A 273631-nucleotide genomic window follows, 5' to 3' on the forward strand; every position below is an offset into this window, starting at 1 on the left:
AGGTGGAGGTGGAAGAGCATTGCAGCCAGGGGTTTACAAGGACAAAGGCCCAGAGGTGGGAATGAGCCTGGCAGGTTCCCGAACAGTGAGGAAGCCCTGTGTCCAGGGGCCAGGGGGATGGTAGCCTCTTCCCAGGCCTGGAAGCAGTGTAACTATTTCTCTGGGGGCACAGGGAGCCATGAAAGAGAGTGTTAGTTAATTTATAGTAATTATTACTCCTATTCTATAGGGTCTGCGGTCTTCAAAAGCTGAGGAGCCCCTGGCTGTGGGGAGAACTTTGGACCTACAAAGCGATCACGGAGAATCAGAAGGCTTGGTCTGGCCTTAGTCCTGTTCAAACGCAAGTCCAAATTCTATATTACAGATGGGGAAACTGAGACCCAGCGAGTCAGAGGCACAGAGCAAGTCCCACGTGGGGCTCTGACCCTGAAACAGAGCTGGCCTTGGTTTCCCTGCCCATGACATGGGTCTGATTCGTTCGCCCGCTCGCAACACCCAGCACCTGGGCTAGCCCTAGGAACGCAGACTCGACGACGCCCGAGAGGCCGCGCGGGCGCCCACGCAAACCTGAGAATGAAACTGCAAAGCCCACCCCCGCCGTTTCTCGTGGCCTCTCTCTTGGAGAGTCCCGCCTCTTTCTTCGCTGTCCGTAGAGAGAGGGCGTGGCCTCTCCACGAATGGCCGAGGGCACCGCCAATCAGGCTTTTGCGCCCTCCGATTGGCCATTACCGCTCTGCCTTATTTTTCCATCTCATGGTCCTTTCCCGCTGGCGTCATGGATGCTACGCACTCCAACCCACGTGCGCCTCCGCGCTAGAAGATAGTCCCTGTCCGCTCCCCGCACCGTTTGCCGACGGACCTCAGGGGAGCCCCCACTCCCAGACTCCGGGCTTCGCGACGCTGCAGCCGCCTCCTGCGAGCGCAAGGGAGGTAGAACCGGGGCAGGGGGCCCACTCGGACGGTGGTGGCGGAGGGATTCACGGCGTCCCAGGACGGGGCGGACCGTGGGCGGGCCCTGGAGTGGGCGTGGCCGGCGCGCGGGCGGGGGACGGAACATGTCTCCCGCCGCAGGAAGATGAGGCAGCGGTGGCGCCCGCGGACGTAGCGGGCCGGACAGAGCCGACCGGACGCGGCAACGGGCACCGCATACTCTACGTACGCCTCCTCCTCCAGTGCCCCGACCGCATACGGGCACGCGGGGAGGGTCCCAGGCCACGGGCCGCCAACGCGCGACCCTCGGGGTCGGCGGGCACCCCTTTGTCGGGGCGGGGGGAGCCGTACGTGCGCCGCTTCCCGTGAGCTGCGGGCCGGTCCGCGCTGAGCAGGTAACCGCACCGGGACCCGGGGCCGCGCGGCGTCGAGAGCCCCGCATCTTTGTGCAAAGTTGTTTCGGGCCTCCCCACGACACGGGAGCCGGGAAGTTGGGGCGGGAGGGACGCTCTGGGGTGCGCCCCCCCTCTCCCCGGCCCCTGTGGGCCGGCTGCTGGGCGGCGGCCCGGAGTCATTGTTCTCTAACTTTGCGCGCCGGGAGGTTGGGGCGGACGACGTGGAGGGTCCGGCGCACGCGAGGCCCGCGCGCACCCCCTCCTCGGCCGGGCCGGCCACTTCAGGAAACTTTGCAGACCCTGGGGAGGTGGCGCGGGGGGCGCCCGAGAGGCCGCCCAACTTTGTGGCGAGGGCCCCGGCCCCGACACGAGGGCTTGGGGGCGCCCCCTCCCCTGGGAGGGGCAAGCCGGGGCGCTGAAGTTTGGAGGGAGAGCGCGGGAGGGAGGGAGAGTCCTTTTGTCTGAGCGGGGAAGGTGCGGCCGCGCGAACTGAGGCTCAGGTTGAGGGCTGGGGGCTGAAGGGGGGGTGCGGAGGGAACATCTGCTCCGCGTTAATGCGGGGAGAGGCGGCAGCGGCGGCTCGGTGTTGCGAGCAGAGGGGCGGTGGCGCCCCAGCTTCAAAGGGCTCCTGGGCCGCGCCGCCTGCACCGGCTGTGGGGGGGTGGGCGGTTGGTTTCCCGGGCCTCCCCCTCAAAGGAAGACGTTCCGATCCCCCTCTTTCCAAGTGGTTCCAAATACTTTCCGAGTCCCCAAAAGTCCTGTGACACCCAAAAGTCTTAGCTCCCTATAAAAGCCCGTTTCAGCGCCCCCCCTCCCCAGGCTGCCTTAAAATCAGTTTCACCTATCCTACAAAAAAATTGCGGTTTCGTACTCAAAAAGTCAGTTTCACATGGCCTCCCCAAAAGAAAAAAGTTAGCGGGGGAGGGGGTGCCCAGGGGCAGCCGTTTCACACCCAGTCTCTAGTTGACAAACAAAGCGGGGAGTTCACCACTGAACTTGGGTCTCCCTCGGGCTCAGAACCCCCTCTTCCCGCAGCTTCCGCGGTGTCCCCGCGGCCACCCCTGCCCACATCTGGGGACCCGGGGAGGAAGCCAGAGGGGTGTCTTGTCCGTCTACGGGACAACGAAGACCTGCTCTGCGCCCTTCTCGGGGGGGGGGGGTGGGGGAGGGTGGGGTGGAGGGGGGATGGGTTCTGGCAGGTGGATCCCCCACCCCGGGTTCTAGAATGGAACCCCTGGGACCATGCGGAGGATCCTGGTCTAGGAACCCTCTTTCCCCAGTGGCGGGTGGCAGGAGATGTTTTCAAAGTTGCTTAAAAATAATTCCCGGATACATCAGGGTTGTTACAAGCTAGGGTTGTTTTTTGTGGGGGGAAGAGGTGGAGGGGAGCTTTGAGGGTAGGTCCCTGTTCTTCCCCCCTCCCCCAATTCAATCATGAAGAGGGCAGAGGGCCTCGCCTTGAGGGTTCTTTTTCTTTGAATTTGGGGGTGACCGAGGCTTCAACGTGCTGTGACAGCTGCTTGGGAGGGGGTCAGCAAATTTCCTCGGGGCGGGGTCTGAGTCGCCCCTCCCCCTCCCCAGAGGCGGAGCCAGGGTTAACTTGGGGGTGGTTGGAATGGGAGATGTGGCTGGAGAGGGGCCTAGTAAGTGGAGAAGGGACTACTCCCACTCTGCTGCCAGTTTAAAATTTGCGGCTTGAGTCCCTGGTGGTCGCAGAGGGAATTAGGAAATCTACATTTGCTTACTCCCCCTCTCCCTCATTGTTCAAACTCAGAGGGCTCTGGGCAGGGGTCTCTCCAGGGGCTGGAATTCTGGCTGCCCTGTGCCACCCCCCAGCGTCAGGAAGGGGCTCAGTCTAGGAGGACCCACACCCTCAGGATGGTTAGAGGGGCTTTTAAAACAGCTCCCGCATTCCCCATCTGTCTACTTAGGCCACAGTCACTCAAAATTTTTTCCTCCTGTCCGTTTCTCCTTATGTGTCTGTCCCTGCCCTTCTGCTTTCACTACCACCACCATCCACCACCATGGGCTACCAAGCAGGGCCATCTCTAGGACAGAGGTACCCACCTTGGCCCCTGAGCCCACCATTGCAGCTGGAGAATGAACCAGCCACAGAGGATGGCACCCGTGGGCACAGACAAAGAGCTCAGTGACCTCCTGGACTTCAGCATGGTAAGCCAGGCTCCGCCCATCTCTCAGACACCCCCTTCACCCACAGGATTCCTGGGAAAGAAGCACCAACTGAAACGGCCCCAACAGCCAGACCTCACACTTGTTTGGATGGAGGGGCCCCTAGGTAGAGCTGGGGGAGTTGGGGTGTCCCGCTGGGGGCAGGCTGACACCCCATGGCAGTGGGGCCCTCGTCAGCTTCTAAAGGCACCTGTCACCCAGGCGTTCGTTGGGGCATAGAATGGGTCTAGTCTACCACTCTACGGGTAGGGAAACTGAGGCCCAGAGAGTGGAAGGGACTGCCCAGAGCTTCCATTGTCTCCAAGGGGAGGCTCAGCCCTGATCTGTAAAATGGATGTGATCAGGGTTATTTGCTACATTATGGATTTTTTTAAAAAGGTGGGGAGGTGGTGTCCATGGTTTTAACTAGATATTTAGCCACAGGGTGGCTAATGCAGTCAGGTGACAGGAGGAGACCTTATGAACAATGTGAGAATTTGTGGGCAGCACTCAGCCACCACTACTATTACTGCCATTGTTACTGTTGGTGAGAGGCAGGCCCCATGGGGGAAGGTGAGAATCCTTATACTTTAGGCAGTTTGATCCACCCTGAACTGCCCATTTCCCTGCCAGGTAGGTGGAGGTTCAGGGAGGGTACTGGCTTCCATAGGTCACACAGCTCAGACAGGCCCAGTGAGACCAGAGCAGAGCTCCCTTGGGTGCTGGGAGCTGGAGTGCACCTTGGACCAGGGTCCTGGACTTGCTCATCTGTGCAGTGGGCCACCTGTGTCGGATATTAGGGTGATCGGTGTTTCCACACAAATCGAGGAACCCAGTGTGGACAGCTCCCTAAGTCTCACCCCTCCCCCCCACCCAAGCACCATTTTTGGTTTGAAATAGGTTGGGGGAGGACACTTTCGGTCTGAATTTAACCCTCCACTAGTATGAGGCTCAGGCCACTGAGGTCTGTCAAAAACAAGTCCCCAAACTGAAATATCAGCCATCCTGCAGAAAAACAGCCCTTGAGACAGCGGGCCTCTGCTCAGGAAGGGCCAGGCTCATATTTTTAAGCCATTTTATTTTTGCCTCCCTGGCTGAGTAACTACGGGCACAGTACAGCTCGCTTGTTGTTTTTTGTATGTGTGTGTGTGGTTTTTTTTGTGTTTTTTTTTTTAAACTGACAAGTCACAGACTACTGGGCCAGAACAGACCCGCTTGGGGATGGGGAGCACAAGTTTAGAGCTGGCCCCTTTGCCTCCTCTATCTGAGAACCCCGAGCCAATTGTCAGCCTCCCTCTTCTGTCCAAAGGGTCTGAATGTTTCCCCTTCCCCAGCTGAAAAACAGCAACTCATTTCACAGGCTGAGAGGTGCCGGTGTCTCCTCTCAGAGAAACTCAGAGCTTGATTTTTCATTGTCCCTCCTTGTTATAAGAGAGTGGCCTGGCCAAGTCGGCGCAGAGGCAGCCACCTATTTTAGCTCAGGTCCCATCTTCTCTTCCTCCATAGCGCCCTCTCTCACCTGCCCCACAGAAACTGAGTTAATTTATTTCCTTGAAACACTTTGTTTTTAGACTGAAACAAAGAAACTTAAAGGGAAGCAGCTCTTTTTTTGGGTTAGTTTCTCAAAAGTAGAAAAGGCTACAGTCAAAATTAAATACAAAGAAACAAAGGAAATTGGCCCTGAGTTTCCTGAGTTAGAAAAGGAAGGTGTTGAGGTGATGATCCCTGAGTGGGCTAGAGATGGTCCCTCTGCCTGATGAGGGGCTGGGAAGACAAGGGAGTCTGGCAGCCCTTGTCCTGGACCTAATTGCGTTCCCCTCTGAGCTTGGCATGTGTACTGAGGCCCCCAGGTGCCCAAGACACCCATGTGCTTTGGGGTTTCACAACATCCCATGTGGTCAGAGCCCCAAGTCCATTTCACAGAAGAGAATACCAAGGTTCAGGGGTATGGGTCCTATCTGGGCTGATGAGGAGGCCCATAGTGCCCAAAGGACACAGCCCATTGCCCCGGGCTACTCTAGGGGGAAAAACAAAGACAAGTCCCAGGGGTTGGGAGACCTTTCTAGACCAGCGTCTTAGGCGACCCTGCTAGCGGTTCTCAACCTGTGGGTCGGTTCTCAACCTGTGAGTCGTGACCCACAGGTTGAGAACTGCTGCTGTAGAGCCTAAGACCATCGGAAAACACAGATATTTACATTACGATTCATTAACAGTAGCAAAATTACAGTTATGAAGTAGCAACGAAAATAATTTTATGGTTGGGGGTCACCACAACATGAGGCACTGTATTAAAGGGTCGCGGCATTAGAAAGGTTGAGAACCACTGATCTAGGTCATGCTGTCTGTCCCAGTGGTGGGGCCTGACTGTCTTCCCCATATCGCTGCCACTCAAGACAGGGATGTGCACATGGTGACCTTTGGGCGGCTGGAGGGGCTAGGCAGGGTCTACCTATTAGGTGTAAATGGTTTCACTTTTTTTAAGTTGAAACTTAAAGAAAACTTTGTGTCACATCTAATAGCAGATAAATTTTATCAAGTACCTAAGTAATTAGTCCATCTAAAAAAAATGCAAACCTGGAAAAATATAAACCTTGTGTAAACAACAGGTTTTAACTTCCACTGGACATTGTTGCCAGTGGTGGGCTGTGTTGTCAGGGGCCTTGGTTAAGGGCTTCTCCAAGAGAGCCTTTCTCTGCTTAGGCAGGTGTAGTGAGCCTGGCTGCCTTTTCCTGCCTGGGCCTCTGATGGGATAGGACCCCTAGGTACAGCTGCATCTCTGGTTTGCCCCCCCCCACCCCCCAACCTCATTTACCTCTCTTTGCCTCCCCACAGATGTTTCCCCTGCCAGTGGCCAATGGAAAAGGCCGGCCCACCTCCCTGGCTGGTGCCCAGTTTGGAGGCTCAGGTAGGATCCCACTGCCTTGGGGCTGCGAGTTTGCATAAAAAGATGAGCTTGTGTAGAGGGTGAGCTGGAGCAGAGCAGGAACAGGGTACAGCACCGGACCTGGAATGTGGAGTGGGGCTGAGTTTGGCTGCAGCCTCATGGACAAGGGTGCCAGAGGAGGAGGTGTTGGTGGAGTGGCGCTCAGGTCCAGCAGCTGGAGTCGGGGCTAGAGAACAAGCTGCTGTCGCGGTCGCACAACCTGTGTTGAGTATAGCGAAGGGAGCCTGGAGGTCAGCATATCATCCTTTGTGTCCAGCACTTGGAACCTAGGCCCCTGGACTGGGGATGGGGAGCATCTGTGTCACTCACAAGGGGGTCCTGTGTGAGACAAGGACTTGAGCCTCTGAGGTCTCTTGGCCGCATTGGGGTCCTGGGTCTCCATTCCATCCCCAAAGGGGAAACTATGGTCTAGAAGGGGCATGATGTAGAACTTTAGCCCTTGACAAATCTTGCCCATCCTGCAAGCCCTGAGAGAGGCCCAGCTCCTGGCCCTTACTGTATACAGGAGGATTCAGAGGGTTACTGGGACTTAGAGCATTCAAATTGGGCATATCCAGGCAAACCTGTATGAGTTGGTCACTCTACCTGGCACTGAGTGCCATTGACATGCCTGTGGGAGGATGGACAGTATGGCCTGAAGGAACCTACAGCAGGGGTCAGGAAGCAGAGCAGCAGGGAGGGAGCTTCTACAAAACCAGGCCAGTTGTGGTTGGTCTCCAAGGAGAAGTTTGAGCAGAGACAGGGTGAAGGAGTTCAAGGCAGGGAGCATAGCACATGCAAAGGCCCTGGGGCAGGACCTTGCTTGGCATCTACTGTGCTGGAGAAACAGGGAGGAGGCATGTGTGGCTGGAGCAGAGTGAACGGGAGAGAGGGAGATGAGGGAAGGGAGAGGATGGGGGCAGGTCATGCAGTACCTTGTGTGCTATGGTGAGGATTTGGACTTTCATCCCAAAGGAGATGGGAGCCCTGGAGGGCTGTGAGCAGAGAGTTGCCATGTGCATGTTGGGGAGTCCACTCTGGCTGTCGGGAGGATTTGCAGAGAGCCTTTGGGGAGGCTGGCTGTTCCAGTTTCCAGCACCTCCGGCACTCTGTGTGGACTTTGGCGTCTTTCTGGGATCCCAGGATTGGTGCCATGCCATTCCGCATCTCTGAGATCCAGGACAGAAGGTTTTGTCTTGGAGTCCTTTCTGAATTCCACTGGGATATCCAATGTGGTCTGGCTGGAGGAGAGGGGGGTTTTGTGGGGGTGGTTTATGTTCATGCACTACCCCAAAGGGAGAAATATTGTGTTGCCGCCCCCATTGCCCTGCACTGGCCTTCCTCTCTGCCTGAGGAAGTGGCAGCAGGGACAGCCAGAGTCCTCCTTGAGGTATGGAAATCCCCACATCCCTCCCCCCTGAAATAGCCGCCAGGAGTTAGGGTGCTTCCACTTCCCTGCCTCAGGCAGAGGATCAGACCCTGGGGGGGCTTCTTGAAGGAGGTGCCTTTATCTCACCCTGGGTCTCTGCCCTGAGCTGTCTTCCCTAATTTGGTGTCCACTCACAAGGCCAGCAGCCCTTAATAGCCAAAACCGCCCTAGCTGGTTTGGCTCAGTGGATAGAGCGTCGGCTTACGGACTGAAGGGTCCCAGGTTCGATTCCAGCCAAGAGCACATGCCTGGGTTGCGGGCTTGATCCCCAGAGAGGGGCGTGCAGGAGGCAGCTGATCAATGATTCTCTCTCATCATTGATGTTTCTATCTCTCTATCCCTCTCCCTTCCTCTCTAAAATCAATAAAAATATATATTTTAAAAATAGCCAAAACCATGGCCCAGGGTATAAAGGTCCCCTCTAGGAACTCCTGTAAATATTTGAAGATAGATTTTCTGTGGTTTCTGCAGCCCCTGCCCTCTCTCTGGACAGGGAGGGTCTTGTTCACACACGCCCCCCCCCCCCCCCCCCCGCTTTCATCAGTAAGTGGGTCACCCTCTTTCCAGACAGACTAGGTCAGTTTAAGGGGGACACCACTATTTATCAAGAGTTTTCAAATGTGCTTGATGGTGTGGTTCAGTGGTAGAGCATCGACCCATGAACTAGGAGGTCAGGGTACCATTCCTGGTCAAGGTTGCTGGCTCGATCTCCAGTAGGCGGTGTGCAAGAGGCAGCCAATCAATGATTCTCTCTCATCATTGATGTTTCTGTCTCTCCCTACCTCTCTCTGAAATCAATTAAAAACATATATAATGTGTGTGTGTGTGTGTGTTACATATATATATATATATATATATATATATATATATATTTTTTTTTTTTTTTTTTTTTTTTTTTAAGTTTCCAAATGCTAGTAGGTCCTCCAGCCACAATTTCCTCACACCTCCTTGTAAGTCCCGGTCTGGCATTTTCCTGGTGTTGGCTTTAAGTTAACTTGCTTCTGTTAAGTTTATTTCAAAAGGTCATTTCCTATCAGAAAATCAGCGGCCTGGCCCTAAGGAGGAGGTGTCTCTGAAAGTAACTGAAATAGTAGCTGAGTGGCATGTTGAGGGTCTGTGGGCAGCCTGGGTCATCTCTGCTTTGAAAAAATAGTGTCAGAAAGGCACTGATGGCCAACCAATGCCAGGCCGAGGCTTTCTAGTTATTCTCTGGATTGGAAGACATTTAAAACAATAATTTTTCCAGTTTTTCCCTTTTGGGAAACCCTGAGGCACAGATCTCTACGTGACAATGCATTCTCTGCCAAAGACTACAGGGCTCAAGGCCACATGAGACATCAGGGAGTGCTCATTGTCAGACTAAAGGAAGTGTCTCTATTTTTAATTTCTCCACAGTTTTCTTGGTTTGTGTAAACCTGGCATGCTTTGGTAAACATCTAACACTTAGGAGAGGTGGCTTCCATATTGGATCTTTGTAAGGACCCTGCAGCATATGTGTGTGATTGTCCTCTGGGGAAGTCACTAGCTGACTGGCCGTGTATTTACCATGAAATGTCCTCACCCCTTAACCAACATTGGGTCTTTTGAAATCATCATGGATTCACAGGACATTGCAAAGATTGTACAGAGAGGCCCCGTATTCTCCCCCAGTCCCCCAGACATACTGCATGTCTGTAATATAATACGGGATTGGGAAGATGACTTTGGTACAGTGCACAATTTATTCAGGGCTCGCCAGTGCATGTATGTGTGTATGTATAGTTCTATGCAATTTGTCCTACATTTAGCGCCATTAAGCCACCACCACAATCGAGACACAGAGCTGTTCTGTCATCCCACTCTCCTCTGTTGCCCCTTCACAGTCACTTGCATCCAGTGACCACTAATTTAGTGTTCTCCATCTCTACATTTTGTCCTGTTGAGAATGTTAGATACACAGACCCATACAACTTGTCACCTTCTAAAGTTGGCTTTGTCCACTCAGCATAATTTACTGGAGATCTATCCCAGTTGTTGGCTGTTTCAATGGTTGGTTCCTTTTTTGCTGCTTTATAAACATTTTAGCAAAAGGAATCATAACACTTACCAACAATAACTTATGTCACCATTTCTTGAACACTGTATGCCAGTGGGTCATTGATTGTGAGTCTTCTGTCCTCAGAGGTCAGTAAAATAGGTGTTATTATCCCTATTTTACTTATGGAAAAGCTAAAACAAGTTTAATAACAATCCCAGGTAACCACTCAATGCTGCCTCTCCATAGTGTGTCGTAGTCCCACCCTATACTGACGTTTTTTATTGCAATAATTTTTATATAAGGATGCTTATCTTTTATTTTAAAAATATTTTTATTGATTTCAGAGAGGAAGGAAGAGGGAGAAAGAGAGAAACATCAATGATGAGAGAGAATCATTGATTGGCTGCCTCCTACATGTCCCCAAATGGGGATCGAGGCCACACCGGGAATGAAACTGTGACCTGGTTCATAGTTCAGTACTCAATCACTGAGCCACCCGGCCGGGCAGGATGCTTATCTTTTGTGATCTATATTGCAGCTGTTTTTTCCCAACTTACCAACTATTGTTAATAATGGAGGTTTTTCATTTGTCTCAGGGGACTATTTATTTATCTATTTTTATCCTCACCTGGAGGATATGTTTTTATTTATTTTAGAGAGAGGAAGGGAGAGAGAGAAAAAAAAAACACCCATCTATTCCTCCCATATGTCCTGACCCACATCTAGGTATGTGCAACCTTTTTGGTGTACAGAACAAAGCTTCAACCAACTGAGCCAACCAACCAGGGCTGGTTTAATTTTTATGATGTCAAGTCTTTTTCATTTATGATGTATTTTAGACTTGGTGCCATTTCTGAGAAATCCTTAAGAACTGGATGATAGTCCATTCTGCAGTTCAGATGTGACAGCCATGAATGTGTCTGCTTCTTGTTACATCAGGTTGAGGGATATACGGGAAAGATGCTGGAGGGTAGGAAAGCATGCTGTCACCGTCCTTGTCAGAGCAAAGACATAAAAATTTACTAGGGGACAGCAACCTTAACAGTGATTGCAGCTGAGCTAAACATCTCCGGCCAAGTGCACACATCTGGCTCATTCACGGGGCTGCTCAGAACACACATCCCTGGACCCAGTGCCCCCAATGACACATTGTGTGGCCTCCAGCAGGGACAGCCCCCAAACCTGGAGGGCAGAGAGGCATGTGGTCTGTGGGGTCCCCACTGCATCCCACAACTCACCGAGGATGGAAGACCTGGCGGCACCTTCCGGACTTTCTTGGGCTGCGTATCTGTTAGGAGTAAAAGGAGTGAGCCACCCCCATTCAGCCTGGCTCCTGCCCCACTCAGCCAGAGTCCTTCAAGGCCCAGGGACACACCTATCACTGGGGGGTATTAGGAGACAGCCTACCCTTGCACTTTGGAGAAGAGACCCTTGAACTTCCCCTGGTTCTTTTGTTCTTGTTTTGTTTTTGTTGATCCTCACAAGAGGATATTTTTCCATTGGTTTTTGTTGTTGTTAATCCTTACTCAAGGATATTTTTCCATTGATTTTTAGAGAGAGTGGGAGGGAGGGGGAGAGACAGAGAAACACTGATGTGAGAGAGACACATCGATTGGTTGCCCCCCACCCCCGAATGCACCCCAACATGGGCTAGGGATTGAACCTGTAACTGAGGGACTAGAATTGAACCTGAGACCCTTCAGTCCACGGGCCAATGCTCTAACCACTGAGAAAAACTGGCTAGGGCTTTTCAATCTTTTTACCTTTTTATCTGTTACTATGTTACTACCGCAGTACTACCCAGTGTTAATACTGTAGCTTTAGGATGTTCTTATAGTCCTACCTCAGTTGTTCTTTTTTAGGTTATTTTCTCACATATTTTCAGAGATGCTGATTCTTTTCCATGATCTTTATTTAATATTTTTTATTATTTTTAAATTGTTATTTTTATAATTCTTTATTGCTGAAAGTATTACATATGTCTTTTCCATAATCTTCAGAATAATTATGTCATGTCTCCTTTCCCCAATCCCCCCACCCCAAGAAAACCTGTTGGGATTTTGAAATGTTAAATACATAGATAAGTTTGTGAAGAACCATTTGTCTTTCTGTTGTAAGAACCTGATGTCTTCTCCATTTATTTAAGTTTTCTTTTTTGATCCTTAGTAGTGTTAAGGTAAACTTTGAAGATTGAAGTATAAAGCACTTAGTCATTTTATATAGTTTTTTAAAAATCTGATCATGTACTTTTCAAGTGAGGGTTATTGCTAGGTATTCCAATAATTTCTGTGCTGTGGTTTGGGATCTTTTCCATCATATTTTCCACCTGATCACCTCCTGCCACCCATTAATTATTTGCATTTTCCCCTCGGTTTGGTTTTTCAGGTCACTCATCCTAAGACACCTAGCCTCCCCGTCCCAGTGCAGATACCATGTCCCTTTTTGCATTGGCTGGTGTTTCTAGAACCATACAACACATGCTGTTTGCTTGGTAAGCAGGACCAAGCCTGACACTGGCTATCGATTAGATATTGATCTTTCTGTCTATGTTTATCTTGTTAGGGCGTTTCCTTCCTGTCCAATATGACCACGCACAAAAAATGTCTCAGAATGGCCCCCAGTTTTCCTCCTTTACTTGGTCGTGACGTCTGCTAATGAATGGTTGTTGTAACCCCCAGACGCTCCTTGAATTTTGTGCATGGCCTGTGTTCTTTGTTACCTAGATCTATTTTACATTTTGCCCATTTCTCAGTCGTGTTGGCCTGTATCTTTAGGCACTGCTGTATATCTGAGCCAGTCTCCAACAAGTGGTACCTTGTTCCTCTGCACTTGGGAAAATGGCCCTGCCCTGTTTGAGCCCCATTGCTTATAATCAGCCTGTTGAGATTTTGTTTACCCCTCTTGTCCATTTTACCATTTCCTTAGGCAAAAAATAATTCATTTCAGACACGTTTAAAAATGCTTAATGTTGCATTCTTTCATCACATGTAAAGTCACCTGTCCTTGTAACATCAGGAGGTAGCAATTGTGTCTGTCCTAAATCTATATGTTTTTCTGTTCTTTTGTCCTTGATTCCGCTTCCTTGTCCTTTATCTGTTATTGATCTTTCTTCCAATCTGCTTCATTTTTGAATCAGTATTTATCAATTGACATTTTTCTCTTACCTCTTCTTCCTTGATGCCTCCTCTTTTTAAAGTTTTTATTTTTATTTTTATTTTTAACTCAAAGAGCACATTTGTTTGCTTCTGTTCTCTCTGGTTTAGTAATCAGAGCCCAGGATTATACATTTCCCTCTGAGGACCACTTTAGTTTTATCCTGCTGATTTCAGTAATTGGTAGTTTCCTTAGGTTTTAGAGATACTTGATCATTTAAATTTTTTTTCTCTTTGAGTCTTTATTTTGGAGATTTCTGATTTCAGTTGGAAGTGGAGTATCTGTCCCTGGATTGATGAATTTCAATTATAGGTCACCAATGCAGAAATCAATGCAGCGTGAGCTGCTGCAATTATCCAAACAGTATAGAATGTTCCTGCTCTCGCTGAAATGGAGCCATTTTGTCATTCTTCACGAGTACTTGAGGGACAGTTGGGCGTGGAGCCGTGAGGTCTTTGTTCCCACCTGACCACATTTAGGGTTTTAATTTGTTTGACATCAAGAGAGCAGTTCAGCCCTGGCCGGTTTGGTTCAGTGGATAGAGTGTCGGCCTGCAGACTGAAGGGTCCCAGGTTTTATTCTGGTCAAGGGCACATGCCCGGGTTGCAGGCTCAATCCCCAGTTGGGGGAGTGTGGGAGTCAGCCTACCAATGATTCTTTCTCTCATTGATGTTTCTCTCTCTCTCCCTCTCCTCCCTTTCTCTCTGAAATCAATAAAAATATATTTAAAAAAAAAATAAAAGAAGAGAGAGAGTAGTTCATCTCCCCTCAGTGTTTGTTGTTCTCTGAGTGTTCCCCGGGCTCCTGCTTATTTGATTGTACACTGGGTTATCAGCACATGAAACTTGGGTCAGTGGGGCTTCTTTGTGAGTCAAGCCCATCCCCAGCAAAAAGCCATCACCTCTATCCTAGTGAGCAATTGCCTCTAAAAAGTCAGACTTTTAGCCCTGGCTGGTGTTTCTCAGTAGTTAGAGCACTGGCCTGCACACCAAAGGGTTGTGGGTTTGATTCCTGGTCAAGGGCACATACCTCCATTGCAGGTTCCATCCCTGGCCTCTGTTGGAACGCATTCAGGAGGCAACTAATCAATGTGTCTCTCTCAGATCAATGTTTCTCTCTCTCTCTCTCTCTCCCCCGCCCCTTTCCTTTCCTCCCTTCTGCTCTTTCTAAAAATCAATGGAAAAAATATTCTGGGGTGAGGATTTTTAAAAAACAGACGTTTAGATGAATATTACAACTCCACCTTTTGGTTTCATGCTTTGGTCCATCTTTGTGCAGCTGATTCTCTCTCGTCTTTGGATCTGCTTGTTCCAGAATGTCTTCTGTGGCTTTAGTTTTCAAGAAATTAATTGTGAGGCTTACATTTTCAGCCCTTCCTCATACTTTGTCTTTCTACCTCCTCCTGTAGTTGCATATATATGTCTGACATGTGTTTTCTAGAATTGGTTTTGAAAGGTCCGTGCTGGTTTGCAGCTCACTGGTCGTTATTTTCATGGGTGTTTTTTTTTTTGTGTGTGTGTGTGTGTTTTAAAATATATTTTATTGATTTTTTTTACAGAGAGGAAGGGAGAGGAATAGAGAGTTAGAAACATCAATCAGCTGCCTCCTGCACACCCCCTGCTGGGGATGTGCCCACAACCAAGGTACATGCCCTTGACTGGAATCGAACCTGGGACCCTTCAGTCCCCAGGCCGATGCTCTATCCACTGAGCCAAACCAGTCAGGGCTATTTTCATGGTTTTAAAGAACATGTTGAAACCTCCCATTTCTGGTTTTTCACCCGCAGAAGTGAAGTCACATGTCCCTCCTGAAGGAAAGTGGAGGAATGAGCCTCTGCATCTCTTCCCCACACTGGTATCCTATATAGCAGCGGTTGCCAACCGGTGGTCCATGGGGTCTGAAAGGTTGGCGACGGCTGGTTTAAGGAAACCTTTGGAGCAGTAGTTGCCAACTGGTGGTCTGTGGACCACTGGTGATCCATGAGGTCCGAAAGGTTGGCGACTGTTGCTATATAATAAAAGCCTAATATGCTAAGTACCCAACTGACCGTTCGACCAGTCACTATGACGCGCACTGACCACCAGGGGGCAGACGCTCCGACCAGTATGTTAGCTTGCTGCTGGGGTCTGGCTGATCGGGACTGGACGAGATGGGCCCGACATGCCCTGGGGCCCTCCCGCGGTCCCCCCTGGCCCCAGTAGTGCACCGGTGGGGTCCCTTGGTCTGGCCTGTGCCCTTTCGCAATCCAGGACCCCTCGGGGAATGTCAGAGAGCAGGTTTCAGCCCAAGCCCAGCAGTCCAGGCCGAGGGACCCCAACGGTGCACGAATCCATGCACCACACTGGGTCTCTAGTTTAGTATAAATAAATTGACACTTTTTAAAAACATTGTTTTCTCTTCATTGTTGAGTTATGTATATTTGTATCCTGCTCAGAAAAACATGTCCTTGTATTGACTCTGCTGCTTATTATGAGACCTTAAGCAAATGACTAATCTTCTTTGTGCCTCAGTTTCTCATCAGTCAAATTGGGATATTAGCAGCCACTGTAAGAAACCTGTGGGATAAACCATGAGAACTGTCCAGAGCAGTGTGGCACCTGAAGGCCCCTGGTCCGGTCCTGTTGTTGATTCGATGTTGTCTTCACTTCAAGGCTAATGGGATGGGATCACCTTCCCCAGCCCCACTCATCACATCCTCCTGATTCGCACATTCATGTTTGGCCCCTCCCAGTCTGGAGTGTGTCTTAAGAGATGATTTCCAGCAAGGGAACTTGGTGATGTTTGCCTTGCACAGGATAGTTGGGAGTAGAATTCCTCAGCCACCTGCCTTCCCACCTCCACCTCCTCCTGTATCTTTGTCTGCCCATGACATTCAGTGAATGCACATGTTCATCTTAACCTTCTGTGCTTTTTCATTCATTTTGGGGGGTTGCCAGTGAGCCCTTGTGGTCTCCAGCTCAGAAATGCTTGGCCAGCTATGTCTTTCACTCTAGTTTTGGGGTGATAAGCATGTTATAGAAAGAATTTCCTGATTGGAGGAAGGGAGAAATCCAATGTCTCATGTGAACCATCAGGTGCAAACCTTTCAGTAACACACTTGAAAGTAGTAGTATATTTCTGCAGGAATGATTCAGTTTGTGTTTTTAATATATATTTTTATTGATTTCAGAGAGGAAGGGAGAGGGAGAGGAAGATAGAAACGTAAATGATGAGAGAATCATTGATCGGCTGCCTCCTGCACGCCCCCTACTGGGGATTGAGCCCACAACCCAGGCATGTGCCCTGACCAGAAATCACACTGTGACCCCCTGGTTCATAGGTCAGTGCTCAACCACTGAGCTACACTGCCCAGGCTGGTATGTTTTAGTTAGAATACAAATAAGGGATGGTTTCTTAAAATGCATAATCAGTGGGGGGAGCGGCTAATAACTATTAATGGAAGTAGTGAGGGAGGGAGGGTCTGTCCCTATTTTTGTCATTTATAGAAGGGGATACAGGGACTGGGACTTCTTCCAGAAAGGGCAGAGCAGCACCCTGTTGTCTCTGCCAGGCATTTGTGGGGCCCAGGCCTTCAGGAGTGGGAGCTGCTCCAGAGGGTGAGGGGCCAACAGGCAAGTGCACATAGAAGGAAACTGAGGCTCCAGGGTTGCTGGCACTTTACCCAAGGTCACCCCTGCCTCACTGGCTACTCTGCTCTTCTTCCCAGAGCCAAGTGGGAGTCCAGGACCTTTTGGTACAGATACCTCAAACCTGGCAGACCACAGAATGGATTCCTGGAGGCCACAGGAGCCCCTTACTAGGTCCCCTACCTGCTGAGGCAGCCCCTCAGCCCCCAGCCCCACCCCCACCATAATCATGTTGGAAATTTTTTATTAGAAAACAAAATCTAAATGCGATGTATGAATATTCATTAGGATGGGAGATTAATATGCATAATCATGAAAATTAGACAGCAATTAAACACCAGTTCTCTGAGGGAAATGATTAACACAATGCCATCGAAATAGAAGGACACAATTTGAAGGAAGCGGGAGGGCAGGAAGTGGGATGCAGGGTTTGGGATGGAGTGTATGGAAAACTCCAACATACGGGATTGGAGGTAGATTGGGAGTGGGGTTGTGCTGGTACAGGTGGCCCCCTCCTCCCGTGTCCCGTTCCCCCCCCCTCCCCCGCCTTCCCTAATTTTGCCAAGTGGACTTATTCATAATACCATTTACAGAGGAGGGGAACTGAGGCACAGAGAAGGAGGGGCCTGGGACTGCTCCCCTTGTGCTTGTCCAGGACATATGTTCTGATCCCCAAGGGATGGGGTGGGAGCCCTGGCCCAGGAAGGATGCAGGCCTAGGCTTCTTGCTCCAGGGGGAAGATTCTGGGTCCTGGGTGGGTGCCTGGTGCCTAGGAGAGTGTCCGGGAAGATAAGGGCCCCACCCTGCCCTGCCTTGCCCCTTGAGACCAAGATCCTCTCCCCACTCTCGTTAACCCGGGCTACACCTTGGGCCTCTGGCATCTAGCCTGGCAGGCAGGTGGCAGGAGCCTCGGTGGTTTGTCCCTAACAGGGACTGGGTTCTACCCCAGAAGGGCTGCCAGTCTGCTTAGTGGGTAGTCAGTGACAGCTGCTGCTTTTTCAACAAAGGGATGGCCCACCTCCTGAATTAGCAGGATGGGCAAGGGGAGATTCACACTTTCCCAAGATCCAAGCTGATTACTCATGATCCATTTGCTTATGCCTTTGTGAGCCTTTCTCACATGGTCAAGAGAGACTGAGCCTGACATAGAAGCCCCAGCCAGTGTGATCAGGGCTGGGGGAAGGATACGCAGTGTGAGTGAGGGCTCTGCCCAGGGTAGGCATGGTATATAGGGTTTTGATGAATGGATAGGAGTTTACCAGCAGTGACAGCTGGTAGAATTGTTTATTGAGCTGCAGACCTGGGAATATGCCAAGTGCCGGGGTGTCTTGGACACTTGACCACTGACAGTGGTGTCAGTACAGGCAGAACTAGAGTCGGGTGAGGTTGCATAGGCTACAGGGCTAGTCTGGGTTGGGATGGGCCCAGAAGGCATGCCGAATCAAATGAGGGCTCCTCTCTTCTGAGGTGATGAGGACGAGAGCTAGAACTGACTTTAGAGCTGGCCAGGAGTAAGGGTGACCCTCTCTCTCTTCCTATCCTGCAGGTCTGGAGGACCGGCCCAGCTCGGGCTCTTGGGGCACTGGCGACCAGAACAGCTCCTCCTTCGACCCCAGCCGGGTGAGGAGCTACTGCCAGGCCTGAGACCCTCAGTTTCCCTTTTCCAGGAGAGAGGGACATATGAGGAAACTAGGGCTTAGAGGGGGAAGTTGGACACCAACCTAGTCTGCAGGGACTTTGGGCTTAGATACGTGGGTAAAAGTCATGACGTGGGTACTTAAAAGCATGCTTGCCTCCCAAGCCTGTTTCCCCAGCTGTAAAATGTGCCCCAGCACCCCTCATCCCCACCTGTCTCTCTGCAGACCTACAGCGAAAGTGCCCACTTCAGTGAGTCCCATGGCAGCCTCTCTTCATCTACATTCCTGGGAGCGGGACTTGGAGGTGAGTGTCTTTGGAGCACAGCCCTTCCCCCACACCCACGTGGGGTCCCTGGGGTGTGGTCAGTAGCAACACTTCCGGGACGTTCACCTGGAGCAGAGGGTGCAGGTGGATATGGCCTAGACGTATAGCTTTCCCCCTGGGTCAGTGGGCCTGACCAAGTCCCCACCAGGAAGTGCACTTGGGCATCCTGGTGACTCAGGAGATTGGAGCCTGCTCTTACTGACCATGAGAATCGGCTCAGCAGGCCTGTGCTCGAGTTCCACTCACTAGTCCTGGTTTAGGCTGTCTCCTCTTTAGACCCGGCTTCCCCACCCATAGGATAGGGATATTCTCAGAACCTTTCTCATAGCAAGTTGTGAGGCCTTGCCCAACATTTCAGGTCCCATGGGTGCGCGCGCGCGCGCGCGCGCGCGCGCGCACACACACACACACACACACACACACACACACACACACGCCCCCTTATCTTGCAAATGAGCAAACAGAGGACTAGCAAGAAGGGACCTGTCCAGGGTCTGTGGCTGGTCATTGCTGGCAAGGATTCTGTCCACTGGGACTGTTGGCCTGGACTGTTGTCCTCTGTGCCATCCCTCCCACCAGGGGACCATCCGGGTGCCTTGCTGAGCCCTGGCACCCCCTTTCCAGTTCTGAGGAAGCCTTGGGATGACTGTAAAGCTGGCTTCTCTGGGAGGGTTGGGTGCTGTTGCCCTGGGTCAGCTCCCAACTCAGCCTGGGCTATAAGTGGGGTTTTAGTTCACTGCCTGAGAGTCCTAAGACAGCATCTTTCACACAAAAGTTGGGTGGGATCTGCTTATCTTGGCGCCACTGTTAGTTTATAGTCTAAGATGGCTGCTGGGGGAGTAAATATGTGGACTGTTGGGACCCTTGATGTGACTGACCATTTGGTGGGGAAACTGAGCCCAAAGGCATTTGTACGAACCCTGAGGGGATAGCACTTGCCAGACCCCACAGGTCCTGTGTCCCTTGCTGAGCCCAAGAGGGTGCACAGTAGTGTGGCCTGAGAAGAATCGTGGCAAGGAGCAGCATCCTTGCACCTTCTTTGCACAGCAAGAGTCTGCACCCATTTCCCAGACCAGGAAGTAAGGCCCAGCCCACGTGGCCTAGGGTAGCCTCTGCACCTGCAGCTGTTCCCCTCTGGTGTTCCTTCTTTCCGCCTCTTCCTGGCCCAGGCAGTTCCCACGCTGAGCCTGGTCAGCAGGACGCAGAGGCAGCTGTGTCCCAGGTCCACCACAAGTCCTGTGGCCAAGGAGTTCAGTGAGTGCAGCATAAAGCCCAGGCCAAGCCCAGTGGGGAGGTGGGTGCAGCCTTGGCATCCCTGGGCTGTTTCTCACCCCTGGACTAGGCTGGATAGGGCTAGTGTGGCTCACAAGCCTGGTGACAGCCATTGTGGGTGGTGAGGGCCCTGCTCCCGCTCCCCAAGGGATGGGTTTAGTCTGTTCTTACATGGCCTCCAGCCCAGTGTGGCCCCTGATGAGACCGTGGTGGTTTTATTCTCTGCTGTTTGTCCTTTTCCTACCCTAATGCCCTGATATGCAGGTCCAGCACATAGATTAGGTGCCTGATGTATGCCCATGGGTCTTCTCCCAGAGCCTCAGCTTCTCCTTGCTTCTGCCACCCCACCTCTTTGGAAAACCTATATTTGGCACCTGCTCTGTGCAGAGCCTAAACAGTGGCAGCCCCGACTAGCAGGGAGAGTCAGAGGTCTAGGAGGAAAAGCTGCTTCCCCAGGCAGAGCCCAAAACCCTGGCTGGGCCTGCCAGCTTTGCTCCCACACCCACCCTGAGAGGAAGGAAGCAATAACATGCCCCCTCACCCCTGCATTGAGGGTGAGCCGCCTCTAACTTCCAGGCCTCGGTTTGCTTATCCCTAAGATGACCCAAGGTCACCTGCCCTGAGGGGTCACTGGGTGTTGTGTGTGGGAGCATGACCCTTCTCCCCACCCCCAGCATCCTTTGCTCTAATCAAAATTCTACTTTTAAAATAAAGAAAATGATATTTTTTTCCCCTACAAGGTGGAGAATAATTCAAATTAGCTAGCTGGGCATTCTGATTCCTCACTTATGTTGAGATTGGCATCCAGGTTAAGCCAAAAACAAACTTAAATGTCTCAGCTATTGATTGATTCAGGTACCTGCTTCAGGCAAGGATGGATCCAAGCCTCTGTGCAGTGGCAAGAGTTTGTCCACAGTGGTGGCTATCAGGCAGACAGTGTCCCACAGCCCAAGGTGTCACTTGCCCACACAGGAGGGCTCTTTCTCACCAAGTCACTTCAGTCAGCGTTCCCAGGATGTCATGAACTAACCCCTGGCAGGGGCCTAGGCACTAAACCTCACAGACTCAAGGCACTACTACCACCACCACCCCCACCCAACATCAGCCTGCCCCTGGGATCCCAGCACCCTGGGGAGTTTTATTCTCATGACCTTGAACAGAGGAAATGAGATTCAGAGGTCAGGGGGTTCTGACCTCGGCACTCACCCATCTCAGAGACCTGGTGTGTGTGGTGGACTTGCATGAGCCCCTCTGGGTCATCAGGAAAGGAATGGTGTCTATCCAGATCCCTGCTTGTCTGCCAGGCCATTGGGAAGACCAGAATCCCACCTTGGTTCTCTCATTGTTGTGCACTTGTGGAACCACTGCTGTATGCAGACATGTGCCGGGTGCTTGGGACATGACCTCCCTGGGGTTGGCTCTGAGTGACCCTTTTTCCTCCCCTCCAGGCAAGGGTGGCGAGCGGAGCGCATATACTGCCTTCGGGAGAGATGCAAGTGTTGGGAGCTTGACTCAGGTGAGGTCGTGTCTGTAGGGTGGGGGCTGCTGGGGCCCATTGGCACTCAGCTGTCTGCAGAACCCAGAGAATGGGGTGGGTGGGACCCCACTTTTCAGACTGGAGGGGCATCGTAAATGGACAGGGACTGCCAGAGCGGGAGGAAAGCTAGTGGAGGCTACAGTCACCGCTCCACCCACCCACCCACCTTTTAAAATTTTAAACAAATTGGTAGCAATTTCCTCCCCTGATCTGCAGAAGGGTCCCTGGCTGAACCAACTGCTGGTCATTTTTCCAGCAGCTAAAATAGGAGTGGTACCTGGGGCAGGCTGAGCTGGCCAGAAGTGGATGAGTGGGGGCGGGAGGCAGGGAGGCCACAGCCCTATGGCTCCCCAAAGACACCAGGCCAGCCCAGCAGCCTTGGGGTCTTGCCCTTTGTTCCTCCCAGGGAGCCAACCCCACAAGCCCCCAGCCCTGGGCGAAACTCAGGCCCACCCCAGCTGTGAGGCTGACAGCACTGGCTGGCCACAGTGGTCCCATGTAGCTTTCTGTCCAGGTCACCCCACACACACACCTGAGGGTTTCATTCCTGTCCCCTCCTGTGCCTTCCGAATCTTAGGGTGCAGCCATGCCTTATCCCAGGTGGCAACACTTGTGTGCACACCAAGCCTGTTTCAGGGTGGCAGCAGCCCTGGCTTTTGAGCACCAACTGGGTACCAGGCCCTGTGCCAAGGGCAGAGCTCATAAGGCCCCCCATTGATCTCCACGACTGCCCTGAGCCAATATGCCCATTTTACAGATGGGAAATGTCAGACAGAGCAGCCACTCAGATGGAGCCTCAAATCCCAGTCACTCATACTCCTAAGGGAAGAAAACTCATTTTAAACTAACCATGCAAAATTAAACTGTCTACCTTTCAAAAAAAAAAAAAAAAAGACATGCACAAACTAAATCAGCCAGATTTCACTGATGCCCAGATGCACGTTTGCACATTCTGCATCCCAGAATGCAGTTCCTTTTCAGACTTGGCTGGCAATTGTTTTGCTTTTAAGTAATGCTGAGGTGTCAGGAGAAAAATGTCTCAAGTAGAGGTTATTGCCACCCTTTGGACTGCCAGGCTGGGTGCTAGATGCCAGCCTAGCCCCTGGTGATGACCTCCACCCACCCCCACCCCACCCCCCTTCTCAGGCTGGCTTCCTGCCCAGTGAGCTGGCCCTCAGCAGCCCCGGGCCACTGTCCCCCTCAGGCGTCAAGAGTGGATCCCAGTATTACTCTTCCTACCCCAGCCATGCGCGGCGGAGAGCTGCGGACAGCAGCCTTGGTGAGTGGGGCTGCTGGTGGGGTGGGGCAGGGAGGGGATCTGTCCCCACTGTGGGCCTCCCACACTAGGAGATCAGATGGGTAGAAGGATGGATAGTTACCCAAGAAAGAAACAGTGGATTCTTGTTATTTGCAGCAGTTCTGTCTTTATCAAGTCACCATGAACACTGATTCCCTGCTTCTGGGGAAATTGGAGGGATATGTTCTTGTCAGTCTCTGGTCAACAGATCAACACATAGCCTTGTGCCACATGTATTTTTGGCTAAAGGCATCTTATTTCACATAAATCGTTGCTTCATTAACACGGAACTAGCCAGCGGTGCTGTAACTCAAGCCTGAATGTAGCTGATCTAACACATATTTTTCTTTTCCTTTTTTAAACATATTTTTATTGATTTTAGAGAGGAAGGGAGAGTTAGAGATAGAAACATTACTGACGAGAGAGAATCATTGTTAGGCTGACCCCTGCACGCCCCACACTGGGAATCGAGCCCACAACCCAGGCATATGCCCTGACCGGGAATCGAACTGTGGCCTCCTGGTTCATAGGTCAATGTTCAACCACTGGCTGGGCCAACACATTTTTCATGTCCCAGTTTTTGCACTCAGAGACACTAGCCAGCACCAGGACACCATGCAAGCATGGGGAGTGTTTTAAGCAGCAAAACCACCCACAAAAAGTGTGTAAGTCAGGGCTCTCAATAGACTAAGAAAAGGACCCTGGTTTGTAGTCTGAGCTGGAACTGGAAGACAGAACACCACCTGTTTCCCCACTCTGTGCATGGCTGTGAATGACCCCTAACACACTGTGTGTATAATTTGGGGAAACCAGCTTTGGCAGATTTGCAAGTCTTGGATCTGTGAACAAAGAGGATTGACTATGGGTGTTGGAGTGGGGGTGAAATAGGGGCCTTGGAGCAAGGCCCTGTTTCAAGTACCCATTGACTCCCCACTTTCCAGACTCGCTGCTGAAGACCCCCTCCCGCCCATGATTCTTGCACAGTATCAGTCCCTTGCATGTAGACCCAAGCCCTTATTTAAATTAAAAGGGAAGCTCAAGCCCTACATGGTTTGACTCAGTGGTTAGAGCATTGGCCTGTGGACTGAAGGGTCTCAGATTTTATTCCAGTCAAGGGCATGTACCTCGGTTGCATGCTCGCTCCCCGGCCCATATCAGGGTGCATGTGGGAGGCAACCAATCAATGTGTCTCAGTCGATGTTTCTCTCTGTGTGTCTGTCTTTCCCTTTCTCTTCCACTATCTTTAAAAATCAATGGAAAAATATCCTCAGGTAAGGATTAACAAAAACAAAACAGAACATGGGAAGCTCAGGGGTCTCCTCTCCAAGGTGCAGGGGTAGGCTGTCTCCTGACACTCCCAATGATAGGCGCACATGTCCCTGGGCCTTGAAGGACTCTGGCTGAGTGGGGCAGGAGCCGGGCTGAATGGGGGTGGCTCACTCCTTTTACTCCTAACAGATACACAGCCCAAGAAAGTCCGGAAGGTGCCGCCAGGTCTTCCATCCTCGGTGAGTTGTGGGATGCAGTGGGGACCCCACAGACCACATGCCTCTCTGCCCTCCAGGTTTGGGGGCTGTCCCTGCTGGAGGCCAGTGTCATTGGGGGCACTGGGCTGTGTATGCTGCTGCAGCCGGAACATGTAGATTCACATGGCCTCCTGAGTGTAGGCATGTGGGTTCTGGGACAAAGCCTCCAGCTAGACTGGTCAGTCAGCTGGGCTCTTGCCCCCAAGGACTCAGCTCTGACCAGAGACTACTTCCTAGGGAGTTTGGGAAGTTCTTCCTGAGGTTTAGTCTCGATCCTCTTTAAGAAATCATGTCCTGTGATGTCTTAGAAAGGGTATGGATGGGGTCCTGGGAGTGGGAGCAGGTGGGGGCACCCTGACAGCCAGTTAGGTCTCCTCGCCCTGTCCACCCAGGTTTGAGCCACCCTGTATCCCCACCTCATTGCCTGCAGGTTGGCAGGGTGCCAGGCCCAACAGATGGTGCTGTGCCATTCGAGATTTAATCATGGGAAGAAAAGGCAATTTGTCTGTTTCCTCAGTTTGGCTCTGCACCAGCCTTCAGGAGCCCCTGGGCCTAGGGGTCAGGCAGAGCCCCCACAAGCTGACCTAGCCCATTCCGGGCAATAGGCTTGGGTGTTAGTTGACATTCTACAGCCAGGAGGTGCAGTCAGGCTCAAGTCTTAAGGCTTGACTCCTGGTGTCATTTATAATGTCATTAACTCCCCATTTTCCTCACCTAAATCCCCACTCCAATTTCCTGGAGCTGACAGCTCCCCGGGGCCTACCTCATCCTGCCAGTACTCTGTACCCCTTTTTCTACTCCAGTGTTGGGGCAGACATAACAAGTTGATGCCAGCATTTTCTCCTGGGCCCTGCCTTAGTTTTAGGCAGTACCCAGTGATCAGAGTTGGCACTGATCCTAGAAGACGTTTGTTATCTCTCTGCTCTGGGTTACCCTGGATGGAAGTTAGTCCAGGACCCTGTCTCTGAGGCTTCTGGGTCTTGCATGTTTAGGGCTGAGGCCAAGGGAGGTTCCAGCACTGGGGGAAGAAGGAAGGACTGGGGCATCACAGCTGGGCTTTGATCAAAGGAGTTTGCTGGATTAAGGAGAGAAAAGGAATTCTGTGCAGGAGATTCAGCTCAGGGAAACGGGGTGGTGGGGTAGACTGCTGTCAAGTGGAGGACAGGACTGGAGAAGGGGCCAGCCAAGGGATGGAGGGTAAGTTAGTCCTACCCCTTCTATCTGACCATGTCCACCTACCTGCCCACAGGTGTACCCACCCAGCTCAGGTGATGACTACGGCAGGGATACCACCCCCTACCCATCTGCCAAGACCCCCAGCAGCACCTACCCAGCACCCTTCTACATGGCAGGTATATGGGGGCTCAACCAAGATGGCTGGGACAGGGCCCAGACCCCTCTGCCTGCTCATTCCACTATCTCCGCCTTTTTGCAGATGGCAGCCTGCACCCCTCGGCTGAGCTCTGGAGCCCCCCAGGGCAGGCGGGTTTCGGGCCCATGCTGGGTGGGAGCTCATCTCCCCTGCCCCTCCCACCAGGTGGCGGCAGCTCCGTGGGCGGTGGTAGTGGCGGTGGGTTTGGCGGCCTGCATCAGCACGAGCGCATGGTAGGCCCCTGGATATGGGGTGGGGGGCGTGCATTTGGGTAGAACCCTATCTGACCCCTCTGACCCCATCTCATCCCCTCTGACCTCATCCCACCACAGGGCTACCAACTGCACAGTGCGGAGGTGAATGGTGGGCTCCCAGCTGTGTCCACTTTCTCAGCCCCCACAGCCACCTATGGCAGCGTTGCCAGCCACACGCCCCCTGTCAGTGGGGCCGAAAGTCTCATGGGTATGACCCCCTCACCCCACCCTGATGTGGCCCTTGTTATTAACAATGTCCTCCCTCTCCTGGGATCAGCTCGGGCTCCTCGGCCCCATGGTCCCATCTCTGATATTTGAAAATGGCTTGTTACCTTGAAACACTTTCCATTTAATTCCCTCTCCTGCCTTTTGTGCTATTGTTGCTGTTTTTAATGATACTTACATTTTAAACTACACACACACAGAAATTGGATCTTTAAGGAGTGGATTCCCCCACTTTACATTTGGGAAAACTGTAGCTCAGATTACATTTGGGAAAACTCCAGGGCCCACAGTCTTCCTGTCCCCAGAGCTTCCATGGAGGCAGGTGGCAAGACATCAGGCAGAAACCAGTCCAAAATCAGGGGCTGCTCAGTCCTGGGCTTGGGCATCCATGCCTAGCAGCTGAGTTTAGAAGGGAACTCCCTGTCAGTTGGGGCATCCAAGCTAAGCCCAGGTACTGGGGCACCAAGTCCCTGAGGTTGGGTCTCACCTCTGTGCACCCACAGGCTCCCGAGGGACCACAGCTGGCAGTTCTGGGGACGCCCTTGGGAAGGCGCTGGCCTCGGTGAGGCTCAGGGCAGGGGGTGGGGTGGGGTGGGTGGGGGTAGCGAGGGTGGCTGGGCCATGACTGTGAGAGGCCAGCCCCTGACTGGCTGCCTGGTGGCCCTATCTCTCTTCCCCATTGCAGATCTACTCTCCGGATCACTCAAGCAATAACTTTTCGTCTAGCCCTTCGACCCCCGTGGGTTCCCCACAGGGCCTGGCAGGTCTGTACAGGGGGAGGGGGAGGGGGAGGGAGAGGGAGGGAGGGCGCTGTGTCTGCTGCCTCCAATCTGGAGCAGGTGGGAAGGAGTCGTCAGGCTGCATACATGAGTTAGGGAGCTAGACACACCACCTGCCTTGGAGTGTATGTTCCCGTGGGCATTCAGGGAGGCTTCCAGGAGGGAACTTCTAGGCCAGGATTCTTAGGTCACGGCACGGGCAAAGGCCCGGAGGCAGTACCCAGCAATTTGTGTTTGTGAGCATAAGGGCACATGAGACTCAGTTGGGCCAGGTCAGGGGCACCCAGAATCAGAGCAGCCGACCTGAGACTCTCACCTGGGTGTTTGTCCACCCAACAGATAATTAGTTGGGCACCAATTGTATGCCCCATGCTTGCTCTGTCAAAGGGGTCAGGTCTTCCTGTTCCCCATTCCCTGCAAGGATGTACCTGAGGAGCATCGGAGACAGAGGAGGGGGCAAGGAGGAGTGAGAGCAGATTTCTGGAAGACCTGTGTGGCGTGGCAGGACTGGGAGGAACTGGCCTCTAGGGCACCTACTGTGTGCCTCTGAGCCAACAACCTTCCCTGTGGGGGAGGAGGGGTTGTTGATTCTGCATATGGGGAAACTGAGGCTGGGAGATGTGAATCTGCCTGGACCTGGCTGGACTTATGGCCCAGAACAGGTCTGTAGAAGTGGACGCCCCCTTGTGGCCAGCCTGAGTATCACAGATCTCAGTTTTCTCATCCCTGCCTCCCACATTCCTTCTTCCCTCCCTCCCTCTCTGGGTCAGGCTACAACAACATCCTGCTTCAAGTCCTCCCAACCCCCATTCATGTGTCTCCTAACCTTTCCAGGGACGTCGCAGTGGCCCCGAGCAGGAGCCCCCGGTGCCTTATCTCCCAGCTATGATGGGGGTCTCCATAGCCTGGTGAGCTTCCTGCTTGTCTCGGGGGAAGGATGTGCCTTTGTGGGGACACCATGGGGAGGGGATGGAAGTGTTTGTGGACAAACACAGGATGCATGTGGAGAGCCTATTCCCGAGGCAGGGGAGGCAGCCCATCGGGGGCAGCTCAGCATGTCTGCTGTGGCCATGATTCACATGGCTTTGCAACTGCGTTCCATAAGAGCCATTGGGTCTCATGTGACCAGCAGAATTTGCATTAGGACCTAGATGTCCTTTTGACAACAATGAACTTTGTAGTTAATATGTTGGGAATAAGGTCCAGCACTATCTCCGTGGCCAGCCAAGGCTCATATTTCAGGCCAGACCACACAGAGCTGGGTGGGGGTACTGGCAGCCAGGTCACTCACCTCCCCCCCTCACAGCAGAACAAGATGGAAGACCACCTGGATGAGGCCATCCACGTGCTCCGTAGCCATGCCGTGGGTACCTCGGGTGATGTGCACGGGTTACTGCCCAGCCATGGAACACTGGCCTCAGGCTTTGCCGGCCCTATCATGCCACTGGGTGGGCGGCACACCAGCTTGGTAAGTGCTAGACAAGGGAGGGGCGAGGTGGGCGGCTGGTGGGAGCCTGACCAGCCCTGACTCACCCACTCCTGGTCTACAGGTTGGAGGCAGCCATTCCGAGGATGGCCTCTCGGGCAGTGGCAGCCTCATGCACAACCATGTGGCCCTCCCCAACCAGCCCAGCGCCCTCCCCGACCTCTCTCGGCAACCTGACTCCTACAGTGGTAAGTCCTAGCATCGTGCCTGAGCAGGGCAGCCAGCATCTCAGAGTCATCTGTGCTCTGGCTCCTTCTATGATGCTCAGTCATTGGGCATCACTTCCTCTGGAAAACAGGGATGACAGAGAGGGCTTGTGACAGACTGCATCAGCCAGGCTGGGCTGAGTGTTTATTCTCTGTTGGGCTTGGGACTATCCCACCTCCATTTCCAGTTGAGGAAACTGAGGCACAATGGGAACTGGGAACGTTTTATGAGTGGAGGCCAGGCAGGTGTGGTTACTGTCACAGGCACCTGGAGTCCTAGAAAGGGTGACAGTCACCGCCCATCTTCCAGAAGCAAGGTGGAGCCCAGGAGTCTTGGCATTGGCACAAGGGTGATGCTGTAGCCACCAAGGCCCCTGCCTTTTTATTGACTCACAGTGTACTGAACTGAGCTCACCCAACAGGCACATATTCAGTGCCAAGTGTCTGGTGTTTCTCCAGGCTCTGGGGAATAAAACAGCAAATCCAACAGAGAAAGCCACCCCCCACAACCCGGGGGTGGGGGGAGGACACAGATGGGTACGAGAAAATGGGGAGGGGATGCAGGTGGATTGTAGATTTTTTTATTTTGTGTTGTTTTTTTTTTTTTTAATGTTTTTTATTGATTTTTAGAGAGGGAAAAAGAGACACATTGACATGAGAGCCAATCATTGATTGGCTGCCCCCTGCATGCCCACCACCGGGGATCGAGCCCGAAACCCGGGCACGTGCTCTTGACCTGGAATTGAACCAGCAATCTTTTGGTGCACGGGACGATGCCAAACCAACTGAGCCATACCAGTCAGGGCTGGATTGTAGTTTTAAAGATAATGAGGGTAGCAGGGTTGTGACATGTGAGCAGAATCAGGGAGGAGCAAAAATCAGAGAGGCCTAGAGCAGAGAGAGGGGAAAGGGGAAGGTCATGTGGGACCTTAGGCCACACAGAAGTGTTGGCTTTTATTCTGAGAGAGATTGGATCCCTGGAGGGCTCTAAGCAGAGGAGGGACAGGTCCAGACTGGGATACCCTTTGGTGGCTTTGGTGAGGACAGGCTGGGGAAAGGCTAAGGCAGGATCTCACTCAGGTGCTCACTGGTGCCCTTTGGTGTCTGCTGCTAGGAGGACAGACTACAGGGACAACATTGGGAGCCAGGGACCAGGGAGGAGTGTTGTGCTGGTCCAGGAGGAATAACCGGGGCAGATGCTGGGCCTGGCCAGGGCGAAGTGGGTGGATTTTGGGTATTCTGAAGGCAGTCCACAGGACTTGGTGATGTGGAGGTGATGATGGGAGTTGGGTCTGGAATTCAGGGTGAGGCCTAGGTGTCATCACATATGATGGAGTTCAAAGGCAAGAACCTAGATGGGGGCGATAGGCAATGTGTAGACAGAGCAGAGCCCAGGCCTGAGCATCAGGCCACATGGGGACAGGCAGCTGAGTGAAGTGAAGGAGGGTAGACTGTGTCAGACACCAGAGTGAGGACCCAGGCTACACTAACTAGGGGTCAGTGACCTGGACAGGGGCAGCACCAGTGGAATGCTGGGGCGTTACTATCCAGGGACAGGAGTGGGAGGGGCGAGGTCTAGAGGGTTTCTTTCAAGACTGAATAGGTAATGTGTTTGAAGGTACTGGGGCCAGTAAGGGGAGGCCCTTGGTAAGCAGGACAGGTGTCCATTTGGTAGGAGGTCTTCACAGAAGAGGAGGGAGGAATGTGACAGGACTCAGAAGCACCCACCAGGGATCAAGGGCCTGGGTCTCACTATGGCCAGTTCCAGGATCAGTTGATGCTGGTGCTGCTGTAGCGGGGGAGATCGAGCTCCAGTGAAGGTCCAGGGATCCCCCACCAGGCAGTGGCCAATCCCTGACTTCCACCTACCCCATCCTTGTATCAACCTAGTGAAAAATATACATCATGTGACACTAGTGTGATGTTGGTATGTGACAAGACTGCCTAACATACCAAGCACCTTGGGAACCACAGTGCAACCCAAATTATATAAAGCAGGGTCTCTTATGCCTACCTGGGGACCTTCCCCATCCTGTCCCACCCCCAAAGCCAGCCTGGCTTTTAGAGAAAAAGTCAATGCTTTCATGTTTCTTAACTTTGTCACTCCATACCCAGAGTTTCACCCAGGGGGCACCTGGCAATGTTAGAACATCTGTGGTTCTCACGACTGGGGGTGCTCCCTGGCATTGAGTGGGTGGGGGCCAATGATACTGCTCACCACCCCACAACGCCCAGGACTGCCCCACAGAGAATGACCCAGCCCCAGTGTCCAGTGCTGAGGGGGAACCCTAAGCTTTTGTGCGCAGATTCTTTCCCCTTCCCCTCGGCTCATCCACGGAAGAACCCTGAGCTATTTCCTGTGGTCGGCATTTTGCCATTTGCACCTCAAAACGTAGTTGAGTTCAGTGTAACTGTTTCCCCTGAAACCATATATTTTGTTTACATGGTTTTTGGACTTTCAAAAATCAGCATCCTGCAAATGTTCCCTTGCGTCTGTTTGCTTGCTCATGCTGTCTGTGAGGTCTGCCACCCTGCAAGTGGCTAAGAATGGGCCCAGGCCTGACCTAGGACGATAGGTCGCTTCCCACTCTGCTTGCAGCAGGTGCTTTCTGGAACGTTCTCCTGGTGCACATGTGCAAGAATTTCTCAGGTGTGGTTCCAAGTGTGGAGTTTCTGGGTATGCACATGTCTGTCCATCTATTCCAGACAATGCCCAATTTTTCCCAAAGTGGCTGTACCAATATGCTATCAGAAGCAGTACTTAGAATTGTCAGGTCTCTCTGTTCTTCTTAGTGTGTGTGATATGTAGCTCATAGTCCTCAAAAAAAATTTTTTTTATTATTGATGTTCGGGGGTGGGGGGAATATTGATTTGTTGTTCCACTTACTTATGCATTAATTGGTTGATTTTTGTATGTTCCCTGATGGGACTGAACCCAAAAGCCTTGGCATATCAGGACGACATTCTAACCAACTGAACTACCCAACCAGGGCCTCATTCGAAATTTCTTAACTTCTTGATGTGATAATGCAGATTTCTATATAGCCACATCCGTTTCTGTGTCTATGAAACACCTGCTCCATGCTTTGCCCGTTTCCCTGTTGAGGAATCTTCTTTTCCTATTGATTTGTATGAGTGGAGATCTAGCCTTGCTGACTTATATGTGACAAGTATTTCTATCATGTGGCATGTCTTATTTCCTTAGGTATCCTGGTGATCTGAAATTCTCAATTAGAGTACAGCAGTCAGATTTATTGATTTCTTTTGGAAACAGTTCTTTAGTGCAGCGGTCGCCAACCTTTCGGACCTCATGGACCACCAGTCGGTTGGCGACCGCTGCTTTAGTGTTTACGAATTCTTTCTCTCTCTCTAGGCCACATTGAAACTCCCATGCACTCCTAAAGGTTTCCTTTAATTTTGTCTGTAATTAGGTGCCTGTATGTGGTGTAAGGTAGATGGTTTGTCCCCCATTTTGCAAACGAAGGCCAGGAGAGCTCTCACCCCTCATTAGAGGGTCTCAGGGGACTTGCCGAGTGGCCCTGAGGTGGCAGTACCTTAACCCCCAGCCTCTTGCAGGACTTGGTCACAGGGGCTCCGCCTCAGGGACCAGTGAGATCAAGCGGGAGGAGAAGGAGGACGAGGAGAATGTGTCGGTGGCCGACAACTCAGAGGAGGAGAAGAAGGAGCTGAAGGCCCCCAGGATCCGGACCAGGTGCCAGCCCCTCCTTGGTCCCTACCCCACCTATCAGGACTCAAGCATACGCACACAGTGCTCACACCAGTGGCGTTCACACCGCGAGGCATCCGGCGGGCCCTGCGCCTGTTCCCCGTCTCACTGTCTCCCTCTGGCCCCCCGGCCTCCCCCACCCCCGTAGCCCGGAGGAGGACGAGGACGACCTTCTCCCCCCAGAGCAGAAGGCTGAGCGGGAGAAGGAGCGCCGGGTGGCCAATAACGCACGAGAGCGGCTGCGTGTCCGAGACATCAATGAGGCCTTTAAGGAGCTGGGGCGCATGTGCCAGCTGCACCTCAACAGTGAGAAGCCCCAGACCAAACTGCTCATCCTGCACCAGGCCGTGTCGGTCATCCTGAATCTGGAGCAGCAGGTGCGAGGTCAGTGGGGGCGCCGCTCCCCTCCCGTCGCCTCTGCCCGCGCTCTCTCCTTCCCCTCCTAGAGCCCGCCTCTCCTGCAGTGACTGCCCCCCTGCAGTGACTGGCTTCTCGTAGTGACCTTCTCCCTGCAGTGATCATCCTCTTCCAAGTCACTGTCTCACACACACACACACCCCTCGCCCCCCAGTGACCGTCCTCCCACCCCGAACCAGCTGCCTTCTGCCTGGTCTGGCCCCAGTGTCCCCTCTGGAACGGGAGGGTGAGACTCTGGACCCCTAATCCCACGGACCTTGGCACTTTGGCTCTAGGCACCCCGGCCCTTCCACCTCAGGAAAGCCCCCAAGCCCGGCCAGCAACGGCCTGTGGTCCCCGTGGGCCCAGAGGCTGTCACTGTCTCTCTGAGCACACCTCATAGGACCCCATCAAACCCCATCTGCAGGTGGGGTTTAACCCCCTTTCCCAGGGTTGGGTGAGGATCTGGAAATCGCCCTGTCCCGGCCCCCCTCCCACCCCACCCCACCCCAGGTGAATCCCTACCCCCACCAGCTGCTTCCTTAACTCCTCCCCGTCCTGTGCACCCATTAACCCTTTTTCTCCTGCAGCACTGTCGCTTGTACTGGAGCTGGGGCTCTGGCCCACCCTGCACTGTCCCCTCAGCTCTCAGGTTTCCGCATCTGCACTTGGTGTGGGCATCATGCCGTGTGTGTCCCCTGCATCCTCTTCTCTGCTCTCTGACTTCTGCGCTCTTCCCCCACCCAGCCTGTCCGTCTCTGCTTCCACCGGCAGCCCCTCCTTACCTCGCACTTGCTGCCCAAGCACCGGATGGCTAGTAGCAACCTCGGGCCCTTTCTTCCCTCAAAGCCACCTGTGGAGACTTGAGGGATGAAAGGGGACCGAGGAGCACCAGCCTCTGGGCCTGGCTGTCAGTTTGGTCTGCGCGCTTGTCCTGGGCTCCGGGGCCAGCAGGCAGGGTGAGGGCAACAGCCGCCCCCCCCCACCCCCCCAGCACAGGAGCAGGACAGGGCACCGGCGGTCCAGGTTCCCGCGTCTCGGGCACACCATGTGCCGGGCCTTCATTTGTCTTCAACTGAGTGTGGCAGGTGTCCCGATTTCAGTTAGCCCCAGTCCTGCCCAGAAAGAAACAGGCACAGAGTGAGGTCACTTATCCAAAGCCACATGGCCACGCAGCTCCTCGGGCCTGGGCCGAGTGTAGACCACCAGGAGGGCAGGTGTCTACGCTCCCATTTAGATTCTTATGTGGGCAACAGGCTCAACTCAGTGCCTGGCACACACAGTGCTCCATAAATTGGAGCCGCCGCGGAGGCCCCAGGCCCCAGGCCCAGGGAGCTAACTCTCCCACCTAGAGTCGGACCTATGGGCAGGGTTCATGGTGGGCACTCGAGGGCCAGCTGTCAGGGCAGCCAGAGTCTAGTGTGGGGGTCTTGGAGGGTGTGAACTGGTTGGCTCCTTGTGGGACTGAGTGTCCTGGACCATTCCCCAGCCCTAGAGGTCTCCCCAGGCCTTTGCCTACTGTGGCAGTCTCCTGATCCCCTCCCACCCGGCTTGTCAAGTCAGGCAGACCCAGCCCTCCCTCACCCAGCAGGTGACTGCTCTGAATGGGGAAGGTCGTCATCCCAGGAGGGGCACCTGGCCAGTCCTGGGGTACGTGGGATGGGCAAGCGATAGATGGAAATCAAGACCCACCTCCATTCCCATGAAGCCTCCTGGGGACAGTTGGGCTTTGGTCATGTCTCTTGAACACAAGCACACATACATAGCCTTGCCTGGGACTGGTCACAGGCACACTGCTTAAGCTTTCCAGTCCAGGAGCACATTTTCATGGACATGAGCATGCACACACCAGGCACAGGCACTTACCCTATGGTGCCCACCCACAACACAAGCCACAGACCTGCCCCTGCACTGCTGTACACCCACACACACACATACACACAGCCAATGGGTGCCCTCTCCACACCCCTGGCCCTGCTCACCCACCTGCCCACTGTTCAGCCAACCCCTGCCCCCGCACATAACTAACAGAGGCCCTGGTGCTGTGACCCAGCAGTACGGAGGAGGTGCTGTCCCTGGAAGAGAAAGACCTGAGGGACCGGGAGAGGCGTATGGCCAATAACGCGCGGGAGCGGGTGCGTGTGCGGGACATTAACGAGGCCTTCCGGGAGCTGGGGCGCATGTGCCAGATGCACCTCAAGTCGGACAAGGCGCAGACCAAACTGCTCATCCTGCAGCAGGCCGTGCAGGTCATCCTGGGCCTGGAGCAGCAGGTGCGAGGTAGGCGCCCAGGCCAGGAGTCCCCACCCTATCCCCTTCCCACCTGCATGCCAATGGTGCTTCACTGGAGACCGGTGTGCACTGGCTCCTGGGCTCCGTCCACATCTCAGACTCTGATGTCCCCCAGAACACCCGACCTGTTCTTTATAATTTACAACGCCCCAGCCCTGTACAGCCTTCTCAGTGAATGGGAGAACAAGTCAAGAAGTGGAGGCAGCCACATATATGAGGGCCTTTTGCCTCTCCCTCTGGCGCTCTGCCATGCTCCCCACACCCTGCCACCTCATGTTCTCCCTCTCTGGGGATCATCTCCCACAGTGCTCTCCCTCTACCACCAGAACGTAACCTCAACCCCAAAGCAGCGTGCTTGAAGCGACGAGAAGAGGAGAAGGTGTCAGGCGTGGTTGGAGACCCCCAGATGGTGCTTTCAGCAGCCCACCCGGGCCTGAGTGAGGCCCACAACCCTGCTGGGCATATGTGAAAGGTACGCCACCGTGGGATAAGTGACCTGACCTCAGTCTAACCTGGAATGGTCACGCAGCGTGTCGGGTCCTTCCTCAGCGTGGGCCAGCCAGTCCACACCTTACATACACCTGTGGTCAGCATTGAGCCAGCACCAGCCTAAGGAGGCTTCAAGTGATGGGGGCCTAGAGGCTGACAGTGGGGTCCAGGAGCCTCCTGGGGACCCTGCTGTCCCCACCCCCAGGCCTCAGCTACCCCCACATGCTGGGACTTGCCTGATGGATCCTGAAATTGCATCTCAGCCTTGCTACACAAGCCCTGGCTGGAAGGAGCTTTCTTTTTTTCTTTTTTGTTTTGTTTTTTTGGTAAAAACTGGAACACAAACAAGAAATATACACTTCATCCGAAAAAAAAATGCCTTAAGTATAAAACATGGAAAAGTTAAAACATATCACTTGTTGGAGAGACGCTGTGAAAAACTGGCTTGTTCTTCAGAAGCCACCAGCAAATTGTGCCTATGCCCGATTTTTTTTTTTTAAGGAAAATAAAAACGCTAGTTATGAGATTTTTTTTAATGTAGAAGAAAATTAGCAAGGAGGTTGCCTTTGTTTTTTTGTTTTTGTTGTTTTTGCATATGTTTTGTAAGCAACAAATGTTTTGTATAAAAGTTTCGTGTCTCTTGTATTTCTGCTGCTGTTTCTAGAACTGAGCATTACATTTCACGATCAACCAGATTAAAAGTTGTATTTAAAAAGACTCCACTGTAAACCTGAGGTCCCCCGCCCCTGTCCCGGAAGCCTAGCCGTGGGACACAGAATAGGTGGGTGGGTCTCATTTCTTTAGATGTTTGGATTTTGTTTTCTTGCTTTGGAGTAAAGTGGGCCTTTCCCCAATGGGGCCCTCCCCACCCCATCCTCTCTCCCTCCAGGAGAGAGACCCTGGTCTCCTGGGAGGGGCAGAGGCACACCTGAGGCGCTACCCTCCCAGGTGAAAATGCCAAAGGTCCTCCTTCAAGTGTCACTTTGGACCCCAGGCACCTCCCCACATCTTCCCTGGAGCCCACAGTCCTCCAAAGTGGGGAGTTTTGTTGTTACCCACATTCCAGGGCACGAGGACTGCACTACTGGAGCACGATGCTATGGGTCTTCCCAGACTCTGTGTCCTTCATTCCTTTGACCTGGGGACCCAAGCCCATCTCTGCACTCTGGCAGTGGGGCAGTAGCTCGAGGCCAGCCTAGAAAACTCATACCCCCTGCCCACCCCACCAAGTGGCTGTCCTGGTGTGGTGTGGAGGGGCCAAAGATAAGGCATGGACAGAGCAGGGAGAAGGTACAGGGTCCCTATGCCCAGAAAAACCCCAAGGCTATGCACCTGCCAAAATTGCTGCCCAGCTGCAAAACCAGAGGGGGCACCCTCAGGCTTGTGTGCCTGGTGTCCCAGGTCTCCCCAAGTCCGCTCTGGTCTTCCATGTCACGAGGAGGACTATGTCATCCCATGCTGCCCAGGACTGTCCCATGTTTACATTGACCATCTGCATCCCTGGATCCCCTGCAGTTCCCAGGGAAACTGGAATGGTTGGTCACCCTACATGTCACCCAGGTATAGGCTCAGGCCTGCTGGGGTCTTGGTTTCCTTACCTTTATCCCCCCCCCCCCCAAGAAAAGAGGCCTTAAGGACCCCCAGGCTGGCTGCATTCACCCCACCAATATCAGCCTCTCCCCAAGACTCCACCCTCCCCAATTTCCAGAGCCACCTGACTCCCACCCCAAGTCTGGGAGCAAAGTGCCCTGTGGGAAGTTCCAGGGAATCCCAATGCCAGCACCAGGCAGGACACTGGGCTTGAGGCTGGAGCCACCACCTGATCCCTGACATCACCTAGGTTCTCCTCTGGGGTCTTCCTTCCAAAGCCCATCAGGACAGTGAGGAGCCATCAGCTTGCAGGGTTGGGGGTGGACTCTGCCTGGTGACTCCCCTGGTCAATTGGTTCCTGTCTCTTGGGGAACCTGCCTCAGTTTCCCTCTTAATTCTGCTTTTGGTCTTGCCCCTTGATCCAGTCAGGCAGGAGCTGAGGGCCCTAGTGCCCTGGAGGTCCGCAGACTTTTGAACTGCGTCTTACGTACAGAATTTAAATGATGTAAAATGAGATGGACCCAGCAGGGGAAGAAGTAGCACTGGGGAGGGGAAAACCACAGTTAAGGGGGATTGTGCTCTGAGTGCCTCAAGATAATGGTTTGTTTTTTAAATTTTTTTTAAGAAAAATAATTTTATACAAGTGTCCACACAGCTGGCTAGATTCTTTGGAAGTTTTAAATGACCCCCTTTAAAGTCAATATGGAGACCTGTCCTGTATATAACAGCACTGTAGCAATAAATGTGATGTAAGACAATGCTCAGCTGTCTCCCGATTTCTCAGGAGCTGTGTGCTTAGCAATGAAGGGGGGCAGGGGGCGGGCAGGAAAGTGGGAACCTGCAACCAAGGTATGTGCCCTTGTCCAGGAATCTAACCCTCAACCCTTTGTTCTGTAGGCTGGCGCTCTAACCACTGAACAAACCGGCCAAAACACTCACTGCCTATTAATTTTTTTAATAAATAATGCAATACTTGCACTAACCAGTTTGGCTCAGTGGATAGAGCGTCAGCCTGTGGACTCAAGGGTCCCAGGTTCGATTCTAGTCAAGGGCATGTACCTTGGTTGCGGGCACATCCCCAGCAGGGGGTGTGCAGGAGGCAGCTGATTGATGTTTCTCTCTCATCAATGTTTCTAACTCTCTATCCCTCTCTCTTCCTCTCTGTAAAAAATCAATAAAATAAAAATAATGCAATACACCCAAACCCATGGAATTGTGCGTATTAAATGGGTGAATGGCACAGTATGTGAATTATATCTCAACAAAGGTGTTTAAAAATACTTCTTAGCCCAGCTGGTGTGGCTCGATGATTGGGTGTCAACCCATGAACCAGGAGGTCAGGGTACCATTTCTGGTCAGGGCACCTGCCTGGTTTGTGGGCTCAGTCCCCAGTAGGGGGCGTGCAGGAGGCAGCCGATGGATGATTCTCATTGATGTTTCTCTCCCTCTCCCTTCCTCTCTCTGAAATCAATAAAAACATTTTTTTAAAAAATACATCTTAAAGGTGCCTAAATCCTCACCAAGTGAGGCATTCCTTCTCTGTCTCAGCAAGGGTTGGCTCCATGGAAATTTCTGGAAGGAGAGTCTGCTTAGCTCAGAGAAATCCTGTGGGCAGGTGATGGGGTACAGGGAAACAGAATGATGGGTATGTCCATGTCTTGACAGCAGTGATGTCGGTGTGTGGTTTGTTAGATGCCTATCACACACCTTCATCCGGGCCCCCAGGCAGCCCTTCCAGTTCTCAGGAGGCAGCCACACAGCGCCAAGGCCTGATGAGAACCCGCTGAGTCTAGCCTCCTGGAGCAGCCCTGTCACTCTCGGGCCAGGGAGGGAAGGGACGTGCCAGACTAAGATAGGGAGACCCATTCCACTCAATGGTGGGTGTCCTCAGAGGTCATACTGTGCTGCAGCAGCTGATGGTGGCACCTGGAACCCATGAATGGGACCTTACAGGCAGACCTTGGAAATACGTTGGGTTCAGTTCCAGACCACCACAATAAAGCAAGCTACAACCATTTTGCTGATGGAGGATCTTGCCTTCAATTTGTAAGAATTGCCCAGTCTGGGGCCTTAAAAATGCCCTGTCTGGTGGCTACATGCCCTTCGGAGATGCAGGAGAAGCCTCTGAAGCCCCGCTGAGCCTGCCTAGAGATCAAGAAGACATGGGATGATGTGTGCATCGTTGAGAAAGGAAAAGAGTACTGTGGACACCTAATGAAGGTCCATAAGGAATGCGTGAGAACTCTGGGATTTAAGATATGAAATGCTGGTATGCTCTGTGAATGAGTAATTCCTGAAAAATGGAGATGATTTCCCAGAGGAAATTAAAACTTATGACCCAGGAGTAAATTCAACATTCAACATAAAATAAATGCTAAGAAAAGTAAAGAAAAAAATGATTAATTGGGGAATTCCCTGGTCAAACAAAAAATATGCAACATCTGTGAAGTGCAATCAAGTGAGGACTTCTTGCATTTGAAAACAGGCTTTGCATATGTAATCAAGGAAAGGGTCTGAGATGAGGTCATTTTATCAGGGTGAGTCCCAAATCAATGACTGTCCCTATAAGAGACAGAACAGGAGAGACCGGAGAGAGAAAGAGAGAGAGAGAGAGAAGCCACAGAACCAAGGAAACAGAGACTGCAGTGATGTGGCCACAAGCCCAGAGACACTGTACGCCCCAGTAGCTGGAACAGGCAAAAAGGACCCTCCTGTGGGGCCTCCAGAGGGAGCACGGCACAGCCCTGTGACACCTTGATCTCGGACTTCTGGCCCCAGAACTGGGAGAGGTTAAATCCTGTTGTTTCATGCCAGCTGGTGAGTGGAGTGGTCAGTTGTTATGGCAGCCACGGGAAACGAATATAGTGTGTCCTTGTTAAAATAGTAAAACAGCCTGACTGGTGTGGTTCAGCTGGTTGAGCGTCGTCCCATGCACCAGGAGGTTACCCGTTCAATTCTGGTCAATGCAGGTGCCCAGGCTTTGGGCTTGATCCCCAGGAGGGGGTGTGCAGGGGGCAGCTGGTTGATGTTTCTCTGTCTCCCTTCCTCTCTCTGAAATCAACTTAAAAGTAATTTTTTTAATAAAATGGTAAAACATGCAAATACCACAGGACTCTCATGTGATTGGTGGATGGCTACAGCTACTTCAGAAAACAGCGGTGGCACACCTGAAGCTAGTGTAATGTCATTTATCAATTATACGTCAATTTTTTAGAGTTTGGCAGTTTCTTTAACAGTTACATATATGCTTCCTGTGAGCCAGTCCCTCCACTCCCAGGCACCCACCCAAAAGAAACCAAGACACATGTTCTACTTGGACATGATCGTCCACTGAAGCTTCATTCCTAATAGAAAAAAACCTGGAAACAACCAGCATGTCCTTCACCAGGTGACTGAAAACACAGATCTACGCAGACAGAATACAACTCAGCAATAGAAGGAACCAACCAACCGCAGACAGATGGAACAAATGGATGACTCTCAGGATACTTATGTTCCGTGGAAGAGGCCAGACACCAAAGAGAACACACTACATGACTGTCTATAAAAAAGTCTAGAAAATGCAGACTAATTAATAGCAGCAGAGAGCAGACAAACAGTGGCTGGAGCTGGGAAAGGGGCAGGGAAGGTGTTCATCCTATCAGCAGTGGTGATGGTTTCACGGATACGCACATGTCCAAATACCAACCTGTATGTTTTACGTGCATTTTTATATGTCAATAAAGTTGTAGAAATCTAAAAAGAATCCATCCACAGATGCATGGACAAACACAATGTGTCCATTCAGATACTAGAATATTACTTAGCCATGAAAAGGACTGAGGCACTTGTAATAACTATGTATGGTGCCAGTTGGTGGGTACTAGACTTATGGGGGTGGGGATCACTTCGTAAACTGTATGAAAGTCTAACCCTATACTGTACACCTGAAACTAATATAAAATTGTATTGAATGTCAACTATAATTGAAAAAAGGAGTGAAGCACTAACACTTGCTACAACGTGGATGAACCTTGAAAACATGATGTTCAGTGAGAGAAGCCAGATAAAGCCGTACAGTGTGATTCCATTTATGTGAAATGTCCAGAACAGGCAAATCCACAGAGACAGGAAGTGGATTCATAGTTGTCAGGAGCTGGGGAGGGATGAGGAGTGACTGCTAATGGGGATGGGGCTTCTTTTAGGAATGAAAATGTTTTGGAACTAGATCGGGTGGTAGTTGCACAACCTTCTGAATGCCATTGCGCTGTACACTTTAATGGTTAATCGTAGGTTAAGTGAATTTTGCATCAGTAAACACGAGAAAGGAGTTCTGTGTACCCCCTTGAGGGGCAGATAGAAATGCACAGGGAATCCGGGAGGCCTGGGCAGAGGGTCAGCAGGGTGGGAGGGAGGTCAGCAGTCCCTGCTACCCACCATCTCCTCTGGTCACAGAATCTGGTTATTCTCTTGGGGATCCTCTTCTTCCCATTTCAGCCCATGTCCTCATATAAGAAAGGTTGGCTCTGCCCTGTTTCCATAGAAGGTTAACAAGAACCAGCTTTGGGACATTTTCTGCAATTATTGGGAAAGAGGTACCATCTTCTTGCCAGGGCTGCTGAAATGTGAACCCAGAGTTTGCAGGCGATGGTGCCCAGAAAGAGTTTGCCAGCCAATGAGGGTGACCCAGAGAAAAGGGCTGAGAGGTGAAAAGGGAGACATTCATAATGATATTGCTAGACTCCTGAATCCAGCCATGTCTGAAGCTACACAACATGCCATAAAACTTTTCTCTGACACTGGTTTTTGCTTTTCTTATCACCTAAAAGGAAAAGCATTCTGCCTTGTGAGCTGGAATACATTATGCAGAATGAGCAGTAGAGGTAGAGCTTCAGGAACTGCTGGATCGAGACCTGTAGCCCCAGACATTCATGCCTATCTATGTACGCTAGTCTTTTCAGAGAGCTTTATTCTGTCTTTTCTCCTCCTCTCTCAACAATCAGACGGCCCCTATTTCCTACTTTTTAAGTTTCCATCAAGGACAGACTTTTTCAGGTTCTCTCTCATACTAAACTCAAAAACTCTCAGGCAACTGAAAAGAATGAGAAACCAGACCATAGTCACTACATACTATTGCCGGTTCCCAGTCTCAGGCAGGGAGGCAGGGTCAGGTCAGAACCTGCAGCCCCTTGGGAGGAGAATTGAGGCCACGGCAGGGTTTGGTAACACACCCACGGCACCCGGGGCTTACCTCCAGAACTGCAGCCTCCACGCTGGGCAAGAGAGAGCCTGGGCGGCTGTCAGCCATGAAGGGGAGGACCTGGCCCGGTGGCGCATCTATCAGGGGACTCGGGTATCCTGGGCGCCTGGATCTCGCCGCCCTCCGCCGCCGGGGGCAGGGAGCACCGCACTCACAAACGAAACGTGTAGAAAATTTCCAACAGACAATCGCGAGGAGCAAACAGATTTGGGGAAGGTCTGCCTTTTGGCCAACGCCCCATTGACAGCGGGTCGGTAACAGCCCGACTTTTCTAGAAGTGGGTTCACATCGCACCCTGCCGCTTTGGGCAACTCCGGACAAGTCCCCTCCTAGCTTGGCCTCCGTTTCGCTAATTGTAAATAAAGTCTGGCACGTAGTGAAAACCCGAAGCTACCAGCCAAATGTCGCGGGGCGTCCCTAGTTGCCGCAGGCCGTGCAGCCGGGGGCCACTGGGACAGCGGGCAGGAAAACCGAACTGGAGGGGCTGGAGATCCTGCGTCACGTGTCCATAAGCCCGCCCACTCTCGCCCGCGTCTAAACGTCATCCGCCCCGCCCCGGAAATGACTGTTTATGTATTCCGGGTCTGCGCGCGCAGCGGCCAGGGGTTCCGGATGTCGCGTGGTCTGTCGACCCGGGGCGGGGCATCTCTGCGGGCCTAGGTCGTGCGTCCCGGCCTGGAGCAATTGGGGTCACCCTGAGCTGCGGACCTCGACGCGATGCTGAGCAAGTTCCTGGGCCCGCGCTACCTCCAACTGGCCAAGAACTGGTGAGGTCTCGGCCTCTACCCTTCGTACCCCGCGCCCGCCCTTCCCGGTCCGCCCCACCGCTGTGCGGCCCCAATCAGTGCGCGCAACGCCGCCCCCAGACCCATAATTGTGCAGGGCCACAGATGGGAAAACTGAGGCACAGAGAGGCGGAGCGGTCTGGTCCAGGCACACGCTCTCGTACGTGGTGGGCTCCGGGCCCGTGGCGGAACCGCTCTGAGCCCGTTCCCCCACCTGAGGGCCGCGACGTTGCCCCCCCCCCCCCCCCCGGGAGGCGCGTCCCCTGTCCCGCCCAGCATCCTCGGCTCAGCTCTTCGGGCCTGAAAACTAAACCTGTGTGTTCCCGACTTTGTTTTTGACTTTTTAAATGACCTTGTACTGGGAGCATGAAGCCCACGGCTGCATCTGCCTCTGCACCCTTGTGGGAAGTAGATGGGATTGGGTGGCTGTCTAAGGAGCTAAGAAAGAGGGGCCTACACTTGGCAGGCGAGTCTCTGAGCTCAGGCAGGAGTGGGAGCGGCCTCTGGACAGTGGCTCTGGCAGAGACCTTCAGGTGGACACTGATGTCGATGATTGACAGCTGGGGTGACCCGGGCCCAGGACGGTTGAAGGCTGTCCCTGGTGCGTCTGGTGAGAACCACCAAAGCCGATGCAGTCTCTCCGCCTGTTGGCTCTGGCTTCCCGAACTCAGCTCAGTTGGTTCATTCTCATCTGGGCTTGGTCAGAGCAGCTACTAACTCATCCAGGCTTTCAGTTAGTAAGCACTTATTGAGCACCCACTATGTGCTAGCACACAGCACTGTTGGGTGCCAGAGACACAGCAATAAATGGAACCTTTGTGGCTGATATTCTAGTCAGTGGACAAGAGAAAGTAAACGAGATCTATGATATAAGACTGTCCTCAAGGGAGTAACTCACCCATTCTGTGCCTGTTCTCATCTGTAAAACAGAGACCCTGATATTCATGCCTCCTTCAGTTCTAGGCTGTTGCAGGGGATAGCCAATCACTGTAAACTGTATATATGGTGCTTGCATGCCCATATTTGCTGTTGCAATGGTGGTTACAACTTGTTTGTATGTGTATGTGTGTGTTTCAATTGATTTCAGAGGAAGGGAGAGGGAGAGAGAGAGAGAGAAACATCAATGAGAGAGAATCATTGATCGGCTGCCTCCTGCACACACCTGCACACACACGCGCACCCCCGGGAATGGAGCCTGCAACCAGGAGATATGCCCTGACCAGGAATCGAACCTTGACCTCCTGGTTCATAGGTCAGTGCTCAACCACTGAACCATGCTGGCTGGGCAGGTGTGGGGTTTTTTAGTAGCAAATTCCTCAAATAAAATCTTAGGCAGATCCCAATTTGAAAGCAGATAGGAGTGGAGTCACTTCAGAGTCCTCTGTGCCCACACTTCAGGATCATCAGCAGGATGTGTTCACACACTGGACAGGGGCCAGTGCATGGTGGGTACTTGATATTACAGTAGCTGGGGATGGGGGAGGGACCCACATGTGCTACCAGGAGGATGAGACCCCTACCAGGAGGCCTGACCCCACTGTCCTCTCACAGGATCCCCACGGCGGGCATGTGGGGCACCGTGGGCACCGTGGGGCTAGTGTGGGCCACCGACTGGCGGCTGATTCTGGACTGGGTGCCCTACATCAATGGCAAGTTTAAGAAGGACGACTAATTAAAATGACCTCCTCAGACCCCTCTGGTAAGTTTAGCAGCTGTCAGCAGGTGAATCCCATGCTTCTCCCATGGCAGAGGAGTGAACTTCCACAAGGTGGGTTCCCACATTTCCAGGCCTGGGGCAGCAAGGCTGGTAGGCTGGACTGTTCACCCTGGAGAATCTGGCCTAAGGGCGAAGCTCTTGGGTAGGCTCTTCAGGTACCTCCTGCCTATTGGCACAGAGCTGCCAGCTGGCAGCCTCATTTTATGGGACAAGGGAATGGGCACTGTTCACTGCTCAATCTGGGAGAATGACCATGCACCCTGCTTGCCATCTCAATCTCCCCAGCCCTGGGTAGGACAGAAGGATACCCATTTTACAGATGGGGCCGTGGAGTTGGTGGGCCACAGTAATGACCCTTGGGACTTGTCCATTAGTCCCCAGTGTGACCATCATCACTGTGCCATGTTACTAGCTTGCTCTCCACATGAGTGCATGGCTTTAACCCCATGTCACAGATGAGGACCTGCAGCACAGCTAGATCTGGTTTTGGAACCTGGCTGCAGCATCTGTGTTCCTCACAGCTCAGTGCCTCCTTTCCCATAAGAACTGGAGCCAGGAGACTTCTGCTCACCCTCTTGTTCCCCCTCTAGGTGACTGACTGGTGGTGCCAACAGCTTCCTTCTCAGCACCTGCTGCATCTGGAACAGCCCCAGCCTTCAGCATGGATCGAGAGGAAATCTACAGTGTGACTTAGGACTTTCTGTTTCTGAAAATAACTTTGATGTGTGAATGCATTAAACCTTGCTCTGAAACCTGCCCTGCCTGGACATGGTGATGCTGGAGACTTGGTAACCTGGTGGCTCGGGAGATCCAGGGGTCCTTTCAGCTCCAAAATTTGCAAATCTCTGAGTTTCCTAATGGCTGGCAGAAATTGGTTATTTAGGTCTTTGATGGGTAATACCTATAAAGTGTATTTACCTATTGTTACCTTAAGAAATTACCCTATAATGCCCGGCAAGTATGGCTTAGTTGATTGAGCATCGTCCCATGCACCAAGAGGTTGCTGGTTTGATTCCAGGTCAGGGCACATGTCCAGGTTGTGGGCTCGATTCCCCAGTGGGGGGCCTGCAAAAGGCGGCAGATCAATGTTTTTTTGTTTTATTATTTTAGAGAGGGAGAGAGAAAAAAACATTGATCAGATGCCTCCCACATGCCCCCCTTCTGGATAACAAGCCTGAAACACAGGCATGTGCCCTGACCAGGAATTGAACCAGCTATCTCAACCAACTGAGCTACACTGGCTGAGCAATAAAAAATATATCTTAAAAAAAAAAAAAAAAAAGGAAGAAATTACCCTATGACAAACATTCATTATTTTCAGTTTCTGTGGGCCAAGAATTTGGGAATAACTTATCGGTTGTCCTGCCTCAGGGTCTCTCATGAAGCTGCAATCAAGGGGCCACCTCATCTGAAGGGAAGACTGGATGGAGGAGCCAGTATGTCTCCCTCATGTGGCTGTTGGCACAGTGGGGCCTCAGCTCCTCCAGGTGGCTGTCCACAGTGCTGCTTGGGCATCTTCACAGTGCGGCTGCTAACTCTCCCGCACTGCCCCCTCCAACCCCCGAGTGAGTGGTTTAACGGTGACCAAGCAGAAGCCACGTCTTTTATGAGCTACCCTCGAAAGTCTCCATTCCTCTATTCTATTTTCACTGCACATCCCATTCATTAGGACCACATCCCTGAGTCCAGCCCACACTCAAGGGGAGAAGAATTAGACTCTATTTTCAAAGGAGGAATATCAGAACTTATAGATGTATTAAACCATCACATGAAGGATATAAAAACAGGTAGGTACATAAGGATAAGGCATAGTCCATTCCCTCTCTGGTGCCCCTGCTCAGTTCTCTAATTCTTGTCAAGTTCTTGAAAATTCTAGAAACATTCTATACAGACAGCATATTTTTGAAAATAGCTGTTATATTAGTCTGCATGGGCTATCACCACAAACTGGGTGGCTTAACAGAATTTATCTTATTTTTAACAGAATTTAGATAATGAAAGGAGTTTCAATTTCCTCACAGTTCTGGAGGCTGGAAGTCTAAGATCAAGGTTCCAACAGGGTTGGCTTTTGTGAGGACCTGATTCCTGTTTTGCAGACAGCTGCCTTCTCACTTGATGCCTGAGTAGAGGGAGGAAGAGAGAGCAAGTGGGCTCTCTGGTGTCTCCTAGAACCATACTAATCCCAGGGTGCCAGGATCCCACCTTTCTGATCTCATTTAACCTCTTTATATCCTTAGAGGCTCCATCTCCAGACAGCCACACTGGGGCTCAGAACTTCAACATAGGAATTTGGGGGGCAGGAAGTACATATTCAGTCCATATCAGCTGTATATTTTTAACACAAGTAGTGGCATTTACTACACACCTTTCCACATGTACTTTGTTCATCTAAGGCTTATTTCCTGGATGTATGAATGCATTAAACCTTGCTCTGAAACCTGCCCTGCCTGGATGTGGTGATGCTGAAGACTTGGTAACCTGATGACTTGGGTGACCACTTAAGCAGTATCCTTAGTTTTTGTTTGTAGTTAGATTGATATTTCTCAGTGAAATGCTTATTACAGAAGTAACAAATCTAGAACATTTTTGGAAGGCATGCATTTCACTTCCAGTTTAGAGAACTTTAGTCAATAAATCCTGTCCAAACTACACATTAAAATGTTTATAAAACTCAAGCTTTAAAAAAAACAAGCTTTAACATTTATATCTAGCTTTCCACATCTGTGCAGGCAAGGAATAATATTGCACATAAGTGTAAGCAGTGCAAAAATGTGGAAGTGGAGCGATGTGCTAGAAATTGAATACAGAATTATAAGAAAGCAATGGAACAATCAAAATAGCTAGAAAAAAGGAAAACTATATGGTCAGAATTAGGAAAGGTGAAGAATAATACCCTTGTTACTATATACGTAGTTAAATTAATGAGCCCTAGCCGGTTTGGCTCAGTGGATGGAGCATCAGCCTGTGTCAGGGTCTTGAGTTCAATTCCGGTCAAGGACACATGCCCAGGTTGCTGGCTCAATCACCAGCAGGAGGCAGCCAATCAATGATTCTCAACATTGTTTCTATTTCTCCCTTCCTCTCTGAAATCATTAAAAATATATTTTAAAAAGGTTAAATTAGTGACACACATAGCACTTGTGTAATTTATTTTTAATCAGAGATTTTTCATTGATTCTAGAGAGAGGAACAGAGAGAGAAACATTGATCGGTTGCCTCCTGTACATGCCCTGGGCAGAGATCCAACCCAAAACCTGGATATGTGCCCTGACTAGGAATCAAACCCAAGACCCTTCGGTGCATGGGACGACACTCCACAAACAACTGAGCCACACTGGCCAGGGCAGCATCCTCGGTTTTTAAAACTGCCTGGTACTAACATTTATTAACTAGTCAGTTAGCCAGGGATGTTCATTTCCTGTCATTTGCCATTTATAATATTTGAGAGGTTCTTTCAGACATATATGAACACGTCTGTCATTTAAACCCACGGTAAATTGTGAGGTAAATGAGTATTCATCAGTTTTTGTTAACAATATTTAACACGTGCAGCGTGGACAGGCTGTGCAAAAGGAAACATGCCCCCATTCCCATATTTTTAGGCATTTTTGTAATGGTTTTAAGAAAAACATCTGAGGAGTGACATCAACATCATAGAAGATTGTGAAGACCCCTTTGTCCCTCCCCTTAAAGTCAGACAACTGTAATTCAACAAAGGACCCTGCTCAGCACCCAGATATGCCTGAGAGACTGTGCATGGGGACATCGGAAGGTGGCGCATCCGAACGAGCAGGGAATGTGGGATGAGAAAGGACAGAAACAGTGCCACAAGATGCAGGCCCGTGTTCCCCACAGCTCTGCTGACAGGGTAGGTAGTTGTGGAGGAGTCAGGTTGTAGCCCCCCGTATGGCACGGGGGTAGGAGGAGCAGAATTCTGGCCTGAGTAGCCAGCACCTAGTACAGCTAAACCCGGTGAAGGGTAGCTGTGTGGCACAGTTGGTGTGGCAGCTGTGGACTAGGAGCCGCCATTACTAGCAAAACAGCAAAGCTGAAGACTGGAGAACCTGTCTCCCCTGGTCCACCCCCTGCAGCTGAGAGGACCCCGGGAGAGGCACCAGAGGTGAGAGAAAACAAACTTGCACTACAGCACCTCCTATTGGAAAAGAAAAGGCACCTCTACTTACCAAAGCAAAACAGTTTCTAAACAAGAGTTCACTGCCTCAAGTGCAGGGAGAAACAATCCATCAGGTACCACGAATAACCATGGGCATCACATTCCCTGACTCAGTCACAATAATTAAACAGTACCGTACTGGCAGGAAAACACACACAGACCAATGTAACAGAACTGAGAGTCCAGAAATAAATTCACACATTGGGCAACTATTCGACAAAGGAGCCAAAAACACAAAATGGAGAAAGCCTCTTCAATAAATGGCTTTGGGAAAACGGGAAAGCCACATGCAAAAGAATGAAGCTAGACTGCTGACACCATATATAAAAATAAACTTAACGCTAGCTGGTTTGGCTCAGTGGATAGACCGTTGGCCTGAAGACTGAAGGGTCCCAGGTTCGATTCCGGTTAAGGGCACATGCCCGGGTTGTGGGCCTGATCCCCAGTAGGGGGCATGCAGGAGACAGATTCTCTCTCGTCATTGGTGTTTCTCTCTCCCTCTCCTTTCCTCTCTGAAATCAATAAAAATATTTAAAAAAAAAAAAAAAAAAAAGCTTCTGCATAGCACAAAAAGCTATCAAAAAACAAAAAGAAAACCAACTAAATGGGAGAAGATATTTGCAAATGATACCTCCGATAAGGTTAATAGCCAAAATACAATAGGAACTCACATAACTCAACAACAAAACATAATCCAATTAAAAATGGGCAGAGGGCCTGAATAGACACTTCTCCAAAGAGGATATACAGATGGCCAATAGGCATATGAAAAGATGCTTTATTATCACTCATCACCAGAGAAATGCAAGTTAAAACCACAATGAAATATCACCTCACACCTGTTAGAATGGCTATCACCAATAAATCAACAAACAAGTATGGGCAAGGAAGTGGAGAAAAGGAAACCCTCATGCACTGTTGGTGGGAATGCAGATTGGTGTGGCCACTATGGAAAACAGTATGCAGGTTCCTAAAAAAATTTAGCATGGGCACCCCTGTGAACATGGTGCTCTGAGTGGCATGGAGGGTGCAGGCTGTGACCTGCAGCCTCCCTGCTGCCTCACCCACCACTCCCTGCCCACCACAACCCTGGGGCCTAAGGGTGGGTGCCCTACAGACACTGTGCACCAGCCCCAATCTGCTATTGGTGTGTAAATTCAGAGAAACATGAATGGGTAACAATAGAAAATGGTATTGGAACAGCGGGAATCAGCAATTTTGTACAGGAAGCTTTGGGGATTTTGTGTGGGCAGTCAGTCAATGATTCTCTCTCATCATTGATGTTTCTACCTCCCTCTCCCTTCCTCTCTGAAATCAGTAAAAATATATATATATTTTAAAAAAGAGGTAAAAGGGGTAAAATACAAGGTGACAGAAGGAGACTAGTCCTCAGGTAGTGAGCATATAATGGAGTACACGGATGCTGTATTATATGCCTGAAATTTATATACTGTTGCTAACCAATGTTACCTCAAGAAATTTAATTTTTTAAAAATCTAGAGGTGCCCTAACTGCTTTGGCTCAGCGATTAGAGCGTCAGCCTTCGGACTGAAGGGTCCCAGGTTCGATTCCGGTCAAGGGCATGTACCTTGGTTGCGGGCACATCCCCAGTGGGGAGTATGCAGGATGCAGCTGATCAATGTTTCTCTCTCATCGATGTTTCTAATTCTCTATCCCTCTCCCTTCCTCTCTGTAAAAAATCAATAAAATATATATTTTTTAAAAATCTAGAAGTGGAAAAGAAAAAGAAAAAATCTAGAGGTGGAGATAGATGTTTGAAAATATACTGTCCACAACCTGGCCATACCCAGTGGTTAGACCGTTGGCCCACCCACCAAAGGGTCTGAGGTTAGATTCCTAGTCAAGGGCATGAACCTGGGATGCAGTCCAGGTGGGGTGCAAGAAAGGCAACCAATCGATGTGTCCCTCTCATATCGATATTTCTCTTCCTCTCTCTCTCTCTCTGTCTCTCCCCTTTCCTCCCTCCCACTCTCTCTAAAAATCAATGGAAAAATACCCTTGGGTGAAGATTAACCTCTATATATATATATATATATATATATATATATATATATATATATATATATATATATGAGTTTGCTTCTTTAAGAGGCAGAAAAGTGAAATTCTAATAGATTCAGGTATGGGTACAAATAGAATATCTAAGCTCCAAGTATACCAAGTTTTAATACAATTTCTTCTCAATATCTTAATACTTTTTCTTTTTTTAGAAAAGATATATTTTTATTGATTTCAGAGAGGAAGGGAGAGGGAGAGAGAGATAGAAACATCAATGATGAGAGAGAATCATTGATTGGCTGCCTCCTGCACACCCCCTACTGGGGATCGGGCCCACAACCCAGGCATGTGCCCTTGAGCGGAATCAAACCCAGGACCCTTCAGTCCTCAGGCCGACACTCTATCCACTGAGCTAAACCAGCTAGGGCAATACTTTTTCAACGACTTTAATATTCTGGGGGGGGGGGGGGGGGGAATTAATCGTTAAAAAAAACTACATAAAAATTAAATAAATACATTAAAAATAATTTAAAAACGACATAAAAGGGGCATGTCTCATTTTGTCTTGGTCTCCAAAATGGCTTGACACAACACTGTTTGCTCAATTATGTATTTACTTAAAATTTTAACATACTGATACACTGCAGGGTATCTGCATTCAGCAGTTTATTCCTGCTGGGTGTTCAAAGGAAAGTGCGATATAAATTCAGAATCTGGCATCATTGGTTTTCTCGGCTTCAAGAATGTTAAACCTGGTAATTTTATTGATATAGTATTAACATTTTTTTTTTTTTACATTTTGTTCACAATAAATTGTTTGCATTCATTTTGAATTGTTAAAGTATTGTTTAAATACCTTTCATTTTGATGACCAAGGTATTTGGCACCCCCCCTAAATTTGGGCCCCAGGAGAGTTGCCTCCCTAGCCTCATATTAGCTTGCAGGGACATTGGCAGTGTCTGGGGTCATCTGTGGTTACCACATCTCAGGGTTCTCCTGGCATCCAGTAGGTGGAGGGCAGGGAAACTGCTCAACATCTCACAATGCCCAGGAAGTCCCCCTGTCCCCCTATACACAGAGAATAACTGGACTCCTGATGTAACCAGTGTTGAGGGGGAGACCCTGCCATAGAAAGTCTTAAAGGTTCTTCATATGGCACCTTCTGGTTTAATTTCTATTTTTCCCTTGTGGAGATGGGCAGGAGTGGGTGTCTGCTTGGGGACTGAGCCAGCCTGCCTGGGAAAGGGGGTTTACTTCAAAGGAGCAAAGTGCAGGGAAGGCCCAGCTGAAGGGGAGAAGAGTGGGCAGCCCTGTCCCTCCCTCTTGGGGTCATGCCCACTCTCCTAGTCAGGGACACAGCCTCTGGACCAGCTGCTTGGGTATGATTCCAGGGGCCAAGCTTGGGCCAGATTCCCTGAGAAGCATGTGAGTAGAAAGTGGGGGGCACATAGGCTGTATATTTGACAGTGGTTCCTGAGATCAAAATTATGATCCAACACCACACATCTATCAGGATGATTACTATCAAAAACAAAACAAATCCCAGAAAATAAGTGCTGGCAAGGATCTGGATAAACTGGAACCCGGTTGCACTGTTCATGGGAATATGAAATGGAGCAGCTGCTATGTAAAATAGGATGGCAGTTCCTCAAAGAACTAAACGCAGAATTACCATCTGACTCAGCAATTTCACTTCTGGAATTCCATTTCTGTATATACCCCAAAAACTGAAAGCAGGGCAGGGGATAATCCTGGGGACCCATGACACAGGAGGGTGGGGGTGTTGTTAATACTTTTTCCTTTATACGTGTTCAAATGGCTTCACTGATTACAATTAATGTGTTGTCTCTATAATTGTATTTCTTTTTTTTTAATATATATTTTTTTATTTCAGAGGAAGGAAGAGGGAGAGAGAGATAGAAACATCAATGATGAGAGAGAATCATTGATCTGCTGCCTCCTGCATGCCCCTGACTGGGGACCGAGTTTGAAGAAACCTGGGCATGCGCCCGGACCTCTTGGTGCATGGATTGATGCTCAACCACTGAGCCACACCATCTGGGTTGTAATTATATTTCTCATATTAAGAAATAAAATCGTGGGTGGGGGCATACGTGGGGAGGGGTTTGGGGTGGGAATGGGGGGATGACGACAATTATGTGATACCATAATCAATAAAATAAATAAAATAAAAAAGAAAAAGAAATAAAGTCGTGCTCTGGCCAGGTGGCTCAGTTGATTGGACCCTCAATCCATACACCAAAAAGGTTGCAGGTTCAATTCCCAGTCCTGGCACATACCTAGATTTCGGTTCCATCCCCAGATGCAATCAATTGATGTTTCTCCCTCTCTCTCTCTAAAAAATCAATAAAAACATATCCTCTGGTGAGGATTAAAAAATTAATTAAAAAAAAATAAAGTCACAGCCACTGGAAAACACATCTAGCAGATTAGGACTAGTTAAGGCCAGGGTCCTGGAGCCCTGGGTTTGGGTCTGAACTCTGCAGATAGAAACCTAAGGCTTCAAACCAGCTTTGGAATCTCGTCACCTCCCATTCCCATTCAGGGTGCCCACTTGACCACTTTGCCTGCTCACTTGTCTATGCAGCTACGCCCTGAAGAACCCAGGAGGGGAAGGGATATAAGAAATCTTCAGAAGTTGCACTCACCTGAAGACTTTAAACAAATGACACCTGCCTGCTGTGGGCTTGGGCTTCCCCGCCCAGGAATTGCCTCCAACCTGATCATGAATCGCCCAGGAATTGCCTCCAACCTGAGCATGGATCGCGTGGCCCAGAGTTGGGAAGATACCTGCTGAGGAGAACCAGGTATGCGGATTACCCGTCTCTTACTCCCTGGGTGGAGTCTGGGGCCTTCTCACGCACATCCTCCCCACTCACCCAGAGCAGTGGTCGGCAAACTCATTAGTCAACAGAGCCAAATATCCACAGTACAACGTTTGAAATTTCTTTTGAGAGCCAAATTTTTTTAAACTTAAACTTCTTCTAACGCCACTTCTTCAAAATAGACTCGCCCAGGCCGTGGTATTTTGTGGAAGAGCCACACTCAAGGGGCCAAAGAGCCGCAGTTTGCCGACCACTGACCCAGAGGCTTCTAGGAGGGCAGTCAGGAGATCCGGCCGGCTCCTGGCGCCGGCCACAGCTGTCCACTCATGCAGTCTTAGGCACCTGCCGTGGGCCGGCCAGGCTCTGCTCTGGGGGAACAATGAAGCCAGGAGAGGTACTGATGGGGCAGCGCCACCTGGACCCTCCGGCTGGGGGTGGGAAGAGGTTATGGGAGGGGGACAAAGGGAGGGCAAGACCCCCAACCAACAGATAGTGGCTGGACTAAGGTGGAGTCGGGGAGAAGGAGGCGTATTGCCAGATTCTGAGACGTCAGAAAAGCGCTGGGTGGGACCCGGAGTATGCAGGGGGGTGGCCAACGGCAATGGCCCGGGATGTGGACACCGGTGAAGAGGCTGGACGCTGTGAGACCGGGAGACAGCGGCATAGAGGCCCGCCGCTGGACTGGCATCCTGGAGTCCCTGCGGGGTCGTGGTGACAGGTGCAGGAGGGAGATCCCTCCGAGACAGGGGGCAACAAGCACACAGAACGCAGACGCGGAGCCTCGTGCAGCCTCAGGCCCCAACTCAGTCCGTCCGGGCGTGGAGTGGCGCTGTCGCTGCGGGGCGGGGCCTGCGCAGCGCTTGCGCAGCACGCGGCCCCGCGCGCGGGCGGGTGGGCGGAGCGGGCCCCCCGAGCGGGGGCTGGCGAGCGCGGGGAGGGGGCTGAGAGGGCGGCAAAGCCGGCGCGCGCCCGGCTGGGGGTGGAGGGTGGGGGCCTGCGGGCCGGAACAGCCACGGTAAGTGGCGGCGGCGGCGGCGGCGGAGGCAGCTGAGGCGGCGGAGACCGGGGGTCCGGGCGGCGGCGGCGGCGGCGGCGGGCCGAGGAGTCGGGCGCGATGGAGCGGAAGAGGTGGGAGTGCCCGGCGCTCCCGCAGGGCTGGGAAAGGGAAGAAGTGCCCAGAAGGTCGGGGCTGTCGGCCGGCCACAGGGATGTCTTTTACTATAGGTGAATGAACGTGCTAGCAGGGCAGGGCCCCAACGAGCGCCTCCCAGCGGCCTCTGCGGCGGCCTGGGCACCCTGACCGGGGCCGCGGCCTGGGCCCCCGCGCGTGCGTCGTGCGTGCGTTTCGGCGCGCGGCGGACGCCCAGCCCTGTGCGCGTGCGCGACCGCGCGCGCGGCGGCCTCTCCCCCCCCCCCCAATCTGCCGAGTGCGCGTGCGCCCCCAACGTGGCCGCATGGCACTTGCAACGAACGGTCGAGCGCCGGCCTCTCTTCGGCAGCCATGGGAAACCTGCCAGAGGGCCGAAGGGCGCCGGCCGGTGCAGGCCAGATGTCGCTGGGAGGCAGGGGTGGGGGCTGGGCTAAGTTTTCTCTGATGGGCCCGGGAGGGCATACCTAGGAAAGCAGGTTCCTGGGTAGCCGGGGATGCATGTTTTGAAGGGTCTCCCTTTCCGATCTTTGGGCTCGTTTGGAGAGCGGCAACCCCGTTGGTCGTATATCCTCCAGTCACAGAGACGCGGGACATGAGACTTTATGAACCCCGCACAAACAGAGCCCAGCCTGGTGGTGGTGGTCCGAGGTTTTCAGAGTTCCCCCCTCCCCAAAATTGGAAGCAGGGGCTGCCCTTAGCCTGGGAGAAGTGGCCAAATTGCCTGCACCCCCTCCGTGGAACAAAGCATTAGTGGGAGGCTTGAAGCCCATTCCCAGACAGTGGGCCACCTGCTGTTTGCCTTCTCCCTCTTTTTCCCCCTGACTGCTAGAAGGAGCTTTTGTTTCTGAGCCAGCTTTGACGGTTCCCTCCCCTTTGCTTCAGGTCCCTGATGAAAGAGCCGGCAGGACACCTGCCTCCTGTTGAATGCCAGCTGGTGCTGGGGGGTATGCAGCCTGGTTGTGGGCCCAGAAACTGGCTGGGTGAGGCCGAGGAAAAGCAGAACCAATGCTCCATCCTCCAGCACTTGGCGGGAGGGGAAGAGCTAGGCTTTTGCTAGCCCCTTTTTGGAAGAAGGAGGGAAGTGAGCTGGGAAAGGATAGTGACTGGTCCAGGACAAGCTCAGACTCTAGTTTCCGGTTTCCAAGAAGTGCAGGGCAGCGATGGGAGCTAAACTGGGCTTCCAAACGTATACAGAATTGGCTGGAACCTTTAACTTACTCATTGACATAGTGGCGCTGCAAAGGTGTTTCTTAGGGACACGTGCATTCTCCTTTGCTATCATTTACTGTGAGGTCACTCCATCACAGGCTCTAGAAAACCTAAATCCTTTTAGTTCTGTTCTGGGTCAGTGGGGAGGCTTCAGAGTAGGACCATGTGCCTCATTTCATTCCAAGCATGCTTGTGTGCTTGCTTGCTTTTAAATCCAAGGGCCGAGGCAGGTCTCTCTGTTTCTAGTCCTTTGTTAATTTAACATCTCTGCAGCATCTGCTAGGTGTCTGGCACTGCTGGGTCCTGGCCATTCAGCTGGGAGTAAGACCCGGGCCCTCCCCTTCTAGGTGACAGCTGAGGCACCAGCCCTCACCCTGTTACTCCTGGGTTTCAGGTGGTGACATGCTGAGAAGTGCAGGGATCTGGGAGGGCTGGTGGTAGGGGTGCCTGGCAGAGGCTGGGGCAGGGCAGGGAGGGCCTATCTGAGGAGGTGACATCTAGCTGAGCCCTAACTGAAGCTGGGAGGAAGAGCAGCCCAGGCAGTGGGAACACCAGGAGTCTGTGCAGAGGCCTGTGGTAGCAGAGAGCAGTCTGCAGCTCTGGAGCTGAACCAAGGCCAGCATGGTTAGAGCACCCTCATCCCCTCCTGCCTGGGAGCATGTCAGAGCTTCAGCTGAGTGAGGCCCCAACCCAGAACATAGGGGTCTGGAGGTGGGGGAAAGCTCCAAAACGGGCTGGACAGATGCAACTTCAGGTTTCCCATGGCTGCACTGAAGAGGTGAGGACCTGAGATGGGAGAGGAGGTGGGTACGGAGTCCAGCTTCATTGCCAGGTCTCTGGCCTGAGTGTCCCACCAGTTGTCCTCCTTTCTCCCAGTGGTGGGAGTTCTAGGGGGAATGTGATGTGGAACCATGGTGTTTTCCTGGAATGTGAGTTTCTGGTCTCCTCCCCACTCTCTGGAGACCCTTCTGAACCAAGCAACTGGGCAAGAGCATGGGTAGATTTTCCTGATTGTCTTTTGATTATGGTATCACATAATTGTTCTCATCCCAAACCACTCTCCACGTTCCTGATTGTCTTAATGCAGTGGGGGGCTGAGGAGTCAGATTAGACTGGCCCTGAGTTCTAGCCCTGCCCTAGGGACATGCAGGCCTTGAATTCTTGTCTTCCTCCTTGAAAAAGTGGTAGGTAGTGAGTAAGTGTCTCGTTTGAAGAATTGGATTGCAAGAGAGGGAGTGACCCTATGGACCATCCCCTGGGGGCTCATCCACCCAACCCTCCATCTTGATGATTCTGCTGAGGGGGGTGGGGGGTTATGGAGTGCCCCGTGTTTTCTTTGTGAAAACAGTCCCTGCTTGACATTTTCTATCCAGGCAGGAAACTGAGGACTTGAGGGAAGTTAATTCCCTGACCTAACGAATAATTTTTTGAGAGGATTTTTCCAAAAGATCTCATTTAAAAGTAGAAGTAGACTTAGGAAAACCAGAGCAGCAGACTCATCTACTGATTAGAAGCAAAGGTATAGGGAAAGACCAGGTCTGAGGCAAGTGTCTGTCTTTTTGCATCTCTTCAGACCCCTAGGCTCCACACTGGGCACAGGTTCCCATCCGCACAACCAGCTGGGCTCCCAGGTAGGCCTACCTCCAGAGAAGGGCTATGGGGCTCATTTGTTTTCTCACTAAATATCAGGGATGTCTCAATCTGTCAGTACAGATCTGCAAAACCTGTTTTGAAAATTGAGATATAATTTCACATTGCATACTTCCAAAAGCTTACAATTTGGCAGTTTTTAGTACAATTGAAAACATTTTGCAACCATCACCATTCTAGTTCCAGAACGTTCTCATTATCCCAAATCAAAGCCCTCTACCCATTAGCATGGCTCCCCATTCCCTCTCTGAGCCCCTGGCACTTGTTTTAAACAGCTTTATTGAGATAGGGTAATACATACCACACAAGTCACCCATTTAAAGTGTACAGTTTTGGTATATTCAAAGATACAGCCATCATCACAGTCAATTTTAGGACATTTTCATCACCCCCAAAAGAACCCCAGTGCCCTATTCCCCTATTCCCAGCCCTGAGCAACTGCTAACCTGTGCATTGTGTTTTGTTTTAAAAATATTTTTTTCTTGATTTCAGAGAGGAAGGGAGAGAGAGAGAAACATCACTGATGAGAGAGAATCATCGATTGGCTGCCTCTTGCACGCCCCCCACTGGGGATCGAGTCTGTAGCCTGGGCATGTGCCCTGACCGGGAATCAAACCGTGACCTGGTTCATAGGTGAATGCTCAACCACTGAGCCACACCAGCTGGGCTCTGTGTTTTGATCTCCCTGTTCTCATGTTTAAAGACAACAGCAACGGGTGGAAGTGACTGGAGGCAAAGAAATGTTGGCAAGTATTTTGAGTGGGTTCCTTCTCTCTTTGCCTTTCCATTGCCCTGAGCACATGGGCTGGGTGTTCACATCTGCCAACACAGAGCATAATATAAAAGTGGATCTTTCAGAGGAGTCCTTAGCAGCCTTAGGCAGTAGGGGACTCTGTTAAAGCACCCTGTCCTAGCTGATGTGGCCAGGCCAAGGGAAGAAGCACAAGTTCCTGCAATAACCTTACCCGGTAGGGGGTCCCAGCAGGGCTGCCTGAGCTGAGTGTGCCAGAGGTTTCCTTCTGGCTGTAACAGGACCCATCCTGCCCTCCATTGTCCCTGGTTTGCTATGTGCCTGGACATGTGGAACAGGACTGGAAGGGGCAGGTATGCGCTTGCTCAAATTAGGGGCTTATCTCAGAGGTTTCCCCATGCCCATCAGCAGTTACCCCTCCTTCCTACTCTTCAACCCCTGGCACCTACAAATCTACTTACACTTGTGGATTTGCTTGTTCTGGGCATTTCACATCCATGAAATCACAAACTGGCGTTTTGTGTCTGGCTTCTCTCACTGAGCATCATGTCTTCGAAGGTTCATCCACATCGTAGAGTGTCAGAGCTTCCCTGCATTTCGTGGCTGAGTAATAATATACCAGTGTGTGGATGGGGTCATGTTGTGTTTATTCATTAGCTGGTGGCCATCTAGGTTGTTTCCACTTATGCCTGTTGTGAATCCTGCTGCTGTGAATATTTGGGTTAAATTTTTTCGTGGATGTATGTTTTCATTTCTCAGGGAGATACCTAGGGGTGGGATTGCTGTTTGATCCTTTGAAGAGCTGCCAGACTATTTCCAAAGTGGCTGCACAAGTCTTCCTGGCAGGACTGTTCCTGCATGCCAGGTCCTGTGCTGGTCCTGTCCAGTGGCCCTGTGGGTGGGTGTTGTGTCCTCAGAGCTGAGCAGGATGCAAATCTTCACAGCCAGGTCATCACAGCTCCTGCTTTCCAGCTTTCCCAACAGGTCATGCCTGAGCAGTTGTTTAGTGTCCTGGTCCCGAATCTTAACATGAGATTTTACTGGTCCCCAGGAGCCCCTAGTCCTCAATGCCATAACCACTAGAAGGAGATTGCTATTAGGGCATGTCCCTCAAGTACCTGCTATCATTGGGTCTGTTCTCAAGAACATGGCCTGTTTCTGTTTCTGGAATGTTCTGAAAATGGCAGTCAGGCTCTCAAGGCTAGGCCCATCCCATCACTCTGAAGATCCAGGTGTTCATCTCTGCTCTGGGCCTGGAGTTGCGGGTGTGGGGTGGCCCAGCACATCCTGCAGCCACTGACTCCTCTCTGGCCGCAGCCCGAGTGGGAAGAAGTTCCGCAGCAAGCCACAGCTGGCACGGTACCTGGGTGGCTCCATGGACCTGGGGGCCTTCGACTTCCGGACGGGCAAGATGCTGATGAGCAAGATGAACAAGAGCCGGCAACGGGTGCGCTATGACTCCTCCAACCAGGTCAAGGTGAGCCACCCTGCCCTGCTCCACCCAATCACAATGGAGTGGTGGGGGTGTGGGGGGGTGGATTCACCATTTCAGACCCACTGTGGTGGTGGAAAGAGCTGATACTGTAATGGAGTTTACTTCTGGTGTTGAAGTAACTATTTACTAAGGGAAATTTGGAGGCCACAGAAAAGGAGAAAAAAGGAATCATGATTCTGTCCCTTGAGAGGTCTCTGGTGCTTGTTGCACTTTCCTTCCTTGAACAGTGTCTTCAATAGCTGACAGTCCACATGGGTACCCAGTGACACTGTTTCCCCAGTCTCTGATGGACACATGTTCAGTGGGACTTTGAACCTGTCCCAGGCTAGTACTTCACAGAGAATGAGGCACAGGAGGCAAGGACAGGGCCAGTGTGTGTCCTGAGCCCCACCGAGGGCAGCAAATAGGCAGGGACTGGACTTGGCATCTCCTCCAGGTCTCTGGGTGCCACTGGGTGTGCTAGTGACTGGGAGAATACAAGAGTCAGGCTTCTGAAGAGTCTGAGTGGCAGTGTTCCTGTCTCCACAGGGCAAACCTGATCTGAACACGGCCCTCCCTGTCAGGCAGACAGCATCCATCTTCAAGCAGCCAGTGACCAAGATCACCAACCATCCCAGCAACAAGGTGAAGAGTGACCCCCAGAAGGCTGTGGAGCAGCCCCGGCAGGTGAGCATATACCCTACACACACCCTGGCCAGGTCAGGCCCAGCCCTGAACCTTCTGTTCCCTCTAAGCCGGGTCCTCTCTTTTTTAAAAAAATAACAGGCTTAATTCAATTTCTTTTTCTTTTCTTTTTTATTTATTGATTGATTTCTAGAGAGAGAAACATCGATTTGTTGTTCCACTTATTTTATGCATTCATTGATTGATTCTTTTATGTGTCCTGATCAGGGATCTAACTCACAACCTTATCAGGACAATGCTCTAATCAACTGAGCTACCCAGCCAGGGTATCAATTTATTTTCTTTTCTTTTTGTAATACGTTTTATTTGATTTTAATTTTAATTTTTTAAAATATATTTTTATTGATCTCAGGGAGGGAGAGGGACGTAGAAACATCAATGATAAGAGAGAATCACCTATCAGCTGCCTCCTGCACACCCTCTACTAGGGATTGAGCCCACAACCCAGGCATGTGCCTTTGACCGGAATCGAACCCAGGACCCTTCAGTCTGTAGGCCGACGCTCTATTCACTGAGCCAAACTGGCTAGGGTTATTTTAATTAATTTTAGAGAGAGAGAAAGAAGAGGGATAGAGAGATAGAAACATTGATCAGTGCTTCCTGCATGCCCCCTACTGGGGATTGAGCCTGCAAACAGAGCATGTGCCCTGACCTGAAATTGAACCAGTGACCTCTTGGTTCATGGGTCAACGCTCAGATGTGAAGCCACACCAGCAGGGCTCAATTTATTTTTCTTGCATAAAATTATGTGGTGGCCACAGTTGGAGCTTGGGTCCTCTGCTCAGAAACTCTGGTGTGGGTCTTTACAAGATGGTCAGTGATAGGGAGACGTGGTGAACACAGTCTCTTTCCAAAGGTCAGGGGTGAGATAACTGTAGGTCTTAGAGACAGCATCAAAGGTGGCTTTGGTGCAGTTACCCAGGGTGACATGGCAGCCCCTGGCCAAGGTGTAGCAGTCGTGGATCCTGGCCATCAGCAACAGCTTCTTGGGAATAGGGGCTGAGACTATGCCAGTGCCCCTGGGGACAGGAATGAGGCACACCAGCACAGAACTACAGTAGCTAGTCATCTTGCAAGGGACAATGTGGGGCTTGCTGATCTTGTTCCCCCAGTAGTTTCACCACAGGGATAATAGAGAGCTTGGCCAGAGTGATGGCCCCACGGATGGCAGTGGCTACTTCCTTTGAACACTAACACCCAGACCAACAGGTCCATTGTAGTCCCCAATGGTGACAAATGCCTTGAACTGGGTCTTCTGGCCAGTGGGTGTCTGCTTTTACACGGGCATAATCTTCAAAACCTTGTCCTTGAAGGGTACCCCTAGGAAAAATTCAATGATCTCAGATTCCTTGATGAGCAGGAGAAGAAACAGATCTCCGACAGGGACTTGATCTTCGTGTACTTGACCAGGTGGCCCAGCTTGGTGACTGGGTCTACTCCTTGTCCTTGGCCTTGCTTCTGCGAGCTCTGCGGCCTTGACCCTGACCCCACCCCAGCCTCGACCTCAGCCCCAGATGCCACTGCCAGATCCTCCATGAAACCCTCCTCAGCCTCCCATTCTAGGGCCCCCAAGACCTCCAGGCCCTCCCACAGCACCGGCATCATCCACCATTTGGTGTTTTCCTCAGAGAAGTCACTCAGTCCACACTTCAGAGCCTACATTTGTTGGGTCCCTTAGGCCAAGTGCAGTCAGGAACAGTCAACCCAGAACCTAGTTCTGTGGGGAGCAAAGCCCCACCCTGACCCCACCCACCATGCAGAGGGCTGCTGGGGCAATTGGGGCTTTTTCTGGCCAATGTTGTTGGGTTTTTTTATATATATTTTATTGATTTTTTTTACAGAGAGGAAGGGAGAGGGAAAGAGAGTTAGAAACATTAATGAGAGAGAAACACCGATCAGCTGTCTCCTGCACACCCCCTACTGGGATGTGCCCACAACAAAGGTACATGCCCTTGACCAGAATCGAACCTGGGACCCCTCAGTCCGCAGGCCAACGCTCTATCCACTGAGCCAAACCAGTTAGGGCCAATGTTTTATTTCTTTTTTTAATATTTTTATTGATTTCAGAGAGGAAGGGAGGGGGAGAGAGAGATAGAAACTCAATGATGAGGAAAAATCATTGATCGGCTGCCTTCTGCACGCCCCACATTGGGGATCGAGTCCACAACCCAGGCATATGCCCTGACTGGGAATTGAATCGTGACCTCCTGGTTCATAGGTTGACCCTCAACCATTGAGCTATGCCTGCTGGACTGGCCAATGTTTGTTTGTTGTTGTTTTTTAAATATATTTTTATTGATTTCAGAGAGAAAGGGAGAGGGAGAGAGAGATAGAAACATCAATGTTGAGAGAGAATCATTGATTGGCTGCCATCTGCATGCCTTACACTGGGGATCGAGCCCGCAACCCAGGCATGTGCCCTTGACCGGAATTGAACCCGGGACCCTTCAGTCTGCAGGCCGACGCTCCATCCACCGAGCCAAACCAGCCAGGGCTAGCCAGTGTTTTCTTGAATAAATGGTTAAGTTTTGTGGGGGAAGGGGTTTTAAATAAGATCATACATAATGGATGTATAACCTGCGTTTCAAAAACTGAGAATTGCCAGTGTTTTCATACATATTTACAAACATCCACACACTGTATAGTGGGGTGTGTGGGACAGTCTTTTGGGAACATCACCGCACATCTAACATCCTGGGTCTTTGTCCTGCCAAAAACTGGAGTTGGTGTTTCTCTGTTCTGGGAAGATGGGTGTGGAGCCCGCTGGGGCCATGGCACCCTCATTTCTCAAGCTGGGATCTTACCAGCCCAGCCAGGGTAGGGGTTAGAGGTCATGCTGAGACCAACCACTGCACTACATGTGGATGGGCTTTAGCCATCATCCGGACTGCTATGGTTCACCTGTGCATGGGGGTGCCTTGCTGTGTTATTGGCCTCACATCTATCTGTCCGGCGGTAGCTCTTCTGGGAGAAGAAGCTGAGTGGCCTGAATGCCTTTGATATTGCTGAAGAGCTTGTGAAGACCATGGACCTCCCTAAGGGTCTGCAAGGTAAACCCAGACCCCAGGACGGTAAGGGGAAGTTAGGAAGGGGGCCAGGCCTGCAGGAGAAAGGAAGGGACCCTCCAACCTCTAGCTTTGGATCAGAGGGGCAGACGCCTGATATCTGGTCCTGGAGACAGTTACCCAGAGCAGCATACATCTGTGGGAGGAGGGAGGCCGCGAGGTTGAGGGGAGGCACAGGACCAGCAAAGATGCATCTTCCTGGAGGGTCCTGGAAAAATTTGGGGTGTGATTTTGCTCCACCATAAACAACCATCCATCCCTGAGCATGTAGAGTTCCTTTTGTAATGTGAGAGCAACTGCCTGCTCATAAGGGGGGTTTGGGAACAACATCCAAGGTTGAGGGACAAAGGCCAGTGCCTGGTGGTGACTGTACCTCCTGCGCCCCTGCAGGAGTGGGACCCGGCTGCACAGATGAGACCCTGCTCTCTGCCATAGCCAGCGCCTTGCACACCAGCACCATGCCCATCACTGGCCAGCTCTCAGCTGCCGTGGAGAAGAACCCTGGAGTATGGCTCAACACAGCCCAGCCCCTCTGCAAGGCTTTCATGGTGACTGATGAGGACATCAGGTAGCTGCTCTCCCACCTCACCCTCTGTGGCTCCTGGCCGGTGTGTCTTCGAGCCTTCAGGGGTATGAGGCCTTTGAGGGTCCTGCTGAGGGGTGGGATACTAGCTGTGGCACAGAGGAGGAGGCTCTAGAGAGTGGCAGGAAGTGGGCACATGACAGGAACAGGAAGTACTGAGAGGTGAAGATAAACACATCCTAGGGCTTTAGTGCTGGGCCTGAGTTGGTAGTGCCCAGGTGCAGGTGTACTCAGAGTGAGAGGCATCCATTTACTGGAACCTTTTGGGAAGACCTGGTAGGATGTGGTTTGAACTGGCACTGGGCAGGAAACGTAAAAGTGCTGAAAGGATAAATACGCATCCTTTAAAACCTAAAATTTCAGTGCACAGTTTAAATGTCAGTGCAAAACTTAAAATGTTTTGTGAGGTCTGCCCTAGCCGTTTTGGCTCAGTGGACAGAGTGTTGGCCTGTGGACCAAAGGGTCCTGGGTTTGATTCCAGTCAAAGGCACATACCTTGGTTGCAGGCTCCTCCCCGTCATGAGCCCTGGTGGGGGCGTGTGTAGGAGTAACCAGTCGATGTGTTTCTGTCACATCAATATTTCTCTGTCTTTCCCTCTCTCTTCCACTCTTCCTAAAAATCAATGGAAAAATATCCCCATGTGAGGATTAACAACAACAAAAAGTTTCGTGAGGTCAAGAGAAGTTAAGAAATTTAGGGACCCCTCTACCCCCAAACAAAGAAGGGACTGGAAACCAGAGCCGGCATGGCCTGATTGGTGTATGTGCTGGGTTGTGGGTTTGTGGGCTTCCTGTCTTGGGAATTGGGGGTTCAAAGCTTCGTGGATGTGAGAGAAGCCCCTGTGCTCCATGTAAGGTGAGGTCATAGAACTAAGATACCACACCACCACCCCCAAGTCCCCCATGCCAGAGAGTCTGCCCAAGAGAAAGGGCAAGAGAGGGAATTGAAAGTATAAAAAAAGAACATAACTCCAAAAAGACTGGAAGGATTTTTAAAGCTAAGCAGAACTACAATTAGAAGTCACTAAAATGAAAAATTTAAGTCATGGGTTAGGCAGTGGATTTGGTCCTGTCTGGAGAGGTGAGTAGCCAGCTGTGCAGAGAGGACAGAGTGGTAAGGAGAGAAAGGACGCTCCCCATACAGGACAGGGCCAGGGCCAACCTGGCAACAGACACAAACGTTAGATTCATGTTATAGTGAAAATGTAGAACTTGAGACGGGATGGATCTTAAAAGCCACAGGGAGGGGAGGCAGATGGGCAAGCAGACGAGGCTACAGCCGCTTTCTTTGCCAAGAGATGGAAAGCCAGCCCTAGCCGGTTTTGCTCAGTGAATAGACCGTCAGCCTGCGGACTCAGGGGTCCTGGGTTAGATTCCAGTCAAGGGCACATGCCCAGGTTGTGAGCTCGGTCCCCAGTAGGGGGCGTGCAGGAGGCAGCCAATCAATGATTCCCCTTCATCATTGATGTTTCTATCTCTTCCTCTCCCTTCCTCTCTGAAATCAATAAAAATATATTGGGGGGGGGGTGGTGGGTGGAAAGCCATTCCCCACCTAGGATTCTCTACCTGCAGACTCATCCACAAGACAGGTGACACTGGCTAGGCAGTGGACTGGACACTCAGTGGTCTTTTCCCCCCTTTGCAAACCCCACTCAAGTGATAGTGAAGGAGCTTACGCATGTGCACTAGACCAGAAGAGCCAAGCAGACAGGTGACCACCCATTCTGGGAGGAGGAGAGCTATCAGGCAGACCAGAATGACCAGAACTGATTGGGGTAGTGCCTGCCAGGAGGTGGGAAGACAGGGTGGTGGCAAGAGGGGGTGAGGAGGCCAGTAGAATAGGAATAGAGTGTCTGAGCACTCAGAGCCCCTGGGGTCTACCATCTGGAAGGCTGAGTCAGAGCTACTCGAGAAGGGAGTGTGAGCCACAGGCCAGGGCTGGAGGACCCTCAGGCCCCCAAAAATCAGTAGCCCATGTATATCTATGCATCCCATCCTCCTGGCCTCGCACCCTGGTCTTCCCAGAGATAGGGACATTCCCTGTCAGCACTCCATGTGTCTCCAGGAAGCAGGAGGAACTGGTACAGCAGGTTCGCAAACGGCTGGAAGAGGCGCTGATGGCTGACATGCTGGCCCATGTGGAGGAGCTGGCCCGGGATGGTGAGGCGCCGCTGGACAAGCCAGGTGCAGAAGAGGAGGTGGAAGATGAAGAGGATGAGGAGGAGGAGCCTGATCAAGACCAGGAAATGGAGCACATGTAGAGCAGTTGTAGGTGGACCCCAGGCTACAGCATGTGCTTGGGTCTGACCACAGGGGGGAGAGACCGTCCAAGAGTTCTTGGGACCTGTTCCATGCTGGGTATCGGCTGTGCTAGGAGAGCACCTGTCTCCCTGGAGGAGCCCAGGGTGGCCTGGCCCTCCCTGTCCTTCCAGAGACCCTGCCCGAGCCATGCCTGTGGGGGGCACCTACAGACTCAGCCCTTGCCCTAATGGGACCAGGCTTGGGAGGAAGGCGGCCCTCCCCAGGAATGCCCACTCCCCCGGCCACTAGGACACCTGGGGTCATGGCTGGAGGATGGTCCCCTGCCCTGCAAATCCCATTTGCTCTTCTTTGAAGGGCCAGACTTCTGAAAGTGCTGGTCGCTCCTGGGCCCTGCCTGCAGGGTTATGGCTCCTGGATGCAACTGGGCCTCTGGACTCATTGTCGCCATCCTGAGCTCAGAAAAGGGTTCTTGAAACAGGCTTACCTCCCGATCTTGAGTGTGAGGGACAATCCTCTGGGCCAGACTCAGCCCTCCCAGAAAGGGTTGCAGGGTGGTTCCCCGAGTGCCCATCCAGCTGAGCAAAGCCGTGACACTCAAGAGTGTGTCTGAAAGAAAGCGGCACAGCCCAGACGTTTTCCTTCAATAAATCGGTGATACAAACGAGGCTGAACGTCCTGTAACTTCTTTACCTTTTGTGTTTGCTGGACATGGATGTGAAATCTGGACTTCATCTGAAAACCTCGCTGTCTGTGGCCTGGCGGGCCTGCCTAAGGGTCAGCCACCAGCATCTGAGGAGGACTGCTCACAGCCAGGAGCACAGTAGGGCTGACCTACGTGCCTCCGTTTTTCCTTGTATAACAGGTACAGTTAATAGCCAACACTCTGGGCTGTGGGCTGTCATGTGGCCTGGCTGCAGCTGCCACTGGGGCCCAGGCTCCTGTGTGTTCCTGTCTAGAGGTGTGTTTCATGGCCAAGCATTTCTAAGTGCTACGCCCAGAATAGTGGTCTCCGAGAGTACTGGGGGCGAAGATCATCAGAATCTTGTTACTTCACTCATCCCATATATCCCCAGTGCCTTGGGAGAGGGGTACCACCTTGTACCCACTCTGCCCTAACCAGCAGCTTGTGACTGGGTAAGGATCCTGGTTGCTGAGTCATTTGGCCAGACACTCGGGGCAGTCTAGGTATGGGCATGTGAATCAGGGGTGAGGGGTGACATGGGAGCCCCTCAGAGCTATGAGCGGTTGCTGCCATCTTGATCTTCCAAGGATGCTGGTGCAGTCAAAGTGACCACATCCTTCCAAGTCAAGTTGAAACGCAAATCCTGAGAACCAAGAAGGCTGCCCTGTACAGGTCCCAGTGCCTGTTGGGCCTGAGGTCCCTGGGCCATGAGTCCGGCTCTGTCCCTCAGGTCTGAGTAGAGGGGCTGCAGGGAGGTTACTGTGGGTGACAGACGACTGAATAAATCCATCTAGGGCAAGCATGTTTGGAGCTTGGATTCAATCTGAAGAGTGGTGTTTGTTTCTGAGCAATACGGGACTCATCTGGGCCTGCCAGGCCTGCATCCTGTGGATCAATTCTGGGCTGGGCGATAACGGAATCAGGAGGGGCTGGCCTGTCCCAGAGGATGGCAGATTTCCCCATAGACTCCAAGGTGCAGGCCTTCTGACAGTCCCAGCACTGTTAACATAAAGCCAGATGGGGCTTCTAGAAGATTTGGGACTCCTGCACCTACTGGTTGAAGTCCCCAAGACTCCCTTGGAGCACCTGGAGCTCCCAGTGGGTATGTGTTGGGGTAGAGGGGGGTTCTTCAGGGCTGGGCACACAGGGACATGGCTGAGTCTGGCCTTGGGGACCTGAATTGGACCTTCTACCCCTGTCAGGCTCACAAGGCTGGTGCAAGAACTGGGAGAACCCTGATCCACCTGCCCCCCGCCCCAGGTCCTCTGTTCCCCATCCCACAGCTGGTCAGGCTTAATGGCCTGGACCCCCTCCTCACCCCCACATGGAGTCTCTGTTCATCTTTCTGTCTCCCTTCCCCCCCTCTGAGTGTCCCCTCCACATGCATTCTCTTTACTCTGCAGACAGCCCTGCCCACCCACCGGAACTGATTCCAGCTTCCAGAAGGAAAACTTGAGGCTCAAGTTAGCAACTTGCCTAGGGGCACTGTTTGGAAAGGAATTGGGCCTATCTGAGAACTTGGGTCTTCATGACTCCAACACCCATGCAGCTGATTGTGCCCGCCTCTGGCCACTGAGCAGCCACTGACCTCAAAAAGGACAAGAGCCTGGGTGGTTCTGCGAGAATGGAATGCCCAGTCACATCATAGACCCCTCCTGACACTTTCCAAGCTTGAGGGTCTCACCTGAATTCTTTCTTCTCCCCAGTGAGACTCCCAGAGACAAGGGTGCCAGGGTTTCTGAGCCAACAGTTTAGGGCAGTGGTCGGCAAACTCATTAGTCAATAGAGCCAAATATCAACAGTACGACTGAAATTTCTTTTGAGAGCCGAAAACCGACTTCTGCGCATGGGCCACAAAGTTTCAATCGCAGTGTATGTGCACGCCCGCACGTGGTATTTTGTGGAAGAGCCACACTCAAGGGGCCAAAGAGCCGCATGTGGCTCGTGAGCTGCAGTTTGCCGACCACTGGTTTAGGGCATCTGCATCATGGACCTGAGCCACCCCCATGTCTCTACCATAATGTGCCTGGCTTCTTCCAGCCCAAGGCAGGCAGAGGAGCTTTCTGAGCCACCCTACACCCACACCCAGCGCAGCCTGCCCGGGATGCCTCCTCACTTCGAGCCTCCTGTGGTTGCTGGAACAAATCACCATAAACTTTGTGGCTTAATTCACACATATTCATTCTGGGGTCAGGAGTCTGACATGACTTCATGGGGCTAAACCCAAGTGTGCAGGGTTGGTCCTTGCAAAGGCACTAATGGAGGATTGTTTCCTGCCTTTTCCAGCTTCCAGAGGCGTTACATCTCTGGCCTGTAGCCCCTTCATTTTAACAGCCAGTAACTCGGCATCTTCCATGTTTGACTCTGACCCTCCTGTCTCCCTCTTCTGAGGGTGTGATGACACTGGGTTCCCCGGGGAAATCGAAGATCACCCCATCTCAGGGGCCTTGACTTAATCCCACCTGCAAAGAGGATGAATGTCTTTGGAGGCCACTTGCCCACCACAGAAGACACACCCTCACTCAACCTCCCTCATCTCTACCCCACCTTGGAACCTGGACACCATTCATAGCCTCTGGGTCTGAGGGAACAACGTGAGCCCTAGGATTAGATCTCCAGCTTCCTCCGATCACTCATTCAACATGCATTAATAGCAGGGCCAGCTCAGATCTGGTACCAGCCAGAGGAACTTGGGCTGGATGTGGCCTGGGGGTGAGGGTGGGGAAGGGTCTGGCACAGGGACCAAGACAGGGGAGTGAGGGTTTTTTTGTTTTTTTTTTAATCCTCACCCAAGGATATGTTTTGTATTGATTTGGGAGAGAGAGAGAAACCAATATTGCCTTCCTTCACACCCCAACCAAGGATCAAACCCAAAATCCTGGTATGTGCCCTGACAACCTGCAACCCTTTGGTTGATGCTCCAACTGAGCCACAATGGCCAGGGCGGAGTGAGGGCTTTAATTGGGGGAGGGGTACCTGCCAGGAAGGCAGGTGGAGAGAAGTGACTGGAGGTAGACGATTCAACAGTGGACAGCTTTGGCTGAGGAACTACATGGTGGAGGGTGGAGGGCCGACCTAAAATCGGTGAGGATGGCGGTGGGCACTAGGGTAAGGGCCAGTGCATGGCAAAAAGGACCAGTTCACCCCCTCTCCCACCTGAAAAGCTCATGCAATAGTCCTGAAGTTCCACAGCCAACCAGGGACTTAGGAGGGGTCCCCTTGAAGACGTGGGCGGGGGACTCCACGGAGTCCATTCTGCTCCCTGCCCATTTATCATGAGAAACCGCACGGGAAAACCGGAGGGCTCCTTAAACTCCAAAGGAAAAAGGCTGAAGGAAGGGCCGCGGGGACAGGATCGCTTTGGAAACGGGCACGCTGGGCTACTCAGGACAGGACAGGGCGCCAGGCACCCCAGAAGAGGGAAGATCTTCACCTCCGAGGGCTCTGGCCAGTGGAAACCAGCCTAAACCGGGAAGCACCGCCCACGTGGCGCAATCTCGGGCTCCAGCACACTCCGTCTGGGGGATGTGGGTGCCCTTGACCTCCCCAGGGGCCCACGGGAGCCGTGTACGTGCAGGAACTGGGGACCGGAGTCCGAAGGCAGGCCAGGTCTCGAGGAGTCTTGGGGGTAGAGACCCCAGCCCTGGGGCGAGGACAGGGGTAAAGTGCCTTGGGGCACAGCGAGTCCTCCGGCAACAGGGCGCCGCGGGCACCTACCTTCGGCAGCGCCCGCACCTGCAGGCGCGCAGGACCCGCCCGAGCGCCCCAGGCAAGGGTGGCCGGCGCCCATGTGACCGCACCCCGCCCCGCCCCGCGCGTGCGCCCTGCCCGGAGCCCCATTGTTGGCCGCACGCGCGTCACGGGGGCGGGGCCGGGGCGGGGCGGGGCGGGCGGCGGGAGGGAGGGCGGCGGGAGGGCGGGAGGGAAGGAGCGTCCGCGCCGCCGCCGCCGCCGACGCCGCCGAGATCCCTGCCGCCGCTGCCGCCGCCTAGAGCGAGCAGAGTCGCGCCGCCGCCGCGCCTCCCGCGGCCCCGAGCAGCCCCGCGCCGCCGCGCCCCCGCCGCTCCCGCCCCGCCGCTGGATGCCGGCGGCCGGCGGCCGAGCTCTCAGAGGCGGAGGGCGGCGGCGCGGGCGGCGGCGGCGCGGGCGGCCGGCGGCCCAGAGGCAGGGGCGCGGGCCTGAGCGCTAGCGCCATGTCCGGCTCCATCGGCCAGCCCGACGGCAGCGGGGGCGCGGGCGGCAACGGGCCTGGGGCGGCGGCCAGCGGGGACCCCAGCCCAGGTGCTCAGCCGCCGCCCGCACCCGAGGCCGCCGAGGAGGCCGCTCCTGCGCCCCGGCCGCCACCCGAGCCCGACGACGCGGCCGCCGCGTTGCGCCTAGCGCTGAACCAGCTCTCGGTGCTGGGGCTGGGGGGCGCGGGCGACCAGGACGAGGAGGGGGCAGCTGCGGGCAGCGGGGATGGCGTGGCGGCGGCGGCGCGGGGCGCGGACGGTGGGGCCGCAGTGGAGCCTACGCCCCCCGACGGGCCTGAGGCGGGCGCGCCCGTGGTGGCCGTGACCCCGGGCCCGCTGCCGCTTCTGGAGCCCGACGTAAGCCCCCCGCCGCCCCGGCCGTCGCCGCCCGACGTGTTCGCGAGCTTCACGGCCCACCCCGCTGCGCTGGGCCCCCCGACGCTGCTGGCCGACCAGATGAGCGTGATTGGCAGCCGCAAGAAGAGCGTGAACATGACCGAGTGCGTGCCGGTACCCAGCTCCGAGCACGTCGCCGAGATCGTGGGTCGCCAGGGTGAGTGGCCGCCGTCGGGGGCGCAGTCCCGGGGGTCTCTGCGCTGCTGCTCCGGGGACAGGGCCGCCCCAGCCCAGCCCGCGGCCGCAAGCCAGACACAGGCCACGCCCCGCGTGGGCTTTGGCCTCAGTGGCCGCCTGAGCCTGTGCCTTTGTCCTGCCTTCGGCCCGCGAGAGAAACTTGGGCGCAGCCCGCGCTCCTCCCCACCACGCTCCGGCCCCACCGCTGCCTTTGTCTGGGCGCCTCCAGCCCGGAAGGACCCCGAGGTGCAGCGCTGCTGCGGAGCCCTGGGCTGTGCCATCCTGGGGACCGGGGCCCCGGGGAGGTGGTGGGCGCTCCACACTCAAAACAGGCATGGGGCGGGCCAGCTCGGGTTGTGGGGTGCTCAGTTAGGGGGATGAGAGAAGTTTGGCCGCACAAAGGGTACGTCACGACTTGCCAGCCTGGGGACCCAGCTGGGGGATGGGGGCAGGACAGGATGAGACAGGTCCCACCCTGCTCTCAGTGCCAGTCGGGAATTTGGGGGTATATGGAAGGACCAGTTGTAAAAGGGGCTCCAACCCATGGCCATAGCCTAGCAGGCAGGTGGGAAACAGGCCCTGGATGCAGGGGTCTCCTCAGTGGCTTTGCCGAGCTTCCCTGTGGCCGCCCCATTGTTCTCTTTGTTAGAGAGCCAGACTCAGATTTGCAGGGTGACATCAGGCTGGCCGCCGCTCATTGGCCCTGGAGCTGCGGGGTGGGCGGAGGGTGGTGGGCAGTGCCCACATACCCACCCACCCTGTTAGCTGCCTGCCCACCAGCCTCAACTTTCTCCTGCTCTCCGGCCCACACCTCCCCCCTCCCTGCCGGCCTCCTGTGGCCAGCCAGGTTCTAGAACTTGGGGTGGGGCCTGGGCGGGGCTTTAGGTAGGGCCAAAGGACACTCAGGCTGGGAGGGGGGGTGTCCCAGCCTCTGGGCCCTCAGGAACAGGAGCCAGAGAAGGGTGGGTGGTGACCTGAATTATCACCCTCCTCACCACAAGCAGAGGACCACAGGGATGCTCTAGACACGTCCTCTGCTAGTTCCAGTGGGTGGGGTGGCTCGGCCAGCAAGCCCTCTGGCCATTCATTTGTCCTTCCCACATGTGGACACAAGGAGTGCCAGGCGTGGTGCTGAGACCCACCATCAGGAGTGAGAGTGAGGGAGGAAGACAGGTCACTTTCTGAACCCTGCCAGCTGCCTTCAGGCTAGACCCATGCCAGACAGTTCTGCTTCACCATCCTTCCTATATAGGCCCCCTCTTCCCCACTCCTGTCCCCGAAAACGGCACTGGGACAGGTAACAGGTAGCTACATATTGAGTGTCCAGAAGCCTGCAGGTGGGCAAGTGTGGATACCGATGCCTGGGGGCCATTTGCCCCAAACCACTAGGCTCATCTTTTGTGCAGTGGAGCATGAGGGTGTGTTTTGTGTGACTTTGCGGTCCTGACACCTGAGGGTCCTTTCAGAGAGGCCTCATCTTCTGTCTTACAGGTGGTGATGGGAGTCAGGCAGAGGGCACTCGAACCCGTAGCCTCAGGCTGAGTGGTGTGGAGGAGTGAGCCTGGGGCCTCAGGCTCCACCCAACCTCCCGGGTGTGCATTTGGCACCCGGTTGTTGGGTGCCAGCCTGTATTCTTGGTGGTTGTGGACAACAAAGAAGACTAGGCAATACAGTGAATCCTGTAGACTGAGGAGGCCCTGTGACCCTGAGCAAATGAGAGCCCTTCTCTGTAATGGGGGGGTGGGGGGGGCAGCACCTCCCTCAGGGTTTTGTGTGGATTCTTAAGGCACTGGTTCTAACCCAGTCTGGCACTCAGTAACCACCCCACAACTGGGGTACAGGGTACCAGGGAGAGAGCCTGAATACCAGGACAGGTTGCATTGCCCCAGCTCCAGAACCATCTGTGGCTCCCATCCTCTCCCACCCAGTTCTCAAGCACACCCTGAAAGACTGCCCCAGCCCCACTCCTTCCCCTCCTCCCATCACCCACCCCACTCTCCACCCTGTGGGTCCCTGGATGCCAGGCCTGCCCCTTCTTACTGCTCAGGCTCTCCCCAGTGCAGGGGGCACAGCCTGCCCTCAACCACTCATCCTTTCCTGTCCATCCCTAGATTCAGGGCCACCCCTCCCCAAGAAGGCACAGGAGGAAGAGGCTGAGAGACGAGGCAGGGCTGGGATTTGAGCCCTGGTCTCACTGGCTCTGCCTACCCTGCTTCCTGGGAGGCTGGTGCACTGGCCATGGGGGTGACCTTGGGCCCATGCCCCCCCTTCTTGCCATCCGTGTCCTGTACTCGGGGCGGGTCTGTGCCCATGTCTTCACCAGGGCTGGGCGTGGTCATGTTGGGTTTGTGAGCGATGATGAAGGCAGGGCCTCGGTCTCGTCCATCTCTGAGGTCAGGCCGTGGATGGTGGCCTGGAATTGTCTCCCATTGTCTGTTCTTCTCTGGCCCCAACCCTGCAGGCATCAGGTGTCCTTTCTGGCAGCCAGGACACTGCAGGGGTGTTGGGGACCATGCCTCGGTGTTCCTGTCTGTCCATTGTGGGGCATAGAAATAAAGAGGTGTCCATGCTTGGGGGCTCCTTGTGTTGGCAATTACAGACCAGTCCTGTCATGGGGAGCTTCCCGTGTCCCTGTGTCACAGACAAGCCAACTTCCTCCCAGACCACCCTGCTGTGACGTGGCGCACCCAGGACTGCAGTCCTCTTTGGCCTTGCCTGATGGTGGGAACTTGTCCTAGCCCTGTCCTGCCCCCGGAGCTCGGCCCCCGCTGTTCCTCTGTGGAGTGCTCTGCCCGCTCCTCCTTCCCCTCATACCCTCGAGGCTTTGTTGACAGGTGTAGCCTGTGGTCACCTGTGGGGCCTGGTTCCCTGAGTGCCAGCACATGGTTATGGCCAGGACCCCATGAGGAGGTCATGTGAGTGATGGGAGGCAAAGGGCTTCCCTCGTCTCCTAGGCTCCCCTGGAGACTCTCAGCCTTCCCGCTTTGAGGGGAGGGTTGCTAGGGCCTGAGGCAGGACAGTGTCAGCCCCGAGGGCTATCTCCACATTCCCAAGCACACCCCGTCTTCTGAGTTGGCATCCTGAGGGCAGTGCCGAGGAGCCTTCACTTCAGTCTATGCCCACCTGTCAATGGTGGCCCCCAGAGTTCCCCAGGCAGGGACTCAGCCCCCTGTCACCACCCACTCTTTTTTGTTGTTGTTAATTCTCACCTGAGGAGAATATTTCTTCCATTGCTTTTTTTTTTTTTTTTTTTGAAGGAGGGGGAGAGAGAGCGAGAGATAGATTAGTTGCCTCCTGCAGGCCAGGGCTAGGGATTGAACTTGCGACCCTTCAGTGTTTCCACACACTAACCATTGAGCAACACCAGCCAGGGCTCACCACCTGCTCTTACTGCACTCTATCATCCCCACTGGGGTAGGGGGTGTGTCCTGGATCACTGTGGATCCCCAGTTTCCTCGACTGGACAATCCCACTCTCCCAAGCTCTGACCCCTCTCATGGTCTTGATATGAGTTGGGTTTGGGGACCAACAGGTGTCACAGCTGAAGTGCAGTCAGAAAATTAGACTCCTCTTGGCCACTAAGGGCTCCACGCGGGGGCACCCAAGGGGAAGCTACATGGTCCCTCCCTGCCCTCACCCACCTTAGGGGCTCATTGCTCCAGCCTTGTGCTTGGGTTCAAGGCCCACTTGTTCATCTGTACAAAAGATCAGTGGTTGGGGGGTGGGGGGGTCATCAGTTGCTTGCATCTCCTTTGGCAAATCCCCCCTTTCTCCAGGCCTCAGTAGATTCCCTCTCCTCACGTGGCTCTGCTAGAAACAAACATTTCGGGGGCAGGGCATCTGCCTGGGACCATGGCCCTTTGGGTCCAGCCCCAAATCTGTGAGGCTAGATGTTTCCGCCCTCCTCTTATGGGTGAGGAAATTGAGGTACAGGAAGGTCCCTCAAGGGCCCAGGGCAATCCCCAGTTTACTAGCCCTGAGAGCATAGTCCCGTGGCTTCAGGAAGTTCAGAAAGTCAGACATGGTGTCAGGAGAAACTGGAAGTGTGTGCAGGGGCCTCTCCCGGTCATGTTGGGCTTCCAGGAGGAGGGAGTGCCAGGCTGTAATGTGATGCAAAGAAGGGCCAGGACGGGGGTGAGGATGGTGAGGACACTTTTGTGTGGGGGACAGCATGGCCAAGGCAGAGGGAGTTAGCCAGGTAGGGAGGGGACCATCAGGGCAGGTTTGGAGCAGCCACAGGTCAGGGTGGGTCTGGGGGGCCAAAGAGAATGCCATTGAGACAACACAGCTTTGGTGGTGGTCGGGGGTGACTAAGGACCCAGGAGGTGGGGCATGGAGGTGGTAGGAAGGCAGCTCCTCCCTCGGAGATTTCTGACCCCCATTCACCTGCCCTGCTTTGGGCCAAGGCCCTGGTTGGGGAGCTCTACTGCCTTCCTTGAGGTTAGGGTAAGGCTGCCCCTGGATGCCCCTACCACCTCTGGCACGATCTTGTTTTCTTTCTGGGCAGACATGCTGATCCTGCTAACATTTTTTCTCTCTTCTTTTTTTTGGTGTTTTTTGTTGTTGTTGTTGTTAATCCTCACCCAAGGATACTTTTTCCATCTAACTCCAGAGAGAGAAACATCAGTGTGAGAGAGAGACATCAATTGGTTGCTTCCCATTTGTGGGATCAAACCTACAACTCTGGTACGTGCCCTTGTTGGGAATCGACCCGTGACCGTTTGGTGTGTTGGTCGACTGCTCTAAACACTTAGAACCGTGGTCGGCAAACTGCGGCTCGCGAGCCACATGCGGCTCTTTGGCCCCTTGAGTGTGGCTCTTCCACAGAATACCACGGCCTGGGCCAGTCTATTTTGAAGAAGTGACATTAGAAGAAGTTTAAGTTTAAAAAATGTGGCTCTCAAAAGAAATTTCGATCGTTGTACTGTTGATATTTGGCTCTGTTGACTAATGAGTTTGCCGACCACTGACTTAGAAACGGGGGCCAGGGCATGATTCCGCTAATTTTGTGTCTTTCAATGTTGTGAAGTTAGCAACACTGTTACTCCTCTCAATGCCACCTCTGTATTGATACAATATCATTGTGTCCCTCTAGCCTCCCCTGAGGTTGGCTGGGGGTGGGGGTGGGGTGTCTTCCAGATTCCTTGGCCTGGACTCAAGATATCTCAGAAGGCCTTGGAGGGGTGGGTATCAGGGACCTGGGCAGGCACCACTGTCAGAGACCCTGACCAACTGCCCCTGCCCCTCCACAGGGTGGGACCCCCAGCCCTGGCAGGATGAAGCCACAGGGTCATGTTCCCAAGTGTCCCTGAGCATCCCTCAGAGGCCAGGGCCACGAGGACCTTTGAAGGTGTCCTGAGTGCAGGCCTAGGAGTCTACATGGGGCTGAGACCTCACCTCACCTACATTGGGCTGGAAGGGTCACGTGGTCAGGAGAAAATTGTAGGCAGCTTACACAATTTGAGCCTCGGTTTCCACACGTGTCAAATAGGGGGTTGATGCCAGAGGATCTGCATTCATATCCTAGGCCTGACATAATCAACTGAATAGCTTGCAACAATAGAAATTCTCTCCGATCCGGAGGCTGGAAATCTGAAATCAAGGTGTTGGCAGGGGTGTGCGCCCTCCAGAGGCTCCAGGGGACACTCTGTCCCACGCGCTCTCCCAGCCTCTGGTGGCTGCCAGCAGCGCTCGGTGTCCCTTGGCTTGTAGCCACGTCACTGCACTCCTGCCTTGTCACATGGCCGACTCCGTGTGTCCCACTTGCGTTCAGGGCCCACTCGACCCTACTGTGACCTCATCCTAACTGGTTACACTTGTAGATGCCCTGTTTCCAGGGAAGAGCCCGTTCCCATGTTCTGGATGGACATGAATTTTAGGGGACACTATCCAACCCACAACAGAGTCCTTGCCTTCTTGCTTTTTTGCCAACCCCAGGGGCACCCCGCGTGTTGCACCTGTGCTGGCCTTCGTCCACGGGGCCCCCGGCGCCAGGGCCCCTGGTGTCCCTCGCATGACCAGAGGAGAAACTAAGGTCCCAGGTCAAAGGGTAGGACGCGGTATGTCTGAGATGACAAAATGCCACAGGGGTACAGCCCACAAATGGAGGCTCCCAGCTGGCCTGGCCCCTACTGACCTGGGCAGGGGTCCCGGTCCTCACCATGTTCCCCTCCCCCCCATCCCAGGGTGCAAAATCAAGGCTCTGCGGGCCAAGACGAACACGTACATCAAGACGCCGGTGCGCGGGGAGGAGCCGGTCTTCATCGTCACGGGCCGCCAGGAGGACGTGGAGATGGCCAAGCGGGAGATCCTGTCGGCGGCGGAGCACTTCTCCGTGATCCGCGCCACCCGCAGCAAGGCCGGCGGGCTGCCCGGCACGGCGCAGGGCCCGCCCAACCTGCCGGGACAGACCACCATCCAGGTGCGCGTGCCCTACCGCGTGGTGGGGCTGGTGGTGGGGCCCAAAGGCGCCACCATCAAGCGCATCCAGCAGCGGACGCACACGTACATCGTGACGCCGGGGCGGGACAAGGAGCCGGTGTTCGCCGTCACGGGCATGCCGGAGAACGTGGACCGGGCCCGCGAGGAGATCGAGGCGCACATCACGCTGCGCACCGGCGCCTTCACCGACGCCGGCCCCGACAGCGACTTCCACGCCAACGGCACGGACGTCTGCCTGGACCTGCTGGGAGCCGCTGCAGGCCTCTGGGCCAAGGCCCCCAACCCGGGGCGCCGGCCCACCCTGCCCGCCGCCAGCCTCCGCGGGGACAGCAGCCTGGGGGCCCCGGGCGGCCCCGAGGCCTTCTACCCCAGCAGCCGCGGAGGGCCGCCGGTGCCGGACACGGGCCCCGCCAGCCCCTATGGCGGCTCGGGCAACGGGGGCTTCACCTTCGGCGGCGACGGCCCTGGAGCCCCGGCCGGGCCCCCCGCCCCCGAGGACTGTGACTTCGGCTTCGACTTCCTGGCGCTGGACCTGACGGTGCCCACAGCGGCCACCATCTGGGCCCCCTTCGAGCGCGCCGCTCCCGTGCCCGCCTTCGTCAACGGGGCCCCCGCGCCCCCGGCGTCCGGCGTCCGGCGCAGCAGCGGGGCTGGTACCCCGCGACACTCGCCCACGCTGCCCGAGCCCGGGGGCCTGGGCCTGGAGCTCCCCCTGGCCCGCCGCGGCCCCCCGGACCCGGTGGGGGCCCTGCCCTGGCGGCCCCCGCAGGGCTCCCTGTCGTCTTTCTCGAGCAGCAGCAGCTTCTCCACGGCCACCTCGCTGCCCAGCAGCTCCTCCGCCTCCTCCTGCTCCCCCTTGGACTCCAGCGCCTCCGACATCAGCCGCAAGCCCTCGGCCGCAGCGACCTCCGGGCCCGGGGTGCCGGTGGCCTCCGCCACCCCAGGCCCGGCCCTGGTGCGCGAGTGCGTGGTGTGCGCGGAAGGCGAGGTGATGGCTGCGCTGGTGCCCTGCGGCCACAACCTCTTCTGCATGGACTGCGCTGTGCGCATCTGCGGCAAGAGCGAGCCCGAGTGCCCCGCCTGCCGCACGCCCGCCACGCAGGCCATTCATATCTTTTCCTAACGCGGCTCCGCGGCCCCTGGAGTGGGCTGTGCTCCGGGCCGGGTTGGGGGAGGAAAGAGATGCGGGCAGGGGATGGAGGGGCAGGCCGGGGCGGGGGGCAGGGGTTAGTGTGGCCAGTGTTTACAGATGAGCTTTAACTCCGGTCCCAGGCATGGAGACAGTGACCCGGCAGCCCAGTGGCACCTCAGTTCTTAACAAATAACAGTATTGAGTTGACAGGTTAAAATAAACCCGAGAGAAAAGGTCTGTTGCACTTTTTATTTGAGACACACACACACACACACACCTACACCCCCAGGGTGATCTTTTTAAAGAAAAAAAATTTTTTTACAGCAATCAGTTGTCCTTCTTTTCTATGAAGTGGATTTCTGATGTGACAGTGTTGTTTTTACGGGGTGGTAAGCCTCTGCAGAAAGTTCCACCAGGAGGATGGTGACGTTTTTACTACCTTTTCACTCCCTTTTTGGGGCTAACTGGTCACCCTTTTGGAGGTCAGCCCCAGGAAGGCCGGAGGGGGGGAGGGGGGAGGGGCACAGGGGCATCCCAACCAGAAATTTCTAACTTTTTTATTTTTAATTATTAATCCTCTTCTGCTGTGGTTTATGTTGTCCGTTTTTAAATTTTTTTAATTGTTTTTTTTTTTTTTTTTTACTTTTACTTTTTACCTCTTGTGTATATGTAGCAAATTTATAGGGAAATATGTATGTACTTTATGGAATAAATTTTAAGAACTAAAATATATTTTATTTTAAAGTAACGGACCTTTAATCTTACGCAGCTAAATTACTGATTATATATTTGCTGAGCTGACTTAAGGGTTCAGAAAATTGTATCAAGAGTTTTATTTTTTGACTCCAAAGCCTTCTTAATAAAGTCTTTTTATGACGTGCGAGCCCTTGGCGTGGTGTGGGGCCGGTGGGCATGGAGAGGTTGGGCTGTGGGAGGGACCCTCAGACCCAGCTCCTCACCTTCCATCTTCCAGATAAAGGAATTTGGGGTACCCCCATTTCAGGTTCTACTGCAAGCCAGACTCTGCCCGGTTCCAGATGAGAACATGAGATCTGTTGGTCCTGCCAGGCCCCCCTTTTCTGAGACTCGGGTCCTCCACATCCCTGGGGCTGGCCAGCCGTGGGGTCATTTATGGCCACTGTGGGAGTGGCAGTGACAGGCTGCCTCCTTGGGGCACCTTCCCAGCTCTGTGGTGGGTGTGGGGCCCCCAGTCCCCACTAGACAGGATCCACCTGTCACTGTGCAGATGGGGATACTGAGGTCTGGGAATCTGCCTCCTGGGTCCTAATACCTCCCATCCCAAAAGGACATCTGAGTGATGAGCCACAGGTGTCCCCCACTCACCTTAGGTCTAGTTGGGACCTGGCCCATTGGGCCACCAGACACAGTTCTGGGGCCAGTTGGCATGGAGGCGAGGACGGGGTGGCCAGGGGTGGACCATCAGTAGTTGGGCACCACCAAAGGAAGGTAGGAAGCTCTGGAGTGAAGGAAGGGTGGGGTGTGGAACTTGGTGACAGGGAGGGGCTCCGGACAAGGTCTCCCCTGGCGGCTGGCCTGAGGAGTGGGCGATGAGAGGCTGGGGGACAGCCCGCTAGGAAAGCCCACGGGAGGGCTTCCCAGAGGCGACAAGGGGCTTGGGACGCAGGTCAGGAGGGGCAACACCAAGAGACGGTGAGAAAACCACAGGTGGACAGGGAGCCCCAAGGCCAGTGAGCCCAGTGAGTGTCAGTCACATCAGACCTCTGGCTGCGTGGAAGCACCTGGAGGGCTGAATCCTGGTCAGGGCGTCAGGCCATGGGTTGGGTATCAGGAAAAGCCACACACATGTGGGGGCCCAGCCCAGCCCGTGGAATTTCCCCCTCTGTAAAACAAGGTGATCCCCCGTCCACACTCCCAACTTTGGTGAGGCTCAGGGGGGTCAAGTGGGTTGAATCATAGCCATAAAGATTTATCTCCCAGCCCTAGCTGGTTTGGCTCAGTGGATAGAGCATAGGCCTATGGACTGAAAGGTCCCAGGCTCGATTCCGGTCAAGGGCACATACCCAGGTTGTGGGCCTGACCCCCAGTGGGGGGCGTGCCGGAGGCAGCTGATCAATGATTCTCTCTCACCATTGATGTTTCTATCTCTCCCTCTCCCTTCCTCTCTGAAATCAATAATATATATATTCCAAATAAGGTCCCAATCACAGGTTCTTGGGGATAAATCTGTTTTAAAATTTATATATATTATATATATATATAAAACAGATTTATCCCCAAGAACCTGTGATTGGGACCTTATTTGGAATAAGGGTCCTTGCAGATATATAATTAAGGCTCTTGAGATGAGGTCATTCTGGATTGGGGTGGCCCTAAATCCAATGAGGAGTACCCTTATAAGGGGCAGAAGAGGAGAGACAGACATGCAGAGGGAGATTTCTAACTCGGACACTGAGGATGACGACAAGGCAGAGACTGGGGTGATGAGGTCACAGGCCGAGGGAAGCCTAGGTCCCCAGAAGCCAGAAGAGGCAGGAAGAACCCTCCCCAGGAGCCTTGGGAGGGGCGCGGGCCTGCCGCTTCTTGATTTGGGGCTCCTGGCCTCCGGTGCCTCGTGAGAAAGATGCCCATTGTTTTCAGCTGCCCACTGTGGTCATTTGCTCTGGCAGGCACGGGGACCAGCACAGGTGGGCAGGCAGTGCTTAACCCAGCCCAGCTCACAGGTCAGCGGTGATCTGGGGTGAGGTCAGGCCACAGCCAGACTGCAGGAGGGGGTGGAGATCACAGAGAGAAAGGGCAGCCCCTGGGGCAGGGGTCCTCAAACTTTTTAAACGGGGGGCCAGTTCACTGTCCCTCAGACCCTTGGAGGGGAGTCGGAGAGTGCGGCACATTCCACACGTGCGCACTGCGGCCCGGGACGAGTCGGCTGCTAAGCAGGACAGGCAGCGGCGGCAAAAACAAAAACACCCGGCGGGCCGGATAAATGTCCTCCGCGGGGCGGTAGTTTGAGGACCCCTGCCCTGGGGGTTAGGGTTAGGGGCGGGGGGCGGGATAGTAGTGAGTTATTGGGAAGGAAGTGGAGGCTGGAGCTCAAATCAGGGTCCCAAAGGGAGTGGGCACAATGGCGGGGGCGGGGGAGGGCCTGGGGTCTGCAAGGAGCTGAGGTGTGCATTTAGGTAAGCTTTGCCTTTTGACAGCCCTGGGTGAATCAGCTGTAATGTGGAGAGAGAAGAGGCACGTCAAAACTGCTCAGGAGCCCTGGCCGGTTTGGCTCAGTGGATAGAGCGTCGGCCTACGGACGGAAGGGTCCCCAGTTCAAATCCGGTCAAGGGCACATGACCAGGTTTTAGGCTCGATCCGGAAGCAGCCAATCAATGATTCCCTCTCATCATTGATGTTTCTATCTCTCTCTCCCTCTCCCTTCCTCTCTGAAATCAATAAAAATGTATATTAAAAAAAAAAAAAACTCAGGATGCGCAGGAGCTCGGCAGGGCGTGGAGAATGATGAGGTATCTGGATGACTGGCCACAGGAGGGTCAAGCCCAGGGCTTAGGCCCAAATCTAGTCTGGCTAGAGCTCTCTCAAGGGGTTTTTGAAAGATGCCACAGTAAAGGGAGTGGAGTCCCACGCCCGGGGTGGTGCTGTCATGCCTGGTGGTCTGGGATGTGCTGTCCAGGACTTGCCGGAAGCACGTGAGGCTGGTGCTTACTCCCTGCCGGGGGCTTATGCAGCTCCTACGAGGAGAGCCAGAGCTGCTGAGGCCCTCGGGGAGAGCCAAGAGGTGGCCAGAGGCAGATTCGGGAGCTTGCTGTTGGAGGCCCTGGATTCAGTCCTGTCTGAAGGCAGCCCACCTCACCCTCTCAGTTATGAGCACCAATAAGCCCTCCTTCTTTGTTTAAGCCACTGGGAGTTGGAATAACTCAAACTCATAACCACCTACGGGGACCACATTCCTGGCCAGGGAGCTGGGAAGCATTTTTTTTTTGCAGCAAAAACAAGTACCCTATGCATATAGCTTCTCCATACCTCAGCACATGCAGGGACGCCCGAGGCTAGTGTCCTGGGAGCAAGCTCTCACTCCCTTGTCACTTGTTTCTGTGGGTTCATGGACTTGGCGGCACAGCCCACCTCACCCCTGGACCCTCCCCTTTAAGAAAAGAAAGCCACACTGGCTCACACTGGACGTTAGAGGCCAACAGAATTTAAATGTAAATAGCCACATGTGGCTGGTAGCTCCCGTGTTGGACAACATCCCTCTAGAACTGTGTGCAATGATGAGGAGGTTCTAGATCCACACTGTCCAACACAGGAGCCGCCAGCCACATGGGGTGACTGAGCCTGAGAGGTGGCTTGTGCCACTGAGACATTGAATTTTGTATTTTATTGGGGTTTAATGTAAACTGACATAGCCCCAATCAAAAAAAGGGAAACATCTAGGGAAGCTGTTTGCTCTGCAGATCCTGAAATATTCTTAGAGCCAGGAAAGCAGGACAGCTGCCATGCCCTGAGATGGTTAAACGAGTGTGGGTGTGTGGAGGCCTGACCACAGTGGTCCCAAAGCAACGAAGGCCACAGGGGAGGGACAACTCATGGGCTGACCCCAAAACTCCCTCAAACCTGATCATGGGGCCTGTGGACATGGTGCCTCACATGGTAAAGGGACGTTGGCGATGGGATTCAGTCAAGGACCCTGAGATGGGGATGACCCCAGATTCCCCAGGAGGCCCGGTGTCCTCACAGGGTCCTCCTAGGAGGCAGGCAGGAGGGTGAGAGTCAGAGAGGGCAGAGGCTGCGCTGCTGGCTGTGAGGATGGAGGAAGGGGCCATGAGCCAGCGATTCGGTGCCTTTCGGAGCTGGAAAAGGCCGGAAATGAGTCTTCCCTGGAGCCTCCAGAAGGATCAGCCCTGCCCACACCTGGTTTAGGATTTCTGACCGCCAGCACTGTCACAGAATAAATTTGCATTTTTTAAAATATATTTTTTATTCATTTTTTACAGAGAGGAAGGAGAGGGACAGAGAGCTAGAAACATTGATGGGAGAGAAACATCGATCAGCCGTCTCCTGCACCCCCCCCCCCCCCACTGGGGATGTGCCCGCAACCAAGGCACATGCCCTTGACCGGAATCGAACCTGGGACCCGTCAGTCCCCAGGCCGACGCTCTATCCACTGAGCCAAACCAGCCAGGGCAATTTGCATTGTTTTAATTCAAGCCACTATTCATTTGTGGTCATTTGTTACAGCAACCGTATGAAACGGCACGCAGCTATGTTAAAAGTTGTCCAACTTCTTGGAGAAAGGGCTGATTCTATGGCCTGCCCAGAGCTAACATGCTGCACCCCCCCTGGGCCCCCTACCCCGCCCCAAGGATGAGGAATGTCCACTCCAAGGGCACAGGAGCCACTCACAGAGAACTCCCAGCGGCAGAGCTAAAGCAGTTCATCCTAGAGGACACAAGACACCCAATTAATTTTAATTTTAGATAAATGAATCTTTCTTTTTTTAGTATAAGTTTATCTCAAATATTGCATGGGACATCCTTCTACCTAACAGAGATGTGTTATTTATCTGAAATTCAGACTGAACAGAGTGTCCGGTATTTTTGCTAAATCTGGTTATTATGAGGAGTGGAGGGAGGGCAGAGAGTTACCCAGTAATCCACTGATTTGCAGGGAGAAGTATAAGCTTGAGCTCCCCTCTGTGCTTCCTGAATTCTGCCCTGGCAGGTAGAGGAGGACAAAGCCAATGGATCATGGGGGACAGGGGAGGGGAGGTTGCTAACATGGACTAGAAATCATTCTGGTTCATGGATTGATATGGATTGAGCGTCTGGATCGTTACCACAGCCCGAAGTGGGTTTTATCTGGGGCAGCAGCCCCGAAAGAAGCCAAAAGCCCCAAGTACATTTGTCCCTCCGCACCCTCCCCCACACTCTCTCCAAGTGGGCCCCACAAACGGCCAGCTTGGACCACCAAACTAGCCGGTACTCTGTTGCCACCTTGTGGCAGGGGCTGCACATGACAACCTGCTCACAGCAGTGGAGCCCTGAACAGCTGGGGCATTAGGCATCCTTTGTGTCAACAAGTCTCAGCTGTTCACCTCCGTCTGCTCCCCACCCACCCTCCATTGCTCCGCAGCAGCAACTGCATTTCTCTACAGAGACGCTTAGTAAATCCCATAGCCACAGTGTCATGACGAGACTTAAAACGCTTAAACGCTAATTCCCACCCCCCCCCCCCCCAGTTTTATTGAAATACAATCGACATTCCGCACTTTATGAATTTAGGTGTACAGCATAGTGATTTGACTTACAACATTACTTTCTTTTTTAAAAAATTATCACCTGAGGATTTTTTTTTTATTGATTTTAGGAGAGAGAGGGAGAAACATCGATCGGTAGCCTCCCATACCCACCCCAACTGGGGCTTGAATCCACAACCTAGGTATGTGCCCTGACCTGGAATGGAACCTGCCACCTTTTGGTATACGGGACCACGCTCCAACCAGCTGAGCCACACCAGGCAGGGCAACATTAATTTCTTAATAGCAAGAATGTGGTCGGCATTTATATGGCCTTGGTTATATTGTGCTACAGGACAGATGAGGGACTTTAGAAACACCTGAAGCCGGAGCTCATGATTCTGCCCTAATCGATCTGGGGTGAGATGTGGGCAGCAGGATTTTTTTTTAAATTGTGGTAAAATTCACATAAAGTAAAATCCACCATTTTAATCTTCTTAAAGTGTAATTCAGTGGCATTACATAGGTTCACATTATGCAACCATCACTTCTCATTCCAGAACATTCCACCACCCCAAAAAGAAACCCTGTCCCCATTAGCAGTCACATCCATTTCCCTTCTCTAGCCCGTGGACATTTCACATATATGAAATCACACACTGTGTGGCCTTTTGTGTCTGGCTTCTCTCACTGAGCGTCATGTTTTTCAAAGACAATCCAAGTTGTAGGGAATGTCAGTGCTTCATCATTTGCATGGCTGAATAATAATCTATTATTATTATTAGAGCAGGTGGAGCACGTTTTGCTTATCGGTTCATCCATTGTTAGAGATTTAGGTTGTTTCCACTTTGGGCTATTTGAACAGGGCTACTCTGAATGCTGGAGCACACAATTGTTTGTGTTTTTTATCTATTTTTATTGATTTCAGAGAGGAAGGGAGAGGGAGAGAGAGATAGAAACATCAATGATGAGAGAGAATCATCGATTGGCTGCCTCCTGCACACCCCCCACTGGGGATCGAACCTGCAACCCAGGCATGTGCCCTTGAACAGAATCGAACCCGGGACCCTTCAGTCCACAGGCCGATGCTCTATCCATTGAGCCAAACCAGCCAGGGCCACAATTGTTTTTAAACACTTATTGTAAACTAGAGGCCCAGTGCATGATTGAATCATGCACGTGTAGGGTCCCCTACACGCTTTCGCTTTCGATCGCAGGGGAGCTGGGTGCCTGTTGGCTGGTGCACCAGGCCTTTCAGAAGCCTCCGGCACAATTGGCTACCCAGGCCACCCTGAGTCCCGCCCCCTGCGCCTCCCGCTGGCCCAATCGTGGGTGTAGTGGAGTGATGGTAATTTACATATTACCATTTTATTAGGTAGGATTCTCTTAGGTATATTACCATTTTATTAGGTAGGATTCTCTTAGGTATATTCCTAGGAGTGGAATCGCTGGGTCATATGGTGATTTACACTTAGCTTTATTGAGGAACCCGCAAACAGAATTTTTTTAAAAAATAAATGTTTTTGTTGATTTCAGAGAGAGGAAGGGAGAGGGCGAGAAAGATAGAAACATAGATGAGAGAGAAACATTGATCAGCCGCCTCCTGACCAGGATCCAACCAGCGATCTCTTGGTGCATGGGACAACGCTCAACCAACTGAGCCACACTGACCAGGCTAGACAGAATTTTTTCATTGAAGTTTTTATTGAGCTCACTGTGGATTCCCCTGCAGCTATAAGAAATAATACAGAGAGTCCGTTGTACACTTTGCTCAGTCTCCCCCAGTGAGGCTGCATTTTGCAAAAAGAAATCAATATCTCCACCAGGATGTTGACATGGATCCCATCACGTGTTTTATCCAGATTTCTGATTTTCCCAGTTTTACTTGCTCTCGTGTGTGTGTGTGTGTGTGTGTGTGTGTGTGTGTGTGTTGTCTACAGTTGTATCAACTGCATAGGTTCCTGTATCCCCCACCACAAGGACCCCTCCAGCTGCCCTGTTACAACCTCAGCCCCTCCCATCTCTAATCCCCTGGCAACCACTCATCTGTTGTCATTTCAAACCCGTTACATAAACGGAATCTTAGGTTATGCGACCTTTGGGCTTTTTTCTCTTGGCGTAATTCCTTGGAGTCATCAGGATTTTAAAAACACCTCGGGCGGCTGGGGTGGCCAGGTTGACATACCTACACCCACCTGCCTTTTCTCCCAGCAGTTTATATATTGAGGCAACCCACGTGCCTCAGGTTCCTCATCTGTCAAACGGAGAGAGGAAAGCCCTCAGCTCCCAGGCGAGTTCCGTGGCTCAGAGCAGATGGGGAAGCAGATGCCCGCAGGCAGGACCTGGCCCTGGGAGGCTTTGTGACATCACACCAGGTTGCTATGGCAGCAGCCAAAAAGCCGCCCAGGATGCTGCCGCCTTGGGCTCGCCTTGCTCGTTGGTGATTAGAGCAGGCATCGGTGTCACATGCTCCCACGGACCAATGAGGAGGTGGTCCAGAGGCAGGGTTCAGCCCAAGCTTCAGATGGAGGGCGGGGGTAAAGGCAGAATTAAACTAAGGCAAGTTGCTTCTCATTCTTCAGAGTTAAAAGTGCCTTCCCTGGTTTCCTTAAAAAAAATAAATAAAAAGGTTCTGGAGTTGGAATTCATTGCCATTTCTTGAGGCTCCAACCTTTGTAAGCCCCCCAAAACTAACAGCTTTATCTGGAAGTGCACAGTTCCCCTCTCTGAAGAGGGCGTCGTGGGCATTTTGCCATCTCTTGACGTTCTTGTACCTAGAAATAAGAGTCGGCCTGGGAGGTTTCAAAATTAATATATTCTGCGGTTGGTTTATAGACCATCGTTGTGGGCGATTCTCACAGGTTGTTGCTGTTCCTACGCCCACGAACAGATGGGAACACACACTCTAGGTCGGTCATTTTGCAAGATAGGCAGTTAGATTGCTGACGATGTTTTGTCGTTTTCTCCCCTGAAACCAATGTTCTGGGCAGAAATGGGGCTGGGTCATCTGCATGTTTGGGCAAGCGTATCAGTACATCATAGCTGGGTAACAAGTCACCCCAAAACCAAATGACTTGAAACAAGAAGAAACACATTTTATTTTCATAACTTTTGTGGGTCAGGAATTCAGAAGCAATTTGGCTCAGTGGTCTGGCTCAGGGTCTTTCATGAAGTTGCAGTCAAGGTGTCAGCCAGGGCTGCCTCATCTGATGGCACGACTGGGCCTGGAGGAGTCACTTCCAAGATGGCTCCCTCGTGTTGCTGTTGGTGACAGGCTCCGCGCCTCTCCACGTGGGCCCCTCCACGGAGTTCCTGGAGTGTCCTCACAGCACGGCCTCCGGCTCCCCACGGAGTAAGTGGTCCAAGAGAGAGTGGGGTGGAAGCCTCACATCTTGTCTGTCCTAGTTAGCCTCGGAAGTCACAGACCGTTACTGCTGGAATCCTAGTGGTTCCACAGGCTAGCCCAATTCAGTGTGGAGGGGACTGCACAGGGAGTGAATAGCAGGGGCCAGGGCCATCTTGGAGGCTGCCCACCGTGGCATTTTAACACAAAAGACCAGCTGTTAATTAGAAACACACCACAGCCCTAACCGGTTTGGCCCTAACCTGTTTGGCCTGCGGACTGAAGGGTCCCAGGTTCGATTCCGGTCAAGGGCATGTACCTTGGTTGCGGGCACATCCCCAGTAGGTGGTGTACAGGAGGCAGCTGATCGATGTTTCTCTCTCATCGATGTTTCTAACTCTCTATCCCTCTCCCTTCCTCTCTGTAAAAAATTCAGTCAAATATATTTTTAAAAAAGAAGGAAGGAAAGGACAAATAGTGTTTAATACCACAAAACAATCTTTAAAAGAAGAAGAAGAAAGAAACACACCACAGCAAATCAAGATGATGATGGGATGTTGGCATCCACTCCCCCTGCCACACCCTACTCTAGGGCCAGGAGTCTTGGGGGAGGACATGTGACCAAGGCCTGGCCAGGAAGTTTCAACATGGAGCCAGTGTGGGGGTGGTTGCTTGTCCCCTGGGTTTGCTGGAGAGCATGGCAGCCTGTGCCAGAGGTCATCTTTGTCACTATGCCACAAGAGCCAAAGCAAAGGACAGTAGAGCAAGAGATGGAGGAAAAGTGAGGGACAGGAAGAGAGAGGCAGGGGTAAGGCCTTGCTCATCTGAGCCCACGATCCAGCCTTGCCTGCAGCCATCCCTTCTTCTGAACATTTCAGTGTCAAAAGCCAATCCTTTATGGAGCTCAAAACAATTGGGAGGGTGGCTTCTGTCCTCTGTAACATGATGCCATCAACAGACGAACAAATAAGTAAAGCACACTGGAATATTACTCAGCCGGACAAAGAGTGAAGCACCAACACTCTCTACCACATGGTTGGGCCTCGAACACAGGATGCCCACGGAGAGAAGCCAGACACAAAAGGCCGCAGAGTGTGTGGATTCCGTTCATGTGAAACGCCGAGACAGAAAGTGGATGAGTGGTTGTCAGGGGTTGGGGGCGCGGGGGAGGGGTGTTCCGAGTGATAAAAATGTTTTGGAATTAGATAGAGGTGGTGGTCCCGCCGCATTGTGAATGCACTCATTGTCGCCAAGTTGTACACATTGAAGTAATGAGCTGCGTGCTATGTGATTGTCACATTAACAGTAACATAAAAAAAGAAAAAGGCCATGAGGCCCCGCCCGGCACTGCCTCTCCCTTCTGCTAGCTCCTCTCCCACCCACACCCGGTTCACCCCAGGTTCTCCAGGGAATCCTCCAGCTTCTACCCCCTCTTTTAAGCAGAACAATCCCTCTTCCCACGTCTGGCCACACCAAGGCATTTGACCTCCCCTGACCGATCCCACCAGTTGCCTCCATTTCCTCCCCAGTCCTTAAATGTCAGATATGCTTCATCCCCTCCTTCCATTAAAAGGAATAAGGTGAATCTTTACATACAAACGTAGAAATACATCCAGGCACATGGTCGAGGGGAAAGCCAGAATGCACTGATGGTTTAATTCTTTTCTACAGGAACATAAATGTATGTCAATGGATAGAAAAAACAAACAAAAAAAAAACCCCAGGACCCTCCCCAGGAAGCACACTCCCCCATCCCAAGTCAGCGCAGGTGACAGCTGTGCCCAGCATTGTGCCCCTGCCTAGCATGGGCCACCATCTTTCTAGTCCCCAACATCCATTTTCTCACTGCCTGTCCATGAAGCAAATGTCCTATGTTTTAGATTTTTGGTCATTTTATTTTATTTTATTTTTAAATATAGTTTTATTGATTTCAGAGAGAAATGGAGAGGGAGAGAGAGATAGAAACATCAATGATGAGAGAGAATCATTGATCGGCTGCCTCCTGCATGCCCCACACTGGGGATCGAACCCGCAACCAAGGCATGTGCCCTTGACCAGAATCGAACGTGGGACCCTTCTGTCCACAGGCCAACACTCTATCCACTGAGCCAAACTGGCTGGGGCGATTTTTGGTCATTTTAGAACGCCTCTCGGATCCCACCTTCCGTGTTGGGGAAATTCTGGCCCACCTGTCTGCCCCACGCACAGTGGGCTCCGATCCCGCTGGGTCAGGGTGCTGCCTCACTGAGGCCCCTCACACTCCCCCAAAGAGAGCCAGACAGCAGGCGACAGGGGCCAGTTTTATTTTCTTTTAAATATATTTTTATTGATTTCAGAGAGAGGAAGGGAGAGAAACATGCTGAGAGAGAATCATTGATTGGCTGCCTCCTGCACTGCCCCCTACTGGGGATCGAGTCAGCAACCCCGGCATGTGCCCTGATGGGGAATTGAACCCTGACCTCCTGATTCATGAGTCAATGCTCAACCACGGAGCCACATCAGCCAGAACAAGTTTTCTTGAATGAAAAAGAAAGCACAAAGCTGAACAAAAGTCTGGGTTGCACAGTCAGTCATACCCTGAGGCAAAGACTCCCCTCCTCCCATGCACCTGCCAGCTGCCCCCAAGGGCATCCCCTCTGGAGGAACAGAAACAAAAATGGAGCCTGGGCCCCTGGCATCAACATGCAGAGGCCCACTCTGACCCTTGGGGGTGCTAGATGCTCTGCAGCATGCGGAGCGCGTGATGCAGGTGCTGGCGAGCAGCGGGGGGACAGCCGTGGCTCTGCAGGGTCCCCGGCGGGTAAGAGGCAGCCGGCTGGCCCCGTTCCCAGACCGTGAGCAGCAACTCTTCGGGCCCGCCGTTCAGCACCAGTTGAACCTGGTCTCCACTGCAGCTGACCTGCCAAAGTAAGGCGCCGAGGTCAAGGAGAGGGGTTCCCCTGGGGCTGCCCCAGGTGTGGGCCACCCCCCCCCCCCGCCCCTGAGAGAAGAAAACGTGAATAGGAGACTGAAAGCCCCCTGACCTGGGTCTCAGTGGTTGCCCCACTCCTAGGAACGCACAGCGTTGGGAGCCCAGAGTTTTATGTACAGAAGAGGAAACTGAGGTTTGGATAGGACTTCCCTGCCCTCGGTCACCCAGGGAGACCTCCATTCTTAATCCTGTGACCTGGGGAGCTCCAGTCCCTCAACTTCCAGTTTCCCCAAGTGTTCTGCAGAGCCATGAAGACAATTCTCGCTACCTGCGGCCCAGCCCAGCTCAGGGCATTACCCACACTCTAGTCTGGACAGCTAGAGTTGTTTTTACTACTGTAAGTTTTAAAAAATAATTTTAAAATAAATAATAATGAGCCCTGAACAAGCAGCTCCGTTGGTTAGATCATTGTCCTGATGCACCGAGGTTGCAGGTTCAATCCCTGGTCTTACAAGGATCAACCAATGAATGCATGAGTAAGTGGAACAGCAAATCGCCAGGACTGCTCAGGAAAATCTCAACTTAAAAATGATTTTCCACTCAGCCAGTGTAGCTCAGTGGTTGAGTGTAGCGTCAACCTATGAACCAGGAAGGTCATGGTTCGATTCTTTCTGGTCAGGGCACATGCCCAGGTTGTGGGTTCAATTCCCAGTCGGGGGCATGCAGGAGGCAACAGATTGATGATTCTCTCTCATCACTGATGTTTCTCTCTCCCTCTCTCCCTTCCTCTCTGAAATCAATAAAAAAATAGTTTTAAAAACTTATTTCCAAGGAAATGACTTTTTAAAAAAATCCTCACCCAAGGATATGTTTTCCCCTTTTCTTTAAAGAGAGAGGGGGAAGAGAGAGAGAGTGAGAGAAACATAGATGTGAGAGACAAACATCAATTGGTTGCCTCCCGTACAGGCTAGGATAAGGGATGAAAACTGGTGCACAGGACGACTCTCGAACCAACTGAACCAGCCAGCCAGGATGGAAATGACATTTGACAGCTGCTAAATGTAACCACCCATGAAGATGACCCAAATTACATTTTGCCATTACTTAAACACATCTTCTTCTTCTTTTTTAAAAAACACATTTTATTTTCAATTTTGCAGTTTTTGTACTTAGGAGTCCATACTTTGCTCCCCCTGCCAGGAGCCAGCTGTTTCCTGGAGCCCCGAACAGTGTGCATTGAACATCCAGCGTGGTCCAGGGGACGGGGCTGCCCCAACCTGCTGACCCCCAGGGGCTCTGAAGATAAGGGCCCACGCTCACCTGCACTGTCCCATCACTGAAGAGCAGCAGCAGGGCCTGCTGGGATGCAAGAAAGCGCAGCAGGCAGAGGCCCGGGCTGGCAGACTGGGTGGGCACCGGCAGGCGCTCTTCCTGAGGACAGACCCAGCCACAAGGGTCTCAGGCCTCTCCACCTGCCAGTCCCACTGGCCCCCCAGCCCACTGGCCCCCCGGCCCTCACCTCTCGAAGCCGCTGCTGCATGTAGCCAGCAAAGAGTCGCAGGACGGCCAGCTTGGCACCCAGCGGGCTGGGCACATCCCGCAGGGCAAACATTTCCAGCTTCCCTCGGTCAGGCATGTAGCTGACCTGGCTGAGGGTGGGGCACAGGGTGTGTCAGCTGCCACGGCCTCTGTCCGGGGACACATTCCCACCCAGCCACACCCCCTTGGATGGTGGCTTTGAAACCCAGGGCTACACGGACCACCCGTCTCTGTGGGTCCAGCCCCGGCCCCAGCCGCCTTCTAAACCCCAGACTCTGGAGCCACGGACTCAGCCTGAGCACTGAGATCCTGATTGGCCCCCACACCCACCCTCCTGCCATCTTCCCATCTCGCCCAGTGGCTGCTCCATCCTCCCTGCCTGCCAGCTCCGTGGAGATTGCAGCTCCCTCGCATCTCGGCTCTGCCACCACCCAGCCCAAGTCACTGCCGTTGCCCGGCTGACTAGTCCACCACCTCCCTGCCGGTCCCTGCGTCCCTCCTGCCAGAGATCTTGTTCAAAGTGTGAGGCAGGTCCCTCCTGCCTGCCCCAACCCCAACAGTGGCCTTCAAGGCCGCTGACTTCGCATCCTCCCTGTCTCCCCCTCACTCACTTTGGAGTCCCCACTGTTCCTGACACCCACTGTGCTGGGTCGCATCTTGGGGGTATGCTGCTCCCTGTACCTCCAATGCTGGTCCCAAAGGCTCCATCTCACCATCTGTCTTACCTGAATGTCACTTCCTCAGAAAGCCCCTCCACAAGCATGCTGTCATGAGCCCCCCCCCCCCCCCGCAATCTGTCACCTCACCCAGTCATTTCCTTCAGAAAAGTGCTACCTGAAATCAACTTATTCATTTGTTTATCGTCGTTCTTCCCTAGCAGGCAGTGAGTACCTGTAGGTGTACACAGTATGTACTTACATTCTTGAGGAATGGATGCAGAAAGGCAGGGGGAGAACCTGGCCCCCCAAGGGGACTGGAGCCCCATGGCTTACCCCCCTGGGGGACGCAGGGCCATGTGGGTACCATCCCGAAACAAGACACCACTGCTCCCGTCCAACAGCTGGTAGCCGAAGCCGTACTTGCTGGAATAATCCACCCACTTGGGAGCCCAGAGGATGGGCCACTGCTCTCTCGCGGGGTCCTGCGGGACTGAGCACAAGGACGAGGTGAACTGAGTGGGAGGTCCTGGTGGGGCCTGGGTGGAGGGACCGCAGACACCCTGGCGGTGTTGAGAAACGTCCAAAAAATAAAAAACCAACTCTTGCCTTGTGGCGGGGAGGACTGGGACGTGGGGAATCACTCGCTGCCTCTGGAAATGAGTAATCCCGAAATGCCTGTAATGCCCCAAATACCGTGAGGCTTTACTTTATTTGTTAAAAATATTTGTGTTAAAAATAAGAATTGCTCAGTGCCATGTGGGACCCTGTATTGGATCCTGGGAGAGGAAAGAGTCATTAGGGGAAAATGGGACATCCAGTTGCCAAGGACAGACAAAATCCATGCTGTCTTGGTAGCGTCTCTGAAAAGTTACCTCGAATTCCCTTTTACTGTTCATTTAAAACACTGACGTTAAAGTGGGCTCCAGCTTGGCCAGCGTGGCTCAGTGGTTGAGGGTCAATCTGTGAACCAGGAGGTCCAGGAGGTCACGGTTCAATTCCCAGTCAGAGCACGTGCCCAGGTTGCAGGCTTGATCCCCAATAGGGGGCATGCAGGAGGCAGCCAATAGATGATTCTCATCATTGATGATTCTCTCTCCCCTCTTAAGTTGGCTCCAGTTGATAAAAGACAAGCTTAAAGTTTGGGGTTCTTATTTGTTACACAACCAGGGAAAGCTGAACAAAGAAGTGAAATGGATCCCACAAAAAAGGAAAGGCTTGGGGCTCCCTCTCCAGGCAGAGCAGGGTCCTCTCTGGGGGGGAGGGGGCAGGACACGTGGGTTGTGGAGAAGGAGGGCTTGGGGATCTGGGACTCTGGGGTATGGGACAGGGTTCCATCTCAGAGCGCGGCTGGGACAGGGGTTCAGGGTTGGTGAAGGTCTGATGTCTCATTTCCTCCCTCCATTGCTCTCGGTCTCCTCTCTGGCTCTCAAGCAGGACTCAATTACACATTAGAGACTCAGACCCTGAAAAAATGAGCAAGTCCCCCAGAGCCCTCCACAGCACATCACTCAAAATAAACAGTCATCATAAAGTACATATAAAAGAGGTCTCAGAAAGTTCTAGACTTCTCACACAAGGATAGCCTACATCAGGGGTCCTCAAACTTTTTAAACAGGGGGCCAGTTCACTGTCCCTCAGACCGTTGGAGGGCCGGACTATAGTTTAAAAAAAACTATGAACAAATTCCTATGCACACTGCACATATCTTATTTTGAAGTAAAAAAACAAAACGGCAAAAACACCCGCATGTGGCCCGCGGGCCGTAGTTTGAGGACGCCTGGCCTGCATCATGCTATCATCAGCCTCCTTACAAGGTAAGGAAACTGAGGCACAGAAGGTTAAGTGACTTGCCTGAAGTCACTGTGTCCTGAAACCTCCCTTAAAGCTCTCCCACCGTGGAACCCCAGAAATACCCCCAAGGGGGGCCTGGATGGGGACAGGGTACTTTTCCTCAGAGATTAAGAGACAGGGTGACCCCGGTGGCCTAGGCTGTGCTCCTACCTGGAGGTCCAGGGTTCAGGCAGAGCTGTAGGTTTCTAATGGCCGCCTCCACCTCCTGTCTTGGGCTCCCCTCAGACCCTGGGGAGACAGATGTATGTGAGGTCAGGGGGAGAAGGAGAGAGGGGATGGGCAGGCCTGGGTCCCCACCACGAGGGGCCCCTTCAACTAGCCTGGCCCAAAACTCTCTCATCTGGGAAAATCTTACTTCAAACCCAGAAGGATTCCAGACATCATTCCCATTTCATAGATGGGAAAGTTGAGGCCAGGAGAGGGGCCATGGCCCTGGCAAGGCACTGTTTTTGTCTCCGGCCTCTAGACCCTCCCTCCCTACCCACGGCCCCCACCTAGGATAGTCTGCTCACCAGCTGGGTCACTCTGGAGGGTCCCTTGGGTGACCAGGTGGACGGGGACCTCAGGTTGGAGAGCCCCTCTCTCCAACAGGGAGGCCTGAGGAGGGAGCAGAGGTGAGGGGTGCCCCAGCCCCTGGGGAGAGGCCTGAGGTGAGTAAAGGGCTCCAGCTTCCCTCCCCAATTTGAAGATCCCCTACTTCTCCCGCTGCTCAGTCCCGCTGTGAGGGTACCCTCCTTGTGTCCCCCGCCCTGAGCCCTCACCTCACTGCCCCACTCCATGAAGTCAGCATCGGAACCATCTTCTCCTGGACATGCAGCCTCGTGGGGAGTGTAGGGGCCTGAGGGAGGCACAGAATTTGGGGGGTTGCAGAGCCTGGCCCGATGCGGGGGGAGGCACTTGCCACCCAGAGCCTCCTCTGCCATGGGTGAGCTGCAGAGCAGGTTGGAGGCGTGGCAGGTGTGTGAGGTGCAGAACAGCTATTGGGCAGGTAGCAGGTGAGGGGTGGGCAGGCATGGTACTCACAGGGCAGCTGGCACTGGCTCATTAGCAGCTGGCCCACCTTCCGGAAAAGCCTGCCCAGAGGCTGAGGAACGGCAAAGATGGGCGGGCTGTGGCAGGAGTGGGGTGGCAGCCGGTCCGGAGTGAAACCCTTCAGAGTGGGGTGATAGGGGTCGGCACCCCACTCAGATTGTCTGGCTCCTGAGTACCTGGGCCACCTGGGGTCCTGACCCTCCCTGGACCTTGGCTGAGACGCCCCAGAGAAGGACCCAGGCATCCAGGTGGCTGACATCACACACCTGCGTGAAGAAGTTGTCCTGCAGCAGGTGGTCCAGGCTGGGCCGCTCGGCCGGGTTGGGCGCCAGCAGGCGGGCAATGAGGCAACAGGCATTGGGCGACAAGTGGGCGGGCTCGGGGTAACGGCCTTCTCGGATGTTTTTATACATCTCTGACAGGGAAGCCGCCACGAAGGGTGGGTCGCCAGTCAGCACCATGTACCTGAGCGAGGGAGGGGGGCAGGAGCCTGGGTGCCTGCTGGCATCTGTCCTGGGCTGGGTCAGAGTTGGCTCACACCTACCTGTGTACACCTGGCCATACCCACCCACCTTTCCCTACTCTATACATGCTTCCCATCCATCCGCATCCCCATCCGTGCCCTGCATCCCCTCCCACTTGGCCATTCCTGTCTGCTTGGTAGATACTGGCATCTGTAGACACCAGCTTATTCCTGTACATACCTGAATGCACCTGTCCAATTTCCTTTTATGCATGCTCACACCTGCTCCACTCCTGCATGTACTTCATCCCTATATATAGGCCCTGATCTGCCTGTGCACCTAGCACCTGCACACACTTGTCAACACATCCTTTTATTTTATTTATTTATTTTATATATCTTTATTGATTTCAGAGAGGAAGGGAGTGGGATAGAGAGATAGAAACATCAACGATGAGAGAGAATCATTGATCGGCTGCCTCCTGCACGCCCCCCACTGGGGATGTGCCCACAACCCGGGCATGTGCCCTTGGCCGGAATCGAACCTGGGACCCTTTAGTCCGCACACCGACGCTCTATCCACTGAGCAAAACCGGCTAGGGCTTTTTAAATTTTTTAAAAATATTTTTTATTGCTGCTTTACAGAGAGGAAGGGAGAAGGATAGAGAGTCAGAAACATGGACGAGAGCGAAACATTGATCAGCCGCCTCCTGCACACCCCCCACTGGGGATGTGCCTGCAACCAAGGTACATTGACCGGAATCAAACCTGAGACCCCTTAGTCTGCAGGCCGACGCTCTATCCACTGAGCCAAACCGGTTAGGGCAACACATCTTTTTAAAAAATATATATTTTATTGATTTCAGAGAGGAAGGGAGAGGGAGACAAAGATAGAAACATCAATAATGAGAGAGAATCATTAATCAGCTGCCTCCTGCACGCCCCATGCTGGGGATTGAGCCCACAACCTGGGCATGTGTCCCGACTGGGAATTGAACCTGGTTCATAGATCAATGTTCAACCACTGAGCCATGCCAGCTGGGCTCGATACATCTTTGAACAGTCAAACCTCCCTTGCACATACATCCTCCCATATCCCTATTCATACTTGCATGCTCAAATGATGGCTGGTGTGTGCCCCTCCCACCTGCCCCATATCTGCACATATCTGTTCACATCTGTCATGTATATGCTCATACCTGCTGCCCCCCACTCAACTTCCTGTGTGCTTCCTTGTACCTATCCTGACCTCCTCGCATGCTCCCACCCGCCCATACCTGGCACTATCTGGGTGCTCCTGCCCCACCCCAGCCCCAGGCCCCTAGGACCCACTTACATGATGCAGCCCAAAGCCCAGATGTCTGACTGGCAGGAGTGCCCATTCCTGGAGACAACCTCTGGGGCCAGGAAGTTTGGGGTCCCACAGAGCACTCTGGGAGGGGATAAGGGGGGGCTCAGGAAGTCTGCCAGACCAAGTTCACCTGTGCCCACCCTGAGAGACTGCTCCAAGCCTCCACCCTCACCTGTGGCATCGGCCCCCGGGCCCCACCCTGGCAGCCAGCCCCAGGTCCCCGATCTTCACCTCCATATTCTTGTTCAAAAAGAAGTTACCTGCCAGGGGGAAGGAGAGGCATGGGCGTAAGAGGAGGAGTCAAGTCCCAGCTCCCATGGCCCCTCCGGGTCCCACAGCTCCCCTCCGCACACTCACTGAGCTTTAGGTCTCGGTGCACAATGCGTTGCTGGTGCAGGTAGCGGAGGCCGCTAACCAGGCCCCGCAGGTAGTAGCGTACCTCAGGCTCCGTCAGCGTCTGCCGCGCCTCCAGCACGTGGGCCAGGGACTGCCGGTGACCCGCAGCCGCAGCGCCCGCACCAGGGAGACAGAGATGAGCTCAGGTATACTTAGGTGGGCAAAGTGAGTGCAAGAAGTCTATGAAGGCACCACTAGGTTCAACGGCGGGGGGGGGGGGGGGGCATGGGGCGTGGCTAAGGGCAGGAGGGCCACAGGTGAGCGCAGGTATGCTCAGGTGGGCCCAGGTACCACGATGAGTATGAGATGAGCCCTGTGACCACAGACTACACTGGGCACAAATGAACACAGGTGAGCCTCAGAGAGTCCAGCGAGCCTAGGATGCGCAGTCAGGCCTGGTGTGGGCACGGGGGCGGATGGGGTAGCACAGCAGACATGGAGGCGTGGAGGCTCCCTGGCTGCCCCGCGCCCAGCGCACCTTTCGGCTGCAGTACTCCAACACCAGGTACACGTGGTCACGGTCAGCGAAGTGTCCGTGGAAGGCCACGATGTTGCGGTGCCGCAGGCGGCTGTGCAGGGCGATCTCCCGCTCCACCTGCAGCAAGTCCTGTGTGTACACACCCTGCCCGCCCGCAGTATTCCTACCAACAGGCATCCGCCCGCACCTCCAGGGCAGGGCCTCTCTGGGAACCCACGGGGCCATGGGGACCCTGGGCACTGATGGGGGGCCATACCTTCCCAAAGGGGCGCAGACTCCGGACCCCGGGCCCCCCACGTGGCACCACCTTGAGAGCGAACACGGTGCTGGTGGACATGTCGGTCAGCTTATAGCAGCGGCTGAAGGCACCCTGCAGGGCGGGATTCACAAGCCCAGTGAGGAGGGGCCAGGCCGCTACACACACACACAACTGAGACACAGACACACACACACTCACACACACACCCGAGACACAGACACACACACACACACACACCCGAGACACAGACACACAGCTCACACCCTCCTACCCGGACACTCAATGCAGCACCTGGGAACAAACTAACTCAGGGACACATCCACTCAGGCAGACACATCCATACCAGGCACAGAGAGCAGAGAGATGTGTAACCCATTCAGACACACACACACACACACACACCCCGAGACACAGACACACAGACACACACTCCTGAGACACAGACACACAGACACACACTCCTGAGACACAGACACACACACACACCCCTGAGACACAGACACACACACACACACACACCCCTGAGACACAGACACACACACTCCTGAGACACAGACACACACACACACACACACACCCCTGAGACACACACACACACACACACACACACACACACCCGAGACACAGACACACAGCTCACACCCTCCTACCCGGACACTCAATGCAGCACCTGGGAACAAACTAACTCAGGGACACATCCACTCTGGCAGACACATCCATACCAGGCACAGAGAGCAGAGAGATGTGTAACCCATTCAGACACACACACACACACACACACACACACACACACACACACCTGGGAACAACAGGACCGGGTGTCACACCCTCTGTGGTAGCATACCCACACCCACACCCCAGGACACACAGCTCAGGGACACAGCACAGCCCGCCAAATACTGGTTCCCGCCACACAACGCACGCCCTACAGACGGTTCACCACAGACCAGGCGCCCAGACCAACGCCAGACCCCAAACTCCCGCCGGCACAACAAGTACAGAGACAAGCCTGGCGTGCAACCGGCAAACAAGCGGGACACACACCACCCCCCTACGCTCAGGATCGCGCGTGCACAGCCTGCCCCGCCCCGCCCCGCCCCGCCCGGACCCCCGCCTGGCCCGGCCTGGACCGCTCGCTGCGAAGTCCGGGTTCCGGTCCCCACCTTGCCGATCAGCTTCCCGCGCTTGTAGACGCGCCCGGAGCTCGGGTCGCGCAGGAAAGCAGAGACCAGCTGGCGGCAACTGCGCCGTCGCCGCGGCCGGGGCTCCATCCCGCGCGGGGGGCCTGCAGGGAGCAGGGAGCGGGGAGCAGGGAGCAGGGAGCAGGCAGCGGGGAGCAGGGAGCAGGGAGCAGGCAGCGGGGAGCGGGGAGCAGGGAGCAGGGTGTGGGCACTGTGCCGCCTCCCAGCCGGACCACCTGGCAGTGCAGCGCCGCGCAGCTGCTCTGGGAACCTCGCTGCGGTGGGCGGGGGGGGGGGGGGGGGGGGTAGGGGGGGGAGGAAGAGGGGGGAGCGCGTCCTGTTGGCTGAAGACGGCTGGTCGGGTGCGGGAGAGGGCAGGTGCGTGGGGGGCGCGTGGGCGAGCGGGGATGCCGGCTGGCGGGAGTTCCAGTGACAAGAGCGGCGCTCGCGTCCCGCCTGCTACCCCGGTGCGCTCAGCCTGGCTCTTTCAATCCTGCGCCTCCCGCCAAACGGCGGCGAGCTGTCAACACGCAGTTTCGCTGAACGGGAAACTGAGTCCAGAGGGATTGTCTTATTCTCTCGGAGGCCTCCCAGGGAAAGGTGGGTGGGGTTGGGGCGTGGTGGGCTCTCCCCAAAGTGCGCTGGAGAAGTGAGAATGCCTGTGACTAGGTCTTTTCTGCGGGTGACACTTGGGGCTTGATTACCTGGGCACTGGGGGGCGCAGCAGGATTCAGAGGCTGAGAAAGAAGCCCAGAATCTCTGGGGCTGAGGCTGGTGGGGAGGGGAGTGAGGCCTGGGGCAGGGACCCAGAGGGGGAAAGGCTCTGGGTTGGGAGGTGTCATATATAAAGGGCACTTGACAGTGACAAGGGACAGGATTTAGGGACCGATGGGTGGACTGGGGCTTATGATTCCTGGTATGGGCTGCCAAAGAGAGGAAGTCAGATGGGAGGACAAGTGGGCAGGCTCGCCCCCCCACCCCCCCGGCCCCGAATACTGTGGGGGCATCTCTGAGCTGTGGCCCAACTTCAGTTCTAGGCAGTTCTTGCTTCCTCCCATTTCACTGTTACCCCGATCCTGGGACACGGGAACCGGCCTGTCTCCATTTTACAGGTAAGCACACTGAGGCCCAGGGAGGTGAGGGTGCTTACCCAGCCAGGAAGGGACAGTGCTGGGTTTGAATTTGGGCTGCTGCCTCCGGCTGCCTCAGTATTAATCCCCGGATGTTACATAACGCGATGAATGGGGAGGGGTTAGCAGGGCTTCCTGCGGCTGGAATCAGACCTAGGAATTTTCCAGAGACCAGATTTTGGAATCTGGCCCAGCCATGCCACCAGGGACAGGAAACACCTTCTGAGTTGTCACATGGTCGCATGGCACTTCAAATGGGGGCCCCAGAGCATTTGAGGGAGCAAGATTCAGGGACCTTTGTGGGGGCGGCTTCAGCACCAGGGCCAAAGGGATTCAGGACAGTGAAGGGGGTCAGCTGGCTGTGACTGGGGAACCAAGGCCCCTGCTAACGAGAACCAGGTACAGTGCGACAGAAGACGGGCAGCTGGGGTGGGGGGGAGCTTGGGTCTGAGCAGTCATGTCACTGTCACCCTGGAATCCCTGAGGGCAGGCAGCTGGTTCCTTTTCAATCGCACACCTCCATCCATGTGCTAATTCGGGTGTGTTAAATAGTGTAGGAAGCCTGTGCTCAAGGCAGACCCACCAGCCCTCATGAAAAAACTGCCAGGAGGTCGTCGGACTTAACCCAGGGGAGGGTTCTGTAGGTGAACGTGAGTAAGCCAGGACCCCTTCCTGGCAGTGGCTTGTCCTGGAGGCAGATGCTATTCTTAGCCTCATGTTACAGAGGAAGAAACTGAGGCTTGCATGGAAGGCACATGCAAGCCAGAGGCGCTGGGTTGTGGCCAAACCCTGCCAGAAGGTCAGTGGGCCCAAAGTCCCTGCCCTCCTAAACCATCCTGGGAAGGAAGGCAGAGCCCACATGCTAAAGCAGGTGGCTAAGACCACTGAACCCCCAGAAGCTCCCTGGTGGTGAAAAGAATCTGAATTTCCTGGCCCGGTGCCACACAGCCTGCCTGTCAGCTGGCTCCTCACCCTCTCCCACTGGTGCACAGACACCAGTCTCCCCCAAGTCTTGGCTGTTCACCAGGTCTTCCTGGCTGAGCCTCCACCATGGGGCTGGTGAGATCTCCCCTTCCCAGCCTGCACCCCCATAAGCAGGCACCTACCTCCTCTAGGATTCTAGAATGAAAAAAAACTATATATATAAAAGCCTAAGCGACTGCTCAACTGTTCGACCCATAGCTATGATGCACACTGACCACCAGGGGGCAGACTCTCCAACCGATAGGTTACCTTGCTGCTGGGGTCTGGCCAATTGGGACTGGGCAAGTGGGGCCGGACATGCCCTGAAGCCCTCCTATGGTCTCTCCTCCACCCTGATCGTGCATCAGTGGGGTCCCTCGGCCTGGCCTGTGCCCTCTCACAATCTGGGACCCTTCAAGGATGTGGGAGAGCCACAGGCCAGCCGAGGGACCCCACCAGTGCACGAATCTGTGCACTGGGCCTCTAGTCTAGAATAAAATGAAACATACTTGTTCACAGCAGCATGATTCACAACAGCTACAAGAAGGGAACAACTCAAATGTCCAGTGGTGGATAAATGGATAAACTGTGATTCCTTCACACACTGGAATATTATTCAAACTTAAAAAGGAAGGAAACTCTGACACCTGCTACAACATAGATGAACTTTGAGGACATTATGCTCAATAAAAGAAATCAGACACAGAAGGACAAATACTGTTGATTCCACTCATATGAGGTTCCCGGAGGAGTCAAATTCACAGAGACAGAGGTAGATGGTGGGTGACAGGCTAGGGGAGAGGGAGGTGAAGAAGTTAATGTTTAATAGGAACAAACTGTCAGTTTGAGAAGATAAGCAAGTTCTGAAAATGGGTGGTGGTTATAGTTGCACTTAAAAATGGTTAAAATGGTAAAGTATATGTTATGTGTATTTTGCCACAATAAAAAGAGGAAAAACATATTACATTTCCCACCCTACCCTCAAAAAACACAACCTTAGGGGACTTACTAAAACTCCCATTTTGGAGATGGGCAAACTGAGGCACAGTTTGGCTATTGATCACAGGATCACAGTTTTGCAAAGGGGGCTGCCTGGCCTCCCATGCTGACCCCTGCCCAGGGTTCTTAAAGCTGAGTGATCACGAGCTGGAGCCTCGGCCTGGCCACCCACACCCTAAATCCCTACACCCCACGTCACCGCTTCACTCCCCCTCCATTCTGTTTTCTTGCCAACCTGAGATAACTCCCCAGACTCAGCAGATTTCCCTGAAGAATTGCAGGAAGCTTTGCTCAAAATACCTGCTGCAGGTGAGGGGGCAGCTGCTGTCCCCAGAGGCACCCAGACTCCCAGAGGTCTACCTTGGGAGACTTGAGGGGCTTGGGCATGGGGTCAGCCTGGGCACAGTCCTCTTCTCCCAGAAGGTGCCAAGGTGGCAGAGGGGACTTTGCAGGTGGATTAAGTACCCTGAAATGGGGATGACCCTGAGCTGGAGTTGACTCTGGAGGACCAGAGAGGGTGGTGTTTCCAGAAAGAGCTGACAACAATGGATGCTTGGAGGCTGGGAGAGGCAAGGATAAGGTCTAATCCTGGACCAATAGAAGCCAAGTTCCCCCACTCACAATGCTGGGCCAGCCTCAAGGCAGTGCCCTGCCGCAGTCATGGGGTTTCTGAAGCACAGAGGCAGGGTTCCCTCCTGCTGACTCTGCTCACGAGGCCCTGTCCCCAGAGGCTAAGCTCACGAGTGCAGACATGAGGAAGTCCACTGCAGTTCAAAGGCCAGGAGACCAGAGAAGTACCTGGAGCCCGGGTGAGTCATGTCTGCCTGGGTGTGCCCACCTTGGCACCTCCTAGGAGAAGAGGACTGTGCCCAGGCTGACCCCATGCCCAAGCCCCTCGAGCGTCCCAAGGTAGACCTCTGGGAGTCTGGCTGCTGCCTCAGCAGCTGCCCCCTCACCTGCAGCAGGTATTTTGAGCGAAGCTTCCTGCAGTTCTCCAGGGAAATCTGCTGAGTCTGGGGAGTTATCTCAGGTTGGCAAGAAAACAGAATGGAGGGGGAGTGAAGCTGTGGCCTGGGGTGTAGGGATTCAGGGTGTGGATGGCCAGGCCAGGGCTTCAGCTCGTGACCACCCAGCTTTAGGAACCCTGGGCAGGGGTCAGCATGGAAGACCAGGCAGCACCCTTCGCAAAACTGTGATCCTGTGATCAGCACCCTTTGGGGAAGGAATATTATACTACTGATGGCAGAGCATAGATTTTGTAGTGTCTTTGAAACTTTCTGTAAATCTAAAATGATTCAAAAATTAAAATTTTATTTTAAAAAACCCACAAGAATTAGGAGATCATTATAAGAAATTCAAGCAAAACCTATAAGGCAGTGACTCAAAATCTACTCTAACCCCTGCCCCAAGATTGTCGTAGACAGCCCTAGGGGTTTATCCTTCAATTTCCTGTCTGAGTTTATATTAACATGCATACTTCTTCTTTTATAAAAATGTCATCACGTTGTGTATGATTTTGCTAATTTCTCCACCTAACGGCATACCTTAAATGACTTGCCATTTCTGAAACACTGTTCCATGCTCCCCAGCCCCCAAGCCATGTGAGGCCCCTGCCCCTCTCTGGCCTTGAAGCAGGCCCCTTGCTTAATGTGCTCCAGCCACACAGACCTCCCCTGGGCCTGGGCCTCACCCTGCTCCTTGGCCACCTGCTCCTTGGCCACCTGCTCCTTTGCATACGCTGTTCCTCTGCTGAAAACACCCTCTCCCACACACCCCCTTCCATCCAGTTCCCCTTCATCCTCCCGGTACTGCCTGGAGCATCCCCACTTCAGGCAAGTTCCCCCACACCCCCAACCCAACAGGAGCTGAGGGCACCCCTTCAGGTGTGGGTGTGAAGTCGTCCCAGGACCTCTGAGTCCCATTGAGTGTGACTTGACCCCTCTGTACCTCAGTGTCCTGACCCATAAAGTAGGGGTGAGGAGAGTCACATCACATAGGAGAGCCCCCAAGGCAGTGGTGACTCTCAGTAGGGAAGTGCTCAGTCACTGGGTCAGTGGCATGAGAAGTAGGACCTGTCTGGAATGAGGGTGAAGGAAAGGATGCTGCTTCTCCTTAGTGGGTACCTCTTAATCAGAAGCCACAGACACCCAAAGAAGCTAAAGTGAAAAACAAAAACTGGCCGAAACCAGTTTGGCTCAGTGGATAGAGCGTCGGCCTGTGGACTGAACGGTTCCAGGTTCGATTCCGGTCAAGGGCATGTACCTTGGTTGCGGGCACATCCCCAGTGGGGGTTGTGCAGGAGGCAGCTGAACGATGTTTCTCTCTCATCGATGTTTCTAACTCTCTATCCCTCTCTCTTCCTCTCTGTAAAAAATCAATAAAAAAAATATTTAAAAACAAAAACTGGGTTGATAGCTTCAGGTATGGCTCGATCCATCTCGGAAATCTGGCTCTTTCTGTTTCCTGCCTCTCATGTCCCTAGTTAGGGTGACTCTTGCTGGGTGGCAATCCCAGCTCACATGGGTGACCTCGGCCGTGATGGATCCTGGGTCCTGCTCTACCGATACGAATGCCCAAGGACATCTGAGCAGCTCCAGAGACATGGGTTCTAGGGCAGGGATGGCAGGAACCATCCCACCTAGTCAACTCAGGGGGTGAAGGGTCCTGGGACCACATGGCCAGGCCTCAGGGATCACAGGAGGTACCGGGAGTTGGAGGAAGGGGCAGGAGGAGACCATCGGATCTGCTCATAGGCATTTCCTAAGGCCCACGGCCATAAGACAACAGACCGCAGAGGGAGCCGGAGTCCAGCTGATCCACATCTGTCCTGACCCACATGCCTATCCTGGCCCTGCCTCTGGGAGGGTGTCTGGGCTGAAGCTCAGGATAGGGGGAATCCAGCTGAACCTGGGCCAAGGTCCAGGCCTGGGCACAGGTTGGGGGACTGAGATGCCCAACTGAGGATGGGCCCAGGACTCCACAACTTCATTCCATCTCCATCTGGTCATTCCACAAGCACTAGAGTTCCCATGCAGGGTGCAGTGCCTGCTGTATGCACTTTCTACAGAACTCAGTGCCTGCTACATACACTTGTTGTAGATAGAGTACAATGCCTACTGTAGATGTGCCCTGTAGAAAGTATCTTCTATAGCCCAGCCAGCGTGGCTCAGTGGTTGAGCATTGATCTATGAACCAGGAGGTCACAGTTCAATTCCCGGTCAGGGCATATGCCCAGGTTGTGGGCTCCATCCCCAGTGTGGGGCATGCATGAGGCAGCTGATCAATGATTCTCTCTCATTGATGTTTCTATCACTCTCTCCCTTCCTCTCTGAAATAAATAAAAACATATTTTTTAAAAAGTGCCTTCTGTGCCTGATGCAGTGATTTCTGCATGCACTCTCTTCAAGATACCGTGACTTCTGTAGGCACTCCTTGGAAGGTTCAATGTCTACTATATGCCCTCCCTACAAGGTGCAGTACCTACTGTATACATTCCCTGAACAGCAAGGTGTGTCTGTTGTATGATACAGTACTTGCTGCATATATTCCCTACAGAGCATAATGCCTGCTGTATTGCTCCATGCAGGACATAGTGCCTGTTGTATGCACTTTTTGCAGGGTGCAATGCCTGCTGTATACAGCCTGCATAGCACCATAGCACCTTGGCTGAGACTTGGGTAATGAGGCATCTCTGAGGGGGATACAATTGTCCACTTTGTGGAGTACCTGGGCCAAGCTTGCTTGCTTTCTTTCTTTCTTTCTTTCTTTCTTTCTTTCTTTCTTTCCTTTCTTTCTTTCTTCCTTTCTTTCTTTTTAATATATCTTTATTGATTTCAGAGAGGGAGAGGGAAAGAGAGATAAAAACATCAATGATGAGAGAGAATCATTGATTGGCCGCCTCCTGCACATCCCCTACTGGGGATCAAGCCCACAACCCAGGCATGTGCCCTTGATTGGAATCGAACCTGGGACCCTTCAGCCCACAGGCTGACGCTCTATCCACTGAGCCAAACCAGCTAGGGTTCTTTCTTTTTTTAAATTTATCTTTATTGTTGATTAATATATTTTTATTGATTTCAGAGAGGAAGGGAGAGACAGAAACACCAATGATGAGAGAGAATCAGCGATCAGCTGCCTCCTGCATCACTCCCATTGGAAACCTGGGCATGTGCCCTGATTAGGAATCGAACCATGATCTCCTGGTTCATAGGTTGACACTCAACCACTGAGCCTCACTAGCCAGGCCTGATTTATTTCTGATGACTCTCAGGCCCCAGTGCATAGTGTGATATATAATCAGTGCTCAGAAGGAAGTGCCTGCTTTTGCTGTCCCCTCCCTCTCCCTCCATCCTCTCTTCAGTTTGTCCAACCACACTTAACTCCATCAAGGTCACAACTGCCTCCACAGATGCCAATTCGTTGGTCCATTGGTCCACTGGTCCACATCTTCATCTTGCCCACAAAGGCTGTACCTTTTTTCTCCCAGAAGCCCTGTGTGACCTCTGGGACCCCACACCCACCTGTTCTCCACCCCCTGCCCCTTTCTGTCCCTGTGACCTCATCCATGACACTAAACATCCTCAGGTGCTGAGGACACCCACTTGTTCACCCCCACCCAGACAACATGACCCCTGGATTCCCAGCCTCTTCCTGGTGACTTACAGACATCTCACTGTAGAGCCATTCAGAAGTGACCACTGGACTCACTCTCCCACCTCAGCCTGCCCCCCCTCGGTACATGGGCACCGCCCTTCACCAGCCTCACAGGCCAAGCATCTGCCTCAAACCTTCCCCACACGTCCCCCATGGGATCCATCAGCAACTCCTGCAGACTCCACTCCCAAACAGCTGGGAGCCAACCACTGCCCTCACCTCCACCGACACCCTGGCTCAGCCCCTGCCCAGAACGACCACGGCTGCCTCTCACCGCTTTCCTGCCCAACCCCTTTCCCCCATGGCAGCCAGGGGTAGATGTCCAAAGCTAGAACACTCTCCCACCTCCCAAAGCTCCTTTCCTGCCTCCGCCCTCATCCCTTCCCCCACTCAGGCCACTTGCTCCACCCACTCCACCTCCTAACTTGATTCTCTTCGTCCAGACTCCAGGCCTTTGCACTTGATGTGCCCTCCGCCTGGGCTGCCCTTCCCCCCACCTCCTGTGGCATTCACCTCCTCAGTGGGGGCCTTCCTGACCTCCCCCACATCCGCAGTGGGCCTGGGCTGTTTCCTCGGAGCACCTGATCACAGGGTAAGATTATACCTCCCCAGGGGCTGCCTCCCTCACTAGCCTGACTGGCCGGGTGGTTCACCAGTGTGTTGGCACATAGTAGGTTCTCAATAAACGTTGAAGAAGTAAATGGCATTGGGTGGCTCTGTTTTGAGCTGCTCCAGGCTGGAGTGTAGACACGCAACCCCTCTCTCCCTGTGGTCAGGGCTGGGAGACCCATGGTGGGCTTCCAGGAAGAGAAGGCCCTCAAGCTGAGTCTGGCTGGAGCCTGGGTGCTAGGAGCAGCCCACCCATTGCCCCCTTGGTGCCCCATTTCCTCAACCTACCTGTCACGTGGGTGACAGTGAGGAGCTGGGGGAGGGGCGAGCCGAGGACGCCTGCTGCGTGCCTGTGGGCGGGGGAAGGCGGCCCGCTGGAAAGGGTGCGGTGGTGGGAGCCCTAGAATAACCCTGATCCGCGCAAAGAGCTGAATTCTTGCTGAAAGGGTCGCGGTGCCCCCCTTGCCCGAATGGGAAAATTGAGGTCGGAGAGGGTGAGGGCACGGCCATGCGGAATTGGGAACTCTGGACCCGGGTCTGGCTCCAAAGCCGTCGCTCACAGTCCGGGGGCCTGGCAGGGAGGGCGGGAGGCGGGGTGGGGTTCGTCCTCTGGTGACAGCAGCGCCCGGAAATGCGCCTGCCGGGAGTGGGCTCTCCGCCCCTCACGCCCAACCCCTGGGGCTGAGCTTCTCCGCAGTGCGCTGGGGGCCCTGCACTTGGGGTGGCCAGGACGTGCAGCGGGAACCCCAGGATCGGAGCTCCAGCGGGCGGGTGCCTGAGTAGGCTGACCTTGAAGGAAGGGCCAGAGAACGGGGTAGGGAACCGTCGCGGGGACGCGATCTGCGCGTCGGTGGAGAGGAGGCAGGGACCCGGACTCTCGGAACCGGGGCAGGGCGACCTCGGTTCGCGCACATTCCCCGGCCCTGAGCGCGGCGCCCGGAATAGCAGTCCCGGGGTGGGGGTAAGGACGGCCAGTATCCTCGCGGCTCTCCCGCCCTGGGCTTCACAAGGTCACCGGGACATGGACTCTCAGACACCAGACCAGAGTTCTGGGGTGCCGGGGCCCGTGCGGGGCAGTCCTCCGCCGCAGATCCGCGCGGAAGCGCTCCACGGCCTCGTGAGGGCGCACGGGGCCGCCGCCCCTCTGGACCCCGGGCTGGGCGCGCCCCGGGAGGCCGGGTGGAAGTGGCCGCCCTGGGGTCCCCCCGCTCCCCACCGAGGGCCCCGCCGCTTCCGCTCATCCTGGAGCGGTCGGGAGAGCCGGGACGCACCGCCAGCGCTCTACATCGCCGGTAAGCCCCTCTTCCTATCCACCCCGCCCCGCACCCCGCTATCCGGGTCCGAGCCTCCTGGGTCTCGTGGAGGGGGTGGGGGACGGTGAGGCACCAATCCGCAGGGTGGGAGAAAGCTCATCCCCACTTCTTCCTGGGGAAACTGAGGCCCAGAGGCGTGGCTTGGCCTGAGATCACACCCTCAGTCAGGAGTTCAGCCAAACTGGGTGTAAGTGCCCTGAACTTTGGGGAGGGGGCTCCTTATTTTCCATCGCCTAGATCCCCACCTCAGTGCTGAGTCAGGAAGGGGTTCAGAAGACCACCCCCCCTCCCCTATCTTTGCTCTCCCCTCCAAACTTCCTGCTTCCTGGGCCAGCCAGGGCCCTGGGTTCAGAAAGGGGCTGAGATGCAACTGGCAGGCATAGCTCTGGAGCCACCGCAGCACCAGACCCTTAGTGCCCCAAATGTCATAGGCAGAGGGGCTGAGATACAGGGAAACTGAGGCTCAAGAGGGGCCATAGGTCCAATGAGGTCCAGCCTTCCCGCACCCAGTGCCCAGGAGCTCGGGGCCGGAGGGCTCCAGTTTGTCTTTGGGCACTGCTGACTGCTGGGCTCCCTGGCTCTGCTCCAAGAAGGACTCACCAGGTGGCCACTTCCCTCTTCCTTTCTCTGCCAATGTCATGGTCACGCGGAGGGTGTGGATGGCAAGTGGCTTTCTATTTCTCCTGACAGATGGGAAAACTGAGGCCTGGGTAGGCAAAGTTGCCAGCCCAGTCCCCCCACCCCAGCTGACTCCCTATTTTCTGCATCATCCTCATCAGGGGCCCTTTCCCTTCCCAGACCACCCTGGCACTCCATCCCACACCCTCTGCTCCTGAGGCCCTGAGGTGCTGGCTGGTCCAGGGTCAGGTTATTCCAACATGGGGACACCTGCTGCCCAGGGTTTGGGATCGGATAGAGCCCTGAAGGGACCTGGTCCCTGACCCAGCCCCCAGGGGCTGCTCCCTCTGCAAGCTCTCAGAGTCCTGGACTGACCCCAGCTGGTCCCCAGTGCATAGATGGGGAAACTGAGACCTGGGGAAGCGGAGTGGCTGGCCCCTGGCCATACAGGAAGGTAGAAGCAATGATGGTGGAGAGAGCAGTGAGGAGCCCTGACCCTGGAGACACTTGTGCACTTATCCTGGAATGATTTGTTCTGTCATCAGACACTGATTAAGCACCTACTGTGTGCATCATAAGACAATAAACAACCAATAATAATAATAATAATAATAATAATAGCCAAAACCGGTTTGGCTCAGTGGATAGAGCGTCGGCCTGCGGACTCAAGGGTCCCAGGTTTGATTCCGGTCAGGGGCATGTACCTTGGTTGCGGGCACATCCCCAGTAGGGGGTGTGCAGGAGGCAGCTGATCGATGTTTCTGACTCTCTATTCCCTCTCTCTTCCTCTCTGTAAAAAATCAATAAAATATATATAAAAAAATAATAATAATAATTTCAATTCTTCATCTACATTCCAGACTCTGTGCCTCCCGTTTTTCTTACCTGATCCGAAGGACCCCTCAAAATTTTCCTGTGAGGGGGGCTGTATTATAAATACATTTTTCAGATGTAAGAAGGGGAGGCTCAGAGAGGTTAAGTTACTGCCCCAAATCACATAGTCAGGGCAGAGCTGGGGTTCAACCCCTGGCCTGCTCACACCTCCACTGCAAAGACTCTCTCTGCTTCCCCAGACCCCACCCCCTCTGGAACCTCCTGCTCCTGCTATGGACCCTCCTGAACTGTGGTTTGGGAGGCAGTGCTCAGGTGAGGGGGGACATGAGCCCAGGGGGCATTGGGCAGGGAGATCCAGTAGCCATGTGGGGGTTGCCAACCTCCCCTCCATGCTGACCATGCTTCTCTCTCCAAGTAGGGTCCAGGAGAGTGGACACCATGGGGTTCCTGGAGCCACTGTTCCAGCACCTGTGGGCAGGGGCTCTCTGTGCGAAGTCGGCGCTGTATCCGGTGAGCAGTGAGCACGATGCTGGGGCTCGGCTGAGCGAGTGTGAGGGGGTTCCTGACCCTTCCCTCCTGCCAGCCAGGCCCAGCCCCTGACCACACCCTTGACCTGCCCACACATGCTGTGCCTTTTAATCCTACGAATGCACCTGGAATGTGGGTAGGGTTGGTGTGGGAGGGTGAGGGGTGAGCAGGCGGGCTCTGGGAAGGAGGTTGCTGGGAAACCTGACCACACTCTGGCCACCCTGCTCCTCATAGGCTCCCCAGTGAAGAGCTGTGCTGGGGGGACACCCATGAGTACCGCCTCTGCCGGTTGCCAGTAAGTTCTGTCCACCTCCAAGACCCTCGAGCCTGCCCTGAAGCCCTGCTGCTTCCCCACTCATGCCCCCAAATATGTTTGCCACCCTGCCAGATTTTCTGGACTCCCCTGAGTCTGACCCAGCCTCTGACCCACCCATCTCTTCCCCAGGACTGTCCCCCAGGAGCCATGCCCTTCCGAGACCTCCAGTGTGCCCTCTACAATGGCCACCCTGTCCTGGGCCCCCAGAAGACTTACCAATGGGTGCCCTTCTATGGTGGTGAGTAGCCTGCCCTCCTGTTGGTCCAGAGGAAACAACTCAGAGCTGGCAGGGAGAAGGGGCTGCTAAGAAGGAAGGGGGGCTTGGAGGGTTGTAAGGAGAAGTAGGCATTAGCACCTGGGCTTTGAAGGATATGTAGGAGGTGGTGAAGGGAAGGGAAAAAAGCATGTGTGAGATGTAAAGCAGAGGCAGGGGGAGGCTGAACACCAGACTGAGGATTTAATCAGGGCTGAATCCAGAGGCCAACAGTTCTCAAACTTATCTTGGTAGCAGGAAATGTTGCCAGTATTTAGCTGAAAATAGTGAGTTATATAACTGTGTGCCGGGGGCAGCATGCCTCCAGGTTTAAGGGAGACAGGCAGCTTCAGATGCCACGGAGAGGGCAGACACAGGTAAGGAAAGCCTAGAATGAAGAAAGTTCCATTTGTAAACCTCATCGTGGTTTTTTTTCCCCCCTTTGCCCTAAGAATGAGCCCACCAGGGCCAGCTGGGGCTCTGTTCCAGGCTGGGTCAGCCAGCCAAGCTGAGGGAGATGGGAGGAGCAGGAATCAGATCTATGAGCTGGAGTGAGTGGACTGCTCATTGTGCCCTGCTGCCAAGCAGAGGGGGAAACTGAGTCCTGGTGGTGGTGGTGGGGGGGTGAAGACATATGCTATGTGGGACCCAGTCAGCACTGGAAAACACTTTTTATTGGGCACCTGCTGGGTGCAGCTCTGCTCAACGCTGAGCCTAGAATCATGTCTGGAAATGGTTATTTGAGTATTTGTGGAATGAATGCATGCATGCATGCAGACCCAGGATATTTGCCTAGGAGAGTCAGAAAGCTGGAGGCAAAATGCTTAAGCCCAGTCCTGGCTCTGCTTTAACCTCCATGTGCGGTTTTGGCTGAGTCTCTGGGCCCCATCTGCCTAAGGGGATGGCTCTCTCTGGGAGGCTAGCGGGAAGGGGGCTGTAACTGGGGTAGAAGACCCCTGGTCCACTCTGTCCTTCCACCCCCAGCTCCCAACCAGTGCGACCTCAACTGCCTGGCCGTGGGACATGCCTTCTACCACAGCTTTGGCCGCGTCCTGGACGGTACTCCCTGCAGCTGGGGTAGCCAGGGACTCTGCGTGGCTGGCCGCTGCCTGGTAAGGACTGCCATGACCCGCCCAGCCCAGCCCACCTCCCAGCCCACCCCACCCCAGACCGAATTCATTTAGTTTTGGGTCCCTCCCTCTCCTAGCCCCGCCCCTCCCACCGGGCCACGCCCCTCCATAAACTTCACTCCAAGCTTCTCTCCAGAGTCCGCCCTTTCACCCTCAAGTCCCGCCAAGCCCCCATTCCTTTGGTTCCATTACCCCTCCCTCTTCCACAGGCCTCCCACCTCTCCCTCGGCCCCACCCAGATCCCTCCTTCTGGGCCCATCCTTTTATTCCCGGGTCCCATCTCTCTTATTTCAGGACCCCACCCCTCGTCTCTAGGCCCCGCCTCCTAGCTCTCAGATCCCGCCCCCCTATCCCAGGCCAAGGCCCGGGCTGGGGCCGGGGCCTCTCTATGACAAGTGTCCTCCCCATCCCTTTAGAACGCCGGCTGTGACGGTTTGATGGGCTCGGACGCCCGCGAGGACCACTGTGGTCGCTGCGGCGGCACCAACGACTCGTGCCTCTTCGTGCAGCGCGTGTTCCGTGACACCGGTGACCTCTCGCCCCGTCCTCTCTACTCTCCCAGAGCCGACCCTTTAAGAAGCCGCAGGCACGGAAGTGAATTCCCGTGCTGATTGGGCAGTCTGCGGCACAGCCCCCTCTCGTTCATCATTCTGATTGGTCACTGTCAGATTGTCCCGCCCTTCCTAGACAGATGTGGTTCTAACTCTTTCGCTGCTTCATTTAAGCGATAATAATCTTAACTCCAAAGGTTTACGGACCGTTTTGGGGGTGCCAGTACCAAGGCTAATCTCCTTAGCCTCAGTATCTCATTTAATCCTCCAAGCATCCCTCAAAAAAACCCGCCACCCCCACCGCAACATCCTCCTTCCTTCCCTCCCAGGAGCCTTCGCAGGATACTGGAACGTGACTCTGATCCCCGAGGGCGCCAGACACATCTACGCCGCCCATCGGAGCCGAAACCACCTGGGTACCTCAGAGATGCCGAGGGGGGAGGCGCCCTCCTGGCCGCCCCGATGAAGCCTGGAGACTGGGGCCGGAGGAGGGGGACGCAGGGTCGGGAGGTGGAGGGTCGGGTTCCGGGGAGCCTAGGCTGACCCTTCCCTTGCAGCGCTGATTGGGGGCGACGGGCGCTACGTGCTCAACGGCAACGGGGAGGTCAGCCCGTCCGGGACATATGAGGCGGCGGGCACCCGCGTGGTCTACACCCGCGCTGCAGGGCCAGAGGAGACGCTGCGCGCGGCCGGACCCACGTCCCAGGACTTGGTCCTGCAGGTGCGTGCCGGGCCTCCAGGGGGCGGCTGGGCACGTGCTGGTGGTAGGAATTAAAGGACCTAGGGGAGGCTGGGGACGGAGAGGGGGAGTCAGGATGGAGAGTGAGAGTGGGGAAGCTAGGAACAGAGAGTCAGAGGGGTGAGATTGGACTAGAGAGAGTCAGAGGGGCCAGGGTGTGGTAGAGGGTCAGAGGAGAAAGGCCAGAGGGTGGAGGCTGGGCCATCAGTTCTGATTTCGGCTCCCTAGTGTGTGGCCTTCTCCCTAGGTCCTCCTGCAGGAGCCCAATCCCGGCATTGAGTTCGAGTTCTGGCTCCCCAGGGAGCGCTATGGCCCCTTCCAGGAGCAGGCCCAGGCCCTGGGCTGGTCCCTGAGGCAGCCGCGGCCTCTGGAGGTGGAGCCCCAGTCCCTTGAGCCCCAGGAAGCCCTGGCTGCTTTCCCCACACGGACCCCAAACCCCACCCCAGGTGAGCAGGGAATAGCCACTGTGGGGGCAAGCAGGGAGGTGGGGCCTGTGCCCTAACTGCACTATCTCACAGATCCCTGCCCACCCTGTCCCGACACCCGTGGTCGTGCCCACCGGCTTCTCCACTATTGCGGCAGTGACTTTGGTGAGAGATCCTTTTCCCCAACCCTCACCTGGCCCCTAATTGACCTAAACTTGGCTACTTTCCTGTTGACATCTGACCCTGTTTTGACTTTACTTTTGAGTCCTTGATCTGACTCCAACTTGACCCCTTCTGGCCCTAATTTGACTTCTTGATTTGGCCCTTTGCTCTAATTTGACCTCTAAGTCCTCATTGATCCTGACCTGATCTTGACCCCAGTACCCTCTCCACAGTCCCTAGGGGCCCCCCATGTCCTACCTGACCCCAAGTTTCCTCATATGGCAACGGGGTGCATGAATGGGTGTCCAGATTGGACCATCCAATTGGCCTCAGCACCACCCTGCCCACAGTGTTCCGGGCTCGAGTGCTGGGCCACCTCCGCCAGGCCCAGGAGACCCGCTATGAGGTGCGTGTGCAGCTTGTCTACAAGAACCGCTCGCCACTGCAGTCCCTCGAGTATGTGTGGGCACCTGGCCGCTGCCCCTGCCCACCAATGGCCCTCCATCGAGAGTACCTGCTGGCTGCCCAGCGCCTTGTCAGCCCCGATGGCACTCAGGACCGGCTGCTGCTGCCCCATGCTGGCTATGCCCGGCCCTGGAGCCCCGCCGAGGACAGCCGTGTACGCCTGGCTGCCAGACACTGCCCTGTCTGAGCCCCCAGACAAGGCCGCACCACACACAGCAAGAAAGATGTGCCTGACCAGGCTCAAACTCAACCTCTTTCCTCTCTTGCCTGGCTTCCAAGGAACTCAGAACTATCTCCCACCACAGCTATGTACCTCTCCCTCCTACACACTAATACACCTTTGTGTACAGTCGGTCAGATCCACTCTCACGGTAGGCAGGCGCTGATGAGAAAACACTGAATTGCTTCTTTAACTCTGATTTCTTCTCTCACCCTGACTGCCAGGAAACTCATAGCTATCTTTTACTCAAAAACTTTGTGTCTACTTGTATTCCCCTTGCCTCACACTCACTTGCTTAGAGACACTCTCACAAGCAAGCAGGGCCCATAGGAAGACATGCCTAAGGAGACATTGTAATGTATCAGTTTCCCCGCTTGCCCTGGCCACCAGGAAGCTCATCACTGTTTAACTCCCTGAAACTCCGTGCTCTCTCTTCTTGCTGCCACTTACTCATACACCATAATATATTCAGAGACAGTGCCACAAACAGACACACCCACTAGAAAACATGCCTAACTAGGCACAGTAACATACGCATTTCCCCTTTTGTGCTGACTACCAGGAGGCTCAGAGTATCTTTTCTCTTTCAATTTTGTATTGATTTCAGGTGTACAGCTTAGTGGTTAGACAATCATATACTTACATAGTGCTCCCTTTGATATTTCCAGTACCCAATTACCATCATACATAGTTATCATAATATTATTAACTATATTCCCTATGGTTTACTGTACAGCCTCATGACTATTCAAAGATAATTTTGACAGCCTCAGCAATTCTAGAAGGGTTTCTTGCAGTCCACACTGCTGTTCACCCCTTTTATGTTTCTACTTAATTTTTACAAGCAATTTTTTAAAACAAGGGCACACTTGGCCACAGAAATGTGAGGATGCACTGGTAGTTGGATCCACAACTGTGCTCTCACAGCGTGTGCACATGTGATCTCACAAACCACATCCCCTCTACCTGGCCCATTCCCCACCTCCCCTCAGAATGTCTGACACTTTGTGGGAGGTGAGGACAGGGAATATATGGAGGGGGGGGGTTGAGTATAGTGTAAACATGGCTTTTATAGGTCCCAAGCCTCTTCTCCATGCCTCCTTGGGGGCCACACATTCATCCCAGGCCTCCCCAGCAAAGGAAGCAGTCAGAGCCCCTGCCCTCAGGCTATCCTCATCTTCCTGTGTTGTCATAGATAAATTTTCTTCGATTATTCTTCTGGAGCAAGAGGGCAGACACCAGTCATGTGTGAACTGAGGGTGTGTGTCGGGGGGGTGACTCAGCAAACCCTCCCCACTCTGGGTGGAGGCGCCATCTTCTGCCTCCCCATTCTGGATGGGGTGGCCCACACTGTCATTTTGGGACAATCTGCTCTTCTGTACCATCATGGTTGTATTTTGCCCGGTAGCATGGATACTGGCAGTGAGCAAGGGGCACACAATGTGCAGGTCTCAGAGCTGGAAGGGCCTGAGGCCAGACTGCTCCCCTCTCCTGGCCTTAGTTTCCCCATCTGTGAGTACCCTTTCAGCCCTTCCTGGCTCTGATCATGGGAATCGCACTCTTCTGGATTCCCTCCCTAGCCCCTCAGTTCACTCATGCATTCCTCCAACGGGTATTTATTGAGTGCCTACTGTATGCCAGGGGCCCAGCAGTGCTTAGACCATCCCAGGCCTGGCTCTGTCATTTGCAATGAGTGCTGAAGCCGGACAAACCTCAGAGCCCCAACTCTCGTGGGCAAAGTGGGGGTGCAGTTCTGGAGGGAGGTGTGGGGCCTGGGCGCCCACTGGTGGCAGGATGGGGTAAAGGTAGTCAAGGCACTGGTTACCTGCAGTCCTGAAGGGCCCTATGCTTATGTACCTCCTCCTCCACACCCACTTCTCTCATCTGCACTTGCCTTCCTCAGGAATGCTTCTCCCCCCCCCCACCAGCCTTCCACCAGCTCGCACTTACTGCTCCATTCTTCCCACCATTAGCCTGAGGTCGTCCCCTCTGCCTCCATGCAGTATGGGGATAGGTCTGGGAATAAGAGTCTCAGGCCTTAGCCCAAGAGCTCCTAATCCCAAATCACCTGGACTGGCTGACGAGAGGCGCTCGCTTCTAGGCAGGGCGAGCACAGAGTCTCCTCCGGCAGGCAGGATGGCCTGTGGCCACCGAGCAGTGACTTCCCCAACCCCGTCACAGCTCCTCCTGTAAGGATCTTGTAACACTCCCCCGTAAACATCACATTGTTTTTGATTTGCTCTTTAGTTTTAAAGCAGCCTAACCATTTAAAGAGAGAAGAAAACATTGCAATTCTAAAGATGTTCAACTTCAACAGCATAGTGGTTCAGGAAGGAACTACCATTTGTACTTGCCAAGCAAAATATTACGCTGTTTTGCCGTTTTACATCGAAACCCTAATAACTCCAGGTGGTTACGTAGAGTGACAGAAACAAAGTGAATCGTTCTGTTTTTTCCTCTCTACAGTCCCCAGCCCTTTTTCATTAGTTACTGTGCCCCTGCAGGGATACTCAGTGCCCATCTGGGTTAGACGCACACGTTGCCCGGAGTCACTGCAAATGGGTATAGGCGGGACCCGCCTCTTGAAGGAAGCACAGGTGGCACATCCTTGCTTGTCCAGAACTGGGAATTCTCCAAATTGACTTCCCACAGATGGTGATGTTTATTAAAAGATGAATTAAAACAGGCATGTTTGAAACTTGCATCCAAATTAATTAAATGACAGCAATTGTAATTATTTCATTAGCCCCACCAAAGATTGTTTTCAACAATATTCCTGAATGCCAGGACTGGGGGTCTGTCATGTTTTCCCTTTCTAATTCTCTGCAGAGGGCACCACCCCGTCATCTGCCCTTCTCTCACTGACCCTGCACCAGACAGCTGACCCGTGGGAGGACACATGTCCACTTAAAGAGCCGCAGAAAGCCCTGGGCTGTTGGATAGCCCACAGGCTTAGATGTGGTTGGCAGAACCACTTTGGAGAACAGTTTGGCCATGTCTGCTACAGATGAACAAAAACCACAGTAGCAAGTTAGATATGTCCAAGTCCCAACCCCCAGAATCTGTGAGCGGGACCTTATTTGGAAAAGGGATCTTGGCAGATATAATTAAGCGTCTCAAGATAAAATCATTCTGGATTACCTGGGTGGGCACTAAAGCCAATGACAAGTATCCTCATAAGAGACGTGCAGAGGAGAGACCGAGAAGAGGGCCATGTGACAATGGAGGCAGAGACTGGGGTGATGAGGCCACAAGCCAAGGGAGGTTAGAGTCCTCAGAAGCTGGAACGGGCAGGAAGGACCCTCCCTGGAATCGCAGGAGGGAGCGTAGCCCTGTAACACTGACTTCTGGCCTCCATAATGTGAGAGACTAAATCTTTGTTATTTCAAGCTCCCCCACTCCCACCCAGTGTGTGGTAATTTGTTATGGTCACCCCAGAAGACTCACAGGCTTACCCTATACTCTCCAATCTCTGAGATTGGAGATGAGAGCTGCACTCACCAAAGGTCAGTTCTAGAATGTTCCTAGCAGCTTTAGTCATAATAACCCAAAATGGGAAACTACTCAAATGCCCATCAACAGTAGAATAGGGCAAATAAATTCTGGCCTACCCACAGAATGAAATGCTATCCACCAATGAAAAAGAGCAAAGTACTGATAATTCCCACAGTAGTGGTGAGTCTCAGACACAGCGCTGAGTCAGATAGGAAAGGACAGAGATACCTTTGGGGGTGGGGAATGACCTGGAGGGGCTGGCCCTGTTGCCTTAGTAGCTCTGAGTCACTGGTTACACTTTTCTGTAGATTTAAAAATAAAACAAACAATATGCTCAGTGGTTGAGCATCCACCTATGAACCAGGAGGTCACAGGTTGGATTCCCGGTCAGGGTGCATGCCTGGGTTACGGGCTCGATCCCCAGTAGGGGGTGTGCAGGAGCAGCCGATCCATGGTTATCTCTTGTCATGGATGTTTCTGTCTCCCTCTCCCTTCCTCTCTGAAATAAATAAAAATATATTTAAAAAATATAAAATAAAATAAGTCTGAGGGGCTAAAGGACACTGTTTCCACCTGGGGAGACAGGTGTGTATCCTCCCTACCTGTACTCCCTGGCGAGCTCACCGGGGCAGGGGGCCAGGGACAGCCTCTGAGCATCGGTTTCACCACCCCCCGGGGACAGCAGGGGTGGGGGGTGGGGGAATACCAGGTGCAGAGCGAGCCCAGCACGGCCCCACCCCCAGACCACAGCCACACCACATTCTTCAAACGGCTGAGCCAGCGATAAGCCGATTCTGAGATCCCTGTCCCCAACACCCATGTTGGCAGGCCTCTTAGCAGACCTTTGATCAGTCCCTTCCTCCCTCTTGACAAACCTTACCCCAAGGAAAAGCCGAAGTCCTACCACACCCTCCAGACACCTGCATGGTCCACCCCCAGGCTCCCCTCCTCTCTCCCCCTCATTCACTCAGCTCCAGCCACACAGGCCTCCCTGTTGGTCCTACACTCTGCCAGGCTCTGCCTTTGTGCCTTTGTACAGGCTCTTGTCTCTGCCTGGACCCTGCTGTCCCAACCCTCACAGATTCCTGCCCTCACCTTCTTCATGTCTTTACTGGAATGTCATTTTCATAGACAGGCCTTTCTCTGACCCTGACATTGCAGCCCTGGCCCCCTCAACTTCGGCTGCATTTTCCCCATGTCATTCACCTTGCTCTCTGACATGTTTTTTTTTTTTTAAATTAAATCTTTTTTTTTTTTTTTTATCGATTTAAGGGTGAGGGAGAGAGAGAAATATCATATCATCATTGTGAGAAACATGGATCGGTTGTCTCCCATATACGCGCTTGACTGGGAATCGAACCCGAAATCTGGGTATGTGCCCTGATCAGGAATCGAACCCACAACCCTTAGATGCACAGGATGATGCTCCAACCAACTGAGCCACAGGCCTCCCTCTGACGTGTTATACATGTATCATGCCAATTGTTGCCTTCCCAAACTCCCAGGAGTGGGAAACTTTTAACTCTCTGTGTCCATACAGTAACCCTGGCTCCCAGAGCGGTTGGGATACAACACGCGCTCAATATCCGTGTAACACTCAGCACTTCCTCCTCCTTTGTTAGAGTTCTCAAGGATGAGGACGCGGGCAGTGGTGTTGGTGGCTGCAGAGGGCTGCCTCCTTTTTTGGGAAAACTGTCTTAGAGTCACCACCAGCTGGGAACTGCAAGGCTGGCTAACGAGTGAGGGGCTTGGCATGTCAAAGGATTGCAAGACTTGGCTGATGTGTTTGGGCAAAAACTGAGTGTCTGGGTCGGGGACGGTCCTGCGCCAACGCACTGGGGTCTTCGCCTTCCGACGCCGCGCATACCCACCCCGCGGAGCGTGTGCAGAGCGGACACCACTGCGGCGGTCGTGACGGCCGGCAGGAGGTTGGGGGGTGGGCGGGAGGTGGTGGGGTCTGTGGGAAATGGCTGGCCAGGGGCCCTGAGACTCGTGAGGACCTGAGGCCGCATAAGGCTGGACTGAGGTTGAGCAGAGTCGGCCAAGCGTAGGCCTGGGAGTCGCTTTCATCCCTGGTGGGAGGGTGGTGGGGCCTGTTCGGCGGGTCCGAGGGGAACTCGACCGGGCTGCCTTTTCTGCTAAGCCTTCCTAGTGCTATTAATAAGTTTAGCAAATATTCAATGACCTGCTACTATGTTCCAGGCGAACACAGCCCGGAACAGACAAAAATATCAGCCACTGTGGCGCTCACGGTCTAATGGGGGAGGCATTCGAGAGGCAAGAGAAATAAGTAAAACACGTCATGTTGAGATGGAGACGTGGCGAGTCATGTAGATTTTATATGGAGCAATCAGGGAAGGCCTCGCTGCGAAGAAGACATTGGAGTCAAAACCTGAAAGCAGTGAGGGAGAGGGTGAAGGCACAGACCCCCAGGCGCCTCTCCGTTCTGCAAGGATCTCCAGGGCCCTCTTCAGCTAGTCCCTCACCTGAGCGAGGTCCCCCAAGGTCAGGTTCCACAGCCTGTGACTGTCCCTGCCCTTGCCTCTCTCAGGCCGGCCCTTCCTCATTTTACAGGTGTCAGCTCACTACCACCTCAGGCCTCTCTCCTTTTTGGTCACTGCTTCCTTTTCTCTTCCTATTTCTCGGGTACCCTCTTCCCATTTTCTGTCTCCCTGTCCTCAATGTAAATGGCAAAGATGTTCGTTTTACTCACTAGTGAATACCCAGCATTTAGTGTGGTGCCCTCCTCTGCCACATACTAAAGACTATTTTTTTTATATATTTTATTGATTTTTCACAGAGAGGAAGAGAGAGGGATAGAGAGTTAGAAACATCGATGATAGAGAAACATCGATCAGCTGCCTCTTGCACACCCCCTACTGGGGATGTGCCCGCAACCAAGGTACATGCCCTTGACCGGAATCGAACCTGGGACCTTTCAGTCCGCAGGCCGACGCTCTATCCACTGAGCCAAACCGGTTTCGGCAATCCTATTTTTTTTTAATTGAAAGAATAATAGAGACTAACTGCCTGCCAAAAAAAGAAAGAAAGAAAGAAAGAAAAGAAACTGAGTGTCTCCAGACATTGCCCAGCACCTTTGAGAAAAAAAATTGCCCCCAGTTGAGAACCACTAAATTACAGCCTCAGAAGCACCTGCTGTGTCAGGGTTTGTGGTTCATCCTGCTAACCCTTCTCTTGTATTTGCATCGGAAGTTGTGGCCCCCTAGGATCATGGTGAAGCAGAGCTTGGGTGGCAGGAGCTGAGAGGTGAGATGGGTGGCCTGATGGATTCTGGGGGGCCCAGGTCCTCCCCAGCTGTGAAAGCAGATGCCTTTGTGTTACAGCCCCTTCCTCAGGGTACAAAACCTGGCCCCCAGGCTCAAGGTGCAGCTCATTGCAGGTGCAGTTCAGGCTTCAGGCACCCCTGCTTCCACTGAGACCGCCTCCTGGTCCAGCTCCACTCCCACTCCCACCCCGTGCCCCAGCTTCCAGTTCAGGATCTGCCTCCAGGGATCTGTGCCTGTACAGGGGGCGTTCTATACGTATTTTAGATACTGTTGGATTGGATTTGCTCTTCTTTCTTTGGGCTTTTTTGCATCTGTATCCATTCCGGATTTCATGAGCAGGGTCATGCTGGCCTCACAAAGGAAACCCAAGTGCAGGTTGAAGGAGGCCCCATTAATGTTCACCCAGCTCCCCTCTCTCCATTTCCATTTCTGTCGACTACCAGCCCCAAGGCCTCTTTGCTGCCTGCAGAGGGATGCTGGCTGAAATGAATGGCCACGGCTCCCTCAGCACCTGAACAGAGGGTCTCAGGTGTGCACTGGACACAGGTTCCAGGCTTGGCCACACCCACTTCTTTGGCTCCTTCCCCTACCCACTCCCTACTGAGGCTTCCTGAGGTCCCCTTCCAGAAAAAGGACTTGTACTCGAATTCTCATCTCTGATTCATCTCAGCCACTTGGCAAGACCATAATTCTGGGCCTCGGTTTCTTATCTCTAAAGTGGGGCTGCACAGCAACCTCTCCTGATCAGATGGGAGGATCCCTGCAAAGAACACCTGGTTCCCCCGCTCCACCCCCCCCCCCCCATACACACACCCAGGACAGATGGCAAAAGAAGGCTCTGCCAGATGTACTTTATTGAGCCCTCTCCTAGCAGGATAGGTGTTTCAGGCGCCAGCAGTGCTGTAGGTACTGGAGCCAGGAGTGGTGGTGGGGCCAGCTGCAGGTGACTTCAGTGGTGGACTCTGAGCTGTACTCCAGAGGGGACTCAGAAAGGTAGGATACAGTTAGCTCGGGCACTGGGGTACTGGTTGGGGGCTGCAACTCGTGCACTGAGGGACTGGTTGGGGGCTGCGTTGGGGCCTTCTTCTGATGTTTGTTGGACTTAGAGGCCTTGGGGGGCGACTCCCCTGGTCTATTGGGTCTGTTGTGGGGCGGCACGGGGATGGTGGTACCACTGGGGGATAGCTGCGCTGGGGCCTTCTTCTGATGTTTATTGGACTTAGAGGCCTTGGGGGGCGACTCCCCTGGTCTATTGGGGCTGTTGTGAGGCTGCACGGGGATGGTGGTACCATTGGGGGATGGCACAGTAGGGGGGGGCTGGCTGGAGGAGGGGCTGGGATGCTGCACAGAGCCTGAACCAGAACCAGAGGACTGCTGGGCTGGCTGGGAGGGGCCCAAGGAGGTGATGGATGGTTGAGGGTGCTGCTGGCCAGAGGCCTGGGGCTGGTTGGAAGAATTGGCTCTTGACCTAGATGCTTTTGAGAAAGACTGGACCTGGGGTTTGCCAGGCAGCTTGGAGCCATTGGTAGAGCCTGCGGCCCAGGACTGAGAATGGGACAGGCCCAAGGTGGTACGTGAGGCGTTTCCAGAGGCTGGCTTGCTTGGGGCTAAGGGAACAGTGAGGGTCTGTTCTGAGGAATCAGTTGAGGAATCCGTAGAGGACATGGTGTCTTTTAGCTGGCCGGCCAGCATATCTGCACGGGGGCTGGGCGGGGACTTCACTTGTTCTTCTGGAACTGAGACACGCTTACTTTGGCTGCAGAGAGAGGGCCATGGGGGTAAGGTAGGTCTGGTCGAGCTCTCAGGTTCTGGGGCTGTGCTCAGCTGCTAGAGAGTGGGATGGAGGCTGCTGGGGACCAAGGTAGGGTCAATGGCCATCCTTAACAAGGATAGTCATCTGCATATATTCACACATATGCAGGTACACATGCACACAATCACACACATAAATGAACTCACAAACCAACCCACTGTCATACACACACACACACATGCATGCATGCACTCACACCTGCGCATATGCATGCATACACATATAAAACTTACTTCCTAGGGGTGGGGGTTACCTAAGGTTGGCTCCAGTAGCAGCGGGGGGCCCACCACCATAGCTGCTGGGGTGATGAGAGCCCGGCTTCGGGCCAGGGTCTGCAGGACTGGTTTCCGAAAGCATAGGAGAGAAAGGCAGACAGTGAGAAGGGAAGCCAGAGCGCCTGATGCCAACGGCCAAGATGCCAGATGGAGACCAGTCAGAGTCGGGAGGAGGGGAGGCAGGAGTGAAGGTAAGCAGGGGTGGATAGGCTGGAAGATAGACAGACAGACCCAAACTGGGACAAACGAACTCCCCCATGCCCTAAAGGCACACACCGTCCCGGGTTATTCCTGCTGCCACGTCCAGGGCTTGCCCGCTGAGGTCTCTCATGATGTTGTCCACGGCCTCGTGATGCTTTAGAAACAGCGGGCGTATGATTCGACGATACAGCACGTGAGCCCCATTCCACGGCCCGGGAATCATGCAGAACAACAGGAAGCCGCACTGCGGGCATGGATGGCAGTTACGCTCGGCCTGGATCTGTGCCCCGGGAGGAGGGGTTGGACCTCTTCCATCAGACACTGGGCTATGTGGACCTAGGCCACCCCCAACAGACACCCCTTAGGATTCGTCTGGCCACCCCATCAGACATCCTTTTGGATGGGCTTGGGCTGCCCCCATCAGATACTCCCCTGGCTGGGCCTGTTTCCACAGGGAAGGGGCTGAGTCTCCCCCGACACCCGGGGAGGCAGCAGGGCGGGCCCCTCAAACCCCAGTCTCTGGTTGCCTGCCTGCTCCCAGGAGATCCCATCCTGTGTGTGTTCCAGTGGTGCGTACCTTTCCCACGTAGTAGAAAGGGAACCAGGACAGGAGTAGATCGCTGAAGAACTCGGCAAGCCCGAATAGGCTGTACACCACCCAGTAGGTGAGCCACACAGTGTCGTCTTCCTTGCTTGGACTCTCGATAGCTTTTATCCTGGGGGGAGGTATGAAAGAATCAGGGGCTGCCTGGAGCCCCTCATGCTCCCCACCTGGACAGCCCGGGGGCACTCACGAAGCATATGCGGGGTACACAAAGCCGATGAGATTGCATAGTAGAGGTGCCCCGTAACCGAACAGAAGATACAGGCTTAGCAGAGTGGTGGCTCCTGCAGAAAAGAGGGCATGGGTGGGGGGTCTGGCTCACTCCACACCCAATCCGCAGGCTCCCAGCATCCTCTTGGCCTGGCGGATGCACCCCACAGAGTTGTCATTCCTCCCACAAGCCTTGGTGACCCCTCCAGGGTGTGCTAGTCTCCATACAGCACCTGGATGACCCCCACCATGGCTCTGAACACTGAGTCTTGTGTCTGTAATTAGTTAACATATCTATCTCCCCTATTGTACTGTGAGCTCCCCAAAGGCAGGCAGGGTCCTCGGCCCTGGTGGATACAGAGTAGCTGCCCAATAAACACTTGCTAAATAAGGAATCATCTGCAATTATAACCACCTCACCCTGGGCCCTATAAGAGGGGTTGGGCACATGAGCCCATCATTTGAATGCAAGTAATAGGAGAAAAAACTAAAACTGAGGCCATTTTATCATTAAAATGTGATTACTGGTGAGTGGACAAAGGCAGAGGCAATTTAAAATTTCATCCTAGGCCTGGTCAGTGTGGCTCAGTGGTTGAGCATCGACCCATACACCAAGAGGTTGCCAGTTGGAGGCATGGGTTGCAGGCTCGATCCCCGGTGGAGGGCATGCAGGAGGCAGTCGATCAATGATTCTATATCTCCCTATCCTGTTCTCTTTAAAATCAATAAAAATATATTTTCAAAATATCATCTTAGTGTGGGGTTTCTTAGTCTGGGCTGACATCTGGGCCAGGTCCTCCTCTTTGTGGGGCTGGATCCACCCACTCTACCAGGAGCAGGCCACCATGACACCACAGTTGTCCCCAGACACTGCCCAGTGTCCTAACAGGGGCAGTATGGCCCCATTTGAGACCCCCCTTGTCTTAGGCGGCAAAGGGCAGTACAGAGCCTCTCCGATCTTGGAGAGCCCTCTGTTCTTCCACTCACATGCCATGTGACACTGAGAAAGTCTCTCTCTTCTTGAAGACTCAGTTCCACCATCTGTCAATGGGGTATAGTGACCCTGCCTCCTAGGGTTGTTGTGGATTAGCTAAATACACTCATCAGAGAGGACTTATCCTCTCCATACATTACTGAGGGACTTCTGGTCACAAAAACACTCCCAGCAAAGAGGCTCAGAAGAGAACAGTGTGGGAATATGGGGAGCCAGGAGCATTAGCCACTCTGAAAACCATTATTGTAACTCTCATATCTAAGTGCTGCTTGTGTGCTTCTCTGTTCTGTCTCATGCAGTGATAAGACCCAAACAAAAGCTCTCGGGGGAAAGGGCTTGCCCAGGGTCACTGAGGAGCATTTACAGCTTCCCACGTCCTTCACAGAGGCCACCTTCTGGACCAAAGGGCAGTCGCGCATACACTTCCCTCCACCTGCATTAGTTTGTATCCCAGGCCTGGTGTCAGAAGTGGAGCGAGTCCTCCCCAGCTGGCTCCTCTGGCTTTCCTCCTGTTACCTGGGATAGGGTATTTGGCCATCTGGGGCATGTGGAGCCCAAGGGTTCCCACATCTGGGCAAGGGGGTGGGGGAATGTCACCTCTTCCTCAGAAACAGCTAGTCAGAGAGCAGTGGCTTTCCCGGGGCACCCCTCCCCTCAATCCCTATTCCTGCAGCCTCAGCAATAGGAGGATGATCTTGTACATGGGTTGCGGGGGGGGGGGGGGGGGCGGGCAATGGCCTGAGATCAACAACAGATGGGGCCCAGGGGGTGAGGAGAGGTGAATACTTCACACAGGGCAGGTGGCAGGGGCATCCTCCCACATAGCCCTTGCCTTTTTGGGCCTTAGTTTCCTTCCTTTAACTATCAGCCTCCCTAGTGGCCTCTTCCCAGTGGGCCCCACCCCAGTTCTCTATGACCTAAATTCCCCAACCACTGGTACCGAGATGTGGAAAGCCAGGCTTGCTCGAATGGGCAGGTCCCTGGCTAAGCAGACATAGTTGGGCAATGGGAAACTGGGGGACAAATTTCAGACCCTCAGGGCTCCCTGGCATGGGGATCTCTGGCTGGTGGGAAAATGGGAGTTAAGTGGACTCCCAGCATCTGCACATAGAAGGTGCTCAAAACACCTGGCACTGTCTGCACACAGAACATGCTCCCGCCCCCACCAGCATCCTTGTGACTTATTCCAGGAGGTCTTCCTAGAAGAAGTGGCAGAGTGGGTGCGCCTGAACATCACAAAAGAGAGAAGGAAAGCATTTAACCATTTACTAACTAGACAGTCGCTGAGAGTGGCAGGGGTCACCCCAGGTTATTGAGGAGGAAAGAAAGTGGAAGGACTAGAACGGTAGTTACAGTCAGGGGTGGCTGGAGCCCCTTCTCCCTGGTTTTCTATCCAATCTTTCTCTAACCCCACCACAGCTGTCAAACAACCCAACTCCAACTCAACTATTCATTCATAGTAGGCCAGGTGAGAGGAGAGGGCACACCAAGAGGGGAAACAATGGGAGAGTAGGTGGGAATGACCCTCCCTCTTGGCAGGGAGTATCCCCTCTAAAAAAACAAGATCTCTACATTGGCTTTCAGGCTGGGGGTCATCTGGGAAGGAGGTGAAGAGACACTCAGGGCACTGGCGCCTATCTGACCCCTCTTCCCCTCTCCTACCCTTGGGGCCTGCAGGGCAACTGGAAGAACCGGACTTTGGCCTGGCGAGCACCCAGAGCTCTAAGAGACGGGGCAAAGGACGGCCTCCAGACACGTGGACCAAAGTGTGGGTGCTGCAGGGGCCCAGAAAAGGGGTGACCTTCGCCCAAGATGGCACGGCGAGTGCAGGGGAGGGGCTGCGGGTTCACCCAGGACCCCTCCCCAGCCAGGATCTCAGCCTCCCCACTGGACAGTGGGCGCTCCCCTCCATAAGGCCCGAACCCTGCAGCTGGGGCAGGCCGGATGTGGGGCAGGCTAAGACCCAGGTGCCCCAGAGCCTCAGTATGCAGGTCGGTGAAATGGGGCGACAGCTCTGAGCGCCCTCGGACGGCTCACCTGCTGCCAAGTACCGCTTGTCGACACCGGTCTTGGCTTCGAGCGCCCTTAGTGCCTCGGTGGCCAAGTTCCTCTGTTCCAGAAGACGCTCGAAGCGCTGGCGCAAGCCGTCCATGGCAACGGCGGGACCGGGGTTGGCAGCCCGAGCTCGATCTCGGCGCTGCGCACCGGTCCCGCCTGGCACGCGCCGCCTTCTTCTGAAGAGAGTCGCACCGTTCTGCTCGCGGGCTGGTCTTTGCCTCCAGTTTGGTCCCCGCCCCCTGCCCGACGCACCGGCCAATGGGAGGGCAGGGAGGGCAAAGGAGGTGGGGCCTGCCCCGTCTCCCCTGCCTCATTGCCCTCTGGCGGGCGGTGGCCGCCGCAGGCGCCACATGAAGGAAGGGGGCGGGGCGCAGAGGCCTAGGGCGCCGATTGGTCGAGGAGGAGCGGGACGTAGCTGATTGGAGGGGCGGGTCTTGGCCAGGGATTATTGGCTGAGCGGTGGTGTAAGTGGAGCTGGGGGAGGAGAGAAGCGTGCTGTGGTAGACAGAGTTGGTGGGAGGGGCCTGAGAAAGAGCAGAGTTGATTGGAGAAACGGTAAGGAATCATTAGCAAGAACAGAGGAGGGGCGGGGCATATTATAAAGACTGCGGGAAGGAATCTGAAGGGCGGGTACGGGGCGGAGCTAAATTGAGGAAGTGAAGCTCACTGTAAAGAGCAATCCTGGTTGGACGGGAGAGGAGGCCGGGCTGATTCTAGGGAGGGGTGTGTAGGAAGGGGTGCGGCTAAATAACAGGGCGGGGTCAATCATAACAATAGTGGACTCCTCTGGGTCAGAAGAATTGGGTCACTGTACAAATAGGGAGACTGGGGTTCCAGAGGGTTTGGGTCTGCGTGTGTCCACCCTCCCATTTCTGTCGGGACTTCGTGCCTCCGAAGGGGAGACGCAAAGACCCCTGGGAGTTGAAGCCTTTCAAGGGTTGCTATGGTGCCGGGGGCGGGGCGGGCGCTTGGGCCAACGCGGCGGTTTGGCCGGGGGGAGGGGCTTTTGGAGGCCCGGCCCCGCCCCCGCCCCCGCCGCCATGCGGCCCACCCGGACTGCTCTCTGGCTGCGCCTGACCTTGCCCCTGGGCTTGGCCCTCGTTTGCCCCGCGTCTGTGGAGTTGGTCTCGGCCCGGGCCCCCATCTATGTCAGCAGCTGGGCCGTGCGGGTGTCTGAGGGTTACCGGGAGGCTGAGCGCCTGGCACGCAGATTCGGTTTCGTCAACCTGGGGCTGGTGGGTGGGACCCGGATGGACTGGAGGGGGCGGGACTGGACAACCCAAGACACTAGGCCCCGACAGATGACAGATGGGAAGGTGTCTCTCAGGTCCCCTAGATATGAAGAACTCCCAACCAACCCCTGCTTCAGATTCGAGGACCCCCAGAGGGCACATGAAGCTCATACCAGGGCATCTGGTTGGGGGAGGATGCAAACAAGGGGCATCCTGCAGGGTATCAGGGAAGCCGGATCCTAGCTATGACACTGCTCCCCCACATTCCCAGATCTTCCCTGATGGGCAGTACTTCCACCTGCGGCACAGGGGTGTGGTCCAGCAGTCCCTGACCCCACACTGGGGCCACCGCCTGCGCCTGAAGAAAGACCCCAAGGTGAGCCTGGCCTTGAGGCTGCCCCCTCAGGGTCTTAGACACCCCCTGTTATTCTTGTGATTGTTATGAATGGCTGTGATCTTTGGCAACTCACCTGCTCTCTCTGAGTCTTGGTTTTCTTTCACCTGGCCCTCCAGTCTATACAGTGGGGACCCAGATAGGGAAGATCCGTGGAGGGCAACAGATCATGCGTGTACGTGATGCACATTCCAGGGCCTGGCACACTATCAACATTTCTTATCAACCACCCCCCTTACCTCCTCTATTTTGACCTGAATGGTTAAGATTCCCAGGTACCCCATAAAGAGAGGCAGTTAACACTCTAGCTCATGGGAAGTAGGGTGGGGAATTGGCCCATTTTGTGATGAAAGAAGTAGTTCCAAAGAGGAAGAATGCTGCCTGAAGTCACCCAAAGAGACTGGCTGAATTGGGACCAGAACCCCGTCTCTAGATGCTCAGAGAGATGACGAGGAAAAGATATTAGATGCCAAGCTGAGGATTTGAGGCTGAGTCTGGCAAGCCCTTTAGGGCTTGCCGATGGATCAGATGCATGGGACAGTTCCCAAGACTGGAGCAGAGCAAATGGGGAGATGATGGCCCTCATTGCTGAAATGGGAGTACAGGGACATGAGTTGGTTTTGGGGGAAAGGGGTGGGGAGATCAACAAGGAAGGAGGAAGAGCAAAGATCTGAGAATGAGCAGCCCAGTCAGGCAGAACAACATGTGCAAAGGCCCTGAGTGAGGCAGCCACTGTGACAGCAGCAGAGGGAGGCTTGTGAGGGCCAGAAAGGCAGGGCCTTGTGGGCCCTGGAGTGAGTGGTGGGGAGCCCTGGGAGGGTTTCAACAAAGAGTAAGGCTGCTACGTGTTGAGAATGAATTATAGAAGAAGAGTGGAGGGGTCTGTTAGAGCCGTGGTCGGCAAACTGTGACTCGCGAGCCACATGCGGCTCTTTGGCCCCTTGAGTGTGGCTCTTCCACAAAATACCACGGCCTGGGCAAGTCTATTTTGAAGAAGTGGCGTTAGAAGAAGTTTAAGTTTAAAAAATATGGCTCTCAAAAGAAATTTCAATTGTTGTACTGTTGATATTTGGCTCTGTTGACTAATGAGTTTGCCGACCACTGTTAGAGGACCAGGAGGTGGTAGAGAGCAGTGGCCACTGCAGGGGGGAGATGGGCAGGTCTTGGGCAGAGGGATCTAGAACAGGGATGGGGAGAGGGACAGAGTTGGGACCCCAGGACTCCATGCCACCTCAGGCAGTAACCAGTTATCTGTGGGCCCTGGGGATGGGTGCTCCAAGTGTCTCGGTACCCTCTGAGGGCAAAGCCCCAGGCACATGGGGACCCAGAAGAGCAGCCCCAGAAAACATAGGGTCCCAGGTTCGTCCCACACCACAAGCAGCAGACAACCCAGACACACATTCCACTAAAAACACAGCCTCACAGACAGTTGCCCCTTGTTGGACCCTGGGAAGAGGCCTATGCAGACCCTGGACACAGGCTTGGGCCCTTTGACCAAGAGTTGGCGGAAAGGGCTCAGAGGAGCAGGTCTTCGTTTGTGGAACATGGCCCCCTAAAGTGCAGGATAGCCCAGCTGGTGTGGCGTAGGGGTTGAGCATCAACCTATGAACCAGGAGGTCACAGTTCAATTCCTGGTCATCTGTCCCCAGTGGGGGGCCATGCTGGAGGCAGCCGATCAACGATTCTCTCTCATCATTGATGTTTCTATCTCTCCCTTCCTCTCTGAAATCAATAAAAATATATTTTAAAAATAATAAAGTGCAGGATAGCTGGGAGGAGGGCGAGCTAGGCTTGTTGATCCAGCCCCCTCCCTTGCTGCATGTCCCCCTCAGGTGCAGTGGTTTGAGCAGCAGACTCTGCAGTGGCGTGTGAAGCGCTCCTTAGTGGCACCCACAGACCCCTGGTTCTCCAAGCAGTGGTACATGGTGAGCGGGCTGGGCCAGGTGGTCGGGCCAGGCCAGGCCAGAGCCCTGCTAACTCTAGCCCCCACCTGGCATAGAACAACAAGATGCAGCCGGATCTAAACATCCTGCAAGTCTGGAAGCAGGGGCTGTCAGGCCAGGGCATCGTGGTCTCTGTCCTGGACGATGGCATTGAGAAGGACCACCCAGACCTCTGGGCCAACTATGTGAGCCTGAGTTGAACTGGGGCAGGGGCTGCCCCTCTTCCCCCGGCCCCATGGCCTGTTTCAACCCCCTCACATCCCCACCTTACCCCTAGGATCCCTTGGCCAGCTATGACTTCAACGACTATGACCCAGACCCCCAACCACGATACACTCCCAGTGATGAGAACCGGTGAGCCTGGCATGCTACAGGGGCCTGGGGGTGGCCCTTGTGCCCTGTGAGGGCCAGGTGAGCTGTGACGGGCACTCCTCTCTGCCCTGACACCAGGCACGGGACCCGCTGTGCTGGGGAAGTGGCAGCCATAGCTAACAACAGGTTCTGTGGTACAGGCGTCGCCTACAATGCCCGAATTGGAGGTACTCCGATGCGCCAAGGATAGGGGCTGGATGAGCTGGCACTGGGTGGCTGGTAACACCAGGGAGATTTGGCAGATCAACCAGGGGAGGAAACTTCTTGGTGTCTTCGCCTTTGTTGCTTAGACTCAGGGTGTGGAGAGCTGAGCCTGCACAGATGCCTCCACTCCCCAGGAGCAGAGAGAGGGGCTGGCTAGGGTGTTGGGAGCTGGCCTGGATGGGTGAGGGTGCCGGCAGGCTGTCTGCAGAGGACCGACAGCTGCCTGTGCAGGCGTGCGCATGCTGGATGGCACCATTACCGATGTCATTGAGGCCCAGTCACTGAGCCTGCAGCCGCAGCACATCCACATCTACAGTGCCAGCTGGGGCCCTGAGGACGATGGCCGAACGGTGGATGGTCCAGGCATCCTCACCCGAGAAGCTTTCAGGCGTGGCGTCACCAAGGTGAGCAGGAGCTAGGGTTTTGGAGGGCCTGTGCCTGCATGAAAGGCTGACATCCCTATCCCCTGTCCTGTCCCCATCTGCAGGGCCGAGGTGGGCTAGGCACGCTCTTCATCTGGGCGTCTGGCAATGGTGGCCTGCACTATGACAACTGCAACTGTGATGGCTACACCAACAGCATCCACACTCTCTCTGTGGGCAGTACCACCCAGCAGGGTCATGTGCCTTGGTACAGTGAAGCCTGCGCCTCCACTCTCACCACCACCTACAGCAGCGGCGTTGTCACCGACCCCCAAATTGTGAGTGGACCCCTTCACCATGCTCACTCTGTCTGGCCCAGCCTGGTCCCCCCAACTTCCCTCTTGTCTCCCCACCTTCCCTCCAGTCCCCATGTCTTCCCTCCTATCCTCCCAACTTCCCTCCAGCCCCCCCTACCCCCATCCCTGCCTTCCCTCCATTCCCTCACCTTCTCTCCAGTTCCCCAACCTTCCTTCCTGTGTCCTCACTTCCCTCCTATGTCACTATCTTCCCTCCTATTCCCCCACATTCTTTCCTGTCCCCTCACCTTCCCTTCTGTTCCCTTCCCTTCCTTCCTCTCAGGGATTGCTCCTGCAGTGCTGGAACATAAACATGGGTCCCAGGCCCCATCCCGCTGTTGCCCCTTCACACACCCTGGCCTGTGTTTCTGGGGTGTGGACCTGGGCAGTGCTCAGGCCCCTTGTCTGGTGTAATGCTTGCTCTGAGGTGCCTTCTTGAGTCCCTGGTTCCATGTGAACAAGGGCTGGGTTTTCATGTGCACCAGGCCCCCGAATCCCCATCTCTGCCCCCAGGTCACCACGGACCTGCACCACCAGTGCACCGACAAGCATACAGGCACCTCGGCCTCTGCCCCACTGGCTGCAGGCATAATCGCTCTGGCTCTGGAGGCCAAGTAGGTGACAGTGGAGACCCTACTACCACCCTGGACCCCCAGTTGTGGCCTCAGCTTATTCCCTCATCTCCCCCAGCCCGTTCTTGACATGGAGGGACATGCAGCACTTGGTGGTTCGTGCATCCAGGCAGGCACATCTTCAGGCTGAGGACTGGAGGACCAATGGTGTGGGGCGTCAAGGTACTGCATGGCCAGGTGGGGGTGGGGACACCAAGCCCACAGAGTGAGTGATGGCCCCCCTCCACACAGTGAGCCACCACTATGGCTATGGGTTGCTGGATGCTGGGCTGCTGGTAGACTTGGCTCGCACGTGGCTGCCCACACAGCCCCAGAAGAAATGTGCCATTCGAGTCCTCCACAACCCCACGTGAGCGTTCTCCTCGGTCCCAGCCACTGTGCATTACCTGCCAACTCCCCATTCCTCCCCCAAAACCTGTCACATCTCCAGCCCTCTCCCACACCTGTCATTAACACCCAGGCAAGACACTTGGGAGGCAGGCCCTGAGGCCTCAGTAAATCCTAAAGGTGGGTCCCATGATCTGAGCCCAGACCCTGCCTGCTGGCCGCCCATCCCCCCAGCAGGCCAGCAGGAGGAGCCCTGATGCCCCATGCCACCCATAGCCCCATCCTGGCGCTGATGCACATGAGAAAGAAAGTGTCGGCCTGTGCTGGCCGTGCCAACTACATCCGCTCACTGGAGCATGTGCAGGTGAAGCTGTCACTGTCCTACAGCCGCCGGGGGGACCTGGAGATCTCGCTCACCAGCCCCATGGGCACCCGCTCCACACTTGTGGCCATCAGGTCAGGGTCGGGGGACCTGCCCTATGGGTCCACACAGGGAGGGGCAAGTGCACTTTGGAGCCAGGCGTGGCCTGCGCAGGGGTGACCAGTCCTGTGAGGGCCACTTCTGCAGGCAGCACTTGGCATTGCAGTCAGACACTTGCTGTGGCTCAGTAGCCCCTTCATGACTGTAGTCATCACCCTTTCACCCCACCCCCACCCGTCTGCCCCAGACCCTTCGACATCAGCGGCCAAGGCTATAACAACTGGATCTTTATGTCCACCCACTTCTGGGATGAGGACCCGCAGGGCTTGTGGACCCTGGGCCTGGAGAACAAGGGCTACTATTTCAACACGGGTGAGAGGCAGGCACAGGCCGGAAACTCTAAGGCCTGCCTGAATTACCCCACTGCAGTGGGGGTCCCAGTGATCTTGCATAGTAGAAATAGACATCAGTTGTCATCCCACAATGGCTGCTGGGGGCCGGGGCACCATCTGAGTCTGTAGCTCCAGGGTGGGGTGGGGATGACTGGGGAGTGGGGTCCAAAATGGCAGGATTAGGCCACCAATAGTTTCTTCCCCTTAACCCCGCGCTCACCATGACCCCTGCCCAGGGACACTGTACCGCTACACACTGCTGCTCTATGGGACAGCTGAGGATATGACAGTGCGGCCTCCAGGCCCCCAGGTGACCAGCAGCGCGTGTGTGCAGCGGGACACAGAGGGGCTGTGCCAGGGTGAGTGCCCAGTGAGGCATGGCCCACTTGCTGGCAGTGTGCGTGTGCGGCCCAGGATGGGTAGGTGGGCCAGGGCTGTACGCCTCAGCCTCACCTCCATGTCCATGTGCCCCATGCAGAATGTCACAATCCTGCCTACATCCTGGGCCACCTCTTCCTCTCCCACGGCCCGTCGCAGTACTTCAATTGCCCCCAGAAGGCAATGACTGCTGGGTCTGGGTGCCCAGTCACAGTCATACCCACCTTGCATGGGTGCTTCAGCTGCCACTTCTGCTACACGTGCTGTGGCAGTTCCTTGCTCAACTGCATCACCTGCTGCCCACCATACATACTGGATGAGCATGGGGGCTCCTGCTCAGGGCCTGTCCCCCACAAAGGTCACCCCCAGCCCACTGGAACAACTCACCACTGCCACAGAGGCCACAGCCCGGCTGATCGTGGCCTTTGGGAACCCCCCTCCTCTGTAGTATCCTCTCCATGGGCTGCCTGCTCCCCTGTGTAGCCCTCCACCCAGTGCCGGAAGCCACTCCCATCACCAACTGCTGGCTGGACCCCAGAGACATTCCACTTTGGCTTAGGCCTCTGGTGGGGACTACTGCCCTGCTCCCTGTGTATGTTTGGGATGGAGGTGGGGTGGGATGGGGCAGAAGCCAGGCCACAATGGTGACCAACATCCCTTCTCTGCCCCAGAATCTGGGGGGAGGGGGAGGGAGAGCCAGTGATATTATCCAGAGTCTCAGGGACCATGTCTGACCTCAGAGTTTGCAATAAAGGCTTAATAGGAGGTGCCAAGTATCTGGTCTCCTTTGGGGCACAGCCAGTACCCCCATCCCCAGCCATGGTTGGGTGTCCCCTGTGCCCTGTTTGAAGATCACCTTCCCTGGCCATCAGCCCCTGGGGGACCCAGCAACCACTAAGAAAAGAGGGTCAGTCTGGGACCCAGAGACCCCAGCTATGGGGGTGGGAATGGGTGGGGGTTCCTAGTGATACCCACATGCTTTGAGTGCCAAGCTTCTAGGAACCAGCCCACATTCCCCCTTTCATCTGGTTGACACAACTAGCAGAAGAGGGTCTATGAGCTTCCAATAATTACACTCCATTTCTTGAAGGTCATCAGGAAGCTGAGGGAATTATGGGCTGGAGGTACATTGCTCTCATCCCCCTACGGCCTCGACTTCCCCATTTGTAAAGTGGGTCTCCCACCTCTCTGGAACAGAAAGAGAATCTTGAGGTGTGGGGGTGAGAAAAGGGGTACAGAGTAAGCTATTAAATGCCCCTTCTCTATCCTCACACACACCAATAGGGTGGGGACACATTTGTCCCAATTTTCAGAATGGGGAGGGGCTTCCATGAGGAAGTGAAGAGGGGGCCTGCCCTTGACTATGGGGCTTCACTCGCCTGGGGCAGGCCTCACCTCTTGTAGGAGCTCATTGGCCCTAGAAACCACTCCCTTTTGTGGCACTGGGAACCTGGGAATTTGCTCTGCTACTGGGCTCAGGTTGCCCAACTTTAATCTTGAAGGGAAGAAGGCTCTGTTGAGGGCTTTGCAGCTGGGCAGTGAGAGGCACCAATAGTACCTCTCTCACCAAATGCAAGGATCACAAGAGGCAGTCTTCCTGCCTGGCACACAGTAAGCATCCAAAATGCACCAACTTGGGGCAGCTGTTGGGCAGTTCCACAGACATTAAACCCAGTTACTAAATGAACCAGCAATTCCGCTTGCAGGTATATAGGCAGGAAAACTGAAAGCAGAAGTCCATGCAAAAACCTGTGTAAGCGTGTTCACAGCAGCAGGGGTCACAACGGCCAAAAGATGGAAACAACCCAAGTGTCCATCAGCAGATGAACAGATAAACACATGGTCTCTTCACACCCTGGAATATTACTCAACCCTGAAAACGAGTGAAGCACTGACACTCACTACAACATGGATGGACTTTGGAACCGTGATGCTCAACAGTAAGAGAAGCCAGACACCCAAAGCCACATAGTCTGTGATTCCATTTATGTGAAACTAGAGGCCCGGTGCATGACATTCGTGCACTGGGGGAGGGGAGGGAGTTCCTCGGCCCAGCCTGTGCCCTCTCGAAGTCTGGGACCCCTCAGGGGATGTCATGAAGGCAGGAGAGGCTCCTGTCACTGCCACTGCACTCGTCAGCTGTGAGCCCAGCTTCTGGCTGAGCGGCGCTCCCCTGTGGGAGCACACTGACCACCAGGGGGCAACTCCTGCATTGAGCATCTGTCCCCTGGTGGCTAGTGCATGTCATAGCAACCAGTGATTCTGCCATTTGGTCAATTTGCATATTAGCCTTTTATTATATAGGATATCCAGAACAGGCAAATCCACAGAGACAGGAAATGGATTACTGGTGGGTGGAGGGGAGTGACTGCTAATAGGCTTCTTTTGGGGGTGATGCAAATGTTCTAGAATTAGACTGTTGTGATGGTTGCACGAACACACAAACATATATATATATATATATATATATATATATATATATATATATATATTCACAAACCACAGAATTGTATACTTTAAACAAGTGGACTTTATGCTATGTAATTTACATTCAATAAAGCTGTTTAACAAATACACACAAAAATCGCCCTATGGCCGAAACCGGTTTGGCTTAGTGGATAGAGCGTCGGCCTGCAGACTCAAGGGTCCCAGGTTCGATTCCGGTCAAGGGCATGTACCTTGGTTGCGGGCACATCCCTGGTGGGGGGTGTGCAGGAGGCAGCTGATCGATGTTTATAACTCTCTATCCCTCTCTCTTCCTCTCTGTAAAAAATCAATAAAATATATATTTTAAAAATCGCCCTATGCTCTGAGCCTGTCTATTCTAGCCAGTCCAGCACCACCCATAGGGTGAGGAAGGGGTTTTAGAGATCAGAGGGGAGACCTGGACCCAGATCCAGCAGGCGAGTTGCTGGCGTAGGTCCTGCGTCCCTGGCCACCTCGCTGGTAATTGGCACAGCTAGCATTCACTGAAAGCCTCTGTGCGCAGGGCCTCCTTGTGTGGATAGGAACTTTGTTCCCAGGACAGCCAAGCGGGTTGAGGGTTGTGTCCCCCTTTTGCAGAAAACGGCCTCACGCTTTGTTATGCAAGGAAGGAAGCCAGGATTGGAACCTACATCCACCCCTTGAGTTTCCAGTCCGGAGAGGTTGAGGTAGCGTGTTTTCTGATTTTGGTCCAGCATACAGCTCCTTTTGGATCACACCAGGTCGCTCGCGGGCGCGGCCTCTTTAAGAGGGGGCGTGACCTCATGACGAGCGGGGGGGGGGGGGGCGGAGAAGGAGAAGGCCGGAAGTTCGCCTCAGGACTTGGAGGGCGGGGCCACACTCCGACCGGAAGCAGAACTATCTGCTCTGAGCCGCTTGCAGCTCCGGGTGCGTGCAGAGGTGAGTTGAGGTAGGTACTGTTTCAGCAGGGAAACTGAGGCAGAGGTGGAGCTGGACACTGAAGGGGCGGGGCGATCCAGGAGAGGCGGGGCGATCCAGGAGGGGCGAGGCACGACTCGCTGGACGGTTGGAACAGCCTAAGTAAAGGCCGCGAGGTGGACGCCCTGGTGACGCTCGGTTCTCTCGCCTGCAGGGATGGGCTCGAAGGCCAAGAAGCGCGTGGTGCTGCCCACTCGCCCGGCGCCCCCCACGACGGAGCAGATACTGGAGGATGTGCGGGGGGCGCCCGCCGAGGACCCAGTCTTCACTGCCCTGTCCCCGGAAGGTAGGGGGAGCCCAGGACCCGCAGGCCTGCAGGGGAGAGACCGCCCCAAGACCTCAGCAAGGAGATGCGCGGTGGGTGGGTGTAGGAGGTCCGTTGAAACCGTGGAATTGATTTTTATTTTTTAAAATATATTTCTATTGATTTCAGAGAGGAAGGGAGAGGGAGAGAGCTGCCTCCTGCACACCCCCAACTGGGGATCGAACCAGCAACCTGGGCATGTGCCCTTGACCTAATCGAGCCCAGGACTCTTCAGTCCACAGGCCGATGCTCTACCCACTGAGCCAAACCGGCTAGGGCGAAACCGTGAAATTTAGAGCCTGGACTGCGGCATGATCCTTACCCTCGCTGAGCCCTCTTCTCATTGTAAAGTGGGGCATGTCTTCAGAAGGGCGTCTCAGACCTGGGTCCGCAGCCAAATCCTGCCCACTGCCTGTTCTGGTAAGACCAGGAAGCTAAGAATGGCGTTTACGCTTTTTAATTCTTGGGGGATAGGGGGAGAGACTATTTTGTGATAAGTGTTAAGGGTATGAAGTTCAGATTTGTGTCAGTAAAGTTGTGTTGGTGCACAGCCATGCCTGTTTGTGGATGTCTGAACCTGGCTACTTTCAGGACATAATGGCAGAGTTGAATAGTCAGTACAGACTGACTGGCTCTGCAAAGCCAAAACTATGTATTTGTGGGAAAAGTTGCTCAGTCCCTTGTGGAGAAGATGATAACAGGTCAGTGACTAATGGCTTTGGCCTACAGTTGTTGGGTGAATTGTGTACTGGTCCATGAAGTTTGCCTATTCATTCAACAAACCTTCATTAAGAACCTATTATGGCCCTGGCCAGTGTATCTCAGTGGTTAGAGCTTCGGCCCGTGCACCAAAGGGTCTTGGGTTCAATTCCCAGTTAAGGGCACATATCTTGGTTGCAAGTTCATTCCCCAGCCCCAGTCGGGGCGCTTGCAGGAGGAAACCAATCAATGTGTCTCTCTCACATCAATGTTTCTCTTTCTCTCCCCTATCTCCCCCTCACCTCCCTTCCACTCTCTCTAAAAAATCAATGTAAAAAATATCCTTGGACCAGCCGAGTGTGGCTCAGCGGTTGAGCATTGACCCAGGAACCAAGAGGTCACCAGTTCGATTCCCGGTCAGGGCATATGCCTGGGTTTCGGCCTCAATCCCCAGGCTGGGGCATGCAGGAGAGAGCCAATCATTGATTGTATCTCATCATTGATGTTTCTGTCTCTCTTTTCCTCTCCCTTCCTCTCTGAAATCAATAACAATATATTTTTAAAAAAAAAAAAGAAAGAAAGGAACTAAATTTCTTTTTTAAAAATATCATCAGATGAGGATTAACAAAAAAACAAACAAAAATAAGAACTTATGCCGAAACCGGTTTGGCTCAGTGGATAGAGCGTCGGCCTGCGGACTGAAAGGTCCCAGGTTCGATTCCGGTCAAGGGCATGTGCCTTGGTTGCGGGCACATCCCCAGTGGGGGTTGTGCAAGAGGCAGCTGATCGATGTTTCTAACTCTCTATCCCTCTCTCTTCCTTTCTGTGAAAAATCAATAAAATATATTAAAAAAAAAAAAAAAAGAACTTATGTGCCAGGTTCTGTTCTAAGCGTTGGGGTGAACAGGTGAACAAAAGAGATGACAGTGCCTTCCCTCAGGCCATTAGGACCAAGACAGTAAACACTTGTCTCGAAGGCAATATGAAGTGAGAAACGCTATGGGAAACATTTTTAAAAATTAAATAATAGTAAAAAAATTTCAGTTCATTGTTCCATGTAGCCACATTTCAAGTGCCCAAGAGGAATTTGTGGCTGCTGCTATATTGGGCAGCTCAGATGGAGGACTTTTCCATCACCAGGAATGTCCTGTTGAATGGGCAGTCCTAGGAACATAAGCCAGATTTATCTCCATCCTGGGTCACCTGAGGTTTCTTGAGCCCCAGCTTAAGAATTATTGGCATAAAAGGGGACATCTGTAATATTTTCAACAATAAAGGTAAATTTAAAAAAAAAAAGAAAAGAATCATGGACAGGTCCAAAGGTGGGGAAACTGAGGCACAAGCTGTGCTGGGGCCGCTCAAGGGAGAGGTGCTTCCCCTGCAGGACCATGGTTTTTTGTGTGGTTTTTTTCTGTGTGTGTTTTTTAAAATACATTCTATTGATTTTTTACAGAGAGGAAGGGAGAGGGAAAGAGAGCTAGAAACATTGATGAGAGAGAAACATCAATCAACTGCCTCCTGCACACCCCCCACTGGGGATGTGCCCACAACCAAGGCACATGCCCTTGACCAGAATCGAACCCAGGACCCTTCAGTCCACAGGCTGACGCTCTATCCACTGAGCAAGACCAGCTAGGGCAGGACAGTGTTTTTATCTAGGACCACACTTAATCTTTATGTGTGCTGTCTGGTGTTTCCCACCTTATTACTAAAGCAGATGGGGAAAAAGTGGTTAATAAATACCAGAGTTTGCAGGGTCTGTGCTAGACATTTGGCCTGCAGGGGTGTGACAGCAGACAGCCACCACACATGGCAGGTGGCATTGTTCCCATTCAAACGGGCCCAGGCAGAGCAGAGAGGACCTGGATATGTCTCTGGGTGACCCTGAAGCTGTACTTTTTCTGCCCTGCTCCCTCAACCCCACTCCACCCCACCTCCTTCAGCTGGGCACACTGTGAGAAAGTGGAATCACTTGGAGACTTGTATCCACACCCTCCTGTCTTTGCAGCCTCCTGACTGTAAGTGTCAGATTTTTCAAGATTACAGGGCCCTAGCCGGCTTGGCTTAGTAGATAGAGCATCAGCCTGCGGACTGAAGGGTCCCAGGTTCAATTTCGGCCAAGGGCACATGCCTGTGTTGAGGCCTGATCCCCAGTGGGAGGTGTGCAGGAGGCATCCGATCAATGATTCTCTCTCATCATTGATGTTTCTATCTCTCTCCTTCTCCCTTCCTCTCTGAAATCAATAAAGAAATATATTAAAAAAAAAAAAAGATTACAGGGCCATGGGATAGTTTTTCAGGGAGCAGGAGGTTGCATCTGAGGCTTTAAGAACAGGAATGAGGGCTAGCCTGCTCGGCGGTTCCATTGTGGGGTCAGTGCCTTTTACAGGAGTGGTACCCACCCCCAGGCAGGGCCTCTTCCATGACCAGAAGGGGTGGTAAATTTGCCAAAGGGGTGGTAAATGGAGGCTTCTCTCAGCCCCCTCTCTGAGCAGTGGTCTGTGTTCTGTCCCCAGACTCCCCAGGCTCCTCCTGGAGGGCTGAGAACCCTGAGGCCCAACGGGAGCAGCTCTACCAGCAGAGCCGGGCCTATGTGGCCACCAACCAGCGGCTGAGACAAGCAGGTGATGAGCTAAGACAAAGGTGTGAGGACCTTTGGCAAGCTGGTCAGGAGCTGGAGCAGGACGTCGTCCAGGTGAAGCAGGTGGCACTATCAGGGGCCTCGACCACCTTCTCAGGCTGACCTGACCCTTGGGCTCACCTGAGCATGCAGTCCCTGGAGAGTGCACCCCATGGCCTCCTGTCACATCTCAGACATGAGCTCCTGGGTCCCAAGAAGCAGATTCTGGGCTCTCTGTTTCATGGCTAAGCCTGCCTTGGTATCCGGAGATCCCAGGGGACAGAGCCTGCCCGGTGTGTGGTTGCAGCAGGAACAGTGGAGAGTGAGGCACACCTGCCTCGGCAGGGCACAGGCCCGTTACCGAGGGTCAGGACAGGCCTTGTGGATGCCACTCACCCCCAGGCTTCTCTTCTGGAGCCTGATTGCCTTCAGCCTCGACTTGGTTTGGAGCCTCAGAACGCATCCTCCCTTCTCTTCCTTTGGTAACCCTGCTTCACTGATCACCCATTAAACTGAGCCTGTCTCTATATGAACTGTGGGGCCCTCAGAGGTTCCAGAAGACAATGGGGGTTCTGTCCTCTCTCACTTTGGTGGCTGTGGCCATGTGAGGAGAGATTGCCCAGTAGGACCGAGCTCTGAGATGGGGCCTCCAATGGCATTGAGCACCTCAATCTAAGGCATGGGCTTTCCCCTAGGGTAGCACTTGTGCGACCGGTTCATGGTCGGGGCGCAGGACTAACCTGTTGGCCTTGGGATCTATCAGATGGGATGCTAGCCTGGGCTCCCAAGATAGGACAAGCTGGTCAGTTACTTGCTGGAGCCCTCATCCAACCACCTCCATCCTGGCAGACCAGGCCGTCATGGGTGTCCCCAACAAGTCCCTCAGAGTAAATCCCCACTGCCACCAGCCTTCTAGACAGTACCTCTGTGAGCCACTCTTCCAGGTTTCCCCATGAGCTTAGGGAAGCACCTGGACACACAAGGCAAGTTCTTGACATGGGTGACCCAGCATCTCTTCTGGAAGAAGGGGTGCCTGCTTAAACCTGAAAGATCCCTGAAACCCTTGGGGGCACAGGCATTCAGAACATGCTGGCATGGCTCCAGTTAGGGCAGTGGACACTGAGGCTACACTGTCCATCACCCTCTGGCCTACCTGCTAATGTCTCAAAGTGTCCTGCTGCCCTGGGCTGGGAGGTCACCCCTCCCTGCATGTCCCTGGCCTTCAGGTTGGGTCACCTGAGTGAGACTAGGGGCTCCAGAGCCCTCCCTCCCCGCCCCCACATGCCAGGATCACGGTGAGACACTCCAGCTACCTTCTCCTATGCATCCGCCTGTCCTTAGTGCTCTTCTTGCACAAATCCCACAGCCTGATCTGCCTCTAGCACATGGACCCAGAGCGGGCAGTCTGGATGGAAAACCCACAAAGTACTCCAGCCCCACCCACCCAGTCCTCACCCACTTGAAAATAGCTGTGTAGAGCAAGATTCAACAGCTCCATTTATTAAAGGTGCACATAAGATGCCTGGTTCTGTGCCTTCCTTCCACCAGATGATGGCTTTAGGTTGACTGGGGTGGGAGAGGGGAAACTGGGCTATATGTATTTACACATCTTGTAACACTGCAGGGACCCAGGGCACAGACTGGAGGGGCACAGAGATAGATGGACCAAAACAACTAGGCTCTGGCTGGGACGCTATGGCCACTGGCCAGGTGACAGACTGGGGCAGAGGGAGTGAGGTAATGCTGTACCTGCAGGCATGTTATCCCCAATTCAGTATCCCGCTGGTGGTGGTTGCTCAAGGTCTTGGGCTGAGGGTGCTCTGGAGGCAAACAGGGTCCCCTCAGCATTGTCAGGTGGCCGAGCAGCCCTGAGGGGATCAAGGCTTCATGGGAGATATCCTTTGGGTCCTAAGACTTTAGTCCTCCAGCTCAGGCCTAGAATCAATTGTCCAGTGACCACCACTCTTCTCAGGGCCCAGGGCTCCCACTGTCCTGCCTGCGCAGTTGTGAGGTGTGGCTATGCCTCTATCACGGGAACAGAGAAGGCAAATGTGGCTGCTGGACATAGATGGGGCATGACTCCTGGTGTGCTGGCTGAGGTGAGAGCTGTCCTCTTCTGAAGACAAGGGGCAGGTGGAGGGGGCAGCCAGCGAGGTCTGGGCCTCTCACCAAGTCACAGCAGCCACTCTGGCTCTAGAGGTAGCTCGGGGAGTTCTCCTCTTGGCCCATGTGGGAAAACTGAGACAGAATGTTGAGAGCACCACCCAGGGTCTCACAGTGCATGGGTGCTCCCACCCCCAGTACCCATCACTTCAGATTCCCTCTGGCTGGGCAAGCTGTGCATGAGTCTGCACAGCTTCTCCCACCAGGCCATTTTGGGAGGTAGCTGGCCCATGGTGAGTGTGAGAGCAGACATCTCACAGCCCCTGCTTAAAAAGTAGTTGAGACCACCCAGTCCTGCCACTTCAGGTTAAGGATGGAGACAAGGAGTCCTGGTTTCTGAGATGCATCTGAAATATCCCCCCGCCCCCGCCCCAGTATGTCCTAGGGTTAGCTATGGGCTCATGCAATGCACTGCCCAGCCCTCATTGCCATGGTCCTCTGTGTGCCAGCTAGTCCTATAAGTTTGGTCATAAAAGGAGTATTTGGTGCATCCAGCCATTCCTGCATCCTGCCTGTGGCCTTCTGAGGCAGAGCCCTGGCAATTGTCCTGGTGGACAGGGTGTTCCAGGGCTTATAATGCAACATGACACAGATATGTTAGCAGAAGTAACAACAGTGTCTGTGAGAGCTGGATCAGTGTGGCCCCCAAGAGCCCCACTGGGGGAACTGAGGACGGCCCAGTAAACACTTCTGCTCTTGGCTCAGCTCTTTCCATGGACAGGGATAGGGAGGGACAGTGGTGCCCATGGGCAGGGACAGGAGCTCCTTCTGCACTTCCACCCAACCTCCCAGAGAAGGGACCTAAAATCTAGTCATCATGTTGCCGGTCTCAAACAGCATCTGCTCCCCAGCCCCTCTGGGCAGCTCTCATCTGCACTGTGGCAGATCTATGAGCCCGAGAGCAGCTACTTCTCAAAGCCAAGCTTCCCCAGGAGTGAGGTCATTGGCTGTGTCTGCAGGAAGCCGAGCAGGGACCTCAGCAGTTTCCCCCCCGCATGCTACACACTGGCAGGAGCCACAGAGGCCCACCAGGCTCCTTGTGCCCCTCCATCTCTGCCTCACTGACACCGACACTTGAGCACCCCAGCAGCCATGGCCTCTACACATCCAGCTAGTCTGGCCACAGTACTGGGGCTCTAGGCCCCGTAGCTCCTCCTAGGCCAGGCGTCAGCCCCACCCCAGTCCCTGCAGTTGTGCCATCCTATAGGTCCTGGGCTTGATGTGTCACCAAGGTGAACCATATTTGGCTGACTCTCATCCTCCTTCCCACTGCACCTCACCCGCCAGTTGTTCCTGACTCCCTCCACCTACCTCGCTAGTCCCCCTTTTCCTCCTTTGGCCAAAACCAGCACCCACCCCAGCCAGGAGTGGGGATATAGGGTGGCCCCGCATCACCCAGCTATCTCCCTTTGCCCTTCTCTCCTTGCTCCTTCCAGGCTGTTCTGACAGTGCCCCCCTATCCATTAGCCTCTGGCTTGGCACCTAAAATGGAGGGGCCTGTCTCACCGTCAGGCCCAGCTATACCCCTCTCTCAGTTCAGCAGTCATCATTAAAAATTACCCAGCTGCCCCTGTAATAATGAGCTTTGTCCTCTGATGGATGCCTTGGGCCTGTGCTGGATGGCACCACCCTGAAGCCTCATCCTCCACCTCAGGTGGATGCTGTAATCTCCCTTGGTTCCCCAGAGATGAGTGTCCTGCTGAGGCTTAAGCGCAATTGGGCTGGGGGTCAGGAGAGTGGTCTCAGCATGTGGGCAAGGCTGGGACTTGAGGTCCAGCATGCAGCCCAATTCCTTCTCTAGTCCCCACAGCACAAAAGCAAGCATGAGATGTGAGGCCGACATGGGCTGGGGTGGGGCTCTGAGGGCGGGGACTCAGGTGAGTAGGCAGTTCCCGGGACCACCCTCAGGACAACCAGATAGCTCTCGGCCAGAGAGGATGTTCCAGAAAACGAGTCCAGGCAACTATTCTAGGAGGTCAGCGGGCACGGGGGCTTTCTCCACAGCTGAGTCAGTGGTGGTGGCCACTACCATGGGGCTGGGCACATAGTTGAAGGGGGGGACTCGGGCTGAGCGACTGGGGGAGCCATGCCGGCTGGCAGCAAAGCTCCCCCCAGCCACTCCTAGGCTCTCATGGGTGAAGGGGGCTGAGGTGGGTGCCTTGGCAGGACCAGGCTTATCCACGTCGCTGCCGAGAAGGGATGTAGGTCCGCTGGCCAGGGCCTGGGGAGGCCCCCTGCTCTCCAAGCTTGGGGATGTGCTGGAGTTGGTCTTGGTGGCAGCAAAATCCTCTGTCTGGACCACAGCATCACTGGTCTTGCGCTGCAGGGGACTGCCCGGGCACTCCTCTGATGAGGTGCCCATGAGCGGCAGGGCGGTAGAGGGCAATGTGCTCCGCAGGATATGTGGCACATCCTCATCCCGGATGCGACGCCAAGTGGTGCACAGTGAGGCCACCCTGGGTAGGGGCCGGGCCTCTCCATCGCTGCTGCGGCGTGCAGGGTCAGATGCGGGACTAGGGGCAGCACCCTCTGGCTTTTGGGCCGTGCTGATATGGGGCAGAGAGGCATAGCGCTTGACTGCCTCAGGCTGGGTGGCCTGCTTGCGGATGGGCAGACGGGATGGGCTCTCTGAGCTAGTGCGCCTTGGTGGCCGCTTACCAGGGCCTGACCGAGCTGTGGGGGGCTGCTGGGGAATCAGGGCCTGTGGGGAGGATGCCCGCAGTTCCTTGCAGCGGGAGGAACAGAGAAAGACGGTGGGCAGCGCAGGCCCGCTACGACGGGGTGAGCCACCCTGGGAGGTGGAGGGGGTGGCTTTGGCTGTGGACAGTTCCAAACGACGTCGGTGCAGCAGGCCTGGTGATTCCTTGATAAAGGTCAGCTGCCGCTGGAAACCCGAGCGGTTGGAGGACTCGCTGCCACTGGACTGGGCCGAGGCCATGCGCACCAGGCCCAGGCGGCCCCCTCGGGCACTGGGGCACCCCTTGGATCCCACCCGACCCCTGGAGCCTGGCTCTGGGGCTGCCCTGGCCAGGGATGGTGGCACCCGCTTGGTGGGCTTCTGCATGAAGGGGATCCGCACAGGTGACTTCTGTGTCTTGTGCTGCTTGGCCAGCAGGGCCCGCATGGGTGTCTTGGACACCAGTGAGGCCCCGGGGCTGGGCAGGGGCCCCGGAACATGGGCAGCCGGGAGCGACCTCCTGGGCAGGGGCTGGGAGGCAGGGGAGGTCTGGGAGGAGCTGGATGAGGGGGTCTTAGTGAGGCGGGCCGGTGGCGTGGCACTCCTCTGGAGGGGGCTCAGGGCTGCAAGCTCTGAGATCTTGCCAGGCCTGTGCAGGCTTCGAGACCGCTGCTGCCCAGGGCCCAGGGCTTTGGTGGGAGCTGCTGGCTGTGTGGGGCTCAGGGGTCCCATCTTTCTTGGTGTGGTGTGGGGGCCAGGGGTGCCCTTGGGCTGAGATCGGGTGGCCGGTCTGGGCATGTAGATCACTGTTCTTCCTCGAAGCATGGCTGGCATCCCAGGTGTGGTCTTCTGAGCACCGCGCAGCTTCTCTGGGCCAGTGGGCAAGCAGGAGCTGCTACTGCGCTGGGCCAGGGTCACATCCCGTTTCTCCGGCCGGGTGGCACTGCTCGCTTGTCCCTTTGCTCGTGTCTGCCGCCCTTTCCTGTGTAGAGAGGGCTGTAGGGTGGGGCCCACTGACAGCCCTGACGCAAGGGACAAGATCGAGTCAGATTCAGATGAGGCCTCCTGAGTGGCTGCTGCTGCGGCCTGGTGCAGCCAGGTGACGATGGAGTTGGCGCCCTCCTGGATGGCGCGCCACTCGACGCTGTCCAGATCTGAGGCATGGTCGGACCCTGCTGCCTCCTCGCCATGCTCCTGCGGCCTCTCTGATTGCTTGTCCAGCCGGGCATCTCGGGGCTTGCGACGCCTTGGATCTGACACCTGTGGGCAGCGCCTGGGCATGGCTGAGCCCATGCAGCGCCTTAGCATCTCCACTTTGGCCCGAGAACTGGGATGGCCATCATTCCCACCTCCAGGGCCCCGGTCCTTGGTGACCACTGGCTCATGGGCTCGGAGCCTGCCAGCCTTAGGCTCAGGCTCAGGCTCAGGGTCGCTGAGGGAGCTGGTGGAGGAGCTTAGGGAGTAGCATGGTGGTGTCTCATCAGCAATGAGGCTAGGCTGGGCCGGGGTGGACACTGTGGCCTTGGGCACAGCCTGTGGCTTCTTCCTGCCAGCCAGGCGCTCCCTCTTCGCTGTCTGGGGAGTAGCAGATGCCCACCGGGAGGGTGTCACCCCCGCCGCTGTGGACAGCTCCTCGTCGGAGCCGTTGCTGTAGAAGCAGTACACAGCCTCCTCAGTGGGTGTTGTGAGGCACAGGGACTGCAATGCCCCCTCCCCAGGAGCGCGGCCCAGTTGGGGGCTGTTCTTGTCTGCACAAGCTCTTGGGGGCTTTCGGAGGGGCAGCTCCAGCCCTGCCCGGTTCCTGACCAGCCCTCGGACTGGATCCGTCCTGCGGCCTGCACCCCCAGCCCTGTGCCGGTGCCCAGTGGCCTGCCTGGCAGGAGCCTCTAGGCCTGCTGGCTTCTGCCTGTCCCCACACCCACCAGGTGGGTCCCTGGGAGATCCCTGCAGTGTCTCATCGCTGAGTGAGGCCACACTGAAATTGACCTGCGTGCCCTCGGTCAAGTCAGTGCATGAGTTGTCCTCCCGGGCCGGGGTGGGCACCAGCATGTAGACGGGCATGGGAAGTGCACAGCGGCTGGGCACCAGTGCTGAGGCCACCTTGCGGAGCCGGGTGGGCACAGCTGCACCCAGGCAATCCCGCAGCAGCTCCAGCTCCTGGTTGGTGGCAGGTGGTCCTTCAAGGCGACCACTGGCCTCATCTCGACAGCAGTGCCCAGCAAAGTGCTGGCTAGGGCCACCACCCCCGCCAAGTTCAGGGCAGGCTGGAGGCAGCAGCCGCAATTCAACATCCTTCTGCACATAGTGCTCATGCAGGGCCAGTGCACTTAGGCTGGAGGCGCACGAGAAGTTTTCATCTGGCTTCTCCACAGTGAAGCGCACACTGCCAGCGTCTAGCTCGGAGGGCAGCCAGCAGCGCTCTCGGCAGTCGGCGATGTCCAAGAAGCGCTTTACGTAGCTTTCCCACTGCAGGCTGAAATGGGTGGTTTCATGCTCACCAGGAGGTGGGGGGGCCAGTGGTGGCGTCTTGCTGCGGCTCGGTGGCATGGTCTGCCCAGGGCTGTCGGGCAGCTCGCTGGGGCTGACTGTGCCACTGCCCAGCCCACTGCAGGGGTCACTGGGGATGGAGCTGGCAATGGATGGGCTCTCAAAGCTGCCCAGTGAGCTCACCGAGCTGCAGCGGCTCAGCACCAGTGGTGTCTCCTGCACACAGTTCTCTGAGGAGCTAGACGGTGTGGTGTCCTCCACTCCCAGGCTCCGGCCCCGAGGGGGCACAGGGATGGCCATGGGCAGGGAGGCAGCCCCTGGCCCATGCCAGGCCCCGTCCAGCTCCACCTCGCTGGGGCCAGCCTCCTCCAGCCCCTCCAGGGACGAGTCACTGTCATCCAGGTCCCCTGCCTCGCTGGGTCCCGGGTGGCCAGCCGAGGACAGTGAGGACAGGGAGCTACAATGGGACAGGCAGAGTGGTGCCGCCTCCGCCACCAGCTTCTCAGGAACCTTGTTCAGGCCCTCTGCAGGTAGCCAGGCGTGTTTCCGGGTCCCAGGGACCGGGAGCCCCACACCAGCCCTGGCAGTGTCCTTGAGCAGTGGCACATGCTGATAGGTAGGTGACAGCTTGATGGTGCGCACACAGGCATTGGTGGCTGCAGCTTCCCGGGCGGCTGGCTTAGCCTGGCCACCCAGCAGGTTGAGATCAAGTTGGCTGGGCCGTGTCTGGCCACAAGGGGGCCCCTCTCGGCGCTTGGCCAATGAGGTCAGCGGGCAGGGCCTTATGTGGTCACGGGGACAGTGCCCGTCACTGGTGCTGCCACTGTTAAGGCTGTCATTGGAGAGGCTGGCATGGGCTACCTTGAGCCGCAACAACGGGTGAGCTCGGCCACTGGCCTCCCGCTGCCCACCCTTAGGCCCCCGGCAAGGAGAGCAGGACTGGGCTCGGCCCTCCCGCAGTGCCTCCTGCCCGGGGTCCCCAGAGCTGAGGCTGAAGCTGTCGTCAGATGATGTGTGCAGGGCTGAGATGTCCTCCACCAGCCGGTCGATCCGAGCCACTGCCAGTGCCAGCTTGGCCTTGGCCCTGGCTGCCAAGGCTGCCTCCCCACCGGCCTCCTTCTCCACCTCTGGGCCACCGCGATGGGCAGGTGGGGCACGGGCCAGTGCCTGGCCTTGCAGGAAGTTGCTGCCCAGAAAGAGGGACAGCACAGGACTGGCAGGCTCGGCGGTGGCGGCCACAGCGGCCAGGGAGGGCACATCATCATCGTCGAAGCAGCCCGAGTCTGAGGCATAATCCTGGGCCAGCCCATCCAGGTGCCGCAAGGGTGGCAGCGGCTTCTTAGAGGCAGCCTCGGCCTCGGCCTCAGGCAGGTCCTGCTTCTCCAGGTGGTCCAGCGTCTGGGCCAGGTGCCGTGCATCCAGCTCGGCTTCCAGGGCCCGCTGCTTGCGCACATACAGGCTGGGCGCACAGGCACTGGGGGAGATGGCAGTGGCTGCTGCCTGGTATTTGGCAGGTCGGTGAGCCAGCAGGTTGCGCAGGGCAGCAGCACTGCCCATGGCAATCATTTTGTGTTTGGAGTGCACCAGGTTGCGCAGCATGGCCACGGCGCCCAGGTCCCACAGCAGCTCCTGGTCTCGTGGGCTGCGGGCGGACAGGTTCCAGAGAGTGCCACAGGCGTTGCTCACGATGGTCAGGCTGTGTGATGTCAGGTGCTGCAGCAGAGTCTGCAGGCAGTTGTGGTCCCGCAACACCTGCCTGCAGCACAGAGCGGTATGTCAGGCAGGGCCAACCCTCGTCTTACCAGGAGCAGGGTGGCCAGATTTAGCAAATAAAAATATAAGGCATCCGGCTGAGTTAGAATCTCAGAGAAAAGAATAAATATGTAGTATAAGTCTATCCCAAGTATCGAATGGGATATACTTGTGTTAATTTTTTTACTTAAGAGAAATAATATATTTATTAAATAACTGTAATAATAAGTTAAAAATACTTATCTTTTAAAATAAAATTTAGTGTATCTTATTTTAGCATAATATCTCGTGATATTTGGGATAAAATACTATAAATTCTATTTGTTTTTAAAAAGACTGGGTATTTGTAAATTATTAAATTAATAAATATTTTATTAACAAATAAAATATTTAGCAAAGTATATCTCATGTAATATTTGGGGGTACTTATATTACAAAAATTAGTCCCTGGGACAAACCAGAACGTCCATTTGCCGGAGGACAAACCAAGGCTGCAGCCTCAGTGACAGTTCACTACAGGACAGGTTCTGCCACCCCCGCCCCAGACCACACCGGGGGCCCCCCTTCCCCCAGCACCCTCTGTGGTGCCCTCTGCCCGCCATGGTGTGGGGTGGGATGGACCCACCTGTAGTCCTCTCGGGTGGCGATGAGGCTGGACACATTGCGCAGGATGCCTCCACCGCTCTCAATGATGGCCAGTGAGTTGCTCTGGCACTTGTAGGTCAACGTGCTCACTAGGAAGCCCAGGGCACCATCCACTTGGCAGATGGCTGCCTTGTTCTCCGTGCTGTGTGCCGAGAGGTTCCACAGGGCACTGAGCACACTCTTCAGGGTGGACTCCTAGGCACAGGGGTGGGGCAGGTGAAGGTCAGTGGAGGGGGGCCCCAGGCACTGGCCCCACCCACTTGGCCCTCCTCATCAAGGCGCAGACAAAAGGCTGGAAGGAAAGGCACCCAAATACATTTTCAAATAAAAGTGAGAAGTAATAAAACTGGTCTTCACAGGATCTCTGAGTTGAAGGGATGGAAACCCCAGGCCTGTCTGAGGACCACCTGGTAAGCTAAGTGATAAGTTGTTTGGTTTGACTCCCCCCAAGACAGAGAACTCACCACCTGCTGCCAGTATCTCCCTGTCCTGTGGCTGGTATTAAGCAGCCATGGCAGTGCCCTCTCCCCTGGGTCTCAGGTGCATTCCTAGCCCCCTACTCTGTCGTGCCCCTTCAGTGCCTACCTTGGAGGCTCGTAGGACACACTGCATCAGGGCGGTCATGCTGCCGACCTCCCTCAGTACCTTCTTGCTGTTGATGTCAGCCCGCCAGGACAGGTTGCGCAAGATGCTGGACACCACCTGGGTCAGGGCACAGGGCGGGCAAGATGGGCCCAGGGCCCCCTGCCCTCAACCCCACAAGTGGTGGGGCTACAGAGAGACTGAAGGGGATGCCCATCACACCCACAGGAGAGGGAACTCTGTCGTCAGGGGCCTTGGACAGTGGGACACTCAGCAAGGCTCTCCCCATGCCCCACCCACTCCATCCAGGTACCTGGTGAAGATCCTCGCTCTCAGAAGCCAGTTGGGCCACGATGGCCTCCATGCTGCCACGCCGGGCACATAGTGTGGCCTGTGGGGTGCCACAGGAAATTCATGCTATGGCCAGTGGGGCAGGAGCCATGAGGGACACCACGCCCCACCTTCAGGCTTTCTCCCTGAGCACCTACTATGTGCTAGAGCTAAAGCCTCAGCATCCCATCTCACCACTATGGCAAAGGGATAGCAATCACCCTGTAGCTTTGATGAGGAAACTGAGGCTGAGACAGGTGCAGACACACAGCCTCCTCCAGCCCAGAGGCCCCACTCTCTGCAGTAGAGCAACCAAGAAGATGGTGGCCTGGCCAACCGAATCCAGCCACATCCCTCCTTTCACGGCCCTCTCTGGGCCTCAGTCTACCCACCTATAAATTGAGGACAACTTTCCCCACCTCTCAGGGCTGTTTTGAGGCTCAGACAAGGGTGGGGGGAGCATTGACGCCACCTGCCCACCCCAGGCACCTTGTTGGCGACGTCCCCAAAGGTGAGGTTGGTGAGGGTCATGCCAGCATATCTGCGTAGGGCAAGGTTGAGTGGGTCCTGGGTCATCTTGTGCATCTCATAATCCACCTGCAGTAGATCTGCCACAGCCTGCAGCCCACCTATGGGGACATGGGAGGGTGCACAGGGAGGTGCAGGGGGGCACCCCAAACGAACCCCAGCCTTCCTCCCAACCTCTGCCCATTCCATTCCCCTGCTTAGGTGTCCTCCCTCCATCCTACTCCCAGGTCTGCTTTCCTCAAGCCCACCTTTGAAGCCAAACTCCAAGGATACCTCCTCCAGGCAGCCTGCGGCCAGGCTGGCATGATCCCCTGGAGTCTCTGTGACCTCCACACCCACCTCCTTTCACATTTCCATTCACACTTCTTCAGCTTCTAGGCCTTTGCATGTGCTGTTCCCTCTCCCTGGAATGCTTTTCCCTGCTATTTGCTCAGGTTCCTAGCTCCCTTCTGCTCTCAGGTCACAAAGGCCCTCACCACCCTAAATGAAAACCATCCCAAGACCATTAGACCTCCAGCCTCTGATGATTGCCACACACACAGTTTTTTAGTCACTATGAAAACCAGACTCTCACTTTACAAAGAGTAAGCAAACGTGGGGGGAAATGGTCAGGGTGAGTAGAAGAGAAAGAACTTGTGCCCAGCCAGCATGGCTCAGTGGTTGAGCATTGACCTATGAACCAGGAGGTCGTGGTTCGATTCCCGGTCAGGGCACATGCCTGGGTTGCAGGCTCATTCCCCAGTAGGGGACATGCGGGGGACAGCCAATCAATGATTCTCTGTCATCATTGATGTTTCTATCTCTCCCTCTCTGAAATTAATAAAAATATATTTTAAAAATATTAAATATATATATTTAAAAAAGAAAAGTATTAACTTGCAATTCAAATACAAGGTGCCCTTCCTGCTTCACTGAGCAAAGACAGCAGAGGCAATTTGTGCATTTAGGGGCTGGGGCTGTTGGACACTTCTGTGGTTTCCAGATGTGGGGTTTTATCTGGTTTGGTTGCTACCTTCCTCGTCTTTCTGCATCTTTCTGAATAAATCCAGCCAGAGGATAAATTCCCCAGCTGGGAAAGGAATGACTTGAAAGGTATACACTCTCATCAGTGTCTGCTTTCTTGTCACGGTTGCGAATGCCCATTTCTGTGCAGCCAGACCACAAGAGATCTGATAAACCTTTGAGTGTGTGATCATCTGCTGAGTGAGAAGCAGTATCTAATTTTGTAGTAACTGGAGTAAAATTAAGCACATTGATGAGATTTTTGTCCATGTTTCGATTACTTTAAATGATATTATAATGCACTTAAAACTTCACAAGGTCTCCCCCCGCCCCAACAACTCTGATTCTCTGTATTAAGTTGGACCTCTCACCTTTGCTCTTGGCTTCCTGGCCACTTCCCTATCCTCTGAGCCCAGGACCATTAAGGCTGAAAGCCTGCCCTGGGCTGAATGAGGCCCAGAAGCCTCAGGCCAAATGGAGGGGACACGGAGGAGGTGAGGGGTGCACTCACCCAGCTCATTCATGGCACGGCGATATTCCTCATCGAAGGACAGCTTCATCACCGCACACGTGGCCTGGCAGATCTGTGGCTCAATGGGGACTGGGGCTGTGGGCCAAGGGACCAGATCAGAGCCGTTCCAGTCCAGGAAATTACCCCTGTTGAGTCTCACCCGTCCCTGCCTTCACCCCCACAAAGACCCAAGCTCTGCAAACCACTGCATGCTTGGCACTTGAGGGGTCACTCCCAGAGCAGTGCCTCCTTTTCTAACTCTTCTTAAAATGAATAATAAGGTGCCTGCCTCACCCAGAGCTGAGACACGAGATGAAGTTGTGCTGGGTGCTCAGGACCTTTGGGTGGTGCTTTTGTCATAGATTAGCTTTGTGATCAGCTGCCCAAACTAGGAATCTCAAAGTCAGCACCCATATTTCTGGTTACACACAATCCATCCATGCATTCAATGACTGTTTCTTGAGCTACCCTGCAACCAGGGCACAGGTTGCTGGTGGCTCTTTTTGCCAGTCTATGATGATAAAGTCGCCATAGGCTTCAGCCCACACGTGACACAGAGAAAGTTCACAGAAAAGGCCGGTGGCTGCTAATGAAATCACCCTGCTACCCCGAAAGCCCAAGCTCTGTGCCCATTGCACAAAGGTGGCCAGGGAGGCTGCACACTCACCGCTGCCCACCCCGCCTGCCTTGGTAGTGCTGTCCTGGGCCTGCAGCCAGTCCCAGCAGGTCTCACAGTAGGCTCGGATCTGCTCCAGCACGTGCAGGACACGCATTTCCTTGCGCGCCAGGCCCTGGTCTGGCTGGGAGAAGACAATGTTGTGCAGTGCTGCATTGGCACGCATGCGTGCGTCCTTGGCTCCGGGCACCCCAGCGGTCCCATTGCGACCCCCAGCCCCGGCCTCTGTGCCATGCAAGATCTGCAGCAGCAGTGGCAGACAGCCTGAGCGGCGCATGGCCACACAGCTCTCAGGAGAACTGGACATGGCGAGTAGCGTGCGTGCTGTGTCCTCCTGGTCCCGTGTCGCCAGCATTGACAGCAGCCAGAAGACCACCTCCACCTGTGGCAGGGGGAGGGGGACAGCGATGGATTCCACCTGGCCCCAGTCAGTGTGTCCACCCTCCCAACCAGGGCGACCCCCATGCTCTGGGTGATCCACCCTAAACATGGTAGGAGTCCTGTGACCCCAGCCCAGGAGAATCACCTCCTCACCCCCACCACCCTCACCTTGCATCCCCCATGGGCCACCACACACCCGTGGGGAGATGGATGAGAGGCCTCAGTCATTGTGGAGATGCCCCCAGCCCCTGAGGACCAAATGCCCACTCCACGGCCCTCACCGGGTACTTCTAGGGGTAGCCCTACGTCTAAGTCTAGAGAGCTCTCCCAAAAACATAGGACAGGTATCCCTGCCCACCTCACCAGGCCCCAAACCACGTGCTGACCCTACCAACCTCACCGCACCCTAATCCAGCTGGCTTTCCACTCCCCACCCTGCCTCTCAGTTCACTGCAACTGGACTCCCCATTACCTTGCTGTTGCCTGGCTGAGGGGTACCATCCTCAGGGACCTTAGTCTCGGGGTCCTCATCCACTGGCACCGACTTTACTGCCAGCAGGGCCTGTGAAGAGAACACCAGCCTGGGGGTTATGGGAGCACCACAGAAAGCACCCTAACTGCTGACACTGGCCACACTCCATGATGATGTGGTGGAGGCTCCACCTATACCTATACTCTGGGCAGGGTCCTCAGGGTACCCTCCATCGCTGGGATCATCACCTCCCCTGAGGGCCCTGACTCTGCTCCTCCCAGTACCTGGGGCTCAGTCTGCTGCACCCGATCCTGCGCAGACAGCAGCTCCTTGTCGATTTGCTCCAGGCGAGAAGCACGGATCTAGTGGGAGAAAGGCACACAGCTTGCTGTGACTGACCAGGTCCCTGCTCTGACCCTGCCTGCTCCCTGATATAGCTCCGCCCACTGTCCTAATCCACCCACCTCTGATTTTGCCCACTCGCTGATTTGGCCCTGCTCACTCTTCTAATCCCACCCCCAGATCTGACTCTACCTACTCTAAGGTATGGCCATTCCCACTGTCCAAACCCCACCCGTGGTCCTAACTCCACCTACTCCTTGATATGGCCCACCCATTCTCAACCCTAGCCTGATGTCTGACTCCACTCACATCTTGCCCCCACCCATGGTCCATGCTCCCTAGTCCAGGCTCTGACTCCACTACTCCATGATTTGGTCCTACTCACTGTTTAGACCCTTCCTCATCCTTCTCGCCCCGCCCCCTACTTAGGCCCTATGCTAGACCTGCCTACTCCCTTATTTGGTCTCATCCCTATTTAGATCCCACCCATCCTTCTAGACCTACCCACTCCCTGATGTGTCCCCACCCACTGATCAAGTCACCCACTGTCCGCCCTGGCCTCTGTTCTCCACCTCTGAGCCTGGCTCTGCCCTTAACCCCATCTGGCTGCACCCACAAACAGCTCTAGCCTTTGGCTCCACCGCCTGAGCCAGACCCCGCCCACAGCAGTCACTGCTCTCTATCCCAAAGGCACATTACTCCGCCCATTAATCCAGACTTTTCCCACAAAGACCTCTCCGTCCATCCACTACGAATAGCCTCGCCTCGGCCCCGCCCACCGCCGCACCTGCGCCCGCTGCACCATCTCGTCAGAGGTGCCAAAGCGCTCTTCCATTAGCGTACGGATGTGCTGGGACTCAAACTCCAGCTGCTGCCGGATCAGGTCCATCTGCATGGAGAACTGCTGGGAGGAGTGGGCAGGCCGAGGTGAGGGTCTGACCGGCCAGGGCCTGGGACCTTCCCGCCACAACCCTGGCCTCGGCACCCTTCCCCCGCCTCCTCCCCGCGTGCTCACCGTCTCCACGTGCGGGAGCTCCTCCAGGCGCTTGGACAGGCCCTGCAGCTGGGAGTAGTACCAGAGCTTCTCCTTTTCCTCCTTCTCAATCTCATTCAACAGGAAACACCTGAGTGGGCCCGGCCCGCAGAGGGGGAGCCATTATTACGTGTGGTTTATTTTGATTTTAATGATCGCTTGTTGAGTGCTTAGTGTATGGTAAGCACGTCAAACTCAAAGGCTAACACCGGCCAAATAAACAAGGTTTAAGTTTATGTGGGCCGCAAAAAAAAAAAAGCTTCAATTTTCTTTTTTTTATGCCTTTAAAAAAATTTTTTTTAACTTTTATTGATTTCAGAGAGGAAGGGAGAGGGAGAGGTAGAAACATCAATGATGAAAGAGAATCATTGACTGGCTGCCTTCAGCATGCCCCCTACTGGGGATTGAGCCCACAATTTAGGCATATGCCCTTGACCAGAATCGTACCCAGGATCTTTCAGTCTGCAGGCCAATGCTCTATCCACTGAGCCAAACCGGCTAGGGCCAAAACCTTCAATTTTCATAGAAACATAGGCTTATTTAGATAGAGACATGCTGAATACAAAGGGTTGAAATAAATGAGTAATAGTTAACTCATTTAATAAACATTTTAATAAAAATTAATCTTTTCTCTTGAACATTAACCTACCAGACACTGAATAACTGCACAAATTAATAAGCATAACGCAAATAAACCTATTTTTCTTGTTCTCCAAAAGCGAAATATTTCCTGTTGCGCACACCAAACAAGTCAGTACAGGACTAATGATGTGGCAATCAGCTGCTAAAATATTTGCTGCTAGTATTAGTGGAGAGAAATGGTGGCCTGCTGGGGGGTGGGATGGGGGGGGCGGGGACTGCTGCGGAAGGTTGGCTGTGGGAGCACACTGACCACCAGGAAGCAGCTCCTGCATTGAGCATCTGCCCTCTAGTGGTCAGTGCATGTCATAGCAACTGATCGACTGGTCGTTCAGTTGCTTAGGCTTATATATATCTATATCTATATCTATATATATAAATATATCTATATATATAAAAGGCTAATATGCAAAATGTCCCCTCAGGTGTTCGACCAGGAGACCAGAAGTTCGATCGCTTGCTCTGACATGTGCTGACCACCAGGGGATGGTGCAGAATGAAGGGAGGCCCTGGCCGGCAGCCAGAAGGCCCCGATCGGCCCTGATCACTGGCCAGGCCTAGGGACCCTACCTGTGCAAGAATTTTGTGCACCAGGTCTCTAGTCTATCTATATATACATATATAAAAGCCTAAGTGACCGTTATGACCAGTCACTATGATGTGCATTGACCACCAGGGGGCAGGTGCTCAACACAGGAGCTGCCCCCTGGTGGTCAGTATACTCCCACAGGGGGAGCACCGCTCAGCCAGAAGCTGGGCTCACGGCTGGTGAGCGCAGCTGTGTGGCAGGAGCCTCTCCCGACTCCACAGCAGTGCTACTGAGCAGCAGCAGCAGGCACAATAGGCCAGGATGAGCGCAAGTGGCTTGGGCTCCTCCCTGGCCGCCTGCCGCTTGGCATACTGCTACATCCCTCAGAGGAAGTTCGACTGCCGGTTTAGGCCCGATTCCCAGGCAGCTGATCAGGCCTAAACTGGCATTCGGACATCCCCCAAGGGGTCCTGGATTGCGAGAGGGCACAAGCCAGGCTGAGGGACCCCTCTGCCCCCCGCACAAATCCGTGCACTGGGCCTCTAGTTATGTATAACAGGATATTATAAAAATTAAGTTACGAAATTTTTATTAAAACATTTCTTACATACCATTATATTGGCTGGGCCGCAAAAATATTCGTTTTGGGCCACGAGTTTGACATGCTTGGTGTATGGCCAAATTTAACAGGCAGCATGGCAAAGCCTTGCCTTTGGTGCTCCACTGAACTAGGGATGGATGGGTAGAGCACAGAAAGTTAATTAAAAAGAGAAGGTAGCCCTAGCTGGTTTGGCTCAGTGGATAGAGCATCGGCCTGCAGACTGAAGGGTCCTTGGTTCAATTCCAGTGAAGGGCACATGCCCGAGTTGCAGGCTCGATCCCCAGTAGGGTGCATGCAGGAGGCAGCCTATCAATGATTCTCTCTTATCATTGATGTTTCTCTCTCCCTCTCCCTTCCTCTCTGAAATCAATTTTATATATATATAAAATTTTTAAAGAGAAAGAGAAGGTAGTTCCTTTGTAAATTCTGATTCTCAGAGAAAGACTCCGAGGGGGGCGCTAACACCTCTCCCAAACTCGATAATCTCCCTCCAGGCTACATAGAGGAGGCTTCAAGTTCAGATTGCTCCAGTTGCAGTTGCAACAGATTTGGCTCTGCCCTTAACCCCATCTGGCTGCACCCATGCTCTGGGTGATTCACCCTAAACATTTGATTACTTTAAATGATATTATAATGCCCCCAAACCGAAAACTTCACAAGGTCTCTCCCTCCCCTATAACTCTGATTCTGTGTATTAAGTTGGACCTCTCACCTTCGCACCCTGTGGGGAGACACTGCTATTTCCACCCATTTTACAGAGCTGAAGTCTGAGGCTGGGAGGGGCTAGGGGACTTGCTTGACATCACACAGCAGCAGAGCATGGACCTCCAGGTCTCTCTGACCCCACACAACCCAGCCAAGCTGAGCTGTGCGCCTGGACCCTGCCTCTCTCTGCTGCCCCCTCCCCTCCAGGTTTCTTGGGCTGCAGCCCTTTCTTCACAAAGACTGCTTTGAGTCCCTCTGGCTCCAGGCCTAACTCTGAGCCCTGGCACTGGACACAGCCCTGTCCCTGGTGATGACTGGGTGTTGGGGACCCCTGGGGACGTCTCCCAGGAGCCCTCCCCTCTGTCAGAAAGTCCCCTCCTCTTTGTCCTCCAGCTGAGGTCAGCTGTGACAGGAAAGTGGCTGGAGGAGCCACAGAAAGCTGGTGCCTGAAGTGGAGGCTCAGAAGGTGGGTAGGACTGGCTTCGTGGGTGGTGCACATGCTGATGGGCCAATCAAAGGGCAGAGACTACAGGGGTGGAGTCTGGCTGGGGAGCGGGAGCAGCGGTCAGTTTCTCACCGTTCTCTGTCCAGTTCCTCCAGCAGCCGGATGGTGGCCCGGCTCAATTCCCCAAAGCTGTCCTTGGAAGTCCCGGAACCATGTACGGGGCTTCCCTCAGGGGTTCGGGCAGCAGGCTCAGGGCCCAGGGCTGGGGGCTGGAACTTGAGGTTGTACAGGCTGGTGATGTCCATCTGCAGGGCTGGATGGGAATGGAGGGAGAGGGCGAGGTCAGCACCCCTCCCTGTCCCTCCTCCTCCCAGCTCACCCACTGTGTAGAGGGGGCCCCAAGGCTGGCCCCTCACCTTTCAGCTGATCCAGCACCTCAGTCTGCCCTGAGGACACCAGCACTCGGGCCTCCTGCTCCAGCTTACCCTGCAAGTGCTTCAGTACCTCCTGGAGGTGGGGGCAGGAAAGAGTGCTGGTTGTCATGGCCACTGCCCTGAGCTGCCCCAGCTCCACCCCCCTGTGAGTTGCCCTTGACCCTGCCTGCCCATTTCTGGGGTCCAGTGCCCTAGTGTTTGTCCCTGTGACCCAGGCCCATGTCCTCTGCCCAGCCCCACCCCCACCTTCATGCCAGATGTCTCTGTCTCCAGCTTGGACAGGTGGCTTGAGTTGTCTCGAAGCTCCTGCCTCAGGTGACTGTTCTCGGCCTTCAAGGCTTCCACTTGCCGAACCAGCTGTTCATAGGGTGCCACGGAGCTCGTCATCTTTAGCTCCTGCAGCACCTGTAGCCACAGGTAACATGAGGCTCTGAGGAGGGGGTAACCCCGGACCTAAGCTCTAGCCCTCCCACCCAACCCTGGAGCTGGGTCCCAGGTAGGAGAAGCTGCAGGCAGGATAGTGCTGGCCCAGGGAATCCGAGGGACAGATGGTGTGGCAGATGGAGTGACAGACAAAGGCAGGAACAACAGGAGCGAGAGACAAAGCCATCGGACAGGTATTCAGATAAACAGACAACCCAAACACCCAACTGACCAACAGACAGATACCGAAAGACTTCCATTCTCACAGCTGGGTTCCTGGACACATGTGCTTGTAAACAGCCAGCCAACAGATGGACAGCCAAGACTCTGACAGTCTAACCCAGCAGATTGACTAGCCAGCTCAGAGCCACCAGGCTTACAGCCAGAGACAGACAGACAGACAGACAGACAGATGGACAGCCAAGACACTTTCCCTGCAGCAATGTAGCTGCCCGGAGGCTGGGTGGACAGACAACCCACTGATTCAATTGATAGACAATAAAAATGTCATGAAGGTTCTAAGAAGCCAACGGACAGGCGGACGGTGGAGCTCCAGGTGATACAAGCCTGCTCTGGTCACCCTGGGATTTGGGAACCCAAATGCTCTGCAGCCCCCACAACCCCTCCATCAGCAGCTGGATCTGGGTCGCTACCTGTGTGGCCCAGGGGCCCTGCAGTCAGCCCTCTGCCAGCTCCAGTGGCCCCCCCAGCACCCCAGGCTTCATCCCTGGGCTCCACCACTGCCACCTGCTTTGTGTGTCTGGCTGTCCTTTCTTGCTCAGGCCCAGCCTTCTCCCTCTGTCCAGCAGGCCAGGATCTCCTCCCTCAGCTTGGCACTCCTGCCAGAGCCTTCCTGCCCCACCACCTTCTCTCTTTGTTCCCTTAACATCAGCGCTCCCCCTCCCTCTGCCTTTGTCTGAGGCTCACCAATAGCAGCCCATCCCCTCTGCCACCTCCTCCCTGGGAGCCCCCTCCCCCTGCCCACCTGTGTCCCCTCCCCAAATCAGCCAGCCCTCTTCTGCCCATAGGGGATACCCTCCTCTCCCTCCCCGACCTGGCCACACTCTCATTCACTTGCTCATTCATTTTCCTCTCTCTCTTCCTACCCCTAGAAGGTCCCTGCTCAACCTGAAGTCACCAAGGACACAGATGGGCTTGGAGTAGGGGTTGGGGGCTCTGCCCCAGGTGGGGGGATAGGTCAGGCATTTCAAATTGGCTCCGAGGACCTACTGCATGCCTGGCTCTGTCATTTGGCTTCCTTATCATAGTCCCGGATCTAGAAGGACAGACAAGGAATAGCTGTAACCTAGACATTGGGCATGCTCAGACAGGAAATGCTGGAGGCACATAGGCCCTACCCCCTCTGCTGAACTCAGTTCCCCCATCTGAGGAATGGAAGGAACTCAGTCTGCCAGGCCCATCTAGTGGGCTGATGTGAGGGTTAGGAGGAGGAACAGTAGTCACTCAGCAAACACAAGTCACAGGTCAGACTGGGAGATAGTGTGTCAGGTGAGGGAGGCCAGATGCTTGGGGACCACAGCCTTTGCCTACCACCCTAATATCGATCCTGCCCAAGGCTCAGTCAGGGGTCCCAGCTGAGAATGAGGCCTGGGATTGTGGTAAGGTCCCTGGGATCTGGCTGGAACCCTGTTTCCTGACTGAAGCCATCATGCTGTACCTAGCCAGGGGAAGCACTAGGTTAAGCACAAACCCCAGCATATCCCTCCCATTTCCTAAACCCAAACTTCCTTCCCAAGCATCCCCCCAACACACACACACACACACACACACACACACACACACACACACGCCACCCTTCACCCTTGCAGGGCCAACAGAGCCAGCTTGGGATACCTTCACTCCCCCTGCCACTCCTGCACCCTCATTAGACGGAGCTTGACAACATGGCAACAAGCCCACCCTCTGGGTTCTCCCACATTCAGTCCTGGGTCCTCACCTCCATCCACTCTCTTTTTTAAAAAACATATTTTACAGAGAGGAATAGAGAGAAATATCGATGAGAGAGAAACATCGATCAGCTGCCTCCTGCACACCACCTACTGGGGATGTGCCCGCAACCAAGGTACATGCCCTTGACCGGAATTGAACCTGGGACCTTTCAGTCTGCAGGCCAACGCTCTATCCACTGAGCCAAACCGGTCAGGGCTCCATCCACTCTTACCAGCCCCTCAAGCTTTGCCCAGCTGGGCCCTCATTCTCCCCACATCTCTCCCATCAGAGAAGCCTCGCTGGCCTCCCACAGTCCACTTCTCATTCACAAACAGACAGAAACTTTGAAAGTACTGGTCAGACTCCATTTCTCCCTGCTTCAATAGCTGCCATGGCTCCCCAGTACCCTCATCATAAGGCCCGTCTCCTCCATCTACACTCCACTCTCTTCCCCCAGGTCTTCGCACATGCAGTGCTCCTGCCTGGATCACCTTTCCTGACTTGCCATCCTTCACAGCACAGCTTCCTCAAGGAAGCCCTCCTGCCTGCCCTTCACCCATCAGGAGCCTCCTGGGGGCCTCCCTGAGATATGTCTGTTACCAAAGGAAAAGCACTAATAGCTGGCGGTTCCTCTAATTAAGGAATGCATGGCCAAATATCAGCGGAAGGTATAGCACAGGTGTAGCCCAAAGGGGCCCTTCTCTTTCCCTCAATCCAAACTCCCACTTACTGAGGACTGACTCCCAGAGAGGTGCAGCCCACCCCACCCCACCCACCCCAAGGCCCACAAGCAGGCTGGGAGATCCAGGTATTGAAGCTTGTGAGTGGATGTGTGCGTGGGACCCACTGCAGCGACACAGGTGCCCACCTCTTCGGGACTCAGTTTCCCCTCCGGCTCCACCCTGGAGACGCAGAGGCTCCAAAGCGAGAGCGGACCTGCGCAGCAGAGAGAAGTGGGGGGAGGGGACAGCCTGGAGACATCCCCGCAGAGGCGGCGGCCGCGCCCCCTACCCTCAACCCAGAAAGCGCGCCGCTTACTTATCTTACTCAAGCTGGGCTGGGCTGGCGGGCACCCACGGGCCTGGGTCCCCCTCCCTCGGCGCAATTCCGGGACCCCGCCTGAGATCCTGGCGCTCCTGGGCCAGGGCGGCCGCGGGGGGCGCTGGCTCCGGGATTCCGGGGGTCTTGGCGGCGTGAGCAAGTGGCTCAGGGGAGGACAAAGGCCGGTGCGGGCCTGGCAGGCGGCGCCGCCACTCAGGGCGCTGGGCGAGACCACCGCGAGCGGGGGAGGATGCGGGATGCGGGATGCACGCGAGGCGGCCAATGGAGGCGCGGGAAGACGGGCTGGTGCCATGGCAACAGCCAATGGCGGCCCGGGGCGGGGACCGGCGGCGGCCGCGGGGCTTCTGGCCTCCTCGCGCGTTCAGGGGCTGCGTGTGCGGGCGTGGTGGTGGGGGAGATGAAGCCTCCAGTGAAAGGGGGCGCCTGGAGAACCAGGACCCCGTGTCCCCCACAGCATTCCGGGGTGAAAGGACTAGAATGTCCCACGGCAGGATCAGCATAATTTGAGAGTAAAACATCCAGGCTTGAGTGTTACATCAGAATCTTGCTGAGGGGGGAGCTCCCGGGGCAGGGGCAGAAGCAGGGGGCAGGTCAGCCTCCTCCCCTCGGATTCAGCCCAGCCTTGTGTGGATGGGTCAGGGTGAGACAGCGCTTAGGATCCAGGCTGAATGAAACCCCGTTGCTGGTGGGGGAGGGGGAGCATGGGGATGGGCAGGCATCCTGGGGAGCGCCTGGGACCCTGCATTTCTCCCCATTTTTTCTTGTCTCCCTGGCAGAGCGACAGCTCCTCCATGGGCATCTGCCTTGACTCCGTGTCTTCCCCCACATCTCTCAGTTTCTCTCCATCTATCTCATCTCTTTCCCCCTATGTCCCTGTACCTCACCGCACCCCTAATTCACCCTCACAGAAGGGAAAGCAGAAGAGGGAGGAGTCTGGGGTCTCAGGTATACGCGTCCCCAGTCCCCAGCTGTCTCAGATCCTTGATGGGTCCGTGGAGACCACTAGAGGATTTAACACCCGCAGCCAGAACCTGCAGCTGCAGCCCAGTCATTCCTACTGCTGACATGTGCACACCCTAAAGGATGGAACGCGGATGTGGGGCCTACCTCTGTCTTTTCCTGGCTTCAGGGGCCAGGGAAAATTGTTCACTTTGAGACCCTCAGTTTCCCATCTGTGAAATGGGAAGGCAGCTGCAGCCTTTGCAATGGCTGGTGCTAGGGACCACAGGATCGTGCAGTTTCCTGCTGGGTCTGCTGTAGGAGGCCTTATGTGTCCATCCTGGGCCAGCAATGCTGGAGGCCCCTGTGGACTCCAGTCTGACTGTCCCAGAGCCTCCAGAGCCAGACACAGTTGTCCCCAGACTGTGGGGTTGGGAAGTTGGTGCAGAGGGTAGAAGGGCTCTTTCTGGAGGCTGGGAAGGCTGAAATGAGGGGGCAATACCAGTTCTGGGCCTCTTCAAGATGCGTAAGAATTGGCCCTGGGATCAAGGAGGGAAAAGGCATTCCGAGCTGAGGGAACAGCATGTGCAGTACCTGAAGTTGTGAGAAATTAGAGCTCATTCAAGGGATATGCTCTTCTGGTGGGGCCAAGGAGTACAGCAGGTGGTATGGCTGGACTGGGGGAGAGATGAGGTGTTTAAAGCAGGGCAAATTTCAGCAGGTGCAGCTCAATGGTTGAGTGTCAACTCATGTACCAAGAGGTCACCAGTTCGATTCCTGGTCAGGGCACATGCCCAGGTTGTGGGCTCCACCCCAGTAGGGGATGTGCAGGAGGCAGCTGATATTTCTCTCTCATCAGTGTTTCTATTTCTCTCTCCCTCTCCCTTCCTCTCCCTCTAAAAAGTCAATTAAAACATATTTTAAAGCAGGGCAAACTAGGCAAAGCTGAAATGGGAGAGGGGAGGGGACAGAGCCCAGGGCTCTGGCTTCAGCTCTGCCTTGATATCCTTTTGTAACCTTGGGCATGCCTCTCTCTGGCTTCAGTTTCTCATTTTGTTCACTGGAAGGTGGGTTGGAGAATCCCTATCCCCACATCTCAGTGAACTAAGTCTCACCTTCCCCACCCAGTCTAAGATGTCACTGCTCCCCAGACTCCTCACAGCCAGAACCTTAGAGCTGGTAGGGGCTTGGAGGGTCCAATGGCCAGTCCTTTCCTCATACATATGGAGGAACTGAAGCTCAGGGCAGGGAATACGTTGCTTGAGTTCATGCAAGAGTTCCATCAGGCCCTGAACCTCCCTCCCTTCCTCACCTATCTGGATATGGTGGGAGCCTGGATGGCTGAGAGGATATGGGGGCTGAGACCCCAAGGCAGGATGCCCTGGTTCACAAGCCTCTTGAACATTATGTCCCTGACATCCCCCAAATCCTTGACCCTGTAAATCTTTGAGCCACAACCACACTCAGGTATCACTGGAAATTCTATAACCACGAGAACTTCAGGAATCCCCACAGCCCCTCCCCAAGATCCCAGGCCCAATCTCAAGGGGCTGAGAGATCCTCATTGCACAGTGCCCAGGCCTAGCAAGGAGGGGCCCTTCCCAGACACCCACTCATCACTGCTGGGTTCTCAAGAAGAAATTTGAATCATGGGGCTCATTTCTTCCCATCCCCAGAGGCTAACCCCCCCCCCCTCATCCCAACACATTGTAGGGTTACTCATGGAGTGTCTTTGGGCTTTCTGAGTCTGACCTCAGGCGTTTCTGCCCCTTTGATCTCCGTGCTTCCCCAATGAGCCTCTTCGATGCGCCAGGGACTGGGGGCAGAACCAGCGGCATCCCTCACTAGGAGCTGGGTAGGGGGCTAGAGGGAAGCAGGAAGGCACCAGGTCATCATGAGACCTTGGACAAGTCTCGGGTTGGGTGACCAGGCAGGGCCCTGATAAGTGAGGAGGGAATGCCCATGGCGGGGCGGGGGGGGGGGGGCAGACAGACGAAGCCACGCCCCCCAAATCCGACTCTGGTTGGGTGGCCTGACCAGGGTCCTGAGCCTCATTTTCATGGGTGAGGAGGGGGCTGGTGCGTGGCCCCGTCAGCACCGCGGACAGCTCCGTCTAGGTAGTATACTCTGAGGGCGCTTCCGCCCCGCAATTAGGTTCCTGGCGCAGCTCCGGATGTGACCTTGGGCTCCCCGCTGCACCCCTAGACTCGGTTTCATCTTAAATAGGGATATTATAGTTCCAAGATTCAGAACGACTATGGAGACCGGCAAACAGCTAGGACCCAGTGAGATGGATATTATTAGGAAGAACATCAACATCCGCAAACGTCGTGGTAGGCCCTATGCTTGGTGTTCAGAAGAGGAAACTGAGGACTGGAGAGGTGCAGGGCGTGGCCCGGACCCCAACCCAAAGCCTGTTCAGGATGGAGCCTCGGCACAGCGCGCTCCTGCCGTAGCCCCCACTGCCCCAGCCGGTCTCTGAGTCCCCTCATTGGGTCGGGGTCTGGGGGGGTCTCCCTCCGAGGCCAAGTGCTGGGCCCAGTGAGGCTGCGCTTGCGCAAACCAGGAGGAGGGGGTCACTGCAGAGTAGCGGAGGGTCTCCCAGCCTTGCCAACAGCCTGAGGCGGTTTCCCTGGCAACGGTCCCCCGTGCCACTGCACGAGACCCCAGATTCATCAAGCCGGGGTGCGCAAGCCTGTACGCCCTCTGCCGCCGTCGGGACCACTGTCCCCGCGGCCCGCACCCCTTAGCTGCGCCCAGGGCCGGACCCGTATCCCCGCCGCCGGGCCCCCGCGCCCTACCTGGTCCCGGAAGAAGGCCGAGTGCAGCAGGCTCAGGAGCCCCAGGAGCCCCATGGAGCAGTGGCCGCCTCTGACCAGCCCGCGCCCCGCCCTCGGCAGGAGGAGTGGGGAAGGCGGGTGTGGAGGTGGGGGTGGGGTGGGGGTGGGGGATGGCGGCCGGGCCGCCCTGCGCCTGCGTGGAGGGGATGGGGAGGGTCACTCAGCAGGCCAGAGCCAAGGCTCCTCCTAGAAAGGGTCGAATGAAGGGGTCTTGGGGACCTGCAGGGGCGAGGAAAAGGAGTCTCGCCGGACTGATGACCCGGGAGGGGCGGCCCAAGGAGATCCCGAGGGAGATGGAGGGCGTGTGAGCAGAGAAGAGGGTCAGGATCCGGGAACCCTAGAAAGGTGACGAAGGGCTCCGTGGTGGCGAAGGAAGAGCGGGGAGAGGCTCCCATGGGAGCTGGGAAGGGGTACGGTGTGGGGAAGTGGGAACTCAGGGAGGAGGGGTCCCGCCTAGAATGGAGGAATGGAGAGGCGTTGCCCTGCGGCAGTAGTCAGCTGCCCGCTTGGACAGTGGCCTCCGGAAGCCCAGGCACCTCCTCTAGTTTGCCTAAGCTAGGACTGTGCGCTCAGTTCATTAGTCATTCAGCAAATATTGGCTGCGTGCCTGCTTCTGCCAAGCTCTGAGCTGGGTGCTGGGCATGGAAGGGCCTGATGAGGCTGCAACACCCATAAACATTCCAAAAATCATTTAACAAACATGTATTAAGCACCTGTGCAATGAACAAAACAGTCAAAACCCCTGAGCGTGGGCCCTAGCCGGTTTGGCTCAGTGGATAGAGTGTGGGCCTGTGAACTGAAGGGTCCTGGGTTTGTTTCAAGTCAAGGGCGAGTACCTCCTCGGTTGCAAGTTCCTCCCAGGCTGGGGCCCTAGTGGGAGTTCATGCAGGAGGCAACCAATCAATGTGTTTCTCTCACATCGATGTTTCTCTCTATCTTTCCCTCTCTCTTCTACTCTCCCTAAAAATCAATGGGAAAATATCCTCAGGTGAGGATTAAAAATAAACAAACAAAAATCCTGAGCATGGGAAACTGACATTGAGGGGAAGGGCCGACAGTCAATGAGAAGACAAGGTATGCACTAGCCGTGAGCTCTGAGGAGGAGACAGCAGGGAGGTGGGGGGCGTGGGGCCGCTGGGAAGAGCACTTGAATAGAGACTGGAGTGGTGACTCAAGTGGGAAGAGCATCCAGATGGAAAGAACACCCAGTGCCAACAGAAGGGGCAGGTCGTGCAAGGTCTCATGGGCATGTAAGGACTTGGGTTTTTATCCTGAGAGACATAGGAGCCATGGAGGGCGGTTGGCAGAGCAGGGACATGTGGACTAGGTGCTCTCTGGCGCTTTATGGTGGCCACTGGGAGACAGTCTATAGGGTACAGAACCAAACCTGACTCAGGTGTTCACAGGCAGCCCTCTAGTGGCTGCGGAAAGAACAGACCACGGGAAGTGTGAGTAGACCAGGGCAGAGGGGACTGTGCAGGTCCAGGAGGGATGGTGGGGGTCCCAGAGGAGGTGTTATTATGAACTGTGCTAAGTCCTGGGAAGGCAAAGAACAAGCGTAAAGAAGAGAATGAGGTCCAGCCAGTGTTGCTCAGTGGTTGAGCATCGACACATGAACCAAGGGGTCATTGGTTGGATTCTGGTTAGGGCACATGCCAGCGTTACAGGCTGAATCCCCCGTAGGGTGATGTGCAGGAGGCAGCTGATGGATGTTTCTCTCTCGTTGATGTTTCCATCTCTCCACCTCTTTCCCTTCCTCTCTCTCTGAAACCAATAAAAACACATAACTAAAAAGGGGGTGCTGTCCCGGGTCCGGGTGAAGCTGGATCCCGGGTCCGGGTGAGGCTGGGTCCCGGGTCCGGGTGAGGCCGTGCCCCTGGGTCCGGGAGAGGCCACGCGCCCCTGGGTCTGGGTGGGGCTGAATCCCGGGACCGGGTGAGGCTGCGCACACCTGGGTCTGGGTGAGGCTCTGCGCCCCTGAGTCCGGGTGAGGCTGGGTCCCGGGTCCGGGTGAGGCCACGCGCCCCTGGGTCCAGGTGAGGCCACACGCTCCTGAGTCCTGGTGAAGCCGTGCCCCTGGGTCCCAGCGAGACCAAACCAGAGGGAGTCGGACCTGCATTACCACCATTTGTCCACCATCCAGAGCTGAAAAGTCAGTGCCGACATGTGCACATAAGGAACTGGTGGACATTGATATTGGGTCTCAAAAGAACTGTTGGTCCAGAAAGAAACTCACTACAGACTGATTCATTTGCCTGTCAGCATAACTATTATTGCTCGTCTCACATTCGGTTCTTATAAGTATATTTCTAGTAACACATGATCTCACTCATCTAGGGGAAATGATGAACAACATAGACTGATGAACAAGAACAGACCCAGAAACAAGGAGGCATCGATCGGACTGTCGGGCCTCAGAGGAAGGGTAGGGGAGGGTGGGGGTAGGGGGGAGAGATCAACCAAAGGACTTGTGTGCATGCATACAAGCCTAACCAATGGTTAAGGACAACAGGGGGGTGGGGGCATCCGTGGGGAGGGGTGGGGGATAGGAATGGGGGGATGAGGACAAATATGTGACACCTTAATCAATAAAGAAATTTAAATAAATAAATAAATAAATAAGGAAGCCAATGGATTACAAAAAAAAAAAAAAAAAAAAAGGGGGGGGGGTGCTGATCTTTCTTTGCAGCCAGTCCATCAAAAGTATCCTGTATATCAAACCAAGATGGCGGCATAGGTAAACACCTAAACTGCTGCCTCGCACAACAATTTCAAAAGTATAACTAAAAGACAAAACAAACATCATCCAGAACCACAGGAAGGCTGGCTGAGTGGAAATTCTACAACTAGAAGGAAAGAGAAAAGCACACTGAAACTCAGAGGAGCTGCAGGAGGCAGAGGTATTGAGACACGCACACGCGGAGAGGACTGCCAACTGAGTGCGCAGCCGGCTTTCTCAAGCGGGAGGAAGACAAAAGCTCCCGACTGCACTGAACTCCAGTTCTGGGTGAGACTCTAGGGATCCAGACTCATTCGGGGAGAAACCGGACTATCTGGCAGCGGGTGGAACTCGAGGGCGGCTTTCTCGCAGAGGGCTTGCAGCGATTACCACGGGACACTGAGACACAGGGGCCTATTAGGGCAGGGCTGATGGGAAACCAATGCTGTCTGCTCCACCCTGAGACTCCGCCCCATCCCAGCTGAGCACAGAGGCTTTTGCAAGTCCTGTCTCATAAGAGTGTCTCCAGCACAGAAGTTCTCCCAGTATAGACACAGCTGATCCTCACAGCCAATTGGCCTGGAGGTCAATTCCTCCCAGTGATACCAACAACAATCAAGGCTTAACTACAACAAGAGTGTGCACACAGTCCACAAAGGGGTGCACCAAGAGTATCCACCTCAGGTAACTGGGGAGGTTGAGCCACTGGGCCTTATAGGACACCTAGCACACAAAGCCACTCTATCAACTCAGGGAAGCAGCCAAAATGCAGAGACAAAGAAACAGATCACAAATGAAAGAAATGGAAGAAAGCAAATGACTGGATATAGAGTTCAAAACCATGGTTATAAGGTTTTTCAAGAATTTTCTAGAAAAGGCCGATAAATTTAGTGAGACCCTCGAGGATATGAAAAAGGACCAACTAGAAATTAAACATACACTGACTGAAATAAAAAATATTATATATAGACCCAACAGCAGACTAGAGGATCACAAGAATCAAGTCAAAGATTTGAAATACAAAGAAGCAAAAAACACTCAACCGGAGAAACAAAAAGAAAAAAGAATCCAAAAATATGAAGATAGTGTAAGGAGCCTCTGGGACAACTTCAAGCGTACCAACATCAGAATTAGGGGGGTGCCAGAGGAAGAGAGAGAGAAAGATACTGAAAACCTATTTGAAGAAATAATGACTAAGAACTTCCCCCACCTGATGAAAGAAATAGACTTACAAGTGCAGGAAGCACAGAGAACCCCAAACAAAAGGAATCCAAAGAAGACCACACCAAGACACATCATAATTAAAATGCCAAGAGCAAAAGAAAGAGAGAATATTAAAAGCAGCAAGAGAAAAACAGTTAGTTACCTACAAGGGAGCACCCATACGACTGTCAGCTGATTTCTCAACAGAAACTATGCAGGCCAGATGGGAGTGGCAAGAAATATTCAAAGTGATGAATAGCAAGAACCTACAACCAAGATTACTCTACCCAGAAAAGTTATTCAGAATGGAAGGTCAGATAAAGAGCTTCATAGATAAGAAAAAGCTAAAGGAGTTCATCACCACCAAACCAGTATTATATGAAATGCTGAAAGGTATTCTTTAAGAAGAGAAAGAAGAAGAAAAAGGTAAAAATAAAAATTATGAACAACAAATACAGATCTATCAACAAGTGAATCTAAAAATCAAGTGAATAAAAAATCTGATGAACAGAATAAACTGGTGAATATAATAGAATCAGGGGCATATAAAGGGAGTGGACTGACAATTCTCGGGGGGAAAGGGGTGTTGGGGGTGCAGGAAGAGACTGGACAAAAATCATACACCTATGGATGAGGACAGTGGGGGGGAGGTAAGGGCAGAGGGTGGGGTGGAAACCGGGTAGAGGGGAGCTATGGGGGAAAAAAGAGGAACAATTGTAATCATCTGAACAATAAAGATTTATTAAATTTTTTTAAAAAATGGGGGTGCTACTTTGGCAGGGATAGTGAGGACAGGCTTCTGTGAGCAGGTTCCATGCATCTGTGGAAAGGACATCTGGGCAGAGCATGAGGCACAGCCCATGCAAAGGCTGGGAAGGGGAACAAGTTGGGAGAGTCTGGAAAGTTGCAGGGAGGTGGGCAGGCAGGGCTTCATGGGCCACAATGGACTCTGGGCTTTATTCTGGGGCCTGGGGAAGTCAAGGGAGAATGACTTCTGTATTTTTTTCAAATTGATGTCTGTCTTGGTGGGAGATGATGAAGGCCTGGCCAGGGTGATAGAAGTGGGGGCCTCGGGAAGTGGCTGGATCCAGGACATGTTCTGAAGGCAGCTAACAACAGAAAGGGAGGGAGCTACCTGAGCTGGTGGAGATGGGGTGGGGCAGGTTTGGGGAAAGTGGGCTGCAGCCCAAGGTAGTGAGACCAGAGGGGCAGATTGGAAAGGGACTGGACACAAAGGTGGGAATGTGGCCAGAAGGTTTGAAGGCAGAGCCTGGGCCATAGGACAAGAGAGAGTTCCTGTGGTGAGACAACCAGAGTTATAAAGGCTCCTCCCAGCCCCCTAGACTCCCTAGTAATGCTCCTGGACTAGAGTGCCACCTGGCAGCTGGGGCATGCACCTCAGTCTGAATAGGACACCCTATTCGCTTCACTTATAATGGTGTCAAGGGAGGCCTCAAACTGATCCAGGTCTTTGGCATGGGACAAGAAGGACTTCAAGAGCATGACAGAAAAATTTAGCAAAGCACAGTGAGTTTACTAAAGTGATAGTACGCACTCAAGAAGTGAAAGTGGGTGACCTTGGAGAATGAGACACACTGATAGAGTCTGGGGGAAGCGTTTTTGTTTTTGTTTGTTTTTAATATATTTTATTGATTTTTTTTTTTACAGAGAGGAAGGGAGAGGGATAAAGAGTTAGAAACATCGATGAGAGAGAAACATCAATCAGCTGACTCCTGTACACTCCCTACTGGGATATGCCTGAAACCAAGGTACATGCCCTTGACTGGAATCGAACCCGGGACCCTCCAGTCTGCAGGCTGACATTCTATTCACTGAACCAAACCAGTCAGGGTGAGTTTTTGTTTTTTAACTTTTTAATTTTTTATTGATTTCAGAGAGGAAGGGAGAGAAAGAGAGAGAAAGAAACATCAATGATGAGAGAAAATTATGGATTGGCTGCCTCCTGCATGCCCCCTACTGGGGATGGAGCCCGCAACCCAGGCATGTGCCCTGACTGGGAATCGAACTCAGGACTCTTCAGTCCACAGGCTGAGCTCTATTCACTAAGCCAAACCAACTAGGGCTGGTCCTCTGCTTTTGACACTGGTGGGGTGACTATATACACTGTTTATCCCACTCATCCATGTTCCTCCTTTCCAGACAGCGATATTTTTTGGACCTCTCAATTACAGAAAATTGAGAAGGGGGAAGTGGGGAACAGGTGTTCAGTGAAGGTCATATCTGTGATGTTCCAGACAAGATAGAGAAGGGGCAGGGGTAGAGCTTGAGGCCTTGGCTCCTTGTTTTAACTTTCCTGCCTCTAGTTTCTAGTCTGAAGCCTATCCTGTCTCAGGAGGCCCTCCACAAGATAATTTTAAAGCGTTCTATATGCTTAATGGGCTGCTAGCCCTGTGACTGGGGTCGGGGGTGGTGGTGGACAAGATCACAGGGGATGATCTTGTGTGGACAATTGAGGGCAGAAACAATACTAGTCATGTGGTAGAGGTTCATTATCTATATACTAGAGGCTCGGTGCATGAAAATCATGCACTCAGGGGTGTCCCTTAGCCCTGCCTGCGCCCTTTCTCAGTCTGGGAGCCCTTGGGGGATGTCGGGTCCCGCCACCACCGCTAGGCTAGCCAGCCAAAAGCCAAGCTTCTGGCTAAGAGCACTCCCCCTGTGGGAGCACACTGACCACGGTGGGGAGGGGGGGGGCAGATGCTCAATGCACAGGCATGGAAACATGGAACAGACTAATGAATCTCAGGGGGGAGGGGGGAGAAGGGAGGGCAGGAAGAGATTAACCAAAGATCTTATATGAATACTAGATGCCCAGTGCATGGATTCATGCACGGGTGGGTCCCTCAGCCTGGCCTGCAGGGATCTAGCGGAAACCAGCTCTTCTACATCCCCTGAGGGGTCCCAGATTGGGAGAGGGCAAAGGCCAGGCCAAGGGACCCCACCAGTGCACGAATCAATGCACTGAGCCTCTATCTTACCTTATAATAGAGAAACATGCAAATTGACCGCACCTCCGCTATGCCCACGATTGGGCCGGCAGGAGGCTGGGGGCGGGACTCCGGGTGGCATATCCGCCGTTGAGAAGATCAAGATGGCGGTGCCCAGTGGCCGGGCCAATGCCGCCGCTCCCGGGGGTGCCTGGGGCCATCGGCACCCCGGGGGGCGTGGCCGGGCCCATGCCACCGCTCCCGGGGGTGCCTGGGGCCATCGGCACCCCGGGGGCGTGGCCGGGCCCATGCCGCCGCTCCCCGGGGTGCCTGGGGCGATTGGCACTCCGGGGGGGCGTGGCTGGGCCCATGCTGCCGCTCCCGGGGGTGCCTGGGGCGATAGGCCACCTAGGGGGGCGTGGCCAGGCCCCTCCCGCCCCTCCTGCCCCTCCCAGGGGTCCTGGGGTTGATCGGCCACCAGGGGGGGCGTGGCCGGCCCCTCCCGCCTCTCCCAGGGGTCCCGGGGGGCGATTGGCCACCTGGGGGGGCTTGGCCGTGCCCATCCCACCCCTTCCGCCGCTCCCGGGGGTCCCAGGGGCCGAGGCTTTCTGGGCCTTGGGCACCAGTGGGGAGCCTGCACCGATCGCAGGAAACCACTGGGGGTCGGCTCCTGCAATCCTTAGCAAGGATGTTGGGTGCCGCGAGCCCAAGGCCACCGCCCGGGGCCAAGCCCCGACCCTGAAAAAGGCAGAAGGCGGTGGCCTTGGCAGAAAACTGGTGCAGGCAGCCAGGTGAATGAAAGTCTATTGCACGAATCTTCGTGCAAACGGGCTACTAGTTGTTTTCATAATCATGAATTTTTAGCAAACTGTTGGATTTAATTGCAGTTCTTCCCCTGAGTGACTTTGGGCAGGTGATTGGGCTTTTCTGACCCTTGGTATCTTCTTCTGTGAGATGGGGACAGCAGGGCAGTAGGCGCAGCCAAGGCGCAGGAATGGGACAGACATGAAGCTGATGGTGGCCCGGTGGGGGGCGGGCGTGGCCTGTACCCACAGCTGACCCAAAGCGCCTCCAGCGCTTCCCAAAGGAGACTGAACAAGGAAGCCACAGACGCGCCTGCGCCTCGTGGTGTCTATTCCAGAGCGCAGCAGCGCAAGCACGCACGTACGCGCAAGCGCAAGCACGTGGCTCGGCCCGCGCGCGTTCCCCACAGGGGGTGAGGCCGACAACTAAGCTCAGGACTCCACTTCCCAGCATGCCCCGCGGCGACGTTGGCAGCCACCAAGAAGGAAGCTCGACGCGCGGCGTTTCAGCTGCGTCAGCCTTGCCGCACGCACGAACGCCTGCACGCACACAGCACGCACGCGGGCGCACCCCTGCCCCCGCCCCCTGACGCCCTTTGCGGGAGCGCGCCCGGTCGTGTGCAGGGCGGCGGCGCGGGCGCGGGGGCGCGCGGTGACTGTTGGGTTGGCGCTGAGGGGAGGAGGCAGCGCGGCCGCCGCCGTTGCGCAGATCCGGGCCGCTGCTGTGGGGAGGGCGCCGGGGCCAGTGACCTTCCGGAGGCGGGAGCGAGCCAGGGGGCCCGGGACGCCGAGCGCCGCCGCCGCCGCCGCCATGAACAACTCGGGCGCCGACGAGATAGGGTGAGGACTCGCCGGGCCGCTCAGCAGCGTCGGCCGGCCCCCTCCCAGACGCCGCCTGGCCCGTCAAGGTCACGCCGCGGGGCCGCAGCCCGGGATCCTGCCGCTTCCTAGCCGGGGGAGGGGGACCCCGAGTGGGAACCTGAGGGTTCTGAGGGTCCCCGCTGTTTCTTGGCCCGGGAGGACCCCGAACAGGAGCCTAGAGGGGCGGGGGGGGGGGGAGTCCACGCCGCCGTCGCCGCGCCCGTTTCCCGCTGGGGGACTCCCGAATGGGAGCCTAGGGGGCACCGGCGGGGCCTGCTACCGCCGTGCCCGAGTTTACCATGGGGTACCCCGAGCGTGAACCTGGAGGTTCTGAGGCTCCCCGTCTCCCTCCATGCCTGGATTTCCCGCTGGGAGACTCCAAACCGGAATCTGTACGTTCCTGGGTGCCCCAGGCGCCCCTGTGCCGGTGTTTCTCCTGGAGTACCGGAACAAGAACCTGGAGGGTTTCGCGGCGCCCCCAGTCCGCGCACAAACTTGGTGGGTCAGCGCACGTGGCGGGCCCGACTGGGGGCTCCAGTTCTGCAGCCGCCCAACTTCTCCCATCAGACACTCTGGGCGGCATCGCACCCTTTTCACTCTTATCTCCCCCAAATGCTAAGAACAAGGAAGGGTCATAAACAGAGGACCCTCGGGCCAAGGTCACGGGGGCCGGTCAGCGCAACCATCGCGTCTATGACTTGTTTTTATGCAGATGGAACCCCTTTTCGCTCAGCCCCCCACCGACACTCTCCAGGGGTGTATTTAAAATAAAGAAAAAGGAAAACTCGGACGGGTGGGCAGAAAGCCTTGATTCTGAGGTCTTCCTTTTGGCGCTGCTATCAGAGCAGGTTTATTACAGCTAAGTTTCCCCTTAATTATAACCTTGCCTAATGCTGCACAAGATGAGATCCGAGAAGCCATCCCAAAGGAGCTAGAAAATGCGGTTCTGCCCTAGTGGAGGGAATTGCTCCAGTTTTCTATGCAGATACCAGCTCCCACTGCACCAGCATAATTTTACAGTTAGATTCTTCTCTGAAGAAGATGGCAAAACAGTGTGTGCTGCTTTTCCCTGGCCATGTGTATATTTCTTGGTGCCCTGAGCTTTGAATAGATGTGGTGTTTACAAAGTAATTGATTTGGTGAGTCAGTCATTGTTTGCTGGTGGGAGGCTGGCATCACCAGGCCCTCATCTGGCTCCAGCCACTGGGAACACCTTGGATGTAAAATGCATTTTGTGGGCTCCCCACTCCCCAAAACCTTATTCCGTTTACTGGACCCTGGAGGAAAGTACTTAGCTCACAGCTGTGTGTGTGTGTGTGTATGTTTGAACCCTGCCAGGCACTAGAAGACTGTGTTCTGTAAATGAAAAGTTGCAGCACTTTTAACAGGAAACTAGGAGGTGGGGAGAGAGTTAGCAGGCTTACCATATCCACATCCACATGCACATGTCTTTCCAGAGTACAGGGGTCTTCAAGCCTGGGCTGCCTTTCTTTCTCACCTAGACAGCAGAGGTGAAGGTTAGGGAAGGGAGAAGCCTGGAGATCATGAGGGCTGTCCCTCAAGTATGCCCATGAGGAGACAGGGATGCCAGGCATTTCACCCCTGCAACTTGTCCCAACTCTTCGGTCCCAGCCTGGGTCTGGACTCTCCAGACCTTCGGGCAGCTTGGGATGGCTACAGAACCAGAATTCAGACTAGGGCCTGCTTGGCCATGTTTGCCTTCCACTCTGGTGAATCTGCCCAACAGCCTGAGTTTTAAAGTTGTAAATCACAGGCGTCGCAGAAACGTTTATTGTTTTGCAAGTAAAAATCTGTTGCCAAAAAGTACTAACAAGTTTCTATTTTATATAGGAACCTTGTTTTCGTTGGATGTGGCATCCCAGGTCCATTTTGACCTTGCTATGTAACTGTGCTAACCAGGCTCCTTGGCAATGGGCCCTCTTGCAATTTCCTGTGAGGGGACCATGGTTGCGACTTTGGAGTGGTTACCATGTGGGAGGTTGTGCTCTGATCCAAGTGAGGGCAGACATTATCAGGATATGGCAGGTCTGAATGATATCTGGTAACAGCCACCCTCACCTCCGACCTCCTTTGCTTTGGTGTCTGGTCACCACTCCAGTAGCTCCCTAGGGAGTACTTGACAGTAGGAGGGGCCACTCCCTTTCCTTGACAGACCTACATGTGTGGGTACACTGTGGAGGCCTCAGGAAATGTGTGGATGCCTGAGGCACCTTTCCTTCCTGGTCTGTACTGAATTTGTCTTTGAAGGAAGAGCTGCTCTGGTTCTTGACTACCTGAGCTGGCTAAGAATTCAGCATGAAATCTGATGGGAGAATGGAAGTTGGGTGAGACCACTGGCTTTACTTAATTTTTTTAGAGTCCTGATTGTCACAGTCAGCTAGAGCAGAGCAAGGGCTAGATCTTGAGGATAGAAGTTTGACAGGAATAGTGGGTGTCACCTGTGGTCACCTATGGCCCTGTGTAGCTGATGTATGGATGGCCAGATGTCCTCTCTTCTGAGGAATTCCTTGCAGTGACAGGCACTCATATTGCTATTGCTGGGGATCCTGCTGAGCAGACAGGGCTGAGGTCCTCCTTCCCCTGCCACAACCTTGGAAAGTCAACTTAAAGAAAGGTCCTTTGATTCAGATTCTCCCTTGGGGTCTGTGGGTGTACATCTGAGGGTGCCTGCCATCTTGATGTTCCTGGGTGCTGGGGGAGGGCTCTCCCTTTACAGATAGAGGCATCCAGAGGCACTTTGTTCCATCCAGCCAAACTGTGTCAGGAACTGGAGAAAAGTGAGGAAGATTTTATCTGGCACACGTGGTCCTATTTGCATAACTGGGGACTGGTAAGACGGGACACCTACATGTCATTGAGGGCAGAGTTGCAAGGAAAGGAAGGATGCTGCATTGGGATCACTTCAAGGAAAGACTGGGGATGTGGGGTGAGCCCACGGTTGCTCACCCAGAGAGGCTGCAAATGGGTGACCTCAGTGGTCTGCAGCCTGGCACTGGCTGAGTGATGGCATGTGGAGTGGTCCCAAGGCGGAGTGCTTGAGTCCTTCTTGGTGTTTCTGGAATATTTTGTTGGAGAGACTTTGGAAGCAGGATACCCCTGAGTTAAGGCCTGGGAGGGTGGGAGCAGTGGATTATACTTGTAAATGCCTGTTGGTGCTGATGGCCCCATGATGTGGGAGAGTCATTGTTCGGTTTGCTTCAGAGAGGTCATGATTTGGGGAGGACATTGGTCCTGTATGGAATAGGGCAGTGGAGGGGCTCCTCTTACTGTTCGGCACAGTTAGTCCTGAGGTTTTCTCGTGTCACACAGCCCCCATAGTCATCTGGGAGGGGGTGCTCTTCCCTGCTGGCAGGAAGGAAGCCTGAGTGTAGAGGGCAGGGGCTGGCATAGGGTGGGCTTTGGAGTGAGGCCCATGGGCCAGGGCTGCCTGCCTCCTGCAGGGCAACTAGGACAGACTTAAGGAGTCCTAATGTGTCCCCACTAGAGACCAGAAAGGTGCAAACATAGGCTCTGGGTTGGATGCTTTCTAAGAAGAAGTGGTCAATTGCCCAACAACTGACTGATCCAGGCCCTCTGCCTCTGCCCCCTGCTGCCTATGGGTGGCTTTCTTACTAAGCGGGATGGAACTTTCCAGAGCCTGCCAATATGCTTCCAGGGCAGAGCCCACAGTGGTCGGTCCCAGCCAGGGGGAGCCACTGAAGACTGACTTCCTGGTGCCAAAACTACAAGGTTGCCCTGAAGTCCACAGAGCAAGAGCAGGGTAGTCCTCCAAAAACATTCAATGGGAATATTAACCGGAGCCTGGTCCTCAGTCACTTGTGCAGAGCCCCTTCCAGGAGGAAGCCACCAGCCCCCTCTTGAGGTGTAGGCCCTCAGAGTGAATGTGCTGATCATATACAACCTCTCTCAGATCACCCAGCTGCTGGTGGTGTCTACTTCCCTCTTGGGAACCAGACTTTTGTTCTGGGAGGGCCTGATAGAGCCAGGAAGTCTGCATGTGGGTTTGGGGAGTGCAGGGTCTATGGGGCCCTGACATCCAGTTTCAGCTGAGTAATGATACCCTTCAGAGCAGGGAAGGGCTGGAGAAGGGGAGCCAGCATGGTTGGCTAATCCCTTAATCTGCAGAGTCCCATGTGTACAGGCCCATCTACTCCTGAGAGTCACATGGTGCCAAGTGAGTTTGTCTGGGCTGCCCCCGGACAGCCGGTGGGTTGAACAGGGTTCCCACTGGTGCCAGGGCTGCATGTCAGTGTTGACGAGGGATGGTCATGCTTCCTGGGCAGGGGGAGCTGTGTCTGGGCTCATCCTGTGGGGACCTTAGTCTCTGGGGTGCTGGGTTGCCTGTTTCTCACTTGCCCTGTGAGGTGGGCACCCAGAGCCCTTTTCATTTCATTGATTACAAAAACTGAGGCTCAGAGGTTGGGGCTTTGTGCTGGGGCTCTAGAAAGGTCCCTGTCACCACAGTCAACTGGCCTCCCAGGACCTTGTGGAGCCTTCCGTGTGCAGACCACGAGAGTGTGCCCTCAGAGCATGAGGAAAGGAAGTGGAAACACTCAAAGTGTGCAGCACAACGCTGCCCCACATGGAGGCTTGCCGTGTTCTTCCCTCTGCATAAGCTGATGATGGTCATATAAGAGGCGCCTCTTGCTGAGTGTCTCAGCCTACGTGACGTGACGGGATGGTTGTTTCTAAATCCTGGCATTTACTCAATAATGAGAATTTCCTAATTTGTAATCTCATAACTTCAGATTTACAGAATGGTTACAGATTAGTAACAAAAGTTCCCAATATTCTTTATCCAGCCAGACTCTCCAGGGGCTAACATTCTGCCCCGTTGTGAAGTATTAAAAAGGAAGTGGTACCATGATGCCCCTTTGTGTAGACCTGTCCATGTGTTTCATTTTTAAGAACAGAGACATTCTCTTAAGTGCACACAGCACAGTGATAAAATTGGAAAGCACAGTATTGATGTTATGTTATTATCCATCCACAGAGCAGATGCAAGTTCTGTCAGTTGTGTGGGTGATGGCATTTCTAGTTTTTCCCCCTTAATGCCTAATTTTGAAATTTAAGTGAAGGCTGGAACCTGGACTGGTCTGGCGGGTTCCTCCTCTACGGGTGGGCAGTGGAGGTTGGGGTTCTTGGATGGGCAACAGTTTATTACTTTACTGTTTTGGTGGATGCAATGCTAAATAGAAGCTGGTGTTCTCTAAGTGAATTGGGTTTTGTTTTAATTTTTTTTTTTTTTTTAATTCTTGAGATCTCTTTCCTGCATGAAGCTGCTTTTCCATAGCAAACCTTTGGTTCTTGTTTCAAAGGACTGGGCAAACAGGCAGTTAGTTAGCAGTGCTAGCCAGCCTCTGGCCCTTGTCATTCGAGGCCCTGTGCCCCTACTGCAGTGATGGCGAACCTATGACACGTGTGTCAGCACTGACACGCGTAGCCATTTCTGATGACACGCGGCCGCTGAGGCGGCCGCATGCCGAGACTGAAACATTTGCGAAATAATGTTTTTTCCTCAAAGTGACACACTACCCGAGTTATGCTCAGTTTTTTGGCGAAGTTTGACACACCAAGCTCAAAAGGTTGCCCATCACTGCCCTACTGGGTTCCAGGCCTCAAGGGGTTGGGCATGCTGAGTGAGGCTTGGCTTGAGTCACAGCTTGCTTTGGGCAGTGCCTGGCCAGCCCTTGGGGAGTGGGGCACAGATGGAGGCACTCACCCCGCACCCCCAATTGTTGGAAGGCAGGTGGCCTGCGACATGGTTTTAAGTTAATGAGGTCTAAATGTGAGCCTCGCTGCTGGTTGGTCAGCATGTTCCCTGAAACCTGTTTTTACCAAGCTCCCTTTCTAAGATGCTGGAAGCACATCTATGGCCAGATGCATCCTGAGTCCCCTTCTAGCCCTCCCCAACTAGGGACCGGTGGTGGCCTATTTGTTAGCATTTTGAGGATGGTAGTGGGTACCTGTCTGGTTATGGGAAATTGTTTCTCACACACTAAATATAAATTGCCCTTCCTTAGAGGAAAGGCAGATTGGAAGAAGCCCCTGACAGTCCTGCTGTCACAGGCATTTTGCCAGTGACTGGCACGCTGAGGCTTAAGTCACCAGATGGAGCAGAGGTGACAGGTGTGCCTGTTACCTTGAGGGCTCTATTAGGAGGAGGGCAAAGCTCCCTGTCAGATGACTCTCTTGGTTGCTCAGGAGGCAGTAGTGTTATCAGCCTTGCAGGGTCCTTGTGTCTCAGGTGGGAACTGGGCCTGGGCCCCCTGCCAGCATCTGAAGACCCGCCAGTTAGTGTTTAGGTCCAGCTCCGAGGATGAAAGTGGTAGTGTCCCCTTTTCCTGGGTGAAACAAGAATGATGGAGAGCTGCCACCACTGCTGCTGGAGCCCTCTCTCCCTGCCTCCTCTGTCATACCTGTCTCCAGGGCTTTGGGAGGCTAGAATGATACAGAAGGATGCTGAGGGTGAGGAAGGTGAGCATAGTCCCTTGTGAAAGCTGGAACAGTTGCAGCACCTTGGTTCACTCCAGGTCCAGCCAGTTGGAGGGCTGTGTGAGAGGTGGAAAAGGCAGGCGCTGCCACAGCCCTCCCTTGTTGAGTCCTAGCAGTGTGGAGCCCTCCCTGAGGGTAGTAGGGGGGCTCTGGTTTCTGAACCTGCTGAGGGCTGTGCAGACACAAGGCAGGTAGGCTGCAGGGACAGTGTGGGGTTCCTCCTGAAAGTTCTAGTATGACTGTTTGAAAGTATAACCCAGGCTACCCTGGAGTGGGGGAATGTGGGCTAGGACTCCAGTGCTGGGTCTGGAGCTCTGGGGATCTTTCTAATGATTTGTGGGTCCTGGCTCGTGATCACATGGTGAGTGTCTGAGGCTTTCCCCTACCCCTGCTGTCATTCTGGTTTGTCCTCTGTGATCTCAGGTCTTGATTGCAAGTAAACAATATTTCAAGAGTGTTAGAGGAGGGACTTGCTGTGGTTGTTGTCCACGTGCATGTACAATTCTGGACATATTGTCTTTACTACATTATAACACTCACCCTACCGTGTTGGCAAGTCTTAGAGTAATTTTTCATATCTGTAGTCAGTGAGGCCAGGTGATGGCCGTGGCTGTTGTGCGCCATGGCCATGACTGTGACAACATCAGCATGTTTGTGTGAACTTCTGTGGTGTGGATTACTGTCTTGGGATGGATCAGATGGGCAGCATCTTTAAGGCAAGAACCATTTGACCCTAAATGTCTTCTTGTTGAATTGCAGGAAGCTCTTCGTGGGCGGTCTTGACTGGAGCACCACCCAAGGTAGGTGCCATGGCTGAATGCCAGGCGTTGCAGGCAGGCTGACCTTGGTCTTCAAGTTGTGTTGTGAATTCGTCTCTTGCAACTACCTCAGGTTTCTTTAATTCTTCATTGATTTATTGTTTTGATTTCTGGGGTAAAAGGGCATTTGATTGGGCATTAGCAGGGGGCAGAGGGAATGCAATATTGGCTTTGAAAAGGTTAATTTCGTCCTGATGTTTCACAGCAGTATTGAGGGAGAAATTAGACTGGAGCTTCCTAGCTCAAGGCTGAGATAGGTTCTGGAGGTAGGAGGACTGTTAGCATGCAAAGTGCGGTGGCTAGGGCTTTGCCCATGGTCACTGAGTTCAGATGTAGCAGGAAGAAGCTGGTTGTCAAGTGGCCTTCATCCTGAATGCCTTTGTCAAAACCATGCTCAGTTGCAGCATTTCTAGTTTATAAGAAGACATAATGTACTCCACATGTCTTCTTCCTCATGTGTTTCCTATCCTTTATCCTCCTCCTCTGCCCCCAAACTAGTTGATGAGTCAGTTTAAAAGTGGCTAGTTGTTGCCCTGACCGGTTTGGCTCAGTGGATGGAGCCTCGGCCTTTGGACTGAAGGGTCCCAGGTTCGATTCCAGTCAAGGGCATGTACCTTGGTTTCGGGCACATCCCCAGTGGGGGGCGTGCAGGAGGCAACTGATTGATGTTTCTCTCCCATCAATGTTTCTGACTCTCTGTCCCTCTCCCTTCCTCTCTATAAAAAAATCAATAAAATATATTTAAATAAATAAATAAGTAAAAGTGGCTAGTTGGTTCAGCTGGTGTGGCTCAGTGGTTGAGCATTGACCTATGAACTGTGATGTCACAGTGTGATTCCTGGTCAGGGCACATATCCCGGTTGCAGATTCAACCTGTGGGGGTGTGCAGGAGTCAACTGATCAGTGATTCTCTGGCATCATTGATGTTTCTCTCCACCACCCCCTCTCTGAAATCAATAAAAATATATATGTATTTTAAAAGTGGCTAGTTGTAGGGGGCAGGCTAGAAGGGGTCAATGGGGGAAAAGGGGAACGTGTAATACTTTGAACAATAAAGATTTTAAAAATAATAAAATAAAAAGTCAAGTAAAATGAGATTTGAAAAAAAAGTGGCTAGTTACTTTCCAGGTTAGGCTGATGAATCAAAAAAGAGCAGCACTTGCACGTGTGTGCGTGTGTATGTTTGCATGCCAGCTGTGATGCTGTGCTTAACGCTCTGGTGTGTGTATCTGTTTCTGTCCTGATCTCTGAGCAGAGACTCTTCGCAGCTACTTCTCCCAGTATGGAGAAGTTGTGGACTGTGTGATCATGAAAGATAAGACAACCAACCAGTCTCGAGGCTTCGGGTTTGTCAAGTTTAAGGACCCGAACTGTGTGGGCACAGTGCTGGCCAGCAGACCACACACACTGGATGGTCGAAATGTAAGTCCTGCTGCAGCTGAGGTCCTTGCCCCTTTCTCTGTCATTTTCCTTCAGCTCACTGGGTTCCTTGAGCTTTTGTAGATGTTTATGTGAAAGACTCTTTTCTATGGGGTTGATCTAAAAGGACTAAGGCTCACCCTAGCCGGTTTGGCTCAGAGGCTAGAGCGCCAGACTTCGGACTGAAGGGTCCAAGGTTCAATTCCAGTCAAGGGCACATGCCTGGGTTGTGGGCTCGATCCCCAGTGTGGGACGTGCAGGAGGCAGCCAATCAATGATTCTTTTTCATCATTGATGTTTATATATCTCTCTCCCTCTCTCTAATCAATAAAAGTATTTTTTTAAAAAAATAAAAGGATTAAGGCTCTCTATTCAGACTGGAGGTTGGAGTAGGGTATGGATATGGACATGGTGTGAATTGATTGCAAGTGCTAGTGTGCTGTGCTATTGGCTGCTGTTGTTGACACCTTCTTTTCTAGAGAAAAGAACCTCATATTTACAACTGGCTCATTTGAAACTTCCTACAGATCGACCCAAAGCCATGTACACCTCGGGGAATGCAGCCAGAGAGGACGCGGCCAAAAGAAGGCTGGGTAAGGGGCTGGGTGGGCAACCTTGCATGTTCAACAGCCAGTTTAAAGGACACATGTGCCTTTGTTGTTTGTTTCTTTGTTTCCAATTACAGTTTACATTCTATATTATTCTATATTAGTTTCAGATGTACAGCATCATGGTTAGACAAACGTGTCTTTGATCTGGAATTTTTGCTTATTAAGATTAGAAGTGACTGAAGGTCATCTTTGACACTTGACCAGCTGAAAATTGCTCAGATTTATTCAACACTTAAAATTTTTTTTTATCTTGTAGCCAAGAAGAGAATTTCGATTAGTCTACTTTAAAAAAAAATGACAGCTCACACCTGTTTATCATCGGAGCCGTCTGCTTTTATCTGCCCCAAGTACTCTCAGCCTGCCAAAAGGGCCGAGAGGAACTTTTTTCCCCACTCCCTCACTCCTCTCTACTTGGTGGCCTGGTCATCCTTAACTCTGAGACTTCCACCTCCCAGCTCTGCAGCCGCTCCTCTCCAGACACAAACCTGGTGGCTGGTTGCTTGAACGGCCAGTGTGGTGACTCCTGGAGATTCTCTGAGCTGTGTGTGGCCCCTGGTGCTGGGTCAGCTGGAACAGACCTGTCCTTTGTCACTCACCGCCCACATCTTCCCTTCCACCACCCAGCAGTTCTCAGAGAAGGCTGTCACTCAGAATGCTTCCGTCCTCTTAGAAAGCCCTACTGAACAGAACTGGGCTGGAGGCTGTTGAGAAGCTGCACACAGGCTCCACACACAAGTGTCTGATCTAAGTGGAGGCTTGAGATCTGCATTTCTAGCAGGATCCCAGCTGCTGCTGGTAGGAGCCTCAGACCCTTGAAACCATTTTTATTTTTCCAAATTTCTATTAGAAAAGTTTACAAATTACAGAAAACTAGATTAATCAGTTTTTATTATTTTCCAGTTATCTATATTAATATTCATCTCTGTCTGCATAAACCACTCCTAAATTCTGGAGCATGCATCTCTTAAAAATCCAGCCTCCCACAGAATCCCCATCCCGTCAACTAAGATGCCTAAGATGTCACCCATGTCCACACTGCCATGCTCATATTTCTATGACTGTCTTACAGATGACCTTCACAGTTTTTCAGACTGAACTCGAATCAGGGTTCAGATTACCTTTGGTTATTAACGGTCCTTTAGTCTCTTGGCAGCTTTCTTAAGACAGAATAGGCACAGGCCATAATCTGCATACCTGTGGAACCCTCACTCATCCCCAAAATTGCTAATCAAGAGCCGTTGGGACGAATTAACCCATAAGCTCCTTGAGTAGAAAGAAGGCGTATTAGGAGTGGAGGGGGTTCGGAGTGGCAGCATTTCAGGGCAGGAGCTGAGGTTTTGGTCAACAGATTGAAAATCACCATCTGAAAACCAGCCATTTACCATCCAGGAGAGTAGTCACGTCTTTTCCAGGCAGATGTAAACTGGCCAGGCTGGCATCCAGGAGGCTTTCCAGTTGGTTGTAAGGCACTTGGGGAGAAGCCAGCCTTCTGTCCCTCAATCACCATCTGAAAACCAGTATTAATTATGGAGGCCCCAGGTATCTTCCTTACTGTCCTGAAATCCTTTGTTTCACAGTGTAGACCTTTAAGTTCGGTAACTGTTGTAGTTCAGAATATTTGAACACAGTACTACAGTCAACTTTAAAATGCATTTGAAATAGCGCTACCATAGTACTGGACTCGGTCGTCTTGGGTCTCTGGGAAAATGCTGTTCTTGGTTCTCTTTGGACTCCCTGGAACTTTCAGAGTGTCCGGTGGCTTTAGTGGCTCTCAAACCCGTGCAGACACTTACTTACAACCCTGGGGGTCGTGCTAGGGCTCCCCACATGGTCTAACCAACTTTTCTTTCTTGACACAGCAGAAAGGATCCAGGAACGATAACAGTAAATCAAATAAGATATTTGTTGGTGGAATTCCTCACAATTGTGGTGAGACAGAGCTCAGGGAATACTTCAAGAAATTCGGAGTGGTGAGTTGTTCCTGCACCAGCAGCATCCAGGCAGCAGCTGCTCAACTTGGCCTAGTTGGAGTGGGCTTGGTGGCTCTGCCCTCTTGCCCTGCACGCCCCCAGAACAGAGCAACCAGAGCCCATCCTTTCCCTTCATGGCCATTTACCATCCAGGAGAGTAGTCACGTCTTTTCCAGGCAGATGTAAACTGGCCAGGCCGGCATCCAGGAGGCTTTCCAGTTGGTTGTAAGGCACTAGGGAGTGTTGGGGAGAAGCCAGCCTTCTGTCCCTCAATGACAGGAAGGTGTGTTCCAGATCAGGTTCACCTGGGACCTCCAGCTAGCTCCTCCTGCCCAGGATCCGAAACATGGTGCCCACCCCTGATAGCTGCAGCCAAGGGGGTCCTGGCCTGGTGGAGGAGTTCCAGAGTGGAGACCATTCCCAGGTTCTTGTACTAGCAGCATGAGCCTCACTATATGGGGATCGTGGCCCAACCCCATTGCTTCCTCTGGCAGTTCTCACTGACCTCCAGGCTGCCAGGCTTCACAGGATATGTTTGGCTCTGTGTCCTGCTCATTGTTAACTCTATGGTACAGACCTTCCCCCAGGGATGATCCTGTTTTTTGGAAGAGGTTAAAATCCTTTAGAATCTCATGGGGGTTAGAGTTAATCAGGGTCATACAGGGAACTCAGTTCTAATGGGGCCAGCAGAGGGAAAAACTGGGCTAGGGTGCAAGTGTGCATGGGGCCATTGCACAGGCCCCTGTTGCTCAAATGCCCTGTCAGTGGTGTGGCCCCGCCTGCTGCTGTATTGTGTTTGTCAGGTATTGAGTGTGTGAGGGCTGAGTGGCCAGGGTTTAGGAGTGCCAGAGCACATGATGAGGGACATACTTATTGAGTGGAGTAGTGGTGGGGGGGAGGGCAATGAGGGCTGGATCAGCAGGACAACCAGGCCACTGACCAAGGGAGGTCCTGGAGCACCAGTGCTCTGGGTCATTCCATCCTAGCATTTTGAATAGGGAGGATGCCCTATGAGTCTCCTGGCTGTCAACTCCCCTATGGAGTGGTGGCCTGGGCCTCTGGCCTCATGAGTCTTGGACCATCATTCTCTGGAAGGCAGCCTTTTGCCTCAGGACTCCCAAGACTGGAGACTTCCCAGCAGGCATTTGGCTTAGGACTTCTGTCCTAGCCAGAGGTGCTCATAGGCACTGTGGCATCCAGCTCCTCAAACAGCTGTTTTCTCTTACAGGTCACAGAAGTGGTCATGATCTACGACGCAGAAAAGCAGAGGCCTCGAGGTAAAAGAGATGGAGTTTGTCCTTGACCTTCCCCCTCAGATGGCAAACTATCTCACAATTAGGTGGTGGTTGTAGCAAGCATTGTCTCAGTAAAGGGTGGTTTGGAGACAAACGATTAAAACGTAGGCTCTTCCTGTGCAGCCCCCAGCTTGTCTGTGCTCCCCAAGGTCAGACATTACTGTCTTTTTTTTTTTTTTTTTTTTTTGGCTCATTCTTTTAAAGTTTTTACAACTTGACATGAATTTGAACATGGTTTCTGTTCTTTAATGTGCATTGAAAGACTTGTGTCCTTTTCCATTGTGACCTTCCTTAGTTAAGACTGTCTCCTGCCTTCAGCTCATGCCAGTGTAGTTTGTCTCCTGCCTTCAGTTCATGCCAGTGTAGTCAGAAGTCTCATTTCATGTTGTCAGGCCAGATCTGCTACAGCTCAGCTTGAATGTGGAGTTTCCCTTATTCACCTCATGCTTTTTTCCTGTTTTTCTTATTTTTCTCCTCAGTCAATGGGGCTGGTGGGAGGAAGGGCACATCCCCTCCAGGGCAGCCCACCCTTGCACGTCTGGCCTGGGCCAGCCAGCACATGACATCCATGCCCTTTGGGTTTGGTGGTTTTATTTTTTTTTGTTTGTTTTTTGTGTGGCTGCTGCTCTTTGTCCCTGCCCATCTGTTTTGTTTCATCAGCTGCTTTGGGCCCTGGCCAGGAGCTGATCTGCCGGTCCAGGCCCTACAGCCCCTGCCCTGCGGAGACCCCTAGAGCGCTGGGCTGCCGTCCGCAGCATGCGCCCGCCATGCTGGAGAATAGTTTGCCATTTGAACTTCCATCCTCTTACTCCATGATTAAGTAATGTCTCCTCCCTTCATGTTGATTAAGCTGTTAAGTCATAGTCTTAATTTTAACATAGACGTACATGCTTAGTGACATATTAAGTGTTCCATAGTAAATATAGTAATATTAAGTAAGTTGTTTTCCTTTCTCTCTGTGAATTTTTGTGATTAACGATCTCTCTTTAGATTTCTCTTCTCCAGGTGCTAAATTATATCACACAGGTACAGGCCATCCTGCAGTCAGAGGAGGGAGCGGGCTTTGCTCCAGTGGGGTGTAAACGAAGTTTCAGTGTGTTTCTGTGCCGCTTCCTCAGTGGTGATGTCGCCTCTTGACACAGACGCATCCCTAGACGTCCCGCCCCAGGCTCCTTACCCACGAGTCACCGCCTCTTGTGCCCTAATGGACCTCGCGAGCCCTGTGGTTTCAGATACTCCTGCACTCTGAGAAAATGTTACCTTGTAATATGCGTTTATCACCCGTGCTGTGTTTCACCATTGCCTCTGATCTTGTGAAGCCTTAGGACATGGGGATCCCGAGGCTGCTTTTAGATTCCCCAGGTCGCTCACCCCCTCCCAGGCCACCTGCGGTCCTCACCCTGGGCCCAGGGTTGGGGGTGCAAGCAGGACAGGCTGGTGGGGAGAGAACTTTGGGCTTGGTCCTGCGTTCCCCTGTGGTGCACACCGTCCTCAGCCACCTGGCTTTGTAGGTCTCTGCGAGTCCCCGTGAGCTTCCGTGAGCGCTAGGCAAGCAGAGGGTAGGAGCACCACCCAGAGAAGCACTTGGTCTGCAGGTGTCCCAGAAACAGCTCTTTCCTACCTTACTCTGCAGAAGCTTTCACAATGGCTCTGAATCATCCCCCACCCGCTCCTGTTGGTTTAAGACAGTGTCCCTGTCTCGGGGGTTCTGCGTGTATCTGCCAGATGGCAACCCCTGACCTCTGGCCCACTCAGTCCTGCTTCTATCTTTGCTCCTCATCCCTTTCTCCAGCTCCCCACCCTCCCACCAGCTTTGTCTCCTCTCCAATTTTGCTGTCGTGGTTCCGTTTCTTCTCTCACACGCCACATGTAGATTCTGTGTGCATGCATATGCGGAGAGAACAAGACCAAAGGCTCCTGCATCCCAGCCGCCCCACCCTGCTAGTCTGTCACCTGACTTTCTGAGCTGCCTTCTCTCTGTTTCCATCCTTCCACTGCCATTTTACCTGTGATCTTCCCAGGTGGTCTCCAGCACAGGCCTGCCCCTACTTCCACGCCTCTGCCACAGAACTCTGTCCCTGTGCCCCTTCCCCATGCCCATCTTCAGCCCCTTCTTGGCTTTGGCACTTCCCCTCACCCATATTTTGTTCTTTGGGATCTCCTGGCAGCTGTCTGCCATGTGTCCTTTTGTGCTCAAAGCTGATGGGCCCCGGGAGCAAGGGCAATAGACTGAGGACCAGACACGCCACGTTAGCCGGGTGGTCGCGCTCACCCAGACCAACCAAACTTCGTTTATACTGCCACTTCCTTGCATTTGGAAAATGCTAAATTATTTTCTGTTTGAAATTTTCTTTGATGACATGGTGCCTCTTGCTCTTGCTGCTGACAGCAGAGTTGACCTGCTGGAACCCGCTGTGGCCTGTATCTTTGTGTATTTTATTACATAGATGTGTGCAGATAGATACCTGTATACATACGTATGTGACCTTGACAGGACTCCTTGGGCTTACCCAACGGTGTTGGATAAGCCTAGCGAGGCACTAACTGTGGTATAGACCGTACTGTTAACGCCTAGGACAATATATGGCTGCTGTCAGCACTAGCTGCAAAGCACATTGCAAGCCGAGGGGGAGAACCCTGGGTTTCAGCGAAGCAACAGTGCATCCACAGGATATCTGCGACTGAGGCGGAGTGCTCAACTGCTCCCTGCCTTGTACTTATCTTCCACAGAATGTTCTAGCACCAACTCGGCATACCCTGCCATGTTTCATGGCCCTCGCTATTGGGCTGTTCAGGCTGCTGCTCCCTAAGAGGTGCCCTGGCTGTTCCAAAGTGACCAGTTGGAACCCCAGCTCGAGCTGGGCCCAGGCGTCCGGCGGGTCCCCCTGCCTCACTTGCTGGATAGGCCTGCAGCCCCCTCCCTCACTTGCTTCGCTGAAGCCCTGGGTTGATCCTTCGGCCCGTCCCTAATACTGTTCATCATCCTGTTTTGTGTCACAACACCCTGCTACCTTGATTCACTCTTCGTCGTTGGCTAGGTTTTGGATTTATTACTTTCGAGGACGAACAATCAGTGGACCAGGCTGTCAACATGCATTTTCACGACATCATGGGCAAAAAAGTGTGTAGTTGTAGTTTTATTTTACCTTAAGACCAAACCAAGTCTCAGGCAACTGAGGGATGTCACTGGAAACAAAATTTCCTTCATAGAAAAGGTCCGGGTGAGAGGTGCTGGGACCCTCTATGGTGGGGTGGGACCTGGACCTCTGGAGACTTGTTGGGTGGTGGGCGGTGGGCCTCCAGTGACATTGCGGGTTGCCTCAGGCTTGGTTCCAGTGACCACTCCTTCAGATGTCTGAACTGTATTCCAATTGTTCCATCCAACCCGCGATGGGCAGCCAACCTTTGAGAACAGGTTTCGTGTAAAACAGAGAAATGTAAACATCCTGAAGGATTGGTTGTTTTAATTGGGTCACTTACTGTGAAACTCTGGTACCAACCACATGCTCTCGATAGTACTTAACTCCATGCAGTCAAGTGACCTCTGGTTGTTTCATCTTCATACTGTGTTGCCGCCATGGAGGTACTGTCAGAAAGTGGCCCATAACTACTCACTTGTCTGGGCCCTTCGAGCTTTTGGAAAACTTAACAGTAAAATGAGTAACTGGCAGAAATTCTGTCGTGTGGGATTCCTTATAGTTAGCAAAGTCTGGGGCCCACGTTTTGGTAGGATCCCTATTTGGGTCCTTGTAAAGCCTGCTCAGCGCACCCCGGCGGCAGTCCTATTGGTCCCGTTGGTGTGTGTTCCCAGTTTCTCCTCATTCGGTTCAGCATGCCCAGCCCTTCTGATTGAGATACTGGAGGAAGCATGGCACTGGGGTCTGCCCAGGTAGCCTGCTCCCTGATGTTCAACAGGGCAGCCGTTCATACTTGCCAGGTGCCCAGGTTTCCCTGCAGGCTTAATCCCATTTGAACCCAACTAAGTGGGAGACACATACCTCATTCCAAAACTCACTGAAGCTTTTAGTTTAAACCATCATAAGGACTTCAAGGATACACACCAGTTAAGAACACGAGGTCAGAGGAGTCCACATTCAATAGTTGAAGGTCCTGTGACATTTAAAACTTGGAAGAAGTGAGGTGCTGCTTCAGGAGCAGAAAGGTCTGCTAAGTGCACGATCTGTCCCTGCTCCAGGCTGCCAGCCACCTGCTTGTGGGATGCAGGGTATCTGAGTCTGGACTGCTCAGAGCTGACACTAAGAGGGTTTCTCGTGCCGGCTGGAGTCTGGCTTCTGTCACAGCACCTTCACTAATCCCCACCAGTTCTTCAGTGGGGATTTCCGACTAACAGGCTCCCGTCCCACTTTAATTAAAACCAGAGTAGAGTGACTTTTGAGTTCCCATAGGAGGAGAGTAAAGGACCTTTTTTAATTACAGGGGCTGCTTTCCTTTGTAAGCAGGAGACAAATTTCCTTAAGGAGAGTGTGAAGACCCTTCAGCTTCAGCTCTTTGACTCTCCCTTGGTTCTGCTGCCCAGTTACCTTTAGCTAAGGGAACTTTGTTCCCATCAGAGGAGTGGCCTTGAGGCATCAGGAAGGGGAGAGGGGTCTTTTGTGCCTCTGCTTTAAGGGAGCACTGACAGAATTCTGATACATAATGGTTATTTAGCTCACCAGACTAAGACCCCAAGTATGACTCCATGTGGATCTGTTGTCCCACTTACTAAAATTTATCCAAAAAGAAAAAAATTCAGGATTCTCAAATGCTGAGACAACTCTGGAAGTGGGGCATCTTTTTGCCATCGGGCAATGAGCAGCATAAGTGGGGTAATCACCACTTCCTGCTATGCTGACCTCTCCCCTGGCTGTAGCTCCTGACATGTCCAAAGAGGAAGAGTCCTGGGCTGCTGACCCAACACAGTATGAAGATTGCTTACTGATCCAAATGTCCATTTTATTGCATGTTTGTTTACTTTTTGTTAGATGTAATGTAAGGCTCTTTATCATATCCATTCCCTCTGACATTATTTTGAGTTAATTGAGATTTTTTAAGCGTTAGCCTGGGGAAGGTAAGTCTTTATCTTCCTTTAGACATTTTAAATTAAAAACCTAAGTAAACCAACTGTGTTTCTCAGGTATGAGCTGAAGGTGCAGGCAGGGTGGGTGGGCTCCCAAGAGATCCCCCACCACCATGATGCGGCCAGGGGCGGGCTCCTGCCACTCAGTGGTCCCAGGGCTATGATTATTGGAATGGCCCTGGTCTCTGTCCCGGGTTTATGAGGCTGTTGAAAGAGGACACTGCTCTTTTACCTTGACTGAGAGACCCTTGTCATGCATAAAATGCTCAAGGGTCCCTGCTCTGCAGCACGTAGGGCTTAGCATGTCACAGTCACATCTATTGTACCTGAGAAACATTTTTTAAATATAATAATTAAAACAGGAAAAAAAAACTTTTTAAAGAGAAAGCTACTGGCCTAAATAAGGTATATAGTTAAGTATTTAGTTTTAAGTTATAATAAGATGCTAAGTGTAGTCATAAGTTACCTGAGGGTGTGTCTGAAGGGAAGGGGCCCGGGACCCGTGCGTCCCCCTGAACCAGACCTCGGTTTGTCTAGGTGGAGGTTAAACGGGCTGAACCTCGCGACAGTAAAAGTCAAGTGCCTGGACAGCCAGGGGCCAGCCAGTGGGGCAGCCGCGTCATGCCCAGTGCCGCCAATGGCTGGGCAGGCCAGCCCCCACCTACGTGGCAGCAAGGATATGGCCCACAAGGTAAGATTCTTTCCAGGACAAGCTACTGCACCCACTTCTCCAGACTTAGCGCAGAGGTGGGCCATGAGGAAGCTCATGCAGATAGAGGTGGGGCTCCCTATTCAACTGGGCCCTGGGTCCCTGGGTTCCGCCTTGTTACCAGGTCCCTCTCAAGAGTGGTGTGGTCCTCGGTGGTGTGTTTGGGTCCCGGCCAAGTCCATGTTTGGGGTTTGGGCCAGCAGGGCTGCAGTGAGCATCCTTGCCCTTGTGGTCTGGGGTGGTTTACTTAGGTTTGGTTTACTTAGGTTCTTCCACAGACAGGTCAGGATAACCTGGTGGGTTTTGAGACTGATGGTCAGCAGGTGAGGTTTTCACCTGGCTAGAAGGAGATTCCTGCTTCTTGGGTTCTTTGGGTCTTTTCTGTTCCCCAGGTTTTGGGCTGACATCAGCTGGGCTGTTGGGTCCTCTGTGTGTGGTCCAGAGAGCAGTTGAGGATAGCCTGGCAGGATGGTTGGGGAGGGGAGTCCTGGGGTGGGATCTGGGAGCCTCCTTCCTTGTTGGAAACCCAAATAAGTGGCAGCGTCCCAAGAGGAGCAGATGGAGGCCAAGTGGGCCTGTCTGTACCCAGGGCACCCAACACCCCTGATTTTGCAGAGCTATCTACACATTTCAAGGCTTTATCCCTGCTCTCTCCAGAGCTATCGTTTTTAAAACCTGCTTGTATTGCAAAATGAAACAGCTCCAGTAAACTACTAATTCCGGACGCTCATCCACCAGCAGGTGAAGGACTCATGCTTGGCCAGTAGTCAGGCCTGAGATGCCACACATGCACCTGAGTCTCTGATCTGTGGGTGTTTCCTCCATCCCTTTTGACGGTTCTGTTTAAGAGCCAGGGCCATTGACCCAATGGCTTTTCTCTGAATCATCCCCTGTGGAAGAGGACATGGACAGCAAAACCTGGTGTTCTTGGGATCACAGGGCATGTTGAGAGGGGCTCCAGGAGAGTTCCACCAATGATAGCAATCATGCTATGAGAGTACGAGGGCAGGGCAGTGCTTGATATCCAGTTGGTGACATTGGTCTAACACAGCACCAATCTGCATCTTTGTTTTCTGGTTTAGGAATGTGGGTGCCAGCAGGACAGGCAATTGGTAAGTCTTTGTTCTGGAAACGGGAAGATGACAATATCCCAAATGCAGTGGGCCCCCGGCAGGCCTGGGTCTGGGCATGTGGGGGTTGTGTGTCCCATGTTCTCCCTCACCCTGTGTCCTGTGTTCCAGGTGGCTACGGACCGCCCCCTGCGGGAAGAGGAGCTCCCCCACCACCCCCGCCATTCACCTCTTACATTGTGTCCACCCCTCCTGGAGGGTTCCCTCCTCCACAGGGCTTCCCACAGGGCTACGGCGCCCCCCCACAATTCAGTAAGTTCTGGGGCCATGGGAGGTCTTTTCAGCACACCTTTTATAGACTACCTAGATCTCGCACTGGGGGTGCAGTCGGAAGTCTGTCATGGTTCCTCTGTCTGGAGGAAAAGGATGGGCTGGCCTTGTGGACTCCATATTTGTTGGCTTTTGGCCTCCTTATGAGCCGGCCGCATGAGTTGTCACAGCACAAAGACCTTGTTCTTCCTCATGGTCATGCCTCGAATGGGTCTCTAGACCTAATCTCTGTGATTCATAATTGAGGGGCTTCAGGTCTTGATTCACTTTCCTCTGTGCTTTACTTTGTGGTTGAAGATTGGGGTGTAGCGCATCCAACTCACTGGGAAGGTTAGGGTTCTCTGATATCAGTACCCTCAGAACAAAAGGGTGCAGCCTAGCCTGGCTGGAGTGGTTTGTTGATTGTCATCCTGTACACCCAAAGGTAGCTGGTTTGATTCCCGGTTGGAGCACATACCTGGGTTACGGGTTTGATCCCCGGTTGGGTTACATACAGAAGAAAACTGATTGATGTTTCTCACATCAATTCTCTCTCCCCCTCTCTAGGAGCTGGGTTCCATAGTAAAGAGGAATCCCCCTCACAAAACTCAGATGGCCATATATCATTTCACCAACATAAAGGGTCCTACAGTCTTTTTACTAATAAGTCCTTGGGATCCAGGTGTGTCATTTTGGGGGCAGTGTTGGACCAGCCACATTTGTAGGCTCAGTGACTACAAGTGGCCAGTGGCTGAGGACTGGGCAATTCAGTTCTGTGGCCTGGAGCAGGGCCTCATGATGACTTTGCCTTGTGGCTCTTTAGAGAAAAGGTGTGTCTGCTATAACAAGACAAGAGGTGGATAGGAACATTATCTGCAGCCTGAGGATGAAACATGGATTGGGTGTGACTTTTGTCTTCTCAAAGCACATGGATTGGACTGTGTTGGATGGTTGACTTCTGTCCTTCTAGTGAGCATTCCTGAGCAGTGAATTACTAGCCAGCACCCCCACAGGCACCTAGTTCCTGGGCCTGCTTCAGCTCCCGCTGTCCCAGCTGCCCACAGTTTTCATGCTGGTCTCTTACCCTTCATCCTCAGGGCCTGGCCACTCATGTGTTTCAGATGGAAATCCTGTGAAGGTTCCTGGTGTCTGGGCCGTGGGCAAGCATGGTGTCTGTTTTTCTGTCCTGTTTGTTTGCAGGTTTTGGCTATGGGCCTCCACCTCCACCGCCAGATCAGTTTGCGCCACCAGGGGTCCCCCCTCCACCTGCCACTCCTGGGGCAGCACCTCTGGCCTTCCCGCCGCCTCCCTCTCAGGCTGCCCCGGATATGAGCAAGCCCCCAACGGCACAGCCAGACTTCCCCTACAGTCAGTATGGTGAGTGGCCATGCCTCCCCCTGACTTCCTCCCTCACAGGTGGATTTCCCACCAGTGTTTCTGGGTCGGGTGGTCTGAGGTATGGGAGTTGTTGGAGAGTTCGTGTGACCTAGGAACAAGCAAGCGTCAAGCAGGATTTTGGTTGCTTGGGTTTTTGCCAGGGCACTAATCGTAGAAAAGCATGGATTGCACAGCAGGTGATCCCAGGCCTATGGGTTTGGAAAACAGGCTATGACTGGGCCCCTAGGAGAATGGTGCGAGGGCTACAATTGCTGTTGGGCTGAGGACATCCCCTGCAGGCTTGTCCCTTCAGTGCCTCGGTTATCCGAGTGCAGAGCGCAGGCAAGAGTGTCAGCTGGGTGGTCTTGCTCTGGTCTGGGGCAGGTACCGGCTTTGGCGTTGGCTTTGTGCTTCACTTGAGGGGCTGGTCGTGGAGTAGGTGCTTCTGAATCGGGTCTGCAAGGTGACAGCTGAGTGGGGGAACTCCTGTGAGGACAGGGTGTGGCCTTGGGTCTCTCCCCACACCGGGGTCAGTCCCCTGCCTGCCGTGAGGGGCCATGGCATTCAGGTCTCCTGTGAGAGTTTCAGCCCCTGGTTTTCCATGGTTTGGTGTGAACTGTGTGTCACCCAAGACCACAATATCTGCAAGTCAATCCACTCTTACCCTCAAATGCAGTCCCGCCAGCTGACCAGATGCCCCCCAGCACCCCTGCATCGTACACTCTTGTTCCCTTCGGGGCCTTGCAGGGCTGTGGTCACTGAGCACGTGGGTTCTCGACCCTGCCTGGAACAGGACGTGTTGGCGGCAGACATGTGAGCGGCCCTGGGTGGGGGTGTACATGATCTCGAGTGTGTCCCCTCCCTACCACCCTGGGGTAGTCACCCTGGTCTCGTCTCTCGCCAGGCCTGGGTACCTATTCTCAAGACCCGGCGGGCTTCGGGCCCATACTTTGTTTACACTCTTATGGTCAGGCTGAGCAGTGATATGGCCTAGGTAGGTGGCGCCTCCTCATGCACGGTCCTCACCTGCCTGCACCCGGGCACCGGACGTTGCCTCCTCTGCTGTCCCGGGCGGGGTGGAACCACACTGCCCTCTGGGACACGACCCAGGAGCTCTGCCTCCGAGTGTGCCCCCAATTGGGAATCCGGGGGCCCTGGGATGGCCTTCATCCAAAGTGTGTGGTCCGGGTGGGCAGGGAGCGAGGACAGTGCTGCCCCTCATTCCAGAAGTGTCTTCATACCCACCAAGGCCAGTAGTACAGGGTCAGGGTCCTTTTTAGAGAGGGACTTGCCCCACCCAGATGGGCTCTGCAGGTGCAGCCAACTGGAGTCATTGAAGCCTAATGGTCCGCATGTAGTCCCTGCCCACTCCCATTGTTATGGAAGCCTCCAGGTTGGGTCAACTCTGGAGGGAGGACCGTCTGGGGTCTGAGGTGCATCCTGGAGGGAGGCTAGGGCAGATTAGATGTTTCCTTAAATCCTGAAAGTCATGCCTGAGCTCACCCTGCATTGTACTCGAGAACAGACTTTCTAGGAACCCAAGGTCCGCCAAGCTGGGCCAGGTGATATGTGTCTCCAAGCCCAAAGGTCTCTCCTGACCCTCAGCTCTGCCACCAGGGCTCCCGCCCTAAGTCTTTGGGGACAAGTGGGGGTCGGCCAGGATCAGACAGGACAGACCATGGGTCCACGAGGTCTCATAGACTCTTCTTTCCGTGTGGAGACAGGGTCCTGCTAGGTTTTAGGGTGGGCTTTTCTGGAGACACGTGCTCCTGGGGGCCCAGTGATAGCAGGTGGGAGTGGGACCCTGGGTCCTGTTAGTGGGACCAGCTCCCCCGGCGACTCATTGCACTCTTTCCCCGCAGGTTATGGACAGGACTTGGCCGGCTTTGGGCAGGGTTTCTCAGACCCCAGCCAGCAGCCCCCCTCCTATGGGGGCCCCTCAGTGCCAGGCTCCGGGGGCCCCCCTGCTGGTGGAAGTGGCTTCGGACGAGGTCAGAACCACAATGTTCAAGGATTCCACCCCTACCGACGCTAGCTAGCTGGTGCCACGCAGGCGGCTAGATGGCTGAGACCCAGGATTCGAAACTTGTGAACTCGTGACAATCACAAACTTGGCAGAAAAATCGCGATTCAACCTTGGGGGGAGGGGCAGACGTGAGGCTTTTGGAGGCGGCTGTGGGTGACTGAACTGAAGTTTTTAAATATATTTCTTTCTCTAACCCATCAGCACAATAAAAAAAAAGTCACTGGTTCAACAACAGGGTTTTAAAAAGTCTTCAGCTTTAATTCAAAACTTCAGGTTTCTTTTTCTTCCTTTTTTTTTTTTTTGAAATTATTTTCCTGAGCCTTTTGTTTTACCGTATATTGTAAACTTTTATGTTAAAGAAAAAAATATACATTTACAAATTGTGAGATTTTTAAGATAAATTTTCTACAATGTATACTGGCTTATTTTTTAATTTAAAACAGGGTTTCTGTCGGCACTGGTGGAAGTGAGGGGCATTTTTGGTCCCCGTACTCCTGGCTTTGAGGGTTGGGACTCGTTGGTCCAGAAACTCTGGAGCTTAAAAAAGCAATCTACTGAGTGTGTTTCGTTTTTGTTTATTCCTTGCTTTTGTCGATTGATCTGCCTGGCGGTGTCTGCAAGTGCACCATGGGGGCTGCACCCGCCTGGCTTGGCTGGCAACCACCCCGCGTCCAACTGCATCAAGGACCAGGAGGTCTTGTCAGCCTACTTCCCGCGCATGTGGCTTCAGGGCATCCCCACTGACCAGTTTGACCCTGGTTTGAATAAAGAGAAGTGCGTTTGGATTAGAACCCATGTTGTGTCATTTGTTCCCTCCGTGCTGGGGAAGAACCCCGCCCACAGGAGAACATGCATCTGTCCTGGCTCCTCCGTGGTCTTGCAATTACTTGAGGCCTGCTTCAGAGGGGGGGCCCTGGCCCCAACTTTGGTGGGTCTAGGAGTCTTTGGGTTCTGGCAGATGTGGGTTTTAGGATGTTTAGGCAGGGGCCCGGTGAGAGCTACAGTGCCAGTGTGAAGTTCTAGAATTCATAGCCACTCGCTGGGTGCCAAGGAAAAGGCATATAGACAGATCTGACTGGGGATTGGCCAGGCCTCCCTGGTCCCTCTGGGAGTGATACCTGGACTGTGTCTTTGGAAAGGCCACTCAACCTTTGCACAAATTGGGCTGTTGACATGGGTGATGTGGGCATTGGGACGAAGCATGCTGGCTGGGATACTTACTACGGCCCAAGAGGCAGGGCTGGGACAGGGAGTAGAGCAGCTTGCTCACAGCCCTTAGGCCAAGTCCACATGGATCCTAGAGATGAGTGGGAGAGGGGGTAGGAGGCTAAGGGGAGCAAAGAGCCCTGGGGTGAGGAAGTTGGAATGGGATCTGACATCCTACAAGGGCTACCCCCTCCTATTGGACAACTATAGGTCTGGCTTGCAAAGTCCTTCCAGCCTCCAATATTTTGGACTACATTTTCTTGACTTTCCCTCACCCCAGATACCCAGGACTTTGACATTCAATGAAGCCCCTATTTGCAACCCTGAGAAGAGAGGTGAGCCAGAGCTTGCAGGCTAGACTCCCTTGGCTGAGGCTGGTCTGGCCTCTTGGAGAGGTGGGGCGGTGGGGACAGGTTCCTGGGTCCCAGGAGTCTGACCCGTGGGAAAGAGCTGTCACCAATTGTTCTGGGTGTGTGGCTCTCCTGTGGCCACTGACCAATCACCACAAACTGGCTTAAAACAACACATGTTTATTCTCTCACAGTTCTAGAGATTAGGAGTCTGACATGGTCATTGGGGGCCATTATTTTGTCATTCTAAAGATCACAATCAAGATTTTAAAATATAAAAAACGGATTCGTCCAAATGGTTTGATGCCTCCAATGTGCCAGGCTTGAGATAAACTAATGAACAGAACAGTCATAACCCTCCCCCACACATTCAAGTGGCTCAACCCAGGAACCTTCACTGTGATCTCCAAAACCCCTCTGGGTGGTAGCCTTCCGTGTTCCCTCTGGAGCTGCTGCCACCAAGGTTTACAGAAGAAGCAGGAAGGAGCAGGATCACACCATGGTCATCTCAGCTAGTAAACTTTTGCTCCTTTTATTATTGAAATTAATTGGCAAAATTAGTTTTTTAATTTTAGGTCTCTGGCTAAGGGCATTGTGCAAACAGGGATTTCCAGCCAGTGGGGGCTCTCAGGAGCCCTTGTCACACCCTTCACACCCTAAAGAAGGAATCCTGTGGCCCCAAATGATGTATTCCCTTGGGGACAGGGAGGGACATCCCCTCCTTCGGGTGGAGTTTAATTGGCTCTTCTCCCAGGATTGTGGAAATGGCTGAGGAGATTCTCAGCTTCCCTGGAGACTTTCCTTTCCTCCAGGCCAGCCCAGCTCCCCACAGAGCCACTGGTGTCAGCCAAGCCCTACCCAACAAGCAAGAGTGGAGGCCAGGAGGTGCTGGGAGGCTCTGCTTCTCTTGCTTTAGTAGCACCCAGGTCATCCCAAACCCCAGGACCTTTGCACACCTGCTCCCTCTTCCAGGAAGGCACCCTCAGCGGGGCTGGGAGCCAATTCGCATTTGTTACTGATATGCTTGGGCTGTCAGCCATTTCACTGTGTTTTCTAAGTTATGTGTCTTTTTTGCCTTTTATGCCTCCCTTAGTGTTTTGTGTGTTGTTGTTTTTTTTTTTTTTTGTGTGTGTGTGTGTGTGTGTGTGTGTGTGTGTGTGTTTTGCAGTCAAAATACTAGAGTATTTTCTAGTGTAGCATTTTAGTCTTTTTAATGACTTTTCATTATATATTTTTTGGTGATTTTCTTAGAGGGTCCTCTAAGAGCTTACTATATACATGTTATTTTTTGTGGGGTTTTTGTGTATGTGTGTGAGCACAAACTCTGAGCTTTATTTCATTGCAAGTGATGTTACCTATGTACACATTTTTTTCTCTTTCAAGTTAACTGCTGAAATTGCCCTTAAAGAGACCACATTGTAAAATGTACTTAATTACTAATTTATTAAATTTTCCTGTCAATTGACACTTTTTGTATGGAGCCTTTCAAGGATGTTTTAAGAGTTTATTTACAATCACTGAAAGCCGGTGGTTCTGTAAAACACAGGTAATTGTATGCTCCTTAAACTCAACATATATATATTTCAACATTTAAACAGAAGCCCATTTTCTTCCAAAGTAATTTCCTCCCACTTTCTCATAAAAATAAAAGAAAAACAACATTCATAGTTTTAAAAACCAATATACTGGACCCAAATCAAGGTTTCTTTACAAATGATGTATTTTTCCAAAAAGTTTAAAAGACATCACAGAATAATCTGATGTTAAAGTAAATACTCTTACCACAGCAGAGTAATTTAAGAAATATTGTGCAGTATGTGAACACCATATTTATGTAGTACATTGTTGTATATGTGTTTTTGTTTTTTTTCTACACACGTTTCTGTTTATTATGGCAAAGGTGAAAACGCCACCTCCTCCACAACAGCAACCAGTAAAATTTATCCCAAAAATAACTCGGTTCAAAACAGGTCTGTTTCAGAAAAAAAAAAAAAAAGGAAAAGAAAAATCTTAACAAGAGTTTTAAATCCTACTTCAAAACAGAAGAAACAACTCCATCATTGGCCACAGGGCCCAGCCGGCCCGCCCTCGGGAAGCAGGGCAAGACAACACGACGTCTAGGCCCAGCTCCACGCACGGACTTGCTGGTGCTTTAACTGGTGTCCATCCTCGCGTGGTAAGCGTCCAGCTGGGCGTCCAACTCCTCCGCAGAGATCTGCTGCTTTCAACTCGGCCGGTGCCCCTGCCTGCGCCCGGGCTGCCTCCGCGGGCGCCTCTCCGGGTGCCGCCGAAGCCTCCAGATCCTCGGTTTCTAGTCATCCCGCCTGTTTACACTCCGTGCTGCGTGTCTATCTGTGATGTGACGAGCTGGATGTTCCTGGGGCAGCCATCCGAAGGGACGCCGTTGTGCTGTTCCATAGCTTTCAGGGCGTCTGCCTTCCGCTCAAAGTGCACATCGGCTGTTCCCAGACGGCAGCCAGAGCGGTCGTAGTGCACGGCGGCCTTCTCCAGAGCCCCAAATTCAGCCAAGAGTTCCTGGGTCTCAGCGTCGGACACTCCGAAATGCAGGTTGGACACCAGCCGTTTCCCACCCGTCTCCACGCCGGCGCCACCGCCAAAGCCGCTGTCAAAAAGGTCCTGTTGCCACTTGTCAGGAAGTTGTTTCGGGAGGTTGTAGGGCCCCGGCCGGTTCCTACCTCTGCCGCCCGGTTCTGGATGGGCCCGCCGACCCGGCTCACTCATGCAGCGGCCCGCACTCTGTCACCGCGGCCTCCCTGGAAGCCAGCCCGGCCCCGGCCGCGGACCCCGCTGGCTCCGGTTCAGATTAATTATGTCGTCCAGAGACATGTCCATTTTGTCCGCCATGGCGGGCGCGGTATTCGCCGTGTTTTTGTTTTTTTAAATATATTTTTGTTGATTTCTGAGAGGAAGGGTCGCGGGGGAGAGAGAAACATCAATGATGAGAGAATCATTGATTGGCTGCCTCCTGCAGGCCCCACACTGGGGATGGAGCCTGCCTAGGAATCAAACCGTAACCTGGTTCATAGGTCAATGCTCAACCACTGAGCGACCCTGGCTGGGCTAGTTGTTTTTTTACTGTAGCAAAATGCACATAAAATTTGCCATTTTTAACCATTTTTCAGTGCACAGCTCAGTGGCATTAAGTACCTTCACGTTGTTTTGCATCCATTCCCACCATCTCCAGGACTTTATCATTTTCCAAAACTGAAACTCTGTCCACCTTAAACACTAACTCCTTGCCCTGGCTGGTGTGGCTCAGTTAGTTGGAGCATTGTCCTGTGCACCAAAGGGTCACGGGTTTGATTCCCCGACAGGGCACTGTGGGTTCAAGGTCGGATCGGAGGCCACTGATAAATGTTTCTCACATCAATGCTGTTTTCTGTCTCTCCCTCTCTAAAACCAATGAAAAACATATCCTTGGATGAGGATTAAAAAACAAAACAAAAACACACTAATTCTTCCCCACCCTCTCCCAGCCCTGGCTCCCACCATTCTGCTTTGTTTTTCTTTTCTATTTTTTTGTTAATCTTAACCTGAGGATATTTTTCCATTGATTTTAGAGGGAGTGGAAAGGAGAGGGAAAGACAGAGAAACATCAATGTGAGTGAATCACATCGATTGGTTGCCTCCTGCACGCACCCGGACCAGAGTCCATGGACCTGCAACCGAGGTTCATGAAGAATCAAACCTGGGACCCTTCAGTCTGCAGACCAACACTCTATCCACTGAGCAAAGCTGGCCAGGGTTGCTTTCTTTTTTTCTCTTCAGTTTTTTTTTTCTTCAAGAAAAACGATTTTAAATATAATGTTACATGCAATAAATATTAATATCTCAAGAAAATGAGTTACATGCAATAAACACCAAATATTCAAGAAAAATGATCTTACATATAATAATTTTACATGCAATAAACATTAATATTCCAAGAATAAAAGGATTTTAAGTATAATAATATTACCAAAACTGTACTAACATAGTATATCACAAAAGTTGTAGGAAATATTAAAAATCTGCAAATAACAGGATTACTTCTATTATATTCTAGTATATATTATTTTTCCCCCTCTGGGTCTATTTTTGTTCATCAGTTTATGTTGTTCATTATATTCCACAAATGAGTGAGATCATATGATATTTATCTTTCTCCAACTGGCTTATTTTGCTTAACATGATGCTTTTAAAGTCTATTTTGTTGGATATGAGTATTGCTACTCCAGCTTTTTTTTTCTTTTCTTTTCCATTTGCTTGGAAAAATTTTTTCCATCCCTTCACTTTCATCCTGTGTGTGTCTTGTTTTGAGGTGGGTGGGTCTCTTGTAGACAGCATATAGTTGGGTCATGTTTTTATATCTATTCAGCTATTCTACACCTTTTGATTGGAGCATTTAATCCATTTACATTTAGGGTTATTACAGAGAGGTACTTATTTATAGCCATTTTAATTCTGTATGGCTAGGTTTCTCTCTCTGTTTCTTCTCAGCAATCCCTTACAGCAATCCCTTTAGCATTTCTTGTAATGCTGGCTTGGTGAACTCCTTTAGCCTTTTTTTTTTTTTTTTTTTTTTTTTTGTCTGGGAAGCTCTTTATTTGACCATCTATTTTGAATGATAGCCTTGCTAGATATAGTAATCTTGGTCTCAGATCCTTGCTTTCTATTACCTTGAGTACTTCATGCCATTCCCTCTGGCCTGTAGAGTTTCTGATGAGAAATCAGGTGTCAGCCTTATGGGAGCTCCTTTGTAGGTAACAGTTTTCTCTTGCTGCCTTTAAGATTCTTTGTCTTTAATTTTTGACATTTTATTTTATTTTTTTAAAAATGTTTTTTATTGAGTTTTTACAGAGAGGAAGGGAGAGAGATAGAAAGTTAGAAACATCGATGAGAGAGAAACATCGATCAGCTGCCTTCTGCACACCCTCTACTGGGGATGTGCCCAGTACATGCCCTTGACCGGAATCGAAGCTGGGAACTTTCAGTCCGCAGGCTGAGGCTCCATCCACTGAGCCAAACCGGTTAGGGCTAATTTTTGACATTTTAATTATGATGTGTCTGGGCATGGGTCTGTTTGGGTTCTTCTTGTTTGGGGTTCTCTGTGCCTCCTGAACTTGTGTGACTTTTTCCTTTTCCAGGTTAGGGAAGTTTTCTACCATTATTTCTTCAAACCCCTTCTCTTTTCCTTTCTCCCTTTCTGCCTCATCTGGCACACCTACTATTCTAATATTGTTATGTTTCACATCGTCCCACAGCTCCCTTAAGCTGTCCTCCTGTTTTTTCTTTTTTTTTTTCTTTTTGGTTCTCTAATTGAGTGATATTTTCTACTCTGTCTTCTAATTCACTAATTCAATCCTCAGCTTCCCCTAATCTGCTGTGTATTCCTTCCAATGTGTTCTTTATTTGTTTTATGTCATTCTTTATCTCAGACTGTTCTTTTTTCATAGTTACTATATCTTTTTTCATTTTGTTGAGCATTTTTAACATCATTACTCTGAACTCTGTTTCAGATAAATTTCTTATCTCTGCTTCATTTATCTCTTCTGCAGAATTCACTAGTTCTTTCATTTGGGGGTTGTTTCCTAATTTTGGTTGTCTGTTTGGGTTGGTGACTGTGTTTTAGGTAGATCTTCTATACCAGCAGTCACCAACCTTTCTTACCTCACAGACAACCAATAGTCCATGGACCACTGGTTGGCGACCGCTGCTCTATACCTCTCAATCTCTAATGCAGGACAGTGTTAAAGGCTGTTTCTGACTAATTGGATCAGGCAAAAACTCAAAGCCTCCAGAGACCGCCTCTGTCCACAGACTAATAGGATTCCATTTTTTTAAAAATATATTTTATTGATTTTTTACAGAAAGGAAGGGAGAGGGATAGAGAGTCAGAAACATTGATCAGCTGCCTCCTGCACACCTCCTACTGGGGATGTGCCCACAAGCAAGGTACATGCCCTTGACCGGAATCAAACCTGGGACCTTTCAGTCCACAGGCCAACACTCTATCCACTGAGCCAAACAGGTTAGGTCAGGATTCCATCTTGAGTTGCCTGCCACCAGCCAGGCAATGGTGAATCTTTTCAACAGGGTGGGGCAGTTGCTCCTGCCTGGAGGCTAATTGTTACTTTTAATCTCTTAAGTGGCCTCAGTGCAAGGTGTTTTCCAATGGGGTGTGGCGACTGTATTCCTCCCCAGGCAAGGCAGTGGTCTCTGTGGGAAAGATGTCCTCCGCTGTGTGAGGGAATGACTCAGCCCAGGAAACTTGTGGTGTCTGCCTTCTGAGCTCTATCCCCCGAGTCCCCAGTCCTGGGTTCCGCCTTCACAGCTCCAGTCCACTTCACCATCCCTCTGCCAGAGCACAAGGTGGGTGGCTCCACAGGGAATTTTTGTGTGTTAGCCCTTCAAGAGGGTGCCCAAACTTTCAGCTGCCACTCCCTGGTAGATAGTACCCCACTGCTTTTCACAGCTAGATGTTATGTGGGTACCCTCCTCAGTTCGGTGCTCTCTGCTGGGGAGCCCAGCTTTGGGATTAGATCCCAGAGTTCTCAGTGGCATCCCCCACAGCTGAGATATCTCTCTGGGACTTCAGTTCCCGTTTGTGGGTGCCCGGCCAGCCCTTTTACGCCTCCGCCCCTCCTACCAGTCTCTATGCGGTCTCCATCTTTGGTCCTTAGGTATCAGGGTTTTCCACTGATTATTCAGGAAGCCTTTCCGTATTTCAGTTGTAATTCCAGTTTGTTTCTAGGAGCATGTCTGTGCAGCATCCTCCTAATCTGCCACCATTTTTTTCAGGGCTGCTTTCTTTTTCTATAAATCTGACTCCTCTAGGAACCTCCTATGAGTGAAATCACGCATATTTGTCCTTTTGTGTCTGGTTTATCTCACTGAGCATGTTCATCCACATTGTAGCAGCTGTAAATTTCCTTCATTTTAAAGGCTGAATATAAAAAATATAAAGAAAGAAAGAAAGAAAGAAAGAAAGAAAGAAAGAAAGAAAGAAAGAAAGGCTAAACAGTATTCCAGTGTGTAGATGCACCACATTTTGCTTATTCACTCATCTGTCCATGGACACTTGGGTTGTTTTCACCTCTTGACCACTGTGAATCATGCTGTTCTAAACATGAGTGTGCAAATCTGGTTAAATCATTGCTTTCAGTTCTTTGGAGTATACACCCTGAAGTGAGATTGCTGGGTCCTATGGTACCATATACATCTTAATATACAAGAATCACCTTCAGATGGACACTAACTTCCTGGCCTAGTAGCTCAGTTGGTAAGAGTGTCAATACGCCAAGGTTGTGGGTTTAATCCCCAGTCAGGGCATACACAGGAATCAGCCAATGAATGCATAAGTGAGTGGAACAACAAATCAGTGTTTCTCTTTCTCCCTTTCTCTCTCTCTAATCAATGAAAAAACAACAGTATTCCTATTTAGCCTAGTCACTTGTCCCTTTTTTTGCTATTACCGTTGTTATATTGATTTATGTTACAAACCTAGCAGTGCATTGTTATATAGTTGTTAATTATATAATTTTGTCAATTAAAGGCTGACTGGTTCTTATCAATAGGGATGCCTTTTTCTGACCATGTTAGAAGCCGTTGTCCCACCCCTCCTGGATTTTCCTCCTGGCTCTGGTATCTGTATTAACGTGTCCCTTACGGGGACTACCTCCAATTCTGCAACAACAACTCAGTTATCAGAGAAATTGGGGTGTCCTCTTCCCTTCTGGATGCTGGAGGTGGGGTCCTTACGATATCTCAAGAAAAAGAATTTTCCGAGACTTGCACAGGAGGATGAGTAATTTTTTTAAAATATTTTTTTATTGATTTCAGAGAAGAAGAGAGAGGGAGAGAGAGAGTTAGAAACATCAATGAATGAAAGAGAATCATCGATCGGCTGCCTCCTGCAGGCCCCCCACTGGGGATAGAGCCCGCAACCCAAGGATGTGCCCTTGGCTGGAATCAAACACAGGACTCTCCAGTCCGCAGGCCAACACTTTATCCACTGAGCCAAACTGGCCAGGGTAGGATGAGTGATTTTTATTTGTGTGGAATTACAACCATGGGTTTCCAAAGTCCCATTCCAGTCATTGAAGAAGTGTAGCTGGAGTTTCAGTAGAGCTAGAAGCAAAGCCAGTGTCCAGAATTGTCGTTCCATGTTGCAGCCAGATCCAGTTCAGCATGAGGCTAGTTGCAGTTCATGAATCATTGTTGGGGTCCACATGTTGGTGAATGCAGGAGAGCACGTCAGGAGCAATAAGAGTCCCAAGAGCATAGGAGGAACCAAGAGCACAGAGCACAAGAGTGAACTCCTTTGTTTAGGAAATTAAGTATCCCAAATTTCATGCCCTTGCATTGGCCACGTTCATTCTTTTTTTTTCTTTTTTTAAAAATATATTTTTATTGATTTTTTACAGAGAAGAAGGGAGAGGGATAGACAGTTAGAAACATTGATGAGAGAGAAACATTGATCAGCTGCCTCCTGCACGCCCCTACTGGGGAGGTGCCCACAACCAAGGTACATGCCCTTGACCGGAATCGAACCTGGGACCCTTCAGTCTGCAGGCCGACACTCTACCCACTGAGCCAAACCAGTCAGAGCGGCCACGCTCATTCTGACCAATGACCTGTTCCGAGGTGTCCCTGACAGGTACCTTCCCAACATCACCCCAACTTTACTGGGCATACATCTATTTTCCTCCCTGTCCAGTCCCTTCCCAGAGATCTGCAGGGAATAGACCAGTGGCTCCCTGTGGAGTATAAAGCTTTAGTTTCCTGTGAAGCTGCCCAAATGACATGCCTAATAATATTTGGCCTTCCCTTTACTACTTTCCTGTTATTAATAACTAGCTAATTACAACAATATCAGCTCCATCATGGGACTCTGGACTAAAACCAGACAGCACCAGCCGCAAACAGTAGGTGCTCCATAAACACTTGTTAGTTGGGTTCCATTAATGGAGATTATAGAGCACAAATATGAGGCTTGAAAGGAGCAGTGACTTTCAGGAATTGCCCAAACTCTAGGCGGCTGGCCCCAACCGGGGGTGGTGTCCAAGTCCTTAACAAAAGCTTTTGCTGCCCTAGCTGGTTTGGCTCTGTGGATAGAGCATCAGCCTGCGGACTGAAGGGTTCCGAATTCCATTCCGGACAAGGGGACATGCCCAGGTTTGGGGCTTGATCCCCAGTAGGGGGTATGTAGGAGGCAACCTATCAGTGATTCTCATCATTGATGTTTCTCCTTTCCTCTCTGAAATTAATTTAAAAATATATATTTTAAAAAGCATCCTCTTAAAAAAAAAAAGCTTTTGCCCTCGTAGCCTGCGCTCTACCCTCCGGACAGCAGAGGGCGCACATCCTCCTCCGGGAGCTGAAGCGCTTGCGCACGCAGCGTCAAGGGGCGGGGCCGTGGGCGAACTGGAGATAATTGCGCAGTCGCCGAGTGGGTTGTCCTTTCCGAGGAACAGACAAGATGGTAAGTGTTGGGGCTTTTTCGTTTGTGCGGGCTTATCCGGCGCCATCCTGGCTCTGGCTGCTCCTTGGAGGCCGGGGCCAGGCCGTGCAGCTGAGACACGTTCCTCCAGTCCTCCGGAGCTGCCGGATGTGGGTGCGCTGTCCTTGTGGGTGTCATGACCACCCGGGGAGGGAAAGGCCTGTACATGCCCTCCTGTCTCAGCCAAATCCCTGTAGCTCCCGCGCCCTCGGACGGGCCCGAGGTGGTGTGTCCCCAAGGGCTTTTCTACCGGGGCTGCCGCGCGTTTTTCGGCACGACCTTTGCGTCTGGTGACCCGCTGTAGCCGTCGGGGTGGGAGGTGGGTCTCGGGCTCCCGCTCACCCTTGTCTCGGGCCCGCGCAGGCGGAAGTGGAGCAGAAGAAGAAGCGGACCTTCCGCAAGTTCACCTACCGTGGCGTGGATCTCGATCAACTGCTTGACATGTCTTAGTAAGGGTCGGCCGTACCAGGGGAGGGATGGCGGCGGGAGGGGGGCCCAGGGGGCTAGGAGCTGCAGCCTGACTTGCTGACGCGGCCTTAGATCCAATGTAGATGGATGGGCTGCGGCTCTGAGGTTTGACATTAATAGAATGTTAACGTGTCCTGTTTGACATCTTTCCATTCACTTGATAACGCAAATGTCTAGCTCACAAGCCTTGTAAGGTCAGGCATCGGGCCAGGTTTGGCTTGTGGGTGGGAGTTTGCAACCCCAGGTCTAAGATTTGGTCAAAGCTGGAAGCTTCTAGGTGGTGACTTGTGCTCCTTAAAACTCTTGCCCCCAGGGTCAGGGCGGGTTTGGGTCTGAGTCTCCAGACAGGAGGGAGGGAGGCTTGCCGTCAGCCAGGGACCCTGATTCTCCTGAAGGTGTTGCTGGGTCTAGGCGTGGAGGATCCAGTTTCCTGGGGACACAGGAGGCTGAGAATTTCTCAGGCTCGGCTCCTCTCCTGGGTTCTTGAGGCCTCTAGCACCACAGCCTTTAGTCCACAAAGTGCCAGCTGCACCACCTCACCTGAGCAGCCTGTCCTTCCTCAGTTTCCTCATTTCTAGACAGTGCTGTGAAGGTTGTCGATTTTGCAGGATTCCTCTTGAATATTTGACTGGCTGTGAACATTACTTTGGGGCACTCTAGGGAACATGAGTGTTAGTGGGTGAAGGGTGGGGTATCCACCAGGGCATAGGCCACACATTCTGTCCTGCCTGTCCCCCAGTGAGCAGTTGATGCAGCTGTACAGTGCCCGGCAGCGCCGGCGGCTAAACCGGGGCCTGCGAAGGAAGCAGCACTCGCTTCTGAAGCGCCTGCGCAAGGCCAAAAAGGAGGCGCCGCCCATGGAGAAGCCAGAGGTGGTGAAGACACACCTGCGGGACATGATTATCCTGCCCGAGATGGTGGGCAGCATGGTGGGCGTCTACAATGGCAAGACCTTCAATCAGGTGGAAATCAAGGTGTGTGGTGGGACTGTGTTGCCTGGGTGGGTGTGGGCCTGTCCTCCCCTGGTCGCTTACCAGGTCCATTCTTTGCCTTCCACAGCCTGAGATGATTGGCCACTACCTGGGTGAGTTCTCCATCACCTACAAGCCAGTGAAGCACGGCAGGCCTGGTATTGGAGCCACCCACTCCTCCCGCTTCATCCCTCTCAAGTAGTTAATAAAAAGCAGACTTACCTCATCAGAGTGCAACCCATTCTTCCAAGTGTCTGGGGCTCTGGGCAGTTTGTCAGTCATCCAGCAGAGGGGATTGGGCCTGGGTACAGTACTTGGAGGCTCAGGTCCAGCAAGACCTGTGTAGTGTTTGCCAGAATGTTGGATAGTGAGGGTCCCCGGGTTTCCTGCTGTAAACACAGTGACAGCCACACGGATAGTGGGGGGGGGTCAGGGGGCTTCTGTGACACGTCTGGGAATGTTCAGGGTCCTATGCTATCTTCCCTGTCCCCCTCCCCCTTGATTCTCCCAACCCAGATCTGCAGTTTTGGCTACCTGGCATCTCTCAGTACCCATAGAGGTGGCCATTGCTGGACTGAATGTAGCATCTCCCCTCAGGTCCCCATCCCCTTCGTAGGCCCCTCCCATGTTCTCCAGTCAAGGGGAGGGTTCCTACTTTCTTTTTAAAAAATATTGATTTCAGAGAGGAAGGGAAAGAGAAAACATCAGGGATGAGAGAGAGCCATTATTTGGCTGCCTCCTGTACACCCCCTACTGGGGACCTGGGCATGTGCCCTTGGCCAGAATTAAACCTGGGACCCTTCAGTCTGCAGGCTCTATCCACTGAGCCAATCCGGCCAGGGTGCTACTTTCTTTTTATATATATATTTTTACTGATTTTAGAGAGGGAGAGAGAAAAATCAGTGATGGGAGAGAATCATTGATCGGCTGCCCCCTGCACACCCCACACTGGGGGGTCAAGACTGCAACCTGGGTATGTGCCCTCACTGGGAATCAACTGGGGTCTGGTTCATTGCTGGGCTGGGTTCCTATTTTCAAGCACATGAACAGAAGAGCCTTTCCCCCTCCAATTTATACACCTGCCCCGTTTTTCTCAGTGCTCTTCATCCTTACCATGCTGCCTGCATCTGTCCCTCTTTTTGGACATGTTTCTGATTGGCATCTGAAAGCCTTACACAATGACCCCAGGACCCCCAGCCTTGAGCCATGAGCCTTGGGTTAAACCTTCCCACAGACCAGGGTGTCTATCACCGCCTCCATAGGGTATGATGCAGAAGGGTCCTAAACGCACTCGCTAAAGCAACCTGGTTGGATTCATTTCCTTTATGAGGGGGAGACATACAGATGAAGCAGGAGAGGTGGCATGCCTCAGCAGTTGGTGACTGTCCAGACAGTGGTGAGAATAAAGGGTCTCTGACTGTATGGGAAAGTCCAGATGGCACTTGGGTTTTGGCTTGAGCAAGTGGAAGGTTGGAGTCACCCATAAGGGACACTTCGTTAGGAACTGTGCTGCTATGTATGTGTATGTACGTCTATCTCTTCCAGATATTTCAATTTTTTGCACTCTACCCAGAAGTGGGATTGTTGGGTCAAATGGTGATTCCATGTTTAATTATTTGAGGAACAGCCATCCTTTTTCCCATAGAATCTTCCCTACCAGTTGTTCACAAGCTTCTAATTTCTTCATATCTTCATCAGAACTTGTTACTGCTTTGTGGGTGGGTGGGGTGGGGTGGTAGTAGCTACAGGTGTGAAGTGGCAGACCTTTTTATTTATTGATTTTTTAAAATCTTTATTCAGATTATTACAGATGTTCCTCTTCCCGCCCCCCCATAACTCTCCTCCACCCGGTTTCCACCCTACCCCATGCCCTCACCCCTCCACTGTCCTCATCGATAGGTGTAAGATTTTTCTCCAGTCTCTTCCTGCGCCCCCACACCCCCTTGCCCCCCGAGAATTGTCAGTCCGCTCCCTTTCTATGCTCCTGATTCTATTACATTCACCAGTTTATTCTGTTCATCAGATTTTTTATTCATTTGATTTTTAGATTCACTTGTTGATAGTTATATATTTGTTGTCACTTTTCATAATTTTTTTTAAAAATATATTTCTTTATTGATTTCAGAGAGGAAGGGAGAAGGAGAGTGATTGAAACATCAATGATGAGAGAGAATCATTGATTGGCTGCCTTCTGCACACTCCCTACTGGGGATCAAGCCTGCAACCCAGGCATGTGCCCTTGGCTGGAATTGAACCTGGGACCCTTCAGTCCGCAGGCTGCCACTCTATCCACTGAGCCAAGCCGGCCAGGGCTGTTCATAATTTTTATCTTTACCTTTTTCTTTCTCTTAAAGAATACCCTCCAGCATTTCATATACTGGTTTGGCGGGGATGAACTCCTTTAGCTTTTTCTTGTCTGTGAAGCTCTTTCTCTGACCTTCAATTCTAAATGATAGCTTTGCTGGATAGAGTAATCTTGGTTGTAGGTTCTTGCTATTATTCATCACTTTGAATATTTCTTGCCACTCCCTTCTGGCCTGCATAATTTCTGTGAGAAATCAGCTGACAGTCATATGAGTACTCCCTTGTTAGGTAACTAACTGTTTTTCTCTTGCTGCTTTTAAGATTCTCTTTGGCCAAAACCGGTTTGGCTCAGTGGATAGAGCATCGGCCTGCGGACTGAAAGGTCCCAGGTTCGATTCCGGTCAAGGGCATGTGCCTTGGTTGCGGGCACATCCCCAGTAGGGGTTGTGCAAGAGGCAGCTAATCGATGTTTCTCTATCATCGATGTTTCTAACACTCGATCCCTCTCTCTTCCTCTCTGTAAAAAATCAATAAAATATATTTAAAAAAAAAAAAGATTCTCTGTATTTTGCCTTTGACATTTTAATTATGATGTGTCCTGGTGTGGTCCTCTTTGGATTCCTCTTTTTAAAAAAAAAAAAATATTTTATTTATTTTTTACAGAGAGGAAGGGAGAGGGAGAGAGAGTTAGAAACATCGATGAGAGAGAAACATCGATCAGCTGCCTCCTGCACACCCCCCACTGGGGATGTGCCCGCAACCAAGGCACATGCCCTTGACCGGAACCGAACCTGGGACCCCCCAGTCCACAGGCCGACGCTCTATCCACTGAGCCAAACCGGCCAGGGCTGGATTCCTCTTATGTGGGGTTCTCTGCACTTCCTGGGCTTATAAGTCTATTTCTTTCACCAGGTGGGGGAAGTTTTCTGTCATTATTTCTTTAAATAGGTTTTCAATATCTTTCTTCAGGCACCCCCATAATTCAGATGTTGGTACACTGGAAGTTTTCCCAGAGGCTCCTTACACTATCTTGACATGTTTCTGTCTGCATTTTGTTTGGCTGGTTCCCTGTGTTAATAGAGTGGCCTTGTGTGGTAAGTGTCCTATAGGGCCCAGTGGCTCAGCCTCCCCAATCACCTGAGGTGGACACTCTTGGTGCACCCCTTTGTGGGCTGGGTGCACAGTCTTGTAGTTAAGCCTTGATTGCTGTTGCTATCACTGGGAGGAATTGACCTCCAGGCCAATTGGCTATGAGGACCAGCTGTGTCTACAATGGAAGAACTGCTGTGTAGGAAACACCCTTATGGGGCAGGACTTGCTTCAGTGGGGTTTTGGTGCTCACTGAGTCTACCCCTTGAGTGTGTCGCTTATGGATGTGAAGAGTTGTAATCTGGTATGGTCTCACATTGACCCCTGGGTACACTGGCTCTTGGATCTCCAAGGAGGTGTAAAGTCAGACACTGCCTGAGGCCACCCAGCAGGAGCTACAGAGAGATCTGCAGATTCCTCCTCTTTGTATGGGGTTTGGAAGTGCCCAGATGAGGCCCAGCTGTGAAGCCAGGCAGGCTGCTGCTGCTGGGCCTTGGGCCTTCTATTGGAAGCTTTGGGGCTCTATGACCCAACTGCAGATTCACAGGTTTTAGGCTGAGAAAGGACAGGCCATTCACATACAAAAGGCATTGTGCACAGCTTGGGTGGGGTTGTAAATTGGGTGGGGCAGGGTCTCAGGGAATCACCAGGGTGGAGCAAACAGCAATGGCTGCCAGTCAGCCTTGTACCAGAGAGGTCCCTGTGTCTCCGTCCTGCGCTCCCAAGCAGGAACAATGATCGCTGTGAGCACCTCTGAGAGAAAGCTGCCCTGCATTCTGCCCCGATGCCAGACAGTCCAGTTTCTTCCTGTATGAGTCTGGGTCCCCAGGGTCTCGCCCTGAACTGGAGTTCAGAGCAATTGGGAGCTTGTATCTCCCTCTCGATTGAAAACAAAAAACAGTGCACCCGGTTTCCAGCCCATTCCACGCACATGCCTCTACACTTCCATACTTCCTACCAGTCTCAATGCACTTTTTTCTTTCCTTCTAGTTGTAGAACTTTCACTCAGCCAGCTTTCCTGTGGTTCTGGATGATAGCTGTTTTGTCTTTTTTTTTTAAATATATATTTTTATTGACTTCAGAGAAGAAGGGGGAGAGAGAAAAACATCAATGACGTGAGAGAATCATTGATCGGCTGCCTCCTGCACGACCCCTACTGGGGATGGAGCCCACAACCAGGCATGTGCCCTTGACCGGAATCCAACTCGGGACCTTTCAGTCCACAGGCCAGCACTCTATCCACTAAGCCAAACCAGCTAGGGCTGTTTTGTCTTTTAGTTTTAGTTTTGATGTGGTTGTGAGAGGCAGCAAGTACAGGTGTTTACTTATGCCGCCATCTTGGTTCTCTCTCTATTGATTGTAGAGGAAGGGAGAAGTGAAAAGGAAGGAGGACCTATGTAATACTTTCAACAGTAAAGATTTTAAAAATATATTTTGCTCTTCCACCCATTTATGCATTCATTGGTTGATTCTTGTATGTTCCCTGACCAAAGATCTAATCCACAATCTTATCGCTCTAACCAACTGGGCCACCCAGTTGGGGTCCTAACATTTTGTCACAGAGAAAGCAGAACCCTGTGCCTGCTTCAACCATGATCAACTCCTGGCCTATCTTGATACATCTCTATTCCTCCCTTGAATTATATTTTTAAACATTTTCAAATGTGGAGAAGAGTTGAAGGATTTTGTGGTAAAGACTCAATATTTAGTTTCTTCGAGTAACATTTTTTACTGTATTACATATTTGAAAATCCATTCTTTCCTCTATGTAGCTATCAATCTGTGTGTGGCTGCATTGTAAAAAAAATGTAAAATGTAAGGTTGCAAAAAAAAAAATGTAAGGTTGCGGGGATGAGAAGAGATACACCAAAGAACATATATGCATAGCCCAAGGACACAGACAATATGGTAGTGAAGAATGGGGGTGGGAGGGTTGGGTAGAGGCTGGGAGGAAGAGGGGGGAAGGGGAGGAAAATGGGAGATACCTATAATATAGCAACAATAAAAAATATATTTAAAAATAAAATATAGCCCTGACTGGTTTGGCTCAGTGGATAGAGCGTCAGCCTGCGGACTGAGGGGTCCCATGTTCGATTCTGGTCAGGGGCATGTACCTTGGTTGCGGGCACATCCCCAGTAGGGAGGCAGCTGATCGATGTTTATCTCTCATCGATGTTTCTGACTCTCCCTCTCCCTTCCTCCCTGTAAAAAATCAATAAAATATGTTTAAAAATAAATAAAATATAATGTGGCCCTAGCCTACTGTGGCTCAGTTGGTTGATTGTTGTCCTGTAAACTGAAAGGTCTGGTTTGATTCCTAGTCAGGGCACATGTGCAAGTTGCATGTTCAGTCCCAGTTGGGGTATGTAAGGAGGGGGGGGTGGCAACCAATCAGTGCTTCTCTCACATTGATGTTTCTCCCTCTCCTCTAAAGTCAATAAAAATAATTTTAAAAATAAAAATAATGTAGTTCACTTGATTAGAGTGTCATCCTGATATGCCAAGGTTGCAGGTTTGATCCATGGTCAGGGCACATACAAGAGTCAACCAATGAATGTATAAGTGAGACAAAGCAATGTTTCTCCCTTCCTCTCTAAAATCAATAAATGAAAACTTAAAAAACCTTAGGGGCTGTATCAGGTCACTTTCTCCCAAATACATTACTCCAGAAATATTTTAAAGCAAAATGCTAAACATTCATCCATAAATACATGTGTGTCGCTAAACCAATGATTGCCAGCCATGGGTGATCCCGAGCTGTGTGGGGACAGCAGTGATTGTCACGACTGGGGTGCTCTTCGCATTGCGTGGAAGGTAGGGAGGCTGCTCCACATCCCACAGTGCCTCGGCTTCCCACAGAGGATGATCAGCCCAGTGTCCACAGTGCAGGAAGGAGGGCATACAGCACGATCTAGAGCTGCCGTCGCCAAACTTTCGGACCTCATGGACCAGTGGTTGGCAACCACTGCCCCACCCACTCTCCATCACGGTGGGGGAGTGTAGACCTTGGTGACCGCTGGTCCAGAGTGAAGAACAGGTGACTGTCAGTGTGTGTCTGGGCATCCCCACCCTACTGGTAACAATCCACATGTCACTGCTCTGAGACCATGTGTGGATCTGAAACCTTTTTTACCTCAGTTTGACACACAAGCACCCAGGGAGCCTTGGGCACGGTCCCGCCACCTGCCCCTTGGTAGCCACAGATGTTCACACAGACCTGGAGCACATCCTAAGATGCAACCATAGCTGAATTCCCTGAGGGAGCTGATCTCTGGAAAGACTCCTCCGGCTCCTGAGGGGGCCCACTTGTCAGGGCAGGGTCTGAGCTGGACCTGTAGTCAGGAACTCGACATTCATGAAAGCCACTGAGTGGGAACAGATCCAGGATGGGGGCAGCCGTCCTGGAGAGTGACCAGGAGAGTTGGCTCCCTCCGTCTCCAGTAGTGAAGGGGGTCTTTGGGGAGAAAGCAAAAGGGTTTTGCAGGGGTTAGTGGGTCTGGGGGCTGGCTGGACATGAGTGTCGGTGTAGATCCCTCCATTTATAATCTGAAGACTCCCACTCATAACCTGGGGCCCACACCTGCAACCCAGGATCCTTAGCAAAACCTGCAGGTTGGTGAGGATGGAGAATTCAGGACAAGATTTTTCTCAGGGCTATCACAAGTATTTATACTCCTGCCTTGCCCTATGATTACTCCCATTTGTCATAGTTTACCTTCCCAGAGGTCAGGCTGCTTCTTTTAACCCAAAGTATTTTTTAAAATATATTTTTATTGATTTCAGAGAAGGGAGAGGGAGAAAGACACACAAACATCAATGAGAGAGAATCATTGACTGACTGCCTCCTGCATGCCCCCTATTGAGGACAGAGCCAGTAATCCAGGCATCTGACCAGGAATTGAACCGTGACCTCCTGGTTGGTTTATAGGTCAGTGTTCAACCACTAAGCCACACTGCCCACTCTTTAATCTTTGCTTATTTGTGGAAATTCATAAAATAATAGTACATCTCATTACCAATGGCCTAATATTTGATGACAGTATTGTTAATCCCCCTTTAAGGGAAATAGAAGTGGGAAGTGAGAGGCTAAGAAGCCTCAACTGAGGATTTCTGCTGGGAAAAGGGCTGAGGCCGGCAAGAGGGTCCCAGGAGAGGCTGAGAGTAGCTCTACCGAGGTCTTAGGCCCTGGAGGGAGGGAGGGAGGAAGAGAAACATCGATGGGAGAGAAAGAGACACAATTAGTTGTCTCCTGCATGCCACTGACTGGGTATTAAACCTGCCATCTGGTTATGTACCCTGACCAGGAATTTAACCCACCACTTTTTGGTGTACAGGACAATGCTCCAACCAACTGAACCACACTGGCCAGGGCAGCTATAGTTAATTTTAATAACATATTTCCTTTAAAATCTAGTGTATAGTTACATTCACAGCATATCTCAATTTGGACAGTCACATTACAAGAGCTTACTAGTCATATGTGGCCAGTGGCTGCTGTACTGGACTTCACAGCTCTCATTGCTGAGGGCACAGCAGCGACCAAGACAGACCCAGATTCAGCCCCAGCCCCAGCGATCCCAGTCTAGTGCCAGAGATAGAAGGAAAATGGGTAAAGAAATATATAAATGAGACAATTTTTTAAAATATATTTTATTGATTTTTTACAGAGAGGAAGAGAGAGGGATAGAGAGTTAGAAACATCGATGAGAGAGAAACATCGATTAGCTGCCTCTTGCAAACCCCCTACTGGGGATGTGCCCGCAACCAAGGTACATGCCCTTGACCGGAATCGAACCTGGGACCCTTGAGTCCGCAGGCTGACGCTCTATCCACTGAGCCAAACCGGTTTCGGCATAAATGAGACAATTTCTGATGGTGACAAGAGTTAAGAAGAAAAACTGGAAAGAGGCTACATTCCAGGGAATGACCAGGAGGGCTTCTTGGAGGAGGTGGCAACTGAGCAGAGATTTCACCTTCAAGGACCTTCTGCAATGGTCACCTGATATTTCCTAAGTCCCTCCATATGTTCTGCATATCAAGAGAGGAGTCTGGGCTCTGTGAAGGAGAGTAGGAACTATAGATGCCAAGATTGTCAAAGACACCCCCAGATTCCAAAAAGTTTGGTCATATGCCATCATAAAAAAAAAAAAAGTCCTGGCCAGTTTGGCTCAGTGGATAGTGTCAGCCTGCGGAGTGAAGGGTCCCAGGTTCGATTCCAGTCAAGGGCACGTACCTCGGCTGCAGGCTCCTGGCCCTGGTCCAGGGTATGCGGGAGGCAACCAATCGATGTATCCCTCTCACATTGGTGTTTCTCTCTGTCTCTCCTCTCCCTTCCACTCTCTCTAAAAATCAATGGAAAAAAATGTCCTCAGGTGAGGATTAAAAAAAATAAAAAGTGAAATCATATGGTATTTGTCTTTAAAAAGAAAGAGAAGTTACCAAAAGGAATTGAGTTAGGTAGTGTTCTCTCCTCTTCTATTTTCTGGGAGATATTTTTTTAGAACTGATGTTATTTCTTCCTGAATGTTTGGTTGAAATTCACTAATGAAACCATCTGAGCCTTTTGTGTTGACCCACTGCCAAGGACTCTTTGTGGTTAACTGGGCCCAAATTCATAACCATAGTCTACCATTCATTGTTTATAGGGGCCTCTTTCTCAAGCTCCCCGTAAGGGAAAAGCTGCAGACTAAGCTTCCAAGTGAAGTCAAATTGATAAGAGAGCTCTAGGACCCAAATTTGACCAATAGGACTCAGACTTTCCCTGTCCAATCACAGCTGCCTAGCTATATCCTTATTTGCATTTTCACTGACCAATTAAGAGTGGCTCTATTCTGACCAATCAAACTAAACATGTGAAGTCTTTATTTCCATAGAAGTATTTTGTTTCCCTAGTTGGTGAGGGAGTACTTTTGTGGACAAGTCTTTGTTGAAAGGTTTTTCACTACAGATTTCTTTAATAGATATGACTATGCAGATGATGTATTTCTTCCTGAGTGAGCTTTCATTTTAGTGTCTTTCAAGGTGTTGGTGCATTTCAAGTAGGATGTTGAATTTATGGGCATAAAAAAAATAATTTATGGACATAGAATTGTCCCTAGCACTTAATCTGTTTAATATGGGTAGGGTCTGTGGTGACTGATATACTTTCTTTCATTCCTGATATTGGTCTTTCTTTTGGGCTAATCTAGTTTTGTGAATTTTTTTGGATCTTTTCAAAGAATAATTTTTTGCTTCATTAATTTCCCTATTTCCTTAGTTTGTGCTCTGATCTTTTTTATTTCCTTCTCAAAAGGAGTTTGGGGCTCGGCTGGTGTGGCTCAGTGATTGAGCATCAACCTATGAATCAGGAGGTCACGGTTCTATGGTTCTATTCCTGGTCAGGTGGTGTTCAGGAGGCAGCCAATCAATGATTCTCTCTCATCTCTGAAATCAATTTAAAAAGTATATATTTTTAAAAAAGGAGTTTGGGCCTATCAGCATGTTTTTATTTGGACTTGCTGGTATGCTGGTGCCCCCTCCTCTCCCCAAAGCCAAACTAATCCCCCTTATATGTTTTGTGTGTGTGTTTTTGTTAATCCTCACCCAAGGATAGTTTTTCCATTGATTTTTTGAGTGGAAGAGAGGAAGGGAGGGAGGGAGAGAGGAAAACATCAACGTGAGAGAGAAAGCCCGAGCCCTGACCCACGGAGGCAGAGATGGAACCTGCAATCCAGGTGAGTGTCCTTGACCGGGTATCAAACCCTTGATCCTTCCTTTTATAGGCCAATGCTCCAATCACTAAGCCACTTGAGCCAGGCCACCAATATCCCTTTATATGGGTCCTTGGGGAATCTGATGTAAATTTAATTTTAAAATAAATTAATTTAAAAAGATTCTGATGAAACTCAAGGATTGTCCCCAACATGTACATGGGCACACTCAATTTTGCAGTTTTAAGTAAGTTCAAGGGTCATGACACATGACCCAGCCTGGACCCCAAATCTGATGTGTCAGCTTCCAACGTCTTTACTTTTTGACTTGTAAATCAGGAGCTTTATACAGACAGTTTGTTCTGGCCAAATAATCTAGTGCTAAAATGCAGAAAAGTAGAAATGAGGGGCCAGCTACAAGGGAGTTATTTTCAGCTTCAACAACTGTATTCGGTCAACCTTTTTCAACCAAAGCACTTCGCTGCAGCTCTGTTCTTCCTTTTCATTCCTGAATTCCTTTAGGGCCGAGACCAACGTGCTCACCTCTCACCCTCTGGTAGGGAATTGGAGGATAGTATCCTTCCAGAAATTTTTTTCTGTGCATTTGCAGATATGAATATATAGTCCCCTTTTTTACTTTATGGAAACAGGACCCCAGCTATACTTCATTCTTTCTACCCTTGAGATAAGCCTGGTCATGAAATGTCAATCTGGATGAAGTCTCCACTCTGTAGAGGAGGAAACAGGCCCAGAATCAAGGTCTGCCTTGAATTGACCATTTTAGGCGACTCCCCCGCCCCCCATAGGAAAGTTGGCTAATACCTTTATTGCTTTGGGGGGAGGAGGGTGCTCAGGAGCTCTTTGTGGGGCGAGCCCGCTTCCTCTTCACCTTCTCGGGCTTCTGGCTGTTCAGGCTGGCGCTGGCCCTGCGGATGGCGGCCATGCGCAGTTCCGGGAGGTACTTACTTGTTCTTGCGAATCAAGTGCTGGATACTGCCCGGGCGTTCTTACAGGTAGGAGGTGCGGGCTTTCGTTGGCCGGATCTCCGCTTCTTGACGACCAACACACCCTTGCCGTTGGCTGCCAGCTCCACGCCGACCCTCTAGCAGTAAATCAGTCCGTTGTAGCGAAAGGAGTTGCGGACCTACAGATTATTGGGTTCGGTGCTGTACGTCTGCTGGTTCCTCTTGATCAGGAAGCTGGAGCAGTTCCTCACACCATCCATTGCAGGTGGGCAGACACAGCGGCAGCATCTCTCACTGCGGCAGCCGGAGACGAGAAAAGGTGGGCTATTTTTTGACCCTTGACCTCGTCTGGAGAAAAGTCCCGGGTGGAGGGGGTGCTGGAAGGCACCCTGCTAAGTCCCCGAGCCGCGTCCTGGCCCACGAAGATTACACCCGCTTCACGGATGTTCCGGGGAGCCTCTTAGCACCCCCAACCTCCAACCACAGGCCCAAACCCCTCCGAGGTCGTCGCCGCAGCCTCACTTCCCCACGTCCACTTCCCGCCCCGCCCCAAGGGGGCGGTGCCTCTGCGGACCAATGAGCAAGCAGTATCCACCCTTGGGGCGGAGCCGAGCGCGAACCTATCCCTGCTCGGCCGCCCGCCCGGGTCCAAACGGCCCAATAGACGGCTGGGGCGGGGCGGGGCGGGGAGTGCCGTCCGGGCCAACGGGCGGGCACGTCGGCGTCGCGAGGGGCGGGTCCGCGGCGGCGCGGCGGCTCAGGGCGGGGGCGGGAGGTAAACAAGATGGCGGCGGCGTGTCGGGTGCGGAAGCGGGAGGCGGCCCGGGGCGCTCGCAAGTGAGGCGGGCGTGCAGGCGGCGGCGGGGCCGGGTGGCACCGCGGCCGCCTTGCATGGGCTGGGGCCCCGCCCCGCCCCTCCTGCTCCACGCTTGGGGCGGCCGCGGCGGGGGACGCGCTGCCCGGTCCCCGCTGCATCGGGAACCCCCGGCCCGGGGCCTGGGGCCTGCGTCGCTTCGCCTGCCCGGAGTTCTACGATCCCCCTGCGCTTCGAGGGCCGAGGCGGACGGCGTTCGGGTCGGAGAGCGAGCGCGGGCTGCCGTTTGGGGTGGGGGGCGCCCGCGAGGCCGCTTGTGTGTCCCAGGCCGGTTTGGGGGCGCCCTGGAGGCCGGTTCCCACGGAAGTTGCTTCTTGCGGCGGGAGTGCCCCAGGTGACTTCCCGACCCCCGATACGCGCCCGGGGCTGGCGGCAGCCGACCGAGCCGGATAGGCACCTGCCACTTCTCGGGACGCCTAGGACCACGAGCCTGCCGGAGACGCCCCGGCCCCCAGCGAAGCTCACCTGCCCAGCTTTGGGGGCTCCGGGGCCTGCTGGGGCTACGGGCACGCGCCACAGCCCGCTAGTAATGGACGGCCCAGAGAAGACTTGGTTCGGCCGCGTCCATGTTTGCCGGAGGGTCTAAAGTCCCTGGAGGATGACCTAGCACTTCGCAACCCCACCGGCCTCCCCAGGGCCCCCGAGGACACTCCGGCCCGACCCGGAGCTGCCAGGCCGGGTCGCGTTGAAACTTGCGGCGCTGCGCACCGTTGGGTGCCCGGGCCTCGGACCATCACGCCTCTTGAACTCACGTTTAGTACAATCGTTTCTTTTCGAAGAAGGGTTGTTGTTTTTTTTCTTTTGCGTTTTTGTTGACTTTTTTTTTTTTTGAGAAGGGAATTTGGGGGGGGACGGACAAAAAGAAGAACCGCTCACCAGGTCATCCATAAAGGGGATAAGGTACTGCCCTGCGGCGCGAGTCTGAAACTTTGGGTCCAGGATGGATGTGGCAGACCCGCAGCAACTGGGCATGTTTACAGAGGGCGAGCTGATGTCGGTGGGAATGGACACGTTCATCCACCGCATCGATTCCACCGAGGTCATTTACCAGCCCCGCCGCAAGCGCGCCAAGCTCATTGGCAAGTACCTGATGGGGGACCTGCTGGGAGAGGGGTCCTACGGCAAAGTCAAGGAGGTGCTGGACTCGGAGACGCTGTGCAGGAGAGCCGTCAAAATTCTCAAGAAGAAGAAGTTGCGGAGGATCCCCAATGGGGAAGCCAACGTGAAGAAGTAAGTGTGGGCTTTCTGACCTGTACAGCTTTGGATGTCCCCAGGCCCGCCAGGGTGGTCGTCCTTTCTTCCCTTCCTCCCTCCCTCCTTACTTTCCCTCCCTCCCTCCCTCCCTCCCTCCCTTCCTTCCTTCCTTCCTTCCTAACCTGAGGTGACCAGCTGTTCCTGCATCCCCCTTGCCAGAGAAAGTGTCGTTGGAAAGGTGCTTAAGTACTTTCAGGAAGTCAGGCTAGCTTGTAGCTGGGTTCTGGTGCGTTTGGCTCTTAAGTGCCAGTGTCAAAATTGTCCTCCATGGGGGCATGTCCCTCTTTCCCTGGCTCTGCCAGCTGTCCAAAGAACTTAGGTGCCCAGTGGAGCCAGCCAGTGTTTGTTTGGCCCTGAGAGTTTCTGCCCGGAAACGGCCTTGGAGGCCATCAGTTTTTCTGCTTAGTGAGCAGCCAGTATGGTACTAGCGCCAGGCGAAATGCGATTTGTTTATCCTGTTGGAGGGGAACCCTGTAGTTGCCAAAAATAATTGTTTGCACCGGCTTATCAGTCAGCAGGGGGTACTTATCCCTTCCTGCTGGTCTGGATGTCACTAGATATCCCTGACTGCAGGCCCAGTGACCCCCAGAGGGGAATTGCTTGTGTCCTAGTGAACTTTTTACATAAATTTCTTCTGCGCCATCTGCCCCCTAGATATCCTGGAAGTGCCCAGGTCTGCTATCAAAAGTCCCCCAAGGGCGGTGGGAGCTCTGTCTCCTTCCTCTTCTAGTCTCAGGATGGGGGGGTGTCCCTTCTTATTGCTGCCAGGGGTGGAACCCTGCCCTACCCACACCCACGCCCCTCCCAGCCTCTAGATTCCCAGAAGAGGTTTATCTAACATGCCAGGCAGCAGGGCTTACTGTGACCTTGGCCTGTCTGGTCCAAGCAGGCAAGCAGGCTGGCCAGGCCAGTCCTGGAAGTGCCGCTCACTGGGTGGGCTTTCACCTCCCTCCTTCCCACAGGCAGGAGAACTGGGCTGTTTTCACTTGCTCTGGGACACCTGGGGGCATGGAAAGGGGGGATGGAGTAGAGAACTGGGGTTGGACTGACAGGGCTCCTTGTTAGTGCCTGGTATTCTGAGCCACCTGCGGGGTGGGTGGGGCAGTGGGCAAGGTGGGTTGTGTTTTGGTGAGGCCATTTTTTTTTAAATATATTTTTATTGATTTCAGAGAGGAAGGGAAGAGGGAGAGAGAGATAGAAACATCAATGATGAGAGAGAATCATTGATCAGTTGCCTCCTGCACGCTCCCCTACTGGGGGTCGAGCCTGCAACCTAGGCATGTGCCCTTGACTGGAATCGAACCCGGGACCCTTCAGTCCTCAGGCCAACGCTCTATCCAGGGCTGGTGAGGCCTTTTACAGCTCATCCTTGAAGACACTGGGAGAAGGTGTGGCTGGGCACCTTTGGGCCAGTTGGTCAGTTCTCTGTACCAGTCTCTCACCTGTGAGGTGAGGGTTGGGCAGGAGCCATGGTGTGTCCTTGGGGAAACTCAGGCCCTAAAAGCAGACGCCCTCCTGAGGACCAAGTGAAGCCTCACTGTCAAGTTAGAAACTCCCACTGGACTGCTGGCCCTAAGTCATGTTTTCTCATTAGAAGCTTGTGGGGACAATGTGGCCCTCAGGCAGCCAGATTGCTACTGCTGCAGGTTGAGGGCAGTGAGTTCCTGCATTTGGAATGCTGCCCTGGAAATGGATCTCCCTCCTGCTCTCCAGGGTTGTCCTTGTCCTCCTGGCTCCTCTTAGGCATCAAATCCCATCTGTCCTGGAATGGGCTCTGGTCTCTTCCCGCCTGACTGAGCCCTCTGGATGGAATCGGCATTGGTCCATCAATTTGTTCTGGTGCTGGCCACTTGATGTTCTGCTGCTGTGCACCCCAGGCCCCAGCCTCTCGGGAGCAGCAGCCCGAGGTAGGAGGGGTTCCCAGAGTCCTTTCCCAGTGGCTGGGTTCCAGCACCAATTGATCTGTCTGGCTAGTCATCCACCAAGCCCACCCTGCTAGCCATAGGGGGCCTTGGTGTAAGTAGATCAGGGCATTGACTGGTGGTAGCAGGGTTAGCAGGTCCCAGAAGGTCTACACTCCTCCACCATGAAGGAGGGCATGTCAGGGTAGACAAGCGCCCCCCCCCCCCCCCCCCCCCGCCTTTGCTAAGGTGTAATGTACCTCTGATAAAGGCACACTTTCAGGAGATGCAGTTTCTACACGCCAAGGTTAAGTTAGAGGGCACTTCAGAGCTCCCTCATGCTCCACTAGAGACACAAATGACCAGAACCCAGCTGGAGGGCCACAGGGCGCTGGCATCCTGCTCCTGGTTTCCTGAAGGGTCAGCTGAAGTCCCGAGAGCGTATGGAGACATGTGGGCATGTAGTGTTGGAGTTGCATGGAGCTGAGTCCTGAAGTGTGTATGGGAAGAAATGGAGGGGAAGCAGGCCAGAGTGGCCAGTGGTTGGTGGTCCTCAGCCAGCCTGGCAATTAGCATAAGGTGTCAGTAGCAGGCACTGAGCCAGTGCTCACTTTCATCAACTCAGGCCTGGACCTGCGTGCAGAGGTTCCCCTTGGTGAGTTTTCCCTTGGAGTGCTGGGCTGGCTCAGAGCTGTCCCATCCACCTGGTTTTGCAGCTGGGGTTAGAAACTGGTTTTGCAGCTGCACCTCCTTTCTCGAGCCCCTGCTCTGCTGTTCCACAAGTCCACAAGAGAAAATTGGGTGGGCCTACCCCATGCAGGTCTCTGGTGCTGAGGGGACAGTTGTCAGCTCCCTGGCCTGGAGAGCTGGGCTCCCTTGCTGCCAGCTAGCCCACTGCAAGGGAAAAAGGCTCCTTTGTCTGCAAGAGGTTTAATAAACTCCATTGCAGTCACTGCTCTCTTAGAGGAGTGTCCAGAACCTTCTAGACAAGCCTCAGTTGGATCAAAGCTTTTTTCTGAAAGAACAATGTTTGCCCAAGTGGTGGGACAGTTCAGAATGCCTTTCTCTCCTTCATGGGCTTCCTCTAGGAAGGCTGCTGTGGGTCTGTACGTGGCCCCTTGCTTGTTCTTATAAAACAGCAAAGTTCCAAAAAGCATCAAGTGAAAATGAAAAAATTTCTTGTAATCTTAATACTGATGTATCTTGCTCCACTTCCTTTTTTGTTTGTTTTCTTACCTTATCCAAACAAATTTTAATAAAAAATAAAATTCCCCTAAGGATCACTTTGAAACAATAAATTGAATGTACTTGTTTTTCCAATAGGCAGTAGAACTGCACAGATTGAGCCCAAAAGAAGGTGTTTGGGGATCATCCCTGATCTTTATTCTTGGGGCAGGGTTTCTTGTAGGTATAGACAGTTCCCTACCAGGTGGGCACACTCTGGGGTGTAGGTGATGAGTGGGTCCAGCTAGGCAGGCCCTGATCAGGGCTGAGGGAAACCCCAGTACAACTGCACAGATGACGAATTGAGAGAATACTCACATGTCATCAAGAGTGGTCTTTATGTGTGTTTTTTGTTTTGTTTTCATGTTTAGAAACATGAAACAGTTTCACTCCTGCTTAGGACCATGCAAAGTCGTGGCGTGGTCTGCCCTGCAGCCCAAGCCAATCCACCTTTCTGTCCCACGGTAGGTCTCTCTCTTCATATTAGCTGAGTGTGGTCCTCCCTGTGCTGTGGACGTTTTTGCTGTGTTGGTGAGTTACTTTGTGCCATGTTGCGTGACAAGCTCAAGGGTATGAAGGGCACATCGCCAGAAATGGAGTTTCTGGATTAGAAGAAGGGTGCATGAGTTTGATAAGCTGTGTGCAGACTACCGGTCCACCACAGCTCAGTGTCACATTACAGCTTATCCTCTATTGAGTATGGTTTCTGTTATGTGTCTGCTGTTTGTGTTAGGGAAGTGACAGTATGATGTGCTTGGCCACCCTGGCTGTTTCTTTTCCCTCGGCTGGCCTGCCCCCTCTGTGGCCAGATCCTCAGCAGAGTGGTGATGGCTCTGGGAGTAGAAGTTAGTGTCCTTCCTGGGCCTGACCAGGCTGGGACTTCCTTGCCGTGATTGGCAGGTACTTGGATCTGGATGGTAAATGGTTGTGATTTAGCGCATTGGGGACCAGAGCCCTGAACTTCGTTGGCTTTCTCATTCCTGTCCCGAGTGGCCTCTACAAGGTACTTGTACCTGCTGGGATGCCTACCCTCCTCAGTATTGAGAAGGATCCCACTGTGAGGCCAACAGCAAGAGGGTACAGCCATCTACTGAGGCTCAGCTGCACTGGATGTCCTGGGGGCCTCCCTATTTGCCTAGTCTTTCCCTGATAGTGGGGGGACTATGAGATGCAGTGGGAGCATGAGGCACTGGGCCAAAGTCCATGTAGAATTCTGGCTCTTCACCCTTGAGTATGTGGGGAATCATAGCTGACTTTCCCTTTATCTCACATCATCCACCTGTGGCTGAACTGTTGTTTATTTTATTTTTGGTTAATCCTCACCCAAGGATATTTTTTGCATTGACTTTTTTAGCAAGAGTGTGTGTGGGGGTGGGGGGGGGAACAACGTGAGAGAGACACATCAATTGGTTGCCTTCCCTCACGTGCCCCACCTGACTGACTGGGACAGGGGATCAAACCTGCAACCCAGATATGTGCCCTTGACTGGGAATTGAACCTGAGACCCTTTGGTGTGTGGATTAACTCTTTAACCACTGAGCACACTGGCCAGAGGCTGTCATTTATTTTTTTAACAGCTTTATTGAGAGACAATTTTTGTAGCATAAAACTCACCTAACTAATGTGTGATTCCGTGGCATTTAGTACTTTCACAGATTGTGAAACCTTTACCACTACCTATTTCAGAACGTTTCATCATCCCAAAAGAAACCCTTCCCCATCAACAGTTACTCCCCACCCGCCCTCCCCAGCCTCTGGCAACCACTAACCCACTTTTTGTCTCTGGTTTTGCCTGTTCTGGACAGTTCACATAAATGGAATTATATACTGTGTGGCCTTTTATGTCTGGCTTCTCTTACTGAGTTTCATGTTTTCAAGGTCCATCCATGTTTTAGGGAGCGTCAGCACGTCACTCCTTTTTATGACTGAGTAATATCCCAGTGTGTGAATGGGTCACATTCTGTTTATTTATTGTTGATGGGCATTTGAGTTGTTTCCATCTAGTGCCTATTATAAATCCTGCTGCTGTGAGCGTTTATGTACAAGTGTTTGTGTTGAACTGCAATGTAGTTAATTTCCCCTTATTTTATTCCTTCTCCCACTTCCGAGGGCCCTTTGCCCTGTGTTTAGAAGTGTCAGCAGAAGGACCAGGAGGTGAGGGGATCTTGCTCAGTGTCCCTCTGTCAAAGCCGCCATTAGCCCTGGGCCTGCCCTGCATCTGTCTGGAGGGGAGCAAGGTGAGGTGGTTCTGAGCAGTGGCTGTATCCTGGCCTTGTCTCCCTTGCCCGTTCCCATGTGTTTCAGGCTGAGTGTGGAGGTGGCTTTTCAGTTTCTCTTCTGTTCATCAGAGTCACTGAACAATCTACTTTGCTCGGGCATTGCCACGGGCAGGTTCCCAAGGAGCAGAGGCAAGCCTTCCTGACCTGGAAGGCACCACTTCCTCTTGTTCACTTCCTACATCCTGGCTGGACACTTGGACTTTTCTTTTTCTTTAAATATTATTCTCATTTTCTGGCCAGAGAAGCAGCTTGTAGAAGTGGACAATATAGAGACCGTGATAGAAGTTCCTCTGTGCCCTCGAGGTCACTTAGTGATGGTTTTGGTGGCTGCCACCTACATTCTAGTTCTTTCGTAGGCAGCTCAGGTCATGGTAATGGCATGTCTCCAGTTACCTCACCTGAGGCACCATCCACACAAATGCTCCTGCTGCTGGGGGCACAAGGTTCCCACTTTCCCATCTCTGCGAAGCTGACGGTGTGTCGGTTATTTCCTGGTGTGAGTTATGGGACTTACATGTTTACATGGAGTGCTTTGATCCAGTTACTGGACAAACAAGTGAACAAACACTCTCCCACACTCATCCCACCTCACCCCAGTGGGTCAGCCTCATTAAGTTAAGCAAGTGGGCCTCTTTTTTTTTTTTTTTTAATAACACACTTTATTGACATCAACAAGAGCACTGAACTGTCTTACTGCAGAGAACGGTGCCATCAGCCAATTTCTGTCAGAATTTGTCCTACTCGTGAGCAGAGGGGGGCACAGTGCAGGAGATGGGCCCCAAGTGATCTCCAGATGCAGGGCTGCAGATCTCTGGAGCTGATCCTCATCAGTGAGGACCTGGGGTATGCACTCCAGAGCCCCCAATTAGCAGCCGGGGTTCCCACTCCCAATGCAGTCATATATTTTTGTGGGCTGTCTGTGCCGCATTTGGAAAGGTGTTTCTGGCCCAGTCGGCGTGGCTCAGTGATTGAGCATTGACCAGGAGGTCACGGTTCGATTCTCAGTCAGGGTACATGCCCGGGTTTGGGGCTCAATCCCCAGTGGCAGCTGGAGGATTGAGCCCGCAGGAGGGGGCGTGCAGGAAGCAGCTGATCATGATTCTCTCTCATCATTGATGTTTCTATCCCTCTTTCTCTATCCCTTCCTCTCTGAAATCAATAAAAATATATTTGAAAAAAGTAAAGATGTTTTTGGGCTTGGGCAGTCAGGCATGTGGAGCTCCACTGTAGGCTCCCCTACCTGCGCCCAAGGGCCCATGTCCTCTGGATGGACACATGGGTGGTTTGTAATTTGGGCCTCTGGGCTGCCATGAGTGTGCACATGCAGGTTTCTGCATGCGTGTCTGCAGTTCTGGGTACATACCTGGAGCAGAATTGCTATGTCACCCAGTAACTTCAGCCTTCTGAGGAGCTCCCTACCACTTCCTGCCCCCCAGTGCCCCACCTGTGCAGGCCCCTCCTGCTCAGACTGTTTGGAGACTAGGCTCATGGAAGGCCACTTGCAGAGTAAGCAGTATTGTGCCCAGGGTCTATGCCCAGCCCTTGTCACAAGCCAACGGGTGTGGTTGGTGCCAGGTTGACAGTGGCGCGTTGGTGTCCATTCTAGGAGGGCTGGTGGGGTTGTCCTTCTTGCAGGACTTGAGAGTGCTGGGAGAAGAAGGGAATCCTTAGGAGACAGCAAGGGGTGGGCATGGCCTAGCTCAGTGATGGGCAACCTTTTGAGCTTGGTGTGTCAAACTTCGCCAAAAAAATGAGCATAACTCGGGTAGTGTGTCACTTTGAGGAAAAAACATTATTTCACAAATGTTTCATCCTCGGCATGCGGCCGCCTCAGCGGCCGCTTGTCATCAGAAATGGCTACGCGTGTCAGACACGCGTGTCATAGGTTCGCCATCACTGGCCTAGCCTTTCTGTATGACAACCCCATCTCTGGGGATGCACCATAAGCACAGCTCTGCATTCTAGGTGCTCATTGCCACCTTTGCTCTGCTGTCCCTGAGTGTGGTCTCTTGTAAAACAAATTGTTCATCTTCAGTTAAAATGGGTAACAAGTGTCCTGATTGTGCTGTCCCTGTTCAGGCCCCACCAGCTGTCCCTGTGCAGACTGGCTCAGTGGAAGGGGCAGTGGCAGAGCCTCCCAGTTCTCCTGGCACCTCAGAGCTGATGTGTCCTCTGCATGGCACCCAAGGGCAAGCTCTGCATCCCACCACGCAGAGGGTTTGGCTGATGCTCTGTCCTCTCTCCAGGGAAATTCAGCTACTGCGGAGGTTGCGGCACAAAAACGTCATCCAGCTAGTGGACGTGCTTTACAATGAGGAGAAGCAGAAGATATATCCTTCGGGATTGGGGTGGGGGACCTGGGCCATGATACCTGTGCGTCTGTCTTCCCAGTTATTCTAGAACTATCTGGTGTCCCCCTGTCGCGCCATGGCCCAAATGGGAGTACTGGGTCTGGAGAGAAGACACTTCCTGGCCTCAGTCTGGGTGACCCCACATTTAGGAGCCCCGTGGCTGGCATACCCCCTACCTCCGGCATTTGGGCCTGGCCTTCTGGGGCCAGAGGTATGACTCTGGAATACAAGAGTGTCCTTGGACTTTGCCCTTTGTTGAGGGGGACAGGCTCTCCAGAATGTGTGGCCCCGGCTGCCTCCAGCTCCCAGAAGCAGGCTCATGAGGGCCCAGGGTCCCTCTGAGGGGTCAGTGTCCTTCCACAAGTGCCCATCACTGACTCACAGGTGTAGTGACAGAGTTCCTAGCATGTGGCTCCTCTGTCCATGTCTCAAGACTCCCCTCGGTGGAGACACAGCTAGGGGTGGGGAATTTCTGCCTGACCTTGGGTTGTCTGGCCCTGCAGCCTCTCCCCTGTACCCCACTCCTGACCTGAGACTAGAGGACACTTATGGTCTCCTGTCCCAGCTGCCCCTGGTCTCCCACCACCACCTTCTAGGGCCTTCCCAGCTATCCCTGGGGACAGGTCCTGCCTGGGGTGGAGTCTGGGCTGAGCCGTGGTTTCCTTAGCACTGCACGTATATGGTCATGGAGTACTGTGTGTGTGGCATGCAGGAGATGCTGGACAGCGTGCCTGAGAAGCGGTTCCCTGTGTGCCAGGCTCATGGGTGAGTGTGCATGGCCAGGCCTATGGCTGCCTCTCTGTCCTGCCATATCATCTACAGACCCTAGGGCTTCAAGGACTCAGTCCTGTGTTCCAATAACTTTTTCTGATTACCAGTGAATTAAAGGCTCAAGTGTGCTTTAAAACTCAGAATTTGGGTAGTTTGCAATACCAGTACCCTGGGCCAGCAGCCCCTTTCTGTGCATCCTCTGCCCCAGTGTGCCTGCTCCTGAGGCTTTGAGACCTCCTGATCCTTAGGAAGCCCCTGACAGTGATCTGTACTGCCGCTGGCTGGCTAGCCCCCCTGAAGTAGCATCCCCCTTCCTTGCTGCAGGACCAGGTGGCCTGTGGTGTGAGTGGAAGAACAGTGGGGTAAGCCCAGGTCTCTGGCCCCATGGAGGGCTTCAGGGGGGCTACATTGGCTATGTCTATGCCAGAGCAATTGAGGGGAGGGAGTGTTACACATCACTTGAGCTGATGCGGAGAGTAAGGAAGGGCTACCTGGCCCAGCTGGTGAGGCTCAGAGGTTGCGTGTCAACCAATGGGCCAGGAAGTCACAGTTTGATTGCAGGTCAGGGCACATGCCTGGGTTGTGGCTCAATCCCCAGTAGGGGGCGTGTGGGAGGCAGCTGATCAGTGATTCTCATCTTTGATGTTTCTATCTTCTCCCTTCCTCTCTGAAGTCAATTTTTTTAAAAATTATATATATCCTATATAATAAAAGGCTAATATGCAAATTGTCCCCTTGACTGGGAGTTCAACCAGGGGGCGGGGTCAGCTGGCCAACTGACCATGGCCCCTCCCCCCTGGCTAGCCCTGCCCCCAATCAGCCCTCCCCCCTGCATTGGGGGCGGGGCCAGTTGGCCAACTTCTGGTGTCCCCTCCCCCTGGCCAGAGGTTGATGGACCCTGATTGGGCAGGCCAGCCAGACCTCACCCGTGCATGAATTCGTGCACAGGGCCTGTAGTATATATATGTATATATATTGAGTGGCCAGATTATTATGATCTCTGAACGCATAATAATCTGGCCACTCAGTGTGTGTGTGTGTGTGTGTGTGTGTGTGTGTGTGTGTGTATTAGAGGCCCAGTGCGTGAATTCATGCATAGGTGGGGTCCGGCCAGCCTGGCCAGTGGGAGGGGACATGGGCGGTTGGCCGGCCTGCCTGCTGGTCGAGGGGACAGTTTGCATATTAACCTCTTATTATATACACTGAGTGGCCAGATTATTATGCGTTCAGAGATCATAATAATCTGGCCACTCAGTGTATATAAAAGGAAGGGTTGTCTGATTGAGAGAGGGAGGTGGGAAGCCAGGGAGAAGCCCTTCTGTGCCCTCCCTAGGTGCCTTGGGTAGGAGTGACTAAAGCCCTCAGGGTCCTAGCAGTGGCTCAGCCCTACCTGAGAGCCATGTTTCCCTGAGGGACCTCCTGAACTGTCATTTCTCTGTTTGCTCGCCCTGGTGGCTCCCGAGCTGTTGCCTCCTGTTTTTGGTTTTGCTGGGTGACCCCAGGAGGCCATTGTGTCCTGTAGGTACTTCTGCCAGTTGGTGGATGGCCTGGAGTACCTGCACAGCCAGGGCATTGTGCATAAGGACATCAAGCCGGGCAACCTGCTGCTCACCACCAGTGGCACGCTCAAGATCTCTGACCTGGGTGTGGCCGAGGTAGGACCCCAGGACCAGGGTGAGGGCCGGGTGCTCCCCGGGACCACTTCCTGAGGCCGCCTGGCTCTGTCACAGGCCCTGCACCCTTTCGCTGAGGATGACACATGCAGGACGAGCCAGGGTTCCCCAGCATTCCAGCCACCTGAGATTGCCAATGGCTTGGACACCTTCTCCGGCTTCAAGGTGGACATCTGGTCGGCTGGGGTTACACTGTAAGTGCCTGTGGACTATGGGCCCCCGTTTTCACCCACCCTTGCTTTGCCTACGGGCTTCTGGAACCAGCCCCTGTGGGTGGGAATGAGGGCTGTGTTCCCTTCAGTTATCAAGGGCCCCATTTGTCTTTATTCCCACTGGTTGACAACTGGCCACACTCATCTTGTGGGTACCTTATGTCCTGATGCTTTATACTGAGAATTTTCAGACATGGCAAGTTGAAAGTGTTGCTTGGCCAACCGCTGTGTGCTCCCCCATCCCCACGCCCCATTCTGCTGCTTTGGTCTGCTGGCCTGATGAGGCATGTCCTTGAGCACTTTTGAATAACAGTGCTGATTGGCCTATCAGAGTTCTCTGGGACCCTGTTCACTCTTGAAGTGGCACTCATGCTGCAGATGCTTGGGCATAGCCCCCCCCGCCCCCCCGAGAACCTTCCATCCATGTCTGCCATAGGGCAGCCACCAGCTGGGCGTTTGTATTTCATTGAGAGAGCATTCATATACCATGTGACCCACACTTTAAATGTACAATTCAGCAGTTTCCAGTATTTTCAGTGGTGCAGCCACCACCCTTTATTCCAGATCATTCCTGCCCCCCAATATTGGGCCCTATATGTGGGGGTGGTTTGAGGCTCCTGTGCCAGACAGGTTTCGGGCCAGAGCTGCAGGACAAGCCCCAACTGACTGGGCCTCTGTCCTTCCGCTCGGGGGCGAAGCTACAACATCACAACAGGCCTGTACCCTTTCGAGGGGGACAACATCTACAAGTTGTTTGAGAACATCGGGAAGGGGGACTACACGATCCCAGGCGACTGCGGCCCCCCACTCTCGGACCTGCTGAAAGGTGAGGCCCTCAGGATGGAGACCAACCATGGGCCCTGGGTGGGGCAGGATGTGGGTCTGTCGAGGGTGGGTAGGAGCACAGTTCTCCGTGAAGCATGGAGGGCACAAGGCATGGAGAATGGCTGTGTCTAGAAAGGCTGACCCCCTGGAAGCTGAGCCTTGTGCTCCACTGCCTGCTCTGACTCCTACCCCCAACCCCCAAGGAAATAGTACTTACTGCCTGCTGGGTCACACTGTCCTCCTGCGTTTCCCAGTCAGTGCAGTAGGTGGCGCTGTGAGTCCACACACGGCTGGCAAGTTGAGGACAGATGGGTGGGAGCCCTAGTTGGCAGCCTGAGGTTGGCAGTTAGTGAGTCGGGATGAGACAGTTTATGAAGATGTTGCACACCCAGCCAGTGTGTAAGATTCATCAATGCAGTACCATCTCATGTTCTCTTTCTGCTTTTAGTCTTTATGCTCTGGTGTGTGGCTGACCTTATACCCTGTCCTCATTGGATGTTCGCTCAATATCTAGACTTTGCATAAGGCACAGCTGGAAAGATCGAGTCATGTTCCCAAGCTGCCCCAAATATACTTCAGTTTCCTAGTAACTGAGTCAAGCTGGTTCTTATATATAAGTTCATTTAGTACATCGAAGGTAGAATTGGGCTTCCGTTGCTGAGCATAGGTCCGGCCTGCCACCCCAGGACTTTGAGGAAGATGGCTGGCTCTGGGGATGCAGCCCTGATTATTCTTGGAACAGGGAAGGAGCGAGTAGTTAGGAAGCAGCCCTCCTGTTTCCACTGCTGGCTTAAAAGGGCCCCTAGGTAGAGGTTGGCCTGGCCTTTTCCCTCTCCCTAGCCCTCTGAACACTCCCAAATGCCCATAGGCTCCTGTAGACCTTTGTGGGATAGTTATGGAGTTAGCAGCCCATCCTCAGGTGGACCCAGAGCTTGACCCTCGACCTCCCCCCACAAGGCTTTTCTATGCTTGGTTGTTTCAGCTCTGCTAAGGGTCAGGTGTTGTGGACTCACCTTCCCTGGATAGGCGTCAGTCAGTTTGGTGTTTTCTCTACATGTACTCGTGTCCCGTGTGCCCGTTGTACCCTTGTTGATGCCTGAAATGGCACCATGTGGGGTGATGACATGGCACAGGACATTCTTGTCCCCAGATGCTAGCAGGATAGCTCCATCCCTAATTTTCTCTGCTGGCTGGGGCACGTGGGCTGTGCCTCCCCCTGCGCTGCAGTTAGGGTCTTTCCACAGCTGGGATAGGTGGGAGGTGTCCCTGTGAGTTCTATAGCCACCCTGGCCTTGAGTTCAAGGGACATTGCTGGCAGTTGTGCCCAGGTGTGGAGATCTGGGGACAGGGATGGGAAGCAGATGCTGGCGGGGGCCTCGCAGCTGGCCACCACCATGATTTCCCCTCTCTTCCTCCCCACACCACTCAGACTTTCAATTCTGAACCTCAGCTTCCAAAATTGCTGCTGTTTCCTGAGTACAAAGTTGCCCTCCCTCGGGTGGTGTTCAGAGCTTAGCACTGCGCCCCATCACCTCCTCTGCATCTTGTTCAGGAGGCATGACTGTCCTCCCACTGGGAAGGGAGCCGGAGACACGGAGTGAGGGGTGGGAGCAGCAGAAACGGAAGGCTCTAGGGTCTCTGCGGCTTGAGTATGATGCTGCCACTCTGGTGGTGGGCCTTGGGCCAGTGTTGTCCTTCCCAAGTAATTGTCCTAGTATGGGACCTGCCCCCAGGTGCATGAACACCCACGATGTCTTGTCCTTGCAGCCATCTCAGGGGTCATGGGCTCCTGGCTGGAATTGTGGGTCACCGGATTCGATGGCTTTTGATGGCTGGCTGCTGGCAGGGGGCTTCCATTGCTTCCTCATTCCCAAGTGGACAACAGGTCCAACACCTGTGGACTGGGCCTGCATCCTATCTGGCCTGTTCTGGTCTCATTTTGGAAAGCCGTTTCCCCTCCTTGTCTTTCCAGCCACACTGCTTATGGTTTTGCAGTTTTCCACAGGTGGCTACATGGGGCCTTGGTGCCTGAATTGCTCTTTATATCCCCATAGGACAGGGTCCTGGATTTTCGAGTGCCATGTTCCCATAGTTACAGGCCCAGCACCACTAGAGAGCACCAGGTGGGTGGGGTAGAGCTGGGCAGGGGCCCATGCTGACTCCCCCGTGGTCCCCTCCTCAGGGATGCTGGAATATGAGCCAGCCAAGAGGTTTTCCATACAACAGATCAGGCAGCACAGGTGAGTGTCCTCAGGTGTCTGGCTGGGCGGGGCCCTCATGGGGATCTGGGTGCTCCAGGCTGTCCTGATGTGCTTGCTTCTGTAGCTGGTTCCGGAAGAAGCACCCGCTGGCTGAGGAGCTGGTGCCCATCCCACCAAGCTCGGACTGCAAGGACCGATGGCGCGGCATGACTGTGGTGCCCTACCTGGAGGACCTTCACGGCTGCGCTGACGATGAGGGGGAGGAGGACCTCTTTGACATCGAGGACGACATCATCTATACTCAGGACTTCACCGTGCCTGGTGAGTCTGGCAGTTGCAGTGGCTCTCAGCCCAACCTGGATGTCCCCAATATCCCCAAGCCCTCAGGCAGGCCCATCTACACCAGCACAGACCCCAAGGGCCTGCTGGGGCTCACAGACAGCCATGGAAGCAGGTGGGGATCCAGAGGGAAGAGGCTGCCCAGGCTCCCTCTGCATTAGTTCTACAGACTGCACACCGTGTCCTGTCGAGCGATGGGGGAGGCCTCTGACAGCCCTGAGGGTCTAGTGGCCCTCCTGGCCCTGACACCAACCCTGACCAGTGGCCTTGCTTCCCCAGGTGGCGAGGAGGCGTCTGAGGCAGGGCTTAGAGAGGAGCGAGGCACCCAGCAGAGCCAGTACACAGACCTTTCTTCAGAGGAAGCTGAGGCCGGGGGCACACAGGAGCTCGAGGAGGAGCTCCATGCTTTAGCATAGCCACCCTGCCTACCTGGGCTGTAGGGGCCAGGCTGTGCATCCTCCACAAGCCCTCACTGACCCTGTCCGGGTGTCTGACCTATTGCCAGATGTGTCCCCTCGCAGCATTCATAGTTCTGTTCTGTTTTGGGGCTGGTTTTGTAGGCCCCATCATAAAGGTTTGCCCAACGCTTATGTGTGGGTGATGCTTGTCTCCCTCCCTGGCTCGTCAGCTGTGCGGTAGGTTTTTATTGTAGAGAGAACCATTATGCAGTGGTAGCCTGTGAGGTGGGCGGGGCCTCAGGAGCTATGTCCTTGGCAGAGCTGGGCAGGGTCCCCGAGTCCTGCTGTCCTGGGGTCTGTGGCCACAGGGTCAGCTTGGGGCTGGTGCCCCTAGGGCCCCGAGTCACTGTGGCTTTGGCTTAGCCATTTCCCTATAGGGACCTTGTCCTGGGAGACCTGGCCACATTCCAGTCCTGGGTCTGAGGCCTCCTGGAGCCTCTGTCCCCTTCACAAAACAGGAGCAAGGTGTCCTGCATCTCAGGGACACTGGGGCCCATGACAGGTGACAAGCACCTGGTGTCACCCTCACCAACAGGCAGCCTACTGTCCTAGCAAGGCTGAGTGAGGGTCCTGACAGGTCCCCAGATCCGGCTCCCAAGTACCCTTTGGGCCAGTGTGAGAGGCCAGAGTGGCCTTTCCCTGGTGGGGATCCCCAGCCTGGGAATGTCCTCCATGCCAGAAGTGGGACAGTCCATTCCCGAAGTTGAGCATCCACTTCTCCCTGAACTGCTCTTGGAGACCCCTCCCACTCTGATCCTAGTCGGTTGGTCACCCTCAGAGGCTCTCATCTGTCCCCACTATGGAGGTCCTGCCATCCACCCTGAGAGCTGGGCCTTGGGTCTGGTCAGTTGCTGCCGGCACAGTGCCTCGAGGGTGAGTGGGGCAGGTCTCAGATGCTGTGCTGATGGCTGAGACCCCCTACGTACTCTGTCTAGTAGGATCCTGTGAGCAGGAATGAGCTCTGACCTGGGCACACACGAGTGGGTGTGGCAAGTTCCTGAAGCCGTGAGTCGGGCCCTGAACATTCTGGGCAGAGAGGGGGCTCTGTGTTGGAGAGGAGATGGGGGCTCCAGGCAGATGAGGGTAGTTTCCCACCAATGTCACAGGAGGGCAGGCCTCAGGCAGCAAGCCTGGTTTTGGTGTGCACTGACTGAGCTTCGTGGGCCCCTCCGTGCATGCTCTCCTCTCCTCTGCCTCAGTGAGCACAGGAGTGCACTTGGGCATGAAGCCCTAGGCAAATGGCCGCCAGGATGCATTGAGGGTGAGGGTGGGGTCATATCATGGTAGGTCCCTGGCACTGATCCCTTCATCCCAGTGGGCTGTTCTGGAAGAGACACACCCAGCCTGAGCCCTGCCCCCCCAAGTCCCACAGGACAGCCCAGCAAGGTGTAGCCTCCAAACAGGTGAGAGGGCTGAGGCCCTCACCTGTACAGGTCCCACGACCTTGGTCCTTCACCAAGTATCTGAGTCTTGTCCTGGCCAGCTAGCCAGCTTTCCCTCTACCTGGGTGAGAACCCCTGCAGGCAGGACAGTGGGGTCGTGTGGGGTAGGGGGACGGAAACGGGGCGGCTGTGTGTGGGAGGGGTGTTCGTCTTGGGTCCCCATCAGCCCACACTTGCGCTCTCCCTCCTAGGACAAGTCCCAGAAGAGGAGGCCAGTCAGAATGGACAGAGCCGGGGCCTGCCCAAGAACATGTGCATGAATGGCACCGACTCAGTGCAGCTAAGCAGCAGATCAAGGGCAGAGCGCCGGGCCAGTGCCGCCTCCAACCCTGCCCGCAAGGCCTGTTCTGCTAGCGGCAAGATCCGTCGGCTGTCAGCCTGCAAGCAGCAGTGAGGGCGGTCGGCCATAGGTGGGCCGCAGCAGGGATGGCGGGAGTGGGCGGAAGTGATCATTGCCCAAACAGCCAAATCATCCTCATGGACATTGCTGACTGCGGCCAGTTTTGCCCTTCGAAATCCTGTCAGTCTGTGATCACTGCCACCAGGGTCGGGGGCAGAGGTCACTCAAGAGGTGGAGCCCCTGTGTAAGAGGGAAGCTGGGGTTCGGGTGAGGAGCTTGCCCTGCCCCGGTCCCAGGCTGTTCCTAGGATAGTGGTGTTGGGAGTGGCTGGGGTCTAGCTGAGACCATAATCCTAGTCTCTGCTTCCTCCTCGTATCCCTGGCTGCCCCTGCCCAGCCACAGGGCCTCTAAGGGCCCTGCTGAACCCCAGTGAGCAATGAGTGACTCAAAGGGTGGCCCCTCGAGTCAGCAAAGCTTTTCCTAGCCTCCAGATATCTGACAGCCCCGCGGGACTGGGCCTCAGTTTTCCTGCCCTACCAGTGTGCCTCAGGGTGGGGATGCCCCTGGGGATGCAGAGCACATTTGCTGACCTGGGATTGATACACCTTCCGTCCATCTGCAGCCCGTCTCGGAGAGCCCTGGCCAAGTGCCATGGCCCAGGTCCTCTTCAGTCTTCCCAACGACTGCTGACCACACAGGAAGGCCACCGCCACACCCTTCGTGCTGACTGTCCCTCAGGAAGCTGAGGGGGATGCTCTGGAGGGCTGTTGCTGGGGACAGCAGAGACTGGGGTCTGTCCCCCCTCCCCCATCGTGGGCAGTGGATACAACCTCCTGTTAACTTTGCAATCCTGTGCTAGGCCCCTTTCCTGGCCAAGGGAGGGTGAGGCCAGGCCATGGGCCCTGCACAGACCTCGCCGTGCACTTTACGTTTAGACTACTGGTTCTCACCGACTTTCCTTTACTTTGCTACATGTTAGCACCTCCCATACCTAGTGGTGTGTTCAAACAAACTGCAGCCCATCAGGGGTGGACGGGCCTGCCCACCGAGACGCATGCCCAGTGCCCGTGGGAGCCAGGTGGCTGCCTTTTTGTTGTTTGGTTGGTTCTTCTTCTTTTTTTTTCTTCTTTTTTTTTTAAGAAAAAATAAAACAGGTCGATTTGAGCTGTGGTTGTGAGGGGTGTTTGGGAATTGTTGGGTGGCAGGACGTGCCATCAGGTGGGTTATCTTGAGTCTGTACCTGGGCCCCTCTATGGACCCTAGAGTGCATGGGCTGGCCTCCGTCTTCAGGTCTTGCTGGCAGCCTGTGGGCCTCCCCGGGGGCCTGCCTTTGACCACACTGGCCCTCTGTGCTCTCCAAAGCTCAACACACCCTTTGGCTCAGCTCCTGCAGTGCTGGGGCCAAGTGTGACTGCAGGACCCTGGCCCTTTCCCCCCAAGGCCTCTGAACCTAGATTCCCAGAGAAAACCCAGAGCGAGCAAGAGTATGCAGTAAATATTTATAATCAACCATTAAAACAACAAGAAACTCCATCACTGTATGGTACACAGACTGCAGGAAGCTTTGAGGGATGGGGCGGGGTGGCTCAGCTGCCCCATCTTTTGGCAATAAATAAAGCTTGGGAAACTTGAAATCTTGGCCGATTGGGTTTTGTGTAAGTCTTAAACACTGGTGAGTCTTGGGGCTCTTTGGATGTGTGGCTGTGGGGCTGGCAGGCCACTCACATGCGGAGGGCAGTTGCAGACCCCCAGAGGGCAGAGGGAGGAGTCTTCCAGGGCTGGGGGCAGCAGCAGCGGTGGGTGTGGTTATTGCTTGGAGGAGGCTTGGACTGCAGTGAACTCAGGGAACACACGCCCCAGTGAGGTAACGGCTTTGGGGAATTGGCAGCCATGCCAGTGCACTCCTCACCCATCCTCAGCAACCTGAAGTCCACGTTCCAGCGGGCTTGACGCATGCACCCTGGCATGGACTCTGCAACTGCACACCAAATAGGCCTAGAAGCTCAGTTGGCCCTGGGAGGGGCGCTCTGCACATGCGCCTCACAGTCCAGCTGCACTGTCCCTCTTGGATGCAGGCAAGACCTATCCCTCCAACAAAAGCCCTACCACCATCCAGAGGCTATACTGGGGTAAGGACGCACGGATGTTCCTCAGGAGCACAAGATTAGAACACGCCTGGCTCCCTCCAGATAAGCCAGGATGCTTGTGCCTTGGAATGACGCGGGAACCCAGCTTAGTGACTGGAGAGAGCTGTGCACAGGCGCACTGCGGCAGCGTGGAGCCAGGGGCAGTACGCTTGTGCCTTAGAACCCAACCCGTGGTCTCAGCGCACACGCATTGGGTCCTCGCGCCGCTGGTAGGACCGGCTGTAGAGGCCTTGTGCACGCAATAGGAAATGGAGAATGGGGTGAGGGGCTTAGGCTGGACTGTGGTCCGGGGACGTGGGTGCTGCGGTGGCAGTGGCCAGCGTGGGGGCTGCGGCAATGGGCTGGGTGAGGTGTGGCAATAAGAGTCTGTCCTCGAGGCCAGTTGCCAGCTTGTCCAGCAGTGCCCCTGAGGGTTGGGCACACAGGCTTGATCCTGGGCACCCGCCGCCGGGCTCCTCTTCGATGGCAGGGATGGTGGGCGCTGGAGGGCCGGCTGGGTCTTCACCTGCACGGCTGTCGGTCGGGCAGTCGACGCTGTCCCCACGGCGTAGAGGCGCGCGTGTGGGGCGGGGTTCGGGTCCAGGTGGTGCAGAAGGCATAGTGCGCTCACCTGGGTCACTGTGCTGCCGGCCGCGCTGCTGCCACTGCTTGCGTATGTGGGTGTGTGGGTGCGCACGAGCTCGATGGCGTGCAGTGCTGGGCGGGGCGTCGTCGAAGTGTGGGTCGTGGCGCAGGAACTCGTGGAAGAGCGCATCAGTCTTCTCATCCACACTGTAGTCCCGTCGTGGTGTGCGGCGGGGCCAGGCACGCGGGCTGCGAGGCCAGGTGAACTCCTCTGCTGGCGTCCCATCAAAGCTGCCCCCCACGGTAGTTGTATGGCCCACACCAGGAAAGGAGTGCTTGTCGGGCCCACTGGGAGGCCCATCGTCACCCGTGCTGCGCCCCTCGATGCTGGCATAGCCACTGTCCATCTGCAGCAGCTTGCGCGGCCCTCCCACCTCACCGTCCGAGGGCCGCAGCGTGGGAGGCGGTGAGGGCGGTGGGAAGGCGGGCGCTGTGCCCCCTGAGCCAGAGCTGTCGCCGCTGCGCACCGAGTCGCGGTCATTGCTGCTGTGGTCTGAGGCGGTGGCCGCGTGCAGCTCAAGTGAGGCACGGAGACTCCAGATGTCTCGGTAGATGGTCTGAGTGTGCTCCAGCCCTGCATCCCGCTCACTGTCTGATTCCTGCTGCTGGTCAGGCCCCGCACCACCTATGCTGCGCTCCCAGGGGGGCTCGGGGTTCACTCCTCCTGCGGCGCCTGCCTCCTCCTCCTCCACCTCTAGCCTGCAAGGCCAGGCGCAACAGTCAGAGGGCTCCCCCATGCCCTCCCCAGCCACCCTGTTCGGTCAGGGAGGGCGGGCACGGATGGGGACTCTCCACCTTGGCCAGGCTCTGTAGAAGCTGAGTTTTTTAAAATGCTGTCTCCTTTGCATGGGGATGCTTTTTTGATAAACCCTAAGCTCTCCTGGAGCCTGATTTTCAAGCAGGGTGTCTTATACAATGTGACCTAAACACCTGTGGGCACTGCAGGTGGTGGGCTCCTCACCCAGAGTGATGCTTTCCTCCAAGCCACCTTCTTCCTAACATCTTAATTCCGGGGCAGTGGGGTAGGACTAAGCAGGTGGAGGTCCCCTACCTCTGGGTGACTGATTATGCCACTTAGCACCCTCCCACAATCTTGGATTGATAAGAAATGGAGGACAATACACAGTCAGAAGGGATCACTAGGAAGTACAGGAACCCTACCCTGCTCCCTGGATTTCCACATGTCACTGACATGGGCCCAGAGCTTCAGGATAGCTGCCCTTGGGCTGTGTGTGGAGGTGGGGTCCTGATGGGAGATGTGGTCAGGGCAGTTTTTGAGAAGGAACCTGAGCAGGTGGGAGGGGGCCCCTCAGGCTGAGAACTCCCCTGGGAACTCTCAGAAGCCCTGCCTGAGTAGGCATTTAGTCCTGGGGACCCTCCCCTGGGCCCTTACCCAGTCTCCCCCTGCTCCCCTCCTCCAGCCCACAGTCCCTGCTGGAGAGGGGGCCCCAGCGGGGCAGCCTCCAGGAGGAGCAGTGGCACCAGAGGAAACTGGCTGCCCGTCTGCCCTGCAGACAGGGTGGGGAATGCGCTCCCTTGGCTACCAATGGGTGACTGGGTAGGGCAGGGGCCCACAGGCGCACCCCTAGCACTTTTATCTACTGAAAAATACCTGCCGAGAGCGGGGGACGGGCTGGTGGGGCTGGCCAGAAAGGGGCAGGGGGGCGGGAAGGCCATAGCAGCGCCTGTGCTGGCAATGTACTGGATGAAGTCCATGTGAGGGGTGTCCCCCTCCTCCTGCTCCATGCTCTCGCTGGCTGCTCGCTGTCGCTGGAAGTGGTGCCGCTTGGGGGAGCCTGTGCAGAGGGAGGCACATCAGCCTGCCTGGGCCCCTCCCAGCATTGCACCCACCCCCACCCCCAGGTCTGAAGGCACCCTGCTGTGCAGGTGTGAGTTTTGCCAGGGCAGCAGCAGTTCCCTGAGCATCCAGGGAAGACAGGTGTGGCTACAGCGGGGATTTTAACTGGTCACGTAGTGGCAGGCACAGCTGGGCTAAAACACAGATGTGGGAAGGAGTGGATTGTAAAGCACAGGTTGGGGGGATGAGGGAAGAGGTGAAGCCCTCTCCTGCCAGCCTCACCCCTGCCCATGGGCCACCCTCCCACCATAGAGGCCTGGAAGAAGCTTCAGTGGTAAAGTCACAGGGGTGGGGAGGATAGCCACCTAGCAAATAGCTATAGGTTCTGGGTGGTTCTGCACCTGCATTTGACTATAGTCACCCTCAGGAATCACAGAATGCCTCTGGGCTCCCAACAGGGTGGCAAGATAGGCCCTCCCTCCCTGGCCAGGAGCACCTAGGCCAGAACTCACCCTCCCTCTCTGATGTTGGCTGGAGCCAGGCCCCAACCAGGAGGCTGGCACTGTCACTAGCCTCGTCCCTTCGCTCTCTCTGACACTGTGTGTCCCCTCTCCCACCTCCTCCACAGGGCAGCAAGCACATGCATGGCCTGGCCTGGCCCACTGAGTTCCTCTGAGCAGGGCTGGCTACAGCTGTCAGTGCCCACCTTCCCATGCCCTGTACAACCCTGCCTTGGACTGAGGGTAAAGAAGCCCTATATCCAGGACCCCACATGCCTCTGGGTCTGCAGGATTGAAGGGGTGGCCAACTGGGCCCCCTACCTGTTGTAAATAAGTTTTGGGTTTTTTGGTTAATCCTCCTCACCCAAGGAGGATATATTTTCCATTGATATTTTAAAGAAAGTGGGAGGGAGGGAGGAAGGGAGGGATAGAGACACACACATACACATCAGTGTGAGAAAGACACATCGATTGGTTGCCTCCTGCAAGCACCCCAACCGGGGCCAGGGAACGAACCTGCAACCCAGGTACATGCCCTTGACAGGGAATTGAACCCACTACCTTTCAGTCTCAGGCTGACGCTCTAACCACTGAGAAACACCAGCCAGGGCTGTACGTAAGTTTTATTGGCAGGCACACAGCCACACTCATTTCCATGCCATTTACTGCTGCTTGCCCACCACCACTGTAGACAGACTGACTGCAAAACCAAAAACACTACCATCTGGGGCCCCAGAGCAGCTCCGTGCCTGGCCTCGGGCCCCCTCCTGACCAACTCTGAGACCTTGGACAGGGCATCTACTGGCCAGCATGGGGCAGGAAATGGAGACCCCACTCAGGAGCAGAGATCCCACCCTGGGTTCTGAGCCTCCCACTCTATGGCTGCCTGGGGCAGGGTCCCCGGCCCTTACTCCCCACCAGGGGCCACAGCTCACCTCTCGTGTCCAGACTTGATGCCCGCTGGCTGGGCTCCAGCTTCCATTTTTTGACCTTGAAGTAGGGGCTGGCCCCATCCAAACTGGCATGGCGCCTCAGGCGGGTGAAGAACTGCAGGACTGGGCCTGCCCCAGAGCCTGGGCCTGCCTCCCGGGGCCCTGCAGAGGTCCCCAGCCCACCAGGCTTGGTGCTCCTGGCAGCCGCATCCAGCTGGAAGGGAAGAGGGATGCTCTCAGGCGGCCCCTTCCCCACTGTTCCCCACCTGTTACTCAGCCCAGGCTAAGTACCAAGGGGAAGCAGGGAGCTCTCTCCTCCCACCTGATGCTGCCCAAAAGTTTCCCAGGGGCTCAGCCAGGTGCTGGCCAGCTCTGTCCTCCCCAGCCCTGGACAGAGGGGGTCCGAGAAATGCCTGGGAGTGCTTACCCTGGGGCTTAGGTTGGGTCCTGACCACACCCTGCCCAGCTGCCCGAGTGCCTTGTGCCTGTGTGAGCATACTCATGTCCGAAACGGCTGTGCATGTGTCCTGTGTACTACCCACCCCGCAGGGCTCATGCCCATGGGCAGCTTCCCCAGTTCACAGGAGCCCACTTGTGTGCTGTGGCCCATTCAGGGACCAGGCTGGGGCAAGGAGAGCTGTGGAGGTGGGAGGCCACAGGCTGACCTGTCCTGAAACAGGACAGGGAGAGACAAGGGACACATGGGAGCCCTCACCGAGGTGCCTTCCCCGGAGTCACTGGATGAGGAGGAGCTGATCTCGAAGTCAGCAGGGCCCGTGGAAGGGTTGTAGGGGTCACCTGGCAAGGCGGAGCTGGGGCCCACGGAGCGGCCAGTGAGGGCCTTCCCCGGGGGCTGTGGGACAGAGCCGGGCGGAGGAGGAAGCAGTGACAGGTCAAAGAGCACTGGCGGGTGGGGGGATGTGCTGGGCCCAGCCACCCTCTATGCATCCAGCCAGCCCCACTCCCCGTCCTGAGATAAGGGGGTCGGCCCAGAGAGTGGGAAAGGTGCCACCTGCCAGGTGAGGGTAGCAATCCCTCCCACCACGTCCAAGTCTGGTTGCCAACCCCTCCATACTCACCTGGAATATGGCAAGGCTGGCCTTGGGAGGTACCGAGGGGTGAGGCATGGCAGCTGCACTGGCTTCGCTGGAGTCACACTCGTGGATGGTGACGATCTTGAGGGGCGGCAGGTGCAGGTGGGTGAGGCGAGCATTCTTCAGGTGGTGGAAGTCCCCTTCTGTCAGGGTATACCTGTGCCAAGCACACCCACCCATCACAGAGCAGCCCATCCCTGTGCTCAGCCCCGCCCCGCACAGGCCAGGTATCCCCAGCCTGCAATCTGCTGTTCCATGGCCCCATCGTCCACCCTGCTGGGTCTGGGGAGAGCACAGCATGAATGACCACCCAGCTCAGTATTGAGGCGACGCTGCAGCCCTGAGGGTGCTGATCCCCTTACCTTCGGCCCTTGTCCTGCGCCTTGCGGCTCTGCTCAAACAGGGCTGCCTCGTTGAAGGACACACGGCGGCCGGTAGAGCTGGTGGACAGGAAGCGCTCGGTCTCTGCATCCAGGCCCTCGAGGTCCTCCCCCCTCAATTCGGGGTCTGCGAGGAGAGCCAAGAGAGGGTGGGCCCCGGGTGGGCCGCACCTAGTGCCGGCAGACTGTGGGCGGGAGGGGGAGGGAGCGAGGGGGCCCAACTGACCACCAGGGATGGACAGGGAGGTGGGCGGGCACTCGCTCATCCGCTCACACACTCACTCACTCAGCACGCGCCTGTGAGCACCTACGCGTGGGCTTTAAGGAAACAGAGATGAGTCGGAATCGAGCTTCGCCCAGTCTGGTGGGGGAGACAGACAGACACAGAAGGTCAGGAGGCCTGAGAGGGAAGGCCGAGGAGTGGACAGGGGGCAGGGCCTGGGCAGGGGTGGGGCCTGGGCAGCACCTCACCTTGGACTGGGTGGGTGCTGGTGTCCAGGTAGGTGGTGGTTGTCTTCTCTGCCTCCTCCGTGGCTCTGGGGCAAGACAACAGGAGAGCAAGGTGGCCAGGGTCCCTGCAGGGCTCATGCTCATGGGCAGCATCCTAAGCTCACCGAGCCCGCCTGCTGGGACCTGGTCCCTGCACAGGTATGGTGCACCTGCTCCCCACTAGCCAGCTGTCAGATGCACTTGCCTGGCCCCAGGACCCCCCAGGTCTCCCAGAAAGCAGCAGGTTGATTGGCACAAACCTGTTGAAGCCCTGGTGGACTTCCCAGCAGCGCCTGCACAGGAGCAACACACCAGACAGCACCACGAGGGTTCCCCCAACAAAGAGCGACATCACCACCACCACCAGCATATAGTTGTCCAAGATGGGGTCAGGCTCCGCCTGTGGGGTAGCAGGGGTCAGGTCCTACCTGGACTCTGGTGGGCCAGACCTGTCGATCTCTCCTTCCCAACCCCCTCACTCACAGTGGGGCGGCCTGTGGTGTTGTCCCACGCCGTGGTCAGGGTGGCCGTGGTGGCGGTGGTAGCAGTCATGGCCATGGTGGCTGTGGGCTGCATTTTGAGGTGAGAAGGACCCTAGGGGAGGGGGGCTGCTCAGCTCCAGCTCCCAGTACCTGCCCCCTCACTCATCCCAGGGAGTCAGAGCAGCAGCCCACACAGGGCAGTGATTCACAGAGAGGTGGGGGGAATCCCACACAACCCCTACCCCCTCAGATCAGTGCCCAGCAGGGACCTCCATCTCCCAGTCTTTAAGATGAGGTCAAACGCCTCCCCAGCTGGTGGGGTCGGATTGGCAAGGTAGCACTGCTTAGGAGTCCTGTCCAGGAAAGGACAAGCATCCTGGGAGAATGGAGAAACTGAGACTGTCAGCTCCACCTCCTTGTCCACCACCCGCAAAGACTATAGGGCCCTGCCTGCCCCATCAGGAGACTGAAGCTTCAGAAGACTGGCCCCAGGCTAGGGGGGCAAGTAATCCACCACGGGGAGCGGGAAGGAGGAGCTGAGCACCGGGTCTCCAGGGTCCTGACTCAGGAGGTAAAGTCCCCCTTCCACGGAGCACTAGTGGGAGTGAAAAGGCCAAAGGCGCATCTGTTCCCAGCCCTGAAGAATTTGGTTCCCATGGCGACTGAGCGAGCAGGCTGAGCTGGGGGGGGCGGGGGGAGTTTGCCAGGGAGCACTGGGGAGGGGAGGGGCGGGGCGTGAGAGGGAGGCCTCCTGCAGGGGCGACTCCAGCCGGCCCTGGGCAGCAAAATGGCTGCTGTGCGCCTCCTCGCGCGCCGGTGCCCAGCCCGAGGTCAGGCTCTTCCGCCAGCAGCCTCTCCCAGCGCGGGCTGGCGAGTCTCTACGCTTGGGGAAACTGAGGCCTGGGAGGGGCCCGGCACTCGGGAATAGGGCTGCCCAGACATTGCACCTGACCCTCCTCCTTGCGGGAAGGACGGGGACGCACTCTGGAATCTCAGGGAACAGAGTTTGGGGCCGGATGGCCAGCAGCAGTCGGCTAGGCGCCCGCGCGGTCCTTCCCCAGAGGAAAGGGAATGCCTGTGCACAGGCTCCAGCGTCCCCAACACTTTCGGGTTTTGACCCCACGAGACAGCGGGAGAAACTGAGGCCCAGAGAAGGGGAGGGTGCTGACCAAAGCCAGGTGTCCTCAGCGCTCGGGGTCAGAGTCTGGCCGCGGCTCCCCTGCCTACTTGGGGGTAAGGCGCGCATAAATGTAGGTTGAGAAATGAGTTCAGACTGGAGGGGGAGGGGACAGAGACGCATGGACATGACAAGACGAGGGAAGATGGCAGGAGGCGGAGGAAGAAGAGAGGTGGATTCTCGGGGGTAGGCGGGAACTGGAGCAGAGGGTGGAGGTCCCCCACAGGCCAGACCCTGAGGTGCAGCCGGGCCTCGGCTCCCCGAATTCGCTGGCCTCTGCGCCGAACCCCGCACTCACATCCGGCCCCGGCGGCGGGGATGTCGAGGGAGGACAGGCAGAGCGAGGCTCCAGGTAGATCAACCTCGGGCTGAGCCAGGAGGCGGAAGCGCCCGCGCCCTCGCCGGATCTCCCAGGGGGAAATTGAGGCCGGGGGAGGGCGCGGGACAGGGTCCCTCTTCAGGCCGCCGAAGGCGAGGTGCAGAGCTCCGCGGGTTGGCTCCCACGCCCGCCCCGATCCTCCGCTCCCTCCCTCGGGCCTCGCGGGGAAAAGACAGTGGTCCTGAGCCAGGGCGGGCCCTGGAGCCAGCGCGATTCTGGGCTCCGCGGTCACGGCCTGCCTCCCGCCCGCCCGGTGCAGCCCCGGGCCCGCCGCGCCTACCTCAGTCTCGGGGCGCACGGCCCATGGGCGGCGGGCGGGCGGCTTCGCGGCGCTCCCGGCTGGCTCCGGCGCCCGGTGGCCGAGGAGCAGGAGGAGAATTTATGAATGGAGAGCCCGGTGCGCGGGGGAGGCAGGCGAGAGAGGAGGGACCGCTCACGTGACCGCGTTGGCTACGAGCCCGCTCCCACCCGCTGGGTGCCGCCGGGTCGTGGCCCGCAGTCCCCGCCGCGCTCGCCGCTGCGTTTAGCTCTGTCCGCACTGGCCACCGCCTCCCCTTCCCTTCCGGCGCGGGCGGGGGGCGGAGCTTGCGCTCCCGGTTGCCCCCTCCCCACGCGGAGCCGCCCTCTCCCGCGGCCGCTGATCTCCGCCCCCACGCCCTGCAGCACGACTTCTCGACCCCTCCCTGAGTCTTGAAAGGTGGGGTGGGGGCGTGCTGAGATGCACGACTCCCCCCAACCCGGGATCCTGGGGTGCATAGACTCCCCCTCCTTGTCTTCCCCCAGTCTGGGGGTCCCCAAGGTACACAGCCCAGGGGTTTCGGCTGTCCTCCCTTTGTTTCCGTGTGAGGGCAGCACTGTCGGGGCCCTCCGTGCGCCCTGCTTTGTTGGGACAAGCGGAGATAATAGAACACAACCTGTACTGAGTGCCACCAGGGACTGCCCAGCGCCAGTGACATCAGAACTACCCTGCAGAACCCCCACACCTGGCAAACCCGAAGCTGTGCCCCCTTTTCTCTCTCCGAAAATCATGCCTTCTAGATGCTTAGGCCACCAATCTGCTGTCCTCCCTGTCCTGGCTCCATCCCAGCCACACCCCATAACGACACCCCTTCTCCATGGAAAGCCCACGCTGCTGCTCGGTGATGCACAATTTCAGCCTCCAGGCATTTGCACTCGCAGGTGCGAGGCAAGACCCCTCTTCCCCAGCTCAGCCGCAAGAAGCCTTCCTCACCCCTTCAACACTTCCCAAATAGCAAAGCCTCCATGACTCTCTCTTGGCTGTCTGCTAACATAGCAACCACCACTTGACACCCCTGGGCCCTGCTACACTTGGTTTCTCGCTGTGGACCTCCACCTTACTAGCTCCTGTGTGTTGTGGCCCTACTCAACCTGCCCCCACTACACGATGAGCTCCAAGAGCAGCTCACTCAGGGCTGCGTCCCCAGGGCTGGTACCCGGGAGGGAGCAGCTTATTAACTGGATGAAAGGTTGATACCACTAAAAGGAGAGCTAGGAGCAGCCAAGTAGATCAATACCAAGGAAAGCTGGCTCCAGGTGAGTAGGGATGGCATGTGCGAAGGTCCTGAGGTGGAAAAGTGTGTTTGCAGATGATCGAGATGTTTGAGGAAGCAGGGGAAACCATCTTGTGGTTCCTAGTAGGGGGATAACATGGTCCCTCTGGCTGTGTGTGTGCAGAAGTGCTCCATGGTGAGGCTAGGGAAGGAGGCTGGGACCATCCAAACGAGTGACGGTGGCCACAGGGGCCAAGCTGAGCGGACAGGCCTTGTCAATGGGTCTATTAGGGTATGCCAGGATAACCCCAGGTTTGGGACCTGAGTTACAGGTGGTGCCTTTACCCATGGGCCACGCTGGAATAGGGATTTTAAAAAGTCTTTCAGTGGATGGGTAGGAGCAGCCCATTAGGTAGACGAGGCCTCCCTATGGGGCCCGGGTTTCAGGAGAGGTAGGGCTACACACATGACGCACCGCACCCCTAGACATGTGAGTAGGGCTTCCCAATGCACACGTCCCCTTCCCTCAAACCCTCTCCGCCCCACTTCCCCCCCACCCCCGCCCCGCGCAGACCCCGGAGGGGTTTTTTTTTGGCCTGGATGCTGGGAGGCAGGGGCGCAGCCACAGCGCCAGCCTGAACCCTGCTGGAAGCTAGGACTCATGCAACCCCGGAGGTTGGGGAGCCTCCGCAGCAGGTGCCTCGGGCCCAGGTGTGACATCCGTGTCTTGTATCCCTCAGCTCCACAGCAAAGGCCTTTCGAGTTCAGCCCGGACTCCGCGTTTTCCCAGAGCCCAAGGTTGGGGGTGGGAAGCTCGGCCCAGTTCGCCGACCTGCCTGCGTGACCGCGGAGGCGGAGCGGTGACGTCAGCGCCGCGAGCGAGGCTGCGCAGGCCGCGGTGACGTCAGCGGAGCCCCCAGCCTACCGCACACGCGCCAGTGCGTCAGCAGCTTGCGGGGGCGACGGCCGGGCGGGGCCGCAAAGACAGCATCTCCGGACACGGGGGCGCCGTCTCGTGGCGCTCGCGGGGATTGCAGCCAAGCCGGGCTCGCGTCCCAGGCGCTGGCTCGCACTGGACCCTCAGCCTGAGGATGCTGTTCCTGGGATTTCTGCCTCAGTTTCAGCCTGACTCATCCATCACCGCCCCACACAGTCCTTTGCTCCTTTAAAAAAGTTGTTTGGCCCTAGCTGCTCTGGCTCAGTGGATAGAGCGTCAGCCTGTGGACCAAAGGGTCCCAGGTTTGATTCCAGTCAAGGGCACATGCCCCGGGGTTTCCGGCGCAATCCGCAGTGTGGGGCGTGCAGGAGGTAGCCGATCAATGATTCTCTCTTATCACTGATGTTTCTACCTCTCTCTCCCTCTCCCTTCCTCTCTGAAATCAATAAAAATATATATATTTTTTAAATTATTTGTTTTTTCCTAACGTTGAACGTCTGTAAAATGCCCCCGACCCCCACACCAGAAGTGGAATCGTGGTATTTCTCTAAGTCTCAGCTCCTGACATCCAATTAGCGCTCCCTAAATCTTGAATTCAACTTAAGTTTCTCCTCCGCGCAGGCTTTTGGTCCTCCGCATGCAGAACCTTGTAACCGTCGTCTCCCACCCCCGCGACACACACGCACACACTCACATGCACCCCCCTCCCCCTCCTACACACACCCTCCCAGCAGTCTGAGAGCTCGGACCGAAACGAAACTACAACCCCCAGCATGCTGCGCACCCAGCGGCGCGTCCTAGTTAACGTCGCGCTCGACAGCCGAGAGTCGTAGTTAGCGCGTGCGCCCTGGCTAGTAATCCTTCTCCCAGACGTCACCGCGCGTCGTCCTCCTCGCCCTCCAGGCAGTCTGCGTTCCGCCCGCGTCTGACCACCGTCCTCTACCTACTGCCGCTGCTATGCTGCCAGCCGCGCTGCTCCGCCGCCCCGGCCTGGGTCGCCTCGTGCGCCAGGCTCGCGCCTACGCCGAGGCTGCGGCCGCCCCAGCCCCCGCCGCGGCCCCGGGACAAATGTCTTTCACCTTCGCCTCTCCCACACAGGTGCGGACGCCATTCCGGACCCCGGTCCCGGCACGAACCTCCTAACCCCCATTCCGAACCCGATTTCTCCAACCCCCAGGTCGCCGATCCCCATTCGGTATCCGCAGTCCGAGACCCCAACCCCCAGGTCGCCGACCCCTATTCCGTACTACGGACCCGTGCCCTTTCACCGTGTGTTCTGGGATCCTGCCACCCCCAACCTCCCAAACTCCCGGACCTTCCACCTGAAATTCGACGCCCAAGGGCTGGACCTGCCCTTTAAGCCGGGATTGCCCCTTGCTGCAAGCACCTCTCCCGAGATAAGCACCTCCTATGTGCCTTTCCCTGGCAGGTACCTCCTCATATCCTACAGCATCTCTTTGCTCTTTGCTAAAGGGCTTGGGTGCTAGATTTCGTTCTCACAGAGGATGGCACTGAGGCCCTGCCCAAAAAACAAAACCCAAGGCGGCCCCAGCGCTGGCTGCTTCTGTGTCTCCCATTGGCACTCAGCTCTGCCCAGCCCATTTCACTACTTGGGAGACTGAATCCCGGTGGAGTGGGACTGGCCTGCAGTGACCTATTTATTCCTTATGTGTCTTCTCCAGGTCTTCTTCAATGGCGCCAACGTCCGGCAGGTGGATGTGCCCACGCAGACAGGAGCCTTCGGTATCCTGGCAGCCCACGTGCCCACCCTGCAGGTCCTGCGGCCAGGGCTGGTTGTTGTCCATGCTGAGGATGGCACCACCTCCAAATACTTCGGTGAGTCCAGCAGGAGGACAGAGGACGGCTGAGCAGGGCTGCACGTTGCAGCAAGTCGGTCCCCAATTCCGTTGGTATAGCGAGAAAAAGTGCTGTGGGCACTCGCAGGACACAATAGGAAGAAAGCCAGAAGCGTTTTTACAGCTTCCAGCTTCTTACTGGCTGTGGTTAAGAAGCTTGTAGTGGGGTGAAGGAGGGTGACAGATGCTGGGAAGAGAAGTGAAATGGTGCTGGCTGGGTGTGCTCTCCCTTCCAGAAGCAGCCCCCATCTTGCCCTTCCCTCCCTTCTTCCCCCACAGGCATGCATCTCCTAAACTCTAAGAGACCCCACAGAGACTTGCAACCAGGGAGCAATGGGCAATGGCAGCTTGTCCTGGGCTAACCCTAACCCTGTCCCTGTCCCCAAGGCCCCTTTCTCACTGACGCCTTAGTGAGCCACAGCAGCCCAGCCTAGCCTCATTTCCCCTCCTAGCCCCTCTCCTGCTGTTTCTTCTATCCGAGGCCCTTCCTTGTTTCATTGTTCCCAACTTTATAAATGTTCTCCAAAAATAAAAAATGTGCTGGCAAGGGGGTCTGACTTGAGGAGGAAACTTGTGCAGAAAGAAACCGGCTCTCAGACCTTTACCAGCATTAGTCTCCAAAGCTGCAGCCATCCAGGATTCAAACACAGCCCTGTCACCGGACCCCGCTCAACTTAGAAGCTCGTGGGTGAAGGGAAGGGTCTGTGTCCCCATGCCCAGCCGCCAGCAGATGCCCCTGGTGGCCCCCTGGTCTCCTGTGTTCTCTCCAGGTGCCCATTTCCCGGGCTGGATCCCAGGGCCCTGGTGGGGCCACTGTCCTGGGGCTAGTGGTTTCCCCTAAGCCTAGATGTGGCGGTCTCACCCCCTCTCCTCCCGCAGTTAGCAGCGGCTCGGTCACAGTGAACGCTGATTCATCAGTTCAGTTACTGGCTGAAGAGGCTGTGACGCTGGACATGCTGGATTTGGGGGTAAGTGTCCCAGCGGAAACTGAGGCACCAAGCAGGCACGAGCTAAGGGCTTCTGGCTTTGGGGGTGGAAGGGCAGGTGCCAGGACAGGGACCCTGTTTGGACCTCACTAACCACCACCTACTGTAGGCGGCCAAGGCAAACTTGGAGAAGGCACAATCGGAGCTGTCAGGGGCATCCGACGAGGCCATGAGAGCTGAGATCCAAATCCGAATCGAGGCCAACGAAGCCCTGGTGAAGGCTCTGGAGTAGGCGGTGCGTGCTCCTCGCCAGTGTCAGCAGGGAAACCAAGACCAGAGTGGGACAGGGGTTGGAACCAGCTCTCATGGGTCCAGTATGAGGGTGGGGGCAACCCCTCTGGGAGGTAGCCATCCTTGCCAATGAGGCCACCGGGGGCGGGCAGCAAATTGCTAACTTCTCCCAGAGCATACCCCCTGGGCCCAGGCCTGGTGGCAGGGGTGAGCTCAGAGACCCTGCTCTGCTCTTGGGAGGACTGTCACCTAGGGGATTTGCCTCCCACCTCCAAAGATCCTACCAACCTGACCTGCTGCCCTCCACGCTCGTGCTGTAGAGACCTCTTCTCCCTACTGCCTCCTCTGGACAGCTTGTCCCCAGTGTGCACCCCATTAAAGACCAGGGACTCCACTTGTGTGTGCTGATTTTGTCTCCTGCCTAGGGCAATGGGCTTGGGATACCATACCTCTGTTAGGGAGGGCCTCAGCTTCAGGGATTTGGGGGTTGTGGCCTAAAAGGTCCTTGGGAGCCTCTGAGGAGTGGGGGAGAACACAGCTAGTGACACCAGGCAGGGTTCTGGGGACAGCATGGGTGGAGGGGTGGTTGTGGCTCTTCGGTCAGGACTGGGCTGCTAGTCAAGACACCTAGGGTCCAGTCAGGTTCCAGGCTGTGATTTCCACTCTGTGGGCTTCCTGGGCCTACTCCCAAGGAGGCCCCGCCTTGTACTGGACCAGCCTGTGGGTGGCCCTGGATGGATGACTGCCTGACTTCTGTTGGTGTTGGCATCTCTGTGGCACCCCAGGCCCTGGGACAGCCCCAGATGGGGTGGAGTGTGAACAAGGGCAGCCCTGGCAGCACACAGCTTCACAGTGCTGCTCCATCTCCTCCATTTTGTAACCCTGGGGATGACCCAGACTTGGGTTCCAGGTGGTAGACAGAGGACTTCGAGGCAGGGGTCTTCTTGCCCCACCCCCATCAGCCCTGAGCCCAGGCTGGGCTTGCAGGGTATTCCAGGATGGTGAGTGTTCGGAAGAGCCTGGGCCTCCCTGTGTGTCACAGGGAGGCCACCCTGGGGCAGGTCATCAATATGGATGGGCTGTGCACTAGTGTGTCACAGTCCTATGCAAGTGACTGTCACATGGCTGTGTTCAAGGCTTGACATGGTGAGAGTCCCATATTTGTGGGGCCTCCAGGTGATCTCCCTGCGCTGTGTGTGTGTGTGTGTGTGTGTGTGTGTGTGTACCTATGCACGTGCATGCCCCCACATGCCTGGGTCTCCTTTCTCTCAGGCCAGTGAGGCCCAAGCAGCAGTCCCCTAATTCCCAGGAACTCCCAGTCTAGAGAAGGCTGTGATAGCCAGGAGTCCCAGGTACAGCACCACTTTGTCTCCAGCTCAGAGACAAGGTCTTAAGAGTTCATGGCCAGGTTGGGCACCATAAATAAAACCAAAGAAGGGAGACCATCACCAAGATGCTGTGCCAGCACCCACTCTCTGCTTATGTCCCGAGAGACTTCAGCCTCCAGCTGGGGGACAGCAGGATGCAACTGGGACACCATAGTACATTCCCCATGGGAGACATGAGACTTGGGGGCACACCCTGCCTGACATGGGCCCTGGGGGAACAGCTGGTGCTGGCAGGGCCAAGACCTGGGGCAGAAGGGATCCAGACATCATCCACAGGGCAGGCTTGGGACCTGAGGGGGGCAGGAAAGGGGTCCCCTGGTACAACTGTGCTTATATCCTGGGACGATTGCTGAAATATAGGGATGCTCTAAATGGGAAGGAATGAGAAGCCAGTTGATTAGCATGTTTTAAGTTAGACCTGCAGAGCAAGGTCAGGGCCTCTCCCTCCCCCCCCCCCCCCCCAAGAGCAACCCTTCACTCCCCAGTGTGGTTTCAGCAAGGTCAGGGACCAGCCCGAGTTCTGCCTACCCCAGTAGCAGCATCCCCAGCCCTTGGGGGTCCCACCCAGGCTGTTCTGTTTCCTCTGCCACCTCCCAAGCTGGAAGCAGAGCCCCTACTCTGGGCCCCTCTGCCTGTTCCCACAACCCACAGCCACTTAGTCTGCAGACCTCTGCAGTAGCTGTTCCATTTCCTGGAGAACCATGCTGTGTTTGTGGCAAACCGCTACCCATCCCTCAACACCAGTCCCAGTAACTCCTTCCAGCTAAGTCCTGACTGACCTTGGGGGTTGGGAGTGGGGCAGAGGCCATAGGAGCATTGGGTGAGAGCCTGAAGGAACAGCCCTGGGAGGGATGCTGAGGGTAGAGGTGGGGACGGTCGTGCCAGATAAAAGGAGAAACCAGAAAAGCGGATAGAGTTGGGTGAGTAGAACTTGGGGTCCCTTTCTGGGCAGAAGGGTCAGGAGGACCAATAGGGCCCCACCACCAATCGGGGTCATCCCCAGAAAGCCACCAAATGACATGCCATGCTCCTGCCTGTGTGGTCTATTTCCTAGTATGTGAAATGGGAAGAGGGGTTATGCTCAGCCCAAAGGATGGGCAGTGAACTTGCATTATTGAATGATGACAACATCACTGGGTCTGAGTGAGGGACCCATACCTCAAGCCCCAGGGTGAGTCCTGCAGGATTCTCATTCCACCCCATGGCCACCTAGGAAACAGGCTCCCGAGGCCACGACGTGTGATGACTGGCTGCACAAGGCAGTCCAGGTGCTGGTTAATCGCTCCATAAATGCCCTCTGAGGTCACTGTTCAGGGATGCGCGGCCGCAGCACCCCCACTCCAGGCAGGTGACTTCGGCCTGTTTTCCTGGACTGTGCTGCTGACTCAGGCTCCCCTTCCCACGCCCCGCCTTCCGCCTTGCGGGCACCCCCAAGCGGAAGCACAGGGCTTGGAGCGGCAGAAAAATGTCAGGGAGCCCGACTGTGCACCCAGAAACCCAATACCCGTGGTCCAAGTAGGGGTGCGACCAAGTCGTCGACTTGGACAACCGTGACCTCGGGTTCGGTGGCATTCCAGGAGCGCAGTCATTTACGGGGCAAGTGGCCCAGGCCGGGCGGCACTCCCGGGCTCCGGCCCACTGGGAGGGGCGGGGATGGCCTGCGTCACCGCCCGCCCGGTTCCCTCCCACTACCCCTGCCCGCCCAAACTCCACCCCAGGGAAGGCGGCGCGGATAAAGGTTCAGGGCCGCCGGTACGGCCCCATACCTACCCCTCCACGGCGCACTTGTTCTCGACCTAGGTACATGAAGGGACTGTTGTGACCTCGGACTGGCCGCGCCCGGTGAGTTGTGGGCGGGATCTCGCGGGCCAAGGAGGGGTTCCCCACTCTAGGCTTTTAAGGTGCCCCACTTTTCTTTGTTCTTGGGGCAGGCAGGGTTTGGGATATCTCCAGTCCTGGGAAGCACCCCTTCCCTCACGGGACGTGGAGTGGGTGGAGCGAGGCGCAGCCAGCACCCCCTTGACGGGACCTCGGCCCCTGCCCCACCCACTCCCGGCACTCCCCCTCCCCGGAGTGACCTTGAGCTAGTTGCTGTTCCAGCCTGATTTCCGGTTTGTACGGCCTCAGTTTTATGATTTAGAGGATTCCCACACTAGCGAGGCTCCTCCCGCGCCCGAAGTTGGTCAGCTTTGCCTCTGCCCCGGACAATCTCGCGCCCCCTCCCCAGGACTCCCAGCAGCGCTCCTGGATGGGGGCCGGCAGAGGGCGCGCCAGCGCTGCTGACTCACCGCAGCCCGGAGCTGAGCGGTGCGCGCGGGCCCCACCAGGGACGCCGCGTCACGTCATAGCTCCGGCGGGTGCGACTCAAGAAGCGGGTCCAGCCCGCGAGACTGGGGTGGGACGCGAGGTAGCACCAGGGTCCCCCCGACACCGGCCACGTCACCGGGATGCAGGACTCGCCATCAGCTCGTGGAGACCTCACGCCCCAAAGTCGAACCTTCCCGCGAGCCACCGAAACATGGCCCAACCACGAGGCGCGGGTATTGCCTCCCGCTTCCGCTCGCGGTAGCTTCCCGGACGGACGCGGGAGGGGTCACGCGACATCCTGCCCATCCTGGCGTGGGGACAAAGCCGGCCCTCACGCCACACAGCTCCGGGAATAGGTCCCGAGTCCTCCCCGGCCGCTCGCCCTTTGTTGTGGGCACCAGGCCTTATGAATGGCCCCCGGCGCGGGCGGGGGCGTGGGGGCCGGCTTCTGCGGCTCCAGCTCCGCCCCCGCCGCGCTCCCCTTGGCCACCGGGGCAGGGGCGGGGCCAGGGGCGGGCCCTGCGGCCACGTGGGGCAGCGCCGCGGCTACAGCCATTGGCCTGCAAGCGCAGCCCACTAGGCCTTTGGTGTGTGCCGATTGGCCGGCGCGGGCCGGCAGAGTAAGTAGTGAATGGGAGGGGGCGGAGGCCCCGCCCCTTGGAACGTTGCTACATTATAACTTTTTTTTCTTGTTACTTTCACCCCCAGATCCTCGGAGCGGCGGCGGCGACTGTTGCTAAGGGAGGTGACGCGCCGAGAAACGCGGCCCGAGCGGCAGACGGCAGTAAGCGCGGTCAGCCAGCAGCGCCCACTCCTCCGGGACCCTCCCCCCGCGCCCGCCTAGTCTCGGTCGACTCCCGCCGCCCTTGAAAGAAGCCGCAAGTACAGTCCCCACCCCCGGAAGGCGCCCCAACGAGCCGACGCGACCCCGGAGCGCCACTGAGATTCTTGATTCGCCATTTGTTCCTGGGACCTTCTCAAAGGGGACACGCGCTGCCCCTCATACCCAGTGTCCCCGAGAACCCTGGTTCGGGGAGCCCCGGCCCTGTCCGGAGGCGCGGCGAGGATTGGCGTTGCCCCGCGGACCCCAGCTCCCCAGCGCGGGCCGGGGATGGAGCCGCAGCCTGGCGGCGCCCGGAGCTGCCGGCGCGGGGCCCCTGGCGGCGCCTGCGAGTTGGGCTCCGCGGCGGATGCAGCGTCCATGAGCCTGGCCATCCACAGCACAACGGGCACTCGCTACGAGTTGTCGGTGTCCCCCGACGAGACGGTGGAGGGGCTGCGCAAGCGGCTGTCCCAGCGCCTCAAAGTGCCAAAGGAGCGCCTGGCGCTGCTCCACAAAGACACGTAGGTACCGAGCGCCGCCCTTGCCGCAGCGCACCCCTGGCCTGTTGCCCCCCTATGGCCCCGGCCCCCGGACGGGAACAAAGAGCTCGCAGCTCGGGAAAGGAAGGGGGCGGCCAGACCGGGGGTGGGGGGACTGGCGCGCTCTCGGGCGCCCTCTGCTCGGCCTTGCTTGCTTCGGCCCCCTCCCCCGCCTGGGGTCGCTGCACAAAGGCTGCTGCGACTGTGCCTCCCGCTGGGCTCAGGCGACCCCCTCGCGGGACGATGGGAGCCCTGGTACGGCGCGGTGCTCCCATCTGCGGGGGAAGGGGGGCCGCTGCTGTCGCTTCCCCTGCCTGCTTCTCTGCCGGCTTCCGCATCTGCTCGGCAGCCCTCTGTGCGTCTGGCTGTCTCCTTCCACTTGCGTCTCTCTGCCCCCCTTTGTTCTCGCCACGAGCGCTCCCCTCAGCCTTCCCCTCCCCCTCCCCCATGGTATTTAAATCGCCTCCAGGCTGGGAAGCCCTCCCCCCGCTGGCCTCCGGGGACTCACTGTGTCCATCCCCAACGGAGGGGCCTCGGTGGGGGAGGGGCAAGAGGGGGAGGGTCTCCTTTGTCTGAACGGCGGCTGCCTGCGCCAGTGAAGGAGGGAGGAGGGGGAACCCTGCCGGGCAAAGCCCCTGAAGGCTACGTCCTGTGGCCCCACAAGAGGAGCCCAGGGCTGGAGTTCGTGAATTACTGGCAGGGTTGGCCCTGGGGTGGCTGGGAGGGTGTCACAGGGCAAAATGGGGCCCGGGTAATGAAAAAAAAGTGTCTTGCTGAGGTGCAGAGGGGGTGCCCCACTCCAGAGTTGGGGTTCCTTGAGAGAAGGGGTCTGAACCACTAGCAAGGGGTCCCAGGACCAGATAGTGAGCCTCGCCCCCACTTTCAGGGCCCAGGGTCTAGCCGCCAGGTAGAGATGGGGGTGGAAGGACTTCAGTCTCCCTAACAAGCGCAAGCACTCCCTCAGCGTCTGCTTCCGCGTCCCTGCCTGGTCTCTGCTGTAGCCTCACCCTCTTCCTTCCTCCCCCTCCCCACCCCACCCCACCAGCCGGCTCAGTTCGGGGAAGCTGCAGGAGTTCGGCGTGGGGGATGGCAGCAAGCTGACTCTCGTGCCCACCGTGGAGGCGGGCCTCATGGTAAATGGCTGAGGAGGCCCCAACATGGGAGGGCAGCGCCCTTTCATGCCAGCATGGTCCCCATCACACCTGTCTGGGCTCCCTACACCCCCCCCTCCGTCCCTTCCCCCCCACCCCCACCCCACCTAGCAGGGCCCTCCCAGCCCCTGTGCCCAGGTGCCCAACCTAGAATGCATACTCAGGGTCTCTTCCCCTCCTTCTCTTTGTAGTCTCAGGCCTCAAGGCCAGAACAGTCTGTGATGCAGGCTCTGGAGAGCTTAACTGAGACCCAGGTGAGATTCTCAAGTGCCGCCCCTCCTAGCCCAGGGGCTAGCAGGCTCTGTGCCCAACCCCTCTGGAGAGCCTGGGGTTGTTTCTGTTCGGGGGAGGGGACTTGAGCTGCTCCGCCTTCTTGCCAGCTTGGCCTGGTCACCCAGCTTCCTCTTCCTCCTCCCCCCAAGCACTCACCACCTGACCTTGAGGGCCTTCTCTCCCACGGTGGCTGCCATGGGGGATGGGGGCCCAGCTTTCACAAGCCTGCCTGTGGGTGACCTTAGCCCAGGCTCCCACCCCCGGGGCCTGTGTCCCTGAGTGCCCCCCCTCCAGGGCCACTGAAGTTTCCCCTGAGCGACCTTTATAAAATTTCTGCTGGTGGGGAGAGGGCGGGGCTGGCCTGGGTGACACTCCTTCCGCCTTTCATGACCCCATTGTGAGGGGTGGGTAGTCACCCCTCCCCCTCCTCTTTCTGGCCTTTGTTCTCTGCCCCAAAAGGGGAGGGGAGGGGAGGGGAGGGGCGGGGTGGGGGCAACCAGGCACCCAGTGAGGCCAACACAGGATGTTAGGAAAATATTTAGTAAGCAGCCTGGAGGAAGATGAGGAGGGAGGCCTGGGCTGGCCCACACCCAGGTTCCCGGTTTTGTTGCAGCCTTTCCCCCCTCCTTTTCTCATTTTTCTGGCGGCAGGGCCTCCTCCCAGGAGGGTGACACAGGCCTCAGCTATCCGCCTGCTGCCAGGGTGGGGGAAGCAGGCTGCTGCCCTCCCCTAGAGGGGGTGGGCAGGTTCTAGGCCTCCCTGTCTGGGCTGGCCAGCCGCAGGAAACCTGCTCAGCCGCTTCCCTTCCTCCTGCCTGAGGCCCTCGCCCCCTCCCCGACATGTAGCATCCTGCCCTCGCCAGCCGGCTAGTGTGGAAGAGGGGGGAGAGCAGTCGCTGGGTGGTCTGCCATCAGGTGGGGAAGAACAGAGTCCTGGGAGCCCCATGGTGTCTCCTGATTTCCTGGGGCAGATGTGAACTGAGCTCCCTGCTCTTGGGGGGGGGGTGGGGGCGGGTGATGTGGTTGCCCGGGGAGGGGGGGGAGAGGGGCCCTCTGTGTTTGGTTCACATCCGCCACGGGGTGCCTGCGAGGGAGATAGGGAGGGGGGCTGGGTGAATTGACTGGGCTCCCAGGGCTGCTCCCTGCCTGGCACCACATCATGCCTGCCTGGTTGCCCTCCCCAGGGAGGAAGTTGCGGGAGGGAGTGTGTGTGTGGGGGGGGGGGGGGGTGACCCAGCTGCTCTTGGGAGCTACCCCAGGCCCTTTCTGCAAGGGGCATTTCTGGGGGTGGGGGAGGATCATGAGACTGGGCTGGGAGATGGGGGCTTCTCACTGCCTGCCTCCCTCGCCTCCTCCCCAAGGCCCCCAAGCAGAGAAGGTTACGCCAGCCGCTGCCAGGGGAGAGCTGGGAGGCGGTTGTTCTGAGTCATCCAGCCTCTGTCACTTCTCAGAAACCTCCTCCCCCCCCCCCCACCCACCCCAGCCCGGCCCCTGGGGACAGTTCTGTGCTAGCCAGGCCCCACTGCAGACGGGTCAGAGGCACCTCACACCCTCTGTGAAGGGGAACCCCAATTGAAGGGTTCATGTTTGCATGGGCTGTGTTCAGGACCTGCGGGACCCTGGCTCCAGAGAACCAGTCAGGGCCCCTTCCCACAGTGACGCCTCTCTCTCAGCCTCCGCCCCGCCCAGGACAGATAAATATTTATCTTGAGAAAGCAAAGGTTAGGATGAAGAATTTGTCCAGCAATTCCACCCACTTGCTGCCCACCCCTGTGGCTTAACTGGGAGGGGGCCTGAGATAGGTCTCTCATAATCATAGGCAGAGAGAATCTGGGGGTTGAGAGGGTGGGGGAAGGTACAAGGTAAGGGTTATTTGAGGGCAGTGACCTCTGGCTAGGCCCCGCCCCCTCTGGCCTCAGTTTCCCCTTGAAAGAACCAAGCTGGCCAAGGAGGGCCAGGCCCCCTGTCTGATCTGCCTCTGTCCCCCACAGCCCCCAGCGGCGCCCGGGCCGTGCCGGGCTGGCGGAGGCGGCTTCCGGAAATACCGATTCATTTTATTTAAGCATCCGTGGCACCGACAGGGACCCCAGAGCCCAGAGAGGGGCGGCGAGAGGCCCCAGGTCACACAGCGTGGGGGGCCGGGCCGGGCCGGGCTGGGCGCCTAGGGCTGGGACCCTGGGGTTGACAGGCCACTCTCTGCAGGTCAGTGACTTCTTGTCGGGCCGCTCACCACTGACCCTGGCTCTTCGAGTGGGTGACCACATGATGTTCGTCCAGCTTCAACTTGCGGCCCAGCACGCCCCACTACAACACCGCCATGTGCTGGCGGCTGCAACTGCTGCCACCCGCGGGGACCCCAACATGACCACTCCTGTGTCCTCTCCCTGCCGGCCAGTGTCCAGTACTGTCCGTGTCCCCCCAGTGCCCACCAGCCCTGCACCTGCATCCCCCTCACCTGTAACAGCCGGCTCCTTCCGTTCCCACTCAGCCCCCACCACCTGCCCCGAGGTAAGTCTGGGAAGGGCTTATCCTTCAAACCCAAGGACGGGCTGTTTGGAGGGGGTGGAGAAGGGATTCTGAGCCCCTACTGCATGTTTCAGAGGCCATTGCTGGATCCTGGGCTGGTGGGTGGTCCCGGACCCTGAACCCCAAAGCCTTTCCTTATACCTTAAGCTTATGTCCCCCTATTCCATCAGCAGATGGACTGTTCCCCTGCTGCCAGTGCCCGGGCCAGCCCCGCATCCACCCCGGGGGGCAGCCCCACCTCCCGTTCCCGAAAACCTGGTGCCATTATCGAGAGCTTCGTGAACCATGCCCCAGGGGTCTTCTCAGGGACCTTCTCTGGTAGGTGTCAATGGCTTCTGTGTATGTCCCAGCAGTGGTCACATGCACACACCTCAGGGGTGGGACACCCACCATCCCACCCTCAGATCTTCACATACACTCGTGACCCTACAGCAGGCTTCGTGCGTGGGTGGGAGTCTTTGTGTCATTCTTGCCCCAGGGTCCCATCCCTTGGGCATTCACCAATACACTCTGCCCCCCTGTAGGCACGCTGCACCCCAATTGCCAGGACAGCAGCGGGCGGCCACGGCGGGACATCGGCACCATCCTGCAGATCCTCAATGACCTCCTGAGTGCCACGAGGCACTACCAGGGCATGCCCCCGTCACTGACCCAACTGCGTTGCCACGCCCAGTGTGCACCTGCCTCTCCCGCCTCAGACCTCACCCCAAAAACTACCTCCTGTGAGAAGCTGGTGGCCACGGCCCCAGCCTCCCTGAGCCAGGCCCGCCTGGGCAAGCCCACGGGTGAGTGTCCAAGGCGCCCCACCCATTCTCACCAGTCAAGGCCCCTCTGTGTGCAGCTCAGAGCAGCTGACCCAATCAGGCTGGGGAGGCACCAGCTGCCATTCAGCCCGCTCTGGAAGAGCCTGAAGAGAAGGGAGTGTGTGTTGGGGACACAAAGTGTCCTTGTGCCCTCCCGAGGAGGAGTGGGGTTCCTCCTCACATCCTCCTCAGGCACTTTCTCCAGATGGCAGGTGGAGCCTCTGTGAATGGCCGAGTCAGGCTAAGGGAGGGGGGCTGGCTTCCCCTCCTTCTTGATGGCCCCATGTCCCCCAACTTGTTTTTACCCTATAAATCTGGAGTCTCGCAGACTGGTGATGCCACTCTGTCCAGTGGACCCCCAGCCCAAGCCACGAAGGGGAAATCATGGCCAGAGCCTGAGTTCCTCTGTCACAGAAGCAGCTGGAAGGGCTCAAGCTGCAGTTAATGCATGTGGTGACTGTCTTGAGTGCTTGTCTTGGACACTGCCCTGCCCTCACAGGGTTCACAGCTGGTGTGCTGGACATTCAGACAAGTTTTCATAAACCCGCAGCTCCTGGGAGTCCCTGGATACTCTTGATCAGCTCCCTCAATGGAGCTAGTGTCCAGGAGGCCCTGAGCTCTGCCTAATGCAGGGGGGCCATTTGCTGGGGGTCCAGCCTCTCCCAGGGGGTCATGGTCATTGCTTCCTTTACAGGGGACCGGCTGCGGCAGACAGAGAACCGGGCCACCCGCTGCAAGGTGGAGCGCCTGCAGCTGCTGCTCCAGCAGAAACGGCTCCGCAGAAAGGCCCGGAGGGATGCCCGAGGTCCCTACCACTGGCCACCCAGCCGCAAGGCCGGCCGCAGCGACAGCAGCCCCGGAGGCAGTGGTGGCAGCCCCAGTGAGGCTGCGGGCTTGGGCCTTGACTTCGAGGAATCCGTCTGGAAGCCAGAAGTTAACCCCGACATCAAGTCAGAGTTCGTGGTGGCCTAGAAACCTTGTCCCTCACCCCTGCCCAGGGTGGCTGAGAGCATCGCCCAGCTCAGGAGGGCAGGCAGTGGGCACTGCAGGAGGCCCCTCCCTCTTCAGCCAGCATCCTGGTTTTTTAAAATTTTCATTTCTTACCATGGTTTTCCAAACCCTCTGTGGCCTTGGATTCCTGCCTCCTCGGTTCAGCCTCACTCACATCTCCCCACCTCTTCCTCTGCACCCCCACCCCTCCCCCCTCAGCCACACAGGGTCCTTCCCTGCCCACCTTCCCGAGCTCCAAATATGTAGCAGTCTTTCCAGATGGTTCAGAGCAGAATGAGGAAGAAGCCCCCCCCACCCCTTCCGCTGGCTCTGATGCTCCACCACCCCCACCCTCTTCAGGTTTAAGTCCAAAATGTAGATGCCTCATTTGCACTTTACAGACAGGAGGGGGCCACAGAAAAAAGAGCACCCCCACTGCCAATTCTGGCCTCCCCCCTACCCAGCAGGGCCCCCAGGGCTCCAAACACCTCACAGGACCCACAGCTGCACAGACCAGGGCTGTCTCTTCCACGTCTATACTACTTTCTCTTCTTAGTTTCTTTTTCCTGGAAGAGAAAAATCTGTTTCAGGGGAGGCTGGCCAGAGCCTGCCTTGGAGTTCAGGTCTGGGTGTAGTACCCTTTCCTGGCAGAAAAGGATGGAGGAGAACAGACTTGTCGCCTGCCTTTGCTGGCCACGCACTGTGCGATACTCTTCTGATGCCACTCTCCAACCCCACATCTTTTTTTTTTTTCCTGAGCTCTGGGTATTTATAGACTGTTAATTTTCTGACTGAGCCAATAGTAGTTGGGAATCTCTTGAAAAATCAGGAGAGAAATTGCTGTGGGGTGGGGTAGATGCCCCCAGCCCTGATTCTCTGCCCAACCTGAGTGATCTGGGCCTGTGGACTGTCTGGGGGTGGCCCTCCTGCAGCCTGGAGGGGAGGGGGTGCTGAGCTGTGAATCTCATAGTTAGGAGCTACACTGTAGCATTAACCCCCTGGGAGGTTGCTGCTGGTCTAATTTGGAACCTCCCCACTCATGCCCATGCCCCAGGGGTCTTTGGCCCCCAGAGCAGAGGGACAGGACCCCCCCCCCCCCCTTAATTGGGGCCATTTCAATGTGGGTGGAGTTTATTTTTCATTCACTTTTTTTTACTGATAAATGGAGATGAGATGTCTGGGCCTTCCCCCACACACATACCTGTCTGTCCTGCAGGATACCCCACCCCCTGCCTGTCTCCCTCCTTTTGTCCTACTCGTAGATGAACCCCCAGGTCCTCACTCCTTCCCCATTATGTGTTTCAAGTTAATGGTTTCAGATGTGAACATCATGTGTTAACTGTAGCTCTGTACATTTTTTTTGTGGGGGGGTGGGCGGGGAGGAGGGGTCAGAAAGTTAGGGGTCAGAGATTTGTTTTGTTTTTCTAAAAGGAGAGAAGAGGGGCAGATTTGTTTTTGAAAAACTGTCTTGGATACCTATTTAAATGTGTGTTCTCTTTTATTTTTAACATTTTTAAAGTAACGTCTGCGCCCCGGCAGGAACCAGCCTTGCCTGGCCCCCCTCCATGCCCAGCCCCTGAAGAAAGCATTACCAGTCCTGGGGGTTGGGGTCTGGCTATGGGGTGTGCCTGCACTTTTCATGAGTTTCCTGTGAAAAGCCACACAAACACCAACACGGTGATTTCAAGTAATAAACAAAAATGACACAAGTGAAAGTCCCTCCTGCTCCCCTGGCGGGGAGGGGAGTCTGTTCCAGAGCATGATAACTGGTCCTCTTACATGCCTGGGAGGGGTGCCTTTATGAGGTGGCATGCTGGATCCCAGGCCCCTTCCCTGATTAGGGTGAGGGTGGGCAGGAAGCTGCCCCTGCAAGGGAGGGGTAGGCAGGCCACCTCCATTGCCCAAGTCCAGGGTATGGGTAGGGGATGTGGGGCCTTGCCCTCTCAAATCCCTGCCCTGGTTGGCCCCAGACGAGCTCCCTCCCAGGATACCACCAGATTCCCCACCCCCTCCAGAGGATCCAATCCTCTCTTGTAAGGAATCCATAATTCCCAGGGCCTGGGGCTGTTGTGCAAGGCGACCAGACCCAGTGTGAACTCTCCCTGGCCTTGCATTCCAGCACTCCCCAACCCTGACCATGCATCCAGCCCCCAGGATCAACCCTCTTAGCCTGGGAAGTTTCACTCTGTGTCTCCCACCTCTGGGATCTCACCTTCATCTATTTGGGGCTGGACAGACACAGGACAATCATTTATTTTAAATGGATTTCCTCATTTCACAAGTACTGCTACCTAAGATAAAAAATATTTACACTCCCATTTCATAGAGGAGAAAACACTAGTCCAGGGGGTGTTTCTGAAATTAGTGACTACCACCCCTGGCCAGTTTTTTAAATTGGAGATTGATTTGTTGTTCCAGTTATTTATGCAGTCATTGATTGATTCTTTTAATTTCTATTTATTGATTTTAGAGGGAGAAAGAAACATCAATTTGTTGTTCAAATTATTTTATGCATTCATTGATTCTTGTTTGTGCCTTAACCAGGAATCTAACCCAAAATCTTGGCATATGAAAGGATGCTCTAACTGAGGTATCTGGCCAGGCCTCCCTGGCTGATTCCTGATGGCCCAAGCTCCTGCCCTCCCAAGGCCCAGCTCCAGGGACCCCAGAAGGAAGGGAAAGGTTCCCTCCCAGGAATATCCTGGGGGCATCTTGTGGAGGCACTTGGGCCCCTCCCACCGTCCATTCACCCCCAAATCATCTTTGCCTGCTCACAGCAAAAAAGGTATCACTTCAGACTTCAGTGTCAACGGAGCAAACGTCCCCGCAGGTGGTGGAAGCGTGGGTGGGGCAGTTCAGGTGGAACACCCGCCTACGCAATCCGGCTAGAGGGGGAGGGGAGGGTAAGGGCCCAGCGCTGTGACCCAGGTGACCACCGCAGAGCTGGGTGGGGGATGCAGAGGGAGGGTGTCTGAGGAACACGCTGAATCACGGGGCTGTGTATGCACAATGCAGGGCGGGGAACACTTGCCCTGATGCCCCGGAACTTACCCCTCAGGGCGCAGCCCGGGAATCAAGAGTCACGGCCCTGCCCAGGGGTCCTAAGAGGACTCCACCCCGCCTAGGGGCTGTGGGCCGCGGTGCAGACACCTACAGGAAGTGCGGGTCGGGGTGCCCATCCGCGGTGTTGCAGCGGTCGGAAGGGCGGTAGGTCAGACCATGCAGGAGTAGGAGGCAAGGAAAGGTAAACTGAGGCCCAGGGAGGGCAGGGACTGCTGGGGCCGCAAGTGTTGGGGTTGGCCCTGAACCGCCTCCTCCCCCATTGACGAAAAAGATGAATGGGAAGAGGCGGCCCCGGAAACCACAAGGATGGAAACGTGGTTTCCAGGGCAACGCGCCTTGGAACGGCTCTTACGT

At 54.2% G+C, this 273631-nt stretch overlaps 16 protein-coding genes and 3 pseudogenes across 49 annotated transcripts; 12 read left to right on the plus strand and 7 right to left on the minus strand.

Moving 5' to 3' along the window:
- Positions 1-761: 761 nt before the first annotated feature.
- TCF3 (transcription factor 3) lies at positions 762-36176 on the plus strand. Of its 15 annotated transcripts, none has more exons than XM_079770704.1 (19): positions 762-1325; positions 3366-3497; positions 6327-6399; positions 18189-18262; positions 18505-18583; positions 21325-21392; positions 22560-22692; positions 24169-24218; positions 25486-25588; positions 25672-25841; positions 25941-26070; positions 26591-26649; positions 26773-26851; positions 27701-27774; positions 28173-28334; positions 28417-28540; positions 32135-32270; positions 32434-32669; positions 35300-36176. In XM_079770704.1, the coding sequence occupies exons 2-19, from the start codon at positions 3426-3428 to the stop codon at positions 35440-35442; spliced, it is 1965 nt and encodes a 654-aa protein (XP_079626830.1). In that variant the 5' UTR covers positions 762-1325; positions 3366-3425; the 3' UTR covers positions 35443-36176. The 15 variants fall into 15 exon arrangements, with proteins under 15 accessions (XP_079626830.1, XP_079626818.1, XP_079626820.1 ...); XM_079770692.1 differs by lacking the exon at positions 32434-32669 and adding an exon at positions 34735-34961; XM_079770694.1 differs by lacking the exon at positions 32434-32669 and adding an exon at positions 34738-34961.
- A 6717-nt stretch (positions 36177-42893) lies between these two features.
- Positions 42894-45549, plus strand: UQCR11 (ubiquinol-cytochrome c reductase, complex III subunit XI). The gene is made up of 3 exons (XM_079770711.1): positions 42894-43058; positions 44628-44775; positions 45384-45549. Exons 1-2 carry the CDS (start codon positions 43009-43011, stop codon positions 44746-44748), a joined length of 171 nt encoding a protein of 56 aa, XP_079626837.1. The 5' UTR covers positions 42894-43008; the 3' UTR covers positions 44749-44775; positions 45384-45549.
- An 8827-nt stretch (positions 45550-54376) lies between these two features.
- Positions 54377-67346, plus strand: MBD3 (methyl-CpG binding domain protein 3). 4 transcript variants are annotated; one of them, XM_079772578.1, is made up of 6 exons: positions 54377-54550; positions 59910-60069; positions 60616-60753; positions 63731-63821; positions 64227-64404; positions 66485-67346. In XM_079772578.1, the coding sequence occupies exons 1-6, from the start codon at positions 54411-54413 to the stop codon at positions 66678-66680; spliced, it is 903 nt and encodes a 300-aa protein (XP_079628704.1). In that variant the 5' UTR covers positions 54377-54410; the 3' UTR covers positions 66681-67346. The 4 variants fall into 4 exon arrangements, with proteins under 4 accessions (XP_079628704.1, XP_079628707.1, XP_079628705.1 ...); XM_079772581.1 differs by lacking the exon at positions 54377-54550 and adding an exon at positions 54802-54960; XM_079772579.1 differs by lacking the exon at positions 54377-54550 and adding an exon at positions 54837-55056.
- LOC307100207 (small ribosomal subunit protein uS5-like) lies at positions 60770-63720 on the minus strand (annotated as a pseudogene). Its single transcript has one exon. The product of its transcript is annotated as a small ribosomal subunit protein uS5-like (transcript).
- Positions 67347-71405: 4059 nt separating the features above from the next.
- MEX3D (mex-3 RNA binding family member D) lies at positions 71406-80624 on the plus strand. The gene is made up of 2 exons (XM_079771475.1): positions 71406-72148; positions 78354-80624. The coding sequence occupies exons 1-2, from the start codon at positions 71557-71559 to the stop codon at positions 79730-79732; spliced, it is 1971 nt and encodes a 656-aa protein (XP_079627601.1). The 5' UTR covers positions 71406-71556; the 3' UTR covers positions 79733-80624.
- Positions 80625-92014: 11390 nt separating this feature from the next.
- PLK5 (polo like kinase 5 (inactive)) lies at positions 92015-101511 on the minus strand (the record flags this gene model as incomplete). The annotated part of the gene is given in 16 exon segments (XM_079773310.1): positions 92015-92200; positions 93533-93643; positions 93732-93861; positions 94744-94937; positions 94939-94946; positions 96412-96489; positions 96774-96858; positions 97023-97099; positions 97285-97411; positions 97560-97758; positions 99093-99188; positions 99280-99367; positions 99465-99594; positions 99982-100098; positions 100238-100351; positions 101404-101511. Coding segments are annotated over 16 exon segments (1848 nt in total).
- An 8944-nt stretch (positions 101512-110455) lies between these two features.
- ADAMTSL5 (ADAMTS like 5) lies at positions 110456-117437 on the plus strand. The gene is made up of 10 exons (XM_079773274.1): positions 110456-111067; positions 112959-113050; positions 113514-113622; positions 114622-114749; positions 115184-115295; positions 115648-115734; positions 115876-116039; positions 116305-116503; positions 116576-116647; positions 116995-117437. Exons 1-10 carry the CDS (start codon positions 110797-110799, stop codon positions 117294-117296), a joined length of 1536 nt encoding a protein of 511 aa, XP_079629400.1. The 5' UTR covers positions 110456-110796; the 3' UTR covers positions 117297-117437.
- Positions 117438-124948: 7511 nt separating this feature from the next.
- Positions 124949-130472, minus strand: REEP6 (receptor accessory protein 6). 2 transcript variants are annotated; one of them, XM_079770214.1, is made up of 6 exons: positions 130246-130472; positions 127195-127288; positions 126978-127116; positions 126476-126644; positions 126178-126264; positions 124949-125867 (listed from the first exon to the last, which is right to left on the minus strand). In XM_079770214.1, the coding sequence occupies exons 1-6, from the start codon at positions 130358-130360 to the stop codon at positions 125830-125832; spliced, it is 642 nt and encodes a 213-aa protein (XP_079626340.1). In that variant the 5' UTR covers positions 130361-130472; the 3' UTR covers positions 124949-125829. The 2 variants fall into 2 exon arrangements, with proteins under 2 accessions (XP_079626340.1, XP_079626341.1); XM_079770215.1 differs by lacking the exon at positions 126178-126264.
- Positions 130473-131306: 834 nt separating this feature from the next.
- Positions 131307-137180, plus strand: PCSK4 (proprotein convertase subtilisin/kexin type 4; the record flags this gene model as incomplete). Its single annotated transcript, XM_079773307.1, has 13 exons — positions 131307-131501; positions 131770-131874; positions 133725-133817; positions 133892-134020; positions 134113-134189; positions 134286-134374; positions 134643-134815; positions 134899-135111; positions 135643-135743; positions 135820-135923; positions 135993-136110; positions 136365-136544; positions 137138-137180. The coding sequence occupies 13 exons, from the start codon at positions 131307-131309 to the stop codon at positions 137178-137180; spliced, it is 1620 nt and encodes a 539-aa protein (XP_079629433.1).
- Positions 137181-140587: 3407 nt separating this feature from the next.
- On the plus strand, positions 140588-145831 carry LOC307099647 (UPF0449 protein C19orf25 homolog). 2 transcript variants are annotated; one of them, XM_079771448.1, is made up of 3 exons: positions 140588-140673; positions 140857-140988; positions 144222-145828. In XM_079771448.1, the coding sequence occupies exons 2-3, from the start codon at positions 140859-140861 to the stop codon at positions 144446-144448; spliced, it is 357 nt and encodes a 118-aa protein (XP_079627574.1). In that variant the 5' UTR covers positions 140588-140673; positions 140857-140858; the 3' UTR covers positions 144449-145828. The 2 variants fall into 2 exon arrangements, with proteins under 2 accessions (XP_079627574.1, XP_079627575.1); XM_079771449.1 differs by having other exon boundaries at positions 140600-140663; positions 144222-145831.
- A 195-nt stretch (positions 145832-146026) lies between these two features.
- Positions 146027-170503, minus strand: APC2 (APC regulator of WNT signaling pathway 2). 3 transcript variants are annotated; one of them, XM_079771446.1, is made up of 15 exons: positions 170435-170503; positions 163506-163664; positions 163242-163332; positions 162958-163138; positions 159889-159997; positions 159661-159774; positions 158816-158893; positions 158532-158621; positions 157670-158060; positions 157003-157098; positions 155451-155590; positions 154945-155022; positions 154635-154751; positions 154030-154244; positions 146027-153408 (listed from the first exon to the last, which is right to left on the minus strand). In XM_079771446.1, exons 1-15 carry the CDS (start codon positions 170486-170488, stop codon positions 148452-148454), a joined length of 6870 nt encoding a protein of 2289 aa, XP_079627572.1. In that variant the 5' UTR covers positions 170489-170503; the 3' UTR covers positions 146027-148451. The 3 variants fall into 3 exon arrangements, with proteins under 3 accessions (XP_079627572.1, XP_079627571.1, XP_079627573.1); XM_079771445.1 differs by having other exon boundaries at positions 159661-159777; XM_079771447.1 differs by lacking the exon at positions 170435-170503 and adding an exon at positions 166501-166520 and having other exon boundaries at positions 159661-159777.
- Positions 170504-178778: 8275 nt separating this feature from the next.
- Positions 178779-202995, plus strand: DAZAP1 (DAZ associated protein 1). Of its 2 annotated transcripts, none has more exons than XM_079770131.1 (12): positions 178779-178986; positions 186283-186323; positions 187597-187763; positions 188288-188353; positions 190231-190341; positions 191570-191618; positions 194675-194757; positions 197251-197404; positions 198505-198534; positions 198664-198804; positions 200002-200178; positions 202041-202995. In XM_079770131.1, the coding sequence occupies exons 1-12, from the start codon at positions 178958-178960 to the stop codon at positions 202211-202213; spliced, it is 1221 nt and encodes a 406-aa protein (XP_079626257.1). In that variant the 5' UTR covers positions 178779-178957; the 3' UTR covers positions 202214-202995. The 2 variants fall into 2 exon arrangements, with proteins under 2 accessions (XP_079626257.1, XP_079626258.1); XM_079770132.1 differs by having other exon boundaries at positions 190234-190341.
- Positions 202996-205089: 2094 nt separating this feature from the next.
- On the minus strand, positions 205090-208018 carry LOC307100068 (THO complex subunit 4-like; annotated as a pseudogene). Its single transcript has one exon. The product of its transcript is annotated as a THO complex subunit 4-like (transcript).
- Positions 208019-213167: 5149 nt separating this feature from the next.
- Positions 213168-214927, plus strand: RPS15 (ribosomal protein S15). The gene is made up of 4 exons (XM_079772430.1): positions 213168-213244; positions 213626-213711; positions 214470-214704; positions 214790-214927. Exons 1-4 carry the CDS (start codon positions 213242-213244, stop codon positions 214901-214903), a joined length of 438 nt encoding a protein of 145 aa, XP_079628556.1. The 5' UTR covers positions 213168-213241; the 3' UTR covers positions 214904-214927.
- Positions 214928-222827: 7900 nt separating this feature from the next.
- On the minus strand, positions 222828-227356 carry LOC307100613 (large ribosomal subunit protein eL28-like; annotated as a pseudogene). Its single transcript has 3 exons — positions 227331-227356; positions 227088-227145; positions 222828-226205 (listed from the first exon to the last, which is right to left on the minus strand). The product of its transcript is annotated as a large ribosomal subunit protein eL28-like (transcript).
- On the plus strand, positions 226521-245028 carry STK11 (serine/threonine kinase 11). 3 transcript variants are annotated; one of them, XR_013813542.1, is made up of 10 exons: positions 226521-227852; positions 235527-235610; positions 236307-236396; positions 237925-238057; positions 238133-238269; positions 238986-239113; positions 241295-241352; positions 241438-241634; positions 241932-243115; positions 243744-243878. XR_013813542.1 is itself a non-coding variant. In XM_079771568.1 (10 exons), exons 1-9 carry the CDS (start codon positions 227563-227565, stop codon positions 243944-243946), a joined length of 1320 nt encoding a protein of 439 aa, XP_079627694.1. In that variant the 5' UTR covers positions 226521-227562; the 3' UTR covers positions 243947-243962; positions 244515-245028. The 3 variants fall into 3 exon arrangements, 2 of the variants coding, with proteins under 2 accessions (XP_079627694.1, XP_079627695.1); XM_079771568.1 differs by lacking the exon at positions 241932-243115 and adding an exon at positions 244515-245028 and having other exon boundaries at positions 243744-243962; XM_079771569.1 differs by lacking the exons at positions 235527-235610; positions 236307-236396; positions 241932-243115 and adding an exon at positions 244515-245028 and having other exon boundaries at positions 243744-243962.
- A 612-nt stretch (positions 245029-245640) lies between these two features.
- On the minus strand, positions 245641-254450 carry CBARP (CACN subunit beta associated regulatory protein). 4 transcript variants are annotated; one of them, XM_079771564.1, is made up of 10 exons: positions 254175-254450; positions 252340-252450; positions 252117-252256; positions 251839-251903; positions 251350-251494; positions 250973-251144; positions 250609-250746; positions 249897-250107; positions 248276-248459; positions 245641-247362 (listed from the first exon to the last, which is right to left on the minus strand). In XM_079771564.1, the coding sequence occupies exons 2-10, from the start codon at positions 252430-252432 to the stop codon at positions 246309-246311; spliced, it is 2202 nt and encodes a 733-aa protein (XP_079627690.1). In that variant the 5' UTR covers positions 252433-252450; positions 254175-254450; the 3' UTR covers positions 245641-246308. The 4 variants fall into 4 exon arrangements, with proteins under 4 accessions (XP_079627690.1, XP_079627691.1, XP_079627693.1 ...); XM_079771565.1 differs by lacking the exon at positions 250609-250746; XM_079771567.1 differs by lacking the exons at positions 252117-252256; positions 252340-252450; positions 254175-254450 and adding an exon at positions 251650-251728 and having other exon boundaries at positions 250609-250705; positions 251839-252098.
- A 2736-nt stretch (positions 254451-257186) lies between these two features.
- Positions 257187-259809, plus strand: ATP5F1D (ATP synthase F1 subunit delta). The gene is made up of 4 exons (XM_079772963.1): positions 257187-257440; positions 258025-258178; positions 259078-259166; positions 259294-259809. The coding sequence occupies exons 1-4, from the start codon at positions 257300-257302 to the stop codon at positions 259414-259416; spliced, it is 507 nt and encodes a 168-aa protein (XP_079629089.1). The 5' UTR covers positions 257187-257299; the 3' UTR covers positions 259417-259809.
- A 2660-nt stretch (positions 259810-262469) lies between these two features.
- MIDN (midnolin) lies at positions 262470-273075 on the plus strand. Of its 4 annotated transcripts, none has more exons than XM_079771169.1 (9): positions 262470-262645; positions 263819-264454; positions 265518-265605; positions 265815-265877; positions 267887-268015; positions 268098-268403; positions 268595-268739; positions 268946-269206; positions 269919-273075. In XM_079771169.1, the coding sequence occupies exons 2-9, from the start codon at positions 264222-264224 to the stop codon at positions 270194-270196; spliced, it is 1503 nt and encodes a 500-aa protein (XP_079627295.1). In that variant the 5' UTR covers positions 262470-262645; positions 263819-264221; the 3' UTR covers positions 270197-273075. The 4 variants fall into 4 exon arrangements, with proteins under 4 accessions (XP_079627295.1, XP_079627294.1, XP_079627297.1 ...); XM_079771168.1 differs by having other exon boundaries at positions 262497-262645; positions 268592-268739; positions 269919-273071; XM_079771171.1 differs by lacking the exon at positions 267887-268015 and having other exon boundaries at positions 262497-262645; positions 269919-273073.
- Positions 273076-273631: the final 556 nt, after the last annotated feature.

This window comes from Cnephaeus nilssonii (assembly GCF_951640355.1).
Source record: "Cnephaeus nilssonii genome assembly, chromosome: 5".
NCBI lineage: Eukaryota > Metazoa > Chordata > Mammalia > Chiroptera > Vespertilionidae > Cnephaeus > Cnephaeus nilssonii.

Excerpts from the sequence above, each read along its gene's own strand:
- RPS15 (XM_079772430.1), top strand. Across the intron at positions 213,712-214,469 it reads CAACTGCTTGACATGTCTTA|TGAGCAGTTGATGCAGCTGT; the intron begins GTAAGGGTCGGC and ends CCTGTCCCCCAG. Across the intron at positions 214,705-214,789 it reads TCAATCAGGTGGAAATCAAG|CCTGAGATGATTGGCCACTA; the intron begins GTGTGTGGTGGG and ends TGCCTTCCACAG.
- TCF3 (XM_079770698.1), top strand. The coding sequence starts at position 3,426 with ATGAACCAGCCACAGAGGATGGCACCCGTGGGCACAGACAAAGAGCTC. Across the intron at positions 6,400-18,188 it reads TGCCCAGTTTGGAGGCTCAG|GTCTGGAGGACCGGCCCAGC; the intron begins GTAGGATCCCAC and ends CCTATCCTGCAG. Across the intron at positions 28,541-32,134 it reads GCAACCTGACTCCTACAGTG|GACTTGGTCACAGGGGCTCC; the intron begins GTAAGTCCTAGC and ends AGCCTCTTGCAG.
- ADAMTSL5 (XM_079773274.1), top strand. The coding sequence starts at position 110,797 with ATGGACTCTCAGACACCAGACCAGAGTTCTGGGGTGCCGGGGCCCGTG. Across the intron at positions 113,051-113,513 it reads CGAAGTCGGCGCTGTATCCG|GACTGTCCCCCAGGAGCCAT; the intron begins GTGAGCAGTGAG and ends TCTCTTCCCCAG. Across the intron at positions 116,040-116,304 it reads CCCAGGACTTGGTCCTGCAG|GTCCTCCTGCAGGAGCCCAA; the intron begins GTGCGTGCCGGG and ends CCTTCTCCCTAG.
- DAZAP1 (XM_079770131.1), top strand. The coding sequence starts at position 178,958 with ATGAACAACTCGGGCGCCGACGAGATAGG. Across the intron at positions 187,764-188,287 it reads ACACACTGGATGGTCGAAAT|ATCGACCCAAAGCCATGTAC; the intron begins GTAAGTCCTGCT and ends AACTTCCTACAG. Across the intron at positions 197,405-198,504 it reads GCAAGGATATGGCCCACAAG|GAATGTGGGTGCCAGCAGGA; the intron begins GTAAGATTCTTT and ends TTTCTGGTTTAG.
- REEP6 (XM_079770214.1), bottom strand. The coding sequence starts at position 130,360 with ATGGACGGCTTGCGCCAGCGCTTCGAGCGTCTTCTGGAACAGAGGAAC. Across the intron at positions 127,289-130,245 it reads CAAGCGGTACTTGGCAGCAG|GAGCCACCACTCTGCTAAGC; the intron begins GTGAGCCGTCCG and ends TCTTTTCTGCAG. Across the intron at positions 125,868-126,177 it reads GCTACTGGAGCCAACCTTAG|CCAAAGTAAGCGTGTCTCAG; the intron begins GTAACCCCCACC and ends CTCTCTCTGCAG.
- STK11 (XM_079771568.1), top strand. The coding sequence starts at position 227,563 with ATGGATGTGGCAGACCCGCAGCAACTGGGCATGTTTACAGAGGGCGAG. Across the intron at positions 235,611-236,306 it reads AATGAGGAGAAGCAGAAGAT|GTATATGGTCATGGAGTACT; the intron begins ATATCCTTCGGG and ends TTAGCACTGCAC. Across the intron at positions 238,270-238,985 it reads TGGTCGGCTGGGGTTACACT|CTACAACATCACAACAGGCC; the intron begins GTAAGTGCCTGT and ends TCGGGGGCGAAG.
- MIDN (XM_079771168.1), top strand. The coding sequence starts at position 264,222 with ATGGAGCCGCAGCCTGGCGGCGCCCGGAGCTGCCGGCGCGGGGCCCCT. Across the intron at positions 264,455-265,517 it reads GCGCTGCTCCACAAAGACAC|CCGGCTCAGTTCGGGGAAGC; the intron begins GTAGGTACCGAG and ends CCACCCCACCAG. Across the intron at positions 265,878-267,886 it reads AGAGCTTAACTGAGACCCAG|CCCCCAGCGGCGCCCGGGCC; the intron begins GTGAGATTCTCA and ends TGTCCCCCACAG.
- CBARP (XM_079771564.1), bottom strand. The coding sequence starts at position 252,432 with ATGCAGCCCACAGCCACCATGGCCATGACTGCTACCACCGCCACCACG. Across the intron at positions 250,747-250,972 it reads CCAGCCTTGCCATATTCCAG|CCCCCGGGGAAGGCCCTCAC; the intron begins GTGAGTATGGAG and ends TCTGTCCCACAG. Across the intron at positions 250,108-250,608 it reads ACTCCGGGGAAGGCACCTCG|CTGGATGCGGCTGCCAGGAG; the intron begins GTGAGGGCTCCC and ends CTTCCCTTCCAG.
- MBD3 (XM_079772578.1), top strand. The coding sequence starts at position 54,411 with ATGCAGGGGGGTGGCCAACGGCAATGGCCCGGGATGTGGACACCGGTG. Across the intron at positions 54,551-59,909 it reads CTGCGGGGTCGTGGTGACAG|CCCGAGTGGGAAGAAGTTCC; the intron begins GTGCAGGAGGGA and ends CTCTGGCCGCAG. Across the intron at positions 64,405-66,484 it reads GTGACTGATGAGGACATCAG|GAAGCAGGAGGAACTGGTAC; the intron begins GTAGCTGCTCTC and ends ATGTGTCTCCAG.
- MEX3D (XM_079771475.1), top strand. The coding sequence starts at position 71,557 with ATGTCCGGCTCCATCGGCCAGCCCGACGGCAGCGGGGGCGCGGGCGGC. Across the intron at positions 72,149-78,353 it reads CGAGATCGTGGGTCGCCAGG|GGTGCAAAATCAAGGCTCTG; the intron begins GTGAGTGGCCGC and ends CCCCCATCCCAG.
- ATP5F1D (XM_079772963.1), top strand. The coding sequence starts at position 257,300 with ATGCTGCCAGCCGCGCTGCTCCGCCGCCCCGGCCTGGGTCGCCTCGTG. Across the intron at positions 257,441-258,024 it reads CCTTCGCCTCTCCCACACAG|GTCTTCTTCAATGGCGCCAA; the intron begins GTGCGGACGCCA and ends TGTCTTCTCCAG. Across the intron at positions 259,167-259,293 it reads TGGACATGCTGGATTTGGGG|GCGGCCAAGGCAAACTTGGA; the intron begins GTAAGTGTCCCA and ends CACCTACTGTAG.
- APC2 (XM_079771445.1), bottom strand. The coding sequence starts at position 170,488 with ATGGGGCTCCTGGGGCTCCTGAGCCTGCTGCACTCGGCCTTCTTCCGG. Across the intron at positions 155,023-155,450 it reads TTGGGGACGTCGCCAACAAG|GCCACACTATGTGCCCGGCG; the intron begins GTGCCTGGGGTG and ends GGCACCCCACAG. Across the intron at positions 153,409-154,029 it reads GCCACCCGAGAGGACTACAG|GCAGGTGTTGCGGGACCACA; the intron begins GTGGGTCCATCC and ends TCTGTGCTGCAG.
- UQCR11 (XM_079770711.1), top strand. The coding sequence starts at position 43,009 with ATGCTGAGCAAGTTCCTGGGCCCGCGCTACCTCCAACTGGCCAAGAAC. Across the intron at positions 43,059-44,627 it reads CTCCAACTGGCCAAGAACTG|GATCCCCACGGCGGGCATGT; the intron begins GTGAGGTCTCGG and ends GTCCTCTCACAG.
- LOC307099647 (XM_079771448.1), top strand. The coding sequence starts at position 140,859 with ATGGGCTCGAAGGCCAAGAAGCGCGTGGTGCTGCCCACTCGCCCGGCG. Across the intron at positions 140,989-144,221 it reads CACTGCCCTGTCCCCGGAAG|ACTCCCCAGGCTCCTCCTGG; the intron begins GTAGGGGGAGCC and ends TTCTGTCCCCAG.